This window comes from Salvelinus fontinalis, chromosome 22 (genome assembly GCF_029448725.1).
Source record: "Salvelinus fontinalis isolate EN_2023a chromosome 22, ASM2944872v1, whole genome shotgun sequence".
Taxonomy (NCBI): domain Eukaryota; kingdom Metazoa; phylum Chordata; class Actinopteri; order Salmoniformes; family Salmonidae; genus Salvelinus; species Salvelinus fontinalis.
The window spans coordinates 18962058-19221311 of record NC_074686.1 but is presented as its reverse complement, the minus strand read 5'-3'; the positions used below and the strand labels follow the sequence as shown (position 1 = coordinate 19221311).

Below are 259254 nucleotides of genomic sequence, written 5' to 3'. Positions count from 1 at the left end.
AGAATTTAAAGGCAATGCTACCAAATACTAATTGAGTGTATGTAAACTTCTGACCCACTGGGAATGTGATGAAAGAAATAAAGCTGAAATAAATAATTCTCTCTACTGTTATTCTGACATTTTACATTCTTAAAATTAAGTGGTGATCCTAACTGACCTAAGACAGGGAATTCTACTAGGATTAAATGTCAGAAATTGTGACAAACTGAGTTTAAATGTATTTGGCTAAGGTGTATGTAAACGTCCGACTTCAACTGTAAGTGCCGGCGGTGGCACTATAGTTTCAGGTGTGTGTCAGAAATATTTCAGCTATTTTCAGCCACTATTTTCAGAGCACAAGCTTACAGAGGCACTAAAGGGCTGAATTTTGATGAATAAACAAGTTATAGGTATAATGAGGGCTTGGCCACTCACTGGCCAATCAAGGCTTTGTGTGGCTTAGTACTGCACTCATCCATTTGTCTCAAGTTCTGTAGCATATTGATGGTCTTTTCATATTCATCAACTCCAATTTGGCTGGGGTTACGGAATATTCTGTCCCAGTACATTGTGGATTGATACTACAGTTTATTAAATTGCATAGGCTACAGTAATGAGTGATAGCAACAGTAAACAAATAAAAATAAGATAACATCTAGTGTTTGAGCAATACTTTGGAGTTTTGACAGTCAACATTGTTGTTATTGGCATCAACTAGTATAGGCCTTTATGCACCTCACTTCTACTCAAATAAAAAATTATGGGCTCCCGTAAATTGTATTGTGTGTTCTAAATAAGCAAGATATAGGCTAGGCCGACCGATGATAATGCATAATAGGAGTGAATAATGTAAATACTAGACGAGCGCGTCTCTGCTAACCTGACGAGGCGGTCTTTGGAAATGGGGATAGATACAAGCCGAATGGAGTATGCACTGTAGTTAGGCCTGTGTGAATTGAGGATAATGCAAAAGAAGGTTGGCAAAAGACTAACGAGCATACCATTTAGAAACCTTTGATGTGTAACTCTGTGTTGTTGTCTGTTCACACTGCTATGCTTTATCTTGGCCAGGTCGCAGTTGTAAATGAGAACTTGTTCTCAACTAGCCTACCTGGTTAAATAAAGGTGAAATAAATAAAAAGCTACTTAGCAAATGCATGGCCAGGATAAGAATAACATACGACACATTGCTATTGAACCAGCTTTAGTTATAGTATCCCGCTAAGGGCTTGTTTTTTAATCAAACAAAATGCAAAACAAGATTTACTTCAAAGCGGTCTCATGAGCCAAACCCTTTTTTGATAGTCTTCACTAATTGGCGAATGTATTTGCCTGGACAAGAAAAACAGTGTTCATTGAGAGGAGAGGAAGCTATGCTTGGTTTTTAATCAAATGAAACGAAATGGGGAAAAATATTGTTCTTTAATGTTTCTAAATATCAGGTTTAAGGGCACAAAGCATATATTCACGCCCTGACCGTAGAGATCCTTTTTATGTCTCTATTTTGGTTGGTCAGGGCGTGAGTTTGGGTGGGCATTCTATGTCTGGTGTTCGATGTTGTCCTTGTTTTGTATTTCTGTGTGTTTGGCCTGGTATGGTTCTCAATCAGAGGCAGCTGTCTATCGTTGTCTCTGATTGAGAATCATACTTAGGTAGCCTGTTCCCACCTGTGTTGGTGGGTGGTTGTTTTCTGTTTAGTGCAGTGGTTCTTAACCTTGTTGGAGGTACTGAACCCCACCAGTTTCATATGCGCATTCACCGAACCCTTCTTAATTGGAAAAATAAAATGTGATTTTTTCAAATTCAAAACATAGGTATATATTTTACTGGTGCACAAAATGAACCGTGCATCAACATCAACACCGTGTGATCAAAGAACAAAATCATCAAAACATGATTTTCACAGAAAAATAAAAACATAATAATGAATATTTACTGCAAATCAGTGTGACTTTTGCTGTTGCCTTTCAAAGACCAGTTCAGAAATGCGCGGCTTCACCTTGGCAAGTGCCACTCTCATGTCATTTTCGCAACAAAGTCTGTTCCTTTTCTTCGTTTTTATGTCCAGCATCCTCGAAAAGGATTGCTCGCAAAGATATGTTGTAACAAACGGTATGAAAATCTCCAGAGCTTTCTTAGCAATAACAGGGTACGTTACCATTTGTTGACACCAAAACGTTGAAAGCGTTGTTGTTCTGAAGAGTTGCTGTTGAACCTGGCTCTGCTGAATTTCAATGATTTCATCAAGGTATTCATCATTGACATCTGTTGTCTCAACACTAAACGTGAATGGCTGTCTCACCCATGCTGGATATGACTCTCTTGTAGGGAAGTATCCGTCGAGAGACTTTGCAAGCTCATCTAAGTGCGTGGCAATTGCTTGCTTCAGTTCCGTGGGTACAGAAATGTCTCAGATTCCAGATACATCTTCGATCTTACTTACACAGTCGTCCAGCAGGGGAAAGTTTGCGAAGTTATCATTCTCTGCTCGTCGTTTCCATAATGGTAGCTTTTTTTGAAAAGCCTTCAGGTTTTCCTCCGCTTCGATAATGATGACTCCACCGCCCTGCATCTTTTGATTGAGATGATTGAGAGCTGCGAAGATATCAGCCATGTACGCTAAAATGAGAATTAACTCAGAATTTTTGAAGCAATCTGCATGACAATGTTGGTGCTCTTGCAAAAACAGGGCTAATTCCACACGCACGGCAAAAACACGATTCAGCACCTGTCCCCGGGATAACCACCGAACGTTAGAATGGTACAGAAGTACCTCGAATTCAGAGCCCATTTCTTTACACAGCTCACTGAAGATGTGGTGCTTCAGAGCACTAGTTCGCACATAGTTCATGCATTCCACTACAATTTTTAATACTTCTGCCAGTTTGAGGCAAGGTTTTTGTTGCCAACGCATGCCTGTGCAGAATACAATGCGTAACAATGATGTGTGGTGCATCGGCTTTCACTAGTGCACCAAACCCAGACTTTCTTCCCAGCATGACTGGAGCTCCGTCCGAACAAACTGCAGAAACCATATCCCACGAAAGATTGTTGTCTTTGAAGAAGTCATCCACAAGTTTCTTCACATCGGCTGCCTTAGTTGTTGTTGTAAGAGGCTTACAAAATAAAAAATCTTCCTTTATCACGTCATCTTTCACATAGCGCACGAATACAGCAAGCTGGCTTAGATTTGAAACGTCTGTGGTCTGGTCGAGTTGAAGGCTGAATTTTGCCGGGCTTGAAATCAGAACTGCACCTACTTGAGCCAAGATGTCTTTGCTCATGTCCTCTATTCTGTCGCTGATGGTGTCATTTGAAAGAGGAATTTGGGATAACTTAACTTCAGCCTCTTTTCCCAACATGATATTCGCCATCTTCAACACAGCTGGTTTTATGAGTGTTTCACCAATGGTGTGTGGTTTGCCCTGCTTTGCGATCAGGTAAGCAACTTCGTAAGATGCTGTGAGGATTGTTTTTTTGATGGGTACAAAGCCGAGAACAGGCAGAGTAGCCTTTTCATCGAATCTGGCTCTCTTCACCTTGAATTCAGCGAGCGTTGTGTTCTTGTGTTTTCCATCTCCATGCAGCTTAAGGAAGTGTTCTCTTAGTTTTGCCGGTGCTAGACTAGAATTGCTCAACTTGGCATTGCAAATCATGCAGTTAGGACGCTGACTCCCATCATGTTCCGTTATACATGTGAATCCATATTGTACATATTCGTCCGACCACTTTCCTTTTTTGCTCGACATAGTAAGTATGAAGGGATTAAAATATTAAGAAAGAAATCACAAGACGTACCATCACGACAGTCACAAGTCGACTACTGAGCGCACCAAATTCCCTGCAGCACAGATAGGCCAAGCGATGTAGCGTGATCACCTGTAGCCAATGATGGCCAAGCGGGGCGTGTCATCACGAATCATATGAGTCGGATGTGTGTCTTGACCTCCGCCGAACCCCTGAGACTGACTCACCGAACCCCTGGGGTTCGATCGAACCCAGGTTAAGAACCACTGGTTTAGTGTATGTCACCTTGCAGAACTGTTTCGTTTTTGTTTTTTCCTCGTTATTTTGTTTAGTGTTCAGTTTTGATTAAATTATTAATATGGACACTTACCACGCTGCACCTTGGTCCTCTTCTCTTTCTCCCGACGACAATTGTTACACATATGACATGGGCAATGTGCGTCACGGCTAGATAAACTGCGATTCCATTGTCAAAATCCATCTTAAATATCCCAACCAGCGCACACTGAAATTGGCAATTTGTCGCAAGTTTTTAAGGACACCTCAGATATTGCCACCCCTCCCCTCTCACCTCAGCGCAAGCGAGCTCAAAAAAACAGGTAAATTACCAATCCTAGCTCTAGGACAGTGGTTCTTAACCTTGTTGGAGGTACTGAACCCCACCAGTTTCATATGCGCATTCACCGAACCCTTCTTAATTGGAAAAATAAAATGTGATTTTTTCAAATTCAAAACATAGGTATATATTTTACTGGTGCACAAAATGAACCGTGCGTCAACATCAACACCGTGTGTTCAAAAAACAAAATCATCAAAACATGATTTTCACAGAAAAACAAAAACATAATAATGAATATTTACTGCAAATCAGTGTGACTTCTGCTGTTGCCTTTCAGAGACCAGTTTAGAAATGCGCGGCTTCACCTTGGCAAGTGCCACTCTCATGTCATTTTCGCAACAAAGTCTGTTCCTTTTATTCGTTTTTATGTCCAGCATCCTCGAAAAGGATTGCTCGCAAAGATATGTTGTAACAAACGGTATGAAAATCTCCAGAGCTTTCTTAGCAATAACAGGGTACGTTACCATTTGTTGACACCAAAACGTTGAAAGCGTTGTTGTTCTGAAGAGTTGCTGTTGAACCTGGCTCTGCTGAATTTCAATGATTTCATCGAGGTTGTAACGGGTGTCTAGTTCTTCCTCCTCCTCGGACGAGGAGAGGAGAGAAGGATCGGAGGACCAAAATGCAGCGGGTTGTGAATACATAATGAATTTATTGAAAAAACGAAGACGAACACGAAAACAACTTGGAAAATTACAAAACAACAAAACGACGTAGACTGACCTAAAACATGAGAACTTACATATAACATGAAGAACGCACAAACAGGTACAGACTACAACTAACGAACGAACAAACCGAAACAGTCCCGTGTGGTGCAACCTACACAGACACGGAAGACAATCACCCACAAACAAACAGTGTTTAGCCAACTAACACTTCAAATATTTTTAATCACCATATTTATCACTTTGGGCCTATATGTTCACCTGCAATTGAATTGATAAATTAATCATTTTTCATTGAACTACTTTTGTATGGTAACCAAAAACATTTTAATTTTTTACCTTTATATGGTTCTCAATCAGAGGAAAACGTCAAACACCTGTCCCTGATTGAGAACCATATAAGGCTAATTACACCTGACCTAAACATAGAAACACAAAACATAGAATGCCCACCCCAACTCACGCCCTGACCAACTAAACACATACAAAATAAACAGAAAACAGGTCAGGAACGTGACAGAATCCCCCCCCCCCCCTCAAGGTGCGAACTCCGGACGCACCACCAAAAGTCTAGGGGAGGGTCTGCGTGGGTATCTGTCCACGGTGGCGGCTCAGGCTCTGGGCGTGGTTCCCATCCCACCATAATAAATCCCCGCTTTCTTATCCCCCTCACAATGACCACCCTCCAAATAACCCCACCTAAATTAAGGGGCATCACCGGGATAAGGAGCAGCACCGGAATGAGGGGCAACACCGGAATGAGGGGCAACACCAGAATGAGGGGCAACACCAGAATGAGGGGCAACACCAGAATGAGGGGCAACACCGGACTGAGGGACGGCAGCTCCGGACTGAAGGACGGCAGCTCCGGACTGAGGGACGGATCCTGGCTGGCTGGCTCTGGCGGATCCTGGCTGGCTGGCTCTGGCGGATCCTGGCTGGCTGGCTCTGGCGGATCCTGGCTGGCTGGCTCTGGCGGATCCTGGCTGGCTGGCTCTGGCGGATCCTGGCTGGCTGGCTCTGGCGGATCCTGGCTGGTGGAAGGCTCTGGCTGATCCTTTCTGGCGGAAGGCTCTGGCTGATCCTGTCTGGCGGAAGGCTCTGGCTGATCCTGTCTGGCGGAAGGCTTTGGCTGCTCCTGTCTGGCGGAAGGCTCTAGCGGCTCCTGTCTGGCGGAAGGCTCTAGCGGCTCCTGTCTGGCGGACGGCTCTGAAGGCTCATGGCAGACGGGCGGCTTTGCAGGCTCAGTACAGACGGGCGGCTTTGAAGGCTCAGTACAGACGGGCAGTTCATGCGGCGCTTGGCAGACGGACAGTTCAGACGGCGTTGGGCAGACGGACAGTTCAGACGGCGTTGGGCAGACGGGCAGTTCAGACGGCGTTGGGCAGACGGGCAGTTCAGGCGCCGTTGGGCAGACGGGCAGTTCAGGCGCCGTTGGGCAGACGGCAGGCTCTGGCCGGCTGAGACGCACTGTAGGCCTGGTGCGTGGTGCCGGAACTGGAGGCACTGGGCTGGATACACGCACCACAGGGAGAGTGCGTGGAGGAGGAACAGGGCTCTGGAGACGCACTGGAAACATGGTGCGTGGTGTAGGCACTGGTGGTACTGGCCTGGATCGGGGAGGTGGCGCCGGAAATACCGGACCATGCAGACGTACTGGCTCCCTTGAGCACTGAGCTTGCCCAACCTTACCTGGTTGTATGCTCCCCGTCGCCCAACCAGTGCGGGGAGGTGGAATAACCCGCACCGGGCTATGTAGGCGAACCGGGGACACCATGTGTAAGGCTGGTGCCATGTAAGCCGGCCCGAGGAGACGTACTGGTGGCCAGATATGTAGGGCCGGCTTCATGACATCCGGCTCAATACTCAATCTAGCCCGGCCGATACGAGGAGCTGGTATGTACCGCACCGGGCTGTGCACACGTACAGGAGACACCATGCACTCTACTGCGTAACATGGTGTCTGCCAGTACTCTCGCTCTCCACGGTAAGTACAGGGAGTGGGCGCAGGTCTCCTACCTGACTTCGCCACTCTCCCTTCTAGCCCCCCCCCCAATAAATTTTGGGGGTTTACTCACAGGCTTCCAGCCACGTCTCCTTGCTGCCTCCTCATACCACCGCTCCTGGGCTTTAGCTGCCTCCCTCTCTTCCCGAGAGCGGCGATTCTCTCCTGTCTGAGCCCAGGGTCCCTTTCCAGCCAATATTTCCTCCCATGACCATGAGTCCTGGTTTCGCTGTTGCGCTCTCCCCCGTCGCTTGGTCCTAGGTTGGTGGGTGATTCTGTAACGGGTGTCTAGTTCTTCCTCCTCCTCGGACGAGGAGAGGAGAGAAGGATCGGAGGACCAAAATGCAGCGGGTTGTGAATACATAATGAATTTATTGAAAAAACGAAGACGAACACGAAAACCACTTGGAAAATTACAAAACAACAAAACGACGTAGACTGACCTAAAACATGAGAACTTACATATAACATGAAGAACGCACGAACAGGTACAGACTACAACTAACGAACGAACAAACCGAAACAGTCCCGTGTGGTGCAACCTACACAGACACGGAAGACAATCACCCACAAACAAACAGTGTGAAACGCCTACCTGTCAAACACCTGTCCCTGATTGAGAACCATATAAGGCTAATTACACCTGACCTAAACATAGAAACACAAAACATAGAATGCCCACCCCAACTCACGCCCTGACCAACTAAACACATACAAAATAAACAGAAAACAGGTCAGGAACGTGACAGAGGTATTCATCATTGACATCTGTTGTCTCAACACTAAACGTGATCGGCTGTCTCACCCATGCTGGATATGACTCTCTTGTGGGGAAGTATCCGTCGAGAGACTTTGCAAGCTCATCTAAGTGCGTGGGAATTGCTTGCTTCAGTTCCGCGGGTACAGAAATGTCTCCGATTCCAGATACATCTTCGATCTTACTTACGCAGTCGTCCAGCAGGGGAAAGTTTGCGAAGTTATCATTCTCTGTTCGTCTTTTCCATAACGGTAGCTTTTTTTGAAAAGCCTTCAGGTTTTCCTCTGCTTCGATGATGTTGACTCCACCGCCCTGCATCTTTTGATTGAGATGATTGAGAGCTGCGAAGATATCAGCCATGTACGCTAAAATGAGAATGAACTCAGAATTTTTGAAGCAATCTGCATGACAATGTTGGTGCTCTTGCAAAAACAGGGCTAATTCCACACGCACGGCAAAAACACGATTCAGCACCTGTCCCCGGGATAACCACCGAACGTTAGAATGGTACAGAAGTACCTCGAATTCAGAGCCCATTTCTTTACACAGCTCACTGAAGATGCGGTGCCTCAGAGCACTTGTTCGCAAATAGTTCATGCATTCCACTACAATTTTTAATACTTCTGCCAGTTTGAGGCAAGGTTTTTGTTGCCAAAGCATGCCTGTGCAGAATACAATGCGTAACAATGATGTGTGGTGCATCGGCTTTCACTAGCGCACTAAAACCAGACTTTCTTCCCAGCATGACTGGAGCTCCGTCCGAACAAACTGCAGAAACCATATCCCACGAAAGATTGTTGTCTTTGAAGAAGTCATCCACAAGTTTCTTCACATCGGCTGCCTTAGTTGTTGTTGTAAGAGGCTTACAAAATAAAAAATCTTCCTTTATCACGTCATCTTTCACATAGCGCACGAATACAGCAAGCTGGCTTAGATTGGAAATGTCTGTGGTCTGGTCGAGTTGAAGGCTGAATTTTGCCGGGCTTGAAATCAGAACTGCAACTACTTGAGCCAAGATGTCTTTGCTCATGTCCTCTATTCTGTCGCTGATGGTGTCATTTGAAAGAGGAATTTGGGATAACTTAACTTCAGCCTCTTTTCCCAACATGATATTTGCAATCTTCAACACAGCTGGTTTTATGAGTGTTTCACCAATGGTGTGTTGTTTGCCCTGCTTTGCGATCAGGTAAGCAACTTCGTACGATGCTGTGAGGATCGGTTTTTTGATGGGTACAAAGCCGAAAACAGGCAGAGTAGCCTTTTCATCGAATCTGTCTCTCTTCACCTTGAATTCAGCGAGCGTTGTGTTCTTGTATTTTCCATCTCCATGCAGCTTAAGGAAGTGTTCTCTTAGTTTTGCCGGTGCTAGACTAGAATTGCTCAACTTGGCATTGCAAATCATCCAGTTAGGACGCTGACTCCCATCACGTTCCGTTTTACATGTGAATCCATATTGTACATATTCGTCCGACCACTTTCTTTTCTTGCTCGACATAGTAAGTATGAAGGGATTAAAATATTAAGAAAGAAATCACATGACGTACCATCACGACAGTCACAAGTCGACTACTGAGCGCACCAAATTCCCTGCAGCACAGATAGGCCAAGCGATGTAGCGTGATCACCTGTAGCCAATGATGGCCAAGCGGGGCGTGTCATCACGAATCATATGAGTCGGATGTGTGTCTTGACCTCCACCGAACCCCTGAGACTGACTCACCTGGGGTTCGATCGAACCCAGGTTAAGAACCACTGCTCTAGGGTTTGAAAATGGAAGAGCTACGGCTTCAACAGGTCGAAATTGCAAACAAGCTTGCATTTTAAAATTGTGCTTGCCTAACGCCAGCCGAAAATAGAGCCCAGAGACTTTTGAATGACCTGAGGGCAATAACTGTAAGGGTGGAAGATCTCAAGCTTGGGACATGTAATGTAATTTAATGTTCATTCATCTAAAAAAGGTTACACAAGGTTAATACAGCCAAATAAGGTTGTTTGGTGATTGAGATGTGTGTACAATGGGTGATATTATCCAAATGGACCGGTTAGTGGGGTCATGCAGTGGACAGTTAATATATCATCTCCCGCTCAGTGATTAGTTGGCGGCCTGAAGAGGCTTGCATTGTGTACCACAATATGAATTATTTCTTATTTTAAACTGTACCTGTTGTATAATAAATTATATTATTAGTTTCGCTAGAACTGAGAAATAGGCTGCTTGTGAATTAACTCATCTCTGACTCTCCTTACTGTTTTGATGAGTAGAACTACTAGCTTACGGAAAAACAGTATTTAATTATCATTGGTTCTAACACAATTAAGCAAATGTGTCTTGTTTTCGGCCCATGTTTATTAGCTGTGGTAGAAGTCTGTTTTTGATAAACGAGGCAGTGGATGAGCCTATTATTAAATTAGGATGGCGCCAATGAGATCCACAGTTTTACATGACTTGGGTCAAAAGAGGGACTAGTATGCATCAACCATGACTCAGTGGCTGACTGCTAATGACCAGGATGTAGTGAATGTGCAGCTGTCTTTCTAAATTCACATTTTTTTAAATCACATTTCAAAACCATATGAAACAAACAAACTAAAATCATGTACTTCACAGCAATCTAAAAAGTAAAGAGCTTAAAAGGTTTAATTTGATTCGAACACCAAGGTTTCACTTTGCATGTTCTTAGCCCAGGGCTAAGTATATTCAATTTAGGTGACAACGGAACTCTGTGATTGGCAAGCCTGAAAAACTGTTCTTAAGAATTATCTTAGACCTGGGCTAAATGCAGTGTGAACATGTGTGTGTGGCCGCCTAATGCCGCCTTTGTGATAGGACTCCTGCCCCGGTGTACACTTCCTCCTCTTTGGACGTGGCTTTCAGGTGTTTTGTCACCAACATCACACAAGTGTGATCACGTGATCATTCACTCAAGGTCAATATTCTGCCCTGGTGTGATAGTTAACAGTTGTTTTATAGAGGCAGACATTGAATGGGTTTCAGTTGTGGGCAGTTGAAGTCACCATAAAGATTTATGCCTGCCTGTGGATGATTTTTTAGGATGGCTAATTCAACTGCAAATGGGGTAGTCATTGAGTAATATAGGGCTGTGCACAGACCTTTTCGGGGGCATGTGCTGAACAAAAAAAATGTCACCCCGCAAAATAAATCCTGCAACCATGAGACTCCTTTTGCAAAATTATTTTGATGCTAGGATTAGTAATGCTCCACTTATTTACAATGACCACACAATTCCTGTCAAAATAGAAGATTGTAAAAAAAATACTGTAGCCTACCATTACTATATCCAACCCAACTCCATTTATCCCAGTGGTTTTCAAACTTTTTGATCATTGACCCCCAGAAAGGAGTGGTACAAAATGTGCGACCCCCGCACACGCAGATGCACGTTGCGTAGCAAACTTGGTCCTCGGGACCACAGGTGGTGCACAGTTTGGTTTTTGCCCTAGCACTACACAGATGATTCAAATAATCAACTAATCATCAAGCTTTGATAATTTGGATCAGCTGTGTAGAGTTAGGGCAAAAAACAAAACGTGCGCCCCTTGGGGACCAGACGACCGAGTTTGGGAAACGCTGGTGTATGGCGTCATGTGGGAGAGCGGTTTGCTGACGTCAACGTTGTGAACAGAGTGCCCCTTGGTGATGGTGGGGTTATGGTATGGGCAGTCATAAGCCACAGACAATGAACACAATTGCATTTTATCGATGGCAATTTGAATGCAAAGAGATACTGTAACGAGATCCTGAGGCCCATTGTCGTGCCATTTATCCACCGCCATCCCCTCATGTTTCAGCATGATAATGCACAGCCCCATGTCACAAAGAGAGGAGGATGGCATTGGCGTTCAACTAGTCTACAAAATAGTCAGTCAGCATTTTTGTTTTACTTGTGCACGCACAAACACACACAGACAGAGATCAGTACCATGGCCACATAATATTTGGCAACATTGATTGGACTAAATAGTTTTTGGTATCTTGAGGTTTGTTTTCAGTGTATTAAACTATGCATATAAAGTCTTGTTGATTTGATGTTTAAATGTTTAAGTTGAAATGGTGCTGGAATAGCAGAGGTAGTACTCCTGTTGTCTTTGTGCTTGCTTGCGGTAACTCCGTGGTTCTAAATCAGTCGTTGTTTAGTAAACTGTCGAAAACATTAACTTGTTTGGCAATACTGCAGGTCATATAACTGTTTGTTACATGCAATATTTGCTTTGTGGACATCGCCGGACAGACGTTGCTCTCTGGTTTTGTGATGAAACAAACCTATGTGTAGTTGGATTTATTCTGATTTATTCTTTATTCTGTGTGACTTGTCTTTTTGTTGTCACGGCCTTATTGTATATCACGGTGGCATATGAATGCAAATATCACAACATAGGTTGTAATATGGATTTTTACTGGCTTGGTTTGGCTTTCTCAGTGATATTATCCACGCACCACTACTGGTAGAGCCCTATCTGTGCACGTGCCTGGGGTAGTACCAGCTTGTGTATATTCGGTTCTCAGTAACAATGCGCTGACTGAAATCTCTCCAGACAGTCATAGCCTATGTAATCATATATATGATCACGTAGCCTACAAAGTATCTTGGAAAATAGATTGTCAAACATAATTTCATATGCAGAAAAGATTAACAATCAGTCTGTCTCATAGACTAGACGTAACATACCGTAGTAAAAGTAAATCCAGTACACTTGTAACAGTCCTGACCTATTTATGTTAGTTTTTATGTGTTTATGGTCAGGGCATGTGTTTTGGGTGGGCAGTCTATGTTATCTGTTTCTATGTTGGTTTCGGTTTGCCTGGTATGGCTCTTGATTAGAGGCAGGTGGTTTGCATTTTCCTCTAATCAAGAGTCATATTTAGGTAGGGCATTTTCACTGTTTGTTTGTGGGTGATTGTCTCCTGTGATGTCTTCGTTGTGTTCGATGTTATTCACTATCGGGACTGTTTGGCTGTTCGTTTGTTTCGATGTAACGTTCCTGTCCGTGAGTTTACGTTTATGTATGTGAGTTTATGTTCAGGTTCCGTTTTACGTCGTTTTGTTATTTTGTAAGTTTTGAAAGTGTTTGTTTTCGTGTCATCAGTTTTCGTTGTTAATAAATAAAGATGGCATATTTCCCTGACTCCGCATTTTGGTCAGAAGATCCTTCTCTCCTCACCTCATCCGAGGATGAGGAAAGCGACAGCTGTAACAGAATCACCCACCAACAAAATGTGACCAAGCGGTATGGGAAAAATAAACGGAGTAAGAGACAGAAGAAGGAGCAATGGACATGGGACGATGTTCTGGATGGAAAGGGTGTCTACACATGGGAGGAGATCCTAGCTGGTAGAGATCGCCTCCCATGGGAACAGCTGGAGGCACTGAGGAGAGCGGAGGCTACCGGAGAGAGGAACCGGAGCTATGAGGGAACGCGTCTGGCACGGAAGCCGAAAAAGCCCGTGAGTAAGACCCCAAAATTTCTTGGGGGGGGGCACACGAGGAGTGTGGCAAAGCCGGGTAAGATACCCGAGCAAACTCCCCGTGCTTACCGTGGAGGTAGAAGGCGTCGTACTGGTAAGAGACCGTGTTATGCGGTAGAGCGCACGGTGTCCCCAGTACGCGTGCTTAGCCCAGTGCGGGCTATTCCACCTTGCCGCACTGGGAGGGCTAGGTTGGGCATCGAGCCGGGTGCCATGAAGCCGGCCCAACGTAGCTGGTCTCCAGTACGTCTCCTCGGGCCGGTGTACATGGTACCAGCCTTACAGGTGGTGTCCCCGGTTCGCCTGCATAGCCCAGTGCGGGCTATTCCACCTCGCCGCACTGGCAGGGCTACGGGGTTCATTCAACCTGGTAGGGTTGGGGAGGCTCGGTGCTCAAGAGCACGTGTCCTCCTTCACGGTCCGGTAGAACCGGTGCCACCTCCATGTACCAGTCCTCCGGTGGCAGCCCCCCGTACCAGGCTGTCTCTCCGGGTTCTCTCTCCTGCTGTTTCCTCCTCTCCAGCGCAGCCGGTGCCTAGACCACGCACCAGGCTGTCTCTCCTTCTCCTCCCTACAGAGCCATCCGTCTCCCCAGCGCCATCTGAGCCATCCGTCTCCCCAGCGCCATCTGAGCCATCCGTCTCCCCAGCGCCATCTGAGCCATCCGTCTCCCCAGCGCCATCTGAGCCATCCGTCTCTCCAGCGCCATCTGAGCCATCCGTCTCCCCAGCGCCGTCTGAGCCATCCGTCTGCCATGAGCCTGCAAAGCCGCCCGTCTGCCATGAGCCTGCAAAGCCGCCCGTCTGCCATGAGCCTACAGAGCCATCCGCCAGACAGGAGCCGCTAGAGCCGTCAGCCAGACAGGAGCCGCTAGAGCCGTCAGCCAGACAGGATCCGCCAGAGCCGCCAACCAGACAGGATCTGCCAGAGCCGCCAACCAGACAGGATCTGCCAGAGCCGCCAACCAGACAGGATCTGCCAGAGCCGCTAACCAGACAGGATCTGCCAGAGCCGCCAACCAGACAGGATCTGCCAGAGCCGCCAACCAGACAGGATCTGCCAGAGCCGCCAGCGAGCCATGAGCAGCCAGAGCCGTCAGAGAGCCATGAGCAGCCAGAGCCGTCAGAGAGCCATGAGCAGCCAGAGCCGTCAGAGAGCCATGAGCAGCCAGAGCCGTCAGAGAGCCATGAGCAGCCAGAGCCGTCAGAGAGCCATGAGCAGCCAGAGCCGTCAGAGAGCCATGAGCGTCGAGAGCCGTCAGCCTGCCATGAGCGTCGAGAGCCGTCAGTCTGCCATGAGCGTCGAGAGCCGTCAGCCTGCATGGACCTGCCAGAGCCGTCCAAACAGGACCTGCCAGAGTCCTTCAGCCGGGATCTGCCCCTTGTCCCGGTGTTGCCCCTTGTCCCGGTGCTGCCCCTTGTCCCGGTGCTGCCCCTTGTCCCGGTGCTGCCCCTTGTCCCGGTGCTGCCCCTTGTCCCGGTGCTGCCCCTTGTCCCGGTGCTGCCCCTTGTCCCGGTGCTGCCCCTTGTCCCGGTGCTGCCCCTTGTCCCGGTGCTGCCCCTTATTCCGGTGATGGTCCTTATCCTGGTGCTGCCCCTTGTTTTTGTGCTGCCCCTTGTCCCGGTGCTACCCCTTGTCCCGGTGCTGCCCCTTGTTCCGGTGCTAGCTGTTTATTTAGGGGAAGGTAGTGTTTGGGTGGTCAGTGGAAGGGGTAGAAAGAAGAGGGGAGTGACTATGGTGGTGCGGGGACGGCGTCCTGAACCGGAACCACCACCGTGGTCAACTGCCCACCCGGACCCTCCCCTGGACTTTGTGCTGGTGCGCCCGGCGTTCGCACCTTGGGGGGGGGGTACTGTAACAGTCCTGACCTATTTATGTTAGTTTTTATGTGTTTATGGTCAGGGCATGTGTTTTGGGTGGGCAGTCTATGTTATCTGTTTCTATGTTGGTTTCGGTTTGCCTGGTATGGCTCTTGATTAGAGGCAGGTGGTTTGCATTTTCCTCTAATCAAGAGTCATATTTAGGTAGGGCATTTTCACTGTTTGTTTGTGGGTGATTGTCTCCTGTGATGTCTTCGTTGTGTTCGATGTTATTCACTATCGGGACTGTTTGGCTGTTCGTGTGTTTCGATGTAACGTTCCTGTCCGTGAGTTTACGTTTATGTATGTGAGTTTATGTTCAGGTTCCGTTTTACGTCGTTTTGTTATTTTGTAAGTTTTGAAAGTGTTTGTTTTCGTGTCATCAGTTTTCGTTGTTAATAAATAAAGATGGCATATTTCCCTGACTCCGCATTTTGGTCAGAAGATCCTTCTCTCCTCACCTCATCCGAGGATGAGGTAAGCGACAGCTGTAACAACACTTAAATTAGTATGAAATGTTACGTTTGGTATGGGTGCATAAGACAGGTTACTTAATGCAAAAATGAAAGGAGGGTTGTTGGACGGGTGGGTATGTAATGTGAATGTCTAGCAACCCAAAAGGTCATCAGAGACAATTTTAACTAACTACCAACTACTTACTACTTTTTAGATACTTTGCAACTACTTAGCATGTTAGCTAACCCTTCTCCTAACCCTAAACCTAACCCTTTAACCTAACTCCTAAACTTAACCCTAACTTTTTTGTTATTAAAGTTGTATTTATTTATGATAAACAAAAAATACAGAACTAAAGGGGTTCACAAGCATAAGTCATCACCTCCCAGTCAAATAAAATGTGTCCAGCTTCTAGAATTGTCATTTCTACCAGTGATCCTAGCAAGCATTTTTTCATAAGATGCTACCTCCAATATTAATTATATCCACAGTTTCAGAGTAGGAGTGGCATCACTCTTTAAAATTCTAAGGATTACTCTAGCTGCTGTAATGATACCAACAGTGATCAGTGCAAATTCCTCTTTTGTTACATTAGGTAACTCTGTTCTATCGCCCAAGAGACATATTCTAGGTGAAACTGGAATTGTTAACCCCAACTGTTCCTCCAGATATTTCAAAACATCCTCCCAGAAAGGTAGCACTAATGTACATTTCCATATTCCATGCGTGTAAAAATGTCCCAGTATCTTGTTTGGTATTTCCAACACAGAGAGTTGTTGGTCAGCCCCATCTTATAAAGTCTTGTTGGGGTCCAATAAAACCTATGTAGTTGGCTGGCTTCATATATATTTCCTCCCTGAGTTGGACAAGATCTTCAAGCAGGTATAATCCTCAATTTCACACTTAAGGTCAATTTGCCATATTGTTCTGAGGTTTTTACAGCCTTTACTTGGCCGAGGACTAAATATTGAGTAGAAAATGGCTGATTTATGTTTAGGTAATACCAAATAATTCGCTATAGGGTTCTTTCCTGGATTTTGTTGATAGCCGGTTAACAAAAATTTCCCTCAATTGTAAATATTTCCAGAAATGTCCCTTGTCTCCCACATTATATTTTTGCACCAAATCTGAGTATGACATTAAAACATCTTCATTGTACAGATCACCTATAGTATGAATTCCTTTCATTGGCCATTGTTTCCAGTACACAGACTTCTTTCCTATCCGTAGCCTAGGATTATGCCACAATGATCCGTGTTTTAGAAGTGAAATTCCACATATCTTTTGTACTGTTTTCCACACCTCTTTTGAGTATAACAAAATTGCGTTGGGAGTTTCAACAAACGTCTCCCATGTAAGACTATGTGACAGAATATCAACACGGGTGAAAGGATAACCTAGTTCCCGTTCTATTATTATCCAGTCCAAGCCAGCATCCCCTTTACACCAATGCTTCGCCAATTAAGCCATTTCAAATGATAATTTGTACAATTTAACATCTGGTAAAGCCAAGCCTCCTATATCCCTTGGTGAGCTCATCTTCTTCAGATTAATCCCAAAAAATGTCCTGTTGTCACGTTCCTGACCTGTTTTCTGTTGTTTTTGTATGTGTTTAGTTGGTCAGGGCGTGAGTTGGTGTGGGTAGTCTATGTTATGTGTCTCTATGTTGGGTTAATGTGTTGCCTGATATGGGCATCAATTAGAGGCAGGTGTTTGACGTTTCCTCTGATTGAGAACCATATTAAGGTAGGCTGTTCTCACTGTTTGTTTGTGGGTGATTGTTTCCTGTCTTTGTGTTTTGTCTGCACCAGCTAGGACTGTGACGGTTAGTTTGTTTTGTCATTTTGTATAGTGTCTTGTTTTGTGTTAATTAAATAATGGAAAATTACCATGCTGCACATTGGTCCTCAGATCCTTCTCGCCTTTCCTCGTCTGAGGAGGAGGACGACTTAGACTGCCGTGACAGAACCACCCACCAAACTCGGACCAAGCAGCGTGAGTACGAGCAGCAGCGGCCCACTACACAGGAATCCTGGACATCGGAGGAAATTCTGGAGGGTAAAGGACACTGGGCTCACATTGGAGAATATCGCCGCTCTTGGGAAGAGATGGAGGCAGCTAAAGCCCAGGAGCGGTGGTATGAGGAGGCAGCACGGAAGCGTGGCTGGAAGCCCGTGAAGAAACCCCAAAAAGTTCTGGGGGGGAGCTAAAGGGTAGTGTGGCGAAGGTAGGTAGGAAACCTGCGCCCACTTCTCATGCTTACCGTGGAGAGCGGGAGTAGGGGCAGACACCGTGTTATGCGGAAGAGCGCACGGTATCTCCTGTACGTGTGCATAGCCCTTTGATGTCACTTTGATGTTTCCCCATAAAGAAAGTTGTATCTTTATCAACTTTTCTAAATTGGTCTTAATCTTAACTAGTAGTGGTTCAAAATTTTGTCCCATCACTTCCTCCAAATTAAAACTCAACTTCATACCCAAATATTTCATCCCAGTAGAAACCCATTTGAAATTAAATGGGGTAACGGTTCCAGAGTAACATTTGGCATTGCTTTCGACTTATTCCAATTAATTGTGTAGCCTGACAAACTACAATATATGATTAAATATAAGTAAGTAATCATGGTACAGACTGAAGAGGACCAGAGACCAGAAGTAGAATATTGTCTGCATACATAAGCAGCTTGAGTTATTTTCCTCCTTAATGAACACCCCTAATTTCTGGAACTGTTCTTAACATTGTTGCAGGAGACTCTAAAACGATTGTAAATAGGAGCGGGGAACGCGAGCAACCCTGCCTTGTGCCTTTAGAAAGACTGAATAAAGGAGATATAATTATATTCGTAAGTACTGTTGCTTAAGGATTGGAATAAAGGAACCCTATCCATTTACAAAAGTCAGGTCTAAAACCACATTTTCTAAGGTTTTTAAAACTTCTTACATGCTGACCAGACCGGATACGTCGAGTGAGCGAGAGTCGCAAAATAAATTTAGAAACCCATGTTATTCAATTATTGCACCCACACTGCTTGCGCGCGCCAACGAGCGTCTGCGACACCAAGGGCTAAAATAGATGTCGTTCCTATTTCTGACGCAGATCGCGCTGCAAGTCCTGCCTCTCCCATCTCCTCATTGGTTTATAGAAGCAGGTACCCACGTGCCATCTCCTCATTGGTTATACTCACGTGGGTGATAGAAAGACAAAAACTGTTTTGCCAGGAGTCGTGGTAATACAATGAAAGTTTAGATGCGATCACCATATAATTTAAACAATGAAAAAGCCTGGAAGGAGGAGAGATGACTAGAAACGATTCGGTTGGCCGTTTTTATATGTGGATTAATTGTCGGAGTAGAGATCCATGTCCATTTCAGGTAAAATAACAACTCAATGTTTATATCCCAGGACAAATGAGCTAGCAACAGCAAGCTAGCTAATAAACAGGACAAATTAACGTTAGCTAGCAAGTGCAAGCTAACTAGCTAAAATACCATACATGTTTAATGCTTTTCGACCTGTCCCCAAATTAATGTCATTGGTTCAGAGTTTGTTTTGATATTTTAACCTGCGTGTCATGATCGCATTTGGTGTGGGGGGGCAAAATACATTTATGCATGATAGCGCACGATAGTGCACGCGCGCAGCCGGTTTGGGCAAGGTGTTAGGGCTAGGCCCCTTTTTTCTCAATTTCTGCCTGAATGACATGCCCAAAGTAAACTAACAGGTGCTCAGGCCCTGAAGCCAGGATATGCATATAACTGGTACCATTGGAAAGAAAACACTTTGAAGTTTGTAGAAATGTTACAATAATGTAGAAGAATATAACTCAATTGATATGGAAGGAGAAAATCCAGAGAAAAACCAACCCGGAATTTGTTTTCTTTTGAGAGCACATGCTCTTACAATGGAAAGTATAGGGGCATACTGAATTCTAGCTCCCAGGATGCAATTCCTATGGCTTCCACAGGGTGTCAGCAGTCTATGTTAAAGGTTTCAGACTTGTAACTTCCAAAACGAAGTAAAATAAGAAAAATCAGTTTTAGTACAGAGACACAGTCTTGGAAATTTGTGTATGCGCACGCGATGAAGACAGAACGCACCTGTTAAAATCAGTTTCCTATTGAACATACTTCTTTCTGTAAGAAGTATTATAGTTTGATTACATTATATGGTATCTGAGGAGTAAATAGAAATGTGGTTTGACTTGTTGAAACAAAGTTTAGGGGTAGATTTTGGGATTCTTTTCCTTGCAAGTTGAACGATTGGATTGCTCAAATCGATGGCGCCAACTAAACTGACTTTTTGGGATATAGAGAAGGATTACACTACATGTCATAGCTGGGACCCTTTGGATGACATATCAGAGGAAGATTTTCAAAACGTAAGTGAATATTTAATCGCTATTTGTGAATTTATGAAAACTGTGCCGGTGGAAAAATATTTCGATGTGGGGCGCCATCCTCAAACAATCGCATGGCATACTTTCGCTGTAATAGCTATTGTAAATTGGACAGTGCAGTTAGATTAACAATAATTTAAGCTTTCAACCGATATAAGACACTTGTATGTACCTAAATGTTTAATATCCATAATTTTTATAATTATTTATTTGAATTGCGTACCCTTCAGTTTCACCAGAAGTTGTCCCGCCATCGGGATGCCTAGCCCTAAGTTAAGAGAAAAGCCCACTCTACCCTATTAAATGCCTTCTCAGCATCGAAAGAAACAGCAGCGGTAGGAACCACATCTGAGGGGCATCCTAATATTATCTCTATCTTTTTTAGGCATCAACGATATCAAAGCCTCATTAAAGGTGTCCGGAAGGAAGACATTTTAACTTCTTGCCACTAGTGGGGTGCCATTTCAACATAGCACAAATGTGTACCCAATGTAAACGGCCTCGTACTCAATTCTTGCTCGTACAATATGCATATTATTCTTACTATTGGATAGAAAACACTCTCTAGTTTCTAAAACCGTTGGAATTATGTCTGTGGGTGAAACAGAACTCTCTCTGCAGCAAAATCCATGACAGGAACTGCGAAGGTCTGAACTAGGCTCTGCTCTCGGATCAGTTTAAAGCTCTGTATGTATCCTATGGGTCGACATGAACTGCACCCGCCTTCCCCTGGATGTCAGTAACCAATGAGAAGTGGAATGGACTTTCTGCGTAGTTCCCAGAGTTTATAAAAGGCCAAGGAGCGAGAGGACCTATCTTTTCAACGCTCGCCATTACGCAAAGCAAGACCTCAGGATGGCATTTTGGAACGCTCAGTTATCGTCCTTAGATATATCCGTCTGTAATTTAATTCGTTATAGGTGTTAGAAACATCATAACAAAGTTATTTTAAACCGAGTTATATCAGTTTATGCGAGTATATTGCTATTTTCGAAATTTCCTTAGTATTGAGTATAAAGTTTTGGGCATGCTGTTTGTTATAGCTACTTGTAAGCTGCTACTTCCGAATTTGAACACGACGTTTTACAACCAAGCAACAATTCTTTTGGACAAAGGACCACTTCGCCAAGATTCTGATGGAAGCTCGTCCAAAAGTAAGAGCTATTTATGATGTTATTCCGTATTTATGTGGAAAAATGTAAACGTATTTGTCCGCCATTTTTGCGGCACTAGTCTGGCTGTAACGCACACTGTATGTCTAATAACGTTAATTTTAAAAATCTAACTCAGCGATTGCATTAAGAACTAATTTGTCTTTCAATTGCTGTCCAACCTGTATTTTTTTAGTCAAGTTTATGAATAGCTTTCGATAAGAGTAGGTGCCTTTCCAAGATGGCGCAGGACAGATTGCTTGATTGTTTGCCCACTAATCACGGTGTGTAAGGACGAATTGTGCGGCTAAATATGCACATTTTCGAACCAACTCTATATGAATTGTGTAATATGTTACAGGACTGTCATCTGAAGAATTCTGAGAAGGTTAGTGAAAAAATTAATAGCGTTTGGTGGTTTATAGCGTTATTGCTATTTTTGCCTTGAATCAATGCTGCTGTGTGACTGACTATTGTAGTAAGCTAAGATAACGCTATATTGTGTTTTCGCTGTAAAACACTTAGAAAATCTGACATATTGGCTATATTCACAAGATCTGTGTCTTTCATCTGCTGTACGCTGTGTATTTTTAAGAAATGTTTTATGATGAGTAATTAGCTAATACACGATGGTCTCTGTAGTTATTCTAGTCATTTTAGTGACAGTTGTGATGGGGGCTGCAATTGTAAACTATGATTTATACCTGAAATATGCACAGACCAGGTGACCTCTGTTTTCATAGATACAATGGCGGCTCTAACCTCCTCTTCTGTTGTAGTACAGTCTAGGTCCTCTACCTGGCTATCTGATAATGTAGGTAAGGGAAGACCCCCATGAAATGGACAAAAATTAATGGCATCTTATTGGCATTGGGCCAACCATATACACAATCGCAAATACCACTCAATTGGGCAGCAGTTGGTCAAAAACATATTGCAAGTGGAACATGTCAAATGCCAGGTGTTATAAACCAAAAATCCAAAAGGCTCCAAAATAGGATTTCAAATGTGAAATGGTCTGAAAGTCAGGTCTCAAGGGTGAAATCTTCAAAATTTTACAAAATGTAAAAAGTGCATTCTGAACCGTTTAATTTTTTTTGTCAATTATTGATATGACAAAAAAAAAAAAACGGTCCAGAATGCACTTTTTACAAGGTTTTAACATTTTGTAAAATTTTGAAGATTTCACCCTTGAGACCTGACTTTATGGACATAGATTTTCTCTTATTTTATGCGAGTTTGTCAATAAGGCCTATGTTTTCTCCATTTGCCATATAGGAAGTTGGGTTCTGAACCCAAAAGTCACAGAACCATGTCCAAATGGCATGGGAAATGTCTAAATGGCATATTTAAGTATTGAAAGTACTAAATCAATATGTTATGTCCATTTACCATATATGATCATAGGAAGTTGGCTTCCAAACCCAAAAAACAGTGAACCATGTGCAAATGGCATTTACAGTTGAAGTCGGAAGTTTACATACACCTTAGCCAAATACATTTAAACTCAGTTAACAATTCCTGAAATGTAATCCTAGTAAAATTCCCTGTCTTAGATCTGTTAGGATCACCACTTTATTTTAAGAATGTGAAATGTCAGAATAATAGTTGAGAGAATTATTTCAGCTTTTATTTCTTTTATCCCATTCCGAGTGGGTCAGAAGTTTGCATACTCAATTAGTATTTGGTAACATTGCCTTTAAATTGTTTAACTTGGGTCAAACATTTTGGGTAGCCTTCCACAAGCTTCCCACAATAAGCTGGGTGAATTTTGGCCCATTCCTCCTGACAGAGCTGGTGTAACAGAGTCAGGTTTGTTGTCCTCCTTGCTGGCACACACATTTTCTATAGGATTGCGGTCAGGGCATTGTGATGGCCACTCTAATACCTTGACTTTGTTGTCCTATAGTCATTTTGCCACAACTTTGGAAGTATGCTTGGGGTCATTGTCCATTTGGAAGACCCATTTGCGACCAAGCTTTGACTTCCTAACTGATGTCTTGAGATGTTGCTTCAATATATCCACATAATTCCCCTCCTCATGATGCCATCTATTTTGTGAAGTGCACCAGTCCCTCCTGTAGCAAAGCACACAACATGATGCTGCCATCCCTGTGCTTCACGGTTGGGATGGTGTTCTTCGGCTTGCAAGCTTCCCCCTTTTTCCTCTAAACATAACGATGGTCATTATGGCCAAACAGTTCTAGTTTTGTTTCACCAGACCAGAGGACATTTCTCCAAAAAATACGATCTTTGTCCCCATGTGCAGTTGCAAACCGTATTCTGTCTTTTTTATGGCAGTTTTGGAACGGTGGCTTCTTCCTTGCTGAATGACTTTTCAGGTTATGTCGATATAGGACTCGTTTAATTGTGTATATAGATACTTTTGTACCTTTTTCCTCCAGCATCTGCACAAGGTCCTTTGCTGTTGTTCTGGGATTGATTTGCACTTTTCGCACCAAAGTACGTTCATCTCTTGGCTGATTTCTTTTGATTTTCCCATGATATCAACCAAAGGGGCACTGGGTTTGAAGGTAGGCCTTGAAATACATCCACAGGTAGACCTCCAATTGACTCAAATGTTGTCAATTAGCCTATCAGAAGCTTCTAAAGCTATGAAATCCCTTTCAGGAATTTTCCAAGCTGTTTAAAGTCACAGTCAACTTAGTGTATGTAAACTTCTGACCCACTGGATTTGTGATACAGTGAATAATAAGTGAAATAATCTGTCCGTAAACAATTGTTGGAGAACTGACAGTAGATGTCCTAACCAAGTTAACCTGTTGGGGATGGGGGCGCTGTTTAGACTATTTATGCTAATGTGGCAAATTTTTTAAACGGCTTCCCACAAAATCCTTGATCGTACAATATGCATATTATTATTATTATTGGATAGAAAACAGTCTATAGTTTCTATAGGAGTTGAAATTTTGTCTCTAAGTGGAACAGAGCCCATTCTACAGCAATTTCCCTGACATGGAGTCAGATTTGAGAAACGTTGGCCACTTTTCTGAAGTCATTTAAACGGGCACTGTCGTTGCTATGACTATACGGACACTTCTTACGTCTTCCCCTGGATGCCTTTACGTGATGACGATTCCAACGGGCTCGATTGCTCGTTCACAGGCCCTACAAATGAAAAAAACCTTTAGCTAGCAAGTCTTTTCTTGCTGCGTAACGCGCGTGGAAGACACCGACCCTCTCCTGTTCCAAGCGTTAGTTTAGCCTGTTATATTTCTCCGGTCATCTTTTCACTCGTTATAGGAGTTACAAACATCACAAAGTAGTTAATTTAAAGCGTTTTATAGCAATTTATATCCGTTTAGTGCGATTTTGGGACATTTATTTTTGCAACGATGTGAAAAGTTGGGCACGCTTTTCAGTTCATCCCGAACGTAGTTGACATTTCCACATGGCAAGAGGACAGCTTTCCACCAAAAGACGATTTCTCCCAAGAAAGGATCCTTTGCCCAAGATACTGATGGAAGAACAGCTCAAGGTAGGACATTTTTATTATGATAAATCGTGTTTCTGTCGAAACATTTTAGTGGCTTAGGACGCCATGTTTTTTGACGTAGCTTCGCTTGGCGCAAACTGTATTGAAAAGTAAGGATAAATTAAAAAATGTAATAACGCAATTGTATTAAGAATTAAATTGTCTATCAATCCCTGTCCACCCTATATTTTTTAGTCACGTTTATGAGTATTTATGTATAAGAGTAGATCACTGTCTAAGTGGCGCAAGGACGTTTTCTTTACCAGCTTGTCTACATTTCACATTGTCTAACCATGATTTTGGTGGCTAAATATAAACATTTTCGATCAAACTGTATATGCATGTTGTAATGTGATGTTACAGGAGTGTCATCGGAAGAATTCTGAGAAGGTTAGTGAAAAAATTAATATCTTTTGGCGATGTTGACTTTTATCGCTCACTTTGGCTAGAATCAATGCTGGGCTGCTAATTGCTATGTGCTAAGCTAATATAACGATTTATTGTGTTTTCGCTGTAAGACACTTAGAAAATCTGAAATATTGTCTGTATTCACAGGATCTGTGTCTTTCGATTCGTGTATGCTGTGTATTTTTACGAAATGTTTGATGATTAGTAGTTAGGTAAACACGTTGCTCATTGTAATTATTCTAGTCCATTTGTGATGGTGGGTGCAATTGTAAACTATGCCATATACCTGAAATATGCACTTTTTTCTAACAAAACCTATCCCATACCATAAATATGTTATCAGACTGTCATCTAATGAGTTTTTTTGTTGGTTAGGGGCTATAAATATCTTAGTTTAGCCGAATTGGTGATGGCTACTGGTGTTGGTGGACAAATAAAAGATGGTGGATTATGCTAATGTGTTTTTAGGTAATAGATGTACATCTTTACATATTGTGTCTTCCCTGTAAAACATTTTAAAAATCGGAAATGTTGACTGGATTCATAAGATCTGTGTCTTTCATTAGCTGTATTGGACTTTAATGTGTGAAAGTTAAATATTTTAAAAAAATATTTTTTTTGAATTTCGCGGCACTGGTTTTTCAGTGGGGGGGGGGGGGGGGTTTGCCGCTAGCGCCACGCTGATCCTAGACAGGTTAATGACTCCTAAGTGTATGTAAACTTCCGACTTCAACTGTATAATGTTGAGATGGCCTATATACTGGCCAAATGATATATATCACTATGTTAAGCCCTGAATCAACCTATAAGGTATATTTGTCATGTTTGATCATAGAAAATCATAGGAAGTCAGCATGTCCATTTTGTAATGTGAAGTCCTTATGGATATACATTGGCAATAGACACTGTCAACTTGCAGAAGAGCATGTTCACACTGGCAGTATAGCATATGTGTATTGGACACTGTCCAATAGCAATACATTGGCAATGGGTATTTACCATCATGAATTGGACATGCTCTAATATATTGCTGAAATGCCCAATTGACTGGCTCGTTGAACTCGGGATGGCCTAGCAGTGACAGTGGTTCCTCTCCATCACTCGTTGGTGTTGATTTCAGCCTGTCCATTTGGTGATGGTAAATCCCTAATTAAATGTATGGGAAATGTACAGTGTCCATCACCAATACCTTACAATGGGCATTTAGCATCGCGAATTGGACATGCTCTAATATATTGCTGGAATGCCCAATTGTCTGGCTCGTTGACCTCGGGATGGCCTAGCAGTGATAGTGGTTCCTCTCCATTGCTCGCTGGTGTTGATTTCAGCCTGTCCATTTGGTGATGGTAAATTCCAAATTAAATGTATTGGAAATGTACAGTGTTCATTAGCAATACCTTCAAATGGGCATATCCTCATTGGGGCCGGCTTTTACAGAATCCTGAGTTTCAAGTCTTTACATTAAGAAATGACTGATTTACAGAGGGTTGAATGCAGTGTTATTCACTGATTGCAGGGAGTGCTCCTGGATGCTTAAAATCAACCCAGGCAATCCTTATAGTGGCCTGATGGATTGTCACTGAAGACAGATTGATATGGCATTCATAACCCGCATAGGCATCAGCTTGAAGTTAGGGCAGCGGGCAATGGGGAGAGATGTCAATGTCAACTGTTAGAAGAAATACTCCCTGTTTTCACTGTTAAGGGTTAATTCCACACGGTCAATGGTAGGCTTACGCAGACCAGGAGGACCTTAGGAATGTTCCTGTGATTGAATTGTGTTTCTAGCCTCTACGGTTCGGCCTCTGTCATTCAAAAGCACCTCTAATTTAGGTCAGGCTCTATTTGATGGTAAAGTTCATACTTCCCCTTTAGGATATGAAGGGGACCATTCAATATTTTTATATTGCTATCTGCACAGGTACCCATGACTGAACAAGTGGCAAAATGAATTTAGCAAATTGCATTCACAGAAGCAGAGTTAGAGCATGACTTGTGAACCAATGTAATCCTAATGGAGAAACTCTGATGTGTCGGCGAGCGCAGTTAGAATACCTCTGTGGCTTTCCACCCCAATCTCCCCACGATGACCCATCGAAAACGGCGTGTCTCTGTGCGACCTAGAGGCCGCAATATGTCAAAAGCATGTCTAAATCACTACTAGTCAGGCTTCATTCCGGGCCCACTTTATGCACAGTCGCTGCGGTCAGACCGAGCGAGCTACGGTCAAGTGGGGCACCTCGTTGAACTCAACACGGCCTAGAGACTACGGTGACACCATTGCCAACACTTTCAGTGTTGATTTCAGCCTGTCCATTTGGTGATGGTTAATCACTGTTGAAAATTATTGGAAATGTACACTGCCCCTATGACCCCAAATTAACCACTTCCGGTTGTTCCTGGATAATTAACCTGTCTAGGATGAGCGTGCCGCTAGCGGCACCCCCCCACCCCCCCCCCACTGAAAAACCAGTGCCGCGAAATTCAAAAAAAATATTTTTTTAAAATATTTAACTTTCACACATTAATGTCCAATACAGCTAATGAAAGACACAGATCTTGTGAATCCAGTCAACATGTCCGATTTTTTAAATGTTTTACAGGGAAGACACAATATGTAAAGATGTACATCTATTACCTAAAAACACATTAGCATAATCCACCATCTTTTATTTGTCCACCAACACCAGTAGCTATCACCAATTCGGCTAAACTAAGATATTTATAGCCCCTAACCAACAAAAAAACTCATCAGATGACAGTCTGATAACATATTTATGGTATGGGATAGGTTTTGTTAGAAAAAAGTGCCTATTTCAGGTAGATGGCATAGGTTACAATTGCACCCACCGTCACAAATGGACTAGAATAATTACAATGAGCAACGTGTTTACCTAACTACTAATCATCAAACATTTCGTAAAAATACACAGCATACACTAATCGAAAGACACAGATCCTGTGAATACAGACAATATTTCAGATTTTCTAAGTGTCTTACAGCGAAAACACAATAAATCGTTATATTAGCATAGCACATAGCACATAGCAGCCCAGCATTGATTCTAGCCAAAGTGAGCGATAACGTCAACATCGCCAAAATATATTAATTTTTTCACTAACCTTCTCAGAATTCTTCCGATGACACTCCTGTAACATCATATTACACAATCCATATAGAGTTTGATCGAAAATGTTTATATTTAGCCACCAAAATCATGGTTAGACAATGTGAAATGTAGCTCAGCTGGTCAGAAAATGTCCTTGCGCCACTTAGACAGTGATCTACTCTTATACATAAATACTCATAAACGTGACTAAAAAATATAGGGTGGACAGGGATTGATAGACAATTTAATTCTTAATACAATTGCGTAATTAAATTTTTTAAATTATCCTTACTTTTCAATACAGTTTGCGCCAAGCGAAGCTACGTCAAAAAACATGGCGTCCTAAGCCACTAACATTTTTCGACAGAAACACGATTTATCATAATAAAAATGTCCTACTTTGAGCTGTTCTTCCATCAGTATCTTGGGCAAAGGATCCTTTCTTGGGAGTAATCGTCTTTTGGTGGAAAGCTGTCCTCTTGCCATGTGGAAATGCCAACTGCGTTCGGGATGAACTGAAAAGCGTGCCCAGCTATTCACAGCGTTTCAAAAATAAATGTCCCAAAATCGCACTAAACGGATATAAATTGCTATAAAACGCTTTAAATTAACTACCTTATGATGTTTTTAACTCCTATAACGAGTAAAAAGATGACCGGAGAAATATAACAGGCTAAACTAACGCTTGGAACAGGAGCGGGTCGGTGTCCTCCACGCGCGTTACGCACCAAGAAAAGACTTGCTCGCTACAGGGTTTTTTAATTTATAGTGCCTGTGAACGCGCAATCGACCCCATTCAAATCGTCATCACGTAAAGGCATCCAGGGGAAGACGTAAGCAGTGTCCGTATAGTCATAGCAATAACAGTGCCCTTTTAACTGACTCCAGAACAGTGGCCAAAATTTCTGAAATCTGACTCCATGTCAGGGAAATTGCTGTAGAATGGGCTCTGTTCCACTTAGAGACAAAATTTCAACTCCTATAGAAACTATAGACTGTTTTCTATCCAATAATAATAATAATATGCATATTGTACGATCAAGGATTTTGTGGGAAGCCGTTTCAAAAATTACACGATTAGCATAAATAGTCACAACAGCGCCCCCATCCTCAACAGGTTATAATCAACACAGGTCATCTTTATAGTAGCCTGATGGATTGTCATTGAAGACAGATTGAAATGGCAATCATAAACCACATAGGCTTCAGGTTGAAGTTAGGGCAGCATGGAAATGTATTCCTATGGGGATAGATGTCAATGTCAACTGTTAGAAGAAATACTCCCTGTTTTCACTGTTAAGGGTTAATTCCACACGGTCAAGGGTAGGCTTGCGCAGACCGGGAGGACCTTAGATATGTTCCTGTAATTGAATTGTGTTTCTAGCCTCAACGGTTCTGCCTCTGTTACCCAAAAAGCACCTCAAATTTAGGGCAGGCTTCATTTTGGGCCTATTTTATTTGCACTCTCACTGTGGTCAGACCGAGCGAGCTAAGGTCAAGTGGGGCACCTCGTTGAACTCGGCATGAACTAGAGACTATGGTGATGCCATTTGTTTCCCTTTCAGTGATGATTTTAGCCTGCCCATTTGTTGATTTCAGCCCTATTTGTTGGTGAAGTTCATACTTCCCCTTTAGGATATGAAGGGGACCATTCAATCTTTTCATATTGATATCGATAGAGCTACAGGTGACCCTGAACACGTGGCAAAAGGAAGTTTGAAAATTGCTTGCACAGAAGCAGAGTTAGAACATAACCTGTAAACCTATGTTATCCTTAGTGAGAAACTTGGATGTGTCAAACTACATAAACCGGCAAGTGCAGCTAGAATAAATCTGTGGCCTACCCACCCCAACCTCCCCCCGATGACCCCAGTCAAAAACAGAGTGTCTCTGTGTAACCCAGAGGCCGCAATATGTCAAAGCATGTCTAAATAACTGCTAGTCAGGCTTCATTCTGGGCCTACATTTTGCACAGTCGCTCCGGTCAGACCGAGCGAGCTGCGGTCAAGTGGGGCACCTCGTTGAACTCGGCACGGCCTTGAGACTACGGTGATGCCATTTGTCAACACTTTGTGTTGATTTCAGCCTGTCCATTTGGTGATGGTAAATCACTGTTTAAACTTATTGGAAATGGACAGTCAGACCATCAAGTCAGCCATTCCAAGCCATTGGAAACAGTGGTAGGATGAAATACATTTTTGGGGGGATGGTTTGTCCTCGGGGTTTTGCCTGCAATATCAGTTCTGTTATACTCACAGACATTATTATATTAACAGTTTTAGAAATTTTAGAATGTTTTCTATCCAAATCTACCAATTATATGCATATCCTAGCTTCTGAGCCTGAGTAACAGGCAGTTTACTTTGGGCACACTTTTCATCCGGACGTCAAAATACTGCCCCCTAGCCCTTAAGCATCAGCTACATTGCAAGTTGAGGGATTTTCACAACAGTAGCCGGGCTATAGAAAGTACATTGTCCTACTAATAGGAATCATTTGCATGATGGGCTACATTCTTTATTGTAACCACAATGTCACACATAATTTGTATCTACCTTTACAATTACTTTTAGAGTTTGTGAATTACAAATATTCACTTTCTTTTTAGTTACATTGTTTTAGTTCGAACATGCAAACTTTTTTTCTTTAAATGATTGTTATATGTAGGATGCTACATTTTTGAATATGTGATCACGCTAACAGTCAGAAATTTGCATTCTGTAGTACTAACTCAAAAAAGTTCTGGGACACTGTAAAGTCAATGGAGAACAAGAGCAACTCCTCCCAGGTGCCCACTGCTCTGAGGCTAGGAAACACTGTCACCACTGATAAATCCACTATAATTGAGAATTTCAATAAGCATTTCTCTACGGCTGGCCATGCTTTCCACATGGCTACCCCTACCCCGGTCAACTGCACGGCACCCTCCACAGCAATCCGCCAAAGCCCCAACCATTTCTCCTTTACCCAAATCCAGATAGCTGATGTTCTGAAAGAGCTGCAAAATCTGGACCCCTACAAATCAGCCGGGCTAGACAATCTGGACCCTCTCTTTCTAAAATTATCTGCCGAAATTGTTGCAACCCCTATTACTAGCCTTTTCAACCTCTCGTATCGTCTGAGAATCCCAAAGATTGGAAAGCTGCCGCGGTCATCCCCCTCTTCAAAGGGGGTGACACTCTAGACCCAGACCTATATCTATCCTACCCTGTCTTTCTAAGGTCTTCGAAATCCAAGTTAACAAACAGATTACCGACCATTTCGAATCCCACCGTACCTTCTCCGCTATGCAATCTGGTTTCAGAGCTGGTCATGGGTGCACCTCAGCCCCGCTCAAGGTCCTAAACGACATCATAACCTCCATCGATAAGAGATTACTGTGCAGCCGTATTCATCGACCTGGCCAAGGATTTCGACTCTGTCAAATCGCCACATTCTTATTGGCAGACTTGGTTTCTCAAATGATTGCCTCGCCTGGTTTACCAACTACTTCTCTGATAGAGTTCAGTGTGTCAAATCGGAGGGCCTGTTGTCCGAACCTCTGGCAGTCTCTATGGGGGTGCCACAGGGTTCAATCCTCGGGCCGACTCTCTTCTCTGTGTCCATCAATGATGTTGCTCTTGCTGCTGGTGATTTTCTGATACACCTCTACGCAGACGACACCATTCTGTATACTTCTGGCCCCTCTTTGGACACTGTGTTAACTAACCTCCAGACGAGCGTCAATGCCATACAACTCTCCTTCCGTGGCCTCCAACTGCTCTTAAACGCAAGTGAAACTAAATGCATGCTATTCAACCGATTACTGCCTGCACCTGCCCGCCCGCCCAGCATCACTACTCTGGACGGTTCTGACTTAGAATACATGCACAACTACAAATACCTAGGTGTCTGGTTAGACTGTAAACTCTCCTTTCAGACTCACATTAAGCATCTCCAATCCAAAATTAAATCCAGAATTGGCTTCCTATATCGCAACAAAGCATCCTTCACTCATGCTGCCAAACATACCCTCGTAAAACTGACCATCCTACCGATCCTTGACTTCGGTGATGTCATCTATAAAATTGCCTCCAACACTCTACTCAACAAACTGGATGCAGTCTATCACAGTGCCATCCGTTTTGTCACCAAAGCCCCATACACTACCCACCATTGCGACCTGTACGCTCTCGTTGGTTGGCCCTCGCTTCATACTCGTCAGCAAACCCACTGGCTACAGGTTATCTACAAGTCTCTGCTAGGTAAAGCCCCACCTTATCTCAGCTCACTGGTCACCATAGCAGCACCCACTTGTAGCACGCGCTCCAGCAGGTATATCTCACTGGTCACCCCCAAAGCCAATTCCTCCTTTGGTCGTCTTTCCTTTCAGTTCTCTGCTGCCAATGACTGGAACGAACTACAAAAATCTCTGAAACTGGAAACACTTCTCCCCCACCAGCTTTAAGCACCAGCTGTCAGAGCAGCTCATAGATTACTGCATCTGTACATAGCCCATCTATAATTTAGCCCAAACAACTACCTCTTTACCTACTGTATTTATTTATTTATTTTGCTCCTTTGCACCCCATTATTTCTATCTCTACTTCGCACTTTCTTCCACTGCAAACCAACCATTCCAGTGTTTTTTACTTGCTATATTGTATTTACTTCGCCACCATGGCCTTTTTTTATATTTTTATTTATATATATATTTTGTTTGCCTTCACCTCCCTTATCTCACCTCACTTGCTCACATTGTATATAGACTTATTTTTCACTGTATTATTGACTGGATGTTTGTTTTACTCCATGTGTAACTATGTGTTGTTGTATGTGTCGAACTGCTTTGCTTTATCTTGGCCAGGTCACAATTGTAAATGAGAACGTGTTCTCAATTTGCCTACCTGGTTAAATAAAGGTGAAATAAAATAAAATAAATAAAAAATGAACATGCACCTGTGGAACGGTCGTTAAGACACTAACAGCTTACAGACGGTAGGCAATTAAGGTCACAGTTATGAAAACTTAGGACACTAAAGAGGCCTTTCGACTGACTCTGAAAAACACCAAAAGAAAGATGTCCAGGGTCCCTGCTCATCTGACATGAGGACTGCAGATGTGGCCAGGGCAATAAATTGCAATGTCCATACTGTGACACGCCTAAGACAGCGCTACAGGGAGACAGGAAGAACAGCTGATCGTCTTCGCAGTGGCAGACCACGTGTAACAACACCTGCACACGATCAGTACAGCCAAACATCACACCTGCGGGACAGATACAGGATGGCTACAACAACAGCCCGAGTTACACCAGGAACGAACAATCCCTCCATCAGTGCTCAGACTGTCTGCAATAGGTTGAAAGAGGCTGGACTGAGGGCTTGTAGGCCTGTTGTAAGGCAGGTCCTCACCAGACATCACCGGCAACAACGTCGCCTATAGACACAAACCCACTGTCGCTGGACCAGACAGGACTGGCAAAAAGTGCTCTTCACTGACAAGTCGCGGTTTTGTCTCACCACGGGTGATGGTCTGATACACGTTTATCGACGAAGGAATGAGCGTTACACCGAGGCCTGTACTCTGGAGCGGGAGTGATTTGGAGGTGGAGGGTCCGTCATGGTCTGGGGCGGTGTGTCACAGCATCATCAGACTGAGCTTGTTGTCAGTGCAGGTAATCTCAACACTGTGCGTTACAGGGAAGACATCCTCCTCCCTCATGTGGTACCCTTCCTGCAGGCTTATCCTGACATGACCCGCCAGCATGACAATGCCACCAGCCATACTGCTCGTTATGTGCGTGATTTCCTGCAAGACAGGAATGTCAGTGTTCTGCCATGGCCAGCAAAGAGCCCGGATCTCAATCCCATTGAGCACTTCTGGGACTTGCTGGATCGGAGGGTGAGGACTAGGGCCAATCCCCCCAGAAATGTCCGGGAACTTGCAGGTGCCTTGGTGGAAGAGTGGGGTAACATCTCACAGCAAGAACTGGCAAATCTGGTGCAGTCCATGAGGAGGAGATGCACTGCAGTACTTAATGCAGCTAGTGGCCCCACCAGATACTCACTGTTACTTTTGAATTTGACCCCCCCTTTGTTCAGGGACACATTATTCCATTTCTGTTAGTCACATGCCTGTGGAACTTGTTCAGTTTATGTCTCAGTTGTTGAATCTTGTTATGTTCACACACATATTTACACATGTTAAGTTTGCTGAAAATAAACGCAGTTGACAGTGAGAGGACGTTTCTTTTTGTGCTGAGTTAATATATTTTATATCATCCATTGTGGGTGTGTGAATTTGTGTGATATCCACGTGTCTGTTTGAGAACGTATGTACAGCAACTTCCTTCCATTGTTGTTGTCAATTAAAACATTTCTAAATCAGCTTTATAGTTCAAATACAATTTGACAAATAATTCACATTTGCACTGTTATATCTATCATATATAAAGCACGTGGAGGATACACAGAGAACTTTCTGTGAGTATGAGGGGTCCAAATCCAATGTTATATTGTTGCTTGCCTGTAAGGGTTTATTGTCAGTAAACATTGAAGCTTATGTCTGACAGGAACAGGTCCGGACCTTGATAAGAATTATGAAGAAACACTGAAAACTGTCATAAATCCAGATTGATAAGGAGTTCATTTGACAAAGGCAAGGAGAGAAGGCAACCTGTTTGTGTCAATTACTAGAACAGACAAGGGACTTTTTCTTGCAACCTAGCAACCAGATTCTTGTCAACGTCACATAAATCTCCTTCAGCAAAAGAGGTTCTTCAAAAATGGCTTCTACATAGCACCTTAATTTTGCTACTTAGAACCCTCTTATAAAGGTAGAATTATTTGTGGATGATTCTATATTGAACCATTAAAAAAAATCCTCCAAAGGGTCCACTACAGGGACAAACAAATATCCCTACTTAGCACTACATTGTGTTGGTCTTGTATGTATGGTCCCTTCTCCTGCATGGGATCGAATCACAGCCTCACTGGTCATCTCAACTCTGTATTCTCTGTTTTTATTATGACCAAACATAACCAGATACATAACATAAGTGAAGTGCACGTGTACTGCAAGTCTATTTCAAGCATTTCACTTGTCCTTCTGAAGCCTTCTAATTGAGTGTCACATGCTGTTGATTGCTGCTTCAGTTTACTGCTTCTGGTGTAGCGTGCTGAAAGCAATGCAGTGTAGTAAACCGTAAAGAAAAAAGAAAAAAGAAAATGACCACATTGAGAAATTGGCAAAATTGTCCGCATAGACACTTTTTCAGGGATGTTAGTGGTTCTCTGTGGGAACCACGCGCACCCGAAAAGTATAAATTGGCCTTATCTCACAATATGTGCTCAAAGCAGAGATCTAATTGCAATTTTATGCCACTGAGTTTCACCCTTCTCCCTTCCAGGTCTCGTGTAGGCAGGAAATTGACAAATAAATTAGATTAAGGTTTGGGTTGATTAACCATTGAGTCTAAGGGCCCGTGGCTGGGTTTCTACTAAGCTATAAAATGGAATTGTTTTAGGATGATCATATTTCAGCTATTTGAGTTAGAATTTTAAGATCCCTGTAGGTATTAAACAAATAAAATAAACAAACATTTAATTTACTGCTATCAGTGTCTATCCCTGACCTTAGAGAGCCTTTTTATGTCTCTATTTGGTTTGGTCAGGGTGTGATTTGGGGTGGGCATTCTATGTTTTGTTTTCTTTGATTTTGTGTTTCTATGTTTTGGCCGGGTATGGTTCTCAATCAGGGACAGCTGTCTATCGTTGTCTCTGATTGGGAACCATACTTAGGTAGCCCTTTTTTCCTCCTTTCGTTGTGGGTAGTTGACTTTGTTAGTAGCACTTATGCCCTGTAAGCTTCACGGTCATTTTTGTTATTTATTGTTTTGTTGGTGACATTTTAACAAATAAAAGAAAATGTACACTCACCACGCTGCACCTTGGTCTTCTTCCAGCAATGGTCATGACAATCAGCCCATAGATAAAGCATTGAATAACATATTCCTACATGGTGAAACAGATAGTAAAAAAATATATGTTTTGGAGTGTCTGTCCTATATCTGAGAGATACTATATAAGAAATCTCCGGAAGTTATATAATTATTTTGTTACCCATATTTGACCATTTTTTATAGGCGCTAAAGTACTTCTATACCTCCTTTCCTTTTTGAAACTGGTACTGGTTTACCTTCAGATGAGTCTTGTGAGGCTTGTTAGCGTTGTCGAGCAAAACAACAAGCAAGTACTGTATGTGTCGCAATTCAACAGCTCAGACACAAGACTTATGTGGCAGGGTCTACAGGCAATTACGGACTACAAAAAGAAAACCAGCCACATCACGGACACCGACGTCTTTCTTCCAGACAAACTAAAACAACTCCTTTGACCGCTTTGAGGATAATACAGTGCCACCGACATGGCCCGCTACCAAGGACTGTCCCCCCCCCCCCTCTTTCTCCTTGGCCAACGTGAGTAAGACATTTAAACGTGTTAACCCTCGCAAGGCTGCCGGCCCAGACGGCATCCCTAGCTGTGTCCTCAGACCATGCGCAGACCATCTGGCTGGTGTGTTTACGGACATATTCAATCTCTACCTATCCCAGTATGCTGTCCCCACATGCCTCAAGATGGCCACCATTGTTCCTGTACCCAAGAAGGCAAAGTTTCTTTGAGAGGCTAGTTAAGGATCATATCAACATATCAACTACGGTTACCTGACAACTGAGACCCACTTCAATTTGCATACCGCCTCAATAGATCCCCAGACGATGTAATCCCCATCGCACTGCACAATCCCATCTGGACAAGAGGAATACCTATGTAAGAATGCTGTTCATTGACTATAGCTCAGCCTTCAACACCATAGTATCCTCCAAGCTCATCATTAAGCTCGGGGACCCTGGGTCTGAACACCGCCCTGTGCAACTGGGTCCTGAAATTCCTGACGGGCCGACCCCCAGGTGGTGAAGGTAGGAAACAACACCTCCACTTTGCTGATCCTCAACGCAGGGGCCCCATAAGGGTGCGTGCTCAGCCCCCTCCTGTACTCCCTGTTCACCCATGACTGCGTGGCCAAGCACGCCTCCAATTCAATCATCAAGTTTGCAGACGACACAACAGTAGTAGGCCTGATTAACAGCAATGACGAGACAGCTTTCAGGGAGGAGGTGAGGGCCCTGGTGGAGTGGTGCCAGGAAAATATGTCAACACAACAAAGGACCTAACAATGGACTTCAGGAAACAGCAGAAGGGGCACAACCCTATCCACATCGACGAGACCACAGTAGAGAAGGTGAAAAGCTTCAAGATCCTCGCCGTACACATCACTGACAATCTGAAATGATCCACCCATACAGACAGTGTGGCGAAGAAGGCGCAACATTTCATATTTTTTGATTTAACCTTTAACTAACCAAGCCAGTTAGGAACAAATTATTATTTACAATGACGGCCTACAAGAAGGCAGAAAGCCTCCTGCGGGGACGGGGGCTGGGATTAAAAATAAAAAACGAAATAAAAATATAGGACAAAACACACTTCACAACAAGAGAGACACCATAAAACAACATGAAGAGAGACCTAAGACAACAACATAGCATGGCAGCAACACATGACAATACAGCATGGTAGCTTTACAACATGACAACAACATGGTATCAAAACGACTTGGCATCAGTACAACATGGTGGCAGTACAAAACATGGTACAAACATTATTGGGCACAGACAACAGCACAAAGGCCAGGAAGGTAGAGACATCACGCGAAGCAGCCACAACTGTCAGTAAGAGTCCATGATTGAGTCTTAGAATGAAGAGATGGAGATAAAACTGTCCAGTTTGAGTGTTTTTTGCAGCTCGTTCCAGTCGCTGGCTGCAGCGGACTGAAAAGAGGAGCGACACAGGGAAGTGTGTGCTTTGGGGACCTTTATCAGAATGTGACTGGCAGAACAGGTGTTGTATGTGGAGGATGAGGGCTGCAGTAGGTATCTCAGATAGCTGGGAGTGAGGCCTAAGAGGGTTTTATAAATAAGCATCAACCAGTGGGTCTTGCGACGTGTAAACAGAGATATCCAATTTACATAGGAGTATAGAGTGCAGTGATGTGTCCTATAAGGAGCATTGGTGGCAAATCTGATGGCCGAATGGTAAAGTACATCTAGCCGCTCGAAAGCACCCTTACCTGCCGATCTATAAATTACGTCTCCGTAATCTAGCACGGGTAGGATGGTCATCTGTATCAGAGTTAGTTTGGCAGCTGTGGTGAAAGAGGAGTGATTACGGTAGAGGAAACCAAGTCTAGATTTAACCTTAGCTTGCAGCTTTGATTTGTGCTGAGAGAAGGACAGTGTACCGTCTAGCCATACTCCCAAGTACTTGTATGAGGTGACTACCTCAAGCTCTAAACCCTCAGAGGTAGTAATCACACCGGTGGGGAGAGGGGCATTCTTCTTACCAAACCACATGACCTTTGTTTTGGAGGTGTTCAAAACAAGGTTAAGGGCAGAGAAAACCTATTGGGACACTGCTTCCTACTGCTTGACCTATGTTGTTGGTGTAAATTGAGAAGAGTGTGGGGCCTAGGATCGAGCCTTGGGGTACTCCCTTGGTGAAAGGCAGTGGCTGAGACAGCAGATTTTCTGACTTTATACACTGCACTCTTTGAGAAAGGTAGTTAGCAAACCAGGCCAAAGACCCCTCAGAGACACTAATACTCCTTAGCCGGCCCACAAGAATGGAATGGTCTACCGTATCAAAAGCTTTGGTCAAGACAATAAAAATAGCTGCACAACATTGCTTAAAATCAAGGGCAATGGTGACATCATGTAGGACCTTTAAGGTTGCAGTGACACATCCATAATCTGAGCTGAAACGAGATTGCATACCTGAGAGAATACTATAGACATCAAGAAAGTCACTAAGTTGATTATTGACAAGTTTTTCCAACACTTTTGATAAACAGGGCAAAATAGAAATTGGATCAGCTAGGATCAGCTTTATCTCTCTCTTTTCACCTTTATTTAACTAGGCAAGTCAGTTGAGAACAAATTCTTATTTTCAATGACGGCCTAGGAACAGTGGGTTAACTGCCTTGTTCAGGGGCAGAACGACAGATTTGTACCTTGTCAGCTCGGTGATTCAAAACAGTGATCACTAAGGTCATTACAGAAAACACCAGACTGATACCTATCAGGATTATTTGTAAAGATAACACCAAGGAAAGTAGCCTTTTCTGGGTGTTTGGAGTCATACCTTGTGGGATTGGTTATAATCTGAGAAAGATTTAGGGAGTCCCATTGCTTTAGGACTTGGTCAGGTGGTTTAAGCATGTCCCAGTTTAGGTCACATAGCAGGACAAATTCAGACTTAGTATAATGAGCCAGGAGAGAGTTAGGGTATTTAGGGTAGAGGGCGGTGCTTATGGTGGCCGATAGCACCCAGCAACGGTCAACAAAGAGTTATTGGAAAGTTTAATATGTAAAAGCAGCAAATCAAATTGTTTGGGGACAGACTTGGTGGAGACAACCGAGCACTGAAGGTGATCCTTGGTAAAGATTGCCACTCCCCCACCTTTGGAAGATCTGTCTTGCAGAAAAAGGTTATAACCAGAAAGGTTAACAACAGTGTTCCAAACACTCTTTCTTAACCACATCTCAGTAATGACCAACACATCTGGATTGGAGTTGTGAACCCACACTTTCAATTTATACATTTTAGGTAATAAGCTTCTAGTGTTAATGTACAGAAAACCCAGGTTTTTACGAGAGCAGAAATCGGTGAAGCAGATATCAGAGCACAAATCAGAATTCGGGCTAGCAACAGTAGATATGCCATGATGTACATGCACATTTCCAGATATAATCAGCAGTAATACCATCAGGGCACGGCAGAGGACAGGGAGAGCTCTGCAGTTGTAACGATTCCAATGGTGAATAAAGGAGTCAGGCGCAGAGAGCAGGGTAGTTCCGAGCAAGTGGATATTTTAATATTTCAACAAGAATATAAATGAGACGGCTACGTCACACAACAAAACGGCGCGTCAAGATACAGTCCAAAAATAACTACGACAAAATCCACTCTATAACAAACACCACAAAACAGAATAACAAGCCCGCACAAAAGTCGGCAGGCCAACTGGGTTTAAATAGCTCACTAATGCTAAACACAAAACAGGTGCAACCAATTAGACAAAACTAAATGAAAACAGAAAAGGGGATCGGTGGCAGCTAGTAGGCCGGAGACGACGACCGCCGAGCGCCGCCCGAACGGGAAGAGGCACCATCCTCAGCGGGATTCGTAACAGCAGTGTTAATTTATAACATTTCCATGTGCATTAGATGGCAACAAGATCATATTGTACAGCAATTCCTGTATGTATTGTTGTGAATTGTTACTAATGCACTGTTGGGGCTAGGAACACAAGCATTTTACTACACCCACAATAACATCTGGTAAAATATGTGTATGTGACCAATAAAATTTGATTGATTTGATTTGAATGAAGGGGGTTAATGAGGAGAGAAGCATACTCCTCTGTTTGCCTATTAACAAATTGATACTCTCCTACATATCAAATCAAATTGTATTTGTCACATGCGCCGAGTACAACAGGTGTGGACATTACAGTGAAATTAATATTTACAAGTCCTTAACCAACAATGCAGTTCAAGAATGTCAGTATGGTGACCACTTATCGGTTTCAGGGTCACGGAGGACAGAGGAGTCAAGGAGAGGACAGACTTTATTCCCAATTGAGAATCTGCTTTAGGATTAAGTCACTTGTGCTGCTCGCACATTGAAATCCACAGGTTTTAAAGCCTTGTTCACATTGGCAGTAGGCGGTTTAAAGTCAGATACAAATCTAATTCCCGGCCACAGTCAAATCTGATATATTTGCCATCTACCTTACCTTGTTGCTTGCTAGCTCCTCTGTTGACAATTTGACAAGAACATGTGGTAGCTTGTACATTTTTTACAAACAAATGAGTGAATGTGCTAGAAAGCTAATCAGCTACCTAGCTTGCTAGGTGACTGATGTGGCTAGCCAAAAAGGAGTCATTTTGAAAGATCATCTTATCCTTTGAGGCTTTAAAAGTGTTCTTACACTATGCTTTTGAACATTCAAAGCAAATGGGAAACATCAACGGCAGTCATTGTTTCTACCTTAGCTTGCTACATAACTTCTGAGTGATAGGAAGCTTGAGCACCACCACCAATAAACCTACCCCACAGCACACACACCCGTAGTTCCTATGACAACTAGCATAGCCATGTCAGCAAATGACCACACACAAATCCAATTTGGTCACTTGGAACTTGCTGTTTGGACAGTCAGTATTCCAAAACGGATTGATTTGAGCAGTAAGGCCTGCGGTATGAACAATGCTTAAGTGTTATGCTAGAGATGGTGATGGACTGAGAGATCAGCCAACGAAAATCAAGTTGGGGTCTTCCCGTGCCTGCCATACTGGGAATGTTATCTTATGTCCTGGGAATGTTCTTGGTTTATAGGGAAGACACGTGTCTTCAACTGTAGGCATGATGTGAATATTGACAAGATGTCATTTCTGGGCTGCCTAAATCATTTTTTTTGCAGAAACTTCAAGTTTCACATCAGTAAAATCAGTGCCAACTTTAAAGAAAAGTTCCAATCCAAAGAATAGAATATCATGTTTATTGACAGAAAAAAACTTTACAGATGAAAGACTACCTTGAGAAAGCACATACAGTACTTTCAATGAACAAATATGCAAAATGTAACAATCTTTATCAGATGTAACAATAGCGTTTCACACAAAAACTGACAACAATCATCAAATTCGGCTTTATTTAAGTTATAATGCTCGAGAAGCCGGAATTTGGAGGATATATTCGCCTGGGTATTGTTCGTCGAGGTCCGGCAAACCGTGCCAATATATCCTCCAAACATCGACTTCGAGGGCATTATTGCTTTTATTCAACAGGATACCAACAAATTCAAATAATGATTGACATATTTGATGAATTTATTGATACTATTTCATCCTTCCACAAGATGTAGTCCCGACACAAATATAGGGCTGCTAGCCAAGCTGGCTGGTCGTCTGTTCTATGGGTTCGGTTGCCAGAAATGCGACCCAGTCGTTCAGTCTTTTTGTTCTGTATCTACGGACGTGACCCAGTCGTTCGTTCTAAATATACCATTGCCATACTGGCTGGCAACGTTCTTATCCCTTGCTTGCTAGCTAGCAAACTACAGCTAATTTACAGTCACGTCCAACAGTGCAGCCAGAATAACAACAGAGTAGCTGTATTTGCATTTGTTTAAGCTGTTTTCTCGTGACATTTATTTGGTACGTCCATAACAATTAACTAATCATGCGCAATTCCACCTGGCATAAAATATGTGCTCTCTCATCAAGAAACTGTTTTTCGAGAGCTAGCCAACAACACAGCTAACATAATCATTTCAAACTGAAGCTGGAAAGACTGCAAAATAGCTACAGTTAATTTTACCTGTTTTCTATTGATAGTTCTTTGTATATATATCCATAAAAATTATGCTGAGTCATGATTTCAACTGGCTGAGAAAAGTTGCCTGTCTGTCTGTCTCATCCCGACTCCTGACACATCCATTACTATGGGACAGCTGGATATATTGAATATTGAAACAATTTTACAAATGTCGGAACAGACAAGGTTATTACAATTTAGTTTAAAACTAAATGTTAGTTTAAAAGAAATGTGAGATAATGTCTAAATGCTTTTTATAGTGGAGATAAAGTGTATACATTGCCTGGCTGGGCTGATGAGACAGTGGATTGCGCAGTCAGATGGAAAATAGTAAATAGGCATTTTATCGTCATAGATTTAGCATCAACTTGTGGAAGAGACACCAGCTGGAATGCAGTTTTAACCAATCAGCATTCAGGATAAGACCCACCCATTGTATAATTATCAACAACTACTTGAAATGTGAGAAGATATCCCAATACAATGACGTTAAACTTGCAAAAGCAAAACAATCATTTGAAGCTCACTGGTCACACACTGGTTGAATCAATGTTGTTTCCACGTAATTTCAATGAAATTACATTGAACCAACGTGGAATAGACGTTGAATTGACGTCTGCACCTGATGGGTTGCATAGCGTTCACAACCAAAACATAAGTTATATTTCTTCTATTAGGAATAGCAAACAGACAACACAGGCATTTGTACAACATAATTGTATCTTGCATCTGTAACTTGGAGACATGCCACTGGTTAATTCAGCTCATCTGAAGTGGTTCATTGAGTACATTCTGTTGTACAACTGGTTCCCAACAGTTTTATTTGTAAGTTATATCTCAATCATCTTTGAGTATATTTGAAATATGTCACTAAAAACAGTTTCTTGCCAACAATGTTTGTCCCTTTTATTTATTTTCACCTCTTTTGGAGACCACCAGATACAGGATCATTTTAATACACTTGTCCATGATGAGGACATACACATTAGTATGATTAGAAATAATGCTAGAGGGCAATGCAACGGTAATGGACTTATGCTTTAAAATATATGCCAAACAAAAACCATTGATTTTAAAGTTTAACAAACCTTAAAACTCTATGCAGAAGGTCTCCTTTGAACAATTTACAAAGAACATTTCACAAAAACACATTTACATTTACTTATGCGACCACGTTTTCCAAAAACTTTGTTAAATATCTGCACCAAATTAAGATTCAAAGATGTCTGCAGAAAGAATGCGGTGTCAGTTATGGCATGACACTTTGAGTTAAAAATCTATATATTTCGGTTATTTAACTACAGTAAGTGAAGTGGATTTACATTTGGTAACACAATTACGGTAATGGAATTACATCCTGTGTCCCTGATCTGTACTATACTGAACATAAATATAAACGCAACATGCAACAATTTCAAATATTTTACTGACTTACAGTTTATAGAAGGAAATCAGTCAATTGAAATAAATAAATTAGGCCCTAATCTAGCTCTTATTTCAACTCATGAAACATGGGACCAACACTCCACATGTTGCATTTATATTTTTGTTCAGTATATAAATGCATAATTATGGAGATGAATATCATTCTCTTCATGATGATGTATCCTGAATAGGTACACAAAGGTAGAAATATGCATATTCTTATTTTGCATATTTGGGTATTGTTCTACACACTGGCTATTATTGTAAAGAGCTCCGCCCCCAAACAAGACCACATTTGGTTTGTCCGCACCAGACCAAATCCGAAATATTCAAAGAAGTCTATGTTTAACAAATTAGGACATCACAGTACAGCACAGTAGAGTACAGTACAATACAGTACATTATACTGTACTCTACTCTGGTGTGCTCTACTGTACTGTACTGTACTGCAGTAAACTCTACTCTATTCTACTCTAATTTTCTTTACTCTACTGGGCTCTACTATGCTCTACTGTACTGCACTGTGATGTCCAAACTTGTGAAACATTGATGCCTATGATTTGTTAAGATTTGGTCCGGCCAGGGCGGACTGATCAAATTTCAACTCGCTTTCAACGTCCATGGACATCCGGTGTCGGTCGGTGCTCAGTGGGTGAGGATGCTTTTTACAGTAAGTGGAAAGAGGGTAGGTGGTAGGTGTCATGGCAGGTGTCAATAAGTGCCGAGAGTATCAAGGCAAGACCCAGATGCAGACACAGGAGGCAGATGGTTGGAGTCTTACAATGTTTATTAATCCAAAGGGGTAGGCAAGAGAATGGTCGTGGACAGGCAAAAAGGTCAAAACCAGATCAGAGTCCAATAGGTACCGAAGGGCAGGCAGAATCAAGGTCAGGGCAGGCAGGATGAACAGGCAGGCAGGAAAGTAGTCGAGAGTCAAGCAGGGGTCAGAACCGGGGGGACTATAAAAAGAGAATAGAAAAGGAGTATGGGAAAGACACACTGCTTGACTTGACTAAACATAGACGAACTGGCACAGAGAGACAGGAAACACAGGGATAAATACACAGAGGAAAATAAGCGACACCTGGAGGGGGTGGAGACAATCACAGGAACAGGTGAAACAGATCAGGGCGTGACAGAGAGAGGTGACATTAAGTGGAGAAAGAGATAGAAGAGAACGAGAGAGTGGATGAGAGATAGAGAGGGAGAGTTAGAGGGAGAGTTAGAGTTAGAGGGAGGGGTTGCCCAGACTGTTTTCACAGTCTTGCATTGACCACCAGACAACAGAAAGAGAGAAAAAACAGTTATGAGCTGAAAATAAAATTATGCCAGTGGAAGGGTGGACAGTAGCAGGTGACCCAACTGTGGTTTGTGAGTACTATGATTTCCCATTGTAGGCAATTCAATTGCAGTAATTCCATTACTGGTTTTCCTGTAATTCTGTTACTGATTTGGTGCCTGAATTATGATTTTGAATCACTTAATAATTCATAAACAAACTTGATATCAGTAAAAACAGTATAACAAATTGGTAGGTCTACCTTTACTTGTTACCACTGTGAACATTCATTATCCTCCCTCCTCATGAGGGAGAGAAATTAGAAAATATCTTAAAGAGATGTGGGATTTTGGTAAAGGAATTACAAGGCACAAGGCAATGTTTCTTAAACTTACAGAAGGTAAATAATTTATCCAAAACCAAATATAAGTGTTAATATTAGTTGGCAGGGGTTTTTACTTCAACATTATTGTGTTTGTTGTCCCACTTTTTCTTGTAAATGTAGTCTATGACCCTTTTCCCATCTTTTTAACCAGAAATCAAAGTCTTTGCTAATTCCTAAGGAGCAATCAACTGTTGACTCAAAATACCAGTCATATAGATCTAGCAAAGAAGTCTTAAAAATGCAACACAAAACGGTACCCCAACAATATCAATATACAGCATTAAAGGAAGTGGCCCACACATGGTTTTAACTGCCAACCCTTTGAGTACCTGACCATGCTCCTCTAACAGGACAAAGAGCTTGCACCTCTTGGGCTGAGAGACATGGGTCATTTGCAATAAAGATCATCAAAAACATTGTATGAGTACACCTGCTCATCGAATATCTCATTCCAAAATCATGGGCATTAATATGAAGTTGGTGCCCACTTTGCTGCTATGACAGCCTCCACTCTTCTAGGAAGGCTTTCCACTAGATGTTAGAACATTGCTGAGGGGAATTGCTTCCATTCAGTCACAAGAGTATTAGTGAGGTCGAGCACTGATGTTGGGCGATTAGGCCTGGCTCGTAGTCAGTGTTCCAATTCATCCCATTCATCCCCTGCTCAAAAAAAGAAAGGGAACACTTAAACAACACAATGTAACTCCAAGTCAATCACACTTCTGTGAAATCAAACTGTCCGCTTAGGAAGCAACACTGATTGACAATAAATTGCACATGCTGTTGTGCAAATGGAATAGACAAAAGGTGGAAATTATAGGCAATTAGCAAGACACCCCCAATAAAGGAGTGGTTCTGCAGGTGGTGACCACAGACCACTTCTCAGTTCCTATGCTTCCTGACTGATGTTTTGGTCACTTTTGAATGCTGGCGGTGCTCTCACTCTAGTGGTAGCATGAGACGGAGTCTACAACCCACACAAGTGGCTCAGGTAGTGCAGCTCATCCAGGATGGCACATCAATGCGAGCTGTGGCAAGAAGGTTTGCTGTGTCTGTCAGCGTAGTGTCCAGAGCATGGAGGCGCTACCAGGAGACAGGCTAGTACATCAGGAGACGTGGAGGAGGCCGTAGGAGGGCAACAACCCAGCAGCAGGACCGCTACCTCCGCCTTTGTGCAAAGAGGAGCAGGAGGAGCACTGCCAGAGCCCTGCAAAATGACCTCCAGCAGGCCACAAATATGCATGTGTCTGCTCAAACGGTCAGAAACAGACTCCATGAGGGTGGTATGAGGGCCCGACGTCCACAGGTGGGGGTTGTGCTTACAGCCCAACAGCAGGACGTTTGGCATTTGCCAGAGAACACCAAGATTGGCAAATTCGCCACTGGCGCCCTGTGCTCTTCACAGATGAAAGCAGGTTCACACTTAGCACGTGACAGACGTGACAGAGTCTGGAGACGCCGTGGAGAACGTTCTGCTGCCTGCAACATCCTCCAGCATGACCGGTTTGGCGGTGGGTCAGTCATGGTGTGGGGTGGCATTTCTTTGGGAGGCCGCACAGCCCTCCATGTGCTCGCCAGAGGTAGCCTGACTGCCATTAGGTACCGAGATGAGATCCTCAGACCCCTTGTGAGACCATATGCTGGTGCGGTTGGCCCTGGATTCCTCTTAATGCAAGACAATGCTAGACCTCATGTGTCTGGAGTGTGTCAGCAGTTCCTGCAAGAGGAAAGCATTGATGCTATGGACTGGCCCGCCCGTTCCCCAGACCTGAATCCAATTGAGCACATCTGGGACATCATGTCTCGCTCCATCCACCAACGCCAAGTTGCACCACAGACTGTCCAGGAGTTGGCAGATGCTTTAGTCCAGGTCTGGGAGGAGATCCCTCAGGAGACCATCCGCCACCTCATCAGGAGCATGCCCAGGCGTTGTAGGGAGGTCATACAGGCATGTGGAGGCCACACACACTATTGAGCCTCATTTTGACTTGTTTTAAGGACATTACATCAAAGTTGGATCAGCCTGTAGTGTGCTTTTCCACTTTAATTTTGAGTGTGACTCCAAATCCAGACCTCCATGGGTTGATACATTTGATTTCCATTGATCATTTTTGTGTGATTTTGTTGTCAGCACATTCAACTATGTAAATAAAAAAGTATTTAATAAGAATATTTCATTCATTCAGATCTAGGATGTGTTATTTTAGTGTTCCCTTTATTTCTTTGAGCAGTGTATATAGTGTAGTTTCAGTTTTTTGGGGCTGAAGAATACCTGAAGAATTTGTCTCAATAATTAAATCTCAAAATAAGATGCAATAACATGTTTTTAATTAACTTGTTTCCTAATTTGATTTGAAATTTGATTTGCTTTACCTTGCAATAATTACGTTTAATTTAAGAAATTATCCCACAAACTACAGAAAAAAACACAATGCATAATTTTAATGCCAATAAGAAGGAATGTCCTGATGATGTTCACAAAAATTCACACCCTTGTCGTGTTCATGCAAAAGGCAACAAGGCATTTGTCTCATAATATAGATACAACTTGGTGTTTTTGGTAAAGGAAAAAAAGGTTTGTCATACCCATGCGAAATTTGTCAACCCCAACAAAATTGAATTGAAGCTTTAATTAATCTATATCTGAGGTTATCTATATCCTCCTCAGGTGAGGACATTGAGCGGACAGAGGCCCTTGGGACTGGGACCCAGCGATAGAGTGGTAGAGGGCAGTGCTGACCTCTTGGTGTAAGACTGGGCCGTGTGGCTTTCCATATTGTTGAGCGGGATGCCCAGCTGCCCATCGCGGTTCTGGCCCTCATTGGAGTTGACTGCCGAGAGGCAGGCTTTGGAAGCGATTGCTAGACTTGACTTCAAGACCAGGTTGCGCAGGGCCTTGCGGTACTCCCTGCGAATGAGGCAGTAGATGACAGGGTTGAGGCAGCTACTGGTGAAGGCCAGACAGTTGGCCAAGGGGAAGAGGTAGGTCTGGACAAAGTAGTAGGAGGGACTGATTTCTGTTAGATCCAGTTGGATCAGCGCGCTCCAGAGAGTTAGCACGTTATACGGGAACCAGCAGGTGCAGAAGGAGAGCACCACAACTGCCACGGACTTGGAGACATGAGCCTGTCGCCGTGGGTTGACACCGTTCAGCTTGTGCCGGCAGAGGAAGCGCAGCAGGAGCAGGTAGGAGAGGATCATGATGAAGTAGGGCAACAGGAAGCCAAACAGAAGCCTCAGGAGTTGGTTGACAGCCAGCCAATTTGTACCTTTAGGGAAGCGGAGCAGACATGCAGTGTCATTGGCCATGCCTACTCTGTTGAGATCGGCGAACACGGCACGCGGTGCAGCAGCCACCAGTGCCCCGGCCCATATAAGTGCGGTAGTTACCCGGGAATCACAAAGCTTGTGACCGAGTGGTGCAGCGGGCTTGAGTGCAGTAGCCACTGAACAGTAGCGGGTCAAGCTCATGGCCATCAGGAAGAAGCAACTGGCGTAGACGTTGAGGCCCGTCAGGAGGGACACGGCCTTGCACATGGCCAAACCAAAAGGCCAGTTGTAGTCCAGGGTGATGTCTACTGCCCAGAACGGCAGAGCCAGGGAGAGTAGCAAGTCAGCCAGGGCCAGGTTGAACACAAAGAAGTTGATGGCACTCTTGACGATGGTCCGGGTGGAGCAGAGAAGGTACAGCACGAGGAGATTGCCCAGCAGTCCGCCGGTGGCCACTGCACAGTACACCACGGAGATGATGGCGCGCAGCCAGTGGGAGCCATCGCCAGGGAAGTCCAGATCGTATACCATGCTGGTGTTATGGAAGGTCAGGTGGGAATGGTTGCAGGACGGGTCCTTGTTCAGGATCTGGTAAAACCGCTCAATTCTCTGGAAGTCAGCCTCAGACATTTTGGATGTGGCCAGGACAAAACCCACCCAAAAGAACAGTTGAGAAAATTCTGAATTATGGCTGTGTAGAAGAAGCTGTCAAGAAGAAGCGTTTACAATGGTAAAAGACAGGTCATTCCTGGTTGGTCCGATGAGAAGTTAATGTACATGTACATTTATTGATTGTCCTCCATTTCCTGCAAGAAAATGAGATATGCATATTATTTTTCATGCCTAAAGGGACATTGCTCATCTGATTAAATGAAAGGTTGTCACATATCAAAGCCAGACTTGTTTGATCATTTCGAGGGATGTATTGTTATGAAAATATCCATCATAAGATTAATTTCAAAATGTATTTGAAAAACAACAAAAAGGCAGCCTCACCACTGGGTTTGCCATAAAGCTGAGGGATGGGGCTTGAGAAATATAACCACTCTCATATTTATAGATGGCGCAACAGTATTATCTGCGTGTGGCAAGAAGCAAGGGCAATATTTAAGCTATACATGGTTATTACCAAACTATGAATTAATACACCCTTATGTTTTAGGTTATGATGGGTTATAGTTGAACTAAGCTCTTAAGGTATTTATAATTGGTATTCTACAAAATTCTGAAAGTATTCAGACCTCTTGACTTTTCCCACATTTTATTACATTACAGCCTTATTCTAAAATTGATTAAATACATGTTTATCCTCATTAATCTACACACAGTACCCCATAATGCAAAGCAAAAACAGGTTTTTAAAAATGTTTTCAAATTCAGAAATATGTCATTTACATAAGTATTCACACCCCTGGGTCAATACTTTGTTGAAGCACCTTTGACAGTGTTTACAGCTGTGAGGTCCCATGTAGGTCAGTTGGTAGAGCATGGTGCTTGCAGCACCAGGGTTGTGGGTTTGATTCACATGTGGGACCAGTCTGAAAATGTATGCACTCACTAGTGTAAGTCACTCTGGATAAGAGTGACTGCTAAAATGTAAATTCATATTTTTGGTTAAGTCTCTAAGAGCTTTCCACACCTAGATTGTGCAACATTTCCCCATAACTCCACAAGTTCTGTCAAATTGGTTGTTGATCATTGCTAGACAACCATTTTCAGGTCTTGCCATAGATTTCAAGTATATTTAAATCACAACTATAACTCGGCCACTCAGGAACTTTCATTGTCTTCTTGGTAAGCAACTCCAGTGTAGATGTGGCCTTGTGATTTAGGTTATTGCCATGCTGAAAGGGGAATTAATCTCCCAGTCCTTAACGATTACAAGCATACAGATAACATGACGCAGCCACCCCTATGCTTGCAAATATGGAAACTGGTACTCAGTAATGTGTTGTATTGGATTTCCCCCAAACATAACACTTTGTATTCAGGACAAAACGTTAATTGCTTTGCCACATTTTTTTTGCAGTATTACTTTAGTGCCTTGTCGCAAACAGGATGCTTGTTTTGGAATATTTTTATTCTGTAAAGGCTTACTTCTTTTCACTCTGTCAATTAGGTTAGTATTGTGGACTAACTACAATGTTATTTATCCATCCTCAGTTTTCTCTTATCACAGCCATTAAACTCTGTTACTGTTTTAATGTCACCATTGGCGTCATGGTGAAATACCTGAGCGTTTTCCTTTCTCTCTGAAAACTGAGTTAGGAAGGACGCCTATATCTTTGTAGTGACTGGGTGTATTGATACACCATCTAAAGTGTAATGAATAATTTGACCATGCTCAAAAGGGATGTATAATCAATGTCTGCTTTTTTACCCATCTACCAATAGGTGCCCTTCTTTACGAGGCATTGGAAAACCTTGCTGGTCTTTGTGGTTCAACCACAGCCAATCTGTGTTTGAAATGCACTGCTCGACTGAGGGACCTTACAAGTAATTGTATGTGTTGGGTACAGAGATGAGGTAGTCATTCAAAAATAATGTTAACACTGTTATTGCATGCAGAGTGAGTCCATGTGACTTCATGTGACTTGTTAAGCACATTTTTCCCCCTGAACATATTTAGGCTTGCCATAACAAAGAGGTTGAATACATTGACTGAATATATGTGAGCTTTCATTTGTAAAAATGTCTAAAAATATCATTCCACTTTGACATTATGGGATATTGTGTGTCGGCCAGTGATAAAAACATCTCTATTTAATACATTTTGAATTCAGGCTGTAACACAACAACATGTGGAAAAAGTCAAGGGGTCTGAATACTTTCTGAAGGCAGTGTACTGATTTTGGAGGTCTACTACCATTATCACACAGTGTTGCCATATTGTCTCGTTATAAAAAAAAAGTTCACTTTATTATGATAATGATTTATGAAAATTGTTTAAAATGAAGACTAACCATTCTTAACTAACCCTTGTAACGATTGCCAATCTTTCATTTAAGGAGAAATGTACACGTTTTTATCAGAATCATGTATTGTGTAGGAAGGATTAGCAACGAAGTGATAGTATGGGCCATATGGAAACATCATGCAGTAAGGGGATTTATTAACTAATTACACAATGTACATTGTAGATACAAATTCATGTTTTTAAACACCAGCCATTATAACACAATGACAAGGACAATTGGGTAACGTTATAATTTAATATTGAGAATGATGCGCAATCGATTCATCTATCTAGCCTATCATATTCAATTTTTATAGTTTGTATCAATGGACAGAAATAAGTAGCCTGAGGCTGAAACATTGTAAACTTAGTATAGCCTCCTTGCACTGTAGGCGAAATACAATTAATTACATTTCAGCAAACAGAAAATATATTAGAAGATTAGGCTATGCATGTTTTGGATGGATAAAATACATCTTATTTACTCAGATATTCTTTCAAATCATATTCTCCCAAGTGTTATCAACAAAATATCACTGGGAAAACATATATGTTTTATTGTCACATACACAGGATAGGTGCAGTGAAATGTGTTATTTTACAGGTTCAGCCATAGTAGCACAGAGCCCATTGGGCAAATGAGTGCTAAGTGCCTTGCTTAAGCGCACATCGCCTCGGGTATAACGAACCAGCGACCTTTCTGTTCCCGGGCCAACCGTATAACCGCTAGGCTACCTGCAGCCTGCTTTAGTTATTCAAACGAGACAGCTAATATTAGACCAGATGGTTTATGGTCAAGCGAGCAATTTAACAAGATCAGCAAATCAAGTAGCCTAGGTGATTCGGGTGACACGTATCCCTTTTCAGAATTGAAACAGACAAATGCGCTTGTCATAAAAATGAATTTGATCTATGTGCAATGGAAAGTTATCCAACTAACAATGACAGTAAATACATATCGGACGTGAATGTAAAAGTCTGCCTAATATTACAGATGAGCTCTCACCTGACTTGAATGGACGGTAATCAGTTCAGTGGGCTTCAGTTGCATCCGATGCTAATGTTCCACAGGTCCGCTTGTGGAGACCACGCACCATCCGAAAAGACCACCTGCTTCAGCAGTGTATGAATGGAGCAGTGTAACAGTTATGAACAGATGAACATAATGCAGACTGGACTGCAACGTTGCATCTGTCCCTCCCCGTTGCAGTTTCTAAATTCACACTGTCCTGCTGGTAGGAAACACTTCGGAAAAGTCACTGGTGGGGACGCTCGTTTTGTAAACTACAAATAACCTATGTGAATGACGTTTGAGAAGTGAATGCATTACGCATCGAAATGGTTATATAACCCGATGTAATTTGCCTGGAATCCACTAACGTTGCGCGTTTAATATAGCAACTACACGTATTAATAAATGGACTGGAATTAAGGCAACAATTTATCGTTCTTAAATTTACCCAAGAGCCAAATCAAATGAAAACATACCCCCTGTTGCACTTATCAAAAGTTCCACGATATCAACGAAGTCATAGTTTTACACAGTTCAAATGAACGGGATAGGCTTGGGAAAGTGAAAGGTGTGATGACATAGTAGCCTAGGACTAGAGAATCTAAAACGAAAAAAAGGTCCTGCCAGAACATGTAGCCTGAATTGCCTCCAACAATATCGGGATTTACACTAAATAAGAGGTCTACCTTTTAATTCATGCATGTTGCCCAGTTGCAGTGAAAAGCAATTTTTCAAATCAAGGCGAGGTCTACAGTGAGCTACAAAAGTATTTGAACAGTGACATTTGCTGTTTTTTCTCTATACTCTACCATTTCATTTATTTTTTTTAAATCTCCTCTAGACATAGGATCATCATTATTCACGATTCATTCAGGATGATCCTTAATCATGGTAGCATCCACATTAATTTAGAAGTGTTTCGAAACATGTTCTATTCTTATTTACAATAAAAGTGACTGTAAAATGACACAATACATTATTTACCATTCATTTCTAATGGACACAAAATCTGAAACGCAACCAAAACAAACACAAATGCATCTAACAAATTGTGCTGTAATTGCTCAACGGTTCACCCTATATGGATGGAAATACCCTGAAATTAAAGCAAACAGTCTGCACTTTAACCTCATAGTCATTGTATCATTTAAAATCCAAAGTATTGGACTACAGAGCCAAAATGACAACAAAAAATGGCACTGTTCCAATACTTTGAGCTAACTGTATATACTATGTCTGGAGGAGATTAGCATATTAATTGTTTTAAATATTATACATATAGCCTAGAAACTAACTGCCTGTTTTCTTCTACATTTCCCATAGGCCTACAGATTTGAGAAATAATCAAGCCATAGACGTAGGGACGTCAATTCAACTTCTTTTCCAAGTTGATTCAACATCGTTGATGTGACATGGAAACAACGTTGATTCAACCATTCATTGTATGCCCAGTGGGGAGGTTAAATTAGGCTATGTAGGCTACTCATAAATCTATGTGTACTTAGATATCGATATTGATCAAGGTATATGACACGTTATAAATAGGCACTAGGTTATCTGTTTTCATCTTTTTTTTCAAATTGGTAATGATGTTCTCTAAATTAGATTTTTCAAGAATGGGCTCTTTATTGCGGAGTCCACTGTTGATATTGGAAAGGTCATCAGCAATGAATGAGTTGATTAGATTAGCTGTGGAAAAGGCAGGATGATACAGAGGGACTAACACTGATTATCTTATCTCTCTGCATTAAAGGCCCAGTGCTGTCAAAAACGTGATTTCCCATGTTTTATATATATTCCCACACATTGAGTTTGTAATAATACTGTGAAAATGACTATAATGCCCTTCTAGTGTAAGAGCTGTTTGAAAAGACCAACTGAAATCATTTCAGACTCTTTGTTGGAAGGGAGTTTTGGCCTTCTGTGGTGACATCACCATGCGGTAAAATTGTTAATAGACCAATAAGAAAAATAGTTCCAAATCTCTTTGCCAATAAAATAAATTCTTCATTTTCCCCCTCCCCACCCAAACCACTCCCAGTCAGTCATACAGTAGCAAAATTATTGTTTGAGAAATTGCTCTTATCTAAGCAGCTATTTCAGTTAATTTTTTTATGTTTTAATTTAAAACAATACAATTAGGGAATGAAATGTTATTCATAAATGATTTGATAATGAGATAAAAACAGCTGCATTGGACCTTTACGCCATCTCTCCCTGTCTTTAGGTAGCAGAACAAAACAAACATTTTCTCTGCATGTTTACCAGTCGATTAGGCCTACCGATGAACACGTTACGTGTGTTGACCCTACAGACTTGACCAGAGTTCAGGTTCCTGTCATGTAGAAGAAACAGTCACCATCTTCCTTGAATGTAGGCATAGCCTGCATATCCCTACAATAAAGTATTTAAAATACAGTAGCTGTGCGTGTGTAAAATCAATGGGGAAGCCAATACAGAACAAATGCCATAATACAACCTGTGTGTTGTGATAATTGTGTTGCTTGCTCTTTAACCTGTTAGTTCATATGCCTTGACACCGTGACTATATGCACTACATATATATATATATATATATATATACAGTGGGGAGAACAAGTATTTGATACACTGCCGATTTTGCAGGTTTTCCTACTTACAAAGCATGTAGAGGCCTGTAATTTTTATCATAGGTATACTTCTACTTTGAGAGACGGAATCTAAAACAAAAATCCAGAAAATCACATTGTATGATTTTTAAGAAATACATTTGCATTTTATTGCATGACATAAGTATTTGATACATCAGAAAAGCAGAACTTAATATTTGGTACAGAAACCTTTGTTTGCAATTACAGAGATCATACGTTTCCTGTAGTTCTTGACCTGGTTTGCACACACTGCAGCAGGGATTTTGGCCCACTCCTCCATACAGACCTTCTCCAGATCCTTCAGGTTTCGGGGCTGTCGCTGGGCAATACGGACTTTCAGCTCCCTCCAAAGATTTTCTATTGGGTTCAGGTCTGGAGACTGGCTAGGCCACTCCAGGACCTTGAGATGCTTCTTACGGAGCCACTCCTTAGTTGCCCTGGCTGTGTGTTTCGGGTTGTTGTCATGCTGGAAGACCCAGCCACGACCCATCTTCAATGCTCTTACTGAGGGAAGGAGGTTGTTGGCCAAGATCTCGCGATGCATGGCCCCATCCATCCTCCCCTCAATACGGTGCAGTCGTCCTGTCCCCTTTGCAGAAAAGCATCCCCAAAGAATGATGTTTCCACCTCCATGCTTCACGGTTGGGATGGTGTTCTTTGCGTTGTACTCATCCTTCTTCTTCCTCCTAACACGGCGAGTGGAGTTTAGACCAAAAAGCTCTATTTTTGTCTCATCAGACCACATGACCTTCTCCCATTCCTCCTCTGGATCATCCAGATGGTCATTGGCAAACTTCAGACGGGCCTGGACATGCGCTGGCTTGAGCAGGGGGACCTTGCGTACGCTGCAGGATTTTAATCCATGACGGCGTAGTGTGTTACTAATAGTTTTCTTTGAGACTGTGGTCCCAGCTCTCTTCAGGTCATTAACCAGGTCCTGCCGTGTAGTTCTGGGCTGATCCCTCACCTTCCTCAAGATCATTGATGCCCCACGAGGTGAGATCTTGCATGGAGCCCCAGACGGAGGGTGATTGTCCGTCATCTTGAACTTCTTCCATTTTCTAATAATTGCGCCAACAGTTGTTGCCTTTTCACCAAGCTGCTTGCCTATTGTCCTGTAGCCCATCCCAGCCTTGTGCAGGTCTACAATTTTATTGCTGATGTCCTTACACAGCTCACTGGTCTTGGCCATTGTGGAGAGGTTGGAGTCTGTTTGATTGAGTGTGTGGACAGGTGTCTTTTATACAGGTAACAAGTTTAAACAGGTGCAGTTAATACAGGTAATGAGTGGAGAACAGGAGGGCTTCTTAAAACCTTTTCTCAATAGGGGGTGCTGTTGGGACTTTGTAATATTTACGTTCCCAAATTAAACTGCCTCGTACTCAATTCTTGCTCGTACAATATGCATATTATTATTAATATTGGATAGAAAACACTCTCTAGTTTCTAAAACTGTTTGAATTATTTCTCTGAGTGAAATAGAACTCATTCTGCAGCACATTTCCTGTCAGGAAGTGAGATTTCTGAAATCGAGGTCCCTGTTCTGAGGTCAGTTTATAAGTCCCCATGTAAGCTAAGGGGCTACATGCGCTGCATACACCTTCCTCTAGATGTCAGTAAGCGGTGAGAATTTGAATGGAGTGGATTGCGCAATCTGGGCCACTATAAAGGATCATTGAACGGAAGTACCATTCTTTTCAACGGGGCATCTGGCGCAAGGGGGACATCACAATGGCGTCCTGCAAAAGCTTTCGTTTTAGAAGTTCCATATCTCCGGTCATGTTTTTATTCGTTATAGGTGTTAAAGACATCATAAGGTAGTTAATTTAAACCGACTTATAGCAGTTTATATCAGTTTATTGCGATTTTCTGGGATTTCTTTGTGACACGCTTTCACGAGTTGGACACCTCTCCAGTGCGTGGCTATCGTTAGCTGCTATTTCTACAGGAAAAGAGGACATCTTTCAACCAAAAGACGATTGTTCTGGAAAAAGGACACCTTGCCCAAGATTCTGATGGAAGCTCGGCAAATAGTAAGCAATCTTTATGTTGTTAATTCGTATTTATGTTGACAAATGTCAAATAATAATTCCGCCATGAATTTCAGTGCGGTCTCGCTTTAGCGCACGCTGTATTGCGCAGTAACGTTAATTTTAAAAATCTAACACAGCGGTTGCATTAAGAACTAATTTATCTTTCATTTGCTGTCCAACCTGTATTTTTTTAGTCAAGTTTATGAATAGTTTTCGATTAGATTAGGTGCCTCTCCAAGATGGAAGTTTTGGCCACTAATCACGGTGTATAACCACGATTTGTGCCGCTAAATATGCACATTTTCGAACAAACTCTATATGCATTGTGTAATATGATGTTATAGGACTGTCATCTGAAGAATTCTGAGAAGGTTAGTGAAAAAATGTATTAATTTTGGTGGTTTATACGTTATCGCTATTTTTGGCTTGAATCAATGCTGTTGTGATGTTTTCTATTGTGGTAAGCTAATATAACGCTATATTGTGTTTTCGCTGTAAAACATTTAGAAAATCTGAAATATTGTCTGGATTCACAAGATCTGTGTCTTTCATTTGCTGTATGCTGTGTATTTTTAAGAAATGTTTTATGATGAGTAATTAGGTAATACACGATGGTCTCTGTAGTTATTCTAGTTGCTTTGGTGAGAGTTGTGATGGTGGCTGCAATGGTAAACTATGATTTATACCTAAAATATGCACATTTTTCTAACAAAACATATGCTATACAATAAATATGTTATCAGACTGTCATCTGAGGAAGTTGTTTCTTGGTTAGTGGCTATGTATATCTTTATTTGGTCGAAATTGTGATAGCTACCTATGCAGGGAAAAAATGGTGGACAAAAAAAGTTGTGTCTTTTGCTATCGTGGTTAGCTAATAGATTTACATATTGTGTCTTCCCTGTAAAACATTTTAAAAATCAGAAATGATGGCTGGATTCACAAGATGTGTATCTTTCATCTGGTGTCTTGGACTTGTGATTTAATGATATTTAGATGCTACTATTTACTTCTGACGCTATGCTAGGCTATGCTAGTCAGCTTTTTTACTGGTGGGGGTGCTCCCGGACCCGGGATTGGGAGGAAGTAGAAGTTAAAGAAAGACTAACAGGTCTGTGAGAGCCGGAATTCTTACTGGTTGGTAGGTTATCAAATACTTATGTCATGCAATAAAATGCAAATTAATTACTTAAAAATCATACAATGTGATTTTCGGGATTTTTGTTTTAGACTCCGTCTTTCACAGTAGAAGTGTACCTATGATAAAAAATGACAGACCTCTACATGCTTTGTAAGTAGGAAAACCTGCAAAAACAGCAGTGTATCAAATACGTGTTCTCCCCACTGCATATATATGTATATAGTGCATTTGGAAAGTATTCAGACCCCTCGAATGTTTCTCACATTCTTCTCTGCAGATCCTCTCAAGATCTGTCAGGTTGGATGGGGAGCTTCGCTGCACAGCTATCTTCAGGTCTCTCCAGAGATGTTAGATCGGGTTCAAGTCCGGGCTCTGGCTGGACCACTCAAGGACATTCAGAGACTTGTCCCAAGCCACTCCTGCATAGTCTTGTCTGTTTGTTTAGGATCATTGTCCTGTTGGAAGGTGAACCTTCGCCCCAGTCAGAGGTCCTGAGCGCTCTGGAGCAGGTTTTCATCAAGGATCTCTCTGTACTTTGCTCTGTTCATCTTTCCCTCGATCCTGACTAGTCTCCCAGTCCCCGCCACTGAAAAACATCCCCACAGCATGATGCTGCCACCACCATACTTCACCGTAGGGATGGTGCCAGGTTTCCTCCAGACATGGCTCTTGGCATTCAGGCTAAAGAGTTCAGTCTTGGTTTCATCAGACCAGAGAATCTTGTTCCTCATGGTCAGAGTCTTTAGGTGCCTTTTGGCAATCTCCAAGCAGGCTGTCATGTGCCTTTTACTGAGGAGTGGCTTCCATCTGGCCACTCTACCATAAAGGCCTGATTTGCGGAGCGCTGCAGAGATTGTGGTTCCTTCTGGAAGTTTCTCCCATCTCCACACAGAAACTCTTGAGCTCTGTCAAATTGACCATTGGGTTATTGGTCACCTCCCTGACCAAGGCCCTTCTCCCCCGATTGCTCAGTTTGGCTGGGCGGCCAACTTGGTGGTTCCAAACTACCAAACTACTTCCGTGTCAAGGATGGTACTGGGAATTGGACCACCAAAAATGTCCCCATTCCAACTGCAGTGAAGGACTACAACAAGAGCATGGGAGGTGTGGATCTATATGATGCGCTGATAGGCTATTACAATGTTCTGCATAAGACAATGAAATGGTACAAGACCTTCTTCTATCATTTCGTCGACATTGCTGTGGTGATTGCATTCATCCTACACAAGGAAATGGCTAAGAGCTGTGGAAAGCCCTTCCTCACACAGAAAGCCTTCAGAGAGCAGCTCATCAAGGAGCTTGCTGGCTACAGCACCACGCCCTGTCCCTTCTGCTCCTGCCACAAGTGTTCATCTGCCCAGATATATTTGTGCAGAAATGGATGTGCCTAAGGGCCAAAAGGGCACAGCATGGAGGCTTTGCTGTGTTGTTTGCAAGATGAAGTCGCCCATCACATGCACCACATGATCGGTGACCCTCTGCTTTACATCAGAAATAGACTGCTATAGCATCTGGCATCGACAGCAGAATATTGTGTAGAGCTTTGGCAAAGTGGGTGGGGTTATATCCTTCCTGTTTGGCCCTGTCCGGGGGTCTCATCGGATGGTGCCACAGTGTCTCATGACCCCCTCCTGTCTCTGCCTCCAGTATTTATGCTGCAGTAGTTTGTGTCGGGGGGCTAGGGTCAGTTTGTTATATCTGGAGTACTGTTCCTGTCTTATCCTGTTTGAATTTAAGTATGCTCTCTCTTTCTCTCCTTCTTTCTCTGAGAACCTGAGCCCCAGGACCATGCGTCAGGACCCCCTGGCATGATGACTCCTTGCTGTCCCCAGTCCACCCAACCTTGCTGCTGTTCCAGTTTCAGCTGTTCTGCCTGCGGCTATGGAACCCTACCTAAACTGTTCATTTTTACTCTTGAGGTGCTGTCCTGTTGCACCCTCTACAACCACTGCGATATCTACCCGGAACAGCCAGAAGAGGACTGGCCACCCCTCATAGCCTGGTTCCTCTCTAGGTTTCTTCCTAGGTTTTGCCTTTCTAGTTTTTCCTAGCCACCGTGCTTCTACACCTGCATTGCTTGCTGTTTGGGGTTTTAGGCCAGGTTTCTGTATAGCACATTGAGATATTAGCTGATGTAGGAAGGGCTATGTAAATACATTTGATTTGATAGAGGACTGAGGGTCTTCCAAATATTGAAAGTGTGTAAATAGTCACCCACGTTATTTTGTAAATGTATATTTTATTTATTTTTTCATATTTTTTTTATTTAATAAAATTCCAACTTTTTTTCCCATATTTTTTAAACCTTCACCAATTTGGCCACGTGGGTATATTTGGGCTACTTGTGTGGGACACCTGGGTGACTTCATGATAAATGTCATGTAGCACACTCATTTTGGAAGTTATCATTCTGAAACTTTGCACAAGTACTGTTGCCTTCTTATGTTTTCCACTGAAATTGTCCCCATATTCATATCTGAATGTTTGTTTTATCTGGTTCATTTTAAATATGATGATACAACAATTAAAATGAAAAAACGTATGTTTTTTTTTCATTGTATTATCAAAACCAGATCTATTGTGTTATATTCTCCTACATTCAATTCACATTTACACAAACTTCAGAGTGTTTTCTTTCAAATGGTACCAAGAATATGCATATCCTTGCTCCTGGGCCTGAGCTAGAGACAGTTAGATTTGGTATGTCTTCAGGTGGAAATTGAAAGGGGGGGGGGTATTCCCAAGAGGTTTTAAGAATGATGGAGGCCACTGTGTTCTTGGGGACTTTCAATGCTGCAGAAATGTTTTGATACCCTTCCCTAGATCTGTGCCTCTACACAAACCTGTCTCAGACTTCTAAGGACAATTCCTTCGACCTCATGACTTGTTTTTTTCTCTGACATGCACTAACTGTGGGACCTTATATAGACAGGTGTGTGCCTTTCCAAATCATGTCCAATCAATTGAATTTACCACAGGTGGACTCTAATCAAGTTGTAGAAACATATTAAGGATGATCAATGGAAACAGGATACACCTGAATTCAATTTCGAGTCTCATAGCAAAGGGTCTGAATACATATGAAAATAAGGTAATTTCTGTTTTTATTTGTAATACATTTTCAAAAATGTCTAATAACTTGTTTTCACTTTGTCATTATGGGGTATTGTGTGTAGAGTGATGAGGAAAAAAATGTATTTTATCAAATTAAGAAAAAGACAAGTTGTCTGAATACTTTCCGATTTAAGGCAGAGACAATAAGAATAAATTCATCCACATATTTGTTTAATTACAAAACCGAAGAGCAACATCTGTCTGGTGAAGTCCACAAAACATATTGCCTGTAACAAACAGCTACATGACCTAAGGCATGGTGAAAAAATCGAATGTTTCCGACATTTTCGCACTACTAAATTACTGTTGATTTAGAACCACAGAGAGTTACCGCAAGTCCCCCAAAAAACAGAAGTTGCCTCCACTATTCCAGCGTCATTTCAACATCATCCAATCACCCATACTAGGTCTAAAATATTCCAAAAACGAGTTAGTCCAATCAACGTAAGCTAAATATGATGTGGCTCTCCATGGCACTGATTTCTCTCTCTCGCTCTGTGTGTGTGTGTGTGTGTTTGTTTGAGTGTGCAAGTAGAAAAAACATGTTGACTAAACCTACTTGGAGAGAAATGGCAATGCCATCCTCCTCTTTCATGTTGCCTTTGCCTAAACGGTCTATGACTCTGTCATACAGTACACAGTTTAAATTTGTGTTGTCCTAGGCTACCTGGCTAAAATACTTGCTCAATAGCCTAACTTCCTTTAATGGGCAATGATACGCCAGGCACAGGAGGTTGGTGGCACCTTAATTGGGGAGGACGGGCTGGAGCGGAATAGGTTGAATGGTATCAAACACATCAAACACATGGTTTTATCCATTCCATTTGCTCCGTTCCAGACATTATTATTAGCCGTCCTCCCCTCAGCAGCCTCCACTGATGCTAGGCCAGGTAGATAACGTTAGCATACTACATCTAGCTACATGTTGGACTTCTATCCTCTCAGGCCAGGGGGCACAATGTATGAATTTATGATTGGGTCAGAATCGCAGTTATAATCATTGGCCAGTACTGAGAATTAGGTAAAACCACAATTCCAAATCCCTATTTCCATGCATGGCTAATTTAGGAAAGGAACGCTATTAGCTAGCTACCCACCTGATGACAACAACACAACGATATTCCCTTTACACTTTTTTTTTTGGTACGCCAGGACTATTCACAGCTGAGCTGACTCAGTTTAGCGCATTTTATTTATTTTTTATCAAGGGAGGCCAAATACTCGCTGGCTTCCCTTGCATTCAATGCTATGTGCGGCAAGAATGTCATAGTAATTCTGACCAGACTGCATCAGATAGATTCACTTCACATACTGAGACAGAGTGCCACTGTTTCGTTCGCTCAGATTCTTTCTCCGGTGAGATACATTCAACCTCCTGCGAATTGTAGGACATTTATGAAACAGAGAGACGAAAGATTCATTATTTTGTATGTTTTTTTAGGGGGGTTGGGGGTACATTTTTGGTGGGAAGTTTGGCTTCCCTTGGCATCCATGAGATGATTGTGGACTACAGGAAAAGGAGGACTGAGCACTCCCTCATTTCCATCAAATGGGCTGTAGTGGAGCAGGTTGAGAGCTTCAAGTTCCTTGGTCTCCACATCACCAACAAACTATCATGGTCCAAACACACCAAGACAGTCGTGAAGAGGGCACGACAAAGCCTATTCCCCCTCAGATCCTTAAAAATGTATACAGCTGCACCATCGAGAGCAACCTGACTGGTTGCATCACTGCCTGGTATGGGAACTGCTCGGCCTACGACCGCAAGGCACAGAGGGTAGTGCGTACGACCAATACATCACTGGGGCCAAGCTTCCTGCCATCCAGGACCTCTATAGCAGGCAGTGTCAGAGGAAGGCCCTAAAACTTGTAAAAGACTCCAGCCACCCTAGTCATAGACTGTTCTCTCTGCTACAGCACGGCAAGCGGTACCGGAGCGCCAAGTCTAGGTCCAAAGGCTTCTTCTTTATTAGCCTACAATCTCTGTGGGATGAAGACGCACTATAGGCTTCTCTACACTAGCGCGCTCTCCTAGCCTGGAGAGACTGCTAGAGGACGTTATCTTTCAGATGGGACGTTAAACAGGTGTCATACCTCTCTGTGGTCCCTAAAGATTCCATGGCACTTATCATAAGAGTAGTGGTGTTAACCCTGGTGTCCTGGCAAAATGTCCAATCTGGCCTTCATACTATCATGGCCACCTAATCATCCCCAGCTTCCAATTGGCTCATTCCTGTCAAGGCTATGGGTAACTGGTGAACGGAGTCAGGCGCAGGAGAGCTGAGATGCGTGGACAAGGTATTTAATTCAAGAAAAACACCAGTATAAACACAATACTATGGTGCTGGAGAAATACCGGTACCACAAAATAAACGGGCATAATAACAAAACCCGGTAACAATAAACCAGAAGTCAGATACAGCCTTACAATAAAACAAACACGCACACAAACATGGGGGAAACCAGAGGGTTAAATAATGAACATGTAATGGGTGAATTGAAACCAGCTGTGTAAAAAACAAAGACAAAACAAATGGAACATGAAAAGTGGATCGGTGATGGCAAGAAGGCCGGTGACGTCGACCGACGAACTCCGCTCGAACAAGGAGAGGGACCGACTCCGGCGGAAGTCGTGACAGTCCCCCCCTTGATGCGCAGCTCCAGCAGTGTGCCGACACCGGCCCCGGGGACGACCCAGAGGGCGAGGCACAGGGCGATCCGGATGGAGACGGTGGAAATCCCGCAGCATCGAAGGGTCCAATACGTCCTCCACCGGCACCCAGCATCTCTCCTCCAGACCGTACCCCTCCCACTCCACGAGGTACTGAAGGCCCCTCGCCCGACGCCTCGAGTCCAGTATGGATCGGACTGCATACGCCGGGGCCCCCTCGATGACCAGAGGGGGCGGAGGAACCTCCCGCACCTCAGACTCCTGGAGTTTACCAGCTACCACCGGCCTGAGGAGAGACACATGGAACGAGGAGTTAATACGGCTCACTGTGGTGGCGGTCTGCGCTGGCTTTCTGACGCCTCACGGCCCGCTGAAGGTGCACATGAGCCGTCCCACGTCTCCTGCAAGCGCCTAAACCAGTCGTCCACCGCAGGAGCCTCGATCTGGCTCTGATGCCACGGCGCCAGAACCGGCTGGTACCCCAGTATGCACTGGAAAGGGGAGAGGTTGGTAGAGGAGCGGCGGAGCGAGTTCTGGGCCATCTCTGCCCAGGGTATGAACGCCGCCCACTCCCCAGGCAGGTCCTGGCAATAAGACCGCAGAAACCTACCCACATCCTGGTTTACTCTCTCCACCTGCCCGTTACTCTCGGGGTGAAAACCTGAGGTAAGGCTGACAGAGACCCCCAGACGTTCCATGAACGCCCTCCAGACCCTTGAGGTAAACTGGGGACCTCGATCAGATACTATGTCCTCAGGCACCCCGTAGTGCCGGAAGAAGTGTGTGAACAGGGCCTCCGCAGTCTGTAGGGCCGTAGGGAGACCGGGCAAAGGGAGGAGACGGCAGGACTTAGAAAACCGATCCACAACGACCAGGATCATGGTGTTACCCTGTGAGGGAGGCAGATCCGTCAGGAAGTCCACCGACAGGTGCGACCACGGCAGTTGAGGAACGGGTAAGGGTTGTAACTTCCCTGTGGGCAGGGGCCTAGGGGCCTTGCACTGGGCGCACACCGAGCAGTAGGAAACATAAACCCTCACGTCCTTAGCCAATGTGGACCACCAGTACTTCCCACTAAGACAGAGCACTGTCCGACCGATGCACGGATGACCAGAGGAGGGTGACGTGTGGGCCCAATAGATCAAGCGGTCGCGGACAGCAAACGTAACGTACAGACGCCCAGCTGGACACTGGGGGGAGTGGGCTCTGTACGTAATGCCCTCTCGATGTCAGCATCCAGCTCCCACACTACCGGTGCCAAAAGGCAAGAGGCCGGGAGTATGGGAGTGGGATCCATAGACCGCTCCTCTGTGTCATACATCCGGGACAGTGTGTCTGCCTTTACGTTCTGGGAACCTGGTCTGCAGGACAGGGTGAAAACAAAATGGGTAAAGAACATGGCCCACCTTGCCTGGCGAGGGTTCAGTCTCCTCGCCGCCCGGATGTACTCCAGATTGCGGTGGTCTGTCCAGATGAGAAAAGGGTGTTCAGCCCCCTCAAGCAAATGTCTCCTCGCCTTCAAAGCTTTGACGACAGCCAACAACTCCCAGTCCCCCACGTCATAGTTTCGGTCCGCCGGGCTGAGCTTCTTTGAAAAGAAGGCACAGGGGCGGAGCCTTGGTGGTGCACCCGAGCGCTGAAATAGCACGGCTCCTATCCCAGCCTCGGACGCGTCCACCTCCACTATGAACGCCAAAAAGGGATCCGGATGAGCCGCACGGGAGCCAGGGTAAACAGAGCCATCAGCTGACCAAAAGCCCTGTCCGCCTCAGCTGACCACTGAAAGCGCACCGGTCCCCCCTTCAGCAGTGAGGTAATGGGAGCCGCTAGCTGACCAAAGCCTCCGGTAGTAGTTGGCAAACCCTAGAAACCGCTGCACTTCCTTTACCGTGGTGGGAGTCGGCCAATTACACACGGCTGTAATGCGGTCCCTCTCCATCTCCACCCCTGAAGTGGAAATGCGGTACCCTAGGAAGGAGGCGGACTGTTGGAAAAACATGCATTTCTCAGCCTTGACGTGCTGGTCATGCTCCAACAGTTGACCAAGCACCATGCGCACCAGGGACACATGCTCAGCGCGTGTAGCGGAGTATATCAGAATGTCGTCGATTTACACCACTACACCCTCCCGTGCAGGTCCCGGAAAATCTTGTCTACAAAGGCCTGGAAGACTGATGGAGCATTCATCAACCCGTACGGCATGATGAGGTACTCATAGTGCCCTGAGGTGGTACTAAATGCCGTCTTCCACTCGTCCCCCTCCCGGATACGCACCAGGTTGTAAGCGCTCCTGATTTCCAATTTTGTGAAGAAGCGCGCCCCGTGCATTGACTCGATCGCACTGGCTATGAGAGGCAGCGGGTAACTGTACCTCACAGTGATTTGGTTGATGCCTCGATAGTCAATACACGGGCGCAGACCTCCATCCTTCTTCTTCACAAAAAAGAAACTCGAGGAGACAGGTGAAGTGGAGGGCCAAATGTACCCCTGCCCCAGAGATTCGAAGACATATGTTTCCTTAGCCGACGTCTCCTCTTGCGACAGGGGATACACGTGACACCTGGGAAGTGCTGCGCCTACCAGGAGATTTATCGCACAATCCCCCCGTCGATGGGGTGGTAATTGAGTCACCTCTTTTTACAGAAGGCGAGAGCCAAATCGGCATATTCAGAGGGGATAAGCACGGCGGAGAACTGGTCTGGACTTTCCACCGTAGTAGCACCGACGGAAACCACCCCGTGAGAACCCTCTGTTGCCACGAAATAGTGGGGTCATGACAGGCAAACCAGGGTAGACCCAGCACCACGGAAACTGCTAGAGGAATTTCATAATTCCTTTATGTGCTCATTAATTAAAATCACTCTGTCTGTTTCTAAGAATTTGTAAGATCCTTATTAACATAAAATAGACAGGGAACAGTCTTATTAAAAATAGATAATAGTATTTATTCTCGGAGCACGCTCCCATTTAACCACAAACAACAGTTTATATATAAAATATGACGTCATTGGTTACAGAATAAAGCTCCTCCTCTTGACCAAGATAAAACAGGTTCAAAAGTTAATTCCAACTCACCAGCGCACACACACGACACACAATATCATTTATTCTCCTGAAGGCTCACTATAATTTATTACCACTTTAGCAGACAACCCAAGATAATGGAAGACCTAAGACGTTACTCACTGCCTTATATAAACACCTCAGGGCTAAGTTGGGTCGGTTCAACCATAGTTTAACGATCCTTTTGGCTTACTTAATAACCTGTTGGGGATGGGGGCGCTGTTTAGACTATTTATGCTAATGTGGCTAATTTTTTAAACGGCTTCCCACAAAATCCTTGATCGTACAATATGCATATTATTATTATTATTGGATAGAAAACAGTCTATAGTTTCTATAGGAGTTGAAATTTTGTCTCTAAGTGGAACAGAGCCCATTCTACAGCAATTTCCCTGACATGGAGTCAGATTTGAGAAACGTTGGCCACTTTTCTGAAGTCATTTAAACGGGCACTGTCGTTGCTATGACTATACGGACACTTCTTACGTCTTCCCCTGGATGCCTTTACGTGATGACGATTCCAACGGGCTCGATTGCTCGTTCACAGGCCCTACAAATGAAAAAAACCTTTAGCTAGCAAGTCTTTTCTTGCTGCGTAACGCGCGTGGAAGACACCGACCCTCTCCTGTTCCAAGCGTTAGTTTAGCCTGTTATATTTCTCCGGTCATCTTTTCACTCGTTATAGGAGTTACAAACATCACAAAGTAGTTAATTTAAAGCGTTTTATAGCAATTTATATCCGTTTAGTGCGATTTTGGGACATTTATTTTTGCAACGATGTGAAAAGTTGGTCACGCTTTTCAGTTCATCCCGAACGTAGTTGACATTTCCACATGGCAAGAGGACAGCTTTCCACCAAAAGACGATTTCTCCCAAGAAAGGATCCTTTGCCCAAGATACTGATGGAAGAACAGCTCAAGGTAGGACATTTTTATTATGATAAATCGTGTTTCTGTCGAAACATTTTAGTGGCTTAGGACGCCATGTTTTTTGACGTAGCTTCGCTTGGCGCAAACTGTATTGAAAAGTAAGGATAAATTAAAAAATGTAATAACGCAATTGTATTAAGAATTAAATTGTCTATCAATCCCTGTCCACCCTATATTTTTTAGTCACGTTTATGAGTATTTATGTATAAGAGTAGATCACTGTCTAAGTGGCGCAAGGACGTTTTCTTTACCAGCTTGTCTACATTTCACATTGTCTAACCATGATTTTGGTGGCTAAATATAAACATTTTCGATCAAACTGTATATGCATGTTGTAATGTGATGTTACAGGAGTGTCATCGGAAGAATTCTGAGAAGGTTAGTGAAAAAATTAATATCTTTTGGCGATGTTGACTTTTATCGCTCACTTTGGCTAGAATCAATGCTGGGCTGCTAATTGCTATGTGCTAAGCTAATATAACGATTTATTGTGTTTTCGCTGTAAGACACTTAGAAAATCTGAAATATTGTCTGTATTCACAGGATCTGTGTCTTTCGATTCGTGTATGCTGTGTATTTTTACGAAATGTTTGATGATTAGTAGTTAGGTAAACACGTTGCTCATTGTAATTATTCTAGTCCATTTGTGATGGTGGGTGCAATTGTAAACTATGCCATATACCTGAAATATGCACTTTTTTCTAACAAAACCTATCCCATACCATAAATATGTTATCAGACTGTCATCTAATGAGTTTTTTTGTTGGTTAGGGGCTATAAATATCTTAGTTTAGCCGAATTGGTGATGGCTACTGGTGTTGGTGGACAAATAAAAGATGGTGGAATATGCTAATGTGTTTTTTAGGTAATAGATGTACATCTTTACATATTGTGTCTTCCCTGTAAAACATTTTAAAAATCGGAAATGTTGACTGGATTCATAAGATCTGTGTCTTTCATTAGCTGTATTGGACTTTAATGTGTGAAAGTTAAATATTTTAAAAAAATATTTTTTTTGAATTTCGCGGCACTGGTTTTTCAGTGGGGGGGGGGGGGGAGTGCCGCTAGCGCCACGCTGATCCTAGACAGGTTAACCTGTTTGGGCTGCAGGGGTAGTATTGAGTAGCTGGATAAAAGGTGCCCATTTCAAACGGCCTCGTACTCAATTCTTGCTTGTACAATATGCATATTATTATTACTATTGGATAGAAAACACTCTCTAGTTTCTAAAACCGTTTGAATTATATGTGTGAGGAAAACAGAACTCATTTTGCAGCAAACTTCCTGACATGAAGTGGAAAATCTGAAATCGATGCTCTGTTCTAGGGCCTGCCTATAAATGTCCTTGATATATATCAGTATACATGCACTTCATACGTCTTCCACTAGATATCGACAGGCAGTGAGAGAAGAAATGGAGTGTGTAACTTGATCTGGGGTCGAACAAAAGCTCTTTGTATGACGTGTCACCAGTTTCCTGTTTTCTGGAGAGCGCGTGAAGGGACCTGGTTTTGCCTTCTGTACAGCTGTCGTTATAGACGACTAACATCTCCGGCTTTGATCTTATTTGATACATGTGACAATATCATCGTAAAGTATGTTTTTTCAATATAGTTTTATTAGATTATTGAAATTTTTTCGGGACGTTAGGCGTGTTGCGTTGTGTGCCTTTGTTCAGGAAGGAGTGCTTCGCGCCACTTTGCTAGCTTTCCGTGCTAATTGACTGGAGAAGAGGACATTCTAAATCCAAACAACGATTGTTCCCGACAAAGGACCCCTTGTACAACATTCTGATGAAAGATCGTCAAAAGTAGGACCCATTTTATGATGCTATTTCATATATCTGTCGAACATGTGAAATAGTCGTTTGCGCCCAGATTTGGGTACTCTCTCGCTATACCTAAGCTGGATGTTGTAATGAAGTTATTTTTAGAATTCTAACACGGCGATTGCATTAAGAACTAGTGTATCTATCATTTCCTATACAACATGTATTTTTTAGTAACGTTTATGTATAGTTATTTGGTCAGAATAGTTGAGTGCCATAAAAATATCCGCACATTCTGGGAAAAAAAAGATGCTACGTTAGCACAATGTATAACCACTGATTTCAGCTCTAAATATGCACATTTTCGAACAAAACATAAGTGTATGTATAACCTGATGTTATAGGACTGTCATCTGATGAAGCTTATCAAGGTTAGTCAAAAATGATATATCTTTTGCTGGTTTATTCGCTATCGCTAGCGTGCCTATTGCTATCGCTAACGTGCCTTGATGAATGAATGCGGTAGTGTGGTAGGCTATTGTAGTAAGCTAATATAATGCTATATTGTGTTTCGGAAATATTGGCTGGATTCACAAGATGTTTGTATTTAATTAAACAGAAAAGACGTCTTCGAAGTCTTTTCTGTTTAAATTCTACTTCCTCCCAATCCCGGGTCCGGGAGCACCCCCACCAGTAAAAATGCTGACTAGCATAGCCTAGCATAGCGTCACAAGTAATAGTAGCATCTAAATGTCATTAAATCACAAGTCCAAGACACCAGATGAAAGATACACATCTTGTGAATCCAGCCATCATTTCTGATTTTTAAAATGTTTTACAGGGAAGACACAATATGTAAATCTATTAGCTAACCACGTTAGCAAAAGACACCACTTTTTTTACTCCACCAGTTTTTTACTCCATCAGTACTCCATCAGTAGCTATCACAAATTCGACCAAATAAAGATATAAATTGCCACTAACCAAGAAACAACTTCAACAGATGACAGTCTGATAACATATTTATTGTATAGCATATGTTTTGTTAGAAAAATGTGCATATTTCAGGTATAAATCATAGTTTACATTGCAGCTACAATCAGAAATTGCACCGAAAGCAGCCATAATAATTACAGGCACCAACGTCAAATACCTAATTACTCATCATAAAACATTTCTGAAAAATACATAGTGTACAGCAAATGAAAGACAGGCATCTTGTGATTCCAGCCAATATTTCCTTTTTACTAAGTGTTTTACAGCGTAAAGAAAATGTAGCGTTATATTAGCTTACCACAATAGCCAGAAACACTTGGGCGCCGACGACTACAACAGATATATGAAATAGCATCATAAAATGTTTCTTACTTTTGCTGATTTTCCATCAGAATGTTGGAGAAGGTGTCCCCTGTCCAGAACAATCGTTGTTTGGATTTAGAACGGCAACTTTCCCTCTTCATTTAGCAAGCGCGCTAGCCAAGTGGCTCGAATCTCTCCTTGTCAACAAACGGAAGAGAACGGAACACGGCAAAACTCCCGAAAAATGTTCAATAATCTGATGAAACTATATTGAAAAAACATACTTTACGATGATATGGTGACATGTATCAAATAAAATCAAAGCCGGAGATAATAGTCGCCTATAACGGCAGCTAAACAAAAGGCAATCCCACTGTCCACCTCGCGCTCTTCAGAGTACCGAAAATGGGGGACACGTCATTCCAAGATGATGTGTTCCATCTCAGACCAAGATAATCACCTCATTTCTTCTCTCACAGCCTCTTGACACCCAGGGGAAGGTGTATGACGTGCATGTATACTAATAGGTCTCGTGCCCATTTATAGGCAGGAAGAAGAACAGAGCATCGATTTCAGACTTTCCACTTCCTGGTCAGGAAATGTGCTGCAGAATGAGTTCTGTTTCACTCAGAGAACTAATTCAAACGGTTTTTGAAACTAGATAGTGTTTTCTATCCAATAGTAATAATAACATGCATATTGTACGAGCAAGAATTGAGTACGAGGCCGTTTGAAATGGGCACCTTTTATCTGGCTACTCAATACTGCCCCTTGCAGCCCAAACAGGTAAAATATTTCAAAAAAAAATATTTTGAATTTCGCGCCCTGCACTTGAAGTGGCTGTTGTCATATTGTGCCCGGCTTCGGGCTTGCAGCCCAAAGAAGTTAATAACCCACACCACATACCTCTCTAACTAAGTTGGAATGTTGTTTTGTCAGGACCCGGTTACAAACTCGGGTCTCCGGTGTGAGAAACAGTCACTTAGTAAACTGAGCCACTAATAGTCGGCAGAACCCAGAAGATGAGGCAGACACAGCAGTACTAGAGACTGTAACGGCGGTCCTCCTCCTCTTCGACCGAAAAGGAGGAGTATTGAGGGAACCAAGGCGCAGCGAAGTTTGAACACATATTTATTTAAACGAAAACACGAACTTGATTAAACTAACAAAACAACAAACGGTGTAGACAGACCTAAACGACGAACTTACATAAAACAAGTAGAACGCATGAATAGGACAATTAGACTACACAAACCGAACAAACCGTAACAGTCCCGTATGGTGCAAACAATTACACAGACACGGAAGACAATCACCCACAACGAACACTGTGACAACGCCTACCTAAATATGACTCTTAATTAGAGGAACGCCAAACACCTGCCTCTAATTAAGAGCCATACCAGGCAACCCAAAACCAACACAGAAACAGAAAACATAGAATGCCCACCCAACCTCACGTCCTGACCAACTAACACACATAACAAACTATTATAAATAGGTCAGGAACGTGACAGAGACGATGGTTTAATAAAGTAAAAAGGAAAAGATCTTCAGGCAAAAAATATAAATCCACAACGTCAAAAGTAATTCCAAGAGAAGAAATGTATATCCTCCAAGACACAGGAAAAAATCCACAAAGTGGTAAGAACAGCAGGGAAAAAACAAACCTCAAAAGAATAATCATAAATAAACAAGAACAAAACCAGAGTACCTCAAGAAAATCCAACTAGAGAAGCAAATGTTCACAGCATGGCTGGGGCTGGGTGCTAACATACAAACACAGAGCAAAGAACTGAGGAAAACTAAGGGTTTAAATACTTTCAAGGGAAATGAGGCACAGGTGCAAATAATAACTGGAACAAGGGAAAAAACAAAAGGGTCAAAAAAGCACAATGGGGGCATCTAGTGACAAAAACATGAACAATCCTGGCCAAATCCTGACAGAATCCTCCCCCTAGGAATGACTCCTGACGTTCCTACCAGCCTTCTCAGGGTGGAGGACCCTGAACTGACAAATGAGGTCAGGGTCCAGTATGTCTTTGGCAGGAACCCAGGAGCGCTCCTCGGGACCGTAGCCTTCCCAGTCCACCAGATACTGCCAGGTCCGCTGCACCCGGCGGGAATCCAGTATCCGATGGACGGTATAAGCCGACTGGCCTCCGATGACACGGGGCGGAGGGGGAGGTTTGCCTGCCGGGATAAGGGGAGAAAAAACAACAGGTTTTAATAAAGAAATATGAAACGTGGGATTAATTTTAAGAGATCTGGGTAAGTGCAGGCGATAAGTAACGGGATTCAATCTCTTGGCAACCTTAAAGGGACTGATGTATTTCTGGGACAGCTTGCGAGACTCCACCTGTAGCGGTAAGTTCTTAGTTGAGAGTCAGACTCTCTGGCCGAGGCGCATGGTAGGCACGGGACGGCAACGTCTGTTGGCTTGTCGTTGGTATCGCTGTGAGGAACGCAGAAGATTAAGACGGGTCTTCTTCCACGTAAGCCGACAGCGTCTGATGAACCTCAAGGCTGAAGGCACTCTGACTTCTGCCTCCTGGTCCGGGAACAATAGAGGGGCATAGCCAAACTGACACTTGTGCAGGGACATAACAGTGGAGGAGGAGCGCAAGGTGTTGTGCGCGTACTCGGCCCAGACAATGAAGGACGACGATGTGGACGGGTTGTTGGAGACCATACATCTGAGGGTGGTTTCCAGCTCTTGATTCATCCTCTCGATTTGGCCATTGGACCCCGGGTGGTACCCTGAAGATAGACTGGCAGTGGCCCCTATGAGTTGGCAGAAGGCCTTCCAAAACCTTGAGGCGAACTGGGGACCTCTGTCGGAAACCATATCTTGAGGAATGCCGAAGACTCGGAACACATGGTTTATCACCAACTCAGCCGTTTCCTTGGCAGAAGGTAACTTAGTCAAGGGGACGAACCTGGCCGCCTTAGAAAACCTGTCGATGATGACTAGGATAGTAGTATTACCATGGGACGGAGAAAGGCCAGTAATAAAGTCCAACGAGATATGGGACCAGGGTCGGTGGGGAATAGATAAAGGGTGAAGGAGACCTTGAGGGCGGTGTTGAGAAGATTTGCCCTGGCAGCACACGGGACAGGCCTTGACGAAAGTGGCAACGTCTTCTTTTATGGTGGGCCACCAGAACTTACGCTGGATGAACTCCAAGGTGCAACCTACGCCCGGGTGACAGGTAAGGTGAGAGGAGTGCCCCCACAGAAGGACCTGGGTCCTTGCTGCCTTGGGAACAAACAACCGATTGGCAGGACCTCCTTTAGGACCCGGTTCGATGGCTTGAGCTTGTTTCACGGTATCCTCAACTTTCCACGAGATCGGAGCCACGATCTTAGCAGCAGGAAGGACAGGCATGTCAGTATCTTCTCAAATGGCAGGAGCGTAGACTCGTGACAAGGCCTCCGGTTTGAGATTCTTCGACCCGGGTCTATAGGTGAGGATAAACTGGAATCGATTGAAGAAAAGAGACCATCGAGCTTGTCTGGAGTTCAACCGCTTCGCCTGCTGGATATACTCCAGATTTTTGTGGTCCGTAAGCACTTGAAATGGTTGAGAAGCCCCCTCGAGCCAGTGTCTCCATTCCTTCAATGCCGTCTTAACCGCTAGGAGTTCACGATCCCCCACATCGCAGTTCCTCTCGGCCGGGGTAAGCCGGTGAGAGAAGAAGGCGCAAGGGTGAAGCTTCTTGTCTTCACCCCTCTGAGACAGGACAGCTCCAACACCAACCTCTGATGCGTCTACCTCCACCACAAAAGGTTCATCCGCAGTCGGTAGTGTCAGGATGGGAGCAGAGAGGATACGCTGCTTGAGTCCTTGGAAGGCCGTCTCAGCTTCTTTTTCCCACAGAAACCTTGCGTTGCCACCCTTGGTTAAAGCTGAGAGAGGGGCCACCAAGCTGAAGTTCTTGATGAACTTGCGGTAAAAGTTAGTGAAGCCCAAGAAACGCTGAACTTCCTCAACGGACTTGGGGATGGGCCAATCCGCTACCGCCCCTATCTGGACTCGACCGGGTTCCACTACAAATCCCAGGAATTGTACTCGGGAGGAATGGAATTCACATTTTTCCGACTTAACGTACAAATGGCTGTCTAGGAGGCGTTTGAGTACTTGTCTGACATGCTTAGTGTGTTCTTGAAGGAAGCTCGAAAAGATGAGGATGTCATCCAAGTAAACGAACACGAAGATGTTAAGCATATCCGTAAGCACATCGTTTATGAGCGCTTGGAACACAGCCGGGGCGTTGGTCAGGCCGAAGGGCATCACCAAGTATTCGTAGTGACCAGTAGGCGTGTTGAAAGCGGTCTTCCACTCGTCACCGGGTCTGATCCGCACAAGATGGTATGCGTTCCGCAGGTCAAGCTTAGTGAAGACAACTGCTTCCTGGAGCAGCTCAAAGGCTGTGGCCATAAGGGGTAGCGGGTAGCGATTACGAACGGTTATGGCATTGAGTCCCCGGTAGTCGATGCAAGGACGTAATCCACCGTCTTTTTTGGCCACAAAGAAAAACCCTGCTCCCGCCGGCGAGGTGGATGGTCGCATGAGGCCTGCTGCCAGAGCGTCCTTGATGTAGGTATCCATAGCAGCTCGTTCGGGAGAAGATAGGGAAAAGATCCGACCCCTGGGGGGCAGGTGCCCGGAAACAGGTCGATGGGGCAATCGTAAGGTCTATGGGGTGGTAGCATGGTGGCCCTGTGTTTGCTAAATACCGGTTTGAGGTCATGGTAACACTCGGGAACTCGGGACAGGTCGATGGATTCTAGAGACTCGGGAGGAGAACTCGGGGAACTCGGGAAGACACAAGTGGCTTGGCACGTAGGACCCCACTGCTTGATAGTGCCCACAGACCAGTCGATGTGAGGGTTATGGCTATGGATGGAACCGACAGACCCCGATCTGGACATCCGTGGGTAGCCAGCAGGTTATCCAGCCGGATGGACAGGTCCACCAGCTGATCGAATGTGAGAGTGATGTCCCTGCATGCCAACTTCTGACAGACATCCTGGTGCAGACTGCACCGGTAGTGATCGATCAGGGCCGTGTTGTTCCATCCCGCGCCGGCGGCCAGGGTCCGGAATTCCAACGCGAACTCCTGTGCGCTCCTCATCCCCTGCCTCAGGTGGACGAGACGTTCACCCGCCGCTCTACCCTCAGGTAGATGGTCAAAGACTGCCCGGAAGCGGCGGGTGAAATCCTCGAAGTGGTCCTACACCGCTTCTTCTTCCCCCCATACAGCGTTGGCCCACTCCAGGGTTTTCCCTGAGAGGCAGGAGACGAGGGCGGCGACGCTCTCTCGGCCCGAAGGAGCCAGGTGGACGGTTGCCAGGTAGAGCTCTAGCTGGAGCAAGAACCCCTGACAACCCGCTGCCGTTCCATCATACTCCTTCGGGAGGGCGAGCCGTATCCCACTGGGCCCGTGTGAAGGAGGGGTGAGTGATGGTGAGACTGGTGGTGCTGGTGGAGCGAGATGCTGCAGCATGGCAGCGTGCTGCTGGACTCGCTCCTCAACCCCTACTGCTGGGGCTCCTGCTCCTGCTGACTCCATTCCTTTGAGGTGCGTGTTTCTGTCAAGGCTGTGGGTAACTGGTGAAAGGAGTCAGGCGCAGGAGAGCTGAGATGCGTGGACAAGGTATTCAATTAAGAAAAACACCAGTATAAACACAATACTATGGTGCTGGAAAAATACCGGTACCACAAAATAAACGGGCATAATAACAACACCCGGTAACAATAAACCAGCCGTCAGATACATCCTTACAATAAAACAAACACGCACACAAACATGGGGGAAACCAGAGGGTTAAAAAATGAACATGTAATGGGGGAATTGAAACCAGGTGTGTAAAAAACGAAGACAAAACAAATGGAAAATGAAAAGTGGATCGGTGATGGCTAGAAGGCCAGTGACGTCGAATGGCGCTCGAACAACGAGAGGGACCGACTCCGGCGGAAGTCGTGACAATTCCTCTCCCCTGTAACTATTCCCCAGGTTGATGCTGTAATATTAATATATTTTCTTACCTGGTAAAATAAGGGTTAAAAAAAAACATCCCTCAAAAAATGTGTCACTGTCCAGATACTTTTGGACCTCACTGTACAGTACATGCACGCAACGCATGCATGCTATCCAAGCCCATGCTTACGTGGTTTTGCACATGTACCAGGTGATAGACATCTCAACGGCAGTACCATCATTTTGGATATTGGATATTTTATCTAAAATGTATCTAAAAGGACCAACCAAGTGGACAACAGGTAGAGTAAATTCAAATGACAGTTTATTAAATTCTGGCTACACAAGGCCATACAAGCCACCTTTCGGAAAATTGTGAATGACATAAAGTCAACCTAATCTCAGCAAGCTATATCTTGCTAATAGGTCAGAAGGCCGGGATGAGCGTGGGCTTCTTTAATGGAAGCTTAACCAGCATGGAAGCACATGCTTATCTCCATGTTCCCACCAGTAACATACTGGAGTTGCATGCAGTCAACAAAACAATATCAAGGGCAAATGTCCTGACGTCGAGATCCTGAAACATAAAGATATTGTGGACAAACATCCCGACATGGAGTTTCTGAAGCAAACAATATCTCTATTAGAACATCCCGACATGGAGTTTCTGAAGCAAACACTATCTCTATTAGAACATCCCGACATGGAGTTTCTGAAGCAAACAATATCTCTATTAGAACATCCCGACATGGAGTTTCTGAAGCAAACAATATCTCTATTAGAACATCCCGACATGGAGTTTCTGAAGCAAACACTATCTCTACTAGAACATCCCGACATGGAGTTTCTGAAGCAAACAATATCTCTATTAGAATATCCCAACTTTGAGACCCTACAAACAAAAAACAGCATAGTGGACAGAAGTTCCCAAAAGAAGTTCGGCACGATTTAGAACCCAGATTTACTTTATATATCAAATAAACAACTGTTTGAATTTAAATGAAATAAATTCTTAAATTATTTAAATTAAGGGATGAAGGGACGACCTACACACCCATATGTTGATATATTTATTTTCCAAGCCAGAGGCATTAAGTTGATTACTGAAGAGCCACTTGTTAAATAAGCATACCCAAGAGGCACTTGTTATTGATGTTGTGGCATGCATTGATATGTCCAGCTAATAGATTGTCTTTCGGCTATTGCAATGCAGTTGACTTCCCCTCGGCACAGACAGCAGTTAAACTTCTAGTTTTGAATTACATTTGGATATGAAATGCCCTTACGTTGATGACTTTTTGTAAACCCAATCAGTTTTCCAAGATGATTCAACGGCATCACATCGATTTTTTTTTGCCCAGTGGGTTTAGCCATAATACTAGGGCGTTTTCTAGCAGATTGGTTTTGCTTAGTTGCAACCATCGTCGGTCACCGCCTTTCAAAGTGTGTTGCATTAAAGAGATAAACATTTTCTGATTTGCTGGCTGTTTTTTGAAGGTGAAAAATAATCTTGGCTGTCATACACTTAATGGTATCTTTGGTTAATTTCTATGACATTCAGCGGCTGAGCTACAACTCTCTAAAGTTGAGGACTCAAACAAACTTGGACTTTGCTTGGGAAGTAATCTAACAGAATGTGTGACTCTGTTGCCATCAATTGAGCTACAGGATTCAATTCCAATTAAAGTGATACTTGATGGGTCAAATCAGGGACACAACTTTGGTTTTAGAAGTGGGGGGGACATAATTTTTTAAAATATCCAGTCGGATAAACACTCCAAACAGCCTACCCAACCGCCCGGAGGTGTCCGCATTGTCCTGAAGCACACCGTTGCCCTTTTGTATCACATTCCGATGACAAAACTGTGGGGGACAAAAATCAATTTCAGAATGGGGGGGGACATGGCCCCCCTTTAGATAAATAATATTTTTCTTAGCTGAATAACATTTGGTAAAATTGGTTCAAGATTTCTTTTTTTCCCCCTATCCATATTTTTATGAAATAGCCTATCCAAAAGAGGTAATGAGTCATGTTACACTATGTAGAATTGCAGGAAATTAGATATGTATTTAACATATCTCAATAAACAATAATTAAAATGGGGCCAAATGCAAGCTCCAGTCAACATGTTTTTCCTCCAGTATGGACCAACTCACATTTCGAAATTGTTCACTGACATAGCCTACCAAGCCAGTATTGGCCCTAAAGACAATAATTAGACACGTAATTTGAGTAGGGTGTAGGGGCAGATTTAGGTGTTTGCCATTTTGTCTTCAGGAGATTTTATCTGTTTAATGTCTTTGATATTTTACAATAGCTGAAATATCAGTTAAACAATTTTCATTGCTTACAATGCGCAAAAAAAGGTAGTTAGTGTGCTTGTGTCAGCAACAATTATTCCCCATTCATTTATTATACCCAGGATTCTCTTCCAGACCTATTTTAAAGAGATAGTTCATGCTAATTATACATGTACATATGTGTTTCCCATAGAGATAGATAGAGGACTCATCTTTGCATCTGTGCCATTATGGCATCTCTGACAGGCAGTGCCATTGAGGCGATCTCCATTTTAAAGTAGTGAATTTTCTTATTTTGTGTTTGAATAAAACGTAAAGCTAATATTGGTGATTTACAGACAGTCCTGAACCAAATCGTATCATTCATTTGTTATGGTCACTAGAGGGCGGTAATATAGCTTAAAGCCATTTACAAATTATAATCAACCCAATTTGAATACAATTCTCTGATTGTTTGCTGATCACTCCCAACCAATAGCAATCCCCATCCTGTTGATTCATTTGAAATAGTGGAAGCCCTCAATGGCAAAAGCACAACACTGTAGTTAGATTAGATACAGCACCGTAATTGACAGAACACACAAAGCATGTGGGAGGATAGGGATATATCTATTTATTCATTTGTTTGCTTATTTAAATCTCCAGAAATATAAACTTCACCCTTATTCACATAAAAGCAATTTCTGTTGAATAATTAAGTAAATATCAATAAAATCATTGTAATAGCAATAATAATTACAATAATCATCATACTAATTACAATAACCATTACCACCATGAGACTATTAACATTCATATGAAATCTCCATAACATTTCGTTAAATATGTTTTTCATTGATCTACAGTATACACACAAAACAATGTCTGCATACAAATGTCTGTGACATTCCCTAATGTCCGTTAAAAGTTTGACAATAGGAAGGGGTGTTCAGGGGTTATGGCTTGTCAAGGGGCATAGCTAACTTTAAGGGAAGGCCCCATCATAAGGGTAGCATCAAAGGGAAGGCTAAGAGAAAAGGCATTATATCACGTCACTCAATGCAATAAATAAATAGGTTGTTTCAATATGATAGATTAAGGGTTCAGTTGATTTGTATGACAATCTACTCATGTGTCTAGGAGTAATATGCATGAAATGTTATAGCAAAGCAGCTGAGAATGATTTACATTTGAAACTTGAAAAAATGCCTATATTGGCTAAATCAATATATGGCAATTCATTCCTTGTGGCTACAGCAAACATTTCTCTGCTATTCACTTGTATTTTGGCCAGTCGGTTATTGACGTGAGAAGATGTTGATCTGAGGCCTTTGTAGATGAAAAGAGAAATGATGTGGCATTGTTTAAAAAAAATCTGATATTTGAACAGATATAATTTAAATATAGTGCACCTGTATCTATGAAAAGCATGAGCTTAAGTATATCTAAATCTTTAACTATCTCAAACACTACAAAATCAACTTACCATAAGGTCTACTCATAAAACCAACAAAGATCTGTATGTAAATATATATACCTTAATAGAACTATGAGAAAATAAAATATTAAAAAGAAAAGTGATCAAATGAATGAAATAGTTTCAAGCAGGATTTTGTAATATCCACTGCCCCAATTTATATACAGAAATTACCAACACATAAAATAATGTCAAAGTTCCATACAGTTTGACTAGAAGGGAAAGATAAAACATTTACAGAAATCTCTGTGGGATTCATTTCGTTAGAGTTGGTATGTGAGTCTGTGTGAAAGGGTGTTCTTTTGTGTGTGTGAAGATTGAAATGGTTATTTTTGCGTATGCGTGTGCAGAACAGGGTGGTGTGTATATGCATGGGTGGAAAACAAAATATTGACGTTTTGTTTTTCCTCGAGTGGGGAGAACCAAGAGAGAACAATACACAACTCAAATGAGAAGAAATGGGATCTGCTCTTGTGTGTAGCCATGCTTGTGTACCCCCTCTCGTCCCTGCCGTTGTGAGGTGTATTTTTATAGATTTTTTGTCGTAGGGAACAATTCTTCACACACACACTGCATATTCACACATACTGTACAAACCAACCATATATACTGAGTGTACAAAACATTAAGGACACCTGGTCTTTCCATGACATAGACTGACCAGCTGAATCCAGGTAAAAGCTTTGATCCCATATTGATGTCACTTGTTAAATCCACCTCAATCAGCATAGATGAAAGGGAGGACACAGGTTAAATAAGGATTTTTAAGCCTTGAGACAATTGAGACATGGATTGTGTATGCGGGCCATTTAGAGGGTGACCAAATATTTGAACAGCTTTGAACGGGGAATGGTAGTAGATGCCAGGTGCACTGGTTTGTGTCAAAAACTGCAACACTGTTGATTTTTCATGCACAACAGTTTCCTGTGTGTATCAAGAATGGTCCACCACCCAAAGGACATCCAGCCAATTTGACACAAATGTGGGAAGCATTGGAGTCAACACGGGGCAGCATCCCTGTGCCCCGATGAATTGAGGCTGCTCTGAAGGCAAAATGCAGGGGGGCAACTCAATATGAGGAAGGTGTTCCTATTTTTTTGGTATACTCAGTGTACATGGAACCTTTTTCTTGTATATTCAACTCATATATATATATATGTACCAGTCAAAGTTTGGACACACCTACTCATTCTTTATTTTTTCTACCTTGTAGAATAATAGGGAAGACATCAAAACTATGAAATAACACAATCATGTTCTCACTCAATCATCATCATGTTGGAATCATGTTGTAGACAAAAAGGTTTTAAGCAAATCAAAATATATTTTATAATTGAGATTATTCAAAGTAGCAACCCTTTGCCTTGTGAAAAGGTAGGGGTGGTATACAGAAGATAGCCCTATTTGGTATAAGACAAAGGCCATATTATGGCAAGAACAGCTCAAATAAGCAAAAAGAAACGAAAGTCCATCATTGCTTTAAGACATGTTCTGCCAAGTGTAGTCACAAAAACCATCAAGCGCTATGATGAAACTGGCTCTCATGAGGACCGCCACAGGAAAGGAAGACCCAGAGATACTTCTGCAGCAGAGGATAAGCTCCTTAGACTTACCAGAAATTGCAGCCCAAAAAAATGCTTCAGAGTTCAAGTAACAGACACATCAACATTAACTGTTCAGTGGAGACTGCATGAATCTGGTCTCCATTGTCGAATTGCTGCAAAGAAACCACTACTAAAGGACACCAATAAGATGAAGAGACTTCCTTGGGCCAAGAAACACGAGCAATGGACATTAGACCGGTGGAAATCTGTCCTTTGGTCTGATTAGTTCAAATTTGAGATCTTAGGTTCCAACTGCTGTGTCTTTGTGAGACGCAGAGTAGTTGAATGGATGATCTCCGCATGTGTGGTTCCCACTGAGAAGCATGGAGGAGGAGGGGTGATGGTGTGGGGGTGCTTTGCTGGTGACACTGTCAGTGATTTATTTACAATTCAAGGCACACTTAACCACCATGGCTACGACAGCATTCTGCAGCGATACGCCATCCCACATGGTTTGCGCTTAGTGGGAATATCACTTGTTTTTCAACAGGACAATGACCCAACACACCTCCAGGCTGTGTAAGGGCTATTTGACCATGAAGGAGAGTGATGGAGTGCTGCATCAGATGACCTGGCCTCCACAATCCCCCGACCTCAACCCAATTAAGATGGTTTGGGATGAGTTGGACCGCAGAGTGAAGAAAAAGCAGCCAACAAGTGCTCAGCATATGTGGGAACTCCTTCAAGACTGTTGGAAATATAAAATATATTTTGATTTGTTTAACACAGTTTTGGTTACTACATGATCCCATATGTGTTATTTCATAGTTTTGATGTCTTCACTATTATTCTACAATGTATAAAATTGTAAAAATAAAGAAAAACACTTGAATGAGTAGGTGTGTCCAAACTTTTGACTGGTACTGTGTGTGTGTGTGTATGTATATATATATATGCAAGGAACAGTTACACCCATTCAAAGGTTGAGACATGAAGTAATTCCATCTGATGATTGTTTTGCCACACCCCTCTGTGATGATAAGGGGAGGTGAGTACGACCTGAAGGTTGGAGTCCAGGCATCTGCACGAGTCCAAGGTGAAAGAGTGGCGTCAATTCAACTGGGGCAGGGCACTCATGACAATTGTAGCATCCCTGATCCCCAGCCAAACACGAGCTCCGTAGCTGAGCACCACTTGAGGAAGCGTCCTTCCTCCGCTATCTAGTGCAGATTGATACTATGGTCAAAAGAGGGCAGTGTGTCCCAGACTTTGATGGAGGCAGAGCAGGTCAAATCCACCTCTTTTCCATCTCAAAGAGAACCCATACATTCAAAAGCGAAGTGGTCCAGAGGAATCGTCCACAATGTAAAGAAACCTTACTGGGATATCAATTTAGAGAAACAAACACCCGACATGTCCAGGTGAGTAATTCATATAATTAAAATACATATGCAGGAAATGTAAAACTATGTCCATATGTCCCAGCTCCTTAGGTTGAAATTGTATCCAGGTGACATAGAAATCGAAACCTTTTGTCCTTCTGTTGTGAAACGTAGGGCTGTGCATATTTAGTTTGTTTACTCTCGGGTAGAGATAGAGAATAGCAATACAAAAACAAAAGGAGGAAACAATTAGGCCGGAGAGATAGATATGTTCACGGCATTACAGAGATATATAGTCTGAGAACAAGCATTAGGCTTTCATTTCATTCACCGTCTGTAATACTAAGAACATAAAAAAAACATAAATTAGAGCCATAGTGGTTGACAGCATAACTCGACGCGTTACTTTTACTGGGTATCAGATGCTCCCATTGTTTTTAATGAAACATGAGCGTAAGCAGCGTGTTTCTCTGACAGGCCCCCGGGTGCTGGTTCTGTTTTCAAGAATTCTACCCGCTGGCCCCGGGTTACGCGTTCAGCATAGCAGTTAAAAAACCTACTGCTTTCGCGAAGGCCTGGGTGTAGTAGGTTTGTCACAGGGGAATTAATAAAGTGAAGTGAATATTTGAGGTAGGGGGAGGAATCTTGGTGTACCCCAAAGTCTCTTTCTCTCTCTTTCTCAGTATTGTGCTTTGTCATACCTATTAAAACAGAAACAACAGGTTCATATTGCCATGTTTCATCACTCGTGAATGGGCCACTGCAACACACAAACAATGTAAACATCACCACTCATATTGAGCTGATTGTCACCAGGGTCAAAACTTACAGTGGTATTGCAGAGAGAGGGAGAGAAAGAGCAAACACATGAAGGAGTGTGTGTGTGTGTGTGTGTGTGTGTGTGTGTGTGTGTGTGTGTGTGTGTGTGTGTGTGTGTGTGTGAGCATGTGAAGACCCCCAGCTTGTTGTGGGAAATCAACAGATCTGGGGCAGCCAGGTACTGCAGACCTCTTCCATGTTTTGCCAGCCAATAGGATTATGCCGGGACCAATATCAGCTCTGCCAGTCAGGTTCCAGGGTGTCCTCCGTAAAACGGTTGGATTGGCTGCAGGGAGGGAGGGAGCGAAAGAAGAAAATGGTGAAAGGGCAATGGATGAAATAACAATACGAATCTTTGAGTTATTCTAGACTGCAATTTATTCTAGACTGCAATACAGTTAAACATTTAGCAACCACTGCAATAGAACTATGTGGTAAAACAAAATACTCTCTCCATCTGTCTCTCTCTCCACACACACACACACACACAAACACACACACACAGCATGAAACCCCTAGTAGGGAAATAAAAAAAGAGGCAAATAAAAAGGTACAAAAAGCCTTCCCAATCCACACGTTATTAACTATGATTTACTAATTGTCAAACTCAAAACTGATAGAAGCCCATTTGACCATTGGATTAAAAACGACATAACCACCATTATTGGATCAGCCGTCAAATATCAGAGCATGGCTCCTTTAGTCTTTAAAACTAATATGTCATTTTATTATTATTCCTTTATTCAACAAGGTTTGTTAACTGAAAACCAATTCTCATTATTTCAAAGCCCATCTAGTGACTGATGCTGGAAATTAGCGCAAACTAAAGCAAGACGGTGCAATGCATCTGCCATCTGGTAAATCAATGTGTCAATGTCATTAAATCTGTCCCTATCAAGTAAATCTACTATTATTTTGAAAAAAGACCAAAAGGAGAAACATAGCCAAGAGGATGTTCTGGGAGTGAAAACTCGTCTCTCCACTTGACTCGTTTCAGTAATCACATTTTGTTATTAGACTGCTCTCCCCCCGGTTAAACTCAGATCTGATGCTGCTGTTGCCGAGGTCCAAGATGCCGTGCTCCTGGCTGGCGTAACCATGGTAGTAGTCGAGGGGTAGGCTTGGTTGCCATGGAGTTCCCCATTGTGGCTGACGTGTAGGCGGGGAGGTGGGAGGGGAGGAAGGGCTCCTTTCCAAGGGGAGTTGGCACAGGAGACACCCGAAAAGGAGACCCCGGGCCTGGCAGTGGTGGTGGCTGTCCCCCCCCCCCCTCCGGGGAGACCATGGGGGTCTGCTGAACCCAGAGAGGAAGAGTCCTCTTCCTATCGATAGCAAGATAGAGGGAGGGAGGGAGGAGAAAAGGCGGAATGGTGGGTGGGAAGGAGTCAGAAGAGAACGCATGGGGAGTGAACGTCACACAGGAGGGGACAGAGGAGGGGGATGGGGGGAGTTTTGCAGAGAGGGAGAGAAGAAAAATGGGTTATAAAGTAGAGGAATGATAAATTCCAACAGAGATGAAAGAAAAGAAAGAAAGAAAAGAAAGAAAGACCCCACAAGAAAGCACAGGACAGAGACGGGGGGGGGGGCAGACGGGGGAGGGGGAGGGCACGGGTTCGGTTTAGGCTTCATTAGGAACCCAAAAGAGGAAGACGGACTGATATACCTGGACTTATCCAATAAGAAAAGCAATTTTTCATTTTGCGTTGCAAAACATTTTCGTTGTTGTTGTATGCCTAGCTGGCAGTAGAAACCTTTCCCTTCACGTAATGGGATTGATAAAAGTCAGTGTTTGTCATAAAAATTTGAGAAAATGTAGTTGTCAATGGGCTTCATATCAGTGACACCCTAACAGTGTTGGCTGCCTTAATTCACTGCAGACTGTGGCCTTATACACACAATGAACAAGTAAAGCTAGATATGGCCAAGTTACAAAAAATGTCACGTGGAGTCTGGTTGAGTGGGTAATGCTCTCGCCTTTGGATCCATATAAGTTCCCCCATGGCAGGGATCCCGGTTCGATCATGAGCCCTACACATTTGTACTCCATATATACTGTCTCCCTGCTTCTGCTACTTTCTCAAATAATAAAAGAAAAGTCTCATGTTTAACCTCTGTTCGGATCATCAAAAACCACCCCAATATAACTGATGAACATAAACACAGAGGCAACACAGTTTGAATAAAACAACAACCAAAATCACAGGTACCACGGTATGTGAAATCATGCAACATGAAAACAGAAATGTGTATAACCCACAACCCTCTAGCAAGAAGAAAAACCTCTTTGCAACTATTCAGACAGCGAAGAATCTAGTGAAGTACCCTCTCAAAGAAAAGGGTTGTATGAGTACAAAAAGTGCTACATAGAACCTTTGCTGTTTGAAGCTTTAATACAGCAGATATTGTGACTTTTATCAATGTCATTGTTTGCATCATTTCTAAATCCCCTTATTTAAATGATTTCTTTATTTATATTTTTTATCGAACTCTACTTTTTTCCCCAACCCTGTTTACTATCAGTGCAATCCCCAGCTTCTTTCTGATTCACACATATAGCCTCTTGCTTTTGAAAAATTAAAACAACGTACGAATATTTCAAATTATTAAATAGAAGTTAATACAGTTGTACTATGGTAAGCTACTTAAGGCATTTTGTTTTCAGAAATATAGGGAGTAAACTGTTTGTGCCTACATCTGTAATGAGGGAATTTTGCAAAACAAATTGGTCAGTGATTGGATCACCTTCAACCAATCAAATGTTGTCCAGTTGATAAAACTCCATTCTCTAGGATTCAGTAGAATATACTGCAATGCATAGCAACACTCCAAATATTTACTACACCATTAAACCTTATACCAAGATGGCGTAGCAGTCAGATGTCTTTGTCCTGTCTTGTCTTGTCCCGTCCCGTGTAGATATTGTTTTCTTCATATAAATTTAGTATATATATTTTTAATCTCAATTTCAACATACTCTCCTGCAACCCGCCTCACCCAATGTGGTATGGATCTGCTATTTTTTATACTTTAGAACCGGAACCCCCATGAGGAGCTAGCCAGCTAACTAGCTACTAGCTAGTAGTCAGTTAGCCACTGCTAGCGGTCATCACCGTTAACTAGGACATCAGCCAGCATCAGCCCGGTCAATTCCTGTCAGTCTGCACAGCGTGATATCAACCCAGAGCATATCGGACTGCTTTTTCCCTACCACATCTCCGGATTCCTACCGCAAGCTCTGAACCTTTACACTGGACCATCGCAGCTAGTTACCTGCTATCCGAGTGGCTACTCCTGGCTAACGTCTCTGTCCCGAAGCAAGCACCAGTTAGCCTGGAGCTAGCCTGGAGCTAGTCCTATCTCCCGGCTAGCGAAAGAGATCCATCAGACAATTCCTGGGCTTCAATACCTATTTTGCCAATTGGCCTGGACCCTTTGCTGCCGACACGGAGCTCCGCCAATCCATCACGACTGGTCTGCCGACGTAGCCGTTCGAGGGGGTTTCAACAGGCTCTCCCGTTGCGACGTCCCCCTGAGGCCCATCTGCTAGCCCCGGCCTGCTAGCTGTCTGAATCGCCGTGTCTCCAGCTTGCCTAGCTACTCACTGGACCCTATGATCACTCGGCTACACATGCCTTTTCTATTCCTGTTTTGGTTAGTGATTAATGTCTTATTTCACTGTAGAGCCTCCAACCCTGCTCAATATAACTTAGCTAGCCATTTTGTTCCACCCCCCACTCATGGTGTGACTTCACCTGGCTTAAATGGTGCCTCTAGAGACAAAACCTCTCTCATCGTCACTCAATGCCTAGGTTTACCTCCACTGTACTCGCATCCTACCATGCCATTATCTGTACATTATGCCTTGAATCTATTATTTTGCGCACATAAATCTGCTCATTTTACTCTGTTCCGAACGCACTAGACGACCAGTTCTTATAGCCTTTAGCCATACTTTTATCCTGTTCCTCCATACCTATAACATTTTACTTAAAGATAGAACTGCCAAAGGGGGCGGAGTTGCAAACTACTGCAGAGATAGCCTGCAGAGTTCTGTCATACTATCCAGGTCTGTGCCCAAACAATTCGAGCTTCTACTTTTAAAAATCCATCTTTCCAGAAACAAGTCTCTCACCGTTGCCACTTGCTATAGACCCCCCCTCAGCCCCTGGCTGTGCCCTGGACACCATATGTGAATTGATCCCCCCCCCCATCTATCTTCAGAGTTCGTACTGTTAGGTGACCTAAACTGGGACATGCTTAACAACCCGGTCTTCCAACAATCGAAGCTAAATGCCCTCAATCTCACAAATTATCAAGGAACCTACCAGGTAAATCCGTAACCAATGGCACCCTCATAGATATCATCCTGACCAACTTTCCCTCTAAATACACCTCTGCTGTCTCCAACCAGGGTCTCAGCGATCACTGCCTCATTGCCTGCGTGCGTAATGGGTCCACGGTCAAATGACCACCCCTGATCACTGTCAAACGCTCCCTAAAACACTTCAGTGAGCAGGCCTTTCTAATCGACCTGGCCCGGGTATCCTGGAAGGATATTGACCTCAACCCGTCAGTAGAGGATGCCTGGTTGCTCTTCAAAAGTGCTTTCCTCACCATCTTAAATAAGCATGCACCATTCAAAAAATGTAGAACTAAGAACAGATATAAGCCCTTGGTTCATCCAAGACTTGACTGCCCTTGACCAGCACAAAAACATCCTGTGGTGTTCTGCATTAGCATCGAATAGCCCCCGCGATATGCAACTTTTCAGGAACCAATATACTCAGTCAGTTAGGAAAGCAAAGGCTAGCTTTTTCAAACAGAAATTTGTTTCCTGTAGCACTAATTCCAAAAAGTTTTGGGACACTGTAAAGTCCAAGGAGAATAAGAGCACCTCTTCCCAGCTACCCACTGCACTGACGATAGGAAACACTGTCACCACCGATAAATCTACGATAATCGATCATTTCAATATGCATTTCTCTACGGCTGGCCATGCTTTCCACCTGGCTACCCCTACCCTGGCCAACATCTCAGCACCAACTTGCCCAAGCCTCCACCCGCTTCTCCTTCACCTGAATCCAGACAGCTGATGTTCTGAAAGAGCTGAAAAATCTGGATCCCTACAAATCAGCTGGGCTAGACAATCTAGATCCTCTCTTTCTGAAATTATCCGCAGAAATTGTTGCAACCCCTATTACTAGCATATTCAACCTCTCTTATGTATCGTCTGAGATCTCCAAAGGTTGGAAAGCTGCCGCGGTCATCCCCCTCTTCTAAGGGGGAGACACTCTAGACCCAAACTGTTATAGACCTATATGCATCCTGCCCTGCCTTTCTAAAATCTCCAAAAGCCAAGTTAACAAACAGATCACCGACCATTTCGAATCCCACCGTACCTTCTCCACTATGCAATCTGGTTTCCGAGATAGTCATGGGTGCACCTCAGCCACGCTCAAGGTCCTAAACGATATCATAACCAACATCGATAAAAGACAGTACTGTGCAGCCGTCTTCATCGATCTGGCCAAGGCTTTCGACTCTGTCAACCACCTCATTCTTATTGGCAGACTCATTGGCCTTGGCTTCTCAAATGACTGCCTCACCTGGTTCACCAACTACTTCTTAGATAGAGTGCATTCTCTTCAACCAATTGCTGTCCGCACCCTCCCGCCTGACTAGCATCACTACTCTGGACGGTTCTGACCTAGATTATGTGGACAACTACAAATACCTAGCTGTCTGGTTAGACTGTAAACTCTCCTTCCAGACTCACATCAAGCATCTCCAATCTAAAATTAAATCTAAAACCGGCTTCCTATTTCGCAACAAAGCCTCCTTCACTCATGCTGCCAAAACATACCCTCGTAAAACTGACTATCCTACCCATCCTTGACTTTGGCTTTGTCATTTACAAAATAGCCTCCAACACTCTACTCAGAACTGGATGTAGTCCATCACAGTGCCATCCATTTAGTCACCAAAGCCCCATATGCTACCCACCACTGAGACCTGTATGCTCTCGTTTCCTGGCCCTTACTACATATTCGTCGCCAAACCCACTGGCTCCAGGTCAAGTCTTCCCTAGGTAAAGCCCAGACTTATCTCAGCTCACTGGTCATCATAGCAACACCCACCCGTAGCACGCGCTCCAGCAGGTATATTTCACTGGTCATCCCCAAACCCAACACTTCCTTTGGCCGCCTTTCCTTCCAGTTCTCTGCTGCTAATGACTGGAACGAATTGCAAAAATCACTGAAGCTGGAGTATTATATCTCCCTCTAACTTTAAGCATCAGCTGTCAGAGCAGCTTACCGATCACTGTACCTGTACACAGCAAATCTGTAAATAGCACACCCAACATCCCCATATCATCACTTACCCTCTTGCTCTTTTGCACACCAGTATTTCTACTTGCACATCATCATCTGCGCATCTTTCACTCCAGTGTTAATGCTAGATTCTAATTATTTCACCTCTATGGCCTATTATTTGCCTACCTCCCTATTCTTCTACATTTGCACACACTGTACATAGATTTTTCTATTGTGTTATTGACTGTACGTTTGTTTATGTGTAACTCTGTGTTGTTGTTTTTGTCGCACTGCTTTGCTTTATCTTGGCCAGGTCGCAGTTGTAAATGAGAACTTGTTCTCAACCTTCCTACCTGGTTAAATAAAATAAAGGTGAAATATATATATATTTTTTTTATCCGGTCTACTCCATCATACAGTAGATGCCATTCACACCAACTTTGAGTTAGACATGCCTCAATATGAAACTTTTGTCTTTTGTCAGTGGTGGTAAAAATGTAAGAATGTAGTGACATTGTGCCTAGACAGACATTCAACAGCTTACATACAACGGAACAGACATGGTGCACATATATATTTATATATAGTATGTTGTCAATTAAACTAATTCATCAATGTAAAGTGAACACCATTGTAGATGTTTCGGCATGGGTTTTTTCAAGGGAAACTGATGTTGAGAAACTGAATTGGGTCCATGAGTTATCAAGGCCCTTTATGGGATTAAGGACACGACCGTTCACAAGTTTGGGGTCACTTAGAAAGGCAGAGTTGCAAAGAAAAAGACATCTCAGACTGGCCAATAAAAAGAAAAGATTAAGATGGGCAAAAGAACACAGACACATACATAGGAACCCTGCCTAGAAGGCCAGCATCACGGAGCTGCCTCTTCACTGTCGACGTTGAAACTGGTGTTTTGCGGGTACTATTTCATGAAGCTGCCAGTTGAGGACTTGAGGCATCTGTTTCTCAAACTAGACACTCAAATGTACTTGTCCTCTTGCTCAGTTGCGCACCGGTGCCTCCCACTCCTCTTTCTATTCTGGTTAGAGCCAGTTTGCGCTCGTCTGTGAAGGGAGTAGTACACAGCGTTGTACGAGATCTTCAGTTTCTTTCCAATTTCTTGCATTGGAATAGCCTTCATTTCTCAGAACAAGAATAGACTGACGAGTTTCAGAAGAAAGTACTTTGTTTCTGGCCATTTTGAGCCTGTAATCGAACCCACAAATGCTGATGCTCCAGATACTCAACTAGTCTAAAGAAGGCCAGTTTTATTGCTTCTTTAATCAGCACAACAGTTTTCAGCTGTGCTAACATAATTGCAAAATAGTTTTCTAACGATCAATTAGCCTTTTAAAATGATAATCGTGGATTAGCCAACACAACGTGCCATTGGAACACAGCAGTGATGGTTGCTGATAATGGTCCTCTGTACACCTATGTAGATATTCCATTTAAAAAATCAGCCGTTTCCAGCTACAATAGTAATTTACAACACTAACAATGTCTACACTGTATTTTTGGTCAATTTGATGTTATTTTAATAGACAAAAGTTGCTTTTCTTTCAAAAACAAGGACATTAATAAGTGACCCCAAACTTTTCAACGGTAGTGTATGTTACAGTCTTTTTTGCCACAGTTACGGCATATCTGGGTAACCCAGTAATTTCTGGGTAAGCATGTTGCAGAGTAGCAGGTTTCCAAATGCATTCCACTAGCTACATGCTGCCACTACTAATGTAAAAATGGCACGTATGACAGACCAGCGAATCCATAATAAACCATGTCGACGTACACGCCATAGACTCAGAGACAAGAAGACACTCTCAGCCATACAGACAAACGGACAGACCTGCTCTCTGAACATTCTGGGCTTGATTTCAGGAATGGCACTCACTCTCAACTCATCCTCCACAGCCATGAGCCTGGAAAAGAAGGAGACAATGTTTATTTTAGAGAAAGCTACAGAGCCATGATTTTGTTTATTTCTACTATTTTGTCTCCCAACATTAGCCTTTCCGTTTTTTTAAACAGATATGATGTTCAGGGAATTGAAATTCTCTCTAAAGTAAATGCATTAAAAGTAAATGCTATCTAGGCAAGTGAGCAAGCAGACATGAACCTTCTTTCTTATCTTGTTTTGGTTGCGCTCACCTGTTGATAATGCCTTTGATTTGACTGTCCTTCTCCAGCTGCTGCTGCCTCAGCATGCGCTCGCTGTCGTCCAGCCGGCTCTGGTACTGTGATAGGATCTTGCTGGTCTGCTGCTCCTGTGAAAGCATTCTGCGCTCATACTCCTCCAGCTTCCGATGGGACATTATCAGACGCTCCTTCAGGGAATGGATCTCCTCCTCATATTCCTTTACCTGGCAGAGAGACGACAGGAGAGGAAGATCAATGCTCTGGAATTCTGAATGCATTATCATATACAGTTGAAGTCGGAAGTTTACATAAACTTAGGTTGGAGTCATTAAAACTCGTTTTTCAACCACTCCAAAAATGTCTTGTTAACAAACTATAGTTTTGGCAAGTCGGTTAGGACAACTACTTTGTGCAAGTAATTTTTCCAACAATTGTTAACAGACAGAATATTTCCCTTAGAATTAACTGTATCACAATTCCAGTGGGTCAGAAGTTTACATACAGTTGACTGTGCCTTTAAACAGCTTGGATAATTCCAAAAAATTATGTCATGGCTTTAGAAGCTTCTGATAGGATAATTGACATAATTTGAGTCAATTGGAGGTGTACCTGTGGATGTATTTCAAGGCCTACCTTCAAACTCAGTGCCTCTTTGCTTGACATCATGGGAAAATCAAAAGAAATCAGTCAAGATCTCAGAAAATAAATTGTAGACCTCCACAAGTCTGGTTCATCCTTGGGAGCAATTTCCAAATGCCTGAAGGTACCATGTTCATCTGTACAAACAATAGTGGGCAAGTTTAAACACCCTGGGACCACGCAGCCGTCATACCGCTCAGGAAGGAGACCCATTCTGTCTCCTAGAGATGAACGTACTTTGGTGCGAAAGTGAAAATCAATCCCAGAACAACAGCAAAGGACCTTGTGAAGATGCTGGAGGAAACAGGTACAAAAGTATCTATATCCACAGTAAAACGAGTCCTATATCGACATAACCTGAAAGGCCACTCAGCAAGGAAGAAGCCACTGCTCCAAAACAGCCATAAAAAAGACAGACTATGGTTTGCAACTGCACATGGGGACAAAGATTGGAGAAATGTCCTCTGGTCTGATGAAACAAAAATAGAACTGTTTGGCCATAATGACCATCGTTATGTTTTGAGGAAAAGGGGGGAGGCTTGCACGCCGAAGAACACCATCCCAACCATGAAGCACGGGGGTTGAGCATCATGTTGTGGGGGTGCTTTGCTGCAGGAGGGACTGGTGCACTTCACAAAATAGATGGCAACATGAGGAGGTGAATTATGTGGATATATTGAAGCAACATCTCAAGACATCAATCAGGAAGTCAAAGCTTGTGTAACGGTCCTGACCAGTTTTATGTTGTTTTTGTATGTGTAATTGGTCAGGGCGTTAGTTTTGGGTGGGCAGTCTATGTTATCTGTTTCTATGTTGGTTTTGGGTTACCTGGTATGGCTCTTGATTAGAGGCAGGTGGTTTGCGTTTTCCTCTAATTAAGAGTCATATTTAGGTAGGGCGTTCTCACTGTTTGTTTGTGGGTGATTGTCTCCTGTGTCGTCAAATGTATTTTCCATACGGGACTGTTTGGCTGTTCGTTTCGTTTTCGATGTCGTCTGTTTCCTGTCCGTGAGTTTACGTTTAGTTATGTAAGTTTATGTTCAGGTTTCGTCAACGTCGTTTTCTTGTTTTGTAGTTTTGAAAGTGTTTTGTTTTGTTTCGTGTTGCCGTCGTATTTATAATAAAGATGGCTTATTTCCCAAATGCTGCGTTTTGGTCTGAAGATCCTTCTCTCCTCACCTCGTCCGAGGATGAGGAGAGCGACAGCCTTAACAGCTTGGTCGCAAATGGGTCTTAAAAAGGGACAATGACCCCAAGCATACTTCTAAAGTTGTGGCAAATGGCTAAAGGACAACAAAGTCAAAGTATTGGAGTGGCCATCACAAAGCCCTGACCTTAATCCTATAGAAAATGTGTGGGCAGAACTGAAAAAGCGTGTGCGAGCAAGGAGGCCTACAATCCTGACTCAGTTACACCAGCTCTGTCAGGAGGAATGGGCCAAAATTCACCCAACGTATTGTGAGAAGCTTGTGTAAGGCTAACCGAAACATTTGACCCAAGTTAAACAATTTAAAGGCAATGCTACCAAATAATAATTGAGTGTATGTAAACTTCTGACACACTGGGAATGTGATGAAAGAAATAAAAGCTGAAAGAAATAATTCTCTCTACTATTATTCTGACATTTCACATTCTTAAATAAAGTGGTGATCCTAACTGACCTAAGACAGAGAATTTTTACTAGGATTAAATGTCATAAATTGTGACAAACTGAGTTTAAATGTATTTGGCTAAGGTATATGTAAACTTCCGACTTCAACTGCATTAGACATACCAGGCGCCAGGATAAAGTGACTAAGGGGGCAGTTGAAATCAGGGGGAATTATATTGAATTCTGCTTATATCACGCTATACCACAATAACCATTAAGCGCTGGTGTTTCAAAGATGATGGTGATATTTACAAATTCACTGAGTTAACAAAACATTAAGAACACCTTCCTGATATTGAGTTGAACCCCCCTTTTGCCCTCAGAAAATCCTCAATTGTTCACAAAGCAAACGTTCATAAACCAAACATTTACTTCATAATTATCAGCTAGATATGAGAATCGTAAATGTAGCTAACCGGATAGTTTAACAGGCAAAAATTACCTAAAACTAATATTTTGCATTATGTAAATTATTCGTAGCTATCTCAATCATTTTAACTTTTTTAATATTTTTATTTAAGGTCATAAAACTAAAGCTAGCCCCCTCTTGGAGATGGGTACGGTATTAGGGCTGACCCCAATGTTTCAGAGCTTCTACACTACACTTTATTCAACACCTGTAGCACTGTATTCCCGACTTTTTCACAGTGTGAAAAACATGTATGAAAAAATGTATGTACCATCTGGTAGGTGAGGAATGACATTAATTAAAGCATTCCTTTCTTCAAGGAACAGTTGTTAATTCAAGGAACAGTCTAGCAATATTCTCAGGTCCCAATCCTGGTACATCAAATTATGACAGAGTGAAGGTTTTCCTTTGACCCTGCCATAACCTTCTTGGAATATCATGCTGGAGGTCAAATGTTGCTATACAACAAAATGGAAATCAGATAAAGACATTCCCTTATAATCTAGGAACCTTCTTTAATTTACCAGAGAAGCTGTCATCACCACCAAAATAGACTCACCCTATCCATGCGTGACTCGTCCATGCTCTTAGAGTACTCCTTCAGCTTGAGGTCCTCAAGGTTCGATGAGCTACGCAATATTTCGATGTCAGCAGAGAGGTGTGGCATGTTGGACACCCAAGCCACAGTGCGCTCGTTGGGGGTCAGGGTGGAGGGGGACTGAGAAGCCTGAAAGCAAAGAGGCAAGATGATACAGGAAGAGGCTCAGAAATCGCATGATCATGCTATCAAGATTATTAAGACTAAAAGGTTCTCCTATCTCAGAAAGTATTTAGGAAAGCTTGTGATGTTGTCTAAACTGTTAAGACAGATGCCTTAAATTACTAGCTAAACCAGCAACACCTTTCTGTGCTTTTTGGTTGGCTATCCATCTTCTACATGTATCTCTTTGGACTTACAAGTACTTCGATTTTTACAATATGCCTGTAATGTTCAAACAATAGCCTTCAATACATAATCGATTTTCTTTGATGTTACATTTACAATACATCATTTTTACATTATGGGAAACATATATACATTTGTTTAAAATCGATCAGAAATTACATGTTCATAACACTGAAGTTGTGACACAGGCTAAGCTATCTCAGTAATCCATCCCTCCTAAATCCTAAACAAAGATTCTGAGAATCACAGAAGTGTGATTAATATTGGCACTGGTTATTAACAGGTTTGATTGTACATGTAGCCGAGGTGGTTTGTGACAAGTAACCTTGCCTGAGAACTCTAGACTCGTTTTAGCTCCCAGAGCTAATGCCAAGGCTTTAGCTCAGTGGACTAACACGATCTCAAGTCTCCTGGATTGCTCCAGCTGGATACCCAGGCATTCCAACACAGAGCCCATGGCGTTCCAGCAATAGACCTGTTTATTGACTGTAGGCTTGAGCAGGTGCTGCTGTGGATGCTGCTGCTGGGACTGCGGCTGAGGCTGCTTGGTGCTCTTAGTTGGGGTGTCTGTGGTCTGAGGCTGCTTTGTGCTCTTAGTCGGGGTGTCTGTGGTCTCTCCGTTCCCCCCTTGTGGCGCCCCCTGGCCGTCTCTGGCCGAGCTTGACTGGTGCGGGAGCCCAGGGGCTGGGCTGTCAGACTGTTTGACAGACAACTGCTGCTGTTGTTGCTGTTGCGAGGGCTGCCTGCCGCCAAAGCTGGAGTCGGGCGACTGGAGAAGGAGGTTCCTGCTCTGGGGGCGGGCCTTGGGAGGGGTGGAGGTGGCCCCGGGGCTGATGGACAGCTGGGATTTGAGGCGCTGCGGGGGAGGCGGTGCTATGGAGCCATGACGGACAGGGTGCACGGTGGAGGGGGGAGTGGCCAAGGAGGTGGGAGTGCCCGTGCCTGTGGCCGTCTGAGGGGTCATGCCCATAAGAATCTGCTGCTGAAGATTCTCCTGAGAGAGGGTGGGCGGGAAAAGGAAGAGAGGGAGACGGAGGGAGGGGGGGCAGGAAATATTTAGAAAAAGAAGATACAGTATTTGAGATCAAATACTATAGGAGAGGGAGAGAGAGGGAGAGAGTGTAAGAGGAGAGACAAGGAAGGAGATGAAGAATGGTTGTGAAGTCAATTTAATTGGACAATCCCTGTCTAACTTGTTTTTCAAGCATCTACAGTAGTCATACAAACAATATGCAGATACTGTACATTTCACTATCAATGCTTCTAAAAAGTGACTGCTGGGTGAATTCATTTTTGTAAATTTATTTTTAAATGATATGAAATATCTATTTAAATCTATGATGGGGTTTATCAATGCAACAGACCGCAACAACAGTCTGCAACAGCCTGTTTGCTAAATGTAATGTCTACATAAGGTGTTACATGCACTGTGTGGTGTATGTTTAGTATGAAGAGATGTATTCTTGTTAACGTGTACTTAGGCTCTGTCAATGTCATCTTAAATGCTGCTACTGGAATGAATAAAGTTGAATTTAATTGACATTTAATTAGTGATATTTTCCTGGAATACCTACCTGCACTTGCAGCGAAAGCTGGCGCCGGGCGTATTCAGCGTTCTGGTTTTGCCGTGTGTAGTCGTCACTGTAGCTGTGTGAGTGGACAACACTGGGCTGCACCAGACTGCTCTGTGGCCGCAGGGCCGAAAGGTCCTCGCTACGCGAGAAGCCGCCGTGGCCGAATGCCCGCATGTAGCCCTGTTGGTGGTGGGCATTGTCAAGCTCTGGGGCCAACAAGAGTGGAGGGGGAGGTGGCTGGGCCTGAGGACGACTGTGGGGCTGACCCCGTGGGCCGTCGGCAGCCAGATGGAAGAGGGGATTCTGGAAGGAGAGGGGGAAGTGCATGGCGGCTGCCGCATGTTGCTGCTGCTGGGAGAGAGAGTCAGTGGGACCCCCCATGTGGTGAAGGGGTCCCCCCATCTGGCTTAGCCTCAAGCCGGAGCTCCCAGAGCCACCGGCGGACATATGGCCTCCCATGCGAAGCGGGCCGCCCAGGTTCCCGAAACTGTGGCCCAAGCCTGCTATAGAGGCCTGGGAGGAGTTGAGCATATCGCCCACTGAATGGAGGTTGGAGATGCTATTCATGCGTGAGTCCTGCAGGTCCATCATGGACACGCTTTTGTTCACACTGAGGACCTAGGAGAGAGACAGAACATAACCTGTCAACTGGAATAACCTATTGTGTCACAAATAATAATGTTCACTATTTAGTTATTAGGGAAATTCATAACTACATTTTGAGGTATACTTCAAGTTGTAATATACACTGAGTATACCAAACATTAGGAACACCTTCCTAATTTTGAGTTGCACCGTCCCCTCCCCCTTTTGCCTTCAGAAGAGCTTCAATCCGTCGGGGCATGGACTTCCACAGGGTAAGCCTTCCACAGGGATGCTAACCCATGTTGACTCCAATGCTTCCCTCAGTTGTGTCAAGTTGGCTGGATGTCTTTTGGGTGGTCGACCATTCTTGATACACACGGAAAAGTGTTCAGCATGAAAAACCAAGCAGCATTGCAGTTCTTAACACAAACCGATGCACCTGGCACCTATTACCATACCCCGTTCAAAGGCACTTACATGTTTTGCCTTGCCCATTCACCCTCTGAATGGCACACATACACAATCCACATCTCAATTGTCTCAAGGCTTAAAGCTTCTTCTTTAACCTGTCGCCTCCCTTCATCTACACTGATTGAAGTAGATTTAACAAGTGACATCAATAAGGGATTATAGCTTTCACCTGGATTCCCCTGGTCAGTTTGTCATGGAAAGAGCAGGTGTTCTTAATGTTTTGTATACTCAGTGTATGTGTCCAACTCAAAGTTTTCGTTAGTCAATTCACTGATGTCTGCTAGCGGCGATAAATCGATGCATCAAAGTTTACCTTTGGGTCTGGGTCAGTGATATCAGAACTGCTGGTGCAGTATGCAGGGCTGGACCGAGCCAAGGGGGGGCGGGTCACGTAGAAAACGTCCTTTGAGCCGTGGGGGTCTCGTTCCGCAAAGCTTCCCATGCTTACATGAGACGAGAGGACACCACCCCCAGATAATCCCGCGGTTGGGGAGGGGAGACGGGAGATGTCTATTGAGCTGGAGGTGATCATCATCATTATCTATCATTATTACCATTGTCAGGGGCCGTATTTTAAAGCTATACTACAGTATATATTGTAGGTGACCCTCAAGGCTCACACCTCACCCCTCTTTGCATCAACATTATTTGTTTACAAAGACTTAAACGACAACCAAAAGCATTAACAATGAAATTGTACAACCCTAGCTGTTGGATTACGTTAAAGGTGAAACAAGGCATTTATAACTTATGCTCTTTAATAATCAATGCATATCAATTGAAATGACTATTGAACCTCAAGAAATCTTACACAGATGGTGCGTTTAAGCCCGGAGCAGTTACCTGTTGAGGTCCCGCATCATAAGGCTCTGGAAATCGGATGATACCAGGCGGTTGAAGGAGGGCCGTGTGATGAGCCTGTCCTGCTGCCTGTCTGGCTGGTGGCTGGCCTGCCGGTGGAGCTGGGGGTTCCTCAAGGCTACACTGATGTCATTCAGCAGACGTGGCAAGGGACCAAGCTTCAGAATAGCGTCCTGGGAGACAAGGCGTAATGAAAAGATGTGACTGTTTATCCCAAATTCTGTCCTATTTCCCAAATTCTGTCCTTTTTCCCAAAGTGTGCACTCGTTCACTTCCATTCATGGATTCAAAAGGAAAATACTGTTATAAGAAATGTGTTGGAACCTATATTTAGCGCAGGGCTGTTCATTTCCGGTCCTGGAGTGCCAAAACACTTCTGGTTTTCATCCTCTCCTTCTAACCAGTGACTGAATCAGACCTGGGATAGGAGATGAGTGAAATTAACTACCAGTTAAAAACCGAAACGAGAAGTGTTTCGGCCCTTCAAAACCGGACTTGAACACCCCTGATCACTCCCATGCCTCCATGCTTATAAATGAGTGGGGAGGAGTGCATAAGTGTACACTTCTGGAGAAAGGACAGGGAATTGGGATACAGGGATCATGGAGAGACTTTGGATACATCTCCATTCTGTATACTTCCGGCCCTTCCCTGGACACTGTGCTATCTAACCTCCAAACGAGCTTCAATGCCATACAACACTCCTTCCGTGGCCTCCAACTGCTCTTAAACGCTAGTAAAACCAAATGCATGCTTTTCAACCGCTCGCTGCCTGCACCCGCACGCCCGACTAGCATCACCACCCTGGACGGTTCCGACCTAGAATATGTGGACATCTATAAGTACCTAGGTGTGTGGCTAGACTGCAAACTCTCCTTCCAGACTCATATAAAACATCTCCAATCCAAAATCAAATCTAGAGTCGGCTTTCTATTCCGGAACAAAGCCTCCTTCACTCACGCCGCCAAACTTACCCTAGTAAAACTGACTATCCTACCGATCCTCGACTTCGGCGATGTCATCTACAAAATAGCTTCCAATACTCTACTCAGCAAACTGGATGCAGTTTATCACAGTGCCATCCGTTTTGTTACTAAAGCACCTTATACGACCCACCACTGCGACCTGTATGCCCTAGTCGGCTGGCCCTCGCTACATGTTCGTCGTCAGACCCACTGGCTCCAGGTCATCTACAAGGCTATGCTAGGTAAAGTGCCGCCTTATCTCAGTTCACTGGTCACGATGGCTACACCCACCCGTAGCACGCACTCCAGCAGGTGTATCTCACTGATCATCCCTAAAGCCAAAACCTCATTTGGACGCCTTTCCTTCCAGTTCTCTGCTGCCTGCGACTGGAACGAATTGCAAAAATCTCTGAAGTTGGAGACTTTTATCTCCCTCAACAACTTTAAAAATCTGCTAACGGAGCAGCTAACCGATCGCTGCAGCTGTACACAGTCCATCTGTAAACTACCCACCCAATTTACCTACCTCACCCCCATACTGCTTTTATTTATTTACTTTTCTGCTCTTTTGCACACCAGTATCTCTTCTTGCACATGATCATCTGATGATTTATCACTCCAGTGTTAATCTGCTAAATTGTAATTATTCGATTTATTGCCTACCTCATGCCTTTTGCACACATTGTATATAGATTCTCTTTTTTCTACCATGTTATTGACTTGTCTATTGTTTACTCCATGTGTAACTCTGTGTTGTTGTCTGTTCACACTGCTATGCTTTATCTTGGCCAGGTCGCAGTTGCAAATGAGAACTTGTTCTCAACTAGCCTACCTGGTTAAATAAAGGTGAAATAAAAAAAATAAAAAATAAAAATAGTCTAGAGTGGCTTCTTTTCCTCTCATTCATCTACACTGAGGTGAAGGAGCAGGTGAAAGCAGATGTCAACCATATTGTTATCACCTGTTTTGTGTTCTCACGAACAGTGCACATGGAGGAAGGGAGACGAAGAGAGGAAGCCACTCTAGACTATTGAGATGCAGCCACGGGCTCAATTAAAACAAACGTGTTCAGTCGCTCACTCCACTCATTGATTACATGGGAAATCCCTAGAGTTGGAGGTGTCCAATATTTCAGTTGAGGTGTAGATTTTGCAGATGTTGTGTCATTTTACCCTATTGTTATGAATTTAGAAAAGGCTTGCCTATTTTGATCTCAGACAATAAAAAGTGATTTCCCTTCCCCTCGTTCACTCCCCTTTCAGTTTCACTTAACTAATATTTACCAGTCCTCCAAAACATTTGCATGCTCCCTTATAAAATGGATTTTGTCATTTTAAAGTGAACAGAGTGGAGGGAGCCAAAATAGAAATGGAATTCAGCCAAGTGAACAGCGGGAGTGGAGGGAGTGAAAATACAAATGGATTTTAGCCAAGAGGTGGTGAGAGAAGAGGCGTAAAGGGGTGGGGGAGGATAACCAGTAGCAGGAGGTATATCAGCAGAAGAAAAGTATATTACACCTGTATTACAGTCACTTTAGATTTCTTGTTACACTTCAAAGACACACATGCAAATGTAGCATATAGAAAACTTTCATTTAGTACGATAAAAGGCATGTCTAATGCCTGGCTGCTTCACTAACATGCTCCTCCTCATGCGGCCAGTGTTGCGGGCAGCATTGACAACAGCAGGAGTGTAATCAGTCATGGCTCAAGCCGTGAAGAAAAATGTGGCAGGTGTAGCATTGCTGTTACCTTGCTCAGCTGGAGATGGCAAAATATTCAGCAATTCTTGGAGGACAATGGAATTTGTCCTCAAAGACTCTTATTATCAAAACAAATGCATTTAGGATGCGATATCTCAAGGAAGGGTACAGTATATGCAAAAACATGTTGGTTTTAATAATGAATAAGTCTTTTTAACTTCCTTTGTCCTCCAAGATTTGCTTTTCGGTTCATGAAAAGTGAGGGAGCGACAGTATTTTCTTCATGGGTGATGACTAACCTTACCTGAGACCTGAAGACTACGACCAGGCTTTAGATTCTGCAGGTTTACGCATGTGTGTGGTGTTCAGAAGACCAGGGTTTGAACCTAGACGGTCACAATTCTCATAATCTCGTTCCCAGACAATTCCGCCCAATTGTCTGAAGAGTCTGGTGGACCAACATGTCAAACTTGGCCTTTGTTATTATACAGAAAGATTGGGAGAAACTTAGGTATTGGCTTAATAGGCTTAATCTACCAGCCAATCATCTCCCACAACACCGTCCCCCTAACACTACACCGTAGGTGTCTTGTGCCTGGTCCTGCCTCCATTTGGAGCCTCGCTTCAGTCGTGTGATTTGCTCAAATTAAATGACAAATATTTTACTCAGTAAGGTCACTCCCATAGAATTCTATGGTCACTCCCAAAAAGGCCAACTTTGAATCGTTGATGTCCTAAGCTTATATGCACTGTGCACAACAGCCTGGAGAGGTTACATTCCTCATTACCTTGCTCAGTTGGGCCATGACTTCCCACAGCAGGCTGTGGAGCACTGACAGCTCCCTGCCCAGGTCGATGTAGCCCTCGAAGCCCCCGGCGTTGCTCCCCGTGTCCATGTTGGAGATCTCGTACAGGAACTGCTGCATGGAGCCCCACTCCATCTCCAAAAACTCGTTCATGAAACACATGTGGTCCTCTTTGCCACTAAACCTGAGGGCAGAAAAGACAGCAGTGTGGGGGGAGCATAGAGAGAGTGGGAGGAAAGAGAGAAAGAAGTTCCCACAGACAGTGAAATATTGAGGGAGAAAGGTACAAGATACATAGCATGGAGAAGTACAGAGAAATCGTGTTAAGGGCGTACGGAGAGAAAACAAGAGAGGGGAGACAGACAGTGTGAGAATGCAAAGAATGAAAGTGCAGGTGAGGAAGATGGAAGGATACAGTATGGAAAACAGGTGATGGTGAGGGGGAGGATTGAATTATCCGTACTGTAACCTTGTCTGCAATGTGACAAGAACATCGCTAAAACAAATAGTTTCTGTGCACACAGACTTTTCCACCCTCTGAACATTTGTGCCATTTAGACCTGTTACGGTCACTTTTGTGCACAATCATCTTGTTTGTGCACAATCATCTTCTTTGTGGACAATCATGTTGGATGAATTCTTCATTCACTGTCACCAAAGGACAAACCTATTGAGGAATAGTTTACTTCACGCTGACTGATATAATGTATTATGATACAGTTATAATGCATAGTTAGACTTAAGCAAGTCTTACGCATGTATGACCCAATCGCAATCGCAAGAAATAATGAATGGATTGGTTGCTGAAAGAGGAACTGGTTGAGGACATAGATAATAACTTAACAAGGCTTGGTTGGTAGTGGACATACTGAATAAGTTTGGGAAAGGCAGGTTAATTGTTACAGGACAGGTGAGGGGAGGCTAAATGTGAGGGAAGTCTAAAAGAAAGTTAATGGTAAAAGAAAGGGAAGGCTACATGGGAGGAAATGGTACATAGGAGGAAAGGCTAAAAAGAAAGTTAATTGTAAAAGAAAGGGAAGGCTACATGAGAGGGAAGGTAGTGACTGACTTGGAGAAGCTGGCCAGGTTCTGCACCACCTTGGCGATGAGGGTAAGTGTGCGGGATGTCCGCTCTCCGGGGTACTCCTGGGTGAGGTTGAAGAGAGAGGGCGACATGATGGCGGGACACAGGAAGCGTAGAAAGAGGGAGGAGCTGATGAGGCGGTCTGCGATGTCCTCCCTTCCCCGCTCGGCACACCGGACCCTCCAGGAGGCAAAGACGTCCTTCAGCTCCCGCGGAAACACACTAGAATAAAAGGGTAGGACAGAAGGATAGAATAGTACTTTATTTTTCATTGCAAACTTTTTTTTGGGGGGGGGGGGCAAACAGCCCATCATACTAGAAAGGACACTGTGTTACTGACACATTTGTACAATGGCGTAGTCATGTGGAATAATTTCTGACCAATGAGAGTTGACAATCTTGCAGAGTGCCAGCTCGCAGCACATGCGAAGATTGGCTTGGTGGTCGGCCAGGACAGACGGTGGAGTACGCATGGGATCCACTTCACAATTCTCCTCTGACTCGTATAAAGCTCGAATGAACTCTCCTGTCAACGAGACAACCGTCCAATTAATCCTCATCAGTATCATCACCATCATAGTCTTCTCATCAACATCCTTGTCACTCATCATTTCAAATACTTTAGCTGTGCTTGATTGAGCTTGCCTGTTCAATAAACAAGTCCTAGAAGTGAGAAGCTCGCTCAGTCGGCATTCCAGGCAGGCTAAAGCAAACACTCAAAGTATTTGACCGATTTCAAATAGTATTTGAACCCAGGGCTGGATTTGGTCATTTTACACTGGTATTGGATTAAAATAAAATATATTTGGAGTTTTACCTATGGCATCCTTGAGGTACCGGTGCCCTATCAATTTGAGGTACTCCTCTATGGCTTTAGTAGCAAGGGTGTTCTCTCGAAAGATCAGATGCTCTCTGTCCATGAATCTATCCACCTCGCACATTGCCATGTCTGACAGGAAGTCCTGAAAAAAGAACATGCTCCTCAAACAAACAACACAAACACATTGTACAGCAGACACAGGGGCCAGGAAAGATGCTACAGGCCTCATTTACAATAACCTCAGAAAGAGGTTACTCTCCAACAGGAGTGCTTGGCCACACCTGCTGTAGTGCCTTCCTTCCTACCTTGGCCTTGCCCGTGCTCTGGAGAATGTGCACCAGCGCGAACGCCACCTCCTCTTTGCTTTTGACACTGAGCAGAGGCTCCAGCACGGCACACAGCGTACGGTAGTTATTGGTGATGTACTCAGCGAACTCCTTGTACAGCTCCATGGGCAGGATACTCATGGTCTGGTAGCGGGACTTGAGGCGGATTGAGGCATTGATGACCTTGCCACTGCCTACACCGCCACCCTTAGCCAAAGCACTGGGCTGGATCACCGGGTACCACTGCTCCACAAACTGCCTGCCTGTGATGCTCGATATGGGGATAGTGACCAGGCCGAGGTACGTGCTCTTCTCCTAGGTTAGAGAACAGAATGGAGAATAGAATAGAAGTAAATATTTGAGTAACTCTGCAAACACAAAAGATACACAAGGAAAAATACAACCACCATAGACAGACACACACCTTGCGTCGCTTTTTGTCTGTCTCCTTGTAAAGGTGCAGGCGTAGGCTACGAATGGCAGGCAAGTTGTTGAATTCAAAGTGCTCGCCCCAGAAGACAGTGTCCGTGCGGGGCTTGCTGGTGGTGCGCGCATACAGCATGTCATCCAGACACAGCTCACAATAGTACCGCTTCTTAGGAGGAAGGTCCCTGGCCTCAATGATCCATAGCTTAAGCACATTGTCCACCCTTCGACTATTGTCCTAAAATGGGAGCATTGGAGAGAGAGGTGAAGATTGCTGAAACTAATGGAGATGAAAGGCATTTTGATAAAAGGCATTTTGAGTGTGGACTGCAAGCAGGGTCCTTGTTCCTCTATTTTTTCACCTTGTTGGGCTTGACAGCTCTCTGTAGATTCTCAATCCATTTGTCTCTCTCTGCAGCCGAGCGGCAGGCAAAGCATTTTGTCCCTGAAATGGTGGTCACCTACAGTCAAACAGACACAGAAGTGAATTCAATCAATAGTTTGTTGCTTGTTAGTGTGTAACAGTTGATCAATTACTATCACCATGACACATCAACTTGGAAGACTGAGCTGTAATAACTGTTTTAGATGTAATATTAGGAGAGATACTATACAGTATTCTTCTGGCAGCAGGGCACTCACCTCAAAGCAGTACTCCTGGCCCAATATGCTGGAGTGGACAGGTTTGATGACAGCATCTTCATCCAGCGTGAGGTCCAGAGCCTCCGCTGCACTGCTAGGGGAAAGCAGGGACTCATGAGAGTGGGACTCCTTGAAGCTCTGCATTAGACGTGTCCTTGAGAGAGAGAGACAGAGAGAGAGAGAGAGTGGTTAAGATACTCTGTGGTCCCATTACAATGTTAAGGGAAACAGTGCATTGAAACAAGCACTACTAAACATAATCTGGTACCAGGTAGTGTTAAAAATTGTGTTAAATTCTTGCAATAAGTACCAAAAAGTAACCATTGTTAACAAACTGTACATATTGGAAAACACCAGGTAAATACACAAAAAAAGGAGTGTAAAATAAAGCTTTATAGAGTGTATAACAGGAAACACAAGTGTACGTCACACACAATCGTTTGGGAAAGCATTACCTACCTCTCCTGATCAGCACTACGGAAACGGGGTAGAATCATGTGGCGGAAGCTGCTGGTTCGATCCAGCTTGGGCTGGCTCTTTGCCCTTTTGATGGAGCCCTTCAACTTTCGACTGAGGAAGCTCTGTTGGGGACAAGAGAGGAGACCATCACACAGGTGGGGATGTCCATTTCATTAAAAAATCTGTAATTTAGCAGAAGCTCTTGTAAGACGCTCCAGACCGACTTACAATCAGTGCATTAAACCCTTCTTTCAAAAAGGCGCTATCTGCGAAATCAGTGTTAGCATGAATCCATGTTGTTGGTGGTGGTGATGGTTGTGGTACTGATGGAGGTTGAGGAGAGGAACCCACTTTTGAAGTGTTTGTGTTTTGCTTCCTTCAGATGACCACTGGAGGAGGCTATTGGGCTACAGATGAAGCAACAATGGCAAATTCAATAATGTTCTTTCAGTGGGCTATGCGAATTCAGTCACTAAGATGGATGGTGTAAGCCTATTTGAAGACTTGAACACTCAACTGGCATGAGTACTCTTCTGGGGTTGAGTTGGTGAAATGTACAGGTGTATCCCATACTGCTATAATATACTTTTAATTTGGAATCTGTAAATTAGTAGCATTACAGTTAGCCTACTATCTATTACAAGCCTCCTGAGTGGCGCAGCAGTCTAAGGCACTGCATTGCAAGGCTAGAGGCATCACTACAGACCCTGGTTTATTCCCAGGCTGTGTCACAACCGGCAGTGATCGGGAGTCCCATAGGGCGGTGCACATTTGTCACAGCGTTGTCCGGGTTAGGGGTGTGTTTGGCCTGGGGGGGGGGGGGGGGGGGGGGTAGGCCATCATTGTAAATGAGAATTTGTTCTTAACTGACTTGCCTAGTTAAATAAAGGTTAAATAAAAAATAAAATAATGACTATTATCAATTCTGCTCTGCACAAAAGAGAACAGGGTGATGAGGGAGAATAATGATAGAGAGCAGGAAGTGGAGCTAATAGTGGGTAGCACTTTACTGTATGGCCCAGAATAAGTGGAAATGACACGATAATAATGGAAAGAGGTAATATAGCATTTTCGAGTACTTACTTGTTGTCTGAAGGGTTGTTGGGGGGCAGTGGGAGGGATTTCCATGCTTGGCTGTCTCGCAGTGGCAATGCTCTTCCTGCGATCGCGAGCGTGCTCTGTGAGAGAGTAAATCGCAGTAAGACAAAAATGATGGTGTTCCAAAAAAGGTCTAGTTGCCAGGACCACGAATACAAATTCCATCTAGACACCGTTGTCCTAGAGCACACAAAAAACGATACATACCTCGGCCTAAACATCAGCGCCACAGGTAACTTTCACAAAGATGTGAATGATCTGAGAGACAAGGCAAGAAGGGCCTTCTATGCCATCAAAAGGAATATACAGTTGAAGTCAGAAGTTTACATACATCTTAGCCAAATACATTTAAACTCAGTTTTTCACAATTCGTGACATTTAATCCTAGTAAAAATTATAGTCTTAGGTCAGTTCGGATCACCACTTTATTTGAAGAATGGGTTAGGGTTAGAATAATAGCAGATAATGATTTATTTCAGCTTTTATTTCTTTCATCACATTCCCAGTGGGTCAGAAGTTTACATACACTCAAATAGTATTTGGTAGCATTGCCTTTAAATTGTTTAACTTGGGTCAAACGTTTCGGGTAGCCTTCCACAACCTCCCCACAATAAATTGGGTGAATTTTGGCCCATTCCTCCTGACAGTGCTGGTGATAACTGAGTCAGGTTTGTAGTCCTCCTTGCTCGCACACACTTTTTCAGTTCTACCTACACATTTTCTATAGTATTGAGGTTAGGGCTTTGTGATGCCAACTCTAATACCTTGACTTTGTTGTCCTTTAGCCATTTGCCACAACTTTGGAAGTATGCTTGGGGTCATTGTCTATTTGGAAGACCCATTTGCGACCAAGCTTTGACTTCCTGACTGATGATTTGAGATGTTGCTTCAATATATCCACATAATTCCCTCCTCATGATGCCATCTATTTTGTGAAGTGCACCAGTCCCTCCTGCAGCAAAGCAACCCCACAACATGATGCTGCCACCCTCGTGCTTCATGGTTGGGATGGTGTTTTTGGGCTTGCAAGCCGCCCCCTTTTTCCTCAAAACATAACGATGGACATTATGGCCAAACAGTTCAATTTTTGTTTCATAAGACCATAGGACATTTCTCCAAAAAGTACGATCTTTGTCCCCATGTGCAGTTGCAAACCGTAGTCTGGCCTTTTTATGGCGGTTTTGGAGCAGTGGCTTCTTCCTTGCTGAGCGGCCTTTCAGGTCATGTCGATATAGGATTCGTTTTACTGTGGATATAGATACTTTTGTACCTGTTTCCTCCAGCATCTTCACAAGGTCCTTTGCTGTTTTGGGATTGATTTGCACTTTTCGCACTAAAGTACGTTCATCTCTAGGAGACAGAATGCATCTCCTTCCTGAGCGGTATGATGGCTGCATGGTCCCATGGTGTTTATACTTGCGTACTATTGTTTCTACAGATGAACGTGGTACCTTCAAGCATTTGGAAATTGCTCCCAAGGATGAACCAGACTTGTGGAGGTCTTGGCTGATTTCTTTAGATTTTCCCATGATGTCAAGCAAAAAGGAGTTTGGAGGTAGGCCTTGAAATACATCCACAGGTACACCTCCAATTGTCTCAAATGATGTCAATTAGCCTACCAGAAGCTTCTAAAGCCATGACATCATTTTCTGGAATTTTTCAAGCTGTTTAAAGGAACAGTCAACTTAGTGTGTGTAAACTTCTGACCCACTGGAATTGTGATACAGTAAGTTATAAGTGAAATAATTTGTCTCTAAACAATTTTTGGAAAAATGACTTGTGTCATGCACAAAGTCGATGTCCGAACCGACTTGCCAAAACTATAGTTTGTTAACAAGAAATTTGTGGAGTGGCTGAAAAACACGTTTTAATGACTCCAACCTAAATGTATGTAAACTTCGGACTTCAACTGTATGTAAAATTCGACATACCATTTAGGATCTGGCAAAAAATACTTGAATCAGTTATAGAACCCATTGCCCTTTATGATTGTGAGTTCTGAGGTCCGCTCACCATCCAAAGAATTCACAAAATGGGACAAAGCCCAAATTGAGACTCTGCATGGAGAATTCTGCAAAAATATCCTCCATGTACAACGTAAAACACAAAATAATGCATGCAGAGCAGAATTAGGCCGATACCGCTAATGATCAACATCCAGAAAAGAGACGTTAAGTTCTACAACCACCTAAATGGAAGCGATTCCCAAACCCATCACCTACAGAGAAATTAACCTGGAGAAGGGCCCTCTAAGCAAGCTGGTCCTGGGGCTCTGTTCACAAACACAAACAGACCCTACAGAGCCACAGGACAGCAACACAGTTAGACCCAACCAAATCATGGAAAGAATTTACATAAAAACAGAGCAAACTAGAATGCTATTTCGCCCCAAACAAAGAGTACACGGTGGCAGAATACCTGACCACTGTGACTGACCCAAAATTAAGGACATCTTTGACCATGTACAGACTCAGCAAGCAAAGCCTTGCTATTGAGAAAGGCCGCCGATGGCAGACCTGGCTCTCAAGAGAAGACAGGCTATGTGCACACTGCCCACAAAATGAGGTGGAAACTAAGCTGCACTTCCTAACCTCCTGACAAATGTATGAACATTGAAAAGGGGCAACCAGTGAAGAACAAACACCATTGTAAATACAACCTATATTTATGTTTATTTATTTTCCCTTTTGTAATTTAACTATTTGCACACAATTACAACACTGTATATAGATGTAATATGACATTTGAAATATCTTTGGGAATTTTTGTGAGTGTAATGTTTACTGTTAATTTGCTATTGTTTATTTCACTTTTGTTTATTATCTATTTCACTTGCTTTGGCAATGTAAAGATATGTTTCCCATGCCACTAAAGCCCTTAAATTGAAATTGAGAGAAAGAGAGGGGGGGGGGCAGAGAGAGTCAAAGAGAGAAAAGAGATAAGGAACACTAGAACCTTAAGAAGTGCAACCTGAAACTGTAACCATGGGAAAGAGTACAAGATTAGTCCAAATTCGAACAAAAAAATATAGACACAAGCTAAACTTTTGTTCTGAGAAATTCTAAATGTCAGAGAGGCGTGTTTGTTCTATTTAAGTGATAATGCCAGAGAAGCCGCTGTTTGGAGCATGTTTTGGCACGGGTTTTGTTAGGCCCGAGACGAAGTCGAGATAAAGGATGAAGAAATCACAAGTACAGTTTGTCAGCTATACAATAAATAAATGTCAGCCATATGTCCACATCATGTGTGTCTACTTTCAGAAGCAGATCAAAAAGTAGGCCACCAGCAACTGGCAGGCAGACTGTTCCTTTCCCCAGTTTCTGTGTTGTAGTTTGTATTTGAGTGTGTGTTTCAGGAGATGGCTTCCTGAAATCGCTCAAGCAGCTGATTAGTCAGCCCCATTGATGATTGGAGCTGACCCCGCCCCCTCGTCAAGTTACAGCTGTATCCCATTAGACTCCTTCTCCAGCTATAAAAACCAGTGTTCTGTTGCTCAGAATAAAGGATCATAACTGAGATATGATTGCTGAGAGAGGAGGCTGATGGCTGTGAGGGTGATATACTGTGTTGGTTGTTCTCAGAGGGAGATGATTAGTGTGTCCTGTATTGGTTGAGTGAGAGAGCTGATTGGTTATGTCTGTGTGTCAATAGGATGCAGTGTTTTGATTATTGAAATTGTTTGTAAAATTATGTTTCGTTTGTTCCCAGGGGGAATGGGAAGGCACCTAGGGAGTGCTTAGGCAAGAGGCCTGCGGGCATACATATACCCATAGTATATTCACTGTCTAGGCACACTAGGTAAGACCTGAGCAGACCACCCCTGTATTTTGGTTAGGGCACCAGGTGGTGCTAAATTAGGTAAGTAGTGGGTAGGCAGGTAAGGTAGGAGAGGGGGCTCTGATATTTACTTTCTTTCCTTTGGTTCGCCCCTTTTCCCCAAAATTTACCGTGTGACGGAATAAATGTATTGTAAACGGTACCACTCTCTCTGCCTTTGTCATCCTTACTCGCACCTACAGTTCCATACCTCCCACTTCACGGGGAGTTAAATTGTAGCAGGGTGTTGCGTTCCCTCTTCCTAGAGGCGTGCGTAACACAGACTAAATTAAAATAGTCCTTAGAATAAGGGCAGATGAGAATTAGAATCTGCGTCAACACTTCTGTTCCTCCGACATCTCGCCAAGTGGCTGAGGGAGCTTCAGTTGGCTAGCCAATTGTATAAGAATGGGACTGCCTCTACTCTACTTTTACACAACCTATAACACAAGGTCATCGACTTTGTTCGTTAAAGCAATGGTAACTTGAATATCTTAAACCACAACACCAAGATGGTTGCCAGACTGTAAACAATAGCTGCTCTTATGTTCAGCTATTTTCTACAAATTCTATTTCTATGGTTACACCAATGTTCACTCTAAGTTGCATGCGTGCGTAGCCCCGAGACTGCTGCGCAGCTCCCCCCGGAAGCCAACAGAGAGAACTAGACTGAATTTCACAAAACTTTCTAGAACCGTGGTCACCAACAGTTGATCGCGATCCCCTGGTCGATCTCAAAGGCATTCATTTCTGTAAAAACCCCAACGATAAAGCCTTGTGTTTCTATTATTGTTTTTATTAGTATTGGGCTGTTGCCGGTAGATGCATGTGATTCAGCTGCCCTGCGCTCCGGGTAGGCTAACTTTTGCCATTTTGTACCATTTCATGTGCCTGAAGGTACAAACTCTTCCTTCCCAGCGGGCCCAGAGAGCAAACCATGTGCACTATAAACTTACCGCTGGCCAAGCAATGGCTCAGATGACCTTGTCTGCAGTAACGTAGAAGGAATAAGATAAGGCACAGCACAGTTGATACTGAGATTTCAAAACGTTTAAAACCACGAGCAGAGAGACTGTCAACGAATACAGCAAATATATGCTGTTTTTAGGAGTGAGTTCAAGTTCTTACTCAGCACTGTCAACACTTTGTGTTCAACACTTATTTAAACTGTAAAATGCGCGTTCTTCCTATTTCCTCTCAGCGCTACAACAAGCACTGCAGCAGTAATAAATGAGTTGTAAAGTGTATCTATAGGTTTGCGTTATTAGCAGTTTAGGTCTTTTTTAATAGCGAGGAATATTTAACTTTCTCTGTTAATAGCAGTACATGAATTTGTGCATGAGGCAGAAATAATGCGGTGCGACTCGAGTTTCACCATCAGTCCGTGTCAGCGGAGGAAAGGGAGAGCAGAGGGTTGAGAGGCAGACCCTCAGTCCGTCCACTGAGACTGACCATCAGATGCTGTCACCATCAGCACAGTAAAATACAAATGATGAAAAGCAAATGATTTAAATGTATGCTCACTCAGCTGTGCTTCACAAGTTATACAACAACGGATCTATCAGTGGTGTGATCATATAGCCTACCTTAAATGTATAAATATAATGTTTAAAAAAAATGGCCCAAAAAATACATTGGCTGGGCAATTCAAGAAAGTCAATATGCAGTGATAATGTACTGGGCCTATATTGTAGCTTACTGTATAAACCTCACTGCTACAGTACTGTTTTGAATTAATTAATGTTACATAGGCTTACATTTTTTTAAAGTCATGTTAAAAAAATTGGATTTTACTCAGTGATCTTGACTCAAAGGTTGGTGACCGCTGTTGTAGAGTTTTCCCTGTTAACAGTATCAACCCTTTCCTTTACAGTGGCAACTGTGATCGAATCAACGCAATATTATCCACTTTCAGTGCAACATACCGAAACAAAACAAACTATGCAAGATATTTTGTTGTAGGCAGAACACATCGGAGTAGAATTCTATTGCTTTGACACGCACTACTCAGCCCGTAGTCTACCCAGACCCATGCAGCATAAACAGAGTTGCAGTAGTCCTATACGCAAATAGACCATTGCCATATATGGATCTGTGTCATTTACATTCAACTGGACTGTCTTTACAGCATGAGCGGTCGTGAGTAGATTCACTTGTTTTGAGATCAAAGCGAGAACTGCATGTAGCCACGTGTGCACATTTTGTTCATATCCTTTGCTAGTTGAGATATTAGACCAGTTATAGATCATTTGTAGTCAACAATATGGGAGTGACTGCTTCATACAAGAGCACAAAATGTGTACATTTCTAGACTTCTTAGAAAAGTCAAGTAAACCGCTTTTTTTGTCTTAAAGGTGTAGTATTTTGAGACAGGCTTGAATAAGCTAAGTAGCCAATAGGTAGAGGGTGGCATAATATGTCTGATTCTCTTTAATAATAGTATGGGAATAATAATTCATTTTATTTTGTAAAGTGGTTTCTTGCATCAAACACAACATTTTCATTCATCTCCTTGTCTGACGTGGATAAACAGGTTAATGTCAAGCCCTGCATGTTTTCTTTCTTCTCAAAAGTCTCATGGAATGTAGGCCTACATTGAACAACACACATTGGCTGCTACTGTAGGCTAATGATATATGAGCTATTTCCATGTTCAAATGTTATAGGATGCATTTTCTGCATTGTTTTTGATGGTAGGCCACTCTGGTAGACTTACATTATTAACAAATAGCCACAGTAGTCTACATGGCCAATGTTTAAACTGTAACTTAAAGCGGGTACAGCCTCAGTGTTCACAGTGAACACATGCTGGAAGTTGCACAGAATTTTCACAACTTTCAAGTTTGCGCTCAGCAGACCTGAAATTTGCTTAGTGCCGAAACAAATTTGAGGGAACATTGACCCAAACCCCTTTTATTTTTCCCTAAATATCTGACACTCCTGGCTACATTTTCCTCGGTTTCCCAGTGGATACTTAAGGCACCATAAATACTCACTCTCCTTCTTTCTATCTGTTCTTCTCTCCCACGCACTCTTTTACATAATTCCAGTGGTGTACTCCCCCTCTCGTCTCTTTCTATCTGTCATCCTCCCCTCCCCTCTCCTCCCTATCTTCTCTCTCTTTTTTTATTCTATCCTGCTGTCTAACAAATTTCCCTTCCTAGTCATTTCTCTTAGAAGGGCAAGATATTTTAATGTGAGTTGATACATATCAATTAGTGAAGTAAAAAATAACAGACCCTAAAAGCTGACCCTTATTTAGGTTGTATACATACATACATACATACAGTACAGGCATGCACACAACCACCCACACAAATCTTTATGAAAGTCTTGACTAATTTTCAATAAAAAAAGCCATGTTTAGAATAGCTGAAGTGCATTTCGTCTTAGACCTATGCTGTATGTAATGGATGATAGAATTCAATAGATTCCATGTATTTTACATCATAAGGTAATAAGTAATGTGGGTTCTCCAGATAGAACAAATAGGAAGAGTTTAATGTATATTATTCCATTATTCCAGGTTCATTGGAAAGATGTACAATCTGAGGTACTGTAGATTAATCACCAAAATATAACTGCCCCAGTCATTGATGTGTAAACAGCTTTAAAACAGTACTGATCTACCATGGACCTGAAAAGGGAATCAACATAGATTTTTATTAATCTATGTGCTGGCAATGTTTTACTGGATTCGGCTCTCAAAATCAATATTCAGCCAGCCTTTTCCAGCTTAAATATGCTGATACACAACAAGGAAATCACATTTGATTTTGAAAGATGGAACAAGAGTGAAATATGTCCTAATGGAATGCAAGCTTTGATCAATGCGATGGCATTAAGAAAGTTAGTTTGCTCACTCTCATTGAACATGCATAATTCATCTTGCTGGGGGCAATCAGATGTCGTGAACTGTGAAAACCCTGAAATAATTGTTTATTATTTTAGGCACTTATGTGTACTTCAATATGAGTTGGTAATACAAAATGCATTCATGAGCACATTCTATGAGGGAGAAGAAAATAAAATCACGACATCATCCTAGAAAAGGGTTAAACTAGAACGTGCACATTGGTTTGCAGGTTTTTGTGGCAATGTTGAAAAACTATGTATGAAAAAAGATGAGAGGTCAACTTTAAAGCAATCCAAGGTCGTGCTACTGAGTACATTGGTGAGAATGCATCAAACTGCACAGGCCCCATTTAGAATAACCTTGAACATCCCTGCCACAGTGTGACTCAAAGCAGACAACATCCCACAGTGTGACTCAAAGCAGACAACAGTCGATTCACATATGGATTTATATTGGATAATATCAGTTATTTCAGAGTAACAATTTTTTTAATTTAGTGTCACTTGGCTCTCCTAAATGCAACATTGTCCTGAGTAGCATATCTTGACAAAAAATAGCATCTTTCCAAAAGAAGGCCACAGATGGCATTCAGTACAACCTATTATTTCAAGCTTTAGGTTCTTACAAGATCTTAAAAGTTGATTATACAGTTCATTGAGAAAGTATTCAGAAGCCTTCACTTTTTCCACATTTTGTTACGTTACAGCCTTATTCTAAAATGTATTGAATTAATTGTTTCCCTCATCAATCAACCACATAATGACAAAGCAGAAACAGGTTTTTAGAAATGATAGCAAATTTCTATAGTTAAAAAATGAAATACCGTATTTACATAATTATTCAGACCCTTTTCTATGAGACTCGAAATTGAGCTCAGATGCATCCTGTTTCGATCATCCTTGAGATGTTTCTACAAATTGATTGGAGTCCACCTGTGGTAAATTGATTGGACAAGATTTGGAAAGGCACACACCTGTCTATATAAGGTCCCACAGTTGACAGTGCATGTCAGAGCAAAAACCAAGCCATGAGGTCAAAGTAATTGTCCATAGATCTCTGAGACAGGATTGTGTCGAGGTACAGATCTGGGGAAGGGTACCAAAAAATGTCTGCAGCACAGGTCCTCAAGAACACAGTGGCCTCTATAATTCTTAAATGGAAGAATTTTGGAACCACCAAGAATCTTCCTAGAGCTGGCCGTCCGGCCAAACTGAGCAATCGGGGAGAAGGGCCTTGGTCAGGGAGGTGACCAAGAACCTGATAGTCACTCTGACAGAGCACCAGAGTTCCTCTGTGGAGATGGGAGAACCTTCCACAAGGACAACCATCTCTGCAGCACTCCACCAATCAGGCCCTGATGGTAGAGTGGCCAGACGGAAGCCACTCCTCGGTGAAAGGCACATGACAACCCACTTGGAGTTTGCCAAAAGGCACCTAAAGGACTCTTAGATCATGAGAGACAAGGTTCTCTGGTCTGGTGAAACCACGATTGAACTCTTTGACCTGAATGCCAAGCGTCACGTCTGGAGGAAACCAGACACCGCTTATTACCTGGCCAATACCATCCCTACAGCGAAGTATGGTGGTGGCAGCATCATGCTGTGGGGATGTTTTACAGTTGAAGAGTAACCAAAAAAGTGTCAAACAAATAAAAATATATTTTATATTTGAGACTCTTCAAAATAGACACCCTTTGCCTTGATGACAGCTTAGCCATACAAGATGAAGGAATTTTGAAAACTTATTTTGGTCATCTACACAGAAACATCCCACAAAAATACTTACAACATAGCCAATTAGACATTCAAGTAACATTTAACATGCTTGAATCAGTCATTAAAAACAACCAAAATTCATTAGATTACCCAATAACCCCCAAAAAACTAAATGAAAAGATAAAATATATAAAACCAAAGAAGGCTTGTTGTCTAGATAACATCAGAAATTATATTCTGAAAAACAGTACATCTGAGTTGCACATTTCTGTGCTTGTATTGTTCAACATGGTACTATCCATTATCCACAAAAGTCAAGTCAAGACAAATCAGACCCCAATAATTACAGGGGAATTTGCATAAACTGCAACTTGGGAAAGGTTTTCTGTAGCATTTTAAATTCATTAATTCAAACTTTTCTTCAAGAAAGAAATGTAATAAGTCAATTTTAAATTGGCTTTCTCCCCGACCATCGCACTACTGACCATAAATACACCTTACACACACTAATTAATAAACACATTCACCAAAAAAAAGATGGCAAAATATTTGCTTGCTTTATTAACTTTAAAAAAGCATTAGATTCTATTTGGCACAAAGGTTTATTCTTCAAAATTCTCCAAAGTGGGCTTGGTGGTAAGGTGTATGACTTAATAAAATGTATGTACACAGAAAACAAGTGTGCAATAAAAATCAAAAACCAAAGAACATAATTATTTTTGTAACGTTGAGGTGTGAGACAAGGCTGCAGTTTGAGTCCAAACCTTTTCAACATTTATATCAATGAATTAGCAGACATGTTGGACAATTCTGCAGCCCCAGGACTTTGGTTATTCTATCACAAAGTATAGGAGGTCTTCAACAGAACCTAAATATTCTAGAGCAAAATTGCCATAATTGGGCCCTGGCAGTAAATGTATAAATTCACCTTGAACAACAACATAATTGAACACACAAAAAATTACTCATACCTTGGTCTGACCATAGCTGCATTGGGAAAGTGTAATATGGCAGTGAATGCTCTTAAAGAAAATGCCAGCAGAGCATTGTATGCAATACAAATGAAATTATTCAAAATCAACACCCCAATTAGAATTTTGACCAAAATATTTGATAGCGTAATCCAACTAATAGCTCTTTACGGAAGTGAGGCTTGGGGGCCACTCAATAAACTGCACTTTAAAATGTGGAACAAACATCCAATTGAAGCGCTACATGTAGAATTCTGTGGGAAAATTTCACAAGTGCAAAGAAATACACCAACTATTGCATGTAGGGCAGAATTGGGCCGCTTTCCAGTGGTAATGGAAATACCACTAGTTGCCCCTCACAGTTGAAGTGTACCTATGATAAAAAATTACAGACCTCTACATGCTTTGTAAGTAGGAAAACCTGCAAAATCGGTAGTGTATCAAATACTTGTTCTCCCCACTGTACATATATATATATATATATATTACACACACACACACACACACACACACACACACACACACACACACACACACACACACACACACACACACACATATATATATATAGTACCTGGACACAGCTACTCATTCAAGGGTTTTTCTTTATTTTTTTCTTCTACATTGTAGAATAATAGTGAAGACGTCAAAACTATGAAATAACACGTATGGAATCAAAAAAAGAGTTAAACAACACAAAATATATTTTAGATTCTTCAAAGAAGCCACCCTTTGCCTTGACAGCGTTGCACACTCTTGGCATTCTCTCAACCAGCTTCATGAGGTAGTCACCTGGAATGCATTTCAATTAACAGGTGTGCCATGTTAAAAGTTAATGTGTGGAATTTATTTTCTTCTTAATGCGTTTGAGCCAATCAGTTGTGTTGTGACAAGGTAGGGGCGGTATACAGAAGATAGCCCTATTTGGTAAAAGACCAAGTCCATATTATGGCAAGAACAGCTCAAATAAGCAAAGAGAAACAACAGTCCATTACTTTAAGACATGAAGGTCAATCAATGCGGAAAATTTCAAGAACTTTGAACGTTTCTTCAAGTGCAGTCGCAAAAACCAACAAGAGCTATGATGAAACTGTCTCTCATGAGGACCGCCGGAGGAAAGAAAGACGCAGAGGATAAGTTCATTACAGTTACCATCCTCAGAAATTGAAGCCCAAAGAAATGCTTCACAGAGTTCAAATCTCAACATCAACTGCTCAGAGGAGACCGCGTGAATCAGGCCTTCATTGTCGAATTGCGGCAAATAAACCACTACTAAAGGACACCAATAAGAAGAAGTTTGGACCAAGAAACACGAGCAATGGACATTAGACCGGTGGAAATCTGTCCTTTGGTCTGATGAGTCCAAATTTGAGATTTTTAGGTCCAACCGCCGTGTCTTTGTGAGATGCAGAGTAGTTGAACTGATGATCTCTGCATGTGTGGTTCCTACTTCGAAATATGGAGGAGGAGGTGTGATGTGTGGGGGTGCTTTGTTGGTGACACTGTCAGTGATTTATTTACGATTCAAGGCACACTTAACCAGCATAGCTACAACAGCATTCGGCAGCGATACGCCATCCCACATGGTTTGAGCTTAGTGGTACTATCATTTGTTTATCAACAGGACAATGACCTAACCCATCTCCGGCCTGTGTAAGGGATTTTTGACCAAGACTTTTTCCAAATTTTGTTAGGTTACAGCCTTATTTTTTTTACACTCATCAATCAATACACAATACCCCATAATGACAAAGCAAAAACAGGTTTTTAGAAATGTAGAAAAAACTGGAATATTACATTTAAATAAGTATTCAGACCTTTTACTCAGTACTTTGTTGAAGCACCTTTGGCAGCGATTACAGCCTTGAGTCTTCTTGTGTATGACTCTACAAGCTTGGCACACCTGTATTTGGGGAGTTTCTCCTGTTATTCTCTGCAGATCCTCTCAAGCCCTGTCAGATTGCATAGGGAGAATTGCTGCACAGCTATTTTCAGGTCTCTCCAGAGATGTTCGATCGGGTTCAAGTAAGAACTCTGGCTGAGTCCCTCAGGGACATTCAGAGAATTGTCCCGAAGCCACTCCTGCGTTGTCTTGGCTGTGTGCTTAGGGTCATGGTCCTGTTGGAAGGTGAATCTTCACCTCAGCCTGAGCGCTCTGGAGCAGGTTTTCATCAAGGATCTCTCTGTACTTTGCTCCATTAATCTTTTCCTCGATACTGACTAGTTTCCCAGTCCTTGCCGCTGAAAAACATCCCCACAGCATGATGCTGCCACCACCATGTTTCACCATAGGGATGGTGCCAGGTTTCCTCCAGACGTTACATTTGGCATTCAGGCCAAAGAGTTCAATCATGGTTTCTTCAGACCAGAGAATCTTGTTTCTGATGGTGCCTTTTGGCAAACTCCAAGCAGGCTGTCATGACCCTTTACTTAGGAGTGTTTTCTGTCAGGTCACTGTACCACAAAGGCCTGATTGGTGGAGTGCTGCAGAGATGGTTGTACTTCTGGAAAATTCTCCCATCTCCACAGAGGAACTCTAGAGCTCTGTCAGAGTGTAAGGGCTGTTGTCCTCCTCTTCCTCGGACGAGGAGAGGAGAGAAGGATCAGTGGACCAATACGCAGCATTAGGGAAATAAGCCATCTCTTTATTCGAAACGACGGCAACACGAAAAACAAAACACTTACAAAATTACAAAACAAGAAAACGACGTAGACGAAACCTGAACATGAACTTAACTAACTAAACGTAGAACTCACGGACAGGAAACAGACTACATCAAAACGAACGAACAGCCAAACAGTCCCGTATGGTACATACATCGACGACACAGGAGACAATCACCCACAAACAAACAGTGAGAACACCCTACTTAAATATGACTCTTAATTAGAGGAAAACGCAAAACACCTGCCTCTAATTAAGAGCCATACCAGGCAACCAAAACCAACATAGAAACAGAAAACATAGACTGCCCACCTAAAACTCACGCCCTGACCATATACACATACAAAAACAACATAAAACAGGTCAGGAACGTTACAGAACCCCCCCCTCAAGGTGCGAACGCCGGGCGCACCAGCACAAAATCCAGGGGAGGGTCTGGGTGGGCAGTTGACCACGGTGGTGGCTCAGGCTCTGGACGCTGTCCCCACACCACCATAGGTCACTCCCCGCTTCTGTCTTCCCCTCCCAATGACCACCCTCAAACTAACATCCCCTAAATGAACGGCCAGCACCGGGAGAAGGGGCAGCACCGGGACAAGGGGCAGCACCGGGACAAGGGGCAGCACCGGGACAAGGGGCAGCACCGGGACAAGGGGCAGCACCGGGACAAGGGGCAGCACCGGGACAAGGGGCAGCACCGGGATAAGGGGCAGCACCGGGACAAGGGGCAGGTCCCGGCTGAGATACTCTGGCAGATCCTGACTGAACGGCTCTCGACGCTCATGGCTGGCTGACGGCTCTCGACGCTCATGGCAGGCTGACGGCTCTCGACGCTCATGGCAGGCTGACGGCTCTCGACGCTCATGGCAGGCTGACGGCTCTCGACGCTCATGGCAGGCTGACGGCTCTCGACGCTCATGGCAGGCTGACGGCTCTCGACGCTCATGGCAGGCTGACGGCTCTCGACGCTCATGGCAGGGTGACGGCTCTCGACGCTCATGGCAGGCTGACGGCTCTCGACGCTCATGGCAGGCTGACGGCTCTCGACGCTCATGGCTCTCTGACGGCTCTGGCTGCTCATGGCTCGCTGGCGGCTCTGGCAGATCCTGTCTGGTTGGCGGCTCTGGCAGATCCTGTCTGGTTGGCGGCTCTGGCAGATCCTGTCTGGTTGGCGGCTCTGGCAGATCCTGTCTGGCGGGCGGCTCTAGCGGCTCCTGTCTGGCGGACGGCTCTGTAGGCTCATGGCAGACGGGCGGCTTTGCAGGCTCATGGCAGACGGGCGGCTTTGCAGGCTCATGGCAGACGGATGGCTCAGACGGCGCTGGGGAGACGGATGGCTCAGACGGCGCTGGGGAGACGGATGGCTCAGATGGCGCTGGGGAGACGGATGGCTCAGATGGCGCTGGGGAGACGGATGGCTCTGGCCGGATAAGGCGCACTGTAGACCTGGTGCGTGGTGCCGGTACTGGAGGCACCGAACTGGATACACGCACTACAGGGAGAGTGCGTGGAGGAGGAACTGGGCTCAGGAGACGCACTGGTAGCCTAGTGCGTAGTGTAGGCACTGTAGGTACTAGGCTGGGGCGGGGAGGTGGTGCCGGAAATACCGGACCGTGGAGGCGTACTGGCACTCTTGAGCATTGAGCCTGCCCAACCTTACCTGGTTGAATGCTCCCGGTCGCCCGACCAGTGCGGGGAGGTGGAATAACCCGCACCGGCCTATGTAGGCGAACCGGGGAAACCATGCGTAAGGCAGGTGCCATGTATGCCGGCCCGAGGAGACGCACTGGAGACCAGACGCGTTGAGCCGGCCTCATGACACCTGGCTCAATACCCAATCTAGCCCTACCAGTGCGGGGAGGTGGAATAACCCGCACTGGCCTATGCACTCGTACAGGAGACACCGTGCGCTCTACTGCGTAACACGGCGCCTGCCCGTACTCCCGCTCTCCACGGTAAGCCTGGGAAGTGGGTGCAGGTCTCCTACCTGCCCTTGGCCCACTACCTCTTAGCCACCCCCCCCCCCCCAAGAAATTTTTGGGTGTTACTCACGGGCTTTTTGGGCTTCCGTGCCAGACGCGTTCCCTCATAACTCCGGTTCCTCTCTCCGGTAGCCTCTGCTCTCCTCAGTGCCTCCAGCTGTTCCCATGGGAGGCGATCCCTACCAGCCAGGATCTCCTCCCATGTGTAGCAACCTTTTCCGTCCAATATATCGTCCCAAGTCCAGGAGTCCTTGTTGCCCTGTTGAGCTTTCCCTTGCCGCTTGGTCCTAATTTGGTGGGTGATTCTGTAAGGGCTGTTGTCCTCCTCTTCCTCGGACGAGGAGAGGAGAGAAGGATCAGTGGACCAATACGCAGCATTAGGGAAATAAGCCATCTCTTTATTCGAAACGACGGCAACACGAAAAACAAAACACTTACAAAATTACAAAACAAGAAAACGACGTAGACGAAACCTGAACATGAACTTAACTAACTAAACGTAGAACTCACGGACAGGAAACAGACTACATCAAAACGAACGAACAGCCAAACAGTCCCGTATGGTACATACATCGACGACACAGGAGACAATCACCCACAAACAAACAGTGAGAACACCCTACTTAAATATGACTCTTAGAGGAAAACGCAAAACACCTGCCTCTAATTAAGAGCCATACCAGGCAACCAAAACCAACATAGAAACAGAAAACATAGACTGCCCACCCAAAACTCACGCCCTGACCATATACACATACAAAAACAACATAAAACAGGTCAGGAACGTTACACAGAGTGACCATCGGGTTCTTGGTCACCTCCCTGACCAAGACCCTTCTCCCCTGATTACTCAGTTTGGCTGGGCGGCCAGCTCCAGGAAATGTTTTGGAACCCTTCCCCAGATCTATGCCTCGACACAATCCTGACTCTGAGCATTACAGACAATTCCTTCGACCTCATGGCTTAGTTTTTCTCTGACATGCACTGTCAACCTTATATAGACAGGTGTGTACCTTTCCAAATCATGTCTAATCAATTGAACTTACCACAGGTGGACTCCAATCATGTTGTAGAAAAATCTCAAGGATGATCAATGGAAACAGGATGCACCTGAGCTCAGTTTTTTGTTAACAAACTATAGTTTTGGCAAGTCAGTTAGGACATCTACTTTGTGCATGACACAAGTAATTTTTCCAACAATTGTTTACAGACAGATTATTTCACTTATAATTCACTGTATCACATTTCCAGTGGGTCAGAAGTTTACATACACTAAGTTGACTGTGCCTTTAAACAGCTTGAAAAATTCCAGAAAATGACGTCTTCTGATAGGCTAATTGACATCATTTGAGTCAATTGGAGGTCTACCTGTGGATGTATTTCAAGGCCTACCTTCAATCTCAGTGCCTCTTTGCTTAACATCATGGGAAAATCAGCCAAGACCTCTGAAAAATAATTGTAGACCTCCGCAAGTCTGGTTCATCCTTGGGAACAATTTCCAAATGCCTGAAGGTACCTCATTCATCTGTACAAACAATGGTACGCAAGTATAAATACCATGGGACAATGCAGCCGTCATACCGCTCAGGAAGGAGACGCGTTCTGTCTCCTAGATATGAATGTACTTCGGTGCATAAAGTGCAAATAAATCCCAGAACATGTGAAGATGCTGGAGGAAACAGGTACAAAAGTATCTACGAGTAAAACGAGTCTTATATCGACATAACCTGAAAAGCCGCTCAGCAAGGAAGAAGCCACTGCTCTAAAACCACCATAAAAAAGCCAGACTATAGTTTGCAACTGCACATGGGGACAAAGATTGGAGAAATGTCCTCTGGTCTGATGAAACAAAAATTGAACTGTTTGGCCATAATGACCATCATTATGCTTGGAGGAAAGAGGGGGACGCTTGCAAGGCGAAGAACACCATCGCAACCGTGAAGCACGGGGGTGGCAACATCACGTTGTGGGGGTCCTTTTCTGCAGGAGGGACTGGTGCACTTTACAAAATAGATGGCAACATGAGGAGGGGAATTATGTGGATATATTGGAGCAACATCTCAAGACATCAGTCAGGAAGTTAAAGCTTGATCGCAAATGGGTCTTCCAAATGCACAATGACCCCAAGCATACTTCCAAAGTTGTGGCAAATGGCTTAAGGACAACAACGTCTAGGTATTGGAGTGGCCATCACAAAGCCCTGACCTCAATCCACTAGAAAATATGGGCAGAACTGAAAAAGCGTGTACGAGCAAGGAGGCCTACAAACCTGACTCAGTGTAACTGGGCCAAACTTGGGGGCCAAAATTCACCCAACTTATTGTGGGAAGCTTGTGGAAGGCTACCCAAAACATTTGACCCAAGTTAAACAATTTAAAAGCAATGCTACCAAATACTAATTGAGTGTATGTTAACTTCTGACCCACTAGGAAAGTGCTGAAAAAAATAAAAGCTGAAATAAATAATTATACTATTATTCTGAGATTTCGCATTCTTAAAATAAAGTGCGCTACACTCGCATTAACATCTGCTAACCATGTGTATGTGACAAATAAAATTTGATTTGATTTGAAGTGGGGATCCTAATTGACCTAAGACAGGAAATATTTACAAGGATTAAATGTCAGGAATTGTGACAAACTGAGTTTAAATGTACTTGGCTAAGGTGTATGTAAACTTCCGACTTCAACTCTATAAACAAATCAATAAGAATGGAATAAGAATGCACAAAAAATTGGTACAATGCCATGCAATCTGCAACGCTTTGTACGTATGTGTTTCTTGTGTGTGTGTGAGAGTGTGAGTGTGTGTGTGAGTGAATTAAAAGGTCTGTCTAGTCAAGTAGTCTGCATAATAAATGCAGTAGTTGGCGCACCTCTCCAATCTCTGACAGTTCTAGGTGTCTTTTGTCAGAGGTTACCTCACTATATGTCGGCTGATGATCAGAATGAAGTTATTATTTATTTTTTATTTAACCCTTATTTTACCAGGTAAGAGATCTGTCTGAGAACACATCCAAATTTACAGCAACAATCTGGGGAATAGTTACAGGGGAGAGGAGGGGGGATGAATGAGCCAATTGTAAACTGGGGATGATTAGTTGGCCATGATGGTATGAAGGCCAGATTGGGAATTTAGCCAGGACGCGGGGGTTAACACCCCTACTTTTACGATAAGTGCCATGGGATCTTTAGTGACCACAGAGAGTCAGGACACCCGTTTAACGTCCCATCCAAAAGACGACACCCTACACAGGGCAATGTCCCGAATCACTGCCCTGGGGTCTTTTTATTTTATTTTAGACCACAGAAAAGGTGCCTCCTACTGGCCCTCCAAAACCACTTCCAGCAGCATCTGGTCTCCCATCCAGGACCAACCCTGCTTAGCTTTAGAAACAAGCCAGCAGTGGGATGCAGGGGGATGGGATGCTGTGGGATGCTGTGGGATGCTGGCAGTGGGATGCTGGCAAATTACACATGGTGTAGACTGTATCATGTGGTCCACTTCTCTGAAGGAAAGTACTCTGCCCAACCTTACAGTAGTGGTCAGTGCTGTGTTGTGGTGGGCCGGGTCTAGTAGAGCTGTGTTGTGGTGGGTCGGGTCGGGTCTAATAGAGCTGTGTTGTGATGGGCCGGGTCTAGTAGAGCTGTGTTGTGATGGGCTGGGTCTATTGGAGCTGTGTTATGATGGGCTGGCTCTAGTAGAGCTGTCTTGTGGTGGGCCGGGTCTTGTAGAGCTGTGCTGTAACAAGCCGTGTCTGGCTCTTCTGTCCTGGGGATGGTGAGAGTGCTGTTGTTTCAGATAGTGGAGCGGGGGGCCGCTGCTGCTGGGGTGATGGGTGTGTGGGGCCCTGCTAAGTGTTGCATCCTTTAGGTCCTTAGCAAAGGTTATGACACTGTCCTGATCAAGGTGTACATTATCGTATAAGTGTTCACATGTCAGAATGGGATGGTGAGGCATTCTGACGTTGAGCAGTGAGTCACTTTCTCTCTCTCGTTCTTTCTTTCTCTCTCTCATTCTTTCTCTATCTCTCTCTCTATGTTCTATTCTGGATTCCAGCTCATTGTATTGCATCCATGGTAACAACTCTAAAAGCTTCCACTTGAACCATAAGATATTGGCACAACTAATAATTTGCAGCAAGAGACTTGAGAGTTAATCATCCAGGCCAAAACCACAGTCAATTCACACCAACATACAGTACCACACACACACACACACACACACACACACACACACACACACACACACACACACACACACACACACACACACACACACACACACACACACACACACACACACACACACACACAGTACACAAACACCACCCACACAATGTGCAAATCAGAGTGAATTTTTCACAATCATGTGTGAGGAACAAATCAAATAATTTTGAATAGGGTCTGGTACCAGAGGCATGGAATAGTAATAAGACGCACAACTGGTATCCTATTGCAAACACATGCCTTATGTCTCTTGCTGTGACATTATTACATTTCACACAACAAAATATTTAAACATTGAAATAACATTATTGTCTGTGTGTGATGAAATCGTTGTGAAAATCTCTATTTGTGTGTGTGTGTGTTTATATTCTAAATGTAAATTTGATATCAGGCCAGAGTGTGTGGGTGGTAACAGCTTCCAGATAACTGATACAGAGACAGAGAGACAGACAGACAGAGAGAGAAAAAGAGAGATAGGGAGAGCAAGGAAGATTGAGAGTGGGTGTTTGAGAAGTACACATTAGCCCTAAGCTTTCCACATGTTTCTTTGTTCATGAGTTTGAGATATTTTTGTGGACTAAAACTTCATCGGCCTACATATCTACATTTTTAAGAAGTAATAGGAATACATGGCCTATTCAAAAATAGTTCCGGCTTTGTTGACCAGCGGAGGGCCAGTAACTGAAAGGTTGCTGGTTTGAATACCCGAGCCTACAAGGTGAAAAATCTGTCACTGTGCTCTTGACCCTAATATGCTACAGGGGCACCGTACTACTATGGCTGACCCTGTAAAACAACACATTTCACTGCACCTATCCGGCCTGTGACAATAAAACATATTTTAATTAAAAAAAATGTTATATGAAAACATCTGTAAAGTCAGAACGAATAGGAACATGTCGTCCATTCTGTTCAACGACTCCCACAAGATTTACAGGACTCATCTAAAGTCGGTCCCGTCGGCTTGCCAACTCAGCACAGGTCTTCTCATGAAAACGTCTGTAAAGTCTCAAGGGTTTCAGCCCATTATTTGGAACGAATGTGTCATCCGTTTTGCTCTACGACGCCCACAAACTTCACAGGTGAATAGGCTTATTTTGAAACCAGAGTTGCACATGTAACCTTTTTTTCCGTCCCGGATGCTTTCTGATATCTCTTAGATGCATTTCAGACATTTAAAATCATACTTCTTTTTAATTTTTGTACCATTTTTTTGCCCTGTATAGAATGTATTATTCAATGTGTTTCTATGGGCTAATAGCAGTAAAGCCAAATTCAATGTTTCATCAAATATATTTTTTAAAGTGTCCTACAATTCCAAATCAAATAGCAATGGTCCATCTTATGATCATCTTAAAAAATGCTAAATATTAGTAGTTTAATAGATATCGCCAGAGGATTACACTCTGGGATTATTTAACATAATCTGTAGCTAACTACACTCAAACACACTTGATTAGTGTTGGCTGAACAATTTGATGTGTGTGAACAACAGGAATGATACTGCAAGAGTTTGCCACAGTATCTACTGTAGGTTAATATCTGCTTCAATGCTGTTCCCAATGCTCCCCTTTATCTATTGTTACCATGACAACTATCCATTTGATGTTCTCACTGCACACACTAACTTCAGTTTCCAATCTGTTAGGTACAGTACAAAGCTAATGCTATATAAGGGCACCGTACTAAACTGAGTCAGAAAACAGGAGCTTTACATTAGGAAGCACATCATCAATAGACATCTTGATGGCAAAAGTTCAGAGCTGTTTTTGGACAAGCATCCAATAAGATGTGGAACTCATGTATTTGCCAGGTAGACTGAGCACAGAACAAGGGCTGGATCGCTATCATTGAGTATGGAGTTTTTACCACAACTATGTTATCAGCAGTGCCTTGGATTTGCATAGCAGCACATCCTGGGTCTAGTGAGTTTAGAAATTGTCTGTCCAATGGTGTGACCCATTTAGTGCAGGTGTCAAACCTGGATGGAATATCATCCAGCTCATGGAATGAGACTGCTTATTGCTAAATCAAGTGTCGACTCTCTCCAATCCAGGACACACCAAGAATGTGCACGTCAAAAACTTCTGAAAACGAGTTGTGGAGAATCCACCATCTGTAATTATTTAATTCTGGCTAAAATTTGGAAATGGGAAGACTAGTGTTTTAACAGGAACAAACTAAGGACCTAAGTATACTGTAGTGTTACAAGCAGGGATGTAGGGGTAAAAAGGCGGACATAGACGTTGGGGTATATAAAGGGTGCAGAGTACCAAACGCTAACACTAATGCTAACACTAACAATGCTAATTTAGAATAATAGGTGCATAAGGGTAGTCACCAAATATAAAAAGACTCCACTACATTATTGGTTACAATACATTAACCAGGAAGAAATACTGGTAAAAACAACCCTGTGAGCCTCAGGTCCTCCATCAACAAATCAAGATGTGATGTGACTGTTCAGGTAGCCTCTGAACATTACATGGCATGCATGGCCAAGGCCAAAACTAATGTTACCTTAACACTTTTGAGCAATCAGTAACATACAAGCCGACCAGTCCAATCCCTTTCCCCTTATTGGCTTGTGTTAATCCAGATTTCTATTCTGTATCCTTCTCTTTCCACAACAGCCCACGGCCCGGTCCAAAAACAATCCCTGGGCACTTCATGTTGAAGTCCGTGGGCACTTCATGAATTGGACAGGTTACAACCCTATGGTAGCAGCTCCATCTAGCATACCAGAGGGCGAAAGAGCTACTACCATATCACTTATACCTATGAAATTAATTCAGATTCACATGGCCATAGGAGTTGGAGCTAGGGGTTGTTTCTGGACAGGGCCCTTGTCGAGGCGGCTATATATTGGAACTTCAGTGTAATTGCAGTTTAAAGTTACAATTCAGTCTCAGTTAGACACTTCTGACATTCAACATTGGAGAGGATTACATGGACAAATCATCAAAGACGCTGATAGATTTACAGGCCTTACCCAAAAGTCAGGTTGTGAGTTGTTGATTTCCAAGTACTGCAGCTTGACAACTGAGTTATATCAGGGAGTCAACAGAGTCAAGGTTGGTTTCCAAGTTGCTTAAGCAGGGGGGTTAGTAGAAAGGTTCCAGGTTATGTTGGTCCACAACACAGACTGAGATGTGTAGGCTGAGATGTGTCCAGTAATAGGGTATAGGGTCCTCTCCTTTTTAAGTTAGCTTGTGCTTAACAGCAATCTATGTGACCACATTTGAGACACTTAAAGTTGCCTGGTATCCATACCCCTTTATCACTACCAAAGTGGTACTCTTCACATCACAATGGACAAGGAATAGGAGTGTGTGCATCTCATTAGTTTAAGCTAAATTAGTATGCATCTGAAAATGTTCACCTTTACTGTAGATGTTCTTTAAGTGTGTGCAATTGCATTTATGATAATACACTTTCAATAAATGAAGATAGTTCTCCGTGAAGTAAGCACATGTCCTTTGCCAAAGTGTTGTGCATTTTTGAGGACAATGAGTGATAAGGCTGGTCATCTTGCTAGCAGTTCTCATCAGTGTGCAGATTTTGGAGAAGCACATTAACAGGATACTGTTTTCAAATGAGTTTGTGTCGCTTGTGACATGGACTTAGCTTGTGTCTGTGTTAATGTCTTTCTAAACATCCCATTATTACAATGCTATATGGTCAGTGCAACTAAGAATACAAGTAGGCTATTATTCAAATATACTTGCACACAGACTTTAGATTATACATATTAGTAAATACTACACATTATAAATAGCCTTTGTTAAAATATGCTAATAATGACCAATATATATATGTATTAAATGGCTACTTGCCACACCTAACACAATCAAGAATGCGGTTGGCCTATTACTCAAAAGATATCGTGATGTATACTGTTATAATGATCGTTATGATGTCTCAAGATTATTCGATTCTTTCTTCCACCAACCCCAAGCCATGCTTTTCAACGCTGGCAGCGGTAGCTCCTTGTCGTGCAGTCCCACAGAAGGCTCCTTGGCCGCAGCGTCTCCTTGGTCTCTTACCCCGGTTCCTTCTCTTCCGACTGTCTCACAACCCCAACGCTGAAATGTGACCCCTTTGCCGTTTTCTCGGTAACCTACAGAATCTCTTCTGAGGCTGATCTTTTTCATCTTTTTGTTGTGTTTATTTTTGCAGCGTATTACTCTTTCAATACCGTAACTGGCGTTCTTTTTAAAAACACTCTCTGATAGCCTAATGATCAATATAATGATCAATAAACAAGTAGGCTAATCTGTCAATTGTTTGTCAAATGCATTCAGTATTTCTGTGAAATAAACTGCTGATTATTGCAAGCCATCAGAAATGTGTTTGAAATTCACAGAACGATGTGTCAGTATTGAAATAGGTGAAATGCGTAACATAAATCACCCCTACTTTCATCGATATGACAAGGTCGGGGTTATCATACATAAAGAAACGTGTGTAGAGATTTAGGGTGTACGCCAACAGCTAGGTTATCTGCGCTTACACACCACGTCTGTCCATCAATAAAGAAAATATAGCCTATAGACGTATACCTTTCCAATGCGCGCATATGCCCAAAATCCAGAAGATATGTAAAAAATTGACTATTTTACAATTCGTAGACTACATTCTGTTTGCTGATAGCAGCGGGGAAGATGAGGACGCGTCCGTAGTCTGCCATCCTTCATTGAAGTAAAATAAACCGACATGTATTGTAAATGCATCACATTCCAAAGTAACTGGCTAATTAATTCAAAAGAGTTGTAGCTTTGATGCTCCCTCTGTTCTATCGTCAAATATATTTCTCAATGGTGCTGCATCAGACTTGATCGGTAGCTTGGAAAGATGGATTGATCGATGGCGTCGCACAGGTTGGTGATCTTGTATACATTGTCGCCCATCTCTCTTGTCCCTGTTCCTCTAGCTCCGTCACTTGCATCGAGATGATTGAGACGCAAATAGTCAGAAAGAGGCGAAGGGGGTGTTGTAAAGTGATTGTTGAAATCTCTCTCGAATATACTCTCTCTGTCTCTCGCTCTCGCGCACACACAAACACGCAGCGTAACAAGATGAGGTTACGAGAGAGGGGAAAGTGTGTGGGAAGGTTGTGCTCAATAACGGTATAGGTTTACAGGATGCACGGTAGACTAAATGGTCACAAACGAATCAGACACAGCCAACGAACTACACATTCATTTTTGGCTAAAGAAAACAGCTCTCCCATGACTAAAACATTCAATTGTGTCTGAAAAGTGCCCACATCTGAGAGAAAAACAATTATGCACCTCATTGCTGGTATTATCATAAGGCTACAATCCATAGTGTAGCGTATAACAGTTGGCTATATTCAGACCCCTTGACTTCTTCCACATTTTATGTTACAGCCTTATTCTAAAATTGATTACCTTGTTTTCCCCCCTCATCAATCTACACACAATACCCCATCATGACGAAGCAAAAACAGTTTTTTAAATTCTTTACAAATGTATTTGAAAAAATATCACAATTACATAAGTATTCAGACCCTTTTCTCAGTACTTTGTCTAAGCACCTTAGGCAGCGATTGCGGCCTCGAGTCTTCTTGGTTATAAGGCTACAAGCTTGGCACACCTGTATTTGGGGAGTGTCACACATTCTTCTCTCCAGATCTTCTCAAGTGCTGTTAGGCTCGATGGGGAGCGTCGCTGTACAGCCATTTTCAGGTCTCTTCAGAGATGTTCAATCGGGTTCAAGTCCAGCCTCTGTCTGGGCCACTCAAGGACATTCAGAGACTTGTCCCGAACCCACTCCTGCATTTTCATGGCTGTGTGCTTATGGTCGTTGTTCTTTTGTAACGTGAACCTTTACCCCAGCCTGAGGTCCTGAGCGCTCTGGAGCAGGTTTCATCAAGGGTCTCTCTGTACTTTGCTCCGTACATATTTCCCTCGATCCTGACTAGTCTCCCAGTCCCTGCAACTGAAAAACATCCCCACAGCATGATGCTGCCACCACCATGCTTCACCGTAGGGATGGTGCCACGTTTCCTCCAGACATGACACTTGGCATTCAGGCCAAAGAGTTCAGTCTTGGTTTCATTATGGTCTGAGAATACTTTAGGTGCCTTTTGGCAAACTCCAAGCAGCTGTCATGTTCCTTTTACTTCCGTCTGGTCACTACCATAAAGGCCTGATTGGTGGAGTGCTGCAGAGATGGTTGTCCTTCTGGAAGGTTCTTCCATCTCCACAGAAGAACTCTGGAGCTCTGTCAGAGTGACCATCGGGTTCTTGGTCACCTCCCTGACCAAAGCTGTTCTCCCCGATTGCTTAGTTTGGCCGGGTGGCCAGCTCTAGGAAGAGTCTTGGTGGTTACACACTTCTTCCATTTAAGATTAATGGAGGCCACTGTGTTCTTGGGGACATTTAATGCTGCAAATGTTTATGCAAAATGTTTATTCCTTCGACCTCATGGCTTGGTTTTTACACTGTCAACTGTGGGACCTTATGTAGAAAGGTGTGTGCCTTTCAAAATCATGTCCAATCAATTGAATTTACCACAGGTGGACTCCAATCGAGCTGTAGGAACATGTCAATGATGATCAGTGGAAACAGGATGCACTTGAGCTTATGTAAATAAGGTATTTCTGTTTAAAACATTTTACAAATTTACCAACATTTCTAAAAACCTGTTTTCCCTTTGTCATTATGGGGTATTGTGTGTCGATTGATGAGGGAAAAAAAATGTGTTCATCAATTTTAGAACAAGGCTATAACGTAACAAAATGTGGAAAACGGGAAGCGGTCTGAATACTTTCTGAATGCACTGTAATTATATTATTTAATAATAGCCATGTCCTTGTTCCCTGGATAAATCAATTTAAATCCAAGTTATGTTATTTCATGCATGATTGATTGTGATGGTCTGTCTAACATCTGGAATCCATCTGATGGTTTCCCTCTGCTTTGTTAGCACAGCACTCAAAATAATTAGTGTAGTATTCACACCCCTTGACTTTTTTCCACATTTTGATGTGTTACAGCCTGATTTTAAAATGGATTTTAAATTTAGATTTTTTATCACTGACCTTTACCCCATAATGTCAAAGTTGAATTATGTTTTTCCAAATGTTTCCAAATTAATTAAATATGAAAAGCTGAAATGTCTTGAGTCAATAAGTATTTGACCTCTGTTATGGAAAGCCTAAATATATTCAAGCCTAAAGAATTGCTTAAGTCACATATTAAGTTGCATGGACTCACTGTGCAATAATAGTGTTTAACATGATTTTTGAATGACTACCTCCTCTCTGTACCCCATACATGCAATTATCTGTAAGGTTCCTCAGTCGAGCAATGAATTTCAAACACAGATTTAACCACAAAGACCAGTGAGGTTTGTCAATGTCTCACAAAGAAGGGCATTGGAAGTTAAAAAACACATTGGCTATCCATTTGAGCATGGTGAAGTTATTAATTAAACTTTGAATGGTGTATCAATACACCCAGTCACTACAAAGATACAGGTGTCGTTCCTAGCTCAGTTGCCGGAAAGGAAGGAAACCGCTCAAGGATTTCACCATGAGGCCAATGTTGACTTTAAAGTAGATACAGAGTTTAATGGCCATGATAGGAGAAAACTGAGGATGGATCAACAACATTGTAGTTACTCCACAACACTAACCTAATTGACAGAGTGAAAAGAAGGAAGTCTGCACAGAATACAATCTTCCAAAACATGCATCCTGTTTGCAGCAAGGCACTAAAGTAATACTGTAAAAAATTTGGCAAAGCAATTCTTTTTTTCTCCTGAATACAAAGTATTATGTTTTGGGCAAATTCAATACAACACATTACTGAGTACCACTCTCCATATTTTCAAGCATTGATTTGATTTGATCATGTTATGGGTATGCTTGCAATCGTTATGGACTCAGTTTTTCAGGATAAAAAATAAACAGAATGGCGTTAAGAACAGGCAAAATCCTAGTTCAGTCTGCTTTCCACCACACATTGGGAGATGAATTCACCTTTCAGTAGGACAATAACCTACAACACAAGGTCAAATCTACACTGGAGTTGCTTACCAAGACGACAGTGAATGTTCCTGAGTGGCCGAGTTACAGTTTTCACTTAAATCTGTTTGACAATCCATGGCAAGACTTAAAAATGACAGAACTTGAAGAATTTTTTAAAGAATAATGAAGAAAATATTGTACAATCCAGGTGTGGAAAGCTCTTAGACACTTACCAGAAAGCCTCACAGCTGTAATCCCTGCCAAAGGGTATTCTAACATGTATTGACTTAGGGGTGTGAATACCTATGTAAATGAGATATATCTTTATACATATTTTTTATAAATTTGCAAACATTAAAAAAAGTAAGTTTGTCATTAAGGGGTATTGTGTACAGATGGGTAGAAAAATACAACATTAATTCATTTTGAATTCAGGCTGTAACACAAAATGTGGAATAAGTCAAGGGGTATTAATACTTTCTGAAGGCACTGTATTTGAAAATATGTGCCTACAGGGTGATATTTTGGCAGCTATAGCATACTGTCAGTCGACCTTTATATTTGACTCTTCAGTCATTTATATGTATTCCGTCTCTGAAGAATACTGACAGTTATACATTGTCATTGAGGCATTGGCTTAGGAAACCAACCAACACGGTTGATAAATCATATTTGACTACATAGGAAATCTCCATCTGTTCAAAAGATGCTCCTCCAGCAGCAGCAGCAGCATGTGCACTTCATTTATTACCCACAGACGTGTGTTGTTCAACCCTGGTCCTGGCGATCAACTGGATGTGTAGCCCTTTGTTGAAGACCAATAATAACAAACCTGATTTAACTAATCAAGGGCTTGATCAGTTGTGTTCGAGCTGGGCTAGAACAAACACCTACTGTACACATCCTGGGTGTCAAAGGACCAGAATTGAAGACCACTTACACACAAATGCTGTCTCTCTGAATCTAGTAGCTCTGTAGCAGCAGCACTTCATCCCACATGCTGCCACACCAAGAAACAAAATGCTAAGCATTTTGAGAGATAGAATTTTCCTACAGGGTTACGGTGAAGTTTGGGCTTGGAATGCTGAAAGAATTGAAAGCAAACTCCATGCCCTACATTTCTATCAAAGTTTGTCACGTGCGCCGAATACAACAGGTGAACCTTACAGAACCATACAGTGAAATGCTTACTTACAGGCTCTAACCAATAGTGCAAAAAAAGGTATTAGGTGAACAATAGGTAGGTAAAGAAATAAAACAACAGTAAAAAGACAGGCTATATACAGTAGCGAGGCTATAAAAGTTGAGGCTACATACAGACACCGGTTAGTCAGGCTGATTGAGGTAGTATGTACATGTAGATATGGTTAAAGTGACTATGCATATATGATGAATAGAGAGTAGCAGTAGCGTAAAAGGGCGGTTGGCGGGTGGGACACAATGCAGATAGCCCGGTTAGCCACTGTGCGGGAGCAGTGGTTGGTCGGCCCAATTAGGTAGTATGTACATGAATGTATAGTTAAAGTGACTATGCATATATGATGAACAGAGAGTAGCAGCAGCGTAAAAGGAGGGGTTGGGGTGGGGGGGGCACACAATGCAAATAATCCGGGTAGCCATTTGATTACCTGTTCAGGAGTCTTATGGCTTGAGGGTAAAAACTGTTGAGAAGCCTTTTTGTCCTAGACTTGGCAGTTCGGTACCGCTTGCCATGTGGTAGTAGAGAGAACAGTCTATGACTGGGGTGGCTGTGGTCTTTGACTCTTTTTTGGGCCTTCCTCTGACACCGCCTGGTGTAGAGGTCCTGGATGGCAGGCACCTTACCCCCAGTGTTGTACTGGGCGTACGCACCACCCTATGTAGTGCCTTGCGGTCAGAAGCAGAGCAGTTGCCTTACCAGGCAGTGATGCAACCAGTCAGAATGCTCTCGATGTTGCAGCTGTAGAACCTTTTGAGGATCTCAGGACCCATGCCAAATCTTTTTAGTTTCCTGAGGGGGAATAGGCTTTGTCGTGTCCTCTTCACGACTGTCTTGGTGTGTTTGGACCATTCTAGTTTGTTGTTGATCAACAATGGATAGAGTAGGTCTAAACGTATAACACTTAATTCAACCACTGATGCAGATGGCTTTTGTTAAACAAAACACCCTCACTAAACTGAAGGATTCTTATTACACAGATCTTTGAATGAACACATAACTGCAAAAATTGTATTCTGACAACCTGTTCCATGTTCTACAGTAGTTTAGTCCAGATGGGACGGTGTTAGCCAATCATGGTTCCTGGATCCAACCAAGCCAGACATGTGGGGGATAAATCAGTATTCCCAGTTTCCATGACAACTGTACTGTATGACTATGAATATTCTCCTTTTAACTGCAGGCAGCACAAAAGGAGATTTTTACTTGAAGAGGAAAATAGAGGAACATGGAGTGAGAAGAGAGAGAGGTCAAAGCAATGGTGGCGTAAAAATAAACTGAACGGGTTACTATTTAACAGACTTCAGCCTGGTTATTACCATGGTTACCATTAGAGAGATGTACTTTGACCTCGGTAATGTTGCAGTATCAGTTTATTTCCCCCCACTATATTATTATAATTCCTTTATTTTAAACATACACGGAAAATGCCTATTATCATATCAAGGTTTATCTGTGCTCATCTCCTGGACTATTAAAATGCCTGATACGTAATTGCTACTAAAACTGGCTAGTTTGGGGCGAAAGGTAGCCTATTGGTTAGAGCGTTGGACTTGTAATCAAAAGGTTGCAAGATCGATCCCCAAGCTGACAAGGTAAAACTCTGTTGTTCTGCCCCTGATCAAGGAGGGTTAACCCACTGTTCCTAGGCTGTCATTGAAAACAAGAATTTGTTCTAAACTCTTGTCTAGTTAAATAAAGGTCAAATAAATAAAAAAAAATGGCACAAAAAGACACTTGTCAGCTGATGTCAAGACAAAAAAAAATCACATTTGAATTGGGCATTACCCTATTTCATCAAAACTGGTTACTAGGAATATCTAGAAAAGTATCAAATTGTTCAGTGTAAAAGCATTCATGCATTACGAAAGATGCATGTTTGAACTGATGTACAGTTCAGGTTTGATTTGTATGAATTTCATACAACCTATAGTTTCATACGGGCAGTGTAGGATCTCATTTGGCACAAGTGCTGCTTTTTTTACATAGACCAAATGGGGCCCAATGTATTGTAGGATATCGTTAAAGTACAGATTCAAACCAATCACAGGACACTGCTGATGTGTAAAACATCTGATGGTGTTCTTCCCTCGTTGCGCTGCGACTGCAAGAGCACCAATTGTATCACCCACGTTTTATAAGTGAATACTTTGAGGGCACTGTATATATACAGTACCAGTCAAAAGTTTGGACACACCTACTCATTCAAGGGTTTTTCTTTATTTTTACTATGTTCTACATTGTAGAATAATAGTGAAGACATCAAAACTATGAAATAACCCAAAAAGGATTATTCAAAGTAGCCACCCTTTGCCTTGATGACAGCTTTGCAAACTCTTGGCATTCTCTCAACCAGCATCACCTGGAATGCTTTTCCAACAGTCTTCAAGGAGTTCCCACATACATATGCTGAGAACTTGTTGGCTGCTTTTCCTTCACTCTGCGGTCCAACTCATCCCAATCATCTCAATTGGTTTGAGGTCGGGTGATTGTGGAGGCCAGGTCATCTGATGCTGCACTCCATCACTCTCCTTCTTGCTCAAATAGTCCTTACACAGCCTGGAGGTGTGTTGAGTCATTGTCCTGTTGAAAAACAGATGATAGTCCCGCTAAGCACAAACCAGATGGGATGGAGTATCGCTGCAGAATGCTGTGATAGCCATGCTGCTTAAGTGTGCCTTAAATTCTAAATAAATCACTGAAAGTGTCATCAGCAAAGCACCTCCATACCATCACACCTCCTCCATGCTTCACGGTGGGAACCACACATGCGGAGATCATCAGTTCACCTATTCTGCGTCTCACAAAGACAAGGCGGTTGGAACCAAAAATCTAAAATTTGGACTCATCAGACCAAAGGACATATTTCCACCGGTCTAATGTCCATTGCTTGTGTTTCTTGGCCCAAGCAAGTCTCTTCTTCTTATTGGTGTCCTTTAGTAGTGGTTCTTTGCAGCAATTCGACCATGAAGGCCTGATTCACGCAGTGTCCTCTGAACAGTTAATGTTGAGATGTGTCTGTTACTTGAGAGCCAGTTTCATCATAGTGCTTGATGGTTTTTGAGACAATACTTTAACTTTAAAAGTTCTTGAAATTTTACGGATTCACAGACCTTCATGTCTTAAAGTCATGAAGACTGTCCTTTCTCTTTGCTTATTTGAGCTATTCTTGCCATAATATGGACTTGGTCTTTTACCAAATAGGGCTATATTCTGTACACCACCCCTACCTTGTCACAACACAACTGATTGGCTCAAACACATTAAGAAGGAATGAAATTCCGCAAATGTATGTTTAACAAGGCACACCTGTTAATTAAAATACATTCCAGGTGACTACCTCATGAAGGTGGTTGAGAGAATGCCTAGAGTGTGCAAAACTGTCATCAAGGCAAAGGGTGGCTACTTTGAAAAATCTCAAATATAAAATATATTTTGATTTGTTTAACACTTTTTTGTTTACTACATGATTCCACATGTGTTCTTTCATAGTTTGATGTCTTCACTATTACTTTACTATGTAAAAAATTGTAAAAATAAAGAAAAACCCTTGAATGAAATGGTGAATACAAACTTTTGACTGGTACTGTATATACAGTTGAATTCGGAAGTTTACACACACTTAGGTTGGAGTCATTAAATCAAAAATTTCAACCATTCCACAAATTTCTTGTTAACTTCTTATGGCTGCAGGGACAGTATTGAGTAGCTTGGATGAAAGGTGCACAGAGGCGCCCATAGTAAACTGCCTGCTCCTCAGTCCCAGTTGCTAATATATGCATATTATTATTCGTATTGGATAGAAAACACTAACACTCTGAAGTTTCTAAAACTGTTTGAATGATGTCTGTGAGTATAACAGAACTCATATGGCAGGCAAAAACCTGAGAAAAAATCCAAACAGGAAGTGGGAATTCTGAGGTTGGTCGATTTTCAACACAGCCCCTATTGAACACACAGTGGGATATGGATGAGTTTGCACTTCCTACGGCATCCACTAGATGTCAACAGTCTGTAGAGCCTTGTCTGATGCCTCTACTGTGAAGTGGGGCCAAAGGAAACAGGAAATAGTCAGGTCTACCATGACCTGGCCATGCTCTGACCATGCGCGTTCACATGAGAGGGAGCTCTGTTCCATCGCACATCTGAAGTCAATGTAATTCTCCGGTTGGAACGTTAATGAAGATTTATGTTAAAAACATTCTAAAGATTGATTCAATACATCGTTTGACAAATTTCTACTGACTGTTACGGAACTTTTTGATATTTCGTCAGCTTTTAGTGAACGCGCTTTCTGACTTTGGATTTGTTTACCAAACACGCTAACAAAAATAGCTTTTTGGACATAAATGATGGACATTACCGAAAAAAACAAATATTTATTGTGGAAGTGGGAGTCCTGGGAGTGCATTCCGACGAAGATCAGCAAAGGTAAGTGAAGATTTATAATGCTTTTTATGAGTTTTGTTGACTGCACAATTTGGCGGGTAACTGTATGGCTTCCTTTTGTGGCTGAACGCTGTTCTCAGATGATTGAATATTGTGCTTTTGCTGTAAAGCTTTTTGAAATCTGACACAGCAGTTGCATTAAGAACAAGTGTATCTTTAATTCTATGTAAAACATGTATCTTTCATCAAAGTTTATGATGAGTATTTATGTTATTTGACGGGGCTCTCTGCAATTCCTCCGGATATTTTGGAGGCATTTCTGAACATAGCGCCAATGTAAACTGAGGTTTTTGGATATAAATATGAGCTTTATCAAACAAAACATATATGTATTGTGTAACATGAAGTCCTATGAGTGTCATCTGATGAAGATCATCAAAGGTTAGTGATTCATTTTATCTCTTTCTGCTTTTTGTGACTCCTGTCTTTGGCTGGAAAAATGACTGTGTTTTTCTGTGATTTTGCGGTGACCTAACATAATCGTTTCTGGTACTTTCGCTGTAAAGCCTATTTGAAATCGGACACTTTGGTGGGATTAACAACAAGATTACCTTTAAAATGGTATAAGATACATGTATGTTTGAGGAATTTTAATTATGAGATTTCTGTTGTTTGAATTTGGCGCCCTGCACTTTCACGGGCTGTTGTCATATCATCCTGTTAACGGGATTGCAGCCATAAGAAGTTTTAACAAACTATAGTTTGGCAAGACGGTTAGGACATCTACTTTGTGCATGACACAAGTCATTTTTCCAACAATTATTTAAAGACAGATTATTTCACTTATAATTCACTGTATCACAATTCCAGTGGGTCAGAAGTTTACATCCACATCCACACTTCTTCAAAAACATTTATACCAATATATTGAACTTACAGGCAACAAATGGTCTATCATTATGGTAGGGGACTATAACACAGTGTCAATGGACCATAAAGGTAATCACTCTACAAACTATCATCACCGTGCCCTTAAGGAAATCACAAATATTATGGACACATTAGAAATAGTGGCTATTTGGAGACTAAAAAACCCTGACCTAGTGCGGTATACATGGAGGAGACTTAATCAAGCTAGTCGTCTTGACTACTTTCTTGTCTCTTTCTCTTTTGCATCAAAGGTTAAAACTTCTTGCCACTAGGGGGGTGCCATTTCGACATAGCACAAATTCGTATCCAAATTAAACTGCCTCGTAGTCAATTCTTGCTCGTACAATATGCATATTATTATTACTATTGGATAGAAAACACTCTATAGTTTCTAAAACCGTTTGAATTATGTCTGTAAGTGAAACAGAACTAGACTTAGAGCAATTCTCCTATGAGGATTTGAAAATGGTGAAATCTGCTTGCTGTTCCCAGACCTGTGGATAACCCTGACTGTCTTCTATTGGTTGAGATGCACTGCATACGCCTTCCCCTGGTTGTTAGCGAATAGGGAGTCTTGAAATGGCGTCTCTACGTAGTTCCCAAAGTCTATAAATTGATTGGGAACGAGGTGGCTGATTCTTTTCACCTTCGCTCGGGCGCACTGAGGAGCTGGGGACGTTCTTTTGGAACCATCGGTTATACATCTCAGACATTTCCGGCTGTGTTTTTATTCGATAGAGGTGTTGAAGACATCGTAATGTTGTTATTTTGAACCGAATTATATCAGTTTATGTCAGTATATTGCGATTTTCGGGTATTTATTTTCTTGGCGCTGTAGAAAGTTGGGTAGCTCTCTCTCTCAAGCTAATGTTTACTGCTAATTGCAAAGTGGAAGACGACAATACAACCTAGCAACAATTCTTTTGGACAAATGACGCCTTTCCCAAGATTCTGATGGAAGCCCGGCAAATAGTAAGCAATTTTTTATGTATTAATTCGTATTTATGTTGACAAATGGCAAATAATTATTCCGCCATGTTTTTCGGTGCATCTCGCTTTAGCACACGCTGTATGCTTGAAGTAACGTTAATTTTAAAATTGTAACCCAGCGATTGCATTAAGAACTAATTTGTCTTTCAATTGCTGTCCAACCTGTATTTTTTTAGTCAAGTTTATTATTAGTTATGGATTAGAATAGGTTCCAGTCCAAGATGGCGCCCGACAGATTGCTTGAAGTTTTGGCCACTAATCACGTTGTATAAGCACGATTTGTGCCGCTAAATATGCACATTTTCGAACAAACTCTATATGCATTGTGTAATATGATGTTACAGGACTGTCATCTGAATAATTCTGAGAAGGTTAGTGAAAAAATTTATATATTTTGGGGGTTATTACGTTATCGCTATTTTTGCCTTGAATCAATGCTGCTGTGTGGTTGGCTATTGTGGTTAGCTAAAATAACGCTATATTGTGTTGAAATATTGGCTAGATTCATAAGATCTGTGTCTTTCATCTGCTGTACGCTGTGTATTTTTAAGAAATGTTTTATGATGAGTAATTAGCTAATACACAATGGTCTCTGTAGTTATTCTAGTCGCTTTTGGGAGAGTTGTGATGGTGGCTGCAATGGTAAACTATGATTTATACCTGAAATATGCAAATTTTTCTAACAAAACATATGCTATACAATAAATATGTTATCAGACTGTCATCTGATGAGGTTGTTTCTTGGTTAGTGGCTATTTATATCTTTATTTGGTCGAACTTGTGATAGCTACTGATGCAGTAAGAAAATGGTGGAGTAAAAAAAGTGTTGTCTTTTGCTAACGTGGTTAGCTAATAGATTTACATATTGTGTCTTCCCTGTAAAACATTTAAAAAATCAGAAATTATGTCTGGATTCACAAGATGTGTATCTTTCATTTGGTGTCTTGGACTTGTGATTTCATGAACATTTTATTATATGATATCCCTGTGGCTTTAGGCTAGGCTATGCTAGTCAGCTTTTGTGATGGGGGTGCTCCCGGATCCGGGTTTGTGAGGCGTTAGAGGTTAAAAATGTTTTAATAGGAGACAGAATGCGATCGGTTCATCATCTAATTGGCATTCACAAAACTCTTATAGATTTTCCACGTGGATGGAAAATCTACTAGACCTTAGTGCTGCCTTTGACACCATCGATCACCACATTCTTTTGGAGAGACTGGAAACCCAAATTGGTCTACACGGACAAGTTCTGGCCTGGTTTAGATCATATCTGTCGGAAAGATATCAGTTTGTCTCTGTGAATGGTTTGTCCTCTGACAAATCAACTGTACATTTCGGTGTTCCTCAAGGTTCCGTTTTAGGACCACTATTGTTTTCACTATATATTTTACCTCTTGGGGATGTTATTCGAAAACATAATGTTAACTTTCACTGCTATGCGGATGACACACAGCTGTACATTTCAATGAAACATGGTGAAGCCCCAAAATTGCCCTCGCTAGAAGCCTGTGTTTCAGACATAAGGAAGTGGATGGCTGAAAACGTTCTACTTTTAAACTCGGACAAAACAGAGATGCTTGTCCTAGGTCCCAAGAAACAAAGAGATCTTCTGTTAAATCTGACAATCTTGATGGTTGTAAAGTCGTCTCAAATAAAACTGTGAAGGACCTCGGCGTTACTCTTGACCCTGATCTCTCTTTTGACGAACATATCAAGACTGTTTCAAGGACAGCTTTTTTCCATCTACGTAACATTGCAAAAATCAGAAATCTTCTGTCCAAAAATGATGCAGAAAAATTTATCCATGCATTTGTTACTTCTAGGTTAAACTACTGCAATGCTCTACTTTCCGGCTACCCGGATAAAGCACTAAATAAACTTCAGTTAGTGCTAAATGCGGCTGCTAGAATCCTGACTAGAACCAAGAAATTTGATCATATTACTCCAGTGCTAGCTTCCTTACACTGGCTTCCTGTTAAGGCAAGGGCTGATTTCAAGGTTTTACTGTAAACCTATAAAGCGTTACATGGGCTTGCTCCTACCTATCTTTCCGAGTTGGTCCTGCCGTACATACCTACACGTACGCTACGGTCACAAGACGCAGGCCTCCTAATTGTCCCTAGAATTTCTAAGCAAACAGCTGGAGGCAGGATATGGATAATTCAATAATTCAGATTTGCTAAAGTGCAAAAGTTTAGCATTTTGAAATGTGCCTCCATGCACCCTCTGTGACTGCCAGGAAGATTTAACATGCTTAATCCTGACATTTCTCCAAGTTTTCACCATCATTGTAAAGCCCTACTTATTTTATTGCTTTGACAAAGTAATTTCTGAAGATTATTATTTATTTCATGTGATTAGTGATTCATTTACGTCTGTCCCTCATTTTAAGGTCAACCCTGTTATGTGAACTGAACTCTCTGTCACGAATCCCGTTTCCTGAGTCTGTTTTTTGCCTGTGTTCTGTCCTGGAGTGTTTTATCCGGCGTCCTGGAACGCACCCTGTCTGGTTGCCGGGCAATGTAGCCAGTTGGCAGAGTTCCTATTACCCGCACCTGTATCCCATCAGCTATCTGCACACCTGGTCCTGATCATCATCTCTCCTCTTCTTAAGCCCGGACCTGACATCCATTCCCTGCCGGATCGTTAGCCATGAACAGTATGTTGTGCCCACGAACCAGCCTCCAGTTGATAGAGTTTGTTTTGTTTTGTTTTGTTGTTTTGTACTTCTTGCTTGCCTTTAACTTACCTCTGTTTGTTCTGTCTACAGCCATTCACCCGGAACCCATATCCCATCCCTGTCTGCTTGTCGCCAGTTTTTGTTTATCCCTTGGATCTGCCTATCCACTCCCATCAACACACCTCCGCTGCCCGCTCCGCCACCTGGAACTATCTACCTCAATGTTCTCATTTATTAATAAATACTCACCATCTTCATACTCACCTTGTCCTGGTCTGCTTCTGGGTCCAATTTTGGTAAACCCTGACACTCTCATTTTAATATGGTGAAACTATTCCTTTTGAATCATTTTTTTCAAAAGAAACATTGAACATCTCATAGGTAAATCATAGCGTAAAAGCAGGTGAGCTGGTTCTACTCTTTTTTGGCAGTTTTCTGGTGTTTTGTGGTAGTAGTATAATGAAAAATACTTATAATATTTTGAAGGTGACAAATACCAATACCGTCAAAGTGTTGTTTGACATAGCGCATCACGTCAATGCATCACTTACAAAACAAAAGACTACAGTACTTAAACTGCAAGTGGGCACTTCTTATTTACTGTATTCGAGATGTAACCTTGAATGTGTGCTACTGAGGGTTTATAATATATAATTTGATTTCACTGACACATAAAAAGGCACAGAGAAGGAGTGCAAAAAAGAAGGGTAACCAACAGTATGCTTTCATAGCGCTGTATTTCATTTGTCTCCAACAAATACAATGGCTTGGGAAATGCAAGGATGCATGTACCAAACCAGATCTTGCAGATATCCAGAAAAAAAACTATTTAAATTGGTGCTATTGAACTGCAATGCACTTACATAGTTTGCACTTCGCAATCCAGTACAAAGCTTTTCGGTATGGGTTCTACATACCTATCTCGGGGTGCTGATTTCTCCCCTCCACCGGCACACTGACTGTCCTTCGGAGCAGCTTGGTGCGCTCACTGCGCTGAGAGCCTGAGCGACGCTCATGCATCAGTAAAGGGTGAACCTAAAGTAAGAACAGGAGGTCAGATAGGTCAAGGTCTGGCTGAAAACACATTTCTAAAGATTGTGCCTTGGACACTCCACGCTTGACCATCGCTCCTCATAGCACTTTTCCTACATACTGTATAAATCACTTGTGTTGGGCACTAAAGCCTCACTTTGTTTAGCTGTTGTCCCGTAAGAAAAAAGTGATTGCACAGGATCTTAAACTATGGATCATTTCATTTATGCTAAATGATCATATCAAACCAGAGCATATCATGTATAAGAAAAAGTTAGTGTAACAAAGCTACATGTTTTTTATTTGCATTTATTTACGTCAATTTCACTGGTGTAAATGTTTCAGAGTTAGCTTCATATTACTTGATATTTTTGTATTTAACATAATAAAGCAATAAACTGAAAACCTCCCCTACTGAAATCCAGATCGTTGAGAGTTGAGCATCTCAAGGACCAGGGGCATTTTCCACCCACACTTAAAATAAAGGCTAGCACAACACAGTCCCAATGTGGTTTACAGAGGTGAGAGGTCAAATTGCTTTTCAACACGCAAAGCCTTACCCAGAAGCACTTTGTCTCTATGTGAAGCAAATAGTTAACAAAGTGAATAGAAGGTTGGTATTAAAGCCACATTCTGGTGTTTAATAAAACAATAAACTGCCACTTGCATTGGTATACAGCTGAGGGATGGGGATAGGGAAATATAAACCCTCTCAAATTCTTAAACAGCACAGACTGACATCCACATTATCGTTTTACCCATTTAGAAAATATACATTGTTTGTTTATTTTTGTTGCTTGTAAACAATGTCACCTTATTTGGATTATTATATAGAACGGATGTTGTGCTAAGCTCATGATGCATTTAGAAGTTATATTCTTTAGGAATCAATTGGTAAATAAATATCCATTCATTTAAATTACCATTGTAAAGATTTCAAAATCCCAGACTATACCTTTAATGTTTGTATTGCATTTAATGTTTTGTATTGTATTTCATCATATTACTAACCATCAGTCTTGTATCATTTCCAATTGTGAAATCGTGAGACCGGAGGCAACTCAAGTCACTTTAACTATGTAAACTTCAGAGCTGCAAATATCTCTTCAAAATCAGGCTTGTTGACCTTGTCTCTGAAAATATGAATTCATCATATACTGTAGGTTACTGTGACCTCTAAAACCATGCCGCACATACTGTATTAAGTGTCATATTACATAATTTGTGAGCCTTTCTTATGTCCCCTATGCTCTCTGTAAATGCTAGCTTTGTTGCTTCTCTTATTCGTTGAAATTGTAACATTTTCCCAAATATTGCACTGAATTAAAATATTCCATCCCACATATTTCATTGAGTTCATTTGACTATATACAGTTGTTTTACATACCACAGAGAGAAAAGTAGATGTCTCAGCACAACCTCAATGAACTTGGAGAGCTGCTGTACATTATATTTAGTGGGTTCTGCTGTTAGCTGTGGCAAAGAGCCCTTGGCTAATGGACAGTGAAACGACAAGAGTGTGTGGTCCGAAATAGCTTCTCCCACAGGTATTTCCCCAGCCAGGTGACATGAGCCAGCACTGGTAACTGCATCAGCAGAAAGTGCTGAAGTTTAGAGAGAGAAATTATTTTCACATTGTGATACTGTGCCATAGTAAATAGCAGAAAACACCAAAACATTGAGCTCAGGTAACGTTAGCAATGACAAATTGCCATTCCAATTGACTTAAGATCTACTAAGTTGAATGTAAGTTGAATAGCTTTTTTCCTTTATTCAGAGGTACAGTAGTGCAGTAAGTAAAACACATATTGGGGATGTTTTGTATGACTATAATTAATAATGAACTATATTAAATGCTTGTACACTATGTTCTCAGATCAATAGATTAATGTAATCTCATATCCCATCCAGATACACACTAAAGGAAAAGGTTACATACGTAGAGGAATTCCTCTCATTTTCATAGAAAACCCTAACCCTCAAACAATTCATATGAATCACCTGTGTATGATTACGATCAGGTTCAATTTACAATAAAAAAGTGTCTCCCTGACTGGGGGGGTCTTTGTAAGAGTACCTGCCATATCAATTAAGAAGAGGAAAGATTATTTTGGGATACCACATTGTAAAGCTGAATAATGTCTCCCTCCAATGGCTAGTTTTGGGACTTCATCTCTCACATCTGGGCTTCTCTGTTATTGATGGGCCCGTGACGTATTCCACAAATCTGCCCAATTCTACTTTCCTACTCGGAACTAACAAAACACTGATACATTGCATTGCATCATCAATGCATTAGCTTGTGCTAATTTCCAGCATCAGTCCATATAAGGGTAGTAAAATAGGAGTATTCAAGTGGGGGAAAGAAAAGAAAGAAAAAAATAAATGGTATCAAACAATAGCATGCTTGCTGTTCTTTATACTAGCTATTCCTTAAATCTGCTCTTACCCACTTGATGAGACACCTCGTATTAACAAAATAATTCAATACCCCCACTTGGACCTAATGGAAACATTCAGAAATTAAAATAAATAATTGCGCTAGGGATATAATGTGGATGTACAGCTCTATGGCTGCGTTTACACAGGCAGACAATTCTGATCTTTTTTTCACCCAAAGGTATTTTGATCAATCAGACCAGCTCTGCATGAGCTCTGATGTGATAGGTGAAAAGGTGAAAGACAATTAGTGCTGTAAAAATATCAGAATTTGGCTGCCCATTCGACACCTCATTCAATACAACCTGTATTAGCTGCCCACTGCGGTACCTCGTTTTTCGCCCCTGTCTCTCAATCGGAGACTGATAAAGACCTAGGTAGCCTGGTGTATGGACTCTCTAGTAGCGTTATAAAGTTTAAACACATCACCTTTAATACGGTTTGGCCCTGAAAGTTCAGTAACAGAAAAAAGTAGGACCTAGCCTGGTTACTCAAATTATCTAAATGGTACCTTTATTGGTTAGGGACAACACTCCAATCCAAACAGGGGTTAGGTGTGTTAACCTAGTGCACCATTGCCATATACAGTGCATTCGGAAAGTATTCAGACCCTTTGACCTTTTCCACATTTTGTTACGTTACAGCCTTATTCTAAAATTGATGAAATAGTGTTTTTCCTCATCAATCTACACACAATACCCCGTAATGACAAAGCAAAAACAGGTTTTTACAAATGTTTGCAAATTTATTACAAAAAAAACCTGATATCACATTTACATAAGTATTCAGACTCTTTACCCGGTACTTTGTTGAATCACCTTCGGCAGTGATTACAGCCTCGAGTCATCTTGGGTATGACGCTACAAGCTTGGCACACCTGTTGTTGGGGAGTTTCTTCCATTCTTCTCTTCAGATCCTCTCAATCTCTGTCAGATTGCATGGGGAGCGTTGCTGCAGAGCTATTTTCAGGTCTCTCAAGAGATGTTCGATTGGGTTCAAGTCCGGGCACTGGCTGGGCCACTCAAGGACATTCAGAGACTTGTCCCGAAGCGACTCCTGTGTTGTCTTGGCTGTGTGATTTTTGTCGTTGTCCTATTGGAAGGTGAACCTTTGCCCCCATCTGAGGTCCTGAGTGCTCTGGAGCAGGCTTTCATCAAGGATCTATCTTTACTATACTCTGTTCATCTTTCCCTCGACCCTGACTATTCTCCCAGTCCCTGCCGCTGAAAAACATCCCCACAGCATGATGCTGCTACTACCACGCTTCACCGTAGGGATGGTGCCCGGTTTCCTCCAGATGTGATGCTTGGCATTCAGGCCAAAGAGTTCAATCTTGGTTTCATCAGACCAGAGAATCTTTTTTCTCATGGTCTGAGAGTCCTTTAGGTGCCTTTTGGCAAACTCCAAGCGGGCTGTCATGACCATTTTACTGAGGAGTGGCTTCCGTCTGGCCACTTTACCATAAAGGCCTGATTGGTGGAGTGCTGCAGAGATGGTTGTCCTTCACGAAAGTTCCTCCCATCTCCACAGAGCAACTCTGGAGCCCTGTCAGAGTGACCATCGGGTTCTTGGTCACCTCCCTGACAAAGGCCCTTCTCCCCAAACTGCTCAGTTTGGCTGGGCGACCAGCTCTATGAAGAGTCTTGGTGTTCCAAAACTTTGTCCATTTAAGATTGATGGAGGCCACTTTGTTCTTGGGGACCGTCTTGGTTCCCAGATCTATGCCTCGACACAATCCTATCTCGGAGCTCTACAGACAATTCCTTCGACCTCATGACTTGGTTTTTGCTCTGACAAGCACTCTCAACTGTGGGACCTTATATAGACAGGTGTGTACCTTTCCAAATCATGTCCACACAGGTGAACTCCAATCAAGTTTTAGAAACATCTCAAGGGTGATCAATGGTAACAGGATGCACCTGAGCTCAATTTCGAGTATCATAGCAAAGTATTTGAATACTTATGTAAATAAGGTATTTTTGTTATTAAAAAATTATACATTTGAAAATGTTTCTAAAATCCTGTTTTCGCTTTGTCATTATTGAGTATTGTGTGTAGATTTATGAGGAAAAACATTTATTTTATCCATTTTAGAATAAGGCTGTAATAATAACAAAATGTGGAAATATTGAAGGGGTCTGAATACTTTCCAAATATACTGTACCTGTAGGTAAATAAATCAGTGATCAATGTGGACTCTCAACCCATCAGGTAGACTCTCTAGTCAATCAAATACATTCACTGACCAATTAAGAGCTAGGGAGAACTGAAAATCAGCAGGCCTGTGGTTGTCTGCCATGTCCTGCATGTGTCTGTCTCTGGTGAACAAGATGTAGGTATTCATCCTACCTCCTCCTGGTCAAACATGTAGCGCTGACTCCCGGTTCTCATCGAGCGGCGTAGGTTCCAACCGGGGGAATCATAAGCCAGCCCATTGGAAGGGGTCTGGGGCCGCGAGGACAACGGGGAGGCACACCTTCCATCTTAGAATGAGATAAATATGAATTAGTGAATTAACTTTTTTATATAGGAAAAGAACAGCACAGCAGCTAGGATCAATAGCACAATTGACAATGCCAGAAAAATAATACTTAATTTTTTCTCCAGGAGGTAGCAGCAGAGCTTCCATTTGTACTTGTTATAAATAGAGTTGGCAATCAGGTCTACTGATTGTCCTGAAAATAAAATAGACCTGTCCTCAATTCAGAAACTTCCATGAGATAGAAAGACAGCGGTGTCTTTTGACAAAAAAGTAAGAGACCTGATATATATCTGTGCTGGCTCCTGACCAAGTGGGCTGTTCTGGCTCGGACAAGGCTTACTAATAATATATAATTTTATACATAATAAGTTGCTTGTTTACTGGCAAGTTGGAGATACAAACAGCTAATCCTCTTTCACGATTAGTTGTCTTTCTCAGTAGATGAAAACAAACAATTGAACACCACCACGCATCCCTGCACCATTTATTTTGGGGTGTTATAATAAAGTACAGAAGTAGTAGACTAAGCAGCATTCTTCAAATACTACAGATAAATACTTTTTTTAAAGGCTGAATAGTGCACCTTTAATGTTACGCAATAAGACTATACGTACAACAGCAGTGTGCTCAAATCTAGGAGATAGGGATGCACGACAAAAACTACAACATTGACATTAATAAAACGGACATACTCTTGTGTATTGTATTTGGCAATATAGCAAACCTAATGATGTTTATGGAAAGGTATGTGACATTTCAATTATGTGTTAGTTCTCCATTGGTGCAATGACAATGATAAAAATAATAATAGAGAACCATTTCTGCAATTTGCCCATTCATTGTGCTGGGAGGATAGCCAAGCAACACAATTATTATCCACCTACTTGGAGGTATGGTGATTTTCATACAAGAATGCAATACTGTATATACAATTTGACTGTGTGTCATATTTTGTGCACTGTTAAAGTTGCACATCCAGAAATAGAGAAGGAGTGCACAGGAAGCTACAATTTTGCTCTGGCGATGTCACTTCCGCAACACCCACTCCTTCACTCGCTCGCTCTCACTCACACACACACCCCCAGCCCATCGCCATGGCAACTGAGAAAAGAATAGACTGTAAGGGACTGCTGGAGGTAAAGATGATCTGCAAAGGATAGAGCGAGAGATTCCAAGCAGGATGAAGAGAGAAATGGAAAGAGGAAAATGGGTTCGAGCGAGGATAGGGCTAGCGTTCCAAAGGAGAGGAAGAGAAGAGAACATCTGATAGAACTAGCTACCTAAAGGGGAAATTGAGGTTTGTGAACCATTGACAGTGGAAAAGGTGGAAGAGAGATAGTAGAAGGGGCAGGAACTAAAGGAAAGACGGGCACTATTTTTTAAGTGAAGCCCACACTGTCTCCATGGCAACCTTGATAAACGTGAACAAGTGACTAGTCTCCTCCCTCTCTTGTCCTCTATAGTCTTTAAATGTACAATGTCGCATGTAGTATGTAGGAGGCCCTGCAGATTCCAAAAGTAGAAAGTAGATATTCCACCACTGTAGTTTTGTGTGGGCTTGTGATAACCTTGACCACTACACACTGGGAACATTATTCTGTGACTATGAAACAATCATATTTTTTCCTTATGGCTTACCCCTCCCCCTCTCTTTTTACCCATCTGTCCCTATTTCCTCCCCTTTCCTCCCCTTCACTCCCTGCATTTCACTCTCTCCCATTCTCTCAATTTTTCTAAACTAACGTATGGATTTGTTTTCAGCTGGTTATAACAAGGATCACTTAGCTATTTGAGTTTGAATTTTAAGACCCCTTAAGGTATCAAAAAATATTTTTTGGGGGGGGGATAAACATTGAATTTGGCATTACTGCTATTAGCCAATAGAAACACAGTGAATAGCAGATTCTAAAGAAGTTTGTGACGTGTCTGTCCTATATTTGAGAGATATAAGAAAGAATCCATTTTTTTCCCAGATTTTTTTTTCATGTAATTATCCTATTATTTTAGGCAGTAAACTATCTCCATATATACTTCCATCATTCTTTTTAACTGGTACCGGGACTTTCAGACGAGGCTTGAAAGGCTTGTGCATGTCCTTGAGAAAAACGGAGAATACCAACGTGTTTGTTAGAGTCTCATCTTTCAATGGATTGGCCATGATAGTTTAGGCCAAACTGTTCGGACGCTACAGACGTTTTTCGGGAAGGCTCATGGTCTGATAGACACTGCTCTGGCTCTGCCACCTTTCACCGCAGCTGTGGATGTGCGTTATGGCCGGATGCAGTGGATTGATGGGGATTTTTTTAATTATGTAAATTGTTTTATTATGTTGTGCAATGTTGTTACTGTAGTAGCTTCAGCATTGTTTATAGAGTAACTTAATATAAAGTGATATCAGGAATTCAGATTCCACTTCACACTTTTGAATGCATGCATCTGTATGTCGTGTCTGTCCGCACAGGTACAGTACCAGTCAAAAGTTTGGACACACTTATTCATTCAAGGGTTTTTCTTTATTTTTTACATTGTAGAATATGTGTCCATATGTGTTATTTCATAGTATTGATGTCTTCACTATTATTCTACAATGTAGAAAATAGTGAAAATAAAGAAAAAACCTTGAATGAGTAGGTGTGTCCAGATTTTTGACTGGTACTGTATACCTATGCCGCCTAGTGGATTGACCCACTTCAGCACCATGCCGCTGTCCTTAAGTGCTCCCCAGTGTCTAGAAGGTTCAAACCATTTCAGCACCACAGCATTGTCCACACTGCTCTCACAGCCTCACACCCCCACACCTGTAAACAATTGATCAAATTCACATCACAACCATGGTCAAATCCATGCTAACGCTAACTGGGTATGAAGTAGAAATGCTCCATTGAAGTCATTAATGGAAAATCGTGCCAAAACATATCAACCGTCCAAGGCTGGAATTCTATCAACCCCCCCATAGCAATATATATTCATGTGTTTGTTCACAAACTTCACCACTTCACCTCATGCACACACACTTCTTATTCTGAACAATGATAGCATACCTGTGAGTGGAGTCTACCTGGTAATAGTTGTAGGTCTTTATATAGTAACCAAGACCAATGGCCAGGCCACATGAATCAGGTTTAATTGGGTAGCATTGGGAACCACAGCACTTGATTGTGTTCACTTAGTTGTTAATGAGTTGAGGGAGTTTAAATCAAGAGGTCATCTGCAGCTAAGTATAGACTTTCATCAATACATTAGCCTCAAAAGACCTGCGTACATCTGAATACATCCATTGCTCTACTACATGACTGCTAGGGTGGAACAGACTGGGTAATGTTTAAAAGTAGCGATCTGACATACTCACAAAAGGTTATAAGAAAGTGGCCAGATTAGCAACAGGAAAGAGCTTGTGTAAAACAATACAAGGCCAAGACAAAAGCCACTGCACACAATGGACTACTATGGAATATATTTTATTTAACCGGAATGTTCCATTGATGTTTGAATACTTCTTTCCAAAGGGAGGCATATTTGATCCATTTAAAACAACTACAGTGCTGCATAAAAACAGAAATATCAATAAATGCCCACCATCATTGTCATCCAGACCTGAAAAGGGTAGCTTTAGCCTTAAACTCCTCTATCTGGATAAAGTATTCTAAATCAAACAAATTCTGGAGATTATGCCAAGACCAAGAAAATGTGAAAACTAAAAGCAGCTGTACCAGGTTCTGTGGTCTGGCCCTTGGCACCTGGTATAGCAACTTAACTTACACAGTAAAATCGCAAGAGTTCGTTCAACTTTATGGAGTCAAATGTAACACTATTTGGAAGTTTATAGCGTCCCACCCGCATTTTGCATTAAAACTACTCTGGTCAAGGTGTTTATATCTTTCGTATTCAAATGACAATAACTGGAGGAATTATCCAACTCTCCGAGAGTTGCTTAAATTGAACTCCAAATTCTATTTTAAGTGTCATTTTTAATCTTTTACATTTTTTAAAAATTTTGAATTAACAATCAACTCCAGCCGAGTACATTTCTCTTTCAGTTGACGTCCTTTGAGTTATAAGGGTGTAAAGCTATATTTAAATATTTCTTAATTTGTAACATTATAGTGGTTTGCAATGTAATATCCAATCTCTATTGGAATCCAACTTGCAGGAAGTTATCCAGCCCTTTTACATTTCCCCAAATTTGCATTTAGCATACATGTCATAGTAGGGAAGAAAATACAGTATTTGGAAACTACCTACACACCATGTAAACTGGAACCCCTATCTCACTAACTGTTGCTATAAATCCAACCACTTAAAGATTGGATTAGTTTAGAAAAATGTTTAGCATAAAATCAAAAACAATCAAAGTACATGCAAAAAACAGATAATGAAACAAACAATTTAAAAAATCACATCTGATTTAACTCCCTGTCTCTGGATACTCTTAATGGAGTTAAAAGTTCTCTGTCCCAATCAACTCCAGTTGTCAACAATAACTTCAGGGTCTCTTGAGGGTTAAAATAACTCCCAGTAGAGTCAATTTAAGCCAAATTTCTTTACCATTGGGATTTCAACTATCCTTGATTTACTGTGTAGTTGGGATGATCTGAGGTTATAAGAACCATGGCTGGTCTGGGTCAAGGAACAGAGGTACATTTACCAGTTATATATACAGTACCAGTCATAAGTCTGGACACACCTACTTATTCAAGGGGTTTTCTTCCATTTTTACTATTTTCTACATTGTAGAATAATAGTGAAGACATCAAAACTATGAAATAACACATGGAATCATGTAGGAACCAAAAAAGTGTTAAACAAATCAAAATATATTTTATATTTGAGATTCATCAAAGTAGCCACCCTTTGCCTTGATGACAGCCTTGATGACAGCTAAGTTCACTGAGTGAATCAGGCCTTCGTGCTCGAATTGCTGCAAATAAATCCCAGCATTCTGCAGCAATACGCCATCCCATCTGGTTTGCACTTAGTGGGACAAACATTTGTTTTTCAACAGGACAATGACACAACACACCTCCAGGCTATGTAAGGGCTATTTGACCAAGAAGAAGAGTGAGAGTGCTGCATCAGATGGCCTGGCCTCCACAATCACCCGACCTCAACTCAGTTGAGATGGTTTGGGATGAGTTGGACCGCAGAGTGAAGGAAAAGCAGCCAACAAGTGCTCAGCATATGTGGGAACTCCTTCAAGACTGTTGGAAAAGCATTCCAGGTGAAGCTGGTTGAGAGAATGCCAAGAGTGTTCAAAGCTGCCATCAAGGCAAAGGGTGCCTACTTTGAAGAATCTCAAATATAAATATACTTTAATTTGTTTAACACTTTTTGGTTACTTCATGATTCCATGTGTTATTTCATTGTGTTGATGTCTTAACTATTATTATACAATATAGAAAATAGTAAACAATAAAGAAAAAACATTGAATGAGTAGGTGTGTCCAAACTTTTGACTGGTACTGTATATGTAACAAAAAAGTTGAAAAACCAACAAAAAATACTATTTTTGTCATCGGGAGCATTAATGCATTAAAAATGCATTAATAAAAAAATGTTATAAAAAATATTAAAAACAACTACAGGTGACATTATAGTCATGTGGTCCAGTGTAAACTATCACTCCAACACTAAACATGTCAAAATGGGTTGGTAGTGTACGAATGTAAAGATGTTTTTATATAGTTTTACATGGTTATTATTTACAGATATAAACTTCCGCAAACTGAAAAAATAAATACAGCCCCTTCAGAAAGTATTCAACCACTTGACTTTTTACACATTTTGTTGTGTTACAGCCTGAATTTTAAAAACGTGTGTCACTGGCCTACACACAATACCCCATAATGTCAAAGTGGAATTATGTTGTTAGAAATGTTTACAAATTAATTAAAAAAGAACATCTGAAATGTCTTGAGTCATTTAAGCCCTTTGTTATGGCAAGCCTGAATTAGTTCAGGAGTAAAAATTTGTTTAACAAGTCACATAAATTGCATGGACTCAATATATGTGCAATAATAGTGTTTCACATGATTTTTGAATAACTACCTCATCTCTGTACCCCATTCTTACAATTATCTGTAAGGTCCCTCATTCGAGCAGTGGATTTCAAACACAGATTATAGGGAGGTATTTTAATGCCTCGTAAAAAAGGGCACCTATTTTGTAGATGGTGTATCAATACACCCATTCACTACAAAGATACATGCGTCTCTCCTAACGCAGTTGCCGGAGGTGAAACCGCTCAGAGATTTCACCATGAGGCCAGTATCGGTATGTGGGTAAAATCACCAGGGAAGCCAAGACCCAAAAATATATACATATTACAACCTATGTGTTGTGATAATTGTGTAATTTGCTCTATAACTTGTTAGTTCATATGCCTTGACACCATGATATATAGGCCTAAGGCAGAGACAATAAGAAGACATAGTGGCAGAAATTCAACCACACCATTGTTTCATCACAAAACCGGAGACCAACATATTGCATGTAACAAACAGTTACATGACCTACAGCATGGTCAAGATAGTTAATGTTTCTGAGATTTTCAGACTACTAAACACTATAGATTTAGAACCACAGGGAGTTACTGCAAGTCGCAAAGAAAACAGAGGATGCCTCCACTATTCCAGCATTATTTCAACATAATCTAATCCCGTATGCTTAGTCTAATGCAGTGACAACTAAAAGATACCAAAAACGATTTAGTCCAATCAATGTAATCTAAATATGATGGCTGTCCATGGTACTGATTTATGTGTGTGTGTGTGTGTGTGTGTGTGTGTGTGTGTGTGTGTGTGTGTGTGTGTGTGTGTGTGTAGAAAAAACATGTTGACTCATCCTACTTGTAGAGGAACACCAATGCCATCTTCATCTCATGTTGCCTAAACGGTCTATGGCTCTGTCATACACACGTTTAGTTTTTGTTGTCCTAGGCTTCCTGGCTAAAATGCTGGCTCGCTAGCCTAAATTCCTTTCATGGGCAACAATGCGCCAGGCCAGCTAGTTAACATTAGCCTAACATTACTACATCTAGCTACATGTTGAATTGCCATCCTCCCGGGCCAGGGGCACAATGTATGAATTCATGGTTGTATCAGAATCGCCGTTATAATCATTGGCATGTACGGAGAATTGAGTAAAACCACAAGTCCAAATCCCTATCTCCATCAATGGCTAATTTCGGAAAGCTAGTCACCCAATGTTAGCTAGCTAGCCACCGGAGGACAATGACACAACAGGATGCAACAATTCAAGTTATGTCAATGACATTTGGCTTCTAATGTGATTTGATTGGTCTGAAGCCAAATCAAACTGTCTTCCCTTAAAACGTCATTTTTTGTGTGCCAGTACCAGCTCAACGCTGATTGGCTATTATTTTAATTCATTTTTTATCAAGGTAGGCCAAATGCTCACCAAGGGCAGCATTTGGCAACAATGTCATACTCTTTTTGACCAGACAACATAGATGGGCATACACATACAGAGACAGAGGGGCGCTGTTTGTTCGCTTGGATGCTTTCGCCAGTGAGATACATTCAGCCTCTTGCGAATTGAAGGACATTTATGAAACACCGACAGACAAAAGAAAAATGATTTTGTATGTTTTATTCATTTTTTTCTTGGTCATTTTTGGGGGCGAGCCTGGCTTCCCTTGGCATCCATGAATACATGCCCCTGCAAGTTGCCAATGGTGTCACACCCTGATCGGTTTCACCTGTCTTTGTGCATGTCTCCACCCCCTTCCAGGTGTTGCCCATCTTCCCCATTATCCCCTGAGCATTTATACCTGTGTTCTCTGTTTGTCTGTTGCCAGTTCGTCTTGTCAGGTCTTACCAGTGTGCGTTCCTGGTTTCCTGTTTCTCAAGTGTTTGTTTCCTAGTTTTCCCGGTTCTGACCATTCTGCCTGCCCTGACCCCGAGCCTGCCTGCCGTCATGTACCTGCCTGAATCTGACCTGATTACGAACCCCTGCCTGTCCTCGACCTGCCCTTTGTCCCGTGTTATAATAAATTATTGAGAACTGTACTATCCACCTCCTGTGTCTGCATCTGGGTCATATCCTGAGTCGTGATAAATGGTGACTTTAAAATAGTTCGAATTTAATGGCTGTGATAGGAGAAAACAAAATTGTACTGTAGTTACTCCACAATACTAACCTAAATGACAGAGTGAAAAGAAGGAAGCCTGTACAGAATAAAACATTGTTTTTCAATAGGGCACTAAAGTAATACTGCACAAAATGTGGCAAAGAAATTAACTTTAAGTCCTGAATACAAAGCATTTGTCACGATCGTCAAAGGGACTGAGAGAGGACCAAGGCGCAGCGCGTGGAAAGTACATCTTCCTTTTTTTATTATACGAAGACGTAACACGAAACACTTATACAAACTAACAAAACAACAAACAAACAAAACAGACGACCGTGAAGCTATCAAACATAAGTGCTGACTCAAAACACTTTGACATAGACATAGAAAATTACCCACAAAACACATGATGCCCATGGCTGCCTTAAATATGGCTCCCAACTAGAGACAATAAACCCCAGCTGTCTCTAATTGAGAACCAATCCAGGCAGCCATCGACATACAAACACCTAGAACAGACATTACCCCATTAAACCTACAAACACCCTAGACAATGCAAAAACACACCAACTTCCCCATGTCACACCCTGACCTAACTAAAATAATAATGAAAACAAAGATAACTAAGGCCAGGGTGTGACATAACCCCCCCCTTAAGGTGCGAACTCCGGGCGCACCAGCATAAAGTCTAGGGGAGGGTCTGGGTGGGCGTCTGTCCACGGTGGCGGCTCTGGCACTGGTCGTGGTCCCCACCCCACCATAGTCACTACCCGCTTTCGTAGCCTCCTCCAAATAGCCAGACTCCACATTAACCCCACTGGATTAAGGGGCAGCACCGGACTAAGGGGCAGCACCGGACTAAGGGGCAGCACCGCACTAAGGGGCAGCACCGGACTAAGGGGCAGCACCGGACTAAGGGGCAGCACCGGGATAAAGGGCAGCACCAGGATAAGGGGCAGCACCGGGATAAGGGGCAGCTCCGGACTGAGGGACGGCAGCTCCGGACTGAGGGACGAATCCTGGCTGGATGGCGGATCCTGGCTGGCTGGCTCTGGCGGATCCTGGCTGGATGACGGCTCTGGCGGATCCTGGCTGGATGGCTCATGGCTGGCTGACGGATCTGGCTGCTCATGGCTGGCTGACGGATCTGGCTGCTCATGGCTGGCTGACGGATCTGGCTGCTCATGGCTGGCTGACGGATCTGGCTGCTCATGGCTGGCTGACGGATCTGGCTGCTCATGGCTGGCTGACGGATCTGGCTGCTCATGGCTGGCTGACGGATCTGGCTGCTCATGGCTGGCTGACGGATCTGGCTGCTCATGGCTGGCTGACGGATCTGGCTGCTCATGGCTGGTTGGCGGCTCTGGCAGATCCTGGCTGGTTGGCGGCTCTGGCAGATCCTGTCTGGTTGGCGGCTCTGGCAGATCCTGGCTGGTTGGCGGCTCTGGCAGATCCTGTCTGGTTGGCGGCTCTGGCAGATCCTGTCTGGTTGGCGGCTCTGGCAGATCCTGACTGACGAACGGCTCTGACGGCTCGGGACAGACGGGCGGCTCTAATGGCTCGGGGCAGACGGATGGCTCAGATGGCGCTGGGTAGACGGATGGCTCAGATGGCGCTGGGCAGACGGATGGCTCAGATGGCGCTGGGCAGACTGATGGCTCAGATGGCGCTGGGCAGACTGATGGCTCAGATGGCGCTTGGCAGACGGGCAGTTCAGGCACCGCTGTGCAGACGGCAGACTCTGGCCGGCTGAGGCGCACTGTAGACCTGGTGCGTGGTGCCGGAACTGGTGTTACCGCGCTGGGGACACGCACCTTCAGGCTAGTGCGGGGAGAAGGAACAGGGCATACTGGACCCTGGAGACGCACATTAGGCCTAGTGCGTGGTGTCGGAACTGGTGGTACCAGGCTGGGGACACGCATCTCAGGGCTAGTGCGGGGAGCAGCAACAGGACGCACAGGACTCTGGGGACACACAGGAGGCATGGTGCGTGGTGTAGGCACTGGTGGTAATGGGCTGGAGACACGCACCACAGGGTTAGTGCGTGGAGGAGGAACAGGGCTCTGTTGACACACAGGAAACTTGGTGCGTGGTACCGGACTGGAGACACGCACCATAGGGCTAGTACGTGGAGGAGGAACAGGGCACACTGGACTCTCGAGGCGCACTATAGGCCTGGTGCGTGGTACCGGGCTGAGGGCACGCACCTCAGGAAGAGTGCGGGGAGAAGGAACAGTGCGTACAGGGCTCAGGAGACGCACAGGAGGCTTCCCAACCTTACCTGGTTGTATGCTCCCCCATATCAACATCTCTCTCTCTTCGCTCTCCTCCAATAACACCAACAACTCCTCAAATGTCTCATAATCTCCCATCCTTTCACTTTCCTCCAATCTGTCCAATAACTCCTCCACATTCTCCGACTCATACCTTAGTTTAGCCAACTGCTCCTGATGGTAAGCACGGGGAACTGGCTCAATTCTCCCGCTTGACCCAGCCACACTCCCCGTGTGCCCTCCCCCAAGAAATTTTTTTGGGGGGCCTCTCGGGCTTCCAGCCACTCTGCCTTGATTTATGCTGCTTGGTCCGGTGTTGGTGGGTAATTCTGTCACGATCGTCAAAGGGACTGAGAGAGGACCAAGGCGCAGCGCGTGGAAAGTACATCTTCCTTTTTTTATTATACGAAGACGTAACACAAAACACTTATACAAACTAACAAAACAACAAACAAACAAAACAGACGACCGTGAAGCTATCAAACATAAGTGCTGACTCAAAACACTTCGACATAGACATAGAAAATTACCCACAAAACACATGATGCCCATGGCTGCCTTAAATATGGCTCCCAACTAGAGACAATAAACCCCAGCTGTCTCTAATTGAGAACCAATCCAGGCAGCCATCGACATACAAACACCTAGAACAGACATTACCCCATTAAACCTACAAACACCCTAGACAATACAAAAACACACCAACTTCCCCATGTCACACCCTGACCTAACTAAAATAATAATGAAAACAAAGATAACTAAGGCCAGGGTGTCACAGCATTAGGTTTGGGGCAAATCCAACACAATACATCACTGACTACCACTCTTCATATTTTCAAGCATGGCGGTGGCTGCATCATGTTATGGGTATGCTTGTCATATTCAAGGACTAGAGAGTTTTCTAGAATAAACATATATGGAATAGAGCTCAGCATCATAGAATAGAGCTAAGCATCCCAGAGGAAAATCTGGTTCAGTCTGCTTTCCAACAGACACTGGGAGACACGTTAACCTTTCAGCAGGACAATAACCTAAAACTCAAGGCCAAATATTTGCTGGAGTTGCTTACCAAGATGATATTGAATGTTCCTGAGTGGCTTAGTTACAGTTTTTACATAAATTGTCTTGAAAATCTATGGCAAGACATCAAAATGTATAGCAACAATCCACAAAATACTTGACAGAGCTTGAAGAATAATGTGAAAATATTGTATAATCCAGGTGTGCAAAGCTCTTAGAGACTTACCCATAAAGACTCAAAACTGTAATCACTGCTAAAGGTGATTCTAACATGTATTGACTAAGGCATGTGAATACTTAACTAAATGAGATATTTATTTATTTAATTTTCAATACATTTGTAAAAAAAAAGGTACAAAAAATTTACAATTTTAAATTCAGGCTGTAACAAAACAAAATGTGGAATAAGTCAAGGGTATGAATACTTTCTGAAGGCACTGTACATAAGGAATTCATAACACCTTCATGACCAGGCATGATACCTTTATGAGTATTGCAGTATCTTTCATAACAACATTCATAACACATTTATCAGTGAAAAGCAGTTTTCAAAATATACGTTTTGTAGAATATTTTCTACAACGGAAACTGTCAATCTGTCAACCTCCTGACACACAACACACAACAGGCTAGGATCAGTCTCAGAGCACTACCCTTGTAGTAGTTAGGGGTTAAATGCCTTGCTCAAGGCCACAATGGCAGTAGTGGATGTCTGGCACCAGACTTGAATTCAAATAGTAATTGTTTTCTTTCAAATGTTTGAAAGATTTCAAACTATTTTAATGCAGGTCATGATGGCTCCTTAAGTATTAAACACACCGAGAATTTGACTGCCGGTAGATCACAGGAGGCCATTCCTTCTCTTACTAGAACAAAATACGTACCTCCTGTGCACTGACATGGTAACGACGAACTTGTTGTTTCTACTTGTACAATCACAATAGTCGGCAGTGGCCGACAACTTGACTTTGAGCCAATCAGATGGCACAAACCTACATGTGGAGAACCGACAGGAGTGACAAGAAAAATGAAAAAATAGGGCACTTTTTCCAGTCAAATCCACCTTCTTTTCATCAGAATTGTTCTAACTAAAACAATAGAGCTGCATAATAGGGCCTACATCTTTGTTCTTGAGCAAGTTTTCTTGACGTATTAGTTAGCTAGCTAGCTGAGCAAGACAGTCACACAGACTTCATATAAAACGAATGTGGTAGTAAGTGCAGCACAATGCACACCACTAAATGCTTTACCAAGCCAGCTATCTGGCCACTGTAGCTAGTAACATTATAATTAAATCACAATGGCTTCCCATGAAGCAGGTGCCTGTAGCTGGCTGCCGAGAGCAAATCAATCAATCAAGTTTATTTTATATAGCCCTTCGTACATCAGCTAATATCTCAAAGTGCTGTACAGAAACCCAGCCTAAAACCAAAAACAGCTAGTAATGCAGGTGTAGAAGCATTGTAGAATGCATTGTCTTTACTTAGCTAGCACAACAGCTAGCTAGCGAATCATGCGAATCATTTAGCTAATGTAACCCCCCTACTGTGTCCCTACAGTAACTGAGCTTTGTAGCATGTAAAAAAGGGGTGACCAAATACTCAAAAATAACCAAAGGAAGGCAATTGTCATATTTTGTATTTGGAAAATGTATTATATTTTTACAGTACAAATTACCTTTGGGCTTAATTCAGTAATATACAGAAATATAACTCTTTAGACTGGAATCAAATGTAAGGCATATAACTCAGAATAAACACAAATAGTATGGTGCAATACAATTCAGAAACAAAACCAATCAGTATTTTATCATGCACGAGAACTAGAATTCATTAACTCATAGTTATCTCAGTAATCCACCATCAGAAAAAATATAAACATTCAATAAAGTTTAACCTGGTTGCAACCTTTAAAAACCTGGAGTACCACTCATTATTATTCAAAGCTCTGAAATGTAACAATTATCTTACTACGTTGCAGGGCTTCGTCCCTCAACGGGACTAGATGAACAAGAGCAAGTGCAGTCCTTGTGCATCTCTGTGTCTGTGTGTGGGTGTGTGTGAGTTCTGGGAGCGGGAGTAACAAATGCATGCAAGAGTGGTCCGTATTCAGTGCAGTGGTAGGAAACAGAGCTCAAGCCAGATGACGTTTCGTCACGAGCCCAAAACTACTCTGACACACAATACAACTGTCTCAATAGCTACTCTGAACACACAGTAACTCTAGAATTGCTGGTATAGATGTCGTTATCTGGTCTCGTCACTTGATGATCAACTCTTCTTAGCCACTCACACAGTTTATACTCTACACACACTCGTTATTTACAGTCCAGCAACTGTCCGCCATTCACCGGGGATTAAAGTAATCTCAGAAACACACAGTTGCCTGCTCTAACTTCAAAACCAGACCAGTCCCATCGCGCTTGCTATTGGTGGAAACGGAATGAGCTCTTGCTCTGCCCAATGTAACTGCCCCGTTTGTGCCATCTTCCCTTGCATTAATTGGTAGCAGTAGAGGGCCTGGGCAACACTAAGGTTAGCCAGCTAGTTAAACATGTATCTATGCGCTGTATTAAATTGTTTATTTGTCATCTTGCTAGCTAGTTATATAGCTGTGGCTATTTGGCTAATATCAACAAGTGATTTCTAGAACTATAGCAACATCAGCGGAGCTAGTTAGCTAGAATTGACTAGACCATAAAGCAACACACACGACCATGCAATGCCAAACAACGCTACTTCCACCTTCTGGTTTGGAGTATTTTAACAAGGCTGAGTGGCTGCCAACTTCAAGGTCTTTGCTATGTGAACACAAAAGAGATTGACTGCCGACACTGTTCAAAGGTGCTAAGTACTGTCGGCAGGCAAAGGTTTGACAATCCTACCGGTGTGTCTGAGCTCTTAGAAGACTTGCATTAGCACCTAAAGACTTGCATTAGCCCAACAAGTGTATGCCTTGGCATTGGTTCAGCTTATTCACAGTCTTGTGGTAAAACAGGGGACCCGGTTCTTTTTTAAATGTCGTTTTTTTGTATCAAGAATGATAATTAACTAACTTATTTTTTATTTATTTTATTACACAACTATTTATTTACAACGCATACCACATATCACTCTCAACCAACAACAAAACACACCACATGTGGCTAGGGTAACCACATGTCCCAGTTTGTGCAGGACAGCCCCATGCATTTTGTCCCTTTGTTCCCTCAACCAAACAATCATGTCCCACATTTGATCAACAAAATCAAACACCACTAATTTAGAAAAAAAGTGGATTTGTCCCATATTTGAGTCAGACATTCCAACCTGTCTCCTGGAGTCATGTTGGCTTATGACAAGATACTGTATACACTAATCACGTTTCTCAAATCCTTTTAGGTTAAATTCCAGTTAAACTTCAACAGGACAGTTAGAACTAACTACTTACAAAAAACGTGCTTTGGATGAAGACCTACAGAAGTAGGCATAAGTAAATAGCTGTATTAGACTGAAAGAAATAAGGTCATTCCATTCTCAATAGTTGCTCATTGAACATATTGCTACTTCTCTCAATACCCTTTTTAAAAGTCACCCTTCCTAAATGTTTTATCATCCAGTAATAATCCTTTGCCAAATATTCCCAGATTTTGATAAAACATTCACACGTGGTGTCTTATTTTCATCACAAAATGTTGAGTGAGGCAAAGAAATAGGATAGGTGCACTTCAATTAGCTTGTTTGGTGCAGTGGGAGCAGGGATTGTAGGGCTGCTGGAGGACACCGGAGTGTCGCTCCGCCACTTCTCACAATGGTGCTCTTTATGTAAAGTTAGACCAAATCTGAATCAGTGTCTTGGAAGATCACATAATGATGAATTGGTATTCTACATAACATAAACAGCTTAGTATAACGTTACTGTTACATCAACACCACCACCTAATTTCTCATTAGATCTTAGGATGTTTTTCTTCTCATGCGGCAACTAGGCAAAATGTACTTGGATTGAAACAAAATACAGGAAGGCTGAAGGCTAGAGTATAGTTTGTTAACATGCTGCTCTAATTTGTTCAGTAAACAGTAATTCAAGAAGATATAAATGCATATTCCCATGAAAATGATTGAGATCAAATGACTGGTATGAGTAGGTGACACTGTCCTGCGAATGTCCCACAAAATCATACTGTTGTTCCAGATGGGTATTTTAAATGTGGTCACCCTAGATGGGTACCCATGTCTGAACTCACTCAGTAACACTAGTAACCGTCCGCCTCACACCTGCCAGATTCCTTCAGTCAGCCCTGGATTTACACTGGCAACCTTCTACTTACTCTGAGTGTATGCATGAAACTGTTTCTTTTTGTGTGCATGCTGCTGTATCAGTAATGGGGTGGGTGTGTTGGGGTGTGTGCCAGGGAAGTGATGATGCATTTCCTCAGGGCTATTACATTCCTTTCAGCCTATCTATGAATCGAGGACAGATTACTATATTCTGCATCTCACAGGACCAAACTGCATTTCCATTTCTCTCTAGTTGAAATGGAACACACTGAGTTTGTTTCACAGGGTGAGTAACTAATTGTCTTAGAATAATTCAGAGTCCACAGATGCTGAGAGTTGATAGTCCGGTATCCCATTGTGACATAGCTATGCGGCTCTGAGACCACAGTCAAAATTCCCTCCCCAAAATGCCCAACCAACGCAGCTTCCTGTACACGTCCTCTATTCATTTTTATACAACGGGTAGGTCTAATCCTGAATGCTGATTGGTTAAAACCGCATTCCAGCTGGTGTCTAGTTAAGCAATAAGGCACAAAGGGGTGTGGTATATGGCCATTATACCACAGCTAAGGGCTGTTCTTACACACGACACAACACAGAGTGCCTGGATACAGCCCTTAGTCGTGGTATATTGGCCATATACCACAAACCCCCGAAGTGCCTTATTGCTATTAAAATCTGGTTACCAACGTAATTAGAGCAGTAAAAAAAATGTGGGTCATACCTGTGGTATACGGTCTGATATACCACGGCTGTCAGCCAATCAGCATTCAGGGCTCGAGCAACCAGTTTATAATCCACAAGTCACCAACGGCTGAATCTATGACGTTAAAATGCCTATTTACTCTGTTCCATCTGACTGCACAATCCACTGTCTCACCAGCCCAGCCAAGCAATTTATAAACTTGATCTCCACTATAAAAAGCATCTAGACATTGTCACATTCTCATAGACTAACATTTAGTTTTCAACAGCAGAGATTTGTATAAACTTTGCTGTCTGCCTCTCCAACATTTGCAACATTGTTTCAAGATTCAAATTCGATCTCCAGCTGTCCTTTAGTAATGAATGTGTCGGGACAAAACAGACAGACAGGCAGTGTTTCACAGCCAGTCGAAATCATGAATTAGCTGGCATAATTTGTATGGACATATACATTACAAAGAAATGTCAATAGAAAAAAGACCAAATGAAACAAAGTGCAGCTAGTTTGCAGTCTTTCCAGCTTCAGTTTGAAGTGATTGTGTTAGTTGTGTCGTTGGCTAGCTCCTATGAACAACAGTGTCCTGACGAGTGAGCACATTTTCTACGCCAGGCGAAAACGCACCTCATTAGCTCATTATTATGGATGCATCCAAATAAATGTCATTGGAAAACAGCTTAAACAAATTCAAATGCAGCTACTTTGCTGTTATTCTGGCTGCACTTTTTGACATGACTGTAAGTTAGCCGTAGTTGGCAAGCTAGCAAGCAAGGGATAAGAATGTTGCCAGCCACGAATGACTGGGGCGCGTCCATAGATACAGAACAAAAAGACTGAACGACTGAGTCGTGTCTCTGGCAAACAAACCGATAGAACGAACGACCAGCCGGCTTGGGTAGCAATCCATGATTTGTTTTGGGGCTATATCTTGTAGAAGGGTTAAATAGTATGAATGAATTCATCAAATAACGTTTTTAATGAAAATATGTCTATCATTGTTTGAATATGTTGGTAATCCGTTGCATAAAATTGAAAATGCCCTCAAAGAAGTGTTTGGAGGATACATTGGCATGGAATGCCAGCCCGAGACTTCAAAGAAAAAAATACAATTTCATTGAGTATTTTTTGGTTTCTTTTCATTTTGATAAGGTTAGTGTAAAAAGGTAAAAATCTAAGGTTAACGATTTTAAGGTTGGCACATTAGATTTGGGGTGGGGTCACAAGAAATTATTGGGGACTAAATGTGGTCCCCAGAAACTCTTGCTGAAAAAATGGCATCCCTGCTGAAAAAAATTGAATACCACTGCTTTAAGATGTCCTTATATTATTAAGTACCCTTCAAATAAAGTGTTACCCAAAATCAAAATGTAACACCTAATGAACTATCAAACAGTTTCATAACATATTTCAACACCCGTCTCTGAGTTAGGAGTGGATTTAGGACGAAAACCCTAAAAACACATACCATAATTCTGATATTTTCTGATACACTTTATGAGACACTAAGGGTCGAAGGAAACTTCTCAAAGCTTAGCAAACTCGCAAGGAAGTACCTGTGCATTACAGCAACAAGCTCAATGATTGAGTTACAGCACATACAGTAATGTTAATGACTCCAGTCATCTATAAATCCATAAAATATCCAAAAAAAATAGAACTTGTTTGACTATTCGGTTGATAAACTGAGATCATTCTATATTCAGATGAATGTCTACAGAATGTCAAAACATGTGTGTGAAGTTGCATGTTTGCAATTTGAAATGTTAAGGAAACAAAACTATTATTTTTCATTTTACAAATAACAAATGTTCGCCGTTCTCAGTAAAGCTAAGCTGGTAAATGTTTCGCGTTTTATTTTGTGGAGGGGAGTACTCAGACTTTAAGATTGAGATGGACTTTGAGATTATTAATGTTATATTTGTTATGAACTAAACAAATGAGTTCTGACTGAGCAAGGCCTTTTGATTTCCTTATTGTGTTATGAATGAAAGTTTTTTTTAACATAAGCCTTAAGGATGTATTTACACAGGCAGCCCAATTCTGATATTTTGCAAAAACGTTACAAAAAAATCGGATCTGATTGGTCAAGAGACCAATTAGTGAAACAAATCAGAATTGGGCTGCCAGTGTAAAGGCAGCCTAAGTTTCTTCAAACATACACTGAGTGTAGAAAAGATTAAGAACACCATTGTAATATTGATTTTCACCCCCCCCCCCCCCCCCCCCCCTCTCACCTTTGGCCCTCAGAACAGCCTCAATTTGTCTCTACAAGATGTCGAAAGCGTTCCACAAGGATGCTTGCCTATGTTGACTCCAATGCTTCCCACATTGGGAAGCCAACTTTTTTGTCAAGTCGGCTGAATGTCCTTTGGGTGGTGGAACGTTCTTGATACACAAGGGAAACCAAGCAGCGTTGCAGTTCTTGACACAATCAATCCGGTGCGCCTGGCACCTGCTACAGTACCATACCCCGTTCAAAGGCACATAAATATTTTGTCTTGCCCATTCCCCCTCTGAATGGCACACATGCACAATCCATGTCTCAATTGTCTCAAGGCTTAAAAATACTTCTTTAACCTGTCTGCTCCCCTTCATCTACTCTGATTGAAGTGGATTTAACAAGTGACATCAATAAGGGGTCATATAACTTTCATCTGGATTCAGCTGGTCAGGCTATGTCATGGAAAGAGCAGGTGTTCATAATGTTTTGTACCCTCAGTGTATATTCACGGTCACGGTCCCTGACTGCATCACAGTATTAGGAGGAGCCTTAAAATTATATATACAAGGTCTGTTAATTATATATTTGCTTAATAGGGTCATTAACCAATTAGTCTAGTGACAATAAGATCTCAATATATTTACAAAAGGAGATTAATCCAAGGCAGATACACAGTTCTGATTAACAGTTCAACATTGAGACTTCCAAATGTAAAAGCTATAACACAAACCTTTTTCAGCTTGATCCTGTGTATATCCATATTTAAGAAATAATAAATGATTTCATGTTTTGGGGCTATGCACAACACAAACTCCAATGACCGTCAACTCATTGGTGTAATACTCCAACTCCCATGACCCTCTGCTGCAAATATTCTCACCTCAATTCCACAACTCTTCACCGTTGGGCTATTTCGAAATCTAAAAATACACTATGTGTGCAGTGCAGTGGCTGGCGTAGGCTTTAGTAAGATACCCTGAGGCTAACACCTCCCCCTACAAATGAGAAGTGCACTGTAGAAAGGGTCAGGTTGTGCATTGATAATAAAAATAAATGTCGTATCAATAATTGAATAGTGACTGAACTATACACACTATTAGAACATCAAGTACTTTTAATGCTGTATAATGATCTCAGAGTATTTCAGGACCAACTAGTCACGCGTTCAGTGTTTCCGTCAACTGAAATAGTCAAGAAGACGTCCTTTAAAAAAACATACTACAGGAACACTTCAGATACAGTGCAACACGATTTCATACCTTACAAAATTATACAGCCCGACACAATCTCACAACCTGCACTGTGCCACTTCCTCACTCTTTGTGGGTGATGAGGCAACCAGAAGGAGGGAGATGGTTAGAGCTGTTAAATATCTGGCTATCTTACCTTGCGAAGAGACATAGGACATGGTCTAAATGTGACATCGGAGTCACCCAGAGCAAGCTCTCAGCACTTTCAATCTCGTCAGTAGAAATTCCATTAATAAAACGGCTACATAATGATTGGGCAAATCCTAGGAATCGTTAACTGAGAAAATACAACGGCAATGTATACAATTTACTCAGTCCATCTCCGTTGGAGGCCATTTTCGACGATAGAGTAAAGGACATAAATATAAATGCATGTAAATTGTTGTCTACATAGAAATATGGGTATATCACACGAGCCGAAGTGAGTGGGAGAGGGAGGCAAGAAGAGGTGGAGCGTTTGAGCGCTTGCGTGTGCAATGTATTAGGCTACCAAGTGCACGTATAGGCTATCTTAATCGTTGTCTGCCCAATTATGATAAAGTCAAATTCTATGCCCATTGAATTTAGTCCCATTGAATGAAACTCGTAGGCGCACGCTCATACACGTCGCACACACACACACTTTACAAATAGTGCACGGGAGGTGGGCGGGATAGTGTCCATTTATAGGATACTATAATATAGACTATAATAATATTTTTCGCTATATTTTCTCTGAGTCTTTGATAATTTCAAGCGGCAATCAGCAGTTGAAACAATAACTAAGCGAATCCCCGCCCCTGTTTCAGTAAAAAGCGTATGGATGGGGCTGGATAAATGTAACCATTCTCAAATTCGCAGACAGAGCTGTGGATGTAACTTACAGCACATCAAAAGTATAGTTTTAAAAATGTTTGGAGGCTATATTGTCCTTGTTTACTACACTATAAAACAAGCTCATATTTTGGGTTCTGATGGGGTATGATAGTTGAACTAAGCTCACAATCAATCAATCAAATTCAGCAGATGTCACAAAGTGCTATACATTTATAAGTTATATTCCTTATTTTGTTTTGACTCATCAAAAAGTTATCTTGAGAGGCACATTTCAGGACAATATTTGTAGCATGGATGTCTCCCAATGCTGGAAGGGAGGCCTGAGTATAAAAGTTTGGGGATCCTTGGTGTGAACTCTGTGGCACCATCCTCATGTTGAATCGGGCGCACCCAATCTTTCTCCATCGCACCAAAGCACAAATGTGTAAGAGCTGTCGCTCTCCTCATCCTCAGATGAGGTGAGGGGAGAAGGATCTTCGGACCAAAATGCGGAGTCAGGAAAATAAGCCATTTTTATTTACAAATACGACGTAGACTAAACAAAACAAAACACTTTCAAAACTTACAAAATAAGAAAACGACGTACAACGGAACCTGAACATAAACTTACATAGACAAACGTAAACTCACGAACAGGAACGGACATCGAAACATACGAACAGCCAAACAGCTCCAAAAGTGAATATATCGAAAACACGAAAACATCACAGGAGACAATCACCCACAAACACACAGTGATAATGCCCTACCTAAATGACTCTTGATTAGAGGAAAATGCAAACCACCTGCCTCTAATCAAGAGCCATACCAGGCAAACCGAAACCAACATAGAAACAGATAACATAGACTGCCCACCCATAACACATGCCCTGACCAAAAACACATAAAAACTAACATAAATAGGTCAGGACTGTTACAGTACCCCCCCCCCCAAGGTGTGAACGCCGGGCGCACCAGCACAAAGTCCAGGGGAGGGTCCGGGTGGGCAGTTGACCACGGTGGTGGTTCCGGTTCCGGACGCTGTCCCCATACCACCATAGTCACTCCCCTCTTCTGTCTACCCCTACCACTGACCACCCACACATTACCTTCCCCTAAATAATCAGCTAGCACCGGAACAAGGGGCAGCACCGGGACAAGGGGTAGCACCGGGACAAGGGGCAGCACAAAAACAAGGGGCAGCACCAGGATAAGGACCATCACCGGGACAAGGGGCAGCACCGGGACAAGGGGCAGCACCGGGACAAGGGGCAGCACCGGGACAAGGGGCAGCACCGGGACAAGGGGCAGCACCGGGACAAGGGGCAGCACCGGGACAAGGGGCAGCACCGGGACAAGGGGCAGCACCGGGACAAGGGGCAGATCCCGGCTGAAGGACTCTGGCAGGTTCTGTTTGGACGGCTCTGGCAGGTCCATGCAGGCTGACGGCTCTCTACGCTCATGGCAGGCTGACGGCTCTCGACGCTCATGGCAGACTGACGGCTCTCGACGCTCATGGCAGGCTGACGGCTCTTGACGCTCATGGCAGGCTGACGGCTCTCGACGCTCATGGCAGACTGACGGCTCTGGCTGCTCATGGCTCTCTGACGGCTCTGGCTGCTCATGGCTCACTGACTGCTCTGGCTGCTCATGGCTCTCTGACGGCTCTGGCTGCTCATGGCTCTCTGACGGCTCTGGCTGCTCATGGCTCGCTGGCGGCTCTGGCAGATCCTGTCTGGTTGGCGGCTCTGGCAGATCCTGTCTGGTTGGCGGCTCTGGCAGATCCTGTCTGGTTGGCGGCTCTGGCAGATCCTGTCTGGCGGGCGGCTCTAGCGGCTCCTGTCTGGCTGACGGCTCTAGCGGCTCCTGTCTGGCGGATGGCTCTGTAGGCTCATGGCAGACGGGCGGCTTTGCAGGCTCATGGCAGACGGGCGGCTTTGCAGGCTCCTGGCAGACGGATGGCTCAGATGGCGCTGGGGAGACGGATGGCTCAGATGGCGCTGGGGAGACGGATGGCTCAGATGGCGCTGGGGAGACGGATGGCTCAGATGGCGCTGGGGAGACGGATGGCTCTGGCCGGATACGGCGCACTGTAGACCTGGTGCGTGGTGCCGGAACTGGAGGCACCGTGCTAATGACAAGCACCTTCCTACTAGTGCGGGGAGCAGAGACAAGGCACACTGAACTCTCAAAGCGTACTCTATACCTGGTGCGTGATACCGGCACTGGTGGCACCTGGCTGAGGGCACGCACCTCAGGACTAGTACGGGGAGAAGTGACAGTGTGTACAGAACTTGGGAGACGCACAGGTGGCTTAGTGCGTGGGGCCGGAACTGGAGGCACCGAACTGGATACACGCACTATAGGGAGAGTGCGTGGAGGAGGAACAGGGCTCTGGAAATGCACTGGTAGCCTAGTGCGTAATATAGGCACTGTAGGTACTAGGCTGGGGCGGGGAGGTGGCGCCGGAAATACCGGACCGTGCAGGCGTACTGGCTCTCTTGAGCATTGAGCCTGCCCAACCTTACCTGGTTGAATGCTCCCGGTCGCCCGCCCAGTACGGGGAGGTGGAATAACCCGCACCGGGCTGTGTAGGCGAACCGGGGAAACCCTGCGTAAGGCAGGTGCCATGTATGCCGGCCCGAGGAGACGCACTGGAGACCAGACGCGTTGAGCCGGCCTCATGACACCTGGCTCAATGCCCAATCTAGCCCTACCAGTGCGGGGAGGTGGAATAACCCGCACTGGGCTATGCACACGTACAGGAGACACCGTGCGCTCTACTGCGTAACACGGTGTCTGCCCGTACTCCCGCTCTCCACGGTTAGCCTGGGAAGTGGGCGCAGGTCTCCTACCTGCCCTTGGCCCACTACCCTTTAGCCCCCCCCCAAGAAATTTTTTGGGAGTTACTCACGGGCTTTTCGGGCTTCCGTGCAAGACGAGTCCCCTCATAATTCCGGTTACGAGCTTGTTTCTCCGGCTTCCATCCACGTCTCCTAGCTGCCTCCTCATACCAGCGCTCCTGGGCTGTGGCTGCCTCACTCTTCTCACGAGAGCAGCGATTTCCTCCAGTTTGCGCCCAGGGTCCTCTACCGTCCAAAATCTCCTCCCAAGTCCAAAAGTCCTTGTTGCTCCGTCGAGCATTCCCATACCGCTTGGTCACATTTTGTTGGTGGGTGATTCTGTAAGAGCTGTCGCTCTCCTCATCCTCAGATGAGGTGAGGGGAGAAGGATCTTCGGACCAAAATGCGGAGTCAGGAAAATAAGCCATTTTTATTTACAAATACGACGTAGACTAAACAAAACAAAACACTTTCAAAACTTACAAAATAAGAAAACGACGTACAACGGAACCTGAACATAAACTTACATAGACAAACGTAAACTCACGAACAGGAACGGACATCGAAACATACGAACAGCCAAACAGCTCCAAAAGTGAATATATCGAAAACACGAAAACATCACAGGAGACAATCACCCACAAACACACAGTGATAATGCCCTACCTAAATGACTCTTGATTAGAGGAAAATGCAAACCACCTGCCTCTAATCAAGAGCCATACCAGGCAAACCGAAACCAACATAGAAACAGATAACATAGACTGCCCACCCATAACACATGCCCTGACCAAAAACACATAAAAACTAACATAAATAGGTCAGGACTGTTACAAAATGGAACTGACAGTCTGTCAACAGATTTATCAACTTTGTGTAGCACTTGCTTATGAGTGCATGCAGGCTATAGTTTGTACTACGATTAACATTGCAAGATATTACTACATGAACAACTTCACAATAAACCAATGTATTGTTTTATTTAATCATTTAGCAAAGTGAGACTTACATTTCATCCAAACCTAGTGATGGGACGATTGACACCAGAGCTCTGAAGTTCCGATGTAGTTTTCAAAGCACTACAGATCCGACACAATGTACTGATGCTCGTTTCAAAGAAACTTTATAATGTGATCAATGATGTCCGAAGCTTTGTTTGAGCACATCAAATCAAATTGTATTTGTCATATGCGCGGAATACAACAGGTGTAGGTAGACCTTACAGTGAAATGCTTACTTACAAGCCCTTAACCAACAGTGCAGTTTTAAGAAAAACACCTAAAAAATAATAATAAATTAAAGTAACAAATAATTAAAGAGCAGCAGTAAAATAACAATAGCGAGGCTATATACAGGGGGTGCGGGTACAGAGTCAATGTGCGGGGGCACCCTTAGTTGAGGTAATTGAGGTAATATATACGTGTGGGTAGAGTTATTAAAGTGACTTATGCATAGATAATAACCCAAAGTAGCAGCAGCGTAAAAGGGGGGGGGGGGGGGGGGGGGGGGGGGGGGAGGACCTAGACTTGGTGCTCCGGTAGGTACCGCTTGCCGTGCGGTAGCAGAGAGAACAGTCTATGACAAGGGTGGCTGGAGTCTTTGACAATTTTTAGGGCTTTCCTCTGACACCGCCTGGTATAGAGGTCTTGGATGGCAGGAAGTTTTGCCCCAGTGATGTACTGGGCCGTCCGCACTACCCTCTGTAGATTTATTTCATATTTTTTAATTTCACCTTTATTTAACCAGGTAGGCTAGTTGAGAACAAGTTCTCATTTACAACTGCGACCTGGCCAAGATAAAGCAAAGCAGTTGAACACATACAACAGAGAGTTACACATGGAATAAACAAACATACAGTCAATAATACAGTAAAAAAAAGTCTATATACAGTGTGTGCAAATGAGGTAAGATAAGGGAATAGGCAATAAATAGGCAATGGTGGCGAAGTAATTACAATATACCAATTAAAAACTGGCGTGTTAGATGTGCAGAAAATGAATGTGGAAATAGAGATACTGGGGTGCAAAAGAGCAAGATAAATAAATAAATACAGTATGGGGATGAGGTAGTTGGATGGGCTATTTACAGATGGGCTATGTACAGGTGCAGTGATCTGTGAGCTGCTCTGACAGCTGGTGCTTAAATCTAGTGAGGGAGATATGTGTCTCCAGCTTCCATGATTTTTGCAGTTCGTTCCAGTCATTGGCAGCAGAGAACTGGATGGAAAGGCGGCCAAAGGAGGAATTGGCTTTGGGGGTGACCAGTGAGAAATACCTGCTGGAGCGCGTGCTACGGGTGGGTGCTGCTATGGTGACCAGTGAGCTGAGATAAGGCGGGGCTTTACCTAGCAAAGACTTGTAGATGACCTGGAGCCAGTGGGTTTGGCGACGAGTATGAAGCGAGTGCCAGCCAACGAGAGCGTACAGGTCGCAGTGGTGGTTAGTATATGGGGCTATGGTGACAAAACGGATGGCACTGTGATAGACTGCATCCAATTTGTTGAGTAGTGTTGGAGGCTATTTTGTAAATGACATTGCCGAAGTTAAGGATCGGTAGGATGGTCAGTTTGTCGAGGGTATGTTTGGCAGCATGAGTGAGAGATGCTTTGTTGCGAAATAGGAAGCCAATTCTAGATTTTATTTTGGAATGGAGATGCTTATTGTGAGTCTGGAAGAAGAGTTTACAGTCTAGCCAGACACCTAGATATTTGTAGTTGTCCACATATTCTAAGTCAGAACCGTCCAGAGTAGTGATGCTGGACGGGCGGGCAGGTGCGGGCAGCGATCGGTTGAAGAGCATGCATTTAGTGTTACTTGCATTTAAGAGCAGTTGGAGGCCACAGAAGGAGAGTTGTCTGGTATTGAAGCTCGTCTGGAGGTTAGTTAACACACTGTCCAAAGAAGGGCCAGAAGTATACAGAATGGTGTCGTCTGCGTAGAGGTGGATCAGAGAATCACCAGCAGCAAGAGCGACATCATTGATGTATACAGAGAAGAGAGTCGGCCCAAGAATTTAACCCTGTGGCACCCCCATAGAGACTGCCAGAAGTCCGGACAACAGGCACTCCGATTTGACAAACTGAACTCTATCAGAGAAGTAGTTGGTGAACCAGGCGAGGTAGTCATTTGAGAAACCAAGGCTGTTGAGTCTGCCGATAAGAATGTGGTGATTGACAGAGTCGAAAGCCTTGTTTACCGGGGTAGGGGTAGCCAGGTGGAAAGCATGGCAAGCCGTAGAAAAATGTTTATTGAAATTCTCAATTATCGTGGATTTATCGGTGGTGAACAGTGTTTCCTAGCCTCAGTGCAGTGGGCAGCTGGAAGGAGGTGCTCTTATTCTCCATGGACTTTATAGTGTCCCAGAACTTTTTGGAGTTTGTGCTACAGGATGCAAATTTCTGTTTGAAAAAGCTAGCCTTCGCTTTCCTAACTGCCCATGTATATTGGTTCCTAACTTCCCTGAAAAGTTACATATCACGGGGGCTATTCGATGCTAATGCAGCACGCCACAGGATGTTTTTGTGCTGGTCAAGGGCAGTCAGGTCTGGAGTGAACCAAGGGCTATATCTGTTCCTGGTTCATTTTTTTTTGAATGGGGCATGTTTATTGAAGATGGTGAGAAAGGCACTTTAATAGAACTAACAGGCATCCTCTACTGACCGGATGAGGTCAATATCCTTCCAGGATACCCGGGCCAGGTCTATGAGGAGTGGTCATTTGACTGCAGACCCATTACGGATGCAGGCAATGAGGCAGTGATTGCTGAGATCTTTGTTGAAAACAGCAGAGGTGTATTTGAAGGGCAAGTTGGTTAGGATGATATCTAAGAGGGTGCCCGTGTTTACGGATTTGTGGTTGTACCTGGTAGGTTCATTGATAATTTGTGTGAGATTGAGGGCATGAAGCTTAGATTGAAGGACGGCCGGGGTGTTAAGCATGTCCCAGTTTAGGACACCTAGTAGCACGAGCTCTGAAGATAGATGGGGGGCAATCAATTCACATATGGTGTCCAGGGCACAGCTGGGGGCAGAGGGTGGTCTATAGCATGCGGCAACGGTGAGAGACTTGTTTCTGGAAAGGTAGATTATTAAAAGTAGAAGCTCGAATTGTTTGGGTACTGACCTGGATAGTAAGACAGAACTCTGCAGGCTATAACTGCAGCAGATTGCAACTCCGCCCTCTTTGGCAATTCTATCTTGTCGTGCATTGTAGTGCATTGCGGATGGAGGCCGAGCAGTTGCCATACCAGTAGCCGGACGCCGCTCTGGTCTGATGGGAGTTACGCCGTTTCTGGCTGGTGATCGGTAGTGTTCCATCCCCGAAGGTGTCTCCCTCTTCCCTGGAAAACGGAGCTGTTCTCGACCCAACCAACCAGCCATGGAGGTACGTTACTCGCCGTTGAGTCGAAGAAGGCGTCCTCTGGCAACGGGGGTCTCCATGGAGATGTTGAGCCCGGAACTGACACAGAAACAGCTTTGCCTCCCTAGATCCTGCCTTGGTGGCTTCCCAATCAAGATCAGATCCAGAGGTACCTGCGTCTTCATCCTCGGTTCTGTCTCCCTCTCCGGTGGCTTCTACCTCGGTTTCAGATCCTCGGAGCTCTGAGAGACCTGCCCTTTCAACATCACCAGCTGTCATCATAGGCAGCTCTATGGTGAGAAACGTCTCGGTCCACAAGGCAAAAACCCTGTGCTATCCAGGAACACGAGTACAGGACATAACAAGGCTGCTTCCGACTGTTCTACCACAGATTCCGGGAGCTGACACTGTCATAGTCCATGTGGGGTCAACAACATCAGGAGGGATACAGTGGCTCGGAACATTTGAAAATCGCTTTGAACCTTTCTGACGCAGGCGTTCCACTAGCGACCCACCACGACAACATCCAGTGAAATTGCAGAGCGCCAAATTCAAAATACAGAAATAGTCATTCATTAATAAACATTCATAAAACATACAAGTGTTATACATCGGCTTAAAGAATAACTTCTTGTTAATCCAGCCGCTTTGTCAGATCTCAAAAAGGCTTTACAGCGAAAACATACCATGCAATTATCTGAGGACAGCGCCCCGCTTACAAAAGCATACAAACATTTTACAACCAGGTAAAGGCATTACAAAAGTCAGAAATAGCGATAAAATGAATCACGGACCATTCTTAACATTCCTATCTTATAAATATTGTTCCAAAGTTCACTCTTTGGGTGTTATAGTTTTTGGGCGGCAAAATGTCTCTGTAACAAAGACATTCCTTTCCCAATACGTAGGAGCAAAGGGAGAGATTCCCCTCATGTCTAGTTTACGACCGAGTGTTAAGGTGTCAAAACCGGCCCACCCCCCCTTCTCGTAAATTTGTAAATAACATTATACCAGCATAAATCACTTGGACGCCCCTCCCAATGGCAATTACTAGTTGGAAACACGTCCCTCATCTCTGAACTCAGACTTCTCCCACATGCTGAACTCTGTGGTCACATACTAAGATAAATGACCTCGATAACAGCATTTTTGGCATGTAGACGCAACAATATAACATTATTTATATCAGAAAATATAGATAATCGTTTTTTAACATAATTTGTTTAAGATAATGATAGCTCTACTTTTAGTTTATGGTCGACGCAGTTTGTTTGCCATTAACCAGTCGGCATTCTCGGGCCTCCCGGGTGGCGCAGTGGTCTAGGGCACTGCATCACAGCAGTAGCTGTGACACCAGAGACTCTGGGTTCGCGCCCAGGCTCTGTCGCAGCCGATAGCTGGCTGATAGCCGGCCGTGACCGGGAGGTCTGTGGTGCGATGCACAATTGGCCTAGCGTCGTCCGGGTTAGGGAGGGTTTGGCCGGTAGGGATATCCTTGTCTCATCGCGCACCAGCGACACCTGTGGTGGGCCGGGCGCGCTAACCAAGGTCGCACGGTGTTTCCTCAGACACATTGGTGCAGCTGGCTTCCGGGTTGGATGCAGAGTACCTAACCCGGATCCGGGAGCACCCCCCACACCCCCCACACTGATTAGCATCGCTAGCATAGCGTCACAATTAAATAGTAGCATCTAAATATCATTAAATCACAAGTCCAAGACACCCAATGAAAGACACAGATCTTGTGAATAAAACCACCATTTCAGATTTTTTAAATGTTTTACAGGGAAGACACAATATGTAAATCTATTAGCTAAACACGTTAGCAAAATGACACCATTTTCTTACTCCAACAGTTTCTTACTCCATCAGGTGCTATCACCAATTCGGCTAAACTAAGATATTGATAGCCACTAACCAACAAACAAATTCTTAAGATGACAGTCTGATAACATATTTATGGTATAGCATAGTTTTTTTTTTTTTAATGTGCATTTTTCAGGTATAAATCACAGTTCTACATTGCAGCTGCAATCTGATATAGTGCTGATGCAGCTAGAACAATTACAGAGACCAACGTTATATAACTAATTACTTGTCTTAAAACATTTCAGAAAAAATACACAGCGTACAGACATTGAAAGCCCAACATCTGGTGAATCCAAACAATATTTCAGATTTTTTAAATGTTTTATAGCGAAAACAAAATGTAGCGCTAAATTAGCATAACCAGGCCAGCCAGAACCAGCTGGACGCGCGCGACCAGTTCACATGCACGACAGATATATGAAATAACATCGTAAATTGGGTCTTACTATTGCTGGTCTTTCATCAGAATGTTGATCAAGGTGTCCTTAGTCCTGATGAGTCGTTCAATCCATTCACAATGGCAACTTCCCCTCTTCATTTAGCCTGGGTACTGGTCGACTGGCACGGCCCCTGTCCAAAGTTAAAAAACTCAAAGAACGGAACACGGCAAAACTCCCGAAAAAATTCTAATAATCTGATTAAACTATATTGAAAAAACATACATTACGGTGATATGGTCACATGTATCAAACAAACTTCGACACGGAGATAGTTTTCATCCGTAACGTCAGCATAACAAAAGTCAATGGCTTCTCTAAAACGCGCATCTCAGGAAACCGGAAGTTGTCGGTCACGCTAAAGAAATAGGTCTTATTTCACGTCAGTACAAGATAAACAAAAAATTTCTCCTCTGACGTCTTCCAGACACCCAGAGGAAGAAGAAGGAAGTGTGTTTCGGGTCATAGGTCGCGTGACCATATATAGGCAGAGCGTTGAAGCGAGCATACACATCTTGCAATCTTCTTCTGGCTCAGGGAAAGTGCTGTGAAATGACCTGTGTTTCACTCACAGACAAAATTGGAACGGTTTTAGAAACCATAGCTTGTTTTCTATCCAATGGTATATGGTTATATGCATATAGTAACAGCAATAATTGAATAAGAGGCAGTTTTATCTGTAGAGGCAATTATGCTAATGTGAAAACAGCACCCCCTGTATTCTCAAGAAGTTAAGAAGCAGTGCGGCTTGGTTGGTTTGTGTTTCGGAGGACGCATGGCTTTCGACCTTCATCTCTCCCGAGCTGTAGCGATGAGACAAGATAGTAATTACTAACAATTGGATACCACGAAAAAGGGGGTTAAAATAATAAAAAGCCAGTACAGGCATTCTCAATGAGGTCAAACCACGTGAATGCACACAACTCATTGCAGAAAGTACTATTTTGACACGTACTTGCAAGTGTCAGGTATTAAGAAGTTTTAAACAAGGTGAACTCGCCAAACACTAGCCTACCAACCACGGGTCCTCCGGTTAGTAGGGAGTTATGCAGGCAGTTTGTACATTTATACAATTTTCTACAGTGCGTGCTAACCTGTACAGGAGTTGTAGCGATGAGACAAGATAGTAATTACTAGCGATTGGATACCACGAAAATTGGGGAGAAAATAAAATAAAATAAAAACGTAAAAAACACTTTTAAGAAGCGATAGTTTCCACTCCATTCCTCTAAAGAAAAGCCACCCGATCAGTCCGTTTAAACCTGTCCATATAATCTGTGGCACTGATGCTGCTTTCTCCTAACAAAGTACCATTTTGATGAATAGATTCCGGGAGAGAGGTTATTCTGACTAGTGCCTACAATCAGCTGTGTAGTGCGTCATGGACACTAGCCAGTTGCATAGCTTGAAACTCTCTGTGCGCAAAAAGAGTAATACAATACAATGTATTGTGGAATATTCTCATATGGGAAATGTAATACAAGACTCAATTAAAAAACATTGGCATATTATCAGTTCAGACCCCAGATGCTCCACTATCTTTAAAGGACCACCAAGATAGGTGTTTAATAAGAGGTCACAAAATCTCTGAGACATGTTAATGAATGCGGACCTCCCACCCCCGCCCACAGCTAGACACTTTCTCAGTGATATTTCCGATGGGAATTATGTACATCGGCATTGCACAGGACAACTTTACTCACAAATGGCAGGTTTCTTATCACTCAGAAACCAGCAAAGAGATACAAATCAAAGGCAAAATGTTCTGCAACACCACAAACGTCATTTATTTGATCAAGTGTCCATGCGTGGGAGAAATCACGAAATGCAGGAGTTGCATAATGAATAACGATATCAAAAGTCTCCTTGCTGTGCACTTTTCATGGGGAAAGCACAACTTGTCCTCTCTCCACTACCTGGGAAGTGAACATGTGAAAATGCCCCGTAGAGGGGGCGATATTGACAATTTCCTACCATATCCATGGGAAGCAGTTTCCTACTGAGACAAGTCCTTTTGGATACATTTCCTCATCACTCTGTCTCCAAGAGGCATAAGCAAGGAACTACACATTAAACCTCGTCTATAAAATGTGTTCTGCTCACAAATGGATGCTTTTTCAATTTTCCCTATATAATATTGTATACAAAATGATTGACGCATTTTGTCTCACCCATTTTTTATCTATTGTACACATACACTACATTACCAAATGTATGTGGACACCTGCTCGTCAAACATATCATTCCAAAATTATGGGAATTAATATGGAGTTGGTCTCTACTTTGCTGCTATAACAGCCTCCACTCTCTGGGAAGGCTTCCCACAAGATGGTGGAACATTGATGCGGGGACTTGCTTCCATTCAGCCAAAAGAGCATTAGTGAGGTCGAGCACTGATGTAGGGCGAAACTTTACAGTTGGCACTATGCATTGGGACAGGTAGCGTTTTCCTGGCATCCGCCAAACCCAATTTCGTCAGATGGCATGCCAGATGGTGAAGCATGATTCATCACTCCAGAGAATGCATTTCCACTGCTCCAGAGTCGAATGGCGGTGAGCTTTACACCACTCCAGCTGATGCTTGGCATTGTACATGGTGATCTTAGGCTTGTGCGGCTGCTCGGCCATGGAAACCCATTCCATGAAGCTCCCAACTAACAGTTATTGTGCTGACATTGCTTCCAGAAGGCAGTTTGGACCTTGGTAGTGAGTGTTGCAACAGAGGACAGACAATTTTTAGACACTACGCGCTTCAGCACTAGTCAGTCCCATTCTGTGAGCTTGTTTGGTCTACCACTTCGAGGCTGAGCCGTTGTTGCTCCTAGACGTTTCCACTTCACGGTAACAGCACTTACAGTTAAACAGAGCAGCTTGAGCAGGACAGAATTTTGACGAACTGACTTTTTGGAAAGGTGGCAACCTATGACCGTGACATGTTGAAAGTCATTGAGTTCTTCAAAGTGGGTGGGGTTATATCTTGCCTGTTTGGAGCTGTCCGGGGGTATCATCGGATGGGGCCACAGTGTCTCCTGACCCCTCCTGTCTCTAACTACTGCAGCATAAATACTGGAGGCTATGTGTCGGGTGGCTAGGGTCAGTCTGTTATATCTGGAGTACTTCTCCTGTCTTATCCGGTGTCCTGTGTGAATTTAAGTATACTCTCTCTAATTCTCTCGTTTTTTCTTTCTCTCTCTTTCTCGGTGGACCTGAGAATTAGGACCATGCCTCAGGACTACCTGGCATGATGACTCCTTGCTGTCCCCAGTCCACCTGGCTGTGCTGCTGCTCCAGTTTCAACTGTTCTGCCTGCGGCTATGGAACCCTGACCTGTTCACTGGACGTGCTACCTCTCCCAGACCTGCTGTTTTCAACTCTCTAGAGACAGCAGGAGCGGTAAAGATACTCTTAATGATCGGCTATGAAAAGCCAACTGACATTTACTCCTGAGGTGCTGACCTGTTGCACCCTCAACAACTACTGTGATTATTATTATTTGACCATGCTGGTCATTTATGAACATTTGAACATCTTGGCCATGTTTTGTTATAATCTCCACCCGGCACAGCCAGAAGAGGACTGGCCACCCCTTATAGCCTGGTTCCTCTCTAGGTTTCTTCCTTCTTCCTAGGACAAGCAGCCTTTCTAGGGAGTTTTTCCTAGCCACCGTGCTTCTACACCTGCATTGCTTGCTGTTTGGGGTTTTAGGCTGGGTTTCTGTACAGCACTTTGATATATCAGCTGATGTAAGAAGGGCTATATAAATACATTTGATTTGATTTTCTGATTTGATTTGACCACCCATTATATTCAAATTTTAGCTTTAACCATGTTTTGAGGCTATATACTGTTTGTTTAGCTACTTTGTAGATACAGTTTAAATTTGGCGTTAAGATGGGGTACAACAGTTGAACTAAGCTCATGATGCATTTGTAAGTTATATTCTTCAAGAATCAATGGGTACATATCATTAATTTATAAGTCCAAAAGTGGATGTCGCAACTGCAGATTGCCCCTTTACAGATGTTTTTTTTATTCAGTCACGGTTTTTCATTGATTTCCAGATTTGGGATCCATTTCTATAAGTATGGCATAAAGCCTCACATTCCCGTATCCTAATAGCTCCACCTAGTGGCAACAAGACTCACATTCTTATATTCTAGTTCTGTTATTCCTAAACACTACTTTCTTTTGCCAGCCTTTGTTTTACCTACTTTTGCTAGTACAGTTGAAGTCGAAAGTTTACATACACCTTAGCCAAATACATTTAAACCCAGTTTTTCACAATTCCTGACATTTATCTCTAGTAAAAATTCCCTGTCTTTGGTCAGTTAGGATCACCACTTTATTTGAAGAATGTGAAATGTCAGAATAATAGTAGAGAGAATGATTTATTTCAGCTTTTTTTTTCTCCATCACATTCCCAGTGTGTCAGAAGTATACATACACTCAATTAGTATTTGGTAGCATTGCCTTTAACTGGGTCAAATGTTTTGGGTAGCCTTCCACAAGCTTCCCACAATAAGTTGGGTGAATTTTGGCCCATTCCTCCTGACAGAGCTGGTGTAACTGAGTCCGGTTTGTAGGCCTCCTTGCTTGCACAAGCTTTTTCAGTTCTGCCCACAAATTCTATATAGGATTGAGGTCAGGGCTTTGTGATGGCCACTCCAATACCTTGACTTTGTTGTTCTTAAGCCATTCTGCTACAATATTGGAAGTATGCTTGGGGTCATTGTCCATTTGGAAGACCCATTTGCGACCAAACTTTAACTTCCTGACTGATGTCTTGAGAATATATCCACTTAATTTTCCTGCCTCATGATGCCATCTATTTTGTGAAGTGCACCAGTCCCTCCCGCAGCAAAGCACCCCCACAACATGATGCTGCCACCCCTGTGCTTCACGGTTGGGGTGGTGTTCTTCGGCTTACAAGCCTCCCTCTTTTTCCTCCTAACACAACGATGGTCATTATGGCCAAACAGTTCTATTTTTTTTAAATAAAAACAAAAATTATAATTTCACCCCCCAATTTCGTGGTATCCAATTGTTAGTAGTTACTGCCTTGTCTCATCGCTACAACTCCTGCACGGACAAAGGAGAGGCGAAGGTCGAGAGCCATGCGTCCTCCGAAACACAACCCAACCAAGCAGCATTGCTTCTTAACACAGCGCGCATCCAACCCGGAAGCCAGCCGCACCAATGTGTCGGAGGAAACACTGTACACCTAGTGACCTGGTTAGCGTGCACTGCGCCCGGCACGCCACAGGAGTCTCTAGTTCACGATGAGACTAGGATATCCCTGCCGGCCAAATCCTCCCTAACTCGGACGACGCTGGGCCAATTGTGCGCCACCCCATGTGCCTCCCGGTCGCGGCCGGCTGCGATAGAGCCTGGCTCGAACCCAGAGTCTCTGGTGGCACAGCTAACACTGCGATGCAGTGCCTTAGACCAATGCGCCGCCCGGGAGGCCAAACAGTTCTATTTTTGTTTCATCAGACCAGCGGACGTTTCTCTAAAAAGTACGATCTTTGTCCCCATGTGCAGTTGCAAACCGTAGTCTGGCTTTTTTATGGCGGTTTTGGAGCAGTCGCTTCTTCCTTGCTGAGCGACCTTTCAGGTTATGTTGATATAGGACTCGTTTTACTGTGGATATAGATAATTTTGTACCCGTTTCCTCCAGCATCTTCACAAGGTCCTTTGCTGTTGTTCTGGCATTGATTTGCACTTTTCTCACCAAAGTACGTTCATCTCTAGGAGACAGAACACATCTCCTTCCTGAGCGGTATGCCGACTGCGTGGTCCCATGGTGTTTATACTTGCGTACTATTGTTTGTAAAGATGAACATGGTACCTTCAGGCATTTGGAAATTTCTCCCAAGGATGAACCAGACTTGTGAAGGTCTACAATGTTTTTTCTGAGGTCTTGGCTGATTTCTTTTGATCTTTCCATGATGTCAAGCAAAGAGACACTGAGTTTGAAGGTAGGCCTTAAAATACAGCCACAGGTACACCTCCAATTGACTCAAATGACGTCAATTAGACTATCAGAAGCTTCTAAAGCCATGACAAATTTCTTGAATTGTCCATGCTGTTTAAAGGCACGGTCAACTTAGTATATGTGAATGTCTGACCCACTGGAAGTGTGATACAGTGAAATATTGTCTGTAAACAATTTTTTGAAAAATGACTTGTCGTGCACAAAGAAGATGTCCTAACCGACTTGCCAAAACTTTAGTTTGTTAACAAGACATTTGTGGAGTAGTTGAAACACTTAATTTGGAGTCATTAAAACTTGTTTATGTAAACTTCCGACTTCAACTGTATTTTCTGCCAGTGTCGGTGTGTGCTAAGTTGAGGGTCTTAAATTAAAGTGACTGACTGAATGAATCCTCACTATCAGTAGCTGCAATTTGGAAGTATGCCCAGACCTTGTTTTGAGAACGACAGATATCTCAGTTTCAAGGTCTCAGCTTGGAGAGAAGAACCCCGTGAGGAAATGGTATGTTATAAACCAGTATTGGTTGGTCACATGACTGAAACAAAACGGTAATGATGAATTCATTTTCTAAATCATATAAAAATAACTTGTCGTGTATAACCATACATAAGACAAATTCTGGAACTACCCCAGTAGAGCTTCTGACTAACGTTCACTATGGTGCATTAAGTTTGTTGGAACCTCTCCAGCTTACTGCCAAACAATGATTCATTTAAGATTGACTTCGAGTGTCCATGTGTAAGAATTTCCTTAACAGTACTATGATGGATCTCTGTCATTCTATCAATTACAAGAAAGATTCGTATAATCCAAGGCCAATTTCTTTACGTTCTTACAACTCAGAAATATTATGTAATCACTTCAACAGAATCTGGATCAACCTAAGGCAAGTAGCATAGAAGAAATACTCAAAGAAGCTGATACGCCAAATAATTTGATTGCCAAGATATATCAAGGGTTGATTGAAACTCTGCCTGATGATTCAGAACCTAAGGAAAAAATGGGAAACAGATCTAAAGTAAGAAATTGAGAAGAACCGTTTTTCACAGACACGTGAACATTGTCATACCTGCTTCTTAAACTTAAGACAAACTACTGCAATTTAAGAATTCATAGGACTTACTACACTCCTGCCAGAATGCATGTACAGTAATGCACCCAGAAATGTCACATCTCTGTTGGAGATGCAAAAAGCACAAATGAACCTTATAACACGTGTCGTGTTCCTGTGATAAACTGACACCATTTTGGGATAATGTATGTGCTTTAATTTCATTGTGTCTAGGAATTTATATCCATCCATTTCGACAATTATGTCTGTTGGAAATGTAAATATTGGTGATCAATATCAGAGAACAATTTGTAATCTAGGTTTAAGTGATGCAAAAAACTGGAGGATTGAATTATCTAGCTTAGCGTTTCCAAAACCCGGTCATGGGGACGCCAAGGGGTAAACGGTTCGATTTTTGCCCTTTATAGCTGGTTCAAATAATCAAAGCAGCATGATGAATTAATTATTGAGTTATGGTGGGGCTTTACCTGCCAAAGACTTATAGATGACCTGGTGCCAGTTGGTTTGGCAATGAATATGATGCGAGGGCCAGCCAACGAGAGCATACAGGTCGCAGTGGTGGGTAGTATATGGGGCTTGGTGTATATTATAAAGATAAACAAAAAACGGAAGTGTTTGACGAAATTTGGAAACCAACGTTGATTATCTTGGGGAATGTGTTGTATAGTGGTCTTTTTTTGTGTTTGTAAAAAAAACGATGAAAAATAAATAAAAGAAAACGTTGGAAAGGAGAGAACCAAGATCCAGCACCACTCAGGTGAAGGGGAACAATAATATGGCTTCGAAAAAAAGGAGGCTGCAAACAGTGGACTGTATCACTCCAACTATAAGAATTATTCCATCCTTGACCGGCATATTCATTCTGACAGACTTTCAGTGTGCCACGGATTCCCCTGGTACTGCTGCTCATTCAGTGTCACCGGCCTCTAGGCGTCACTGAACTGTTTCATTACGCACACCCGGTTCCCATTTCCCCTGATTAGTAATTGTATATATGTGCCCTCTGTTCACCATTGGTTTGTAGGTTATTGTTCCCATGTCTGTTGGACTGTGAGTACCTGTGCGTTGTTATTTCAGCTTTCGTGCTGTGTGTATTGTGCTCTTGTTAATATGGTTCTCGTCCTGTGTATTGTTGTGCATTCGGTATTACGGGTCTCGCCCCGTGTAGTGAATTGCAGGGCTCATCCCATGTATTTATTAGATGTTTAATCTCGCTCTTTTGTTTGGGTTACATCTCTGTATTTTTGTATACGTGTTTGTTTCATGGCATGTTATATTTTGGGTGGAGTATTAACCCCCCCACTATGAATTCCTGTCTCCAATCATTTATACAACGTGACTGTCACGTTCTGACCTTAGTTCCTTTTTTATGTCTCTATTTTGGTTTGGTCAGGGCGTGAGTTGGGGTGGACATTCTATGTTTTGTATTTCTGTGTTTGGGAACCATACCAGGCCAATCAGAGGCAGCTGTACATCTTTGTCTCTGATTGAGGACCATATTTAGGTAGGCTGTTCCCACCTGTGTTTGTGGGTAGTTGTTTGTTTTCTGTTGTCACCTGATAGGACTGTTTCGTTTCACCTTTGTTATTTTGTGTTCAGTTTAATAAATTTAACATGGACACGTACCACGCTGCATTTTGGTCCGATCATTCCTATTCCTCATCAGACGAGGACGACTATCGTTAGTGACACAATGTCCTTTTCCTTAAATCCTTAAAGTGTATATAATCAAACTACAAAAGCTGCCCTTGATTTATCCTAATGAGAAAAATGTTACAACACCCATAAAATCATTCTTAAAGTTACTTAAATGTCCTAAAAGAAAATAGACATTTAATACGCTGTTCACCTTGAATACAATAATACATCGTCTGTTTTTAAATTGATTATTTGGATTTATTTATATATAAATATGTTATTACATGTAGGCCTAACTGTTTAAATTCCAACCGGGATAGTTTTTATTTTGGAGATCTGTTCTTTGAGGTGGATTGTTTTGCCACAACACAATTACTATTATTTTCATTAGCCCATGTCATGGTAAGATGAAAAAATGGCTCTATTTAACAAGATGTGTTAATTAATGTCAGTTTACCAATATTCTGAAAATGTATATATCGTGATTTGGAATGAAAATCACACAAGAAACTGCTGAGCGGGGAAAAACCCAGCAACGTTGCAGTTCTTGACATAATCAAACGGCACCTACTAACATACCCTGTTCTAAGGCACTTAAATATTGTGTTTTGCCCATTCACCTTCTGAATGGCATACATACACAATCTATGTCTCAATTGTATCATTGCTTAACAATCATTCTTTAAGGCGTCCCGCTAGCGGCACACCTGTCTACAACATCCGGTGAAATTGGAGGGCGTGTGTCACGTAGAGTAGGCCAGAAGGCTAAACTGGAAAACCTAACCTCTATCAAAATAAAAAGATAGCGTAGCCGCAAAAGTTCTTCTGTGCAAGGGTGTTTATTTACAAAGTGATTCCGGAACAAAAACAGTACTGCCATCAAACATATACCTATGGGCCAGCTAAAAACAATGCTGCCCCATCCACAGCTAAAAACAATGCTGCCCCATCCACAGCTCAAAACAATGCTGCCCCATCCACAGCTCAAAACAATGCTGCCCCATCCACAGCTCAAAACAATGCTGCCCCATCCACAGCTCAAAACAATGCTGCCCCATCCACAGCTCAAAACAATGCTGCCCCATCCACAGCTCAAAACAATGCTGCCCCATCCACAGCTCAAAACAATGCTGCCCCATCCACAGCTCAAAACAATGCTGCCCCATCCACAGCTCAAAACAATGCTGCCCCATCCACAGCTCAAAACAATGCTGCCCCATCCACAGCTCAATCCAAAATGCCTCCATGAACTGAAAGAGAGGCTCCTTTTGTAGGGCTAGCCCCTCCCCTCAGAACAATTAACCATAATTAATTGAGCAATTACCTATACAAACCTACATTTGCCATTTAACTAAACATACTAAAGTATATACATTGCAACACGTTTATGAAACAATATCACAACATAACATTTACAAAATTACCTCACTACTTACTGACAGTGTCTTTCAATATGTCCATTTACATTAATGAGCCATTTGGGACAGGCACTATAAAGTCAGACCATTCCCTTAGCTCGGGTCCTTATCCAGCATACCCAAAAGCTACAGATGGAGAGAGAGAGGAACAGAACAAACAAACAAAGCGCTCATCCACAACATTGATAAGTATAATAAATATTGCTTATATTAAGTATGAACACTTGTCTGTTTATTTCTTTATCCCACAACCGGTTACTGAAGTGTGAAATGTATATACTAAGATAGATTAGTTAACTTGTGTGTCGACCCACATTGTTAACTTATCTTATAACGGAGCAGGGAGGAGTGATGAATATGTGCGTGCGTTAAAGTACCAAATGCTGCCCGCGGCCAGTGACGGACTTCTACGTCACAGCGTGCAATTCAAATGAATAATCGTAATATTAAACATTCATGAACATACAAGTATCTTATATCATTTAAAAGCTTCCAATCTTGTTAATCTAACTGCGTTGTCCGATTTACAATAGGCTTTACAGTGAAAGTATACCATACGATTGTCTGAGGACGGCGCCCACTTCAACATATTTCTCAACCAGCACAGGCTTGAGTAAAATGACAAATAGCGATTAAATAAATCACTTACTTTTGATAATCTTCCTCTGTTTGCAATCCCAAGGGTCCCAGCTACAACATGAATGGTCGTTTTTGTTAGATAAAATCCTTCTTTATATCCCAAAAAGTCTGTTTAGTTGGTGCAATCGATTTCAGTAATCCACTCATTCAACATGCAGACAAATGAGTCCAAAAAGCTCCTGCTGAGCTTCGTCCAAACAAGTCAAATGACGTTTCTCTTTAATCCTCAGGAACCCTAAAATGTAAATAAACTATAATATTTAATACAGAAACACTATGTTCAATAGGAAAGTAAAATTAGTAAGCGCGCACCGAAAGACTGATATTGTTCCTGTGCTTTCTTCACCAAAACTCAAAATTCTTGCTCGTTTTTCAAAAAACAAGCCTGAAACCTTGAATAAAGACTGTTGACATCGGAATTGCAATCTGGGATACGGAATTATATAGGACCCATGGCCTTCCATTGTAAGAGCCTGGGACCTCAAAAAATATATTTCCCGTTGGTTTTTCTTCCGATTTTTGCCTGCCATATCAATTCTGTTATAGTCCAGACATTATTTTAACATTTTTAGAAACTTCAAAATGTTTTCTATCCAATGCTACCAATTATATGCATATCCTGGCTTCTGGGTTTGAGTAACAGGCAGTTTACTTTGGGCACGTCAGTCAAGTGGAAATTCAGGACACTAGACCCTATCCCAGAGAGGTTAACCTAACTTTGTCAATATGACTGATCATGTCAACAGGTAGGCCAAAACTCCATCTCACCGAAACAGGCTGGAATTCCAGGTGGTCTTTTCAAACAGATCTTACACTAAAATAGCATTATTATCATCATCACAATTTCACAGTATTATTCCAACCTCATAGTGTGGCAATATATACTGAATAAAATGATAAACGCAACATGTAAAATTTTGGTCCCTTGTTTAGTTCGGCGTCGTAACCAACTTCAGTGGGCAAATGCTCCCCTTCGATGGCCACTGGCATGCTGGAGAAGTGTGCTCTTCATGGATGAAACACGGTTTTAACTGTATCGGGCAGACGGCGTGGATGGCGTCATGTGGGCGAATGGTTTGCTGATGTCAACGTTGTGAACAGGGTGCCCCATGGTGGTGGTGGGGTTATGGCATGGGCAGTCATAAGCTACAGACAACGAACACAATTGCATTTTATCGATGGCAATTTGAATGCATAGCGAAGAGGGTGGCAGGGTAGCCTAGTGGTTAGAGCGTTGGGCTAGTAACAGAAAGGTTGCAAGTTCGAATCCCCTAGCTGACAAGGTACAAATCTGTCGGTACAAATAAAGATAAAAAATACAGAAACTGTGATTAGATCTTGCCATTCATCTGCTGCCATCACCTCATGTTTCAGCATGATAATGCACACCACTGTATGTTGTAAGGATCTGTGCCCAGTTCCTGGAAGTTGAAAATGTCCCAGTTCTTCCATGTCCTGCATTCTCACCAGACATGTCACCCATTGGGCAAGTATGGGATGGTCTAGATTGATGTGTACGGTTCCTAACAATATCCGGCAACTTTGCACAGCCATCGAAGAGGGGTACTACAACAATCCACATGCCACAATTAACTCGATGTGTTACACTGCATGAGATACTGACTGGTTTTCTAATCCACACGCACAACTTTTTTTAAGGTACTGTATCTGTGACCAACAGATGTATATTTGTATTCCCAGTCGTGAAATCCATAGATTTGGGCCTAATTTATTTATTTCAATTGACTGATTTCTTTATGATATAAACTGTAACTCAGTCAAATCTTTGAAATTGTTGCTTGCTGCCTTTCATATTTTTGCTCAGTGTATATAAAACACAGAAAATCTCATTTTTAACTGTACTGGGCCTTTAATAGTTGAACAGAACTTTGTAAATGTACTGTATGTACAACTATAGAAGGTTTCATTTTTCACACTGACTTTTTATCTATCTATGGATTTTATACTATTATAAACTGACTATTCAAGTTTCAACAAAATCATTAAATATTATTGCAGTTTTAATCCACATATTTGTATGTAAATTATTTAACATTTTGGTTTACTTTTCTTCTGACCAACTGTTGTCTTAATGTTGGAAATTAATAACATTTCTTTCTATTGTTTTATTGCCACCTAATCATTGCCCTCTTGTTGTCATCTACACACTTGTCATTCATTAGAATCCAAGTGTATTTAAAAGTGCTACAAGTTTGTAATCTGACAATTGGTCTTAGTTCATTTTTATGTAACCATTTGTATTATTTTACACTTATAAGGAGGGGGTGGGGTTGGCATGTCCAAAGAAGATTTGCATTCTGTTTTGATATGATGCTGTACTTGGAATGGATAATTGCTGTGAAAATCAGTAGAGAATAATTAAAATGAAAGTGAAGGCTAGGACATAGAGAACTACTTCTGAATGCTTTCTACAGACTATTGCACAGGTTTCTCGGTTTTCCCAAAGAAGTTGTGGCCATCGATGGGTGAAAAACAAAAATATTCCAACTACAGCCTAATAACTTTCATACAGAAGGATAAAAGAACATTACAGTGGTGAATGATGCAGTTACAGATAAGCTTCTCCCAGGTAAACTACACGTCTTCATCTTTGTGGAAACCATGTGCAGGCTGCCTACAAATGTATCAAACTGACTGTCCCCTGGTCCCATCCATGACAGCAGATTGAGTTGACTCGTTGACTAATGTCATGAGCAGAGTCCTCATGAAAGAAAGATGTGACAGAGACACTAACAGACCCCCTAAACTCTCAAAAAAGTGCCTTCATACTAAGACTAAGCTGAAAAGCTCACAACGAACATACAATTTAGTCCTAAAGTTAGCTGGATGGATACAGTCCATTCAGAAAGTATTCACACCGCTTGACTTTTCCACATTTTGTTGTGTTACAGCCTGAATTTTAAATGTATTAAATTGAGATATTTCACTCTGGCCTACACACAATACCCCATAATGTCAAAGTGGAATTATGTTATTAGACATTTTTACAAATTAATAAAACATTTAAATTAAAATGTCTTTAGTCTATAAGTATTTAACCCCTTTATTATGACAAACCTAAACAAGTTTAGGAGTGAATTTGCTTAACAACTCATATAGGTTGCATGGACTCACTCTGTGTGCAATAATAGTGTTTAACATGATTTTTGAATGACTACCCCATCTCTGTACCTCACACATACAATGATGTGTAAGGTCCCTCAGTCGAGCAGTGGATTTCAAACACAGATTCAGCCACAAAGACCAGGGAGGTTTTCCAATGCCTCGCAAAGAAGGGCACCAATTGGTAGATTTGTTTAAAAAAAAAAGTAGACACTGAATATCCCTTTGAGCATGGTGAAGTTTTTAATGACACCAGATCGTGTCACTACAAAGATACAGGCGTCCTTCATAACTCAGTTTCCGGAGAAGAAGGAATCCGCTCAGTGATTTCACCATGAGACCAATGTTGACTTCAAAACAGTTATAGAGTTTAATGGCTGTGACAGAGGAAAACTGAAGATGTATAAACAACATTGTAGTTACTCCACAATACTAACCTCATTGACAGAGTGAAAAGAAGGAATCCTGTACATGATAACATATTACAAAACATGCACCTGTTTGCAAAAAGGCACTAAAGTAAAACAACAACAAATGTGGCAAAGCAATTAACTTTTTTTTTTTACAAAGTGTTATGTTTGAGGCAAATCAAATACAACACCTTACTGAGTACCACTCTCCATATTTTCAAGCATTTTCGAGGCTGCCTTATCTTATGGGTGTCCTTAAGGACTGGGGAGTTTTTCAAGATAAAAAAAATATAAAGTATTTTTGACAAAATCCCAGAGGAAAACCTGGTTCAATCTTCTTTCCACCAGACACTGATAGATTATTTCACCTTTCAACAGGACAATAACCTAAAACACAAGGCAACATTTACACTGGAGTTGCTTACCAAGAAGACAGTGAATGTTCCTGAATTGCCGAGTTAAAGTTTTGACTTAAATGTACTTGAAAATCTATTGCAAGATCTAAAATGGTTGTCTAGCAATGATCAACAACCAATTTGATAGAGCTTGAATAAAAATGGCAAATGTGGGCAAATGTTGCACAATCCAGGAGTGGAAAGCTCTTAGAGACTTACCCAGAAAGACTCACAGCTGTATTCACTGCAGAAGGTGCTTCTAGAAGATATTAACTCAGGGGTGTGAATACTTATGTTAATTTTTTTATTTAACCTTTATTTAAACACGGAGTCACATTGAGATTAAAACTCCATTTCACAAAAGAGCCCTGTATACATTACAATAAAAACAGAACAATAAAAAACATGCACATGAAGTACCAGTCAAAAGTTTGGACACACCAACTCATTACAGGGTTTTTCTTTATTTTGACTATTTTCTACATTGTATAATAGTAGTGAAGACATCAAAACTGTGAAATAACACATATGAAATCATGTAAACTCAGCAAAAAAAGAAACGTCCTCTCACAGTTAACTGCGTGTATTTTCAGTAAAATTAACATTTGTAAATATTTGTATGAACATAACAAGACTCAACAACTGAGACATGAACTGAACAAGTTCCACAGACATGTGACTATCAGAAATGGAATAATGTGTCCCTGAATAAAGGGTGTGTCAAAATCAAAAGTAACAGTCAGTATCTGGTGTAACCACCACCTGCATTAAGTACTGCAGTGTATCTCCTCATGGACTGCCTAGATTTTCCAATTCTTGCTGTGAGATGTTACCCCACTTTTCCACCAAGGCACCTGCAAGATCCCGGACATTTCTGAGGGAAACGGCCCTCACCCTTCGATCCAACAGGTACCAGACGTGCTCAATGGGATTGAGATCCGGGCTCTTCGTGGGCCATGGCTGTTACGAATCCCGCCGAGGATGGTGCCTCTTCCCGTTCGGGCGGCGCTCGGCAGTCGTCGTCTCCGGTCTACTAGCTGCCATCGATCCCTTTTTCTGTTTTCTTTTGAGTTGGTCTAATTTGTTTCACCTGTTGTGTGTTTAGGTTAGGGGTTATTTAAACCCAGTTTGCCCGCTGACTTTTGTGCGGGCTTGTTTTTCTGTTTCGTGTTGGTGGTGTTCAGTAGTGGATTTCTGTGATACATTTTTCCTTGGACAGTATTCTTTACGCGCCCAGTGTTTTGTGTGGCGTCGCCGTATTGTATTTTATTTCTATAAGGAAATAAACTTCCACTTGTTGAAGATATCCCTGCTCTCTGCACCTGACTCTTTTATTCCACCACTGGAAGTGTTACAATGGCAGAACATGGCCCATGAGGAAATCACGCACAGAACGAGCAGCATGGCTGGTGGCATTATCATGCATTGCATGCAAAGATGACAAGCTCAGTTTGATGATGCTGTGACACACTGCCCCAGACCATGATGGACCCTCCACCTCCAAATTGATCCCGCTCCAGAGTACAGTCCTCAGTGTAACGCTCATTCCTTCCTCTTCAGTGAAGATAACTTTTTTCCAGTCCTGTCTGGTCCAGCGACGGGGGCTTGTGCCCATAGGCGACGTTGTTGCCGGTGATGTCTGGTGAGGACCTGCCTTACAACAGGCCTACAAGCCCTCAGTCCAGCCCCAGAGCACTGATGAAGGGATTGTGCGTTCCTGGTGTAACTCGGGCAGTTGTTGTTGCCATCCTGTACCTGTCCCGCAGGTGTGATGTTCGGATGTACCAATCCTGTGCAGGGGTTGTTACACGTGGTCTGCCACTGCGAGAACGAACAGCTGTCCGTCCTGTCTCCCTGTAGCGCTGTCTTAGTCGTCTGACAGTGCGAACATTGCAATTTATTGCCCTGGCCACATCTGCATTCCTCATGCCTCCTTGCAGCATGCCTAAGGCACATTCACGCAGATGAGCAGGGACCCTAGGCATCTTCATTTTGGTGTTTTTCAGAGTCAGTATGAAGGCCTCTTTAGTGTCCTAAAGGTTCCCAACTGTGACCTTAATTGCCTACCGTCTGTAAGCTGTTAGTTTCTTAACGACCATTCCACAGGTGCATGTTCATTAATTGTTTATGGTTCATTGAACAAGCATGGGAAACAGTGTTTAAACCCTTTACAATGAAGATCTGTGAAATGATTAGAAATTTTAAGAATTATCTTTGAAAGACAGGGTCCTGAAAAAGGGAGGTTTCTTTTTTTTGCTGAGTTTAGTAACCAAAATGTTTTAAACAAATCAAAATATATTTTATATTTGAGATTCTTCAAAGTAGACACCCTTTGCCTTGATGACAGTTTTGAACAGTCTTTGCATTTTCTCAACCCGCTTCATGAGGTTGTCACCTGGAAGGCATTGCAATTAACAGGTGTGCCATGTTAAAAGTTCATTTCTGGACTTTCTTTCCTTCTTAATGCGTTTGAGCCAATTAGTTGTGCTGTGACAAGGTAAGGGTGGTATACAGAAGACAGCCCTATGTGGTATTATATATTATGGCAAGAACAGCTCAAATAATCAAAGAGAAACGACAGTCCATCATTACTTTAAGACATGAATGTCAGTCAATCCGGAATATTTCAAGAACTTTGAAAGTTTCTTCAAGAGCAGTCGCAAAGACCATCAAGCGCTATGATGAAACTGGCTCTCAAGTAACAGACACAGCAACATCAACTGTTCAGAGGAGACTGCGTGAATCAGGCCTTCATGGTCAAATTGCTGCAAAGAAACCACTACCAAAGGACACCAATAATAATAAGAGACTTGCTTGGGCCAAGAAACACAAGCAATGGACATTAGACCGGTGGAAATCTGTCCTTTGGTCTAATGAGTCCAAATTAGAGATTTTTGGTTTCAACTGCTGTGTTTTTGTGAGACGCAGAGTAGGTGAAAGGATTATCTCTGCATATTTGGTTCCCACCGTGAAGTATGGAGGAAGAGGTGTGATGGTGTGGGGGTGCTTTGCTGGTGACACTGTCTTATTTGGAATTCAAGGCATACTTAACTTCTTATGGCTGCAAGGCAAAGTGTTGAGTAGCCAGTGAAATCGTGCCCATTTCAAACGGCCTCCTACTCAAATCTTGCTCGTACAATATGAATATTATTATTCTTTTTGGATAGAAAACACTTTCTAAAAGAGTTGGAATTATTTATCTGAGTGAAACAGAAGTCCTTCTGCAGCACTTTTCCTGACCAGGAAGTGAAATGTCAGAAATCGATGCTCTTTTCAACTTGATGCCTATACATGGTCTTAACACTTAGGAGTCTGCTGACACTCTATACGCCTTCCTATTGGTGTAAAGAGGATGTCAGAGAAGAAATTTTTGTGCTCCTCTTGGTCTGTGGTGGAAAAAAACCTATTTCTTTGACGTGACCGTCCACTTCCGGTACTCTGAAGGAAGTGGAATTGACTTCTGTTTTGCCTTGGTAACGAACGGCTAACGTCTCCGGCTCAATTTTTTTTTGATACATGTGACCATATCATCGTAATTTATGTTTTTTCAATATAGTTTAATCAGATTATTGAAACTTTATTCGGGAGTTTTGCCGTGTTCCGTCCTCTGACTGTGTTTACGTTGGAGAAATTTATGCCACTCGGCTTGTGCCAATGCTAATTGAAGGGGGAAATTTGCCATTCTGAATCAAAACAACGACTCATCAGGACAGAGGACACGTTCTTCAACATTCTGATGAAAGATCAGCAAAAGTAAGACCCATTTTATGATGTTATTTCATATATCTGTCGTGCATGTGAACTGGCCGTGGGCGCCCAATTATTTCTGTCTATTGTAGCTACGCTAATATAGCGATACATTTTGTTTTCGCTGTAAAACATTTAATAAATCGGAAATATTGTTTGGAATCACAAGATGCCTGTCTTTCAATTGCTGCAGACTATGTATTTTTCAGAAATGTTTTATGATGAGTAATTAGCTATTTGACGTTGGTGTCTGTAAATATTATGGCTGCTTTCGGTGCAATTTCGGATTGTAGCTGAAATGTAAACTATGGTTTATACATGAAATATGCAAATTTTTCGAACAAAACATATGCTATACAATAAATATGTTATCAGACTGTCATCTGATGAATTTGTTTCTTGGTTAGTGGCTATTTATATCTTTATTTGGTCGAATTTGTGATAGGACCTGATGGAGTAAGAAACTGATGGAGTTAGAAAAGTTGTGTCTTTTGCTAACGTGGTTAGCTAATAGATTTACATATTTTGTCTTCCCTGTAAAACATTTTAAAAATCGGACATGTTGGCTTGATTCACAAGATGTGCACCTTTCATCTGGTGTCTTGGACTTGTTAATGTGTGAAAGTTAAATAGATTTTGAATTTCGCGCCCTGCACTTTGAGCTGGATGTTGTCATAAGTGTACCGGTGTCGGGCTGCCCCCGTAAAAGGTTAACCAGCATGGCTATCACAGTATTCTGCAGTGATACACCATCCCATCTGGTTTGTGCTTAGTGGGACTGTCATTTGTTTTTCAACAGGACAATGACCCAACACACCTCTAGCTTGTGTAAAGGCTATTTGACCAAGAAGGAGAGTGATGGAGTGCTGCATCAGATGACCTGGCCTCCACAATCACCCGACCGCAACCCAGTTGAGATGGTTTGGGATGAGTTGGACTGCAGAGTGAAGGAAAAGCAGTCAACAAGTGCTCAGCGTTTGTGGGAACTCCTTCAAGACTGTTGGAATAGCATTCCAGGTGAAGCTGATTGAGAGAATGCCAAGCATGTGCAGAGCTGTCATCATGGCAAAGGGTGGCTACTTTTAAAAAACTTGAACACTTTTTTGGTTACTAGATGATTCCGTATGTGTTATTTCATAGTTTGATGTCTTCACTTTTATTCTACAGTACAATGTAGAAAATTGTAAAAATAAAGAAAAAACCTTGAATGTGTAGGTGTGTCCAAACGTTTGACTGGTACTGTATATGTGTATAGAACAACATAACTCTGCATACAAAAACAAAATAAACATATTTAACAAAATCAATCACATTCAAATAGGTCCTCAATCAATAATTTAAACTGCCTGAGTGGCACCAGCACATATAACTGCAGTGAACTCTGCAGATTGTTTCACAAACTAATGGGCAAAAAAACTAAACGCATTTTTTCCCAAATCTGTGGAGACTGAAGGGATCTCTAGTATTATCCATTCCTGAGAACGGGTTTGGTAACTTATGATTCATAATTTAATTAATGAAGTTCCGTATGAAGGGAGTTTCTGTAAGATTGCTTTGTAAGTAAATAAAAGAGAATGCAGCTCTCTTCTTACAGACCAAGAGGTCCTTCCGACATTTTTATACAGACTACAATGATGAGTCCTAAAATTGTCCTCTATGATAAACCATATTGAATGTAAATTAGATATTTCTGGATTTCACGTTCAGTTCATTTGCAGAAAACTCTGAAAATACATGTTCACTTTGTCATCATGGGTTTTTGTGTGTAGACGGGTGAGAAAAAGCATATATTGAATCAATTTTGAATTAAGGCTGTAACAATAAATATGGAATAAGTCCACAGGTATGAATACTTTCTGAAGGCACTGTAACTTTAGCATAGCACCATCTCCCTCCCTGTCAGCTACCATTAGCCATCTAGCTAACAGACTAACTACATTGTATGTGTTGACTGCATGCATTGTTTTGACAAACTTATCTCTGCTTGTCTGGTCACTTTTCCAGTTATATTTGGTATACCATGCTCAGATGCTACCTACACAACTGTGGATGCTTGCTTAGCTAGTAAAGTGCATGCAGTTCTGCAAATGTTTTCCTGAGGCACAATGTAACAAAATATGTAAAATGTCACTGCCGGTGACAAAGCCATCCCATAAAATCCTTTAAGGTCTACACAAGTGTAGTCTAGGGGCTATGGCTTAATTTGGAATTGGGCTTGTGTGTGAGTGTCCTCGATGTGCAAGCCTTGTGTATCTGTTTGAAGTGTGCGCCACAGCAGGGGGAGCCAGTTCTCTTCTCTTCCCACTGTGATCCTTTAGATTCAGATCACTAACATACTTTATTTGGATTGTCCGGATTGTACATCTGTAGATGATCTACAGATGGTCATACGATCAATGAACTATCTGTTGATAAGCAACTGCTTGCTGAGGTTACGGTTAGGGTCAGGTTTAGAATAAGGGTTAGGGTAAAGGTTAAGTTTTGGTTAGGATAAGGGTTAGGGGTTAGTAGACAGTTACTTGACATTTTTACTGATAGTCTGTAGATATTCTGTAGAGGATCTACAGATGCACTGTCACACATAATTACACTTACACTGACACTCTAACACACATACTTCCTATAGTAGAATAATAGTGAATACATCAGAATTATGAAATAACATATGGAATCATATAGTAACCAAAAAAGGGTTAAATCAAAATATATTTGATATTCTTCAAATAGCCACCATTTGCCTTAATGACAGCTTTGCACACTCTTAGCATTCATTCAACCAGCTTCAGCTGGAATTATTTTCCAACAGTCTGAAGGAACTCCTACATATGCTGAGCACTTGTTGGCTGCTTTTTCTTCACTCTGCGGTCCGACTCATCTAACAGCATCTCAATTGGGTTGCGGTCGGGTATATTGTGGAGGCCAGGTCATCTGATGCAGCATTCCATCACTCTCCTTCTTGGTAAAATAGCCCTTACACAGCCTGGAGGTGTGTTGGGTCATTGTCCTGTTGAAAAACAAATGCCCAAACCAGATGGGGTGGCGTATCACTGCAAGTTTCTAAAACTGTTAAAATAATGTCTGTGAGTATAACAGGACTGATATGGCAGGCGAAAACTCGAGGAGAATGCCTCCGGAATTTCTTTTTTTTGAGGTCACAGTCCATTCAAATGCTTGTCTATGGGATATTCAAAGGAATTTCTCGCAGATTGCAGTTCCTATGGCTTCCACTAGATGTCAACAGTCTTTAGAAAGGGTTTCAGGCTTGTTTTTTGAAAAATTAGTAGTTGTAGTTTTTCAAGTTGGCTCTCATTTGGACTGTAGTCCTGTGGCGCGCGTGGATGAGGGCGCGCGCCTCATTATTTATCTCCAGTATTGAACATACTACATGCCATCTTAAATTGTATTGTTTATTTACATATTAGGGTACCTGAGGATTGATTAGAAATGTTGTTAGACTTTTTTGGACGAAGTTTTATGGTAACTTTTCAGATTCCTTTGTCTGCATGTTGAACGAGTGGAACGGGTGGATTACTGAATCAAACCCGCTAACTAAACTGACTTTTTTGGGATATAAAGGACTTTATCGAACAAAACAACCATTTGTTGTGTAGCTGGGACCCTTGGGATTGCAAATAGAGGAAGATCTTTAAAAGGTAGGTGATTTATTTTATCGCTATTTCTGATTTTTGTGACGACTCCGCTAGTTTGGAGAATGTTTTAAATGCTGGTGTATGCGTGGCGCTGTCCTCAGATAATCACATGGTATGCTTTTGCCGTAAAGCCTTTTTGAAATCTGACAAAGCGGTTGGATTAACAAGAAGTTAGGCTTTTAACCTGTTTGGGCTGCAGGGGCAGTATTGAGTAGCCGGATAAAAGGTGCCCATTTCAAATGGCCTCGTACTCAATTCTTGCTCGTACAATATGCATATTATTATTACTATTGGATAGAAAACACTCTCTAGTTTCTAAAACCGTTTGAATTATATCTGTGATTAAAACAGAACTTATTTTGCAGCAAACTTCCTGACAGGAAGTGGAAAATCTGAAATCGATGCTCTGTTCTAGGGCCTGCCTATAAATGTCCTTGATATATATCAGTATACATGCACTTCATACGTCTTCCACTAGATATCGACAGGCAGGGAGAGAAGAAATGGAGTGTGTAACTTGATCTGGGGTCGAACAAAAGCCTTTTGTATGACGTGTCACCAGTTTCCTGTTTTCTGGAGAGCGCGTGAAGGGACCTGGTTTTGCCTTCCTTACAGCTGTCGTTATAGACGACTAATTTCTCCGCCGTTGATTTTATTTGATACATGTGACAATATCATCGTAAAGTATGTTTTTTCAATATAGTTTTATTAGATTATTGAAATTTTTTGGGACGTTAGGCGTGTTGCGTTGTGTGCCTTTGTTCAGGAAGGAGAGCTTCGTGCCACTTTGCTAGCTTTCCGTGCTAATTGACTGGAGAAGAGGACATTCTAAATCCAAACAACGATTGTTCCCGACAAAGGACCCCTTGTACAACATTCTGATGAAAGATCGTCAAAAGTAGGACCCATTTTATGATGCTATTTCATATATCTGTCGAACATGTGAAATAGTCGTTTGCGCCCAGATTTGGGTACTCTCTCGCTATACCTAAGCTGGATGTCGTAATGAAGTTATTTTTAGAATTCTAACACGGCGATTGCATTAAGAACTAGTGTATCTATCATTTCCTATACAACATGTATTTTTTTGTAACGTTTATGTATAGTTATTTGGTCAGAATAGTTGAGTGCCATAAAAATATCCGCACATTCTGGGAAAAAAAAAGATGCTACGTTAGCACAATGTATAACCACTGATTTCAGCTCTAAATATGCACATTTTCGAACAAAACATAAGTGTATGTATAACCTGATGTTATAGGACTGTCATCTGATGAAGCTTATCAAGGTTAGTCAAAAATTATATATCTTTTGCTGGTTTATTCGCTATCGCTAACGTGCCTATTGCTATCGCTAACGCGCCTTGATGAATGAATGCGGTAGTGTGGTAGGCTATTGTAGTAAGCTAATATAATGCTATATTGTGTTTTCGCTGTAAAACACTTAAAAAATCTGAAATAGTCTGGATTCACAAGATGTTTGTATTTAATTAAACAGAAAAGACGTCTTCGAAGTCTTTTCTGTTTAAGAGAAATGGCCATGTACATTTGGTGATGTTTTGTCCATTTGAAATAAGCACCCAGTCGCCATCTGGTGAAATTTTCCAGAACAGCGAAAAAATGACCAAAAATTACAAATGTTATAAAACGAAACCATAACCTTCCCAGTCTACTAGATAGTGGATCCGACCTCTCAGCCGTTTGGAATCAAGGATGGCCTGAATGGCGTGGGGGGCGCACTGCGGGTTGAGACTGGAGGATGAAGAGGACTGTAGGTGACCAGTTTTAACAGATACACATGGAAGGATGGGGAAATTTTATACTGACGGGGTAATTGGAGGCGGTTTGTGACAGGGTTGACGCGATGGGTTATCTTGAAGTGAACAATGAAGCGAGTACAGAACTTTTTGCAGGGTAGGCGGAGCTGGATGTCTCTGGTAAAGAGCCACACACACTGTCCGGGATGAAAGAGTGGCATAGGTCGGCGGCGACTGTCGGCAAAGCGTTTCTGAGTATTAGAGACTTCCTGCAGATGCCGGTGGCGGTCTCCCATACCCACTCACTACGCCGAAACCAGTCGTCGACAGCTGGGACAGTACCAGGCTCCGCCTCCCAGGGAAACATGGGGGGTTGGTAACCAAGTACACACTGAAACAGAGTAAGGCGGAGGGATGAATGCATGAGTGAGATCTGAGCGTATTCGGCCCAGGCCATATACCGACTCCAGTCGTGTGGAGAGGCAGAACATTGTTGGTGGAGGTACTTTCCAATTTCTTGGTTCAGGCGTTCCGTCTGCCCGACCCCCAGTCAGTCACAGAAGGCTCGCCACAACCGGTAGACAAACTGGGGTCCGTGGTCAGAGACGATGTCCTCCGGAATCCCATACAGATGGAACACACACTCAGGCAATTCCATGGCGTTAGGTAAATGAGGAAGGGGAACCAGACGACACATATTTGAAAAACGGTCTACTATGACAAGGATGTGGTGTTACCAGAGGATTCAGGATGAAGTCAACAGCTACGTGGGACCAGGGTCTGTGAGGGATTGGCAAAGGTTTAAGCTTGCCCGTAGGGAGATGACGAGGGCTTTTGGTTTGGGCGCAGACTGGACAGGAGAGTACGTAATCTCTTACGACGGATGCCAGTGAGGACCACGAGAACTTACCGGCTAGAAGTTTGGTGGTTCGTGTAATGCCCGGATGTCCTGACCCCAAGGACGTGTGACACCATTGCATCAGTTGGGGTCTAACAGCTGCTTGTACGTAACTCTTCCAAGCTGGTATCTCAGGAGGATCCGGGTCTGAGGTTAGGGCTTCTTGTATTGCAGTGAACCTCTCACCGTACCGGTCCCATAATGCAAGAGGAAGGAAGAATGGGTGTAGGGTCTGAGTTACTGGTCAGAAGGTCAAATTGGCATAAGAGAGCATCAGCTTTTATGTTTTTCTTTCCAGGGATGTAAGTAACATGAAAATGGAAGCGTGTAAAGAAGAGAGCCAGCGTGCTTGTCTGGAGTTTAACCTCTTGGCCCCTCTGATATATTCCAGATTACGATGATCTGTTAGGACGAGAAAGAGATGATGTGTGCCCTCCAACCAGTGGCGCCACTCCTCGAGTGCCAGCTTGATGGCGAGGAGTTCTCTGTTCCCCACATCGTAATTCCTCTCAGCGGAGGATAACTTCCTGGAGAAGAAGGCACAGGGATGTGATTTTGGAGGTGTTCCCACCCGCTGAGAAAGTATGGCTCCTACTTTTACTTCCTTTCACCTCCATGGTGAAAGGAAGGGTCGGATCAGGTTGGCGAAGGACAGGAGCTGAGGTGAAGAGGCATTTCAAGTTGTTGAAAGCAGTCAGGGTGGTATCAGTCCATTGAAGGGTCCGGGTCTTTTGGCTGGTAAGGGCAGTGGCAATTAAAATTGAAGTTCCCAATGAACCGGCGATAGTAGTTGGAGAACCCAATGAAACGTTGGAGTTCCTTAACAGTGGTGGGTTTGGCCCAGTTACTGACGGCGGTGACTTTGTTCTCATCCATGCTGACCCCTCCAGGTGTCAGTACGAATCTGAGGAAGTTTACCGAGGTTAAATGGAAGGTGCTCTTTTCAGTCTTCACATAAAGGTTATGGTCAACGAGCCGTTGAAGAACCGTTTGCACATGCTGTATGTGTTCCTTCAGGGAGTGGGAGTAAATCAGGATGTCATCAATGTAGACGATGAGAAACCGTTTGATCATATCCTGGAAAACCTCATTCATAAAGGTTCGTAGTGCCCTCATGCAGTGATAAAATCCATCTTCCATACGTCGCCTTCACGTATACGGACAAGGTTATATGCACTTCGCAGGTCGAGTTTTGTATAGATGTTGGCGCGTCCCACTTGTTCAAGGGTCGCTGGGATCAGAGGAAGAGGGAAACGGTTCTTGACCGTGACATCATTCAGGAAATGGTAATCAATACATGGACAGAGACCACCGTCCTTTTTTTCCAACAAAGAAGAAGCTGGATGCAGTCGGGGAAGAAGATGGACGAATGAAACCGTTTGAGTGCTTCATCAATGTAGTTCTTCATTGCCTCATTTTCCGGGATAGATAGGGGGTAAACACGGCCCTTCGGTGGGGACACCCCAGGGAGTTAGTCAATAGCACAGTTCCCTGGGCAATGTGGTGGCAGAGTGGAGGCCTTGATTTTGCTGAAGACATTGTTGTACTGTGCGTATTCAAATGGTATGGTGGGTGCCACTGCAGAGGCAGAGTCCTCAATGGTGGTGGCTCTGCAGGGTATGCTGAGACAACTGGTGAAGCAGGAAGAAGACCAGGACAGTAGTTCACCTTGTCGCCAAGAGATGGCAGGGTCGTGCCGACAAAGCCAGGGGTGTCCGAGGATGAGTGTCTGTTTGAGGGAAGAGAGTTCCATGAGTTGAATGGTTTTGGTGTGGAAGACTCCAATCTGGAGGGTAACGCTCTGTGTCAGGTGCGTAATGAAGCCCGTGCCCAATGGCTGCCCATCCAGGGTGTTAATTAATGGAGGGGTGACAGGTGTTAGATCAATGTCAAGCTCTTGTACTAGTTGATGATCGATACAATTACCTGCTGCTCCCAAATCTATCAAGCCCTCTACGTACTTAGTATCCCCCTTTACGGTTATCAATACTGGGATGGAGAATTGCTTCTGGGAGATATTTAGAAATAAAGACACGCATAACTACATGGCAGCGGAGGGACCCTTCTCATCTCTCCGTGGGGGGCGAACAGGGCAATGAATGAGTAGATGATTTTTCCCTCCACAGTATAGGCAGAGCCCTTCTTGGATCCACCTTTGACGTTCGATACACAGGAGAGGAGCATGGCCCAACTCCATGGGCTCTGGAAGCCTTGGACGGGATGACGGAATCATGGAAAGAGAAGTTTTCGGGTTCCTGGGTGGCAGAGTCATTCGGCTGTCGGCGATGAGGTGGTCGAGAACAGCTCTCCTGTGGCAGCCCCACGCACCAGCCCTCCGGTGGCGGCGCCACGTACCAGGCCTCCAGTTCCAGCTCCCCGCACTCGCCCTGAGGTGCGTGTTCCCAGTCCGGTACCACCAGTTCCGGCACCACGCACCAGGTCTACAGTGCGCCTCCATGGTCCAGTATGCCCTGTTCCTCCTCTCCGCATTCGCCCTGAGGTGCGTGTCCCCAGCCCGGTACCTCCAGTTCCGGCACCACGCACCAGGCCTACTGTGCGCCTCGGCAGGCCTGAGCCGCCCTTCAGTCCAGAGGCGCCTGAGCCGCCCCTCAGTCCAGAGGCGCCGGAGCCGCCCCTCAGTCCAGAGGCGCCGGAGCCGCCCCTCAGCCCGGAGCCGCCCCTCAGCCCGGAGCCGCCCCTCAGCCCGGAGCCGCCCCTCAGTCCGGAGGCGCTCCTTAGTCCAGTGGGGCTCTTTATTAGGGTTCCCAGTCCAAGATCGGCGGCGAGGGTCGCTGCTCTAAAGACGCTACTGAAAAGGACCAAGACTATGGTGGAGTGGGGTCCACGTTCCGCGCCAGAGCCGCCACCGCGGACAGATGCCCACCCAGACCCTCCCCTATAGGTTCAAGTTTTGCGGCCGGAGTCCGCACCTTGGGGGGGGAGGGGGGGGGGGGGGGGGGCGGGTACTGTCACGTTCTGACCTTAGTTCTTTTGTTATTTCTTTGTTTTAGTATGGTCAGGGCGTGAGTTGGGTGGGTTATCTATGTTGGTTTTTCTATGTTGGTTTTTTCGTTTGGCCTGGTGTGATTCTCAGAGGCAGGTGTTGTTAGTTGTCTCTGATTGAGAATCATACTTAGGTAGCTTTTTTCCACCTGGGTTTCGTGGGTGGTTATTTTCCGTGTCAGTGTTTGTATATAACCTCCTTATTGTGTTTCTATTTCCTTTTTATTTTCTAATTTCCTTACTTTTTAAATCAGCATTGTTGGGAAAGGGCTCATAAGTAAGAATTTCACGTTAAAATCTACACCTGTTGTATTCGGCGCATGTGACAAAGAAGATTAAAGTAGATTTGATTTGACTATCCAAATAAAGAGTTAACTTTTTTTTGGCAAAATTATTTTCATATTAGGCCAAAACCAGAGTGACAAGTACCGTCATCATGTAAAATTAGATTTAAACTGTTGAGAGAAATGTTGTCACACTGCATAAACTGGGTGGAGGCCCTGGCACATCATCAGAGAGTGCCTTCACACACACAAGTGACTCTACTGATTGATACACGGCCCTTACGTAGGTAATGCCCAATGTGAGATATACAGTGCGGTTTGAATTTATTGACATCCTTGATAAACATGACCAATAATGACTGTATAACATAAATAAATAATGAAAATACTGAACTATATTGTATGCTAAAAAAAGGCAAAATTATATTCACTTATACTAATACAATTGCTCAGAGAAAGAGATTTTGTTTAACAAGAAATATTATTTTTTTAGGTAAGGTATGTACAGTAGAGATCAAAAATATTGACACCCCTAAAGATTCTTAGCAGTCAAAAGTTTAGTATTTAGTCCCATTCATAAAACGTAATGACTACATCGAGCTTGTAACGCTACAAACTTGATGGATGATTTGCAGTTCATTTTAGTTGTGTTTCTGAATATTTTGTGCCAAACAGAATGGTAAATAATGAATTGTGTGATTTTAGAGTAACTTTTACGATAAATAAGAATCAAATATGTTTCTAAATACTTCTACATTAATGTGGATGCTACCATGATTACGGATAACCCTGAATAAAGAGAGAGTTGCAAAGGGTAAAAGATCATACCCCCAAGACATGCTAACCTCTCACCATTACGAATAACAGGGGACATTAGCATGTCTTGGCGATATGATCTTCTATTATGGACAATAGAGAAATATTGTTATGGGATTTTTTTGGTCTGTGCAAATAGAAAAATATGTTCATATCAGTATTTGCTTTCTGCCTGTTATCTTCAATATGTTTCACAGTATTATTCAGTACATGTATTTTATACGTATTATGAGCATATAAACAGTAAACACATGAATTTGCATATATTTTCATATTCATATTTTCACACAAATGTATCATATTTTGTTCATATTTGATATCAGTCCTCGTTTTACTAGGCCTGTCTTCCATTGAGGGTAACTGACGCAGAAAATGTTAATTTAATGTATCATGTTCTAGATTATTTAAAAAGTCTATGCAAATTTCAATACAAAATTATTTTACCCTAATTGGTCAAGTCAACTAGCTGGTTGAAATGTTTGTGATGCATTACCTATCTAAGTCATGCAAATAAAAAATATTAATTTATGGCCTATATAGTAAGGCTAAATACACATTGTTTTCAAAAAAATATTTATGGAATATTTATTTATTAGTGTGTCAGACAAGGGTTATTTTTAAATAGGGGTGTCAATAATTTGACCACTAACCTTTTGAGAAAAAAGTATTACTTGTTAAACAAAATCTCTTTCTTTTAGAAATTGAATTAGTATAAAATTATATAATTTCACTTTTTTTGTTGCATACAATATAGCTCAGTATTTTAATTATATATTGTATACAGTTATTATTGATAATCTTTATCAAGGGTGTCAATGATTTGTGTGGGCTGTAGTATTTACTTTTAAATTATTCGAATACATACTCAATCTTGTAGAATGCTCTACCAGTGTTATAGCCAAGGCGGCCTGAATTTTAGTCTGAAAAAGTCACTGCAAAATATTAAAACATTGTACCCACACCTTTACAGAAACGTGATCAAGTTTGCCATTGTGCTTAGGAACTGACATGGCCCAGTTCCAACATTTTCAAAGAGTTACAGCAAATTAGGGCGTTTTAGTTACCATTAAAGGTGAATGAAGGGTGTTTTCCACTCAGGTGGTAACGCTTGTACACAAGCGCACAAATATAGTATGGCGCTGATCAATGAAAACATGTGTATATGTTGCGTGCGCTCAGTTTGAAATATCCCAATAATGTGTTGAGCACGCAAATCTTAGAATCTCCACCTAAGCCAGAATGAAGTAAGACATTTACAAAAGGTTGATAAATGAGGGCCCGGGATTACATGCTCCTAACCAACTGTGCTATTTTGTTAGTTTTTACACGTTTGTAACTTATTTTTTTACTTATTTTGTACATAATGTTGCTGCTACCGTCTCTTATGACAGAGAATATCTTCTGGACATCAAAACAGCGATTACTCACCTGGAAGAATCTTTTTCCTTTAACGAGTGTGATGAGAAGAATATACTGCTTTCTCGGAAACAGGCCCAAATCCCCGTAATTTGCATGAAGAAAAGACGAAGGAAAAGAGGGCGCAGGTCGGGCTGCCTTCTGAAAATTCGTAGCCGAGTAAACGCCCACTGCCATCCGTTCTATTGGCTAACGTGCAATCATTGTAAAATAAAATTGATGACCTACGATTAAGATTATCCTACCAACAGGACATTAAAAACTGTGATATCTTATGCTTCACCGAGTCGTGGCTGAACGACTACACAGATAACAGAGCTGGTGGGATTTTCCATGCACCGGCAGAATAGAGAAGCTACGTCTGGTAAGACAAGGGGTGGGGGTGTGTGCCTATTTGTCAATAACAGCTGGTGCGTGATGTCTAATGTTAAAGAAGTCTCGAGGTATTGCTCTCCTGAGGTAGAGTACCTTATGATAAGCTGTACGCCACACTATCTACCAAGAGAGTTCTCATCTATATCATTCGTAGCCATCTATTTACCACAACAGACTGATGCTGGCACTAAGACCGCACTCAACCAAATCTATAAGGCCATAAGCAAACAAGAAAATGCTCATCCAGAAGTGACATTCCTAGTGGTCAGGGACTTTAAAAGCAAGACGTACTTGTGACTCGCTCAATACGGAAGTGATCAGATGACGCGCATGCTGTGCAACAGTTATCGGCTTCATCACCTAAGTCTTCGACTTCATCAATAAGTGCATCGACAAATTCCAACCAGAAGTGCATATTCCAACCAGAAGCCACGGAGTACAGGCAACATCCGCATTGAGCTAAAGGCTAGAGCTGCCGCTTTCAAGGAGCAGGACACTAATCCGAATGCTTAAAAGAAATCCCGCTATGCCCTCAGATGAACCATCAAACTAGCAAATAGTCACTACAGGATTAAGATTGAATCCTACTTCACTAGCTCTGACACTTATCGGATGTGGCAGTCCTTGAAAACTATTACGGACTACAAAGGGAAACCGAGACGCAAGCTGCTCAGTGATGTGAGCCTACCAGATGAGCTAAATGCCTTTTATGCTCGCTTCGTTGCAAGCAACACTGAAGCATGCACGAGAGCACCAGTTGTTCTGGATGATTGTGTGATAACGATCTACGAAGCCGATGTGAGTAAGACCTTTAAACAAGTCACATTCACAAAGCCGCAGGGCCAGACGGATTAACAGGACGTGTCCTCAAATCATGCTCGGGCCAACTGGAAAGTGTCTTCACTGACATTTACAACCTGTCCTTGACTGTGTCTGTAACACCTACATGTTTCAATCAGACCAACATGTTCTCTGTGCCCAAGGAAGCGAAGGTAACCTACCTAAATGATTACCGCCCCGTTGCACTCACGTCGGTAGCATATGAAGTGCTTTGAAAGGCTGGCCATGGCTCACATCAACAGCATCCTCCCGTATACCCTAGACCCACCACAATTTGCATACCGCCCCAACAGATCTAAAGATGAAGCACTCGCACACCACACTTCCTTTCCCACCTGGACGAAAGGAACACCTATGTGAGAATGCTGTTCATTGGCTACAGCTCAGCGTTCAACACCACAGTGCCCACGAAGCTCATCACTAAGCTAAGGACCCTGGAACTAAACACCTCCCTCTGCAACTGGATGCTGGACTTCCTGAAGGGCCGCTCCCAGGTGGTAAGGGTAGGTAACAAAAAGTCTGCCACACTGATCCTCAACACTGGGGCCCCTCAGGGGTGTGTACTTAGTCCCCTCCTGTACTCCCTGTACTCCCTGTACCTTGTCGCCAAGAGATGGCAGGGTCGTGCCGACAAAGCCAGGGGTGTCCGAGGATGAGTGTCTGTTTGAGGGAAGAGAGTTCCATGAGTTGAATGGTTTTGGTGTGGAAGACTCCAATCTGGAGGGTAACGCTCTGTGTCAGGTGCGTAATGAAGCCCGTGCCCAATGGCTGCCCATCCAGGGTGTTAATTAATGGAGGGGTGACAGGTGTTAGATCAATGTCAAGATCGTGTACTAGTTGATGATCGATACAATTACCTGCTGCTCCCAAATCTATCAAGCCCTCTACGTACTTAGTATCCCCTTCACGGTTATCAGTACTGGGATGGAGAATTGCTTCTGGGAGATATTTAGAAATAAAGACACGCATAACTACATGGCAGCGGAGGGACCCTTCTCATCTCTCCGTGGGGGGCGAACAGGGCAATGAATGAGTAGATGATTTTTCCCTCCACAGTATAGGCAGAGCCCTTCTTGGATCCACCTTTGACGTTCGATACACAGGAGAGGAGCATGGCCCAACTCCATGGGCTCTGGAAGCCTTGGACGGGATGACGGAATCATGGAAAGAGAAGTTTTCGGGTTCCTGGGTGGCAGAGTCATTCGGCTGTCGGCGATGAGGTGGTCGAGAACAGCTCTCCTGTGGCAGCCCCACGCACCAGCCCTCCGGTGGCGGCGCCGCCACGTACCAGGCCTCCAGTTCCAGCTCCCCGCACTTGCCCTGAGGTGCGTGTCCTCAGCCCGGTACCACCAGTTCCGGCATCACGCACCAGGCCTACAGTGCGCCTCGGCAGGCCTGAGCCGCCTTTCAGTCCAGAGGCGCCTGAGCCGCCCCTCAGCCCGGAGCCGCCCCTCAGCCCGGAGCCGCCCCTCAGCCCGGAGCCGCCCCTCAGCCCGGAGCCGCCCCTCAGCCCGGAGCCGCCCCTCAGCCCGGAGCCGCCCCTCAGCCCGGAGCCGCTCCTCAGTCCAGTGGGGCTCTTTATTAGGGTTCCCAGTCCAAGATCGGCGGCGAGGGTCGCTGCTCTAAAGACGCTACTGAAAAGGACCAAGACTATGGTGGAGTGGGGTCCACGTCCCGCGCCAGAGCCGCCACCGCGGACAGATGCCCACCCAGACCCTCCCCTATAGGTTCAAGTTTTGCGGCCGGAGTCCGCACCTTGGGGGGGGGGGGGGGGGGGGGGGGGACTACTGTCACGTTCTGACCTTAGTTCTTTTGTTATTTCTTTGTTTTAGTATGGTCAGGGCGTATGTTGGGTGGGTTATCTATGTTGGTTTTTCTATGTTTTTTTTTCTTCCGTTTGGCCTGGTATGATTCTCAGAGGCAGGTGTTGTTAGTTGTCTCTGATTGAGAATCATACTTAGGTAGCTTTTTTCCACCTGGGTTTCGTGGGTGGTTATTTTCCGTGTCAGTGTTTGTATATAACCTCCTTATTGTGTTTCTATTTCCTTTTTATTTTCTAATTTCCTTACTTTTTAAATCAGCATTGTTGGGAAAGGGCTCATAAGTAAGAATGTCACGTTAAAATCTACACCTGTTGTATTCGGCGCATGTGACAAAGAAGATTAACTTCTACTTCCTCCCAATCCCGGGTCCGGGAGCACCCCCACCAGTAAAAAAGCTGACTAGCATAGCCTAGCATGGCGTCACAAGTAAATAGTAGCATCTAAATATCATTATATCACAAGTCCAAGACACCAGATGAAAGATACACATCTTGTGAATCCAGCCATCATTTCTGATTTTTAAAATGTTTTACAGGGAAGACACAATATGTAAATCTATTAGCTAACCACGATAGCAAAAGACAACTTTTTTTGTCCACCATTTCTTTCCTGCATAGGTAGCTATCACAATTTCGACCAAATAAAGATATAAATAGCCACTAACCAAGAAACAACTTCCTCAGATGACAGTCTGATAACATAGTTATTGTATAGCATATTTGTTTTGTTAGAAAAATGTGCATATTTCAGGTATAAATCATAGTTTACCATTGCAGCCACCATCACAACTCTGCCCAAAGCAACTAGAATAACTACAGAGACCATCGTGTATTATCTAATTACTCATCATAAAACATTTCTTAAAAATACACAGCGTACAGCAAATAAAAGACACAGATCTTGTGAATCCAGCTAATATTTCAAATTTTCTAAGGGTTTTACAGAGAAAACACAATATAGCGTTATATTAGCTTACCACAATAGCAAACATCACAACAGCATTGATTCAAGCCAAAAATAGCGATAACGTATAAACCACCAAATATATTAATTTTTTCACTAACCTTCTCAGAATTCTTCAGATGACAGTCCTATAACATCATATTACACAATGCATGTAGAGTTTGTTCGAAAATGTGCATATTTAGCGGCACAAATCGTGCTTATACAATGTGATTAGTGGCCAAAACTTCAAGCAATCTGTCCTGCGCCATCTTGGAGAGGCACCTATTCTAATCGAAAACTATTCATAAACTTGACTAAAAAATACAAGTTGGACAGCAAATGAAAGACAAATTAGTTCTTAATGCAATCGCTGTGTTACATTTTTAAAATTAACTTTACTTCAGCATACAGCGTGCGCTAAAGCGAGACCGCACCGAAATTCATGCCGGAATTATTATTTGACATTTGTCAACATAAATACGAATTAAATTAGATTTGATTTGACTATCCAAATAAAGAGTGAACTTCTTTTTTGCAAAATTATTTTCATATTAGGCCAAAACCAGAGTGACAAGTACCGTCATCATGTAAAATTAGATTTAAACTGTTGAGAGAAATGTTGTCACACTGCATAAACTGGGTGGAGGCCCTGGCACATCATCAGAGAGTGCCTTCACACACACACACACACACACACACACACACACACACACACACACACACACACGTGACTCTACTGATTGATACACGGCCCTTACGTAGGTAATCCCCCTTATGTGAGATATACAGTGCGGTTTGAATTTATTGACATCCTTGATAAAGATGACCAATACTGACTGTATAACAAATAAATAATGAAAATACAGAACTATATTGTATGCTAAAAAAAGGCAAAATTATATTCACTTATACTAATACAATTGCTCAGAGAAAGAGATTTTGTTTAACAAGAAATATTATTTTTTTCAGGTAAGGTATGTACAGTAGGGATCAAAAATATTGACACCCCTAAAGATTCTTAGCAGTCAAAAGTTGAGTATTTGGTCCCATTCATAAAACGTAATGACTACATCAAGCTTGTAACTCTACAAACTTGCTGGATGATTTGCAGTTCATTTTAGTTGTGTTTCTGATTATTTTGTGCCAAACAGAATGGTAAATAATGAATTGTGTGATTTTGGAGTCACTTTTACGATAAATAAGAATCAAATATGTTTCTAAATACTTCTACATTAATGTGGATGCCATCATGATTACGGATAACCCTGAATTAAGAGAGTTGCAAAGGGTCAAAGATCATACCCCCAAGACATGCTAACCTCTCACCATTACAAATAACAGGGGACATTAGCATGTCTTGGCCATATGATCTTTTGCTTCACAGAGTCGTGGCTGAACGACTACACAGATAACATAGAGCTGGTGGGATTTTCCATGCACCGGCAGAATAGAGAAGCTACGTCTGGTAAGACAAGGGGTGGGGGTGTGTGTCTATTTGTCAATAACAGCTGGTGCGCGATGTCTAATGTTAAAGAAGTCTCGAGGTATTGCTCTCCTGAGGTAGAGTACCTTATGATAAGCTGTACGCCACACTATCTACCAAGAGAGTTCTCATCTATATCATTCGTAGCCATCTATTTACCACCACAGACTGATGCTGACACTAAGACCGCACTCAACCAAATCTATAAGGCCATAAGCAAACAAGAAAATGCTCATCCAGAAGTGACATTCCTAGTGGTCAGGGACTTTAAAAGCAAGACGTACTTGTGACTCGCTCAATACGGAAGTGATCAGATGACGCGCATGCTGTGCAACAGTTATCGGCTTCGTCACCTAAGTCTTCGACTTCATCAATAAGTGCATCGACAAATTCCAACCAGAAGTGCATATTCCAACCAAAAGCCATGGAGTACAGGCAACATCCGCATTGAGCTAAAGGCTAGAGCTGCCGCTTTCAAGGAGCAGGACACTAATCCGAATGCTTAAAAGAAATCCCGCTATGCCCTCAGATGAACCATCAAACTAGCAAATAGTCACTACAGGATTAAGATTGAATCCTAATTCACTAGCTCTGACACTTATCGGATGTGGCAGTCCTTAAACTATTACGGACTACAAAGGGAAACCAAGACGCAAGCTGCTCAGTGATGTGAGCCTACCAGATGAGCTAAATGCCTTTTATGCTCGCTTCGTTGCAAGCAACACTGAAGCATGCACGAGAGCACCAGTTGTTCTGGATGATTGTGTGATAACGATCTACGAAGCCGATGTGAGTAAGACCTTTAAACAAGTCAACATTCACAAAGCCGCAGGGCCAGACGGATTAACAGGACGTGTCCTCAAATCATGCGCGGGCCAACTGGAAAGTGTCTTTACTGACATTTACAACCTGTCCCTGACTGTGTCTGTAACACCTACATGTTTCAATCAGAGCACCATATTCCCTGTGCCCAAGGAAGCGAAGGTAACCTACCTAAATGATTACCGCCCCGTAGCACTCACGTCGGTAGCATATGAAGTGCTTTGAAAGGCTGGTCATGGCTCACATCAACAGCATCCTCCCGTATACCCTAGACCCAACACAATTTGCATACCGCCCCAACAGATCTAAAGATGAAGCAATCGCACACCACACTTCCTTTCCCACCTGGACGAAAGGAACACCTATGTGAGAATGCTGTTCATTGGCTACAGCTCAGCGTTCAACACCACAGTGCCCACGAAGCTCATCACTAAGCTAAGGACCCTGGAACTAAACACCTCCTCTGCAACTGGATGCTGGACTTCCAGGTGGTAAGGGTAGGCAACAAAAAGTCTGCCACACTGATCCTCAACACTGGGGCCCCTCAGGGGTGTGTACTTAGTCCCCTCCTGTACTCCCTGTACACCCACGATTGCGTGGCCAAACACGACTCCATCACCATCATTATGTTTGCTGACAACACAGCGGTGGTAGGCCTGATCCCCGACAATGATGAGACAGCCTATAAGGAGGAAGTCATAGAACTGGCAGTGTGGTGCCAGAACAAAAACCTCTCCCTCAATGTGAGCAATACAAAGGAGCTGATCGTGGACTACAGGAAAAGGTGGACCAAACAGGCCCCCGTTAACATCGACAGGGATGTAGTGGAGCGGGTCGAGAGTTTCAAGTTCCTTGGTGTCCACATCACCAACAAACTATCATGGTCCAAACCCACCTAGACAGTCGTGAAGAGGGCACGACAATACCTTTTCCCCCACAGGAGACTGGAGACTGTACTGTTGTTAGGCCATGGCTGAACGGCCAATAGGCAGGCGCGGTGTGAAGCAGCTCTCTTGTAAAGGTAGGCAGTTGGAGCTGGCAGTCTGAGCCCTCAATATGTAGGTCACGCAGCTTCTCTTCTCTACCCAGCGCACAGTGAAGAAGACACTGAAAAGATTGGGCATGGTTCCCCAGATCCTCAAAAGGTTCTACAGCTGCACCATCGAGAGCATCCTGACAGGTTGCATCATCACCTGGTATTGCAACTGCTCGGCATCTGACCGTAAGGTGCTACAGAGGGTAGTGCATACTGCCCAGTACATCACTGGGGCCAAGCTTCCTGCCATCCAGGATCTATATAATAGGTGGTGTCAGAGGAAAGCCCATTAAATTGTCAGAGACTCCAATCACCCAAGTCATAGACTGTTTTCTCTGCTACCGCACAGCAAGCGGTACCGGATTCCCAAGTCTAGGACGTAAAGGCTCCTTAACATCTTCTACCCCGCAAGCCATAAGTGTCATGGCCGTCGTTGAAGGAAGACCAAAGCGCAGCGTGGTGAGCGTACATTTTCCTTTTTATTAGAAATGATGTCGACAAAAACAATAAACAATACAAAACAAATATGAAGCTTAAGGGCTATGTGCCACAAACAAAGTTAACTTCCCACACTGAAAGGAGGGAAAAGGGCTACCTAAGTATGGTTCCAAATCAGAGACAACGATAGACAGCTGTCCCTGATTGAGAACCATACCCGGCCAAAACATAGAAATACAAAATCATAGAAAACAAAAACATAGAATGCCCACCCCAAATCACACCCTAACCAAACAAAATAGAGACATAAAAAGGCTCTCTAAGGTCAGGGCGTGACAATAAGACTGCTGAACAATTAATCAAATGGCCACCGGACACCGGACTAGTTACAGTACAATGACACCCCCCCTTCTATTTGTTTTGTACATTGCTGCAACTCGCTGTTTGTTACCTATGCATAGTCACTTCACCTCTACGTACGTGTATAAATGTACAAACCTGTACCGACGCACACTGAATCGGTACCGGTACCCCCTGTATTACCCCGTTATTGTTATTTTATTGTGTTATTTTATAATTTTTTCCTTTTGTTTATTTTGTAAATATTTTCTTATTACTTCTGCACTGTTGGTTAAGGGCTTGTAAATAAGCATTTCTCTGTAAGGTCTACAGTTGTTGTATTTGGCGCATGTGACAAATAATGTGACAAGTACATTTTTCCTTTTCAATTATAATATGTTGTAAATTTTTACAAATGCACAATGTAGCAACTTGCAAGCATGCAGCACTACTGCCTCCCATATAATCTGAATGAGCTATAATGATTTGTCTTTTACACTAAAACAATGATACTCCCAAAAGAAATTGGAATAATTCAGTGGAATTTAATTGCTGTCTGTGTATTTTTGTTAGTTCATCATGCATCTTGTAACTGAGTTAGACTTACAGGTTATGTCGTTGTTTTTTGTTTGAATTGTTTACGTGTTCGCTGTGCGGGGGAAATGATAAGACAAGCGGAACTACTTAGCTAATAACTGTAGTAACGGGGATCCTTATTGTAGCAACACACTTTTGGAGGGAAGACAATCCCGCTCTGTGTTAGCTAAATTTATGTCATCGGGTGTAGTTCGTAAACGTTGAAGCATGTATGTTAGGATGGTAAAGTTATAATAATTAAGAATGAAGTGTGAATTCATGCCAGGAATAATAAGTGTGAAGTTTGATTTCCTCCCTTCTGTAATAAGGAGCCAATGAGGTATTTTTCCTTTATTCATGTGTTTAATCTGATACTGTTATAGCGCCGGCAAAACTGTTTATGTATGTAAGCACTTCAGAGTTATACCAAGCTAATAAGTCACTCATAAGATAAGGAGGTTGTAAGAGTGTGCTTAACTGTAATTTCATTTACTTTATAGTTCTCACGAAGGTGATAATTCTGACTAAATCTACAGAAAAAAGCAGCCAGTTAAAATCAAGGAACGGTTGTGCTCGTGGTTACTGGAGGGAGCTACACATCTTATTTATCACATGTGCACCGTATAACCTACGAGCAGAATATCACCAGTAGCACAGTAAGAGCACAGCTCCTCAAACTTGTGTTCTTATAATGCCCCATGTACACTAGCACAAGATGCCGCGCAGTGAAACACCGCTTCCCATTCATTTTCAATGGAAGGAAAGCGGTGAGAAACGGAGAGGGCAGGGGACCTATGGGCGGTGCGAACGTGGCGTGGGAGGTGGTAAAAAAGATACTTTTCCCAAATGTATGCAAATCACTAGTGGCGACCGCTGGGAGATGACCATTCATATCGAGTGGTTCCTATGACGAATTTGACGCTATGCGACCCAAGGCTGGAGACCTTCTTCAGCAAAGATGGCTGACAAAAATACTAGAATGGAAGCAAATGTAAGTGATTATAATGTTAATGTAGAGACAAATTATTAGATTATTAGATTATGCATATTTTTTTTATCAGAAAGTTAATTTACAAAAATCGCGATTTAGCAAGCTAGCTGACTAGCTAACATTAGTTAGCTAGCTGGCTAGCTTTAGGGGTGTTGTGACATGAGTATTACATTGTAATTCTGGTTGTTTAATGTTTTAGGGACTCCTGAAACAACCAGCAAATCAGGCTGTCGTCTTGTGAAACAGTGGATGTAAAGAATCTAGCTCACTAAAGAGTTTACTGGATATTGAATGTACAATTGTGTAAGCTTGCCTTGCTGACATTTGCCATGCAATGCAGATAGATGGAATAACGTAGCTAAATAACTATTTTCTTGCTTATTGTGCAGTGGAGGATAAAAAAAACGTTATGCCTATGGATGTGTAGCTAGCTATGGTAGCCGGTCTGTGGATGGTTCCTAAAATGCTCGGTATACATATAAGTTCAGAACCTAGATATGAACCTCAGCAATCATAGACAGTTGTGTTAACTTCAAAACAGTCTGAATTACATTAATGAAGCCTATGGATTGAGTAGAACATAATATAACTTTGTGCCAAGGATTCAAGTCGTATATCAACTCAGAAAAAAAGAAACGTCCTCTCACTGTTAACTACTTGTATATTCAGCAAACTTCACATATGTAAATATTTGTATTAACAAAAGATTGAACAACTGAGACATAACCTGAACAAGTTCCACAGACATGTGACTAACAGAAATTGAATAATGGGTCCCTGAACAGAGGGGGGGGTCAAAAACAAAAGTAACAGTCTGGTGTGGCCACCAGCTGCCTTAAATACTGCAGTGCATCTCCTCCTCATGGACTGCACCAGATTTGCCAGTTCTTGCTGTGAGAGGTTAACACAATCTTCTACCAAGCCACCTGCAAGTTCCTGGCCATTTCTGGGGGGAATGGCCCTAGCCCTCACCCTCCGATCCAACAGGTCCAAGATGTGCTCAATGGGAGAGATCCGGGCTCGTTGCTGGCCATGGCAGAACACTGACGTTCCTGTCTTGCAGGAAATCACACACATAATGAGCATATGACTGGTGGCATTGTGATGCTGAAGGGGCATGTCAGGATGAGCCTGCAGGAAGGGTACCACATGAGGGAGGAGGATGACTTCCCTGTAACACACAGCGGAAAGATTGCCTGCAATGACAACAAGCTCAGTCTGATGACGCTGTGACACACCGCCCCAGACAATGACGGACCATCCATCTCCAAATTGATCCCGCTCCAGAGTACAGGCCTCGGTGTAATGCTCATTCCTTCAATTATAAATGAGAATCCGACCATCACCCGTGGTGAAACAAAACCACGACTCGTCAGTGAAGAGCACTTTTTTCCAGTCCTGTCTGGTCCAACCGCTGTGTTTTTGTGAGACGCAGAGAAGGTGAAAGAATGATCTCTGCATGTTTGGTTCCCACTGTGAAGCATGGAGGAGGGGGTGTGATGGTGTGGGCGTGCTTTGCTGGTGACACTGTCTGTGATTTATTTAGAATTCAAGACACACTTAGCCAGCATGGCTACCACAGCATTCTGCAGTGATACACCATCCCATCTGGTTTGTGCTTAGTGGGACTATCATTTGTTTTTCAACAGGACAATGACCCAACACACCTCCAGGTTGTGTAAAGGCTATTTATCCAAGAAGGAGAGTGATGGAATGCTGCATCAGATGACCTGGCCTGCACAATCCCCCGACCTCAACCCAATTGAGATGGTTTGGAATGAGTTGGACCACAGAGTGAAGGAAAAGCATCCAACACGTGCTCAGCATATGTGGGATCTCCTTCAGGACTGTTGGAAAAACATTAAGTATTGACTGACCTTCATGTCTTAAAGTAATGATGGCCTGTTGTTTCTCTCTGCTTATTTGAGCTGTTCTTGCCATAATATGGACTTGGTCTTTTACCAAGTATGGCTATCTTCTGTATATGTACCCTACCTGTAATGAACACTCTGGGAGAAAACAGTGTAGATTCACGCGCAATGCACGGCAGGTGTTTATTACGCCTTCGCAGAAGGCAGGAATCATTGTCACAGGCAGGCAATGCTCATACATAGGTAGGCAAACAGGAAGGTGAATCAAAACTAGGACTGAAGGCCATAACAAGTTCTCACAAATGAGCTAGGAAAAGGCTTGATTGATACCTCACAAAGGCACAAACAGAATGAATTTCACTAAATAAGGAGCTGATGAGACCAGGTGAGTCACTAACACAGGTGAAATCAATGAACAAAAATGACAGACAGGGCTACATTCAAGAACACAAAGAAACAGGGCTACGTTCAAGAACACAACGAAACAGAACACAAGGTTGACGAAGAAAGGAAATACAGAACCTTACACCACCTCGTCGCAACACAACTGATTGGCTCAAACACATTAAGAATTCCACAAATAAATTTTTAAGAAGGCAAACATGTTAATTGAAATGCATTCCAGGTGACTACCTCATGAAGCTGGCTGAGAGAATGCCAAGAGTTTGCAAAGCTGTCATCAAGGCAAAGGGTCTTGATTTGAGATTTGAAGTATAAAAAATATACTTTTATAAAATATAAAATATATTTTGATTTGATTAACACTTTTAGTTACTACATGATTCAATGTGTTATTTCATAGTTTTGATGTCTTCACTATCATTCTACAATTTAGAAAATATTTCAAATAAAGAAAAACCCTTGAATGAGTAGGTTTAATAAAACTTTTGACCGGTAGTATACATATTACCTCAGCTACCTCGTACCACAGCACATTGACTCGGTACAGGTACTCCTTGTATATAGGCTCCCTTTTGTTACTTATTGTGTTTTTATTTGCTAATTTCCTTACTTTTTAACTCAGCATTGTTGGGAAAGGGCTCATAAGTAAGAATTTCAAAGTAACGTCTACACCTGTTGCATTCGGCATGTAACAAATAAGATTAGGTTAGGTTTGATTTGACTATCCAAATAAAGAGCTCACTTTTTTTTTTTTGCTAAATTATTTTCATATTAGGACAAAACCAGAGTGACAAGTACTGTCATCATGTACAGTTAGATATACACTGTTGAGAGGAATGTTGTCAGACTGCATAAACTGGGTGGAGGCCCTGGCATGTCACCAGATGGGTGGAGGCCCTTGCACATCACCAGGGAGTGCCTTCACACACACACAAGTGACTCTACTGATTGATACACGGCCCTTACGTAGGTAATGCCCAATGTGAGATATACAGTGGGGTTTAAAATTATTGACATCCTTGATAAAGATGACCAATAATGACTGTATAACATAAATAAATAATGAAAATACTGAACTATATTGTATGCTAAAAAAAAGCTAAATTATATTCACTTATACTAATACAATTGCTCAGAGAAAGAGATTTTGTTTAACAAGAAATATTATTTTTTCAGGTAAGGTATGGACAGTAGGGATCAAAAATATTGACACCCCTAAAGATTCTTAGCAGTCAAAAGTTGAGTATTTGGTCCCATTCATAAAACGTAATGACTACATCGAGCTTGTAACTCTACAAACTTGTTGGATGATTTGCAGTTCATTTTAGTTGTGTTTCTGATTATTTTGTGCCAAACAGAAATGAATGGTAAATAATGTATTGTGTGATTTTGGAGTCACTTTTATTATAAATAAGAATCAAATATGTTTCTAAATACTTCTACATTAATGTGGATGCTACCATGATTACGGATAACCCTGAATGAAGAGAGAGTTACAAAGGGTCAAAGATCATACCCCCAAGACATGCTAACCTCTCACCATTACCAATAACAGGGGACGTTAGCATGTCTTTGCGGTAAGATCTTGACGCTCTGTAACTTTTTCACTCATCATTATTCACGATTCATTCAGGACTATCCATAATTATTATCGGACTCCTGTATTTTTTTTAAACACACACTCAAAGATGGTTGAAAACCAGGAAGTGAACGTTAGCAAAAATCGCATTTCATTAAATCACACATTTTCAGTACTAATTGTGTATAAAATGGGAAATGACAAGACTGTAAAATGTTGTTGAGTTCTAAAGCATAATTTTGGAATGAAGTAATTTTAGGAGGTCTGAAAAAATATTCTCTACCAAGAGGTGGAGTTACCCATTAAAGGAGTGCTATTCAGTCGAAGCTAGCTATTATGAACAATAGAGAAATATTGTTATGGGATTTTTTGGTCTGTGCAAATAGAAAAATATGTTTATTTCAGTAGTTGCTGTCTGCCTGTTATCTTCAATATGTTTCACAATATAATTAAGTACATGTAATATGATATAAACAGTAAACACATGAATTTGCATATATTTTAATTTTCATATTTTCACACAGAAATGTATCATATTTTGTTCCTATTTGATATCAGTCCTCGTTTTACTAGGCCTGTCTTCCATTGAAGGTAACTGAAGCAGAAAATGTTAATTCAATGTAATTATTTTTGATTATTTAAAAAGTCTATGCAAATTTGAATGCTAAATGACTTTACCCTAATTGGTCATGTCAACTAGCTGGTTGAAATGTTTGTGATGCATTACCTATCTACGTCATGCAAATAAAAAATATTAATTCATGGCCTATATAGTAAGGCTAAATGCAAATAGTTTTCAGAAAAATATTTGTTGGGATATTTATTTATTGGTGTGTCAGACAAGGGTTATTTTTAATTAGGGGTGTCAATAATTTGACCCCTAACCTTTTGAGAAAAAGTATTACTTGTTAACTTCTTGTCAATATGGGGGCGCTGTTTCCCCATTGGAAAAAATTGTGCCCAAATTAAACTGCCTCGTACTCAATTCTTGCTCGTACAATATGCATATTATTATTACTATTGGATAGAAAACACTCTCTAGTTTCTAAAACCGTTTGAATTATGTCTGTGAGTCAAACAGAACTGGACTTAGAGCAATTTTCCTATGAGGATTTGAAAATGCTGAAATCTGCTCGCTGTTCCCAGAACAGTTTATTCATTTGCCTGTCCTCTATTGGTTGAGATGCACTGCATACGCCTTCCACTGGGTGTCAGTGAATAGAGGGACTTGAAATGGAGTCTCTAGGCAGATCTGAAAGTTTATAAATTGCTTGGAAATGAGGTGTCCCCTCTTTTGACTCTTCGCTCTGACGCAGGGAGGATCTTGGCATGTCGTGCTAGAAGCTCCTGTTTTAGCTCTTAGATATATCCGTCTCTGTTTTTATTCGATATAGGTGTTAAAGACATCATAATCTTGTTATTTTGAACCGAATTATATCAGTTTATGTCAGTATATTGCGATTTTCGGGTATTTATTTTCGTGGCGTTGTAGGAAGTTGGGTACCCCTGGCCCACATTGCTAATGTTTACTGCTAATTGCAACGTTGAAGACGACGTTCTCCAACCTAGCAACGATTCTTTTGGACAAAGGACACCTTTCCCAAGATTCTGATGAGAGTTCATCAAAAAGTAAGAACTATTTATGCTGATAATTCGTTGTTCTGTTGGAAAAAGTCAAATGCATAAGCCGCCATTACTTGCAGTGCAGCCTTGCTTTATCGCACGCTATATTTTGAAGTAACGTTAATTTTAAAAATGTAACCCAGCGATTGCATTAAGAACTATTTTGTCTTTCAATTGCTGTACAACCTGTATTTTTTTATTCAAGTTTTTGAATAGTTTTCGATTAGAATAGGTGCCTCTCCAAGATGGCGCCGGACAGATTGCTTGAGGTTTTGGACACTATTCTCATTGTATAAGCACGATTTGTGCCGCTAAATATGCACATTTTCGAACAAACTCTATATGCATTGTGTAATATGATGTTATAGGACTGTCATCTGAAGAATTCTGAGAATTCTGAGAAGGTTTATACGTTATCGCTATTTTTGGCTTGAATCAATGCTGTTGTGATGTTTGCTATTGTGGTAAGCTAATTACATTTACATTTTTTTACATTTTAGTCATTTAGCAGACGCTCTTATCCAGAGCGACTTACAGTAGAGTGCATACATTTTATTACATTTTTACATACTGAGACAAGGATATCCCTACCGGCCAAACCCTCCCTAACCCGGACGACGCTATGCCAATTGTGCGTCGCCCCACGGACCTCCCGGTTGCGGCCAGCTGCGACAGAGCCTGGGCGCGAACCCAGCCCAGCCTGGGCGCGAACCCAGAGACTCTGGTGGCGCAGCTAGCACTGCGATGCAGTGCCCTAGACCACTGTGACCATCCGCAATATAACGCTATATTGTGTTTTCGCTGTAAAACACTTAGAAAATCTGAAATATTGGCTGGATTCACAAGATCTGTGTCTTTCATCTGCTGTACGCTGTGTATTTTTAAGAAATGTTATATAATGAGTAATTAGCTAATACACGATGGTCTCTGTAGTTATTCTAGTCGCTTTTGTGAGAGTTGTGATGGTGGCTGCAATGGTAAACTCTGATTTATACCTGAAATATGCACATTTTTCTAACAAAACATATGCTATACAATAAATATGTTATCAGACTGTCATCTGATGAAGTTGTTTCTTGGTTAGTGGCTATTTATATCTTTATTTGGTCGAATTTGTGATAGCTACTGATGGAGTAAAAAAATGGTGGAGTAAAGAAGTGGTGTCTTTTGCTAACGTGGTTAGCTAATAGATTTACATATTGTGTCTTCCCTGTAAAACATTTTAAAAATCAGAAATGATGGCTGAATTCACAAGATGTGTATCTTTCATTTGGTGTCTTGGACTTGTGATTTCATGAACATTTTATTATATGATATCCCTGTGGCTTTAGGCTAGGCTATGCTAGTCAGCTTTTTTGATGGGGGTGCTCCCGGATCCGGGTTTGTGAGGCGTTAGAGGTTAAACAAAATCTCTTTCTTTTAGCAATTGAATTAGTATAAAATTACATAATTTGACTTTTTTTGTTGCATACAATATAGCTCAGTATTTTAATTATATATTGTATACAGTTATTATTGCTAATCTGTCATCTTCTACCGAAGTCGATGCCTCTCCTTGTTCGGGCGGTGCTCGGCGATCGATGTCACCGGTCTTCTAGCCATCATTGATCTATGTTTCATTTTCCATTGGTTTTGTCTGGTCTTCTTACACACCTGGTTCCAATCCCATTCATGAATTGTTGTGTATTTAACTTCTTATGGCTGAAAGGGGCAGTATTGAGTAGCCAGATAAAAGATGCCCATTTCAAACGGCCTCGTACTCAATTCTTGCTCGTACAATATGCATATTATTATTACTATTGGATAGAAAACACTCTCTAGTTTCTAAAACCGTTTGAATTGTTTCTCTGAGTGAAACAGAACTCATTCTGCAGCACATTTCCTGACCAGGAAGTGGAATGTCTGAAATCAATGCTCTGTTCAACTTCCTGCCTATACATGGGCATAAAACGTAAGAGTCTACGTACACTTCATAGACCTTCCCCTGGTTGTCAAGAGGCTGTGAGAGAAGAAATGTTGTGTTCATCTTGTTCTGAATTGGAATACAAGCTCTTTGTATAACGTGTCCCTCATTTCCGGTACTCTTGGCAGCGACAGTGGGATTGCCTTCTGTTTAGCTGCCGTTATGGACGACTACTATCTCGGGTTCGGATTTTATTTGATACATGTGACCATATCATCGTAAAGTATGTTTTTTCAATATAGTTTAATTAGATTATTTAATGTTTTTCGGGAGTTTTGCCGTGTTTTGCCGTTCTCTGACTTTTTTGACGTTTGAGAGATCCATGCCACTTGGCAAGTGCCCATGCTAAATGAAGAGGGAAATTTGCCGTTCCAGATCCAAACAACGACTGTTCTGGACAAAGGACACCTTGTCCAACATTCTGATGGAAGATCACCAAAAGTAAGAAACATTTTATGATGCTATTTCTAATCTGTCGTGCATGTGAACTGGTCGTCGGCGCCCAAGTGTTTCTGGCTATTGTGGCTACGCTAATATAATGCTACATTTTGTTTTCGCTGTAAAACATTTAATAAATCGGAAATGTTGTCTGGAATCACAAGATGCCTGTCTTTCAATTGCTGTACACTATGTATTTTTCTGAAATGTTTTATGATGAGTAATTAGGTATTTGACGTTGGTGTCTGTAAATATTATGGCTGCTTTCGGTGCAATTTCTGATTGTAGCTGAAATGTAAACTATGATTTATACCTGAAATATGCATATTTTTCGAACAAAACATATGCTATAAAATAAATATGTTATCAGACTGTCATCTGATGAAGTTGTTTCTTGGTTAGTGGCTATTTATATCTTTATTTGGTCGAATTTGTGATAGCTACTGATGGAGTAATAAACTGTTGTAGTAAAAAGAGTGGTGTCTTTTGCTAACGTGGTTAGCTAATAGATTTACATATTTTGTCTTCCCTGTAAAACATTTAAAAAATCGGACATGTTGGCTGGATTCACAAGATGTGTACCTTTCATATGCTGTATTGGACTTGTTAATGTGTGAAAGTTAAATATTTAAAAAACATATATCTTTTGAATTTCGGGCCCTGCACTTTGAGCTGGCTGTTGTCATAAATGTACCGACGTCGGGCTTGCACGCCAAACAGGTTAACCCTCTGTTTCCCCTCATGTCCTTGTCAGACATTGTTTATTGTTATGTTCATGTTTTATGAATTGGTGTGCGACGGGTTCTTGTACCCACATTTATTTTATTATGGACTTTGGTTTTGTAGTTTATGTTTTAAGTTATTAAAATACTCCTATCATACCAAGTTTAATTCTGCTGCGCTTGACTTCCCTGCCACCTACATACACGACGTGACAGAATCTCTGACCGTATATGAAGTCAACAGGAGAAAATACCCCGGACATGGAGGTGGAGGAACGCGTCCAGGAGCATATAGAGAAGCTTTACCATCTGAGCGTCGACATGGATCGCGTTGTCCAGAATATGGACCGCTGGGCGACACAGGGAGTTTTTCCAGTGCCTCCACCAGCACAACCGGGGTCTATCCTGGGCGCCTCTTTACCACCTGAACCCAGTGGGTTCCATCTACCCATGCCACGGGGGTACGATGGAAGTGCTGCCAACTGCCAGGGTTTCCTCCTCCAATTAAACCTTTATCTGGCCACGGTCCACCAGCTCCATTGGATCATGAGAAGGATTTCGCCCTCGTCTCGTGCCTCACCGGGAAAGCACTGGAGTGGGCCCACGCCGTGTGTGGAGGGGAAGATGCAGCGTTGGACCATTTCGAGGAGTTCACCCGCCGGGCAGTTTTCGACCAACCACCGGAGGGCAGAGCGGCGGGTGAGCGTCTCTATCATCTGAGGCAGGAGACGAGGAGTGCGCAGGAGTTTGCTCTGGAGTTTAGGACCTTGGCTGCCGGTGCAGGATGAAACAACAGGGCCCTGGTCGAACAATACCACTGCAGTCTACGCGAGGACGTCCGTCAGGAGCTGGCCTGCAGAGACACCACCCTCACCTTTGACCAGCTGGTGGACCTGTTCATCCGTCTGGACAACATGCTGGCTACTCGCGGACATCCAGATCGGGGTTGTGGTTCTAGTGGTTCCATCCTCCCGCACCCCCTCTCCGATACCCATGGAGCTGGGAGGGACGGTGCGCAGGGAGACCGGAGGGGTTTCCTGCTCGTGCACCATCTGTGGCCGCAGAGACACTGCTGGTCGGTGCTGGGTTGGATCCTCTGGGAATCGAGATGGCAGGCAGGGCGCTCTTGCGTCACCCCATGTGAGTCGGCACCATTCTCACCCAGAGCCCTCTGTTGCACATATATTTGTGTCTCTCACTTTTCCTGATTTTTCCCCCTCGTTCCCAGCATAAGGCGCTAGTAGATTCAGGCGCGGCTGGGAATTTCATTGATAAAGTGTTAGCTCATAGTTTAGGGACTCCTATTGTTCCCGTGGATGTACCTTTCCCCATTTATGCCTTAGATAGTCTAGGGCTTATCAGGGAGACCACCGCTCCTTTGAGTATGGTGACGTGGGGGTGTCACGCGGTAAAGATTAGTCTTTTCCTTATTGACTCTCCTGCATATCAATTGGTGCTCGGACTACCCTGGTTAGCTTATTATAACCCCACTATTTCTTGGCCACAGAGGGCTCTCACGGGGTGGTCGCAAGAGTGCTTAGGTAGGTGTTTAGGGGTTTCCGTTGGTGCTACTACGGTGGAAAGTCCAGACCAGGTCTCCACCGTACGCATCCTCCCAGAATATGCCGATTTGGCTCTCGCCTTCTGTAAAAAGAAGGCGACTCAATTACCACCCCATCGACGGGGGGATTGTGCAATAGATCTCCTGGTAGACGCTGCACTACCCAGGAGTCACGTGTATCCCCTGTCGCAAGTGGAGACGGTGGCTATGGAGACAATCGTCTCCGAATCACTGCGTCAGGGGTACATTCGGTCCTCCACTTCACCCGTCTCCTCGAGTTTCTTTTTTGTGGAGGAGAAGGATGGAGGTCTGCACCCGTGCATTGATTATCGAGGTCTAAATCAAATCACGGTGAGGTACAGTTAACCGCTACCTCTTATCGCCACGGCGATTGAGTCAATGCACGGGCGCGCTTCTTCACTAAACTGGATCTCAGGAGTGCGTACAACCTGGTGCGTAGCCAAGAGGGAGATGAGTGGAAGACGGCATTTAGTACCACCTCAGGGCATTATGAGTACCTCGTCATGCCGTACGGGTTGATGATGCTCCATCAGTTTTCCAATCCTTTGTTGACAAGATTTTCAGGGACCTGCACGGGCAGGGTGTAGTGGTGTATATTGATGACATTCTGATATACTCTGCTACACGCACCGAGCATGTGTCCCTGGTGCGCAAGGTGCTTGGTCGCCTGTTGGAGCATGACCTGTATGTCAAGGCTGAGAAATACTTGTTCTTTCAACAGTCCGTCTCCTTCCTAGGGCATCGCATTTCCATGTCAGGAGTGGAGATGGCGAGTGACCGCATTGCAGCTGTGCGTAATTGGCCGACTCCCACCACGGTGAAGGAGGTGCAGCGATTCTTAGGGTTTGCCAACTACTACCGGAGGTTTATCCTGGGTTTTGGTCAGGTGGCTGCTCCCATTACCTCACTGCTGAAGGGGGGCCAGGTGCACTTGCAATGGTCAGCTGGGGCGGACGGGGCTTTTAGGCACTTGAAGGCTCTGTTTACCTCGGCTCCTGTGGTGGCGCATCCGGATCCCTCTTTGGTCTTCATAGCGGAGGTGGACGCCTCCGATGCTGGGATAGGAGCTGTGCTCTCTCAGCTCTCGGGTACGCCACCGAAACTCCGCCTTGTGCTTTCTTCTCCAAGAAGCTCAGCCCGGCGGAACGAAACTATGATGTGGGGGACCGGGGGCTGTTGGCTGTCGTTAAAGCTTTGAAGGTGTGGAGACATTGGCTTGAGGGGGCTAAACACCACTTTCTCATCTGGACTGACTACCGCAATCTGGAGTACATCCGGGCAGCGAGGAGAATGAATCCTCGTCAGGCAAGGTGGGCCATGTTTTTCACCCGTTTTGTGTTTACCCTCTCTTTCAGACCAGGCTCCCAGAACGTCAAGGCAGACGTACTGTCCCGGCTGTATGACACAGAGGACCGGTGCATGGATCCCACTCCCATACTCCTAGCCTCTTGCTTGGTGGCATCGGTAGTGTGGGAGCTCGACGCGGACATTGAGCGGGCATCACGTGCAGAGCCCGCTCCCCCTCAGTGTCCAGCTGGGCATCTGTACGTGTTGTCTGCTGTCCGCGATCGGCTGATCTATTTGGCTCACACGTCACCCTCCTCTGGTCATCCTGGGATCGGTCGGAGGGTGCGCTGTCTTAGTGGGAGATACTGGTGGCCCACTTTAGAAAGAGACGTAAGGGTTTATGTTTCCTCCTGCTCAGTGTGCGCCCAGTGCAAGGCTGCTAGACACCTGCCCAAAGGTAAGTTACAACCCTTACCCGTTCCAGAACGGCCGTGGTCGCACCTGTTTTGGATTTTATAACCGATCTTCCACCTTCACAGGGTAACACCACGATCCTGGTCGTTGTGAATCGTTTTTCTAAGTCCTGTCGTCTCCTCCCTTTGCCCGGTCTCCCTACGGCCCTACAAACTGCGGAGGCAACTTTACCGAACAAAACATACATGTATTGTGTAACATGAAGTCCTATGAGTGTCATCTGATGAAGATCATTACAGGTTAGTGATTATTTTTATCTCTATTTCTGCTTTTTGTTACTCCTCTCTTTGGCTGGAAAAATGGCTGTTTTTCTGTGGCTATGTACTGACCTAACATAACCGCAAGGTGTGCTTCGCTGTAAATCCTTTTTGAAATCAGACATGTTGGATGGATTCACAGCAAGTGTAGCTTTAATTTGGTGTCTTTCATGTGTGATTTAATGAAAGTTTGATTTCATGTCAGGATGAGCCTTTAGGAAGGGTACCACAAGAGGGAGGAAGATGTCTTCCCTGTAATGCACAGAGTTGAGATTACCTGCAATGACAACAAGATCACTCCGATGATGCTGTGACACACTGCCCCAGACCATGACGGACCCTCCACCTCCAAATCGATCCTGCTCCAGAGTACAGGCCTCGGTGTAACACTCATTCCTTCAACGATAAATGCGAATCTGACCATCACCCCTGGTGAGACAAAACCGCGACTCGTCAGTGAAGAGCACTTTTTGCCAGTCCTGTCTGGTCCAGCGACAGTGGGTTTGTGCCCACAGGTGACGTTGTTGCCGGTGATGTCTGGTGAGGCCCTGCCTTACAACAGGCCTACAAGCCCTCAGTCCAGCCTCTCTCAGCCTTTTGCACAGTCTGAGCACTGATGGAGGGATTGTGCAATCCTGGTGTAACTCTGGCAGTTGTTGTTGCCATCCTGTACCTGTCCCACAGGTGTGGTATTCGAATGTACCGATCCTGTGCAGGTGTTGTTACACGTCGTTTACCACTGCGAGGACGATCAGCTGTCCATCCTGTCTCCCTGTAGCACTGTCTTAGGCGTTTCACAGTATGGCCACATCTGCAGTCCTCATGCCTCCTTGCAGCATGCCTAAGGCACGTTCGCGCAGATGAGCAGGGACCCTGGGCATCTTTCTTTTGGTATTTTTCAGAGTCAGAAGAAAGACCTCGTTATAGTGTCCTAAGTTTTTATAACTGTGACCTTAATTAATTGCCTACTGTTAGTGTACTGTTAGCTGTTAGTGTTTTAACGACCGTTCCACAGGTGCATGTTCATTAATTTATTATGGTTCATTGAACAAGTGTGGGAAACTGTTTAAACCCTTTACAATGAAGAACTTGAAAAATCCAAATAACTTCACAGATATCTTTGAAAGACAGGGTACTGAAAAAGGGACGTTTCTTTTTATGCTGAGTTTACGTGTACTTAACATGCATGAGATCCCCACATTGTAGCCTGCACATTTAATATATTCACTGATCATGTACTCAACCTTGGCAAATAAAGGTGCAGTTCAGGTATGACTGTCTTTGAGATTATTTTTCAGTCATATCCAATACCAGGAGTATCAAATTACAGTCTTTGAATATTGCTGTGTCTGTCTGCATTTATGTATTAAAATTATGCACTTCAACAGTGTTTATCAATCTTAGGTCCTGGGACATCAATGGTTACACATTAACTATGCAATAGACTAGAAACATTATTTAACTTGTTAAAGGCTGATTTGTAATTCATATACAGTATACAGAAATATAATTTAAAAAACAGTACAATGCACTTCCTATGGATCATGTAAATGCTCTAAAACCGGTTCATCTCAATATCTAATTTCTTTCATCTGCATTGATCTGATTAACACAAGAAAGGTGTTGTATTTCATCAAATGAGATACTTAATTTCATCCAGAAGAGAATGTGAAATGCTTTATTGATGAAGTGTATTACCCAAGTGTTATAAATACATGCATTATAAATATTATAATTGTAAATATTATCAATACAAATTCAATCTTTACTTCAATGCACGTCTGTTGTGCATTATAAAAACAGAAGAAGAATGAGAAGGTGGCGAGAGAGGTGTAAAAGACAGAAATGGAAAGAGGTAAGAACATAGAAGTGAATGCAGCATATGATTAATGAATCACAGTGCTACCCTACTATTCTCTCAGTTCATCACAATTATATAATAGTGTCTCTAGTCGGCCCGAAGGTTATCTTAAGAGTGGGTGAGGTGGCGATGACGGGACTGGGGGTTGGCATCCTCTTTCACAGCAAAACTTACCTGCAGACGAGAGACAGATGGAGAGAGATAGCATGTTTAAGCCTTGTGTTTTTCTTTATTCTAACACTGTCAGTCATCATCATCATCATCAGGAGGTGAAATGCAAAACTGACCTTGGATCATTAACTCTGGGACTACTGCATCTCTATCTGTTTTTCAATGTAAAGCATGTCTTTAATAATACTTCCTGTTGGCCTGACCAAGTGACCTCTCACCTCTGATCATGCTGTGCCCTCTATGGAGCCAGTTCAGATGCAGGAGGGGTTCACCGACACAGCTGATATAACCTAGAGGACTTAGGGAGAAGGGGAGAGAGGGATGAAGTGAAGAAGAGAGACTGTTTTTGAGAAAATAAGGTAGTTAAAACGACAGTGTTCAACAGGAATCTGTGTGTGTGGCCTCACCTGGTGTCCACACTAAGTGGCTGCAGAGTACTTTATGCTGAAAAATGGACACATGAGGACAAACAATATAGCGTAGTTACAGAAATAATTAAGTGTCTTACTATTCTCCATGGTTGGTCCTTGCATATTCTTTGAAGGTGGAAGGAGCCACAGTTATACACCTGAGCCTGCTTACTGCACAACACAATCCATCAGTCAGATTGATACATGAGTGTATAGGTGTGGGTTATAAGGTGTCTAATTGTTCTTTTTTTCAATATGGGTGATTTAAAGTAGCCTGTTTTGTTTTTGTACAGATATCACACCCTTACCTAAACAGCACCCTCACCTGAGAAGTAGAAATCAAAGGGAGAGAAACTGACAATTAAATTCTTGGCGCGCAATCGAACGTGCTGTTATATGCTGCAATATGCTGCCAGCATGCCCATAAGCGAGCCACAATGGGTGGCCTAAGGCATAAGGCAGCATACAGCAGCACGTTCGATTGTGCTTCAAGAATTCAGCATAGCAAGTTTATATGAAGGTCTGGTTATTAAAGGAGTACATAGTTCAATAGTGTGTGGCAGACCAGGGGGCTGGGTCAAAACGTTTACACAGATCAGACACGGACAGAGTAGGATTAGCTCAGTGTCAAAGGTGTGTATTCAAATAATAGTCCAAAAGAAAAGAATATATCTCCCCCATGAGACCCTCTCCGGGATACCGTCCTCTGGGCTCCAGGTCTTGCTGTATCCTGGGATAAAACTGGTCATCCCCAAAGCCAACACCCCTTTTGGCCGCCTTTCCTTCCAGTTCTCTGCTGCCAGTGACTGGAACGATTTTCACAAATCGCTGAAGCTGGATACTTATATTTCCCCCACTAACTTTAAACATCAGCTATCTGAGCAGCTAACCGATCGCTGCCGCTGCACATAGTCCATCTGTAAATAGCCCACCCAATCTACCTACCTCATCCCCATATTGTTTTGATTTACTTTTCTGCTCTTTTGCACACCAGTATCTCTACTCATCATCTGCTCATTTATCACTCCAATGTTAATCTGCTAAATTGTAATTATTTCGCTACTAAGGTCTATTTATTGCCTACCTCCTTATGCCATTTGCACATACTGTATATAGACTCTTTTTTTCTATTGTGTTATTGACTGTACGCTTGTTTATTCCATGCGTAACTCTGTGTTGTTGTTTGTGTCGCACTGCTTTGCTTTATCTTGGCCAGGTCGCAGTTGTAAATGAGAACTTGATCTCAACTAGCTTACCTGGTTAAATAAAGGTGAAATTTAAAAAATCCTGTGGGGATCAAAAACTGAACTCCCTCCTGTTACCTCTGATACCGTCGCCAACTATACGGGAGTCCTTTCTTCCCCCAGTCTCTCCCCTGTGTGCTGCCCAGCTTTATGGAACTTGTACAGCTGGTGAGCAATCAGCCCTTGATTACTCACCAATCCCCAATCAGGCCCAACTAGTCCTGGCCGGAGAGCCCGTTGAGACCTGGCACGTCCAGCAGATAGAGCCGTCGCCTCGTGATGTATACTCCGTCTGTCACCAGGCCTCGACGAGTCTCCCCCTGGGGGCTGACCTGCTGTACGCATCGTTTGTGTCCTTTCCCCTGGCCATCCAGACCAGGGGAGCATGGTCCGTGACCAGGGTGAAGTGGGTACCTAACAAGCAATACTTGAGAGTTTCTAGCGCCCACTTCACCGCGAGACACTCTTTCTCAACAATAGAGTACTTTTTTTTCTCTGGCTATCAGCTTTCGGCTGATGTACATGATGGGGTGCTCCTCCCCATCGTGTATCTGGGATAGAATGGCCCCTATTCCCGTATCACATGCATCCATCTGGACCAACATTGGCACCTGGAAATCGGGCGTTACGAAAATCGGATGGGAGCACAGCACATCCTTCAGGCGGCTAAACGCCGCTTCTGTCTCATCCGTCCATTTCACTGTTTTCGGGAGGCGGGCCCTGGTTAGATCGGTAAGGAGGGAAGCTATAGCCGCAAAGTTGGGGATAAACCGGCTATAGTATCGTGCCAGTCCCATGAAGGACTTGACCTGTGTCTTGGTGCGTGGAACGGTCCAGTCAAGTACCACATGAACCTTCCTCTCCTGAGGCTTGATGTTCCCCCATCCGATCAAAAACCCCAGGTATTCCACCTCCTCGAACGCTAGTTTGCATTTCGAGGTCAACCCAGCTTGTCTGAGCGTGTCCAGCACCTCCTGGAGGCATGTCAAGTGGTCTTCCCAACCTTGGCTGTGGATGATGATATCATCCAAATAGGCCGCTGCGTACTGCTGGTGGGGTCGAAGTTCTTTGTACATCAGTCGCTGGAATGTGGGCAGGGCTCCGTGGACACCGAACGGGAGCACCCAGTACTGATACAATCCATCTGGTGTCGAAAACGTCGTCTTCTCCCAGGAGGAGGCTGCCAACGGTACCTGCCATCATCCTTTGGTCAGGTCAAGGGTACGTATGTACCGGGCCTTTCCCAATCGTCGATGAGCTCGTCCACACTCGGCATAGGGTAGGCGTCGAACAAGCTTATGTTGTTCACACCCCGGAAATCATTACAGAAGCGCAGGCTACCGTATGGTTTGGGCACCAACACGATGGGCTAAACCATGCACTGTGAGATTCTTCAACGACCCCCATCCTCAGCATAGCCTCCACTTTCTGTTTCACAGCCTATCTTCGGGCCTCCGGAATCCGATATGGCCTCTTCCTTACCGTTTCCCCGGCTTCTCGGAGAACACCACCGTATTCCGATCGACAAACTCCCTGAGCTCTTGCTTCTGGGCTGGGTCGAGGTCGTCATTGCTCGGGATCAGCACTGGTACCGTTGGCGTCCTGGGTCCCGACCATAACACGGCCGAGGCTGTCATCTCGTGCCACTTCTTCAACAGGTTCACATGGTAAATCTGTTGGGGTTTCCGTCTCCCCGGCTGCCGTATGTGGTAATTGACAGGTCCCAGCTTCTCGATCACCTCGTATGGCCCATGCCATGTTTCCAGGAACTTACTTTTGGCCGTGGGGATTAACTTCTCTAGGGTAGGGGGCAGCATTCGGAATTTTGGATGAAAACCATGCCCAAATTAAACTGCCTGCTTCTCGGGCCCAGAATATATGATATGCATATAACTGGTAGATTTGGATAGCAAACACTCTAAAGTTTCCAAAGCTGTTAAAATAGTGTCTGTGAGTATAACAGAACTGATTTGGCAGGCAAAAACCTGAGAAAAATCCATTCGGAAAGTCATTTTTTTAGTTGGTTTAGTAGTTTTCTATTCAATGCCATTACAGTATCCATTGATTTAGGACTCAAATTGCACTGCCTATGCCTTCCACTAGATTTCAACAGTCTTTAGAAATTGTTTCAGGCTTGTATTCTGGAAAATTAGGAAGTAAGAGCAGTCTGAATGAGTGGACCCTAAAGTGTCACAGAGCTTTTTCATGCGCACGACCGAGAGAGTGACTTACTTGTTTACCTTTCATTTTGACGACGTTATTGTCCGGTTGAAATATTATCGATTATTTAGGCTAAAAACAACCTGAGGTTTGAATATAAATGACATGTTTATTTGACATGTTTCTATGAACTTTACGGATACAATTTGGATTTTTTGTCTGCCTGTTGTGACTGCGTTTGAGCCTGTGGATTACTGAAGAAAACGCACAAACAAAACTGAGGTTTTTGGATATAAGAGAGAGACTTTATCGAAGAAAAGGAACATTTATTGAGTAAATGAATGTCTTCTGAGTGCAACCATATGAAGATCATCAAAGGTAAGGGATTAATTTTATCTCTATTTCTGACTTGTGTAACTCTTCGACTTGGCTGATAACTGTTTGTAATGATTTGTCTGTTATGTTCTCAAATAATCAAAGGTATGCTTTCGCCGTAAAGCATTTTTTAAATCTGACACCGTGGTTGGATTCACAAGAAGTTAATCTTTAAACCTATGTAAAATATGTTTTGTTTTCTGAATTTTTATAATGAGTATTTCTGTATTTGAATTTGCCGCCCAGCAGTTTCACTGGCTGTTGAAGAGGTGGGACGCTAACGTCTCACGTACCCAAGAGAGGTTAACTTCTTTGCGCTAGGGGTCAGAATTCTTTTTTTTTTTTTTTAAATAACGTGCCCAACGTAAACTGACATTTTCTTTGGCCCAGATCGTAGAATATGCATATAATTTACAGATTAGGATAGAAAACACTCCAACGTTTCCAAAACTGTCAAAATATTGTCTGTGAGTATAACAATACTTATTCTGCAAGCGAAAGCCTGAGAAAATGTAACCCGGAAGTGATAAAACCATTTTTTGGAACTGTGTTTCCTGGCCCGTCTAACCTCCATTTAAAGGGGTATCAACCAGATTCCGTTTCCAATGGTTTCCTCAGGCTGTGACCAGGCTTTAGACATAGTTTCAGGCTTTTATTTTGAAAAATGTGCAAGTTTTTTCAAAAGTAGTCAGGTGTCCTCTGAATATTTCTTGCGCGCGAGAGAGGGACACCCCATTTTCCCTTTGTCTCTTAACCTGTTAGGGGGGCAGCCCGACACCGGTACACTTATGACAACATCCAGCTCAAAGTGCAGGGCGCGAAATTCAAAAGATATTTTTTTTTAAATATTTAACTTTCACACATTAACAAGTCCAAGACACCAGATGAAAGGTGCACATCTTGTGAATCAAGCCAACATATCCGATTTTTAAAATGTTTTACAGGGAAGACAAAATATGTAAATCTATTAGCTAACCACGTTAGCAAAAGACACAACTTTTCTAACTCCATCAGTTTCTTACTCCATCAGGTGCTATCACAAATTCGACCAAATAAAGATATATATAGCCACTAACCAAGAAACAAATTCATCAGATGACAGTCTGATAACATATTTATTGTATAGCATATGTTTTGTTCGAAAAATTTGCATATTTCATGTATAAACCATAGTTTACATTTCAGCTACAATCAGAAATTGCACCGAAACCAGCCATAATATTTACAGACACCAACATCAAATAGCTAATTACTCATCATAAAACATTTCTGAAAAATACATAGTCTGCAGCAATTGAAAGACAGGCATCTTGTGATTCCAAACACTATTTCTGATTTATTAAAAAAAACGAAAACAAAATGTATCGCGAAAACAAAATGTATCGCTATATTAGCGTAGCTACAATAGACAGAAACAATTGGGCGCACACGGCCAGTTCACATGCACGACAGATATATGAAATAACATCATAAAATGGGTCTTACTTTTGCTGATCTTTCATCAGAATGTTGAAGAAGGTGTCCTCTGTTCATATGAGTCGTTGTTTGGATTCAGAATGGCAAATTTCCCTCTTCAATTAGCATTGGCACTAGCCGAGTGGCACAAATTTCTCCAACGTAAACACAGTCAGAGGACGGAACACGGCAAAACTCCCGAAAAAAGTTTCAATAATCTGATTAAACTATATTGAAAAAACATACATTACAATGATATGGTCACATGTATCAAAAAAAAATAGAGCCGGAGATGTTAGTCCTTCGTTACGGCAGCAAAACAGAAGTCAATCCCACTTCCTTCAGAGTACCAGAAGTGGACGGTCACGTCAAAGAAATAGCTTTTTTTCCACCACAGACCAAGATGAGCACAAAAATGTATTCTCTCACATCCTATTTACACCAATAGGAAGGCGTATGGCGTGTAAGTAGACTCCTAAGTGTCAAGACCATGTATAGGCATCAAGTTGAAAAGAGCATCGATTTCTGACATTTCACTTCCTGGTCAGGAAAAGTGCTGCAGAAGGACTTCTGTTTCAATCAGAGAAATAATTCCAACTGTTTTAGAAACTAGAAAGTGTTTTCTATCCAAAAAGAATAATAATATCCATATTGTACGAGCAAGATTTGAGTAGGAGCCGTTTGAAATGGGCACGATTTCACTGGCTACTCAACACTTTGCCTTGCAGCCATAAGAAGGATGAGGACAGGGGGTGCTGTTGTCACTTTTTCTGGAAAACGTGTCCTACTCAATTCTTGCTCGTACAATATGCATATTATTATTATTATTGGATAGAAAACACTCTCTAGTTTCTATAACCGTTGGAATTATGTCTGAGTGAAACAGAACTCATTCTACAGCACTTTCCCTGACATGGAGTGAGATTTCAGAAATCTTGGCCTCTGCTCCCAGGTCAGTTTTTAGGTCCCTGTGAATGCTATGAGGATACAAACACTGCCTACGCCTTCCTCTAGATGTCAGTAAGTGGTGACAATTTGAATGGAGTCGATTGCGCAATCAGGGCCTGTATAAAACACCAAAGACCGGAAGTACATGTCTTTTCTTCCCTGCGCCTGGCGCGCGATGGACGTCGGACTGGCCTCTTTCCAAGCTTTCGTTTAGCCAGTAATATATCGCCGGTCATGTTTCTACTCGTTATAGGTGTTAAAAACATCATAAGGTAGTTAATTTAAACCGTTTTATAGCAATTTATATCCGTTTAGTGCGATTTTATGGCATTTCTGTGTGACGCACTTCCAAGTGCTGGGCACTTTTCTAGTACATGGTGAACGTTAGTGGCCATTTCGACCGGACAAGAGGACGTCTTTCGACCAAAAGACGATTAGACCGGAGAAAGGATTCATTGCCCAAGATTCTGATGGCAGTTCAGCTAATAGTAAGAACTATTTATGATGATAAATCGTTGTTCTGTCGAAAAATGTTAAACGCTTATGCCGCCATTTTCTTTGGGATAGCTTCGCTTTGGCGCAACCTGTATTGAAAAGTAAGGATAATTTAGAAAATGTAATTCAGCGATTGCATTAAGAACTAAATTGTCTTTCAATCGCTGTCCACCCTGTATTTTTTAGTCAAGTTTATGAGTATTTATGTATAAGACTAGATCACTGTCCAATATGGCGCCCGACATTTTCTGACCAGCTTGGCTACTTTTCTCATTGTATAACCACGATTCTGGTGGCTAAATATGCACATTTTCGAACAAACTCTATATGTATGTTGTAATATGATGTTACAGGAGTGTCATCTGAAGAATTCTGAGAAGGTTAGTGAAAAAATTAATACATTTTGGTGGTGATAACGTTATCGCTATTTTTGCCGTGAATCAATGCTGGGGTAATGTTTTCACATATGGTATGCTAATATAACGATATATTGTGTTTTCGCTGTAAAACACTTAGACAATCTGAAATATTGTCTGGATTTACAAGATCTGTGTCTTTCAATTACTGTACGCTGTGTATTTTTAAGAAATGTTTTATGATGAGTAATTAGGTAATACACGTTGGTCTCTATAATTGCTCTGGCTGCTTCGGTGCTATTTGTGACGGTAGCTGTGATGGTAGCTGCAATGTAAAACTGATTTATACCTCAAATATGCACATTTCTTCGAACAAAACATAGATTTATTGTATAACATGTTATAAGACTGTCATTTGATGAAGTTGTTTCTTGGTTAGTTTGGTTGGTTCTTGGTTAGTTAGGTTGGCTTTGTGCATGCTACCTGTGCTGTGAATAATGTCTGTCCTTTTTTGTATTTGGTGGTGAGCTAACATAAATATATGTGGTGTTTTCGCTGTATAACATTTTAAAAATCGGACATGTTGGCTGGATTCACAAGATGTTTATCTTTCATATGCTGTTTTGGACTTCTTAATGTGTGAAAGTTAAATATTTCAAAAAAAATATATTTTGAATTTCGCGCCCTGCACTTGAAGTGGCTGTTGTCATATTGTGCCCGGCTTCGGGCTTGCAGCCCAAAGAAGTTAAAGGGGGATGCTTGCAAGCCGAAGAACACCCTCCCAACCATGAAGGAGGTGGCAGCATCATGTTGTGGGGGTGCTTTGCTGCAGGAGGGACTGGTGCACTTCACAAAATAGATGGCGTCATGAGGCAGGAAAATTAGGTGGATATATTGAAGCAAAATCTCAGGACATCAGTCAGGAAGTTAAAGCTTGTTCGCAAATGGGTCTTCCAAATGGACAATGACCCCAAGCATACTTCCAAAGTTGTGTCAAAATGGCTTAAGGACAACACAGTTAAGGAGTGGCCATCACAAAGCCATGACATCAAGCCTATAGAAAATTTGGGCAGAACTTGAAAAAGCAAGTGTGAGCAAGGAGGTCAACAAACCTGACTCAGTTACACGTGTTCTGTCAGGAGGAATGGGCCAAAATTCACCCAACTTATTGTGGGAAGCTTGTGGAAGGCTAACTGAAACGTTTTACCCAAGTTAAACAATTTCAAGGCAGTGCTTCCAAATACTAATTGAGTGTAACTTCTGACCCACTGGGAATGTGGTGAAAGAAATTAAAGATGAAATAAATCATTCTCTCTACTATTATTCTGACATTTCACATTCTTAAAAATAAAGTGGTGCTCTTAACTGACCTAAGACAGGGAATTTTTACTAGGATTAAATGTCAGGAATTGTGAAAAACTAAGTTTAAATGTACTTGACTGTAAACTTCAGACTTCAACTGTAGTGGGCCTACATGTCCAAATGTTATGAATCAGAGTACCCTCCAAATTTGTATAGTTATTGCAAAACACTGATGCACTTGGAATCATCTAGCAAGGACACTTAAACAAATCTCTGACATCAATCATACACATTCCACTTTAGTTCCATTCCACTTCTGGTAAGTTTGAGTCTGCATGCAGTGCAGTTTTTTTCCCAGCACACGTGGCTGTGTCAACTCACAAAAAGTATTTTACTCATACATAATATTATATATTCAAGCACTGAAAATATGTGTGTAGTAAATATTTATTCTTTATGACTGATTGCCTTTATTGTTTTTGCTTTTGCCCCTTTTAAACCTAGCACAATCAGCCTTCCTATCAGCCTTCCTATTAGTGCTTAGAAAACACTGTCTGACGTCACCTCCAGCCTACACATTTACTGTATTATCAACCAAAATAAGTACCATAAAAATAATTTATTGATTGTGTTTAGGCAGGTCTTAAGATACATTTGGATATGAATTTTCCTTGTATAAGGAACATAATTCCATATTCGCGAGTTTACTGTATGTTACTGCATAGGCTGAGTCCAGGATTCAATCCGTAGACAGCTGTTGACAATGTGTATTTTAAAGGCAATGTTACCACGTTAGGTCTTAGTCTATATCTATGAGCAATGCCAAAGGCATAGTTTGTTAATTTAGCAGACAAGACACTCCTATATTCCTATGCCCTAATCACTGTCAACACAAATCTATTTTATGAAAATTATATAATGAATTATAATAAAATATCATAGAAAATTATATTTTTGCAAAGTTGCAAATGAGATGCGACCTTAATCTATGTGTTTGAATAGATTTTTAATCATTACCAAAATAGTTTATTATCTGATAGATTTTTGCTAACTTTACCAATGCAAGGATATTACAGGGTAGGATATTAATGCCAAGTTATTCCCTCCCATAAATGGCAACATCTATGCTCATTGCAGAAACCTGTGTATACAGTTGGATAACTAAGAATAACATTCATTTTGTTTCTTATTGACAGGTCTTTGGTGACATGCTGTGACGCTGTGATGACTCCGAAAAGATTTTCACAAAGTGGTGACAGATTTTTTTTGCTACAATTACTCTTTTAATTAACAGGCCCATGTTGGGTCCTGTTTTGCTCAAGTAAAACTTTGTTTAATGTTATAACCTCAAGTTGCGATGTTGTTTTCAATAGTTGTTGAAGGCATTTCACCATATTACTAATGTGATGATAGATGGGAACAGAAAATGGCTCCATCCCTTTGGAAGAATGACAGAAATGTGTAATGGGCAGGATATGTAGTAAGAGTGAATATATTCCAATCAAATACAATTAGTGTACCCTTCATCGGTGCCAAGTGCCCTTAGGGAAGGCAGTGTCTTAATGACATCTGGAATGTCTCAGCATTTATTGATATGGGCAGGTGCCAAAAAAGTAATAATGTTGCATAACAGGATTACCTTCATGCCACTTTAACAGCTAAAACATTTTGTACTTCTGAAAATCTGAATACAATGGGAAACCTGTTTGATGGCCCATCAGCAGGCACCTCATAAATCTCCCTGCAACTGTATGAGTCCGGGGAGATATCTGGGGTGAGATTCGTTCAAGACACGCACCTAATGAGTATTTGTAGAATATTCTAACTCCGAAAAGGGTGTCAACATGCTGACAAATCTAAGCCTTTATACTTAGGCATGAACCAATCCACATATTTTCAGAAATGTCTCATATCTGTAGTCATTACCTGATCATTTGTGTTCTTATTTCTCAAAAAATGCATAATGTCAATAGATATCCTTACATGATATGTAATATTCATCCTCGTATGTCTGATAGAAAATGGGCTAAATCCTACACATGATCAATGTTCAGGTGCCGAAAATCCTTGCGCTTCTTCCCCTGAAGGTGACTTATCTGAACAAACATTTTGTCACGTTCCTGACCTGTTTTCTGTTATTTTTGTATGTGTTTAGTTGGTTAGGACGTGAGTTGGGGTGGGCATTCTATGTTTTGTGTATCTATGTTAAGTGTCAGTGTTAATTGACCTTGTATGGCTCTCAATCAGAGGCAGGTGTTTGACATTTCCTCTGATTGAGAACCATATATAGGTAGGTTGTTTCACATTGTTTGTTGTGGGTGGTTGTCTCCTGTGTCCGTATATGTTACCACACGGGACTGTATCGTTTTGTTTGTAGTCTGTACCTGTTCGTGCGTTCTTCGTTATATGTAAGTTCACATGTTTTAGGTCAGTCTACGTTCGTTTGTTATTTTGTAGTTCGTTGAAGTGTTTTCGGTTTTTCGTCTTTACTTTAATAAACTTCCTTATGTCAAATTATCACGCTGCGCTTTGGTCCAATCCCTACTCCTCCTCTTCTTCTGAAGAGGAGGAGGAAAACCGTTACAGAACCACCCACCAACCATGGATCAAGCAGCGTGAGAGGGACCAGCAGCAGCGACCTAAAAACCAGGACTCGTGGACTTGGGAGGAAATATTGTCTGGAAAAGGACCCTGGGCTCAGACAGGAGAGAATCGCCGCTCTCGGGAAGAGAGGGAGGCAGCTAAAGCCCAGGAGCGGTGGTATGAGGAGGCAGCAAGGAGACGTGGCTGGAAACCCGAAAAGAAACCCCAAAAATGTCTTGGGGGGGGATAAAAGGGAGAGTGGCGAAGTCAGGTAGGAGACCTGTGCCTACTCCCTGTACTTACCGTGGAGAGCGAGAGTACGGGCAGACACCGTGTTACGCAGTAGGGCGCAGGGTGTCTCCTATACGTGTGCATAGCCCGGTGCGGTACATACCAGCTCCTCGTATCGGCCGGGCCAGATTGAGCATTGAGCCAAGTGCCATGAAGCCGGCTCTACACATCTGGCCACCAGTGCGTCTCCTCAGGCCGGCTTACATGGTACCAGCCTTACGCATGGTGTCCCCGGTTCGCCTACATAGCCCGGTGCGGGTTATTCCACCTCCCCGCACTGGTCGGGCGACGGGGAGCATACAACCAGGTAAGGTTGGGCAGGCTCAGTGCTCAAGGGAGCCAGTACGCCTGCACGGTCCAGTATTTCCGGAGCCACCTCCCCGCTCCAGCCCAGTACCACCAGTGCCTACACCACGCACCAGGCTTCCAGTGCGTCTCCAGAGCCCTGTTCCTCCTCCACGCACTCTCCCTGTGGTGCGTGTCTCCAGCCCAGTGCCTCCAGTTCCGGCACCACGCATCAAGCCTCCTGTGCATCTCCAGAGCCCTGTACGCACTGTTCCTTCTCCCCGTACTCGCCCTGATGTGCATGCCCTCAGCCCGGTACCTGGTGGTACCACGCACCAGGCCTATAGTACGCCTTGAGAGTCCAGTGTGCCCTGTTGCTGCTCCCCGCACTAGCCTGAAGGTGCGTGTCTTTAGCCCGGTACCTCCAGTTCCGGTACCACGCACCAGGCCTACAGTGCGTCTCAGCCGGCCAGAATCTGCCGTCTGCCCAGCGGCGCCTGAACGGCCCGTCTGCCCAACGGCGCCTGAACTGCCCGTCTGCCCAACGCCGTCTGAACTGTCCGTCTGCCAAGCGCCGTATGAACTGCCCGTCGATACTGAGCCTTCAAAGCCGCCCGTCTGCCATGAGCCTGCAAAGCCGCCCGTCTGCCATGAGCCTTCAGAGCCGTCCGCCAGACAGGAGCCGCTAGAGCCTTCCGCCAGACAGGAGCCGCTAGAGCCTTCCGCCAGACAGGAGCAGCCAGAGCCTTCTGCCAGACAGGATCAGCCAGAGACGTCATCCAGCCATGACCAGCCAGAGCCGTCATCCAGCCATGACCAGCCAGAGCCGTCATCCAGCCATGACCAGCCAGAGCCGTCATCCAGCCATGACCAGCCAGAGCCGTCATCCAGCCATGACCAGCCAGAGCCGTCATCCAGCCATGACCAGCCAGAGCAGCCCAGCCAGGATCCGCCAGAGCCAGCCAGCCAGGATCCGCCAGAGCCAGCCAGCCAGGATCCGCCATCCAGTCCGGAGCTGCCGTCCCTCAGTCCGGAGCTGCCCCTTATCCCGGTGCTGCTCCTTATCCCGGTGATGCCCCTTAATTTAGGTGGGTTTATTTGGAGGGTGGTCATGGAGAGGGGGATACGGAAGCAGGGAGTGATTATGGTGGGATGGGGACCACGCCCAGAGCCTCCAAAGATTTCTCCCGACATTTTCTGGGCAGCTTGGCTACTTTTCTCATTGTATAACCACGATTTGTGCCGCTAAATATGCACATTTTCGAACAAACTCTATATGCATTGTGTAATATGATGTTATAGGACTGTCATCTGAAGAATTCTGAGAAGGTTAGTGAAAAAATTAATATATTTTGGTGGTTTATACGTTATCGCTATTTATGGCTTGAATCAATGCTGTTGTGATGTTTGCTACTGTGGTAAGCTAATATAAAGCTATATTGTGTTTTTGCTGTAAAACACTTAGAAAATCTGAAATATTGGCTGGATTCACAAGATGTTTGTCTTTCATTTGCTGTACGCTGTGTATTTTTAAGAAATGTTTTATGATGAGTAATTAGGTAATACACGATGGTCTCTGTAGTTATTCTAGTTGCTTTGGTGAGAGTTGTGATGGTGGCTGCAATGGTAAACTATGATTTATACCTGAAATATGCACATTTTTCTAACAAAACATATGCTATACAATAAATATGTTATCAGACTGTCATCTGATGAAGTTGTTTCTTGGTTAGTGGCAATTTATATCTTTATTTGGTCGAATTTGTGATAGCTACTGATGCAGAAAGTAAAAGTGGAGTAAAAAAAGTGTTGTCTTTTGCTAACGTGGTTAGCTAATAGATTTACATATTGTGTCTTCCCTGTAAAACATTTTAAAAATCAGAAATGATGGCTGGATTCACAAAATGTGTATCTTTCATCTGGTGTCTTGAACTTGTGATTTAATGATATTTAGATGCTACTATTTACTTGTGACGCTGTGCTAGGCTATGCTAGTCAGCTTTTTTACTGGTGGGGGTGCTCCCGGACCCGGGATTGGGAGGAAGTAGAAGTTAAACCAGCTCTGTCAGGAGGAATGGGCCAAAATTCTCCCAACTTATTAAGAGAAGCTTTTGGAAGGCTACCCAAAACGTTTGACCGAAGTTAAACATTTTTAAGGCGATGCTTCCAAATACTAATTGAGTGTATGTAAACTTCTGACTCACCAGGAATGTGTTGAAAGAAATTAAAGCTGAAATAAATCATTCTCTCTACTATTATTCTGACATTTCACATTCTTAAAATAAAGTGGTGATCCTAACTGACCTAAAACAGGGAATTTTTACTCTGATTAAATTACTAGGAATTGTGAAAAACAGAGTGTAAATGTATTTGGCTAAGGTGTATGTAAACTTCCGACTTCAACTGTATAGTTTAGTAGAGGCTGCTGAGGGGAGGATGGCTCATAATAATGTCTTGAATGGAGTCAAATGAATGGTATCAAACACATGTTGTGGTTAATACAATTTCATCGACTCCATTCCAGCCATTATTATCAAATCATCAAATCAAATCAAATTTATTTATATAGCCCTTCTTACATCAGCTGATATCTCAAAGTGCTGTACAGAAACTCAGCCTAAAACCCCAAACAGCAAGCAATGCAGGTGTAGAAGCACGGTGGCTAGGAAAAACTCCCTAGAAAGGCCAAAACCTAGGAAGAAACCTAGAGAGGAACCAGGCTATGAGGGGTGGCCAGTCCTTTTTTGGCTGTGCCGGGTGGAGATTATAACAAAACATGGCCAAGATGTTCTAATGTTCATAAATGACCAGCATGGTCAAATAATAAGAGCCTTTTGCGGCCAGGAGAGGCACCAGCTTCAGCGGTTTATGGTGCATTCCAACCCGGGATGCACTGGGGCAGAGAGGCTGTGCCGTGATCACCCATCTCTGAAGGTATGCATGAGTATTCTATCATCATCGTTTTCCGCCACACCCTTCCTAGGTTCCATGGCGGTTGAGAGTCCTGTACGTGCCCTCCAGCCAATTCATTCCGTTCTCCCGTATCGTAGGCCCCATGTTGTGGGACGTAAATGTGGACATCCGCTAGGCTCTGGAGAGGGAAGCTGAGCATACTACCTGCTCTCTTGAGTGTATCTACGTCCCTACGGGGTTAGGAGACAGAATGTTGATCTAGGCACACATATCCCTCGCTGCCGGATATGCAGGTATCACCTGCACCATTTAATCTACTGGTGGCCCACGTTGGCTCAGGACGTCACCCACTGTGTAAACTCCTGCTCCGCATGTGCCCAAACAAAATCTCTGTGGCACGCTTCAGCAGGGAAACTCCTTCCCCTTCGCGGGACTCGGGCGGCGTTGGTCCCATCTATCTATAGATTCGTGACTGATCTTCCTCCGTCTGATGGTTTCAACATTATTGTGATTTTTGTGGACAGATTCTCTAAATTCTCTAAAAGCCTTCCGGAAGACATTGTGTCTGACCGTGGCACCCAATTCACTTCGCTTGTATGGAGAGCCTTCTTCGAGAATCTGGGGACCACGGCCTGCCTCACATCCAGGTACCGGCCTCAGTCCAACGGGCAGGTGGAGAGGACCAACCAGGAGCTGGGGAGGTTTCTTAGGAGTCACTGCCAGAACCAGCAGGGGGAGTTGGCCCGCTTCTTTCCATGGGTGGAGTACGCCCAGAACTCACTTCATCCCTCCTCCACCGGGCTGACTCCCTTCTATTGCGCTCTGGGATAACAACCGGCCCTGGACCCGTGGATCCCGTGCCATTGACAGACATCCAGAGTTCCTTTGTGGAGATGGGAGAACCTTCCAGAAAGACAACCATCTCTGCAGCACTCCACTAATCAGGTCTTTATGGTAGAGTGGACAGACGGAAGCCACTCCTCAGTAAAAGGCCCATGACAGCCCACTTGGAGTTTCCCAAAAGGCACCTAACGGACTCGCAGACCATGAGAAACAAGATTCTCGGATCTGATGAAACCAAGATGGAACTCTTTGGCCTGAATACTAAGCGGCACGTCTGGAGGAAACCTGACACCATCCCTACGGTGAAGCATGGTGGTGGCAGCATCATGCTGTGGAATTTTTTTTCTGCGGCAGTTACTGGGAGACTAGTCAGGATCAAGGGAAAGATGAACAGAGCAAAGTACAGAGAGATCCTTAATGAAAACCTGCTCCAGAGCACCTAGTACCTCAGACTGGCGCAGGACAACAACCCTAAGCACACAGCCAAGACAACGCAGGAGTGGCTTCGGGACAAGTCTTTGAATGTCCTTGAGTAGCCCAGCCAGAGCCTGGACTTGAACCTGATCTCTGGAGAGACCTGAAAATAGCTGTGCACTGATGCTACCCATCCAATCTGACAGAGCTTGAGAGGATCTGCAGAGAAGAATGGAAGAAACTCCCCAAATACAGGTGTGCCAAGGTTGTAGTGTCATACCCAAGAAGACTCAAGGCTGTAATCACTGCCAAAGGTACTTCAACAAAGTACTGAGTAGAGGTTCTGAAGTTTATGTAAATATGATATTTCATGTTTTGCTTTGTCATTGTGGGGTATTGTGTGTAGATTGATGAGGGGGAAAAGCTATTCAATCAATTTTAGAATAAGGCTGTAATGTAAGAATATATGGAAAAAGTCTGAATACTTTCTGAATGCACTGTATATAGACTTTCGACTGAAACATACAACATGTCTTATCCACATGTTCAAAATCTAAATCTAGTTTGAATTTGGGAGAAAGATTAAGCAATATTATTCAGTGGCTTGTAGCTGGCACCTGGCTCACACCTGGGAGGCAGCCTGGTTACAAAACAGATGATTACAAAACAGACACAACTGGTTCATGTTAATATCCCCCACAAGATGCAGTGAGGAATGGTTAATACCGATCAGGAACTACATCAGTGACTCATCTCCCACAATATGGAGTGTTCCGAGATAGGCCCAGCCTACCCAGATAAACTAGATTCACATCTCACAATTTAACATATCATTTAATTAAGTTCACACCTGTACTGAGGTTAATGGATGACAAGCACCTTTTCCAGGTAGACAACATTATACGAATTCTTATAATGAGATAGATTTGTAATTAGAGTCAACAATCTCTTCTCCTGCTGCTAATAGACTTAAGTATTATGAATTCCTGCATTGACACAAGGTCTGGGGTAGTTGATGTCAAAACATAGGAAGCCATCAACACACAACATCAAGCACACATCAACAGCCCCAAGCAATGGGTATGTTTACATGCATTCAATAACACAATTATTGTGAATACTCTGTTTATTCTAATAGTTTGATTAAAATATTGACATGCTTTACCAAGAAAAACAATTTCCATTACAATCCGGTTTCCATGGACAGCTCATAATCAGTCTACCTGATGGGACTTTGAGAAAATTCTGATAATCCTTATAAAATATACCTTCCATCACAGCGGTCATATAATTTTGGGGATTCTGAGTATGGACATATAACGTTTGTATTTGAAAACTATTTCTTAGATACCTTTACCGAACTTGCTACACTCACGCCAAAGGGGAAGGCTTGCTCTGCTCGTGATAGCACATACGCTGATCAAATGCACTGCATGAAACTCAGATTACTTCACTGATGACCTTACGACCTTTAACTGGAGTGGGACTTTAAGATAATCAGAGTAATGTTTTTACATGACTAATGCCAAACTTGTTTGCATAGTCAACTTAAAACACAGCTCTGACACACACACTTATCCCACCAGACATGCCACCAGGGGTCTTTTCACAGTCCCCAAATCCAGATCAAATTCAAGAAAGCGTACAGTATTATATAGAGCCCTTATTGTATGGAACTTCCTTCCATTTCATATTGCTCAAATAAACAGCAAACCTGGTTTCAAAAAACAGATGAAGCAACACCTCACGGCACAACGCCTCTCCACTATTTGACCAAGATAGTTTGTGTGTATGCATTGATATGTAGGCTACGTGTGCCTTTTTTACTTTTTTTATGTCCTTGATCTGTTCTTGTCTATTGATGTTCTGTATGTCATTCTGTATTATGTTTCTTGTTTTGTGTGGACCCCAGGAAGAGTAGCTGCTGCTTTTGCAACAGCTAATGGGGGGTGTCTTCAAACTTTTGACTGGTACTGTATAAATAATGTTTTCTTGATGCATTTAACTCCTGAAAATCTTTTGCAAAGGTCCTTTCCGGTAACAACAGAGTTCTTCATGTGGGAGAAGTCAGAGCTCAGGGATGATGGATTAGTTTCTCACTAGTAATTACGGGTTGGAGGGGCGTTCAAGTTGATTTTTCTTGGTTGTACCCTCAGATTTATGAATTTATGAGATGTTATGAATGCAGCATACCCTTAGGCTGTGAACTATTTTGAATCCTGCCCAACCCAACCCTACTGGTTTGAGGAGGTAAGAAAAACTGAGTACCGCCCCATCTTACTCGGCATGAATCATGGGACAAGCTGACTGATGATTAACGTGTTTTTCTCTTTAGCATATGTGTCACGCTGTCTTTGGTGTCACATCATCTTATAAAAGTGATGACAGTCAAGGTGACAGCACTTTAGAGTCATGCACCACACAGTATCAAGATGTTAAAGTTCATAACACTGGGTAAGTATATTAATCTATTTCTAAGACATTTTAACAATATTTTCCAAAATGTTTTCTTTAGACTTGTTTTCTGTAAAACATTTAGAGGCGGGTTCCTGGACGGAGATTACACTTTTAAATTTAATCAATGAACATTTTATTTCACAAACATGATTTAATTTTTATTTTTTATTTTAGCTAGTCCAGTCCTAGTCCATGTCTAAGTACTAAACCTAGAAGGAGGTAGGCTTATATTCAGATTACTGCAGTTTTAAAGGCAATGGAGGTTTCCTGCTTTCCCTGACATAGTTAAAATTAGTGTGGAGTGTTTCAACATCCAAACAAATGTTTCCAAACTAGTTCATCTAGAATTGTGTGCATTACATGTTTGGCAAATGGTAATAGAAACGTAATTTTCCATGGCTCCCTGTTGCAGAATCGTGCTGTAATTTAGACATGTTTCATTTACTGCAATTATTTTAGAAAAATTCTGCATCGTTTAATTTTATAAAATGTCAATTTGGATCCTGAATGCTGATTGCTTGAAAGTGGTTAGTTATTTATGGTAATCCATGGCTAATGCCTGTTACTAGTGTTTTTTGAGGTCGGTTCGTTTTCGGTTCGATATTGAAAAAAATATAATGGTTTTCTATTTCCGTTTTGATTAATTATTTTTAGACATTAAATGCACTATGCATTATGTGGGTTGAACGCTGTAACAACACTGAAAAAAAAACAATTATTACAAGTCCAATATATGGTAGTGACTGCCCATTACTGCTTATCACTTATTAACCATAATTTATTCACATTACTTTACTTTAATAAAATATGTATTTTATTTGATGACATTATTATTGCATTGCAAGTCATCATCTCATCTCTATAGAGCTACTTTAATGACTGCTGAATATCAACTATCAATCACTTACATTATGTATTTTGAGTCTCTTGATCCCGCATTCTCTCTTCTCTCAGTCTCCATGTCTGCTCTGCACAGACTTGACATGTTTAAGCAGGCGTGCAATGGATTATGGTCATTGTAGTTAATTTCCATGTTTTCTGCTCTAAACTACAGTATGTAGAATATTGGGCTGTTGGAAACTACAACTCCCTACTACATCACACAGTTCAGGTTTAATTTATCTCTACAGAAAATGCAAATGAGCTCCCATTTTTGTTAACGAAATAGAATTCAAATAATTGAACCGATGTCGGTCAAATAGTTGTTGAAAAAACAATGCTATCTAAAACCTAAAAGGGTTCTTCGGCTGTCCTCATAGGAGAACCATTTGAAGAATCCTTTTTGGTTCCAGGTAGAACCCTTTTGGTTCCATATAGAACTCTTTCCACAGAGGGCTCTACATGGAACCCAAAAGAGTTACACTTGGAACCAAAAAGGGTGTGTAGTCTAGTGATTGTGCGTTGGGTCAGCGCAAGATAGGATCAGTAGAAGAACACTTTTGGAACACTTTTTTCTAAGTTTGTATACTGTATATACACACTATATACATACTCACTCACATATAACATTGACATTCCACACAAAGTCCACACAGTACATACGCACACACACACACACACATAACACACGCATACCAACACAACACAAACATACATACAGTACACATGCCTCATCACTAATCAACCTGGCCCGGGAATCCTGGAAGGATATTGACCTCATTCCTTCAGTAGAGGTTTCCTGGTTATTCTTTAAAAGTGCTTTCCTCACCATCTTAAATAAGCATGCCCCATTCAAAACATTTAGAACTAAGAACAGATATAACCCTTGGTTCACTCCAGACTTGACTGCCCTTGACCAGCACAAAAACATCCTGTGGCGTCCTGCCTTAGCATCGAATAGCCTCCGTGATATGCAACTTTTCAGGGAAGTTAGGAACCAATATACACAGGCAGTTAGGAAAGCAAAGGCTAGCTTTTCAAATAGAAATTTGCATCCTGTAGCACAAATTTCAAAAAGTTCTGGGACACTGTAAAGTCCATGGAGAATAAGAGCACCTCCTCCCAGCTGCCCACGCACTGAGGCAAGGAAACACAGTCACCACCGATAAATCTATGATAATCGAGGATTTCAATAAACATTTTTCTACGGCTGGCCATGCTTTCCACCTGGCTACCTCTACCCCAGTCAACAGCTCTGCACCCCCCACAGCAACTTACCCAAGACTCCCCCACTTCTCCTTCACCCAAATCCAGATAGATGATGTTCTGAAAGAGCGGCAAAATCTGAACCCCTTCAAATCAGCTGGGCTAGACAATCTGGACCATCTCTTTCTAAAATTATCCACCGCAATGGTTGCAACCTCTATTGCTAGTCTGTTAAACCTCTCTTTTGTATCGTCTGAGGTCTCTAAAGATTGGAAAGCTGCTGTGGTTATCCCCCTCTTCAAAGGGGGAGACACTCTAGACCCAAACTGTTACAGACCTACGTATGTCTGTTTTTTGCATCCCGCCGTGTGACACGCTGTCATCTTCTTCAACATGTGGCAGTGTCGCTTAGAAATGACTACTTCCAGCAAAGATGTTGGGAAATGCAAAAATGTCCTGTAGCTAAAATGACGAGGGAACTGGTTTGGTCATTATATCTCCATGCTTATTTCTACCATTTTTAACATTCCCTCATTTACCTGCATTAATTGTATTGTATGTTTCTTTAGATGATCGTTTTGAAAGAGCAGACAAGATGAGTGTTAGGCAAATGACATCAACAGTGCTCCTTCTAATGGGTAAGTGACTTGTTTGAAATTTCTGGGTATAATCTCCAAAGTGTGGAAAACACACATATAAACAAATAAATTAAATGCTTAATTAATTTATTCCCCCTGCCCTCCGTCCCCTGCCACTAAAGCCAGCACAAAACCCCCAACATTTGGTTTTGTACTGTCTATATTGGATCATTTGGCTCTGTTCATCTACAGGCCCTCACAGACTGTACGATTTTAGCCATTTTATACAACAACTTTGCCGTCCCAGACAAAATATCCACGTCTTTGACAAATTCTTAGGTCGTACACGATTGTTGGATGTCTTGGCTCGTTCAGTATGACAGGGTCTACATCTGCCGATCAAGTATCACTAAGTGCGGCCGTAGGCTCCGACAAAGTTCTGGTCGTGTCAGAAATGTTGAGCCTTTGTTGTGTAGTGTGGCTGGTCTTGTGAGCTGTTCCTGGTGACTGACCAATAGGAACACGGCCCGTACCTAATATAATAGTTAGATTTAAACGTTTTCTATTTAAATGTTGTTCGTTTCTTCAACAATGGCCAGCATCCCTGTGGAACGCTTTCGACACCTTGTAGAGTCCACGCCTGGACAAATTGAGGCTGTTCTGAAGGCAAAAGAGAAGGGGGTGGTGGGGTCCTAATGTTTGGCATACTCAGTGTATAAAGTATAACGTTTAAGTTTAAAAGTATTTTTAAGATGCATAATTTCACAGAATGTAACCATGTTTCCTTCTAACCATTTAATGTGGATGAATTACCTGACACATAAAAAAAACTCCCGACAGGCCTGATGGAAACAATCCGCCTTGTAGACACGGGTGTATTGAATGATTTCAATGCCAACAGAAACTGTCTTTGAATTCAATTTATTTTTTTGTATTTAGATATTGAATTTGTAATGCACAAATTGAATCATTGAATTCATAACTTTCATTTATATCTTATGGTTTGATACTGTATTGACTAAATATTGCATTCAGTTTTAACATCTAATGTCAATTTAATTGAATATTCAATATTCAATTAATATGATAAAACTTGCATTTATTGTCTGTGTTAAAGTTTACAAACTATCATTACAAGTCACATACAGTGCAACATATAACACTGCAACATATACAGTGCAACATTTATTAATAGATGCATAATACACGCTATCAAATCACAAAATACTAAAGGAAAAGGAAATCTACACAATATTTCCCACAATAAGGGAAAATATTTTGTTATTGCATGCGCTTTTCAATTTTGAGGATTAAAATTGAACAATATTTGGGATTACAGCAGTGGAAACTTGGATATACAGTGAGCTCCAAAGGTATTGGGACAGTGAGACATGTTTTGTTGTTTTGGCGCTGTACTC

The 259254-nt window shown here is 42.7% G+C and overlaps 2 protein-coding genes across 9 annotated transcripts; both read right to left on the bottom strand.

The window, feature by feature from the left end:
• Positions 1–41784: 41784 nt before the first annotated feature.
• Positions 41785–53099, bottom strand: LOC129819985 (relaxin-3 receptor 1-like). The gene is made up of 2 exons (XM_055876754.1): positions 52938–53099; positions 41785–49781 (listed from the first exon to the last, which is right to left on the bottom strand). Exon 2 carries the CDS (start codon positions 49603–49605, stop codon positions 48370–48372), a length of 1236 nt encoding a protein of 411 aa, XP_055732729.1. The 5' UTR covers positions 49606–49781; positions 52938–53099; the 3' UTR covers positions 41785–48369.
• A 27367-nt stretch (positions 53100–80466) lies between these two features.
• Positions 80467–172748, bottom strand: LOC129819983 (ras/Rap GTPase-activating protein SynGAP-like). 8 transcript variants are annotated; one of them, XM_055876747.1, is made up of 22 exons: positions 172319–172748; positions 152235–152368; positions 147332–147449; positions 108980–109074; positions 107897–108018; positions 107438–107591; positions 107158–107256; positions 106794–107033; positions 106349–106684; positions 106041–106185; positions 105605–105749; positions 105209–105445; positions 104122–104323; positions 100649–100839; positions 100119–100248; positions 98750–99367; positions 97651–98169; positions 96789–96956; positions 93543–93754; positions 93241–93313; positions 86082–86399; positions 80467–85363 (listed from the first exon to the last, which is right to left on the bottom strand). In XM_055876747.1, the coding sequence occupies exons 1-21, from the start codon at positions 172338–172340 to the stop codon at positions 86091–86093; spliced, it is 4269 nt and encodes a 1422-aa protein (XP_055732722.1). In that variant the 5' UTR covers positions 172341–172748; the 3' UTR covers positions 80467–85363; positions 86082–86090. The 8 variants fall into 8 exon arrangements, with proteins under 8 accessions (XP_055732722.1, XP_055732720.1, XP_055732721.1 ...); XM_055876745.1 differs by having other exon boundaries at positions 100119–100323; positions 172319–172747; XM_055876746.1 differs by having other exon boundaries at positions 93286–93313; positions 100119–100323; positions 172319–172747.
• Between the last annotated feature and the right edge of the window lie 86506 nt (positions 172749–259254).

Bases quoted from the DNA above. Each gene is read 5' to 3' on its own strand.
- LOC129819985 (XM_055876754.1), bottom strand. From the start codon at position 49,605: ATGTCTGAGGCTGACTTCCAGAGAATTGAGCGGTTTTACCAGATCCTG.
- LOC129819983 (XM_055876745.1), bottom strand. From the start codon at position 172,340: ATGTCCTATGTCTCTTCGCAAG. The intron at 107,257-107,437 runs GTGAGTGCCCTG...GTTTGACTGTAG, and splicing joins GCCAGGAGTACTGCTTTGAG to GTGACCACCATTTCAGGGAC. The intron at 98,170-98,749 runs GTAGGTATTCCA...ACCCTCTCTCAG, and splicing joins AGCTTTCGCTGCAAGTGCAG to GAGAATCTTCAGCAGCAGAT.